The sequence below is a fragment of the Cylas formicarius genome, unplaced genomic scaffold, assembly GCF_029955315.1.
Source record: "Cylas formicarius isolate icCylForm1 unplaced genomic scaffold, icCylForm1.1 PGA_scaffold_10__41_contigs__length_53128322, whole genome shotgun sequence".
Taxonomy (NCBI): Eukaryota; Metazoa; Arthropoda; class Insecta; order Coleoptera; family Brentidae; genus Cylas; species Cylas formicarius.
Window position 1 is genome coordinate 32,797,945 of NW_026844214.1, and position 288,358 is coordinate 33,086,302.

At 33.2% G+C, this 288,358-nt stretch overlaps 19 protein-coding genes and 4 long non-coding RNA genes across 48 annotated transcripts; 13 read left to right on the forward strand and 10 right to left on the reverse strand.

Moving 5' to 3' along the window:
• Positions 1-6,652: 6,652 nt before the first annotated feature.
• LOC132708352 (uncharacterized) lies at positions 6,653-18,673 on the reverse strand. 2 transcript variants are annotated; one of them, XM_060680640.1, is made up of 9 exons: positions 18,534-18,673; positions 18,126-18,363; positions 17,716-17,861; positions 12,300-12,455; positions 9,441-9,608; positions 9,056-9,177; positions 7,898-8,197; positions 7,696-7,840; positions 6,654-7,637 (listed from the first exon to the last, which is right to left on the reverse strand). In XM_060680640.1, exons 1-9 carry the CDS (start codon positions 18,579-18,581, stop codon positions 7,437-7,439), a joined length of 1,524 nt encoding a protein of 507 aa, XP_060536623.1. In that variant the 5' UTR covers positions 18,582-18,673; the 3' UTR covers positions 6,654-7,436. The 2 variants fall into 2 exon arrangements, with proteins under 2 accessions (XP_060536624.1, XP_060536623.1); XM_060680641.1 differs by lacking the exon at positions 7,898-8,197 and having other exon boundaries at positions 6,653-7,637.
• Positions 18,674-19,107: 434 nt separating this feature from the next.
• LOC132708358 (uncharacterized) lies at positions 19,108-20,008 on the forward strand. 2 transcript variants are annotated; one of them, XR_009619900.1, is made up of 4 exons: positions 19,108-19,248; positions 19,329-19,385; positions 19,471-19,721; positions 19,792-20,008. It is a non-coding gene; the product is annotated as an uncharacterized LOC132708358 (long non-coding RNA). The 2 variants fall into 2 exon arrangements; XR_009619901.1 differs by having other exon boundaries at positions 19,147-19,267.
• A 1,155-nt stretch (positions 20,009-21,163) lies between these two features.
• Positions 21,164-21,994, reverse strand: LOC132708356 (elongin-C). Its single transcript, XM_060680645.1, has 2 exons — positions 21,656-21,994; positions 21,164-21,497 (listed from the first exon to the last, which is right to left on the reverse strand). Exons 1-2 carry the CDS (start codon positions 21,868-21,870, stop codon positions 21,356-21,358), a joined length of 357 nt encoding a protein of 118 aa, XP_060536628.1. The 5' UTR covers positions 21,871-21,994; the 3' UTR covers positions 21,164-21,355.
• Positions 21,995-22,154: 160 nt separating this feature from the next.
• On the forward strand, positions 22,155-24,637 carry LOC132708353 (protein LTV1 homolog). The gene is made up of 6 exons (XM_060680642.1): positions 22,155-22,445; positions 22,516-22,879; positions 22,944-23,260; positions 23,545-23,745; positions 23,802-23,909; positions 24,113-24,637. Exons 1-6 carry the CDS (start codon positions 22,425-22,427, stop codon positions 24,467-24,469), a joined length of 1,368 nt encoding a protein of 455 aa, XP_060536625.1. The 5' UTR covers positions 22,155-22,424; the 3' UTR covers positions 24,470-24,637.
• Positions 24,638-26,348: 1,711 nt separating this feature from the next.
• LOC132708355 (E3 ubiquitin-protein ligase MYLIP) lies at positions 26,349-54,550 on the forward strand. The gene is made up of 7 exons (XM_060680644.1): positions 26,349-26,639; positions 48,875-49,077; positions 49,971-50,124; positions 50,206-50,410; positions 51,320-51,521; positions 52,082-52,319; positions 53,467-54,550. Exons 1-7 carry the CDS (start codon positions 26,553-26,555, stop codon positions 53,659-53,661), a joined length of 1,284 nt encoding a protein of 427 aa, XP_060536627.1. The 5' UTR covers positions 26,349-26,552; the 3' UTR covers positions 53,662-54,550.
• A 2,101-nt stretch (positions 54,551-56,651) lies between these two features.
• On the forward strand, positions 56,652-59,204 carry LOC132708354 (chitinase-like protein Idgf4). The gene is made up of 2 exons (XM_060680643.1): positions 56,652-57,158; positions 58,224-59,204. The coding sequence occupies exons 1-2, from the start codon at positions 56,729-56,731 to the stop codon at positions 59,108-59,110; spliced, it is 1,317 nt and encodes a 438-aa protein (XP_060536626.1). The 5' UTR covers positions 56,652-56,728; the 3' UTR covers positions 59,111-59,204.
• An 869-nt stretch (positions 59,205-60,073) lies between these two features.
• Positions 60,074-62,710, forward strand: LOC132700646 (uncharacterized). 4 transcript variants are annotated; one of them, XM_060668138.1, is made up of 4 exons: positions 60,074-60,873; positions 61,041-61,210; positions 61,266-61,483; positions 61,535-62,710. In XM_060668138.1, exons 2-4 carry the CDS (start codon positions 61,042-61,044, stop codon positions 61,583-61,585), a joined length of 438 nt encoding a protein of 145 aa, XP_060524121.1. In that variant the 5' UTR covers positions 60,074-60,873; position 61,041; the 3' UTR covers positions 61,586-62,710. The 4 variants fall into 4 exon arrangements, with proteins under 4 accessions (XP_060524121.1, XP_060524097.1, XP_060524113.1 ...); XM_060668114.1 differs by having other exon boundaries at positions 61,266-61,424; XM_060668130.1 differs by having other exon boundaries at positions 61,266-61,418.
• A 9,696-nt stretch (positions 62,711-72,406) lies between these two features.
• Positions 72,407-73,571, reverse strand: LOC132702531 (solute carrier family 35 member B1 homolog). Its single transcript, XM_060671220.1, has one exon. It carries the CDS (start codon positions 73,432-73,434, stop codon positions 72,460-72,462), a length of 975 nt encoding a protein of 324 aa, XP_060527203.1. The 5' UTR covers positions 73,435-73,571; the 3' UTR covers positions 72,407-72,459.
• A 753-nt stretch (positions 73,572-74,324) lies between these two features.
• Positions 74,325-80,186, forward strand: LOC132708182 (uncharacterized). The gene is made up of 3 exons (XR_009619871.1): positions 74,325-75,475; positions 75,964-76,119; positions 79,254-80,186. It is a non-coding gene; the product is annotated as an uncharacterized LOC132708182 (long non-coding RNA).
• Positions 75,708-87,125, reverse strand: LOC132708176 (trichohyalin-like). Of its 5 annotated transcripts, none has more exons than XM_060680335.1 (12): positions 86,780-87,115; positions 83,953-84,132; positions 81,598-81,819; positions 80,203-80,331; positions 78,892-79,117; positions 78,367-78,458; positions 78,102-78,296; positions 77,769-77,989; positions 77,146-77,217; positions 76,364-76,574; positions 76,116-76,297; positions 75,708-75,884 (listed from the first exon to the last, which is right to left on the reverse strand). In XM_060680335.1, exons 1-11 carry the CDS (start codon positions 87,098-87,100, stop codon positions 76,121-76,123), a joined length of 2,046 nt encoding a protein of 681 aa, XP_060536318.1. In that variant the 5' UTR covers positions 87,101-87,115; the 3' UTR covers positions 75,708-75,884; positions 76,116-76,120. The 5 variants fall into 5 exon arrangements, with proteins under 5 accessions (XP_060536318.1, XP_060536316.1, XP_060536317.1 ...); XM_060680333.1 differs by having other exon boundaries at positions 77,146-77,358; XM_060680334.1 differs by lacking the exon at positions 80,203-80,331 and having other exon boundaries at positions 77,146-77,358.
• A 13,736-nt stretch (positions 87,126-100,861) lies between these two features.
• LOC132708175 (uncharacterized) lies at positions 100,862-110,353 on the forward strand. Of its 6 annotated transcripts, XM_060680326.1 has the most exons (13): positions 100,862-100,979; positions 101,063-101,148; positions 101,780-102,312; positions 103,527-103,741; positions 104,172-107,374; positions 107,427-107,682; positions 108,419-108,484; positions 108,542-108,801; positions 108,860-108,999; positions 109,291-109,514; positions 109,719-109,910; positions 109,995-110,066; positions 110,225-110,353. In XM_060680326.1, exons 1-13 carry the CDS (start codon positions 100,941-100,943, stop codon positions 110,312-110,314), a joined length of 5,376 nt encoding a protein of 1,791 aa, XP_060536309.1. In that variant the 5' UTR covers positions 100,862-100,940; the 3' UTR covers positions 110,315-110,353. The 6 variants fall into 6 exon arrangements, with proteins under 6 accessions (XP_060536309.1, XP_060536311.1, XP_060536310.1 ...); XM_060680327.1 differs by lacking the exons at positions 100,862-100,979; positions 101,063-101,148 and adding an exon at positions 101,350-101,487; XM_060680330.1 differs by lacking the exons at positions 100,862-100,979; positions 101,063-101,148 and having other exon boundaries at positions 101,971-102,092; positions 102,145-102,312.
• Positions 110,354-110,730: 377 nt separating this feature from the next.
• LOC132708180 (guanine nucleotide-binding protein subunit beta-5a-like) lies at positions 110,731-119,303 on the reverse strand. Its single transcript, XM_060680342.1, has 9 exons — positions 119,053-119,303; positions 118,841-118,977; positions 114,724-114,842; positions 113,637-113,763; positions 113,110-113,253; positions 112,852-112,992; positions 111,176-111,272; positions 110,951-111,117; positions 110,731-110,872 (listed from the first exon to the last, which is right to left on the reverse strand). Exons 1-9 carry the CDS (start codon positions 119,156-119,158, stop codon positions 110,861-110,863), a joined length of 1,050 nt encoding a protein of 349 aa, XP_060536325.1. The 5' UTR covers positions 119,159-119,303; the 3' UTR covers positions 110,731-110,860.
• Positions 119,304-121,185: 1,882 nt separating this feature from the next.
• LOC132708181 (uncharacterized) lies at positions 121,186-123,163 on the reverse strand. Of its 3 annotated transcripts, none has more exons than XR_009619868.1 (5): positions 121,984-123,063; positions 121,829-121,930; positions 121,604-121,775; positions 121,379-121,546; positions 121,186-121,325 (listed from the first exon to the last, which is right to left on the reverse strand). It is a non-coding gene; the product is annotated as an uncharacterized LOC132708181 (long non-coding RNA). The 3 variants fall into 3 exon arrangements; XR_009619870.1 differs by lacking the exon at positions 121,186-121,325 and having other exon boundaries at positions 121,409-121,546; positions 121,984-122,327; positions 122,377-123,163; XR_009619869.1 differs by lacking the exon at positions 121,186-121,325 and having other exon boundaries at positions 121,409-121,546; positions 121,984-122,327; positions 122,399-123,160.
• Positions 123,164-123,969: 806 nt separating this feature from the next.
• Positions 123,970-129,227, forward strand: LOC132708179 (peptidyl-prolyl cis-trans isomerase FKBP8). The gene is made up of 6 exons (XM_060680341.1): positions 123,970-124,569; positions 124,769-124,977; positions 125,032-125,128; positions 125,234-125,455; positions 126,154-126,384; positions 129,009-129,227. Exons 1-6 carry the CDS (start codon positions 124,174-124,176, stop codon positions 129,087-129,089), a joined length of 1,236 nt encoding a protein of 411 aa, XP_060536324.1. The 5' UTR covers positions 123,970-124,173; the 3' UTR covers positions 129,090-129,227.
• A 1,650-nt stretch (positions 129,228-130,877) lies between these two features.
• Positions 130,878-135,094, reverse strand: LOC132708177 (MTOR-associated protein MEAK7). Of its 3 annotated transcripts, XM_060680339.1 has the most exons (9): positions 134,546-134,794; positions 134,114-134,289; positions 133,663-133,887; positions 133,350-133,604; positions 132,495-132,753; positions 132,206-132,432; positions 131,949-132,152; positions 131,700-131,809; positions 130,878-131,519 (listed from the first exon to the last, which is right to left on the reverse strand). In XM_060680339.1, the coding sequence occupies exons 2-8, from the start codon at positions 134,243-134,245 to the stop codon at positions 131,708-131,710; spliced, it is 1,404 nt and encodes a 467-aa protein (XP_060536322.1). In that variant the 5' UTR covers positions 134,246-134,289; positions 134,546-134,794; the 3' UTR covers positions 130,878-131,519; positions 131,700-131,707. The 3 variants fall into 3 exon arrangements, with proteins under 3 accessions (XP_060536322.1, XP_060536323.1, XP_060536321.1); XM_060680340.1 differs by lacking the exon at positions 134,546-134,794 and adding an exon at positions 134,954-135,094 and having other exon boundaries at positions 130,878-131,809; XM_060680338.1 differs by having other exon boundaries at positions 130,879-131,809.
• Positions 135,095-151,581: 16,487 nt separating this feature from the next.
• Positions 151,582-155,956, reverse strand: LOC132700888 (uncharacterized). Of its 5 annotated transcripts, none has more exons than XR_009618697.1 (4): positions 155,856-155,956; positions 154,974-155,217; positions 153,138-153,379; positions 151,582-152,805 (listed from the first exon to the last, which is right to left on the reverse strand). It is a non-coding gene; the product is annotated as an uncharacterized LOC132700888 (long non-coding RNA). The 5 variants fall into 5 exon arrangements; XR_009618694.1 differs by having other exon boundaries at positions 153,034-153,379; XR_009618696.1 differs by having other exon boundaries at positions 151,582-152,609; positions 152,682-153,379.
• Positions 155,957-156,894: 938 nt separating this feature from the next.
• Positions 156,895-163,254, reverse strand: LOC132707248 (neuroplastin). Its single transcript, XM_060679028.1, has 7 exons — positions 162,984-163,254; positions 159,954-160,062; positions 159,544-159,737; positions 159,271-159,494; positions 158,271-158,367; positions 158,002-158,137; positions 156,895-157,669 (listed from the first exon to the last, which is right to left on the reverse strand). Exons 1-7 carry the CDS (start codon positions 163,042-163,044, stop codon positions 157,618-157,620), a joined length of 873 nt encoding a protein of 290 aa, XP_060535011.1. The 5' UTR covers positions 163,045-163,254; the 3' UTR covers positions 156,895-157,617.
• Positions 163,255-167,288: 4,034 nt separating this feature from the next.
• LOC132704681 (carbonyl reductase [NADPH] 3-like) lies at positions 167,289-170,387 on the forward strand. The gene is made up of 4 exons (XM_060674854.1): positions 167,289-167,418; positions 167,851-168,111; positions 169,229-169,464; positions 170,050-170,387. The coding sequence occupies exons 1-4, from the start codon at positions 167,395-167,397 to the stop codon at positions 170,366-170,368; spliced, it is 840 nt and encodes a 279-aa protein (XP_060530837.1). The 5' UTR covers positions 167,289-167,394; the 3' UTR covers positions 170,369-170,387.
• A 7,068-nt stretch (positions 170,388-177,455) lies between these two features.
• On the forward strand, positions 177,456-186,258 carry LOC132706776 (nose resistant to fluoxetine protein 6-like). Of its 2 annotated transcripts, none has more exons than XR_009619643.1 (12): positions 177,456-177,581; positions 178,072-178,199; positions 180,069-180,268; positions 180,329-180,408; positions 181,203-181,396; positions 181,557-181,729; positions 183,337-183,505; positions 184,141-184,334; positions 184,990-185,134; positions 185,472-185,643; positions 185,692-185,845; positions 185,907-186,046. XR_009619643.1 is itself a non-coding variant. In XM_060678310.1 (12 exons), the coding sequence occupies exons 1-12, from the start codon at positions 177,491-177,493 to the stop codon at positions 186,060-186,062; spliced, it is 1,845 nt and encodes a 614-aa protein (XP_060534293.1). In that variant the 5' UTR covers positions 177,456-177,490; the 3' UTR covers positions 186,063-186,258. The 2 variants fall into 2 exon arrangements, 1 of the variants encoding a protein (XP_060534293.1); XM_060678310.1 differs by having other exon boundaries at positions 185,703-185,845; positions 185,907-186,258.
• Positions 186,259-221,741: 35,483 nt separating this feature from the next.
• LOC132708072 (uncharacterized) lies at positions 221,742-223,403 on the reverse strand. Its single transcript, XM_060680181.1, has 4 exons — positions 223,202-223,403; positions 222,876-223,060; positions 222,686-222,796; positions 221,742-221,868 (listed from the first exon to the last, which is right to left on the reverse strand). The coding sequence occupies exons 1-4, from the start codon at positions 223,340-223,342 to the stop codon at positions 221,754-221,756; spliced, it is 552 nt and encodes a 183-aa protein (XP_060536164.1). The 5' UTR covers positions 223,343-223,403; the 3' UTR covers positions 221,742-221,753.
• A 1,550-nt stretch (positions 223,404-224,953) lies between these two features.
• Positions 224,954-232,292, forward strand: LOC132704079 (O-acyltransferase like protein-like). 2 transcript variants are annotated; one of them, XM_060673805.1, is made up of 12 exons: positions 224,954-225,045; positions 225,554-225,681; positions 226,276-226,484; positions 226,536-226,621; positions 228,072-228,265; positions 228,319-228,491; positions 229,048-229,213; positions 229,306-229,499; positions 230,979-231,123; positions 231,173-231,344; positions 231,392-231,534; positions 232,050-232,292. In XM_060673805.1, exons 1-12 carry the CDS (start codon positions 224,955-224,957, stop codon positions 232,182-232,184), a joined length of 1,836 nt encoding a protein of 611 aa, XP_060529788.1. In that variant the 5' UTR covers position 224,954; the 3' UTR covers positions 232,185-232,292. The 2 variants fall into 2 exon arrangements, with proteins under 2 accessions (XP_060529788.1, XP_060529800.1); XM_060673817.1 differs by lacking the exon at positions 231,392-231,534 and having other exon boundaries at positions 232,050-232,221.
• A 755-nt stretch (positions 232,293-233,047) lies between these two features.
• Positions 233,048-245,021, forward strand: LOC132702972 (O-acyltransferase like protein-like). Of its 2 annotated transcripts, none has more exons than XM_060671933.1 (12): positions 233,048-233,236; positions 233,879-234,006; positions 237,275-237,483; positions 239,286-239,371; positions 239,647-239,843; positions 240,357-240,529; positions 240,906-241,074; positions 241,365-241,558; positions 241,722-241,863; positions 243,565-243,742; positions 243,846-243,988; positions 244,268-244,783. In XM_060671933.1, the coding sequence occupies exons 1-12, from the start codon at positions 233,140-233,142 to the stop codon at positions 244,379-244,381; spliced, it is 1,830 nt and encodes a 609-aa protein (XP_060527916.1). In that variant the 5' UTR covers positions 233,048-233,139; the 3' UTR covers positions 244,382-244,783. The 2 variants fall into 2 exon arrangements, with proteins under 2 accessions (XP_060527916.1, XP_060527908.1); XM_060671925.1 differs by lacking the exon at positions 244,268-244,783 and adding an exon at positions 244,817-245,021 and having other exon boundaries at positions 233,049-233,236.
• Positions 245,022-247,620: 2,599 nt separating this feature from the next.
• On the forward strand, positions 247,621-269,316 carry LOC132698205 (nose resistant to fluoxetine protein 6-like). Its single transcript, XM_060664191.1, has 13 exons — positions 247,621-247,678; positions 248,305-248,471; positions 249,148-249,356; positions 249,455-249,540; positions 249,798-249,994; positions 250,939-251,111; positions 251,168-251,336; positions 251,901-252,094; positions 252,152-252,293; positions 252,641-252,815; positions 252,941-253,083; positions 253,144-253,266; positions 269,098-269,316. Exons 1-13 carry the CDS (start codon positions 247,621-247,623, stop codon positions 269,314-269,316), a joined length of 2,055 nt encoding a protein of 684 aa, XP_060520174.1.
• Positions 269,317-288,358: the final 19,042 nt, after the last annotated feature.

The window sequence follows — 288,358 nt, forward strand, 5'->3', positions numbered from 1 at the left end:
ATTTGAAAATATTATTCGGTGGTATTGAATATTTCGTAGTTTACTTTTCATCCCTGTCATTCCTTGTTTAATTTTATTTTTATTTATATCTTAGGGCACAATGAAGAAAAATAACTATGAAAACGAACACTTTTATCGAATAACTTTTATCAAAGTTCGTTTCAAAATAATAATTTTTACTAAAATTTAGAAATGTTACTTTTCACATTTATTTTGGTTTGATTAAAAGCAAAAGTCAAGAACTTAAATCGTTCAATAAAATAGTTTCAAATAGTTCTTATATGTTGCGGACTCTTATAGGCGACATATTAATATTAATATAATATTATTAGACGATAAAATCAAAATATTTTATTACCCAATTATTTAGATAAGTATTTAGCAAATGATATTTTAATTTGCAAATTCCAACAACTTCTTTTCCTATTGCATTTGGCAACCATTTATAGTGAATATTTCTATAATATAAATATTTATAGTCGATATTTTTAATATTTCAAACACCGCTCTAAATAGTATTTAGAAGGAAGTAATAAATCTAAAAATGTACAGAAAAATTAAAAAAGATTCAGAAGTTATTGCATGATATTCGCATATATAAAACCAAAACTTGTTGGTGCCACTTTGTTTAATTAAAACATTATTTCAATAATGTTGCTTAATGGAGCTGAAGATTATATAATGCAATAATAATTAAATAATCGAAAAATAGCAATTCGTGAAACTAAATAAAAAAATATATATTTTTTTTAAATGATTGATGGCTCGGTTGGTAAGTCGTTAGACCTGCCAACTCGACTTGCAGCAGAGGTTGTTGGTTCGATTCCCACCTGGAGCCTTGGGTGTTGTTATTGCGTTTGTTGTCCGACTTTAACGACTGACTTCAATCTAGTCAGCCTTCTAAGTAAAGACAGACACGAGTTCATTGAATTAAGGTTAAAAAAAAAATTGCAACGGGCGGACAAGTAGTTGAAAAAAGAATAACTTTATGCAATGAGCGGATTTTCTCAGAACGAAGAGAGCAAGCGAAACAAAAGTTTCGCGACGTGTGTCACACAATATTGTTTTAAATTCTAGTATCATATAAAGAGTACGGCATTGGCAACAGGATGTAAATATGATTTTTGTAAATTTTAAAATCTTTACCACACATTTCGAAAATACACTAATTATTTAATTTTTTAAAAGAAAAAAAGTCTTGTGTATTTGTGTTACGTTTACGTTAATTCGAACTTAGCCTACTTCTTAATTTGTGGTAAAAGAAATAAAATTCAATATGAAAAACAAAACTAGGCGATGCAGAGCCGTTACCCCACAATTTCGCGCCAGTCTGCAAAAGTTAATAGTGACAATGTTGCCACGTAACAAAGGCGCAAAGGACGCCTGGAAATCGACGAGCTGAAAGTAGAATATATCTTGTAAAATATACAGAGACTGGGTCTCGCGCCTCTACCAGGTATACAGTTGAACTAATGATATACAAGAAAATTCAGTTTACTATGATCGTAGCGTCATTCTGAAAATTTTAATTTAGACTACTTAGATCTTGTATATACCGTTTCTATAGCTCTGCATCCGGGCGTCCATATATTGGAAGATAGTGGGATATATATATATATATATATATATATATATATATATATATATATATATATATATATATATATATATATATATATATATATATATATATATATATCCCACTATCTTCCAAGCGTCCGTACATTAACAATTTGCTATTTTCCGAGCGTCCGTCCACAACCGGGCGCCCGGATGCAGCGCTATAGAAACGGTATAAACAAGATCTAAGTAGTCTAAATTAAAATTTTCACAAAGACGCTACGATCATAGTAAACTGATTTTTCTTGTATATTGTTAGTTCAGCTGTATACCCGGTAGAGGCGCCAGACCCAGTCTCTGTATATTTTACAAGATATATTCTACTTTCAGCTCGTCGATTTCCAGGCGTCCTCTGCGCCTTTGTTACGTGGCAACACTGTCACTATTAACTTTTGCAGACTGGCGCGAAATTGTGGGGTAACAGCTCTGCTTCGCCTAGTTGTTTTGTTTTTCATATTGAATGAACTCGATTGGCGCTCCGTAGTTCGAGCATGTAGAGACCGTGGAAATAAAGAATTTTATTTTTTTACCACGAATTCGGAAGTAGGCTAAGTTGGAATTAACGTAAACGTAACACCAATACACAAGACTTTTTTTTTCTATTAAAAAATTAAATAATTAATAAAAGTTTATTTTCGAAATGTGTGGTAAAGAATTCAAAATTTACAAAAATCATATTTATATCCTGTTGCCAATGCCGTACGCTTTATATGATATTAGAATTTAAAACAACATTCTGTGACACGTCGCCAAACTCTTTTGTTTCGCTTGCTCTCTTCGTGAGAAAATCCGCTCATTGCATAAAGTTATTCTTTTTTCAACTACTTGTCCGGCGGTTGCATTTTTTTTTTACCTTAATTCAATGAACTCGCGTCTGTCTTTACTTAGAAGCCTGACTAGATTGAAGTCAGTCGTTAAAGTCGGGCAACAAACGCAATAACAACACCCAAGACTCCAGGTCGGAATCGAACCAACAACTTCTACTGCAAGTCGAGTTGGCAGGTCTAACGACTTACCAACCGAGCCATCCTCGATCACTTAAAAAAAATTATATTTTTTATTTAGTTGCACAAATTGCTATTTTTCGATTATTTTATTATTATTGCATTATATAATCTTCAGATCCATGAAGCAACATTATTAAAATGTTTTAATTAAACAAAATGGCACCAACAAGTTTTGGTTTTTTATATGCGAATACTATGCAATAACTTCTGAATCTTTTTTAATTTTTGGGCACATTTTTAGATTTATTACTTTCTTCCAATAATTTCTGCTAAATGCTATTTAGAACGGTGTTCGAAATATTAAAAATATCGAATATAAATATTTATATTATAGAAATATTGAACATAAATGGTTGTTTAATGCAATAGGAAAAGAAGTTGTTGGAATTTGCAAATTAAAATATCATTTGCTAAATACTTATCTAAATAATTAGGTAATAAAATATTTTGATTTTATCGTCTAATAATATTTCATTAATATTAATAGGTCGCCTATTAAAGTGCGCAACATATAAGAACTATTTTATTGAACGATTTAAGTTGTTGACTTTTGCTTTTAATCAAACCAAAATAAATGTGAAAAGTAACATTTCTATATTTTAGTAAAAATTATTATTTTGAAATGAACTTTGATAAAAGTTATTCGATAAAAGTGTTCTTTTTAATAGTTATTTTTCTTCATTGTGCCCTAAGATATAAATAAAAATGAAGTTAAACAAGGAATGTGAGGGATGAAAAGTAAAGTACAATAATGTATCACCACTGCCACTGAACAATATTTTCATCTATTACTTTTTTTAATGTACCTAAACTTAAATCCTAACAATGAACCTCTGAAATAAAGTATCTTTTTAGGTGATTTTCGACATATTCTCTATAAAGTTTTGCCTCGGGATAAAAAGTGTCTCTTTAGTTCCTTGGATATCATCTAAATTTTTTCCCAAATTGATTTAAAAAAATCCCCCTTTTACATTCCTGCTCTAAAATACGCATTATACAGTGTGGCTTAAAGACGTTACGTAGGGCTGCGAGCCACTGCGGATATTTCCGGTGATATATTAGCCAGTGCTTTGGTTTGTCGATTCTGATGGTCAAGGTACACGCATATAGTATGCAACACCTTGTAAACTTCTTCTTTCACTCATTTATTAAGCACTCGCTCCATTCGTGCCAAATAAACTAATATGGCGTTTATCAAACTTGTTTAGCAAAGATTTCTGAAGATTTTTTTTAAAGGAAACTTTCACAGAATAGTGTAAGACTATTTACAAATATTCTGCATTCTACCTGCGTCGGTGGTTGATAAATCGAACTTTCTGACGTTTCGCCAACCACTCTGGAGATCTCACAGCTGGTCCTGTTCATAAATTTGACCGTTACAAGAAAAATATGTTCCAGACAAGCATTTTTCAATTTGGTTAGATTCCCAAATTGCAATATATCTGAAAGAGCTATGTCAAAACTAACCAGAGAAACAGAACAAAAAATATACGACTATGACAAATAGAGTCATAAGCAGTTGCCGAAAACAATAATGACACCGAAATCTCATTCGATCAAATTAACAATTAATCAATGTAATCGATTCTTCTACCAGGGAAATATCCGAAAATTAATAGAAATCTCTAAACAACCAAACAATCTTAACCGCGACTCTGATTTTCAACAATATGGAAATCCGGGACAATGTTCATGTCACTCATGTAGCTCCGCCTCTCTCAAACAGTATATCAGTGAGTTCAGAATAGAATGTGAGCAAGCTTCACTTAAGCTCTGAGGAAGCCATCAGGATGATTGGTGAAACGTCAGCTAGCTTTATTTATAAACAAAAGATGCAGAAGGGATCTAGAAGATTTGTAAATAGCCTTCTGAAGAAAATGTTAATTTTAACGAGTAACGAATGCCGTTTTCATCGCAGTTGTCTGTGTTCTTTATAATTTTTTTTAATTAAACTAAAATAGTAACTTCTAATTATTCCAAATAACTAACATCGGCCCATTTTAAACCAACATTAAGCACAAACAACACAGTAATATTGCCTCAGTTGGCCAGTTGAAATTATATTACATAATTTCTAAATTAACAGTTTTTCTTAGTTTGGTACCATAATTTATTGATCTGCAAATAAGTCAACTGTCAAGAACTTAGTAAACAATTTAAAAAAATAATATTTAAATATTAGTATTTACTTTTTACAAAACTTCTGGGTTGCATATGCGGCAAAGAATACATTGGACAAACCGGACGAAAAATATCAACTAGGCTCAAAGAACACGAAAGAGCCTTACGACTAAGACAAATAAATTCATCAGCTGTTGGCGAATTCTTGTATGTAATCAAACAAATCTCTAAATAACCAAAGAATCTTAACCGCGACTCTGGTCTTTACCTGTCACCAACATGGGAATCAGTGATCCGAGACGGTGTTCATGCCCCTCATTTAGCTCCGCCCCCCTCAAACAATATATATATACAGGTACAGAGTAAAATGCGAGCCAGTTTCACTCAATCCCTGAAGAAGCCAACAGGAAGATTGGCGAAACGTCAGCAAGTTCGACTCAGCAAAAACCGGCGCAGGAGGAAACCAGAAGTTTTGTAGAAAGTATTACAGTAGCCTGTGGAAGTTTCTTTGAAAAATTAATAATAGTATTTGCTTTCAATTATTATTATTATTGATTAGGTTTATGTCCAAGCAGCACCTGGCTAACGTCAATACATGTGCAATATTTCTGGCAAACATATTCAAGAATCAAAAAATTCAAGAATTATTTTCCAAAATCGGGCGACGTGTTAAAGAAAACATCTACACAAAGAAATTAAGTTTAGCAAAGAGCTTTAAAAACTACCAAATCTACAAAAAAAAAAATAATAAAATAAAAAATAAAACAGCAACAAAACATTTTTCAAAATATAGCGAAAACATGAATCGCCTTATACCCGCTCGACTGTGCACCGTCATGTTAAAAAGGAGAAGCGTGTTCTAAAGACCATATCTATTTATATGTACTTTAATACACAATCAATCGGGCAACGTTGCTCGGACGCTCAGAAATCTGCCCAATAAATGAAAAATATACATACGGACGCTAGGATGCTGAAATGTAAAAGTTTTCCCGTGTATATTGGACGCTAGCAAGGTACCTCTATAAAAGGACGCCGACATATAAGTATCATAAAACTTCACAAAAATGATCTTCGTAAAATCTGTCCTAAGGAAACTCAACGCCATCTCGTTTATAAAACTTCAAAATATTCACTTGTTAAAGTAGGGATCTTGAAGAAAACGATACTGGACGCTCAGAGACGGATCCATGAAAGGACGCTCGGAAAATAGCGGGATGTATATATATATATATATATATATATATATATATATATATATATATATATATATATATATATATATATATATATATGATGACACTATATTCCGGGATATCATCCGTTCGCTCGTTGAACTCCGACTGGAATCCTGCAAATCCTGCATCCGACTGGAATCCTGCAGACGTTTCGCCAAAATCTCACTTGGCATCTTCAATGCTCGCGCTCCGAAAACACTTCGAACACTGCAGTGTTTTCGGAGCGCGAGCATTGAAGATGCCAAGTGAGATTTTGGCGAAACGTCTGCAGGATTCCAGTCGGATGCAGGATTTGCAGGATTCCAGTCGGATGCAGGATTCCAGTCGGATGCAGGATTCCAGTCGGAGTTCAACGAGCGAACGGATGATATCCCGGAATATAGTGTCATCATATTTTTCCATCCGTGAATCAATACGTGAGAATATATATATATATATATATATATATATATATATATATATATATATATATATATATATATATATATATATATATATATATATATATATATATATATAATTTTTGGAGTCCTAAATAAATATATTTGACGTTTATTAAAAAAATTATTCGTAACTCCTAGTAAGGAGTATAAAAGTAGAGGTTACCTTTGTCATAAAAATAAAAAATACAAAATTGGGCAAGGCACTTTGGATCGTACAACAAATACAAGGAAATGTCTCCACAAATACTATATTTTGGGAAAAATTATTAAAATGCTTATGCTATAAATTTTTGTTTCATTTCAACCCTTTGAACAGTTTTACACCAAAAAAGAGAACAATCAGTACAAAAATTTTCTACTACACCAATGCAACAACAAAGGATTTGGTGGGGCCATTAGGGAAGGGACATTTCCGGGGCCGTGAGCACAGGAGCCAGGCCCAGGATGCTGTAGTTGCATGGCTAACTAAATTGCCGTGGTAAAATGACACTTTCCGTACGCTAGATCGGTGTATAATAAGACATTTTAGATACGACAGTAGAAAAAATATTTACAAAGTAAAAAATAACCACACAATAAAAAAGTGCAGATTTTATTACAAAATTTTATTGTCAGCAATATATATTTTTGACCGAACATCAATTAAGTCATGTAATTAACATTTAAATTTAAGATTATTCAACATTTAACCTGCCCAAAAGAGATTGGCTACATATTCATATCAATAAATAGCTAGATAACAAAAAATCAAAATTACCTGATATTTTTAATGTGGCAGTTCATGTTCCTGCACGTAATGTCTGAGTGGGACCTGATTCAATCTGCGTTTTGTGTTTAGAATTTAAAGACCAGAATTGATAAGGCATTCTTTAAATATTAAAGTAAAGCCAGCATTTACTCCGATTATAGGAATTTTTCAATACTTTTACTAATTATAGTTTTCTTTAGTAGAATCGTTTTGTTTCCCCTGAGACACTAAATTCTTAGTCAACAAAATAAATGATATGTTACCTAAAAGTAATAACAGAACTTCCAATGGATTTTGAAGATTGTATATGATTTAAAGCCATTTCAATATTCTTTGGTTGAAAGACTTTATCCACTACATTTTGTAAATAACCGTTTTCGACACCATGTGTCAAGTCATTTAGTGTTTCGTAACATAAATGACATTCATCATAATCGTCTAGAGGAGCACCCAATATGGTCTAAAACAAGAGAAAAATAATTTAAATTACGCATTTTACGATTTACATTTATTAATACCTGCATTATCATCTTTGTCTTAATGTACAGTGACAGTAAATTCCGACCAATTATGCCGCAAGAATCTGACAATAAGTCTGGGGGCAGGGATGAAAATATACTCTTTTCTTTTTTACAAAAACGAGTTAGGTGTTTCCAGTTAAACCTAGAACAAATCAATGAATCACATAATGTTATGTAGTATTAAATAAAAATCGATCACCTATCATTTCTGGTTAGAATAATAACATCATACTGTTGTCCCCTTAGTTCAAGTTCCTTAATTAACATTATTAAATCCACCTGGTCGTTAGAATGCTCATTATTCTCATATTCATGTTCAAGAAAAATTTTAGATCTAAATTCTTCCAATGTATCCAAGGTAATTATATCAGCCGCTCCTAAAGCTTTGGCGACAGGGACAGCTCTTTCACAACAAGAGGTAACTACTTCGGCTTTCCAATGCTTTAAAATTTGGATTAACAGACATCCTACTGGAGTGCAACCGCCTTGAATAAAAATTCTATAAAATATATAAGATATAAATATTTTTCTACAGTTTTCAACTGTAATAATGTGAATGTTACAAAAAAATTTGTCAGCATATCTGACAATTGCATGGGTCAAATTTTTATGATGTATGAACTTTACAGTTTGTTTCAAACTGAAACTAAACTGAACTTTTTATATATTTTATATTTATTATAATTAAAATAATAAAAAACAAGCGGATGCCTAAAGAAATTGTTCATAAATATTAATTGCAAATTGGTGGTGAAAACCGAAATAATGTGTAGATAAAAACGACAAAAATATGGAATTGCTTTTACCATATTTGTTTAACCTTAATTTTATGAAATCTGAATCGAATAAAAACTGCTTTAAAAAGACTGTACCTTGAATAGACCGCAATACCAGAGGATTAACACACCTAACTACATACCCTTGCATTGTGAGTAAGTATAGTTTAATTTTAGGTACTGGCGTGATACTTGCGTCATCTACGATCTAATAGACATCATCGAATAAACCTGTTCACAAGAACCCCAAAAGCCGCCGGCCGGTAAGTATTTATTAGTTATAAATAATATATTGTGAGAAGTTATTGTAAATTAATTAGAGTTTATTCGGTTGGGTAATATACATATATACATATATATACATACAGTTTTTCAAGCATTTTAAGTACATTTAGTGTTTCCTTTTTTAATTTTCTTCTAAATTTTGAAATTGGGATTGCTTAAACTATTTTCTCAATTTCGTGCTTAATAATAAAAACTTTCTACATTCCTCATTGTTTTTTGTAGGTATAAACATATTTTATACAAGTGACCCATTATGATTAAAAATGTAAATTGATATGTTTGTAAGTTGTACTTACTTCTTTTTTTCGGCATTTGACACATCTAACTTTGCCTGGTTCAATATAGATAAAGCTATACTCCCAGCATAAGGAATGCTGCAGGCACCTTCAAAACCCACGTTTTTAGGTTTTTTAGCTACCTTTAAAAATGATTATGTTAATTGCTAAAAACCACAGGAGAAATTAAACCTAGTGAACAGCAAGTGCAAGAAATATAGGTGGGAATCACTATATATTTGTTCAATTTTTCTGTGTTGAATATTATTGATATTTATTAACAAATTTGAAAAGTTTTGTCTCTCAATATCTAACCAGTGCTGCCAAACTTTTGGATTATAAAAAATATCCGCAGTTTCCTTTTTTGTTGCTTAAATAATTGCTAAGAACGCTGAGTAGAAATTACCCTATTTTCGGACAACAGGACGGTTTGGCTTAAGGTTCCTTGTGACCAAAATGGCACTGTCGCCCACACTTCGTCACCAATTTCCAACCTTTTAATTTTTTCTCCCAAGTCCGTTATAACTCCAGTACAGTCTCTTCCAAGGATGACTGGCAGATCCGATGAAGATTGCTAGAATAAAAAAATTTAAAGTTGTAAATTTCATTTTAAATGTAATCTTGATAACTCAATGTGATATATAAACATTTTATATAAACTGATTGAAATAATAAAATTAATGCGACTATAGTTTTACCACTTTGCCCGGGACTATACAATGAGTTTTAGAGGAACTCGTTTGGCGGGCAGTCTTGAGAGTATATATATGCACTAGAACGGGAATTACGTCATGCGTGCTTGTTTGTAGACTAGTGCAGTTTTCAAAAATGAAAATTGTTTGTGCTCTTGAAACGGCGAATTTGCTTGAAGAGTCAAACAGTTTAACCAAAATCATTTACATAAATAAGGATTGAACATAGAGCGTGGGATTACAAATATTGTTTTGCAGTAATGTATAATTTCCATTTTCAGGGCTTTAAAATAGTTGAAAATTGCTTTTTGCTTTAAATTTTAAATAGTTTTTTGAAAATAATAAAACTTGCGCATGTGTAATATCACTTCGATTTTTTTTTTAATCAGCGAAAACAACAATTATCTTTGTATATGTATTTCATGCAAAGAAAATGTATTACAGATGGTAAAAAACTTTCTTATCACTTGCATTTTTTGTTCCGGAGTTTTCGTTAGTTCCAGTTTTATTTTAACTGGCTTCGGTTATTCGGGAAAAGGAAAATGATGCATTTCCGCACAGACTAAAATAATTTTTTACCGGCCAGCAAAAGGGTAATCAGATTTATGATATTTTAAGAAGATAGGCGGAAATATAAAGAAAAATGTTTCCCGAGTATTAGTATTAGAAGTAGGAAATGTGGTTAGTGAAGAAGCAAATGTAGAGTTTGGCGTTCCTCAAGGGACAGTTTTGGGCCCGGTATTGTTTATACTTTATATTAATAATTTATTTAACATAACTAATATGCTTTGCGGACAACTCTGCCATAATCTACAGAGATAAATCCTGGAAAGCACTTAAAAACAAAGCCGAACATGACCTACAGCACATATTTAAATGGTTCAGTAACCATCTCTTAACCGTTAATTACGAAAAGACTAATTTTGTGCCTTTGGGATGTTATTCCGACTCTCTCCCAGACTTCCAAGAACTGAATATCAAAATAAATGCGAATTATTCTGTGCCCATAAAATATAAAACCACAATCAAATATTTGGGGATTATACTTGATCCGCATTTAAAGTGGGGTGAACATGTAAAATATACAAATAACCGCTTAAGATCTTTAATCAGAAATTTTAAAGAATTGAAAACATATTTTGAAAAGTCATACTTGAGAACCTTATATTTTGCACTTGTTCAACCACATTTAACTTATGGAATAATAGTTTGGGAGGGAGTGCTGGATGCTCATCTTAGAACGCTAGAAATCACTCAAAAGTGGATATTAAAAATAATTTATGGCAAGAATAAACTATATCCAAGTATTAAATTATTCCGAGAGAGTGAAATTTTAGATATTCGTCAACTTTTTGTGCAAAGTATAGCAATGCGACAATATAAGAAAAAAGACACGTTACAAACCATAAAGCATAATCATAACACCAGGCACAAAGTAGGAACAGGTAACCTTCCTCAAACCAAGACTTCACTAGGACAAAGATTCTTTTTGTACATAAGCGCAAATATCCACAGTGAGCTACCGATTGAAATCAAAAATATAAATTCTTTAACTTTGTTTAAATCTCGATTAAACAAATGGCTGCTAAGTCAAGAGAGATCGAGAATTCATTCACTGCTAATGAAAAAATATGGCTAGCTTAAAAAGTAAGACAAAAAAAATAAATCCTCGAATGTGTCAAAGTATCCCCAACAATGATAAAAACAAAACGTATCCAGAACTAGACTAAACTGCACCTGATCATGACAAACCAATGGCTAATAAATTTTAATACAATTACATTCCAAAACAAGCTTGTTATTACAACATAATTTTATCACTCATTTGCTAGCTTATTAAACTACGTCTTCTGTTTCATTTTCATTTTAGTTTTAATTCAATTTGTTACTGTTCGATTTTTCATTACCCTTTTGACTTTTCCAATTTGTACTGATTTTTCCATATTTAATTACATGTATAATTTAGGTAGGTATTCGTTATCTTTCATTAAAACTTTTCACTTTCCATAATTATATAAGACCTGTAAGTTTAATTCACACCGGCAAGAAGTATTTCTTTGATGTTATTTTAGTCTATTTATCAAATAATCATAATTATTTTACTCGCATTTCTACTAAATAATCTTTGGTTTAATTTTTTTTAACGCTTTTTTTTTGCATGTATTTACGGGAATTAGTATGAATTGCGTTATATTGTAGTCGTGATATTGTAGCTTGTATTGATTGATAAATAAACTTATTATTATTATTATTATTATTATTAAACATAGCTTCACCAATGACTAGAGAATCTTGGATCCACTAGATAAATTTGTCTATATTGAACATAATTGCCCGAACTTCAATGGTACAGTATAAAACCACACACTGTCGTATTAAATATATGTTTCCTTTTAAATCCCGCTGTCCCGTCGTCCCATTCGATGGCAGCATGCTGCCGTCGCATCCAGTCGATGAGGCATAATGGCAACAGTATAAACGGCCCCATTCAAAACAGTGTGTTGTAGGTGTTCCACAGAACGGGTCCGGCTAATACGCTCCCGCAAAAACGCATTATATAGTTCAGGGCTTACCTTAAAAATTCTACGTAATATTTTACGAAGGGTCTTGCCATAACCCTTGCAAATTTCAGCGTCTATGATTTGAACCGATGCCGCCTTCACATCGATTAAAACGTCATAGTCGCCACATTCATGAGGAGCAATCGCATCTTCTACTACCGCTACTGACTGAAAAAAATTAGATCAATTGAAAAGACATGTATTAAAGCATCCATAATTGTTGCATTAGAAATTTTGCTTGAAGTAGAATGGGGCATACCATGATAAGTAAAACTATATATACATTATATATATATATATATATATATATATATATATATATATATATATATATATATATATATATATATATATATATATATATATATATATATATATATATATATATATATATACATATATATATATATATATACATATATATATATATATACATATATATATATATATATATATATATATATATATATATATATATATATATATATATATATATATATATATATATATATATATATATATATATATATATATATATATATATATATATATATATATATATATATATATATATATATATATATATATATATATATATATGATGACACTATATTCCGGGATATCATAAACTCCATTGTCCTCAAACTTATAAAAAGCGAAGTTTTTAACATTCCTCCACAAAGTTGGGCAAATTCTGTTAAACATATAGAAAAAGCAGAACAATCGTATATCCATATTACAAATAATATAGAACAAATAATAATTAGAACATAAATACATACATAAATAAATAAATATTGTTTAGTATCTTTCCTAACAAAACCCCAAATAATTAAATTCTAAGCAAAGTACGGACCTGTTCGGCCATATTTCATTCTTACAGCTTGAGTAAATATATAGCACCGTTTAAGCAACCAAAAACCGCACATATCGACAATCTCCTAACCCCCTCGCAGCGGAGGCCCCCCGCGCGTGGCAGTCCGGCCCGTCCTAGTGTCCTCCCTGGCTACCAGCGTGTGCTCCGCCCCCCCACCGTCCTGTTTGCCCCGGTCGCGCGCTCCGACCGTCGACCCGATCGGAGCATAACAGCACGGCCCCCCCCGGCAGAGGGCGGTGACGGTGCGGCGCGGGGTCGCGGGGGATCGGGTCGACAGTCGGAGCGCGCGACATCTAGCAGCGACTGGGGCAAATAGGACGGTGGGGGGCGGAGCACACTCTGGTAACTAGGGGGGACACTAGGACGGGCCCCCGCTGCGAAGGGGTTAGGAGATTGTGGTTATGTGCGGTTTTTGCTTGCTTAAACGGTGCTATATATCTACTAGCTTGCCTGGGTCTTTCCTTAATTCGTATCAGTTAGTCACTTTCTTATATTTAAGAACAGACTTTAACAACTAACTTCACTTCTAGAACTGTAAAAGATTTAATGTTCTTCGCAAGGTGTTGAAAAGGCAAGAGAGGGTCCGAAAATTTCGCCGATAGTAGGTCGTACTCAAAATTTTCGCGCAATCGCAGTACAATCCTGCACGTAGGATGACAGTTGTATTTTAAATATAAATAATGAGAATTTCTTTTACTTTAATACTAACACTTGTGTTACTGTTGTCTTTCCTTACATTCAAAATATCACTGATCACATTTCAAAAGTTCGTAAGAAATATAACCCCAAAATCAGATTTACCACTTGTCCAATAATCTCTCTAGGTCAAAAACAAAATTCCATTATTAGGAGTTTACAGCATTCCATGCATATACGGCAAAGAATACATACATGAAAGACCAAACAACCACACTCAGGTCTTTCCCTGTCACCCATATGGGAGTCAGTCAACACCTCAAACAATATATGAGGTACAGAGTAGAATACGAGCCAGCTCCGGCTAAACTCTGTGAAGAGCCAACAGGATGATTGGCGAAACGTCAATAAATTCCATTCAACAACAACCGACGCAGGAGGATTCCAGAAGTTTTGTAATAGTATTAAAGTAGCCTGTGGAAGTTTCTTGGACAAATTAATGTATTAAATAGTTCCTCTAAGTTGTTATATTTGGATTAATTAATAGAGCATTAGTGCACAAAGTAAGTTAAGTTAAACTTTTGGCACAGTGGAATGTGCAAAAGCAGTAACTGTTTGCATGATCATAGAAACATCAATTAACTACCCTTGTTTTTTAAAAAAAATTCTTTCTTTCTTTTTTCTAACTTTGCTGTATTCGCATATTGGACAGGTCAGAAAAAAGTATTGGCTGGATACTGGAGTTGATTGTTCTAGGATCATTAATCATAATGATTAAATTTCATCCATTTGGAAGTTTAACTTGGTATGCTCTATAGAGATTTTGAAATTTAACGGTTTGTTCCTTGGGAACTTCTATAATCCACTAATTAGAATTTTCCAATTGATTGACAATTGGCTGGGTGATTTTAAGTTGCATATTACGGCAGTTTGTTTTTTGTGGATTTGCGTTTAACAAGGCCGATTCGCAAGTACTGTTATTATCATTTTTCTTAAGATCTTCATGGGTACAGGCGAATAGGCTTTTAGTAGCTTCTTAACATAGCTCATTCTGGTATGCATATTGCGATTCGGTTTTTATCAAATACTTTGCACCAGGCAAAACAACCATAAACCAACTGTTATTTAATGAATGAATGGGGATGAAAATAATCAAAAATTAACTTTACTATTCAAAATTAATTTTTCAAAAACAAAAGTGTTTTCTGAAGTTACAGGTAGAATCCTTTGTTCTTTTAATACTTTAGTTTGCAAAATAAAAAGTACGTTAAAAAAGTCTTTAATTGTAATTATACTTAGGTGAATAATTTTTTGTTGACAAAATTATCGAACTTTCTAAATCTTGGAAAATTGTCACAATAACTTCATGAGTGTTAATGACCTGTATCAATACATCTTCAATAAGGATTAAATATAAGGTGATTTTTCAACAAATTGATCTATTTGATTAATCTTAGATTTTGTTTTAAAATACTTTCAGCTAACTCTTTTTGGTTGTGCTGCAACTCTTTAATAAGATGCTCATAGTAATCGTCATCAGATGCATCAAGGTTTCCTGTAATAGCATTAAAAAGAGATGCATTTACATTTATCAACGTTCTCTTCGATCTTTTTGGATGAGGCAGAATATCTGATATTTTATTTTCAACCCTATTTTTCAAGATATTTGGAAGTTTAATATAGTTTTGACCATCATTAGTCGTTTCATATGTATCAATAAACGAACACATGAAATGCAGAATGTGGGTTTCTCATATGTTTCTTAGCGCAGCATTACCAAATCTGCATCAAGACATGATTTGTCTCTTTCATCTGCAAAATTTCTATGCAAAATATTTTTGAAATCATGGCATATACTGGATGTTTGAAGGTTAATCACGACTTTTGCATTTCCTTTTAGTTTACTAATTGGCAAATTCATTAGATAGATGTTATGGTAGATGATAATGTAATGAACTATTAATTTTTTAGGATAAACTAGTTTCTTCAAATAACTCCCTACTGGAAACAAAAACTTTTTAAAACCGGTACTTTTTTTGACACAAAATTTTAAAAATCCGTTAAAAAATAAGCTCATAGGAAAAAAAAACAGATAAGTAAATACGTTTTTTTAAAAACAAAATATTATATTAAATATTTCAACAAGCATTAGAGAACAGTGAAATTGCCATGATGGTGAACGATAAATTATTTAACAATATACGCTATGCTATTATCTTGATTCGGGTTTAAAGGCCGTCGTCGATTGGAATTACTTCCTAACGTTTCGCTAGCACGAGTGGCGAGCTTCTTCAGAGGTCCTTCCATCTCCGATGTTGGACGTCCAACATCGGAGATGGAAGGACCTCTGAAGAAGCTCGCCACTCGTGCTAGCGAAACGTTAGGAAGTAATTCCAATCGACGACGGCCTTTAAACCCGAATCAAGATAATAGCTTATCAACGGGCCGCGAAAGCCTTAACCAATTTATCAATATACGCTATGCAGACGACACAGTCATCTTTGCAGACACTTCAGAAGGCTTACAAGAATTTATAGACAACATTGTAGAATCCCGCGATCAACATGGTCTGACAATAAATATTTTTAAAAACAAAGGTGATGGTCATCAGCAGAAATCAAAACTTACGAGCCAATATACGGTACTCCAAAAGAAGAGGTGAGAAAGTTTAAATATCTCGGGTGCTGGATTACCGAAACCCTTGATTCGGAGACCCAAATTCGAGCACGAATTGAAAACACAACATCCACGTTACATTTATTCTATTCTCATATATGGCACGAAATCTTGAACAATGGGAAAGAGCAATGATGCAATGATGCAATGACTGGAAGCAGACTTTTGAAGATTCGATGGATAACACAAATGACAAATGAAAATATTATAAGATGCGAACAGACAAAGAACTCCTGCAGGATGTGAAACGGCGCAAAATCAGCTATTTAGGACATTTATACAAAGGAGAAAAATATCAACTTTTGAGACCGATCATGGAAGGAAAGATAGAGCGCCCGAAGGCTCCCGGAAGACGAAAATGGCTTAATAACATAAAAGAGTGGACAATAGAAAAGAATTTGCAGCCATTGTCGCCAACCTTCAGTAATGAAGAAGGCACCTAAAGAAGAATAGGACTCCCCATGGGTTAGCTTACCGGAATCTTCGCTGATGAGATAACTCGTGTTTTTTTTTAATTTTATATTATTTTACAACACCCCCACTAACTTAAAGGGGAATGAAAAAAAAACATGTTTCTACAATGGTGTAAAAATTAACAGTTAAGTTAATTTACTTACTTTTAATTTTCTTTTCGCAATACTGCAAAAAATTCTTCACCAATGATTTCATAATCACTTATGTGTAATCTAAACAAAACAACTTGGTAACATTAAATATTCCTAAACACTTTAAACAGGATTTTATTTTAAATTGATGCAAATCTTGTTACTAACCGCAATGGATTTTTATATTTGTCTATGAAATGCATGAAAAAGTGACCAAAAAAGGTTTGCTGAGATATTTTTCAGACATCCTTAGGCAACAACAAAACCATTCAAAAGAAGAGTGTGTGAGAAACTAAAGATGCTTCACTCAGATGTGTTTACCAATAACACATTGGCTCAAATAAAAAATTTATCATTAACCAGCATAACAAGGGTTTTCAAACGTATTCGTCATGGTTATTTTTAAATTTTATTTGAGTAATTTGCGATTCGACACATGCTTCATCAGACACTCAAGCAGTGATACCGACAGTGACACCTCAACTGCCTCAAATATATATATATATATATATATATATATATATATATATATATATATATATATATATATATATATATATATATATATATATATATATATATATATATATATATATATATATATATATATAAAAATTTTATGTTGTCACATTACCTCAATTCCCAGATACTGATTGAGCTGAACGGCTTCCATATATCTGATGGTTGATTCTTTTCTTCTAACTGATAATCCTATTGTTAGACCAACTAGTCCCCCAAAGAGAAAGCCAATACAAACTAAACTGATTTCACGTTTTGACCCTACAAATCAAATGTGCAAGCACTAACATTCTGTTTTTGCAATGAAATGTCATCAAGTAGGTTCTCAAAGTAAAGCAGCTAAATATAGCATAAAATAATAGATCCACAATATCATAACATGATTATGATGTTCATTTGGGTTGAATAACAATACGAGCCAAAGCAATTTGGCATGCCTAACATGTTTTCGTGGCAGTTTTAATTTCACATCATATAGAAAAATTTCTCTATCCCAAAAAACTGTAGTGATAAAATGTTACCTACATCTTCCTCCAACAAAAGCTTTCAAGAACATATAAAGCCTCTTGGGATCTGCTACATCAACTGCTTTTTCCTTGAAATCATGAGCAGCTGCTAACAAATAATTTAATAGTTCTCTCATGTTGAGTCTCATGTGCTCAATTTTTGTGCTATTCCAGACTTGGTATATTAGTGCCCTACTTTGTTGTAAATATGCATTTATCAGATCTTTCATTTTCGAACTCACTAGTTGGACTTGCATCTGCAATTTTAAGTAATTAAAATAGTATTATTACTTATTAAAATATGTTATTAAGAAACGAATGAATATCTAATAATTAACAACTAAAAGAATCCGAGGTTGAACTCTATTAATAGTTTTTTACTGTATTGTGATAATACAAATATCTGAAGAATACATAAAGTACACACCTCAACGTTTTCAAGCCTTTGAGAACTTCGAAATATTATTTCATCCATTTCTTATTACCAAACAATTGACTCTTTTATCAAATGTTCAGATAGTAGCTCTAACCAAAATCACAAATTGTTAGGTAACTTTAGACTTTGTCACGTTAAAGGTTAAAGTGCGGTTATAACTATTTTCAGTTCAGTTAATTACAAATCCCTGTAGTTTGTAACAAAAGTTGTAGGCGTCGAATCTAAACTTAATTGGAAATTAAGGATACTTTTCCGGGGGTCGATAACTTTGCGTATCATTAATTAAACACAACTATAAAAATAGGACCAAGAGGATCAACCAGCAGCTCTAAGATTTATCAAGCGAGTTAAAAATAATAATCTGAAATTAGGAGCCGGATGTCGATCTTCGTAAAAAAAATTGTAAATCCAAATAGTCATAAAAATGATATTGTAAATTGTTTTATTATTATTTCTATCCATAAATAACTTATATTAGGTTATTCTATCATCTATAATATTCTATGACCTAGATAGCGTGTTGGAAATTTGATTTTACAAAAGCCGTAGCAGAAACATCAGGGGGCACATGCGCTACAATTCCAACATGTTGGGGGGTTTTTTGTAGAGAGTTTATTTTGTGCTAGGTAGAGGTAGCGAAGTGATCAGTATTGGCAAAATTTGGTCTTGAAAGAGGAATTTGGTTAGGGTGTATTGGACAGGTGATGTGAGTACGAAATTCCAACGTAATAAATATATTTTATTTATTATTTATATTATTAGTATTTACAAAAAAAATTTTTTCAGGGTCCCAACGGGAAAGTTTTGTCGAAAACCCCTGGAGTTTTGGAAGATCGTATCAAGGTGTGTCTTTTTTCAAACAAACGTTTTTTTTTAAACGAAAATTACACTCACATGAAATAGAGATCCAATTTTAAGTTATTTGCAGAGCATATTTTCACTAAACTGGAGAAATATTGAATAGGAAATGGAGAAACCTGAAAAAAATCTACCCAAGCACTAAAGACAATATAGGTTAATGAAATACATAGAGAGGACAAAACAGTTAACCTCCGTAACCTAATAACCTTGACAGTAGTGCTTGTTATAAGGAAAAAAGCCCCTTGTCGAAAATAAAAAGGACCCACCTGCTATCCCAGTGACTTCACAGATGGAAACCACTCCAATCAGGTTCTATAGGTTGGTTCAACAATTTTTTTTATTGGTATAATTAAAAAAATTAAAGGCTTATAACATGTTTTCATTTTAGAAGTACCAAGACTAGGGAGTCAAACAGTGGAATGTTTTATCTAAGGAGAAGGCTGACAAATATTGAGGAGGCTCGAATACAAGAAATTAACCTCTTACGAAACGCCATTGAAAGAAGCAAGAAAATCCAGGAGTAAAGAAATAAAATTTTGGACTTATTATGTGAATTACAAAAAAAAAGTAGCAATAATTCGAAAACATTTTTATTTGTTATAAAAGCATATTTGCTATTTGGTTCCTCCTCATTTCCACCGTCATCTGCAATATCTACTTCCAGGTGTGGCAGCTTCTCTTCTAGCACATTTTCTAAACATATCAAATGTCTCTCTGCTCCGAAACGTGCGAGATATGATAAATTCTAAAATAGAATAATAAGTAATAAGTTACAAATGTAGGCCTCGAAAATATTTTAAGAATAAGTTCCCTTCATAATTCCTTAGTCTTCCAATACTTTGGTATTGGACACCTTCATTATCCTCAAATATTTGAATTGGTTCTGCTAATTCCAAAGCCATTTGACTAAATTATCCTCGGTCATTTCGTTTTGAATTAAAATGTCCATAACTTCCGTTTCTACTAATTTCTGATGTAGTAGGTACTAGAGTAAAATGACGTTTTCGCTTTATTAACACAGCAGCACTACACACAAACACTCAATAAGATATTCCTTCGAAAAAAACTAAATCTCAAAATCAAGATAACACACCATAACCTCTACATACGTACACGTTGCACGTTGCCAGTGCATACCTATGTTATGATCTGCTCTAACCGTATTATTCATCACTAAGATTTAAGTCAAGCGCACGTAAAAAACCATAAACTTTTTTTTAGTTTTCTTCATTTAGGTATATACAGAGTTCTTTGCTTTTTCATGAAAATATTTTGCAAGTTCATGCCCTTGTGATGTCCAAATCTAATTAAAATAAATCACAAAAGAAAAAAACAAAATTGCTTGAGAAATCTAGAAAAATAAATAAATACAGAATGGATATAATTTAATTTTGTTTGTCAGAGAGGAAAAGGGCACAGGGCAAAGGATACAAAATGTCTTAAAAAGACTTAAAAAAAGAATTTATTATGTTAAAAAGTTGAAATAGATGTTGAATTGGGTAGCTACTAATATGCACATACAGTAGGCATACACTTTGCTGATGTGTTGTACCTACATGTTTATATATTGTGTGACAAACTGCCCCTTAGATTGTCCAGAATAGCTAGGAGTTCTTTGTAGGTATTCTATTTTTATTATAAAATAAATTGCAGTGAATGTAATCTTAGACTATCATTTTTTTTTCTACTTTTATATCATCTTCATGCAGTAATGATTTTCTTATAATTAATTATCTTATAAAGGGTTAAATATAGTTTAATTTAAACACTTTTTTGTGAACACATATTTATTACTATTACTAAGATTACTACACATCTCTTGCTTATAGGACTAAAGTTAAAAAAATTGAAAAACATATTCTTTTGTTCTCCATAATTAAGAAGTATTCCAAAAATTTGCTCAGATATTTTAATATGTTTTATTTAATCACATTTGAAAAATAAGTATAAATTTAACAATCCAAAAAGTTTGCTGCCATTAACAACTCTAATGCAATTTCTGGTGCAATTGGAAACTCTGGTATTTCTGTAGAACTGTTTGTATAACGTACCTTGTAAGTAAAATACATGCAAACCTTCTGCAGTACATGAGACCTAAACAAAAATCAAACTTTCAATGACTATATAATTATAACTACTTGTTTGACTAAGCAATAAATTTGCACGAAATAAATAAGAGGAACAATTAACTAAAAAATTGAAGATTTTGGCACAAGAGAATAATCAACCATTTTCTAAAGTCAACAACTTACGGAATTTCTCTAAAATTTACTTCATTGGCGTCATTTTCTGCAAACTGACCGGGACCGCTTAACATAGCTTTAATGGTGCCGGATGTTAAAGCATGTTCTCTTTTCACTATAAATTCATGACCATCTGAAGAAATAAGCTTCACATACATTGCCTCAGGACCTTCACAGCCTCCATACACACGCTCTTGTGTTCTTTCTTCAGTAATATCTCCCATTGTAATATTGTAATTAATTATAAATTTGATATCCTAGTTTGCTAATAGTTTCCCTAGAAATAAAAACGGCACATTCAATATTTAGTTAGTATACTGTGAGCACAATTCTGTCAAATGCAATTAGGGTTAGAATGAAAAAATAATGAATTTTATGTTTATTGGATCTATGGTTCCATTTAAAGAAAGCGCGCTTTTTTATTGTCTTATATAAACCATTGACTAAGACTTAACATTTTTCATCAAAGTGGCAATCTTATATTGCATATTTTCAGTGTCCAAGTGAAAATTCTTTTTATGCTCTCTTAAGATATTTATTTTATTTTTTCTGTTTAGGATTTGTTTGATTTTTTTTGACTTGCCAACTATTTTGTACCACTACGTGGTGTAAAACTGGAAGAGGAGATGTATATGGCCGGATGACCGTAGTGAAATTGATCTCCAGAAATCATTGATAAAGAAAGAGAGTTTAAAAGGGGTTTACACGTTATTGAATGTTGAATTGAGGTGATGGTTATTTAATGATCTAACACCTATTTGATGTCATATTTTATTGTATGATTGTATTGTCCACTATGGTAAGGTTATTTAGTCTGAATATAAGTATAATAGGTAAATTCTTTATGTATGATCTTTTGTCTTGCACAGCCAAAACAAAAAACCAAGGGGGTGACCTTTCAACTAGTTCACAGGAGCCAGCAAGATCCTCTGGTTAGCGATGAAACGGCGCCTCAGCGTGTTTTGTTACCGCTCATAGGAAACGAGTCTAAAAAGGATAAAGAAAAGCGATTAGAAGAGCAGGCTAAATATGGAATTTATTTTGATGATGATTATAATTATTTGCAACACCTTAAAGATTCTAAAGATAATAGAATGGAATGGCCATCACATATAGGGGAAGAATTAAAACAGCAAAAAAAAGAAAAAGTTAGACTTAGCTTACCATCATCCGTTTTTGCTTCTGACATTGAAGAGGAAATAGGGATGTTAAATAAAGCTGCTCCCATGTCTGGTTAGATTCTCATATTATGCTCTGGTGCTGAAAATAAGTATAAAAGCCTAAATGTTAATTCTAGGACTGCAACTTGATTTGGATCCAGATATAGTTGCAGCAATGGATGATGATTTTGACTATGAAGATCCGTATAATGAATTGGAAGATGATTTTGTTGAATTAGCAAATGACCTCGCCTCTGATCAGGAACTTGAAGAAAATAATTATGACAATTTTCTTGACTCTAATATATATTTGGATGAAATTAGTTCATTAAAAGGCTCTAAAAAGTCATTTGAATTTGATGACTCTAAGTCACATTTTACTAATTATTCAATGACTAGTTCTGTTATAAGAAGAAATGATCAGTTAACACGGCTGGATGATAGATTTGAAAAGGTTGGGTTTTCTGTGATTTAAATATATTTCTTTGATTACTATTTTTTTTTTACTTTGGCTTAGGTGTTTGAGTCAAGATTTCTGGTAATTCTTTCTTTAAACCAAATTTTTGCAGAAAACAATTTTTCAATAAGATTTCGAACCTAATAGTAAATCAATTTTTAAACTATGTTAAAAGTTTATATTAGTAAGCCAGCTAGAAATTTTAACTCAATGCCTGATTCATTACTAATGGTTGCTTATCAATCTTTTGTATATTGTTGGCAATGCATGATGTGTTTTAGATATATGCAGAATATGAAGATAATGAAATTGGACCTCTTGATTTGGAAGAAATTGAGGGTCACGTATCAGAAACATCACAAATTGTATTGCAATATGCAGAGGACTTTGCAAAACAGCAGAATAAAGAATTATTAGACAGCAAGAAGATCACTTACAAGATTAAAGAACAACTGGCAAAAGAATCAGATGAAGAAAAAGAAGTATTTTTGGTTGTTATAATATTAATATTTGTGGTACTCCTATGTATCATTTTTAGGGACTGCAATATATAGAAGTCAAAGAGAAAGAGAAATGGGACTGTGAATCAATTTTAAGTACCTATTCAAATCTTTACAACCATCCAAAAGTCATAAAAGAACCTTTGGTAAGTAAGATGGAACTGTATTGACCAAAAATGACAAATTGTTTAGTTTCCATAAAATATTGTACAGAATAATATAAAAAGCAAGTAACTATGGAGCCAACAATAAATACTTAAACTTAAATGTAAATTATATACAAAATTTGTGACATTTTTGGCTTATATTTTATTTATTTTCCACATATTTCATCAGATTTCAATTTTAGAATGAGAAAATTACAATTGACAAGCTTTCTGGCATACCCAACCATGTTCTTGGCCAAAAAAAAATAACCATGGCCGCTTTAAATCGGTTGAACAATGAAAATGGCTCAGTTGAAAACAAGACCGAAAAAGCTATTGGAGCTGGTTCAGTTGTTTCCCAATTATCGGCATTATCAATTCGGGCTAAGGATGAGTCTCCAGAAGAAAGAAGAAATAGAAAGAAAGCTCTAAAAGTGTACAGAAAGGAGCGACGAATCGAGAAGAAAATAAACAGTGAAGCATTTAAAGAAGAATCAATTAAACAAGCAAAAATTCATATTAATAACAAAAATAATGTACAGGGAAATAGAATATTGTAAATCATAAATACTCAAAAATATACAGTCCTACTTCTTGTAATTCAATGCCTTTGCAGACTATCTTCTTCAACGCCTACACTTTTAATACATTAACATTTATTGTCTTAAATTTTGCAAAAGTTACTAGAATTATTTCTTCGTGCGTGTATGTGAGGACGAAATTATATGTGCCTTTTCGTTTAACCTTTCCACACTTCTCTTGTAGGTGTTGCGTTTCTTTCAACAAACGACAAAGCAGGTCCCTATTGCTATTTACAAATCTTCTGGATTCTTCATGTGTCGGTTGTTTATAAATCAAACTTGCTGACGTTTCGCCAATAATCTTGTTGTCTTCTTCAGTTCTGAAGAAGCCCACCTGATGATTGGTGAACGTCAGCTAGTCAAATTTATACACAGCCGACCCAGGAGGAATCAGTAGATTTGTAAATAGTATTGCAGGAGCCTGTGGAAGTATTATGCCCATACCTTCTTTTTTGCGCGATGATCGATTTTAGTTTAAGGATTCGTTTTGAGATTTTAGGTGATTTTTACAACCAATTTATGAATAGTTTCGTAGTAGTTCGAAAGTAGCAAAGAAGATAACAAGCTATACTACATGTCGCTGTAAATTTCGTTTTTCTACTTCCGTCTGTACACAACGATCTAGCGTGCGGGAAGCGTCACTTTCGTTTCCCACGGAGCCGAGCCACTTCGGACCTTTCCGGGATTTTACCGCACGGGTTTGGGAGCAATCGGATGTTTTCGGAGATATTTCCCACGCCTTGAATTTTGAAGTTTATGGTCATGTCAGTGAATGTATTCGTGTTGTTTTGCGAAAATGTACCCAAAAATTAACGGTCGTAGAAAAAGTATAGTATGCAACACGTTCGGTAAAATTTTTAAGTCACTCGTTTATTAAACACTCGCTCCGCTCGTGTCAAATAAACTCGGCAGTCAAATGCCGTTTACCGCACTTCTTGCCTAATATACTATTAAACGCTAAAATTAAGGTTTAGGCATTGTATCACACAGGATTAAAACCTGCTATAATATAGAGAGGGTTCCATTAAAAAATATAAACAACCGTGATATATTAGCACTTTTAAGATAACCTGCATAATTTGACGGTCATTTTATAATGATCCTATTTAATCCAAAAGTAAAACTTTTTTTATTTATTTGGGTCACAAACATTCCCTGCGTGAATAACCCTTCATTCGATACCCACACGTGGTGAGATAAAAAAATCAACTAACTAACCAAACTGAAATTTCATAATGAATGAGAGTAAACTGCCAATAAATAATTCATTAATTTAATTCTTTTTTTTTTTATTTATTTGCATTCTTATGCTAAATTTAATTTGACTGTAAGTAAAGTGTGCGGTGCTGATGTTGCGTCTAGGTAGGTATAAATCAATTATACCTTCAGTCATAAAAAGGTCTACATAAAATTGTTGTAAAATATGTAAAAATTGTTTAAAATTTGAACTTATTTTATTCATTGTTTAATTTTTAAGAGTATTAATTGTCTCTAGTAAATTGCATTTTTTTATCATTTTATTACTGAATTTTTTTTTTGCCACTTTAAGATTAATTTTCTCTAAAATGATGAGCCAACCCGTTTCTTTTATAAATATTGAGTCGACATTTTAAACAGTATGCTCCTATAATACACCCTATTTGCGCTTTTGTTTATTTAAAAATCGGAAGGACTGCTTCAACCAGCTGATGCCCCCACCCCCCCAGTAAACAAAAGCAGAAAGGGATTAAACATTCAGGTGCACCACTTCTCTCTCTTAAATCCTTATGTATCCAATTGATATGTGGTATGCGTTCGTCGTTGATAGAACCTGCGCGGAGAAGCAAAACAATGAGGTTTCCAGCTGCGGTTGCTTCGATCAAAAATGCTTTACTTTATACACTTCATTCTTTGTGATCTGTTGATTCGTGTAGTTTGTGTGGCGTGAAGTGCACATAATTTGGTGTTATATTCATTACGCGATTTTTAGTCTAATTTAATTCTGTTTTAAATGGAAAGTCCATCCCACAAACGAGGTATTTACTGAGTGTTTAACGAAATATCTAATTAAAAACTGTCCAAAATGTGGTGCTTGATCAGTCAACCAAATTCAGTGGTGTTTGAAGTTCGAGTTGACCCAAAATCCATCGGCCAAGATTGCCTTGAGAAGGTGAGAATTTTGTACTCATGGCATTAAGTATTAGGGCATAATGTGGAAAAATTATTTTTTTTTGCCACAGTTATTTTTAATTTCCGCACCTACATTTGGATCTTTTAACTTATTTTTCTGCATATACTTAGATTTTTAAGCAAATTTTAAATATTTTAATGTACTTCGCCGATAGCGTGCATATCTTACCTTGCACGTTTTCATAGTCCAAAGTCCGATCCACACAGGTAACTATATCAAATACAAAGTCCAATGTTCGATAAGCCGGCAAAGTTTAATGTACTTACGCCTTGCACATTTTGGTGTAAAATTCATTTTTATCAAATTTACAATTTTTAAATAAATATTGTCAATATGTCTGGTAAAGATGTTACTTGCCACATTTGCTTATTGTAATCAATTGATTTTGTAGATTGTACCAGATATTGTTTTTAATTTCTCATTTGACCCTATAAGATTTATTTATATATATAGAACTTGGAGTAGTCACATGTTTTAATAACTTAAACATTTATTTGCTACCCTTACGTACTCAAATATTACACTGTTTTATGGGAATTTTTAACATTATGAATACAAACTCTCTGTAATATATATTTTTTTTATTTCCGTCAGTTACGCCTCTGTTCTTGTGGAGCGGTTTTAATTTATTCCGGCAATTTCCTCCTTTTGGTAGAGTGAAATGGGTACCCGCCTGGTGCACATTAGCGCGATTGCGGGGAACGGGAAGACCTAGTCGATGTTATTGATAATTTGTGGAGTTAAAAAGTTGAAAAATGGCTATTGCGACATAACTTTAGTTCTTAGTCGGCGGCTAATGTCCCGCCGCCATAAAAGGAATTTTGTTTTATTTGATCTTTTTTAACTGCAAATGGATGTCCTCGTTTTTAATGTTCAATCAGTATTAATAACAATAACAAATAACAGGAAGCTATATATGTATAATTACTAATACAATATCGAATACACTAACATATATAGTGATTATTTTCAAAATTTTGAAATATATTAACTTTTGAAAAAGATTATTTTCCATACTGCAACATTTTATTCTAATGGTTTACGAGGAAGACGGAAAGACAAGTATCGTGATATTAATTATAAAGAAATATATACCTATCCAACTTATATTATTAAAGGGACTACTTTTTTTTAAATATTAGATACTTTAATTCATTAAGTTTTGTTCCTATTATAATAATTTTAACGAACCTTTCTGGGAGAGTTTTTAGAAATTTTAAATGATTATCAATAATTGCTCCTCACTCTAAAATTCCGTATATACTAGAGACAAACAAAAAAAATTTAAGTATTTTTTTCTCTAACAAATCTTTTAGATAAATAAATTTGGAGCGGAGCTCCCTTAGTTTGTTTGTTAAATTATTTACTTGTGTATCCCACTGTAATTGTAAATTGTATTTTTTTTATTGTGCTGGTTTTTGTTTCTTTGTTTTGTATTTTTTATTTGATATTTCTTTTCCTATCTATGTTCTTTTTTGACTTTAACTTGCTTAATGCACTTGTGAAATTGTATTGTGAAATTATGGGTTGCATTGCATTGATTGGCGATTTTGTCAATATCAAAAATTTCTATGGGAAACCTGTGAAATTGAAAATATTTTAATTTAAGGCATCGCTCGTTCAATATTATGAAATGCTATTTATAATTCACCAGAAGTAAATACTACCACGAATGCAGTTTACTGTGTCGATCTCAAGTGGGACAGCTGATAAATTATACCTTAATATCAAACCTAAAACCGCACGTACACGTTCATAAAAAATACCAACAACGTTTTGGAAATGGGTTATTGAAATCTCTTTTTACGTAAATTGGAGTCACATTGAAATAATGGTAAAACCATGAATACTATTTATGAAGGTTCTGCAACCATATGCAAACTAAAATTACTAAACAATTTTTTTAATTTTGCGCACCTAACTTGAAAGGCAGTGGCATAGTGGGAACGTAAAAAAACACTCAAAAATAGGAACGGTAGTGCATATAATTTTTTACATTATTTTTTGTGCATGTTCCCAACATATTTTATTTATGTCGCTTATGAAACACTAGACGCACGGGATATTCGCAACTTTGTTGATAAATTACATAAAATTCAGAGCAAAAAAACGATGCCTTTTAATCATATTTTCAGTAGTGACAACTCTAGAACAAAGGAATTAATCGGATTATTACAATGGAGCTAAGGTGATACTGATATAGCACATTTGCTGTATTGTGTTCTAATGCTTATGAATCCAGGGGTCTAGGCATGTAGTCATTCGTCTAGGAATATAAACGGCCGTTGTATATACTATGCAATTATTTGTACAAGTTGGAACTATAACTGTTGCCTGTGTTGTACAACAAGGCGTACATTTGGAAGTTTGACCTACCAAAAAGTTTTTGTATATTCGCGTTTGATTTACGACAATTGCGACTTAATGATTGGACGTCAAAACGATTCCATAATGGAAGATCTATTATCGCATAATAAAGGGATCACTAGTGCAACCATAATTTGCTATGGACACAAAATTTCTACAAATTTAAATTTTGTCGATTTTGACCGATTGCCGGTACAATCTGTCTACAGTTGCTGCGCGATTCAGATTCTGGTTTAGATCTAATGGTTAAAATCAATAACCCAGCTTGGATTGAGACTATTGAAATTGAAATTGTGAAACAGGATGCTCTTTATCTATTAGAAGCTAATAATAATTTGTAGCGTATAGCAACTCGTTAGTGGTAATTTAACTTTCGGGTTTAGGCTAATGACATCATAATGAGAGTTTCCTTCACAAATATGGAAATATAAAGTGCTTGTCGATTTATTGCCTCTTTTGTAATAATGTGGTACGTATGTGTAATTGCGTTCAATGAAATGAATTTAATAATATTAATATAATATCTACTGTATTTTATGCAGCGCTTTAAACGTTAAATGTTCTCATTTATCTCGTTTTTAGTTTTGGGCATAAAGTTTGAGCATAAAACAACCTATAAAAACAAAAAAGGAATGCGGTAGTCTACCGGGTTAAGAACTTTCGCGGTCGTCACAGTCTGTCTACAATGCAGTTTAGAGGGATCATTCTAGAATTTAGATACTTACGAGAAACTTGAAGTTTAGACATTTTCCGAAGTGTAAATAAAATTGAAGTTATTTATTATTCATCTTGCGACTTTAAAACTGCGTATATGCTTGTAGAAGTATGCTGTTTTTAAAAATGAAACAGAGATCTATTCTAAATGCGCGTTGGGAAACTCTCATTAATGATTCTGTTGACTCTCAATGAGACAAGAAATCTCTTGAAAAGGGTTTTTATTCGCTCGGTTAGCAATTCAACTTCCCTCTTCTGTCGCGGGAATGAAAACGTCAATGGAGCGCTCTTTCCTTACGAACGACATTGGATTTTTATGTTGACTACCTAAAACATCATTACATTTTATTTTCTGTTATCTTGATAACCTTTGTGGTTGACGGACTGCTCGTATCTTCTTCAGTATCTAAATAGGCAGTACCTTTCGTGAAAATTTATTAACCAATGGCGGTTATATGTGGTTAGTCTAAAATACTGCAAATACACATCACTCATACTTATCACTTATACTTTTCAAATGACAAACAAACCTATTACGAGCCCTAACAACTAATTGTTCGGACGATGTACGAAATAAAAAGAAAGCATATTTATACTTATTTTAAACTGATTTTTTTGCCTTTTCGATTGAAAAATAAAATCACGTACTTATTTTTATACCAAAAAGTGCTATCGTAATGAATTATTTTTTTATTTTACATAAATTACATATTACATTACAAATAAATATTCGGACGCATTTAAGTCTTTTACTTTAAATCGAACATTAATGAGAAGTAACATCACCTTTCGCAGCAATAACAGCTTTTATGCGTTTTGGCATGGAATCTACCAATGTCTTGCAATATTCGGGGGTGAAAGTGTTCCAAATTTCGGTGATTTTGGCCTTTAAAGCTGGAACTGTACGCTGAGAATTGTTACGCAAAGTCTTTTTCATCCCATGCCACAAAGTTTCAATAATATTCAAGTCGGGGCTACTTGATGGCCACAATAATCATATTATGGCTTGTTGAAATATAAAATCTTCATTTCCAAAAGTTCGTTCTATTGATGGAATCAAACTTCTTGATAAAATCTGATGGTATTTTTCTGCATTACCCATTTACCACTCATATACCCCCATATCATAACACCATGGGGAAATTTTACCGTGCGCTTTAGACAATCTTTGTGAAAGGCTTCTGATTTTGTACGAATCACCCTTTTTCGAAAATCGCCTACATACACATCAAATTTTGATTCGTCGAGTGTAGTTATGATTAAAAAGGGTATTCAGATTATTTTCAAAACCGTCTATTAACTCAGAAATTTGATGTGTAATCTTTTTCCCTTAAATATAAACTCACGAATTGTTGAAATGTTCAACCAAAATTTCAATATTATAATAGTATATTATGCAACAAGTGTGACAAACGGGATTTGGCACTAGCAGAGCGAGTAAATAATAAACTAGCGACTTAAAAAGTTTACCAAAAGTTTACCAAAGGTTGCATGCTATACTTTTTCTACGACTGTTAGTTATTGAGTACGTTTTTGCAAAACAACACGACACGACCTGCAAGCCATACGGCAATATCTCCGAAAACATTCGATTACTTCCAAACACGTCCTGTAATATTTCGGAAATGTCCGAAGTGGCTCGGGTCCGTAGGAAACGAAACTGACGTGGTAAATTCCATTTTTATACAGTGTGTCCAAGATAAGAACGCATGCATTTAGATTTTGTTAAATACCAAGTAAAGTTTCATATGAACCAAATGCAGTTATTTACGTAGTTGTTCATGTATTAAAATATTTTTCTATTCTTTACAATAAATCCATAGAATTTTGGAGAAAGGAGGAAGATGCAAACTTTTTCTTTGCCGATATTGCCTTTTATGAGATTAATTATTTACTTGAAACCCCAAAGAAACAAACAACGAAACGTTAGGAAATGTATTGTAGGTGTGTATGTATATCACTAACAACAATAATCTTATATACATATGTATATCCAAGAAATGAAAGAAAATTTAATTCTAATACACTCAAATAAATGAAGTTGGTGGTTTCTGTGAAATGGAGCGTTGCAACGAGATTCATTTTGTAGAATCGAAAAACTGAAAAATAAAAAATTTTTAAGAGGGTTTTAAGGGATTCTATAAATTGGCAATCCCGTACATTATTTAAGTGTGGACGGCTACGCGTGTTTCGAATTTTACAAAGTACAAATCTTGAACAGTATTTATATAGCTGTGGGGGTATTAAAAGAGTCTAGTTTAGAGATTCATTATTACATTATCCAAAATAACAAGTAGTTTTTTTTTAAATAATACTTTCTTTATGATAATATTTAGGCAGTAGTAACCTACTGAATATCCTCGCCCACCTACTCAAGTATAAATTAAGAAAATAAATGATATTCACGCTTTCAGTACGTGCTCGCGGGTTTGGCAATAATCCCAAATGGTTTGCAACACACCGTTTCCTGAATCGTACGGCTTGTAAAATTTGGAGGAATTTGACATTGATTCGCAGCATATGTTTCCGAAACCAGGATACTTGCCTTTTTAAAAATTATTTGGGCACTCTAAATTAATTGTTAATATTTTAGAACCCGGTTGAGATATTTCGGTGATATTTAATACATAAGAATCAAAATTAGAGGCATATTTTCCAACTCAGTGGGATTTTATTGTTTTATTTGATGAAATAAAACTAAATGATTAATTTATAATAATTTAACTAAAAAGTGTCAGATGGTATATTAATAATAATTTCTTTAATATGGTGTTACTATTTACAAGAAAATCCACCTCATTGAATATAGAATAATAATAATAATAATAATGATAATAAAACTGCTGAGACATTGCCGACGCCCAAAAGAGCAAATCTAATTTTCTTTAGAGCGTTAAAGTTTAAATTAGCCTTTGTTAAATTTTTTAATTAAAATTATTTTTTTAGATGATAAATGAAATCATGCAATGAAAAAGTGCAATCGACTAGATTTACTATAAAAATATGTTTGTACGAATTAAACGGGAACAAAAACAAGGTGACAAGGTCACTTATCTCTATTAAAACTTAAAATGTACACTTATTTTTGATAAGACTATTCCGAATTCTCATAAATTTTCTGAACACTTTTTTACTGTTTATCGCTGGTGGCTTATAAATGATTTGTTAATTTTTATTGACTACGAAATTGATTCTGCATGGTCATTATATCCACATTTGGTTACGCTGTGGGTTAAACCTTAAGCTTAAACTGTGTAATTGTCGGATTACACTACATAAAATAAATCGAGATATGCCCTTGTCATTGTTGGTTGTCTTCCTGAGGAATTTACTCCTCGGTTGTTCTCACAGTGAGATAAAACCCTCGTTTCTGGTGGCTAAGACTTCCGACATCTGTTCAGCTATTCCTTTGTGTCGTTTTTCCTTTCCAACAAAAGTAGTTTTTTTTCAATACATCTTCAAGTGTAGCAGGTGTAATGCTTTAATTTCATCGTTGAGTCTGGCTTACCACTGTTACTGTTTTTTTAATTACATATGTACTAACCTTCAAATAGCGTTTGTTAAAAACATATTTACGAATCTTATCAAAAACAATAAATTCATGTTTTCCTTCTTATCGTAATATTTGACCTTAATCGAGTATCGTGTTTATGCCAATGCCCTGAGGTTATTTTTACGTGTTTAGGGATTTTGAGTACTAAAGAACACGTCGGTATTGTGTTCTTTACAGCAAAAAAAAAGTTCTTGATGTTGAGAGTTGTCGTGGTTAACGGTCGATGTTTTTATGGGAATAAACACCTTTCTAAAAAACACAACGATACTTGCTTTTTATTACTTCCACCATTATTATTATTATTATTATTATTATTATTATTATTAACCTATTTCTCAACACAATCTCCTAATCAAAACATATAACATTGTTAGAAATAACTTTGTATAAACTAAACGATAATCTTATTTTTTAAATTTGTTGAACTTAACATTTTTCAAGGGTTTCGTACAAATATCCGCTATTTGATATTCTGTAGGACAAATACAAAATTTTCAAGAAACCTTCATTAACTTTCTCATGAATGAACTTATATATCTTACGTCAATATGTTTGCTTTTCTTATTAAACACATAATTTTTAATTAAACACATTGCGCTTTGATTGTCTATGTTTAGTTCAATGTCTGTCTTTTGTCTTGTACATTCACTTATCACTCCACTTAAATATATTAGTTCTTTTGTACATTCTGCCGCCGCTACAAATTCCACCTCTGTGGAAGAAGTTGTCACTATTGGTTGCCTTCTTGAACACCATGCGATGGGTCCTCCCGCGAAGAATATTATGTAACCTGTAGTATTTGTTCCAGTTTCGTAATCAGCAGCAAAATCGGAGTCGCATCCATTCTCTGTTTTGTTGAATTTTATTCCAATAAAGTTGTTTAAATTTTCGCTTACAGTTACCTCAAATTCAGTTTTCTTATTATTTCTCTTATTTTACTGCTGCTAGATCCAGTTACAAATCCATCATCTACATATATGGCAATTATCAAATCCTTTTGATTATTGATAAATATGCATTCTTGTAAAAGTTTTATTCCAATTTTTAGGAGCTTGTTTCAAGCCATAAAGCGATTTTTGTAGTTTACAAATCTTGTTTCTATCTTCATATCCTTCTGGTACTTCCACGAATATGTCTTCATCCAATTTACCATGTAAAAATGCTGTTTTTATGTTAAAATATGTAGCAACCCATTTCTTTGCAGTTGCTATAGCCAGTATTGCTCTGAATGTTGTCATGTTCACAAATGGACTAAAAATGTTATCGTAGTTCACACCATATGTTTGTTCACATCCTCTTACTACCAACCTTGCTTTGTAACTATCATCATTTTTTATTTTAAATACCCATTTATTACTAAGAACTTGTCCCTTATGTTGAACTTCATTTTTGTTAATATATATCCATGTTTTATTTTTTCATGTGCTTTTTTTTCCTCTTCAATTGCTTTTAGCCATTTGTCCTTGTCTCTTCCTATAATTGCTTCATTGTATGCTAATAGCGCATAATTCAAGTCATAGTCTTCATAAAACTTTGGAACTTTTCCAAAATTTGTACGTCTTGATCTACGAAGTAGCCGTTCTTTTATATCCTTGGAATTTTTTGTGTAATCTTTAGTCACATTTTGTTCGTCATCAGTATTTTCTACGTATTGATCTGTCTCATCGCTCTCTTGTTCTTTGACTTCTTCATCAAACAACAGTATCATTTTATTTTTGACTTCTTCAATAAAAATTACGTCCCTGTCAATTTCGATTGTTCTTGGTTGCACAGTCGGTACCCATTTATTGTGTATCATAATAAGCTTCTTGCTTCTTTTATCTAGCTTCTGAAATCTATGCGAGATTCTTAGCATATGCATCACATCCAAATACCCTTAAGTTATAAATTTTTGGTTTTTCACCTTCCCATCTTTCATAAGGTGTACTATTTGGCGAGCACGATGGAGATCTGTTTTGTAAATATGCTGCTACTCTGATCGCTTCACCCCACATCTCTTTTTCGAAGTTAGAGTCAAACATCAGGGCCCTCGCTTTGTTCACAAATGTTCTGTTTAACCTCTTTGCTTTGCCATTTAATTGTGGTGAATACGGTACTGTATAGTCAACAGCTATGCCTCTTTTTCTCATGAATTCCTTGAACCTCTTACACCATTATCGCATCTGAATTTATGGACTTTAATGTTGAATTTTGCTTCTATCATGGTTTCTTGGATAAACTCTATAGCTTCATTTTTCTGTTGCATCAAATAAACCATGGCGAAGTGTGAGTAATCATCCAGATATGGGATAATGTATCGTTTGTTGTCCCAAGTTTTTTCTTCAAAAGGCCCACATACATCTGAATGGATTATTTCCAATGGTCTCTTTGCATTTTGTCTTACTGTATTAAATGGTTTTCTCATTCGTTTTGCTTCTGTGCATGTTTCGCAGAATTTGCTCATTGATTTTATGTCCCTGCCTGTCAATTCCATTCCTGTGGACATTTTCTGTAAAATAAACATGTTTCCTGATCCAAGGTGGCCGCCGAGTCTTCTTCTCCTTTTTGTTGTGTTGCAGAAGTATATGCTCTTTCTTCATTTTATCTTTTGTAATTTTTACTTTTTCTTTAGTGAATGTAACTTCAAATCCTTTTTTGGTAATTGCCTTAACGGATAATAGGTTTTTTGAGAGTTCTGGAACAGATTTCACATTATTTAGCGAACATTCTTCATGTTTTATTGTTCCCTGCCCTGTTCTTTTTTGCTGATTTTACATTTAATTCAACGCTTGAACTGTTAAACTATTACTTTTGTTTGTCATGTGTGAAGTGCAATCTGAATCCACAATCCCCGCATCTTGTGATTTCTCGTTAATTTATTTTCCATTTACAATAAATGCCAAATCGGAATTTTTGTTGTTCCTTTCATTGTTTTTCTTTTTTTTTTTGTTTTCATATTTTTATCGTTTTTATTTCTAAAGAAACAATCTTTCCCTGCATAGTTTATTTTTTTGCAAATACTACATTGCTTACTTGTTTATTCCCATTGACTGGTTTTATTTTTTCACTGAAACTTTACATGCCCATTTTATTGCAATTATAGCATCTTTTTTCACTTGTGAAAACAACTTCTTTTTCTTCAGGTTTTTCTTTGAAGGATTTATATTTTTCTGGAAGTGCTGACAATATTCGTGATTTGACCATATCATCATCAATATCGCGTTTTAGTGTTTTAAGTTTGTGTACTAAGTTTTGTAGGTCACTTATAAATGTTGACATGTTTGTACTCACGCTACGTTGCCATGATATATGTTGCCGATTATTAACCTATTTCTCATCACTTGACGAGTGTCTTTCATTTCATTTCGTTCATCGTTCTTATTTATTAAAAGATACATTTTCCCTTCAATTTCTATTAGCTTAAGTTGATATTTTCTACGAAACAAAACTTAAGAAACCTTGATAGAGAGCTTGGGACATTGGTAGCAAATGCAAGCGCATTTTGTAAGAAACTGGAAAATCTCAATATATCTGAGGGAATAGGGTGATATATAGTAATACCTTACTTTACAGCTACTTCGTATATAGTTTACTTCAAAGTAAGGAACAGCACACGTATTTCGACATACTCACTTGTACTGAGTTTAATACTTTAGACTCGTAGTTTTCGTACTAATGGTATATGTATTTAAAAAAAAGATTCCTATGGTAATGGGAATCGTTCTTGTTCTTAATTATCGAGGTTTAATTGGATACTCCGAAACCTACTTTGAATTCAGGTCCTGCCGTAATAAACACGCATAATAATAAACACATACATCAGTTTTTATAGTGAAATAGCCGTTAAGTAAGAATTTAAAAGTGTTTAGGTGCAAATTAAAAGGCAACGTTGAACGCGTATTAAAAAGGTTAACAATTTATTGTATGTTAATTAAGTTTTTGTTTTTATATAGGTTATCTGAAACAATGAAAATAAATCGCACCTCAGTTGCTTATCCTCCCTAATTAAGGTACAGCAATAATAGGTTTACGGTTTATTTACTTAACTAAACCAGTCACCTTTATTTAAACCTTTTGAGGTGAATATTGCAAAATGTAAATTATTTGGAGTTATAATTCGCCCGAAAATATTTCAGAGTCTCTCTCAGTTTTGTTTTCGTATATTTGAGGTTTGTTTGCTGCTTGTTGTTGCCGAGTTTGCATCTATCAAAGTTCCATTAACGAACGGTAGGTAGGTCATTACCCAAAATCTCTTTAATTAGAGTCATCATTCTGTTAGGTACAATTTTTGTACAAACTTCGGAGAAGATTACTTCTGTGCGGGGTAAATACAGTGGGAAGTCAACACAACAGGCCAATACAATATTGACTCACTTAACTTTTTCAGTATAAAGGTAGATTAGAATAATTTGTGCAAAATTTTTATAATAGTTAAAAATAGGGGTAGAAAGGAATAATCCGGGGCAACATTTAATGGCAAAATGCAAAACTGATTATAGTTTCCCATTTTTGGTAAATCAAAGAGGATCAGTTACATTAAAGTTTAGGGTGAGGGCGATGTCAAATTTGAATGGGAAATTTTCTAATTTAAATAGAACACTGTATTTCAACTTAAAAGTATGAGCAGTATACAGTATAGATTTCCAATTTTGCTCAGGACGTCGAAATTTATAGGGCTGGCTTACACGCTTCAACAAAACTAACCAGTTAGTATTCTGTGCCACAGATAGACTTAAATGGAGGTCCTAACTATTCGTATTTTATTGCTTGCAGTTATATCTTGCTTTACTTATTGTTTGATCTATCATTCTTAATGGTCGGTGTTTTAGCCAGCAAAAACTTGTAGACGAGTGAGAACAAGTTATATACTATAAAGCAGATTCTAAACCCCATATAACCATTTTAGATTCACCACGCTTTTACCATTCGAATTCGAATTGTATGCCGTATTTATATTAAGCCCTTTGCGGGTTCGTAACAAACGCTTTCACGCGTTACTGCAATTAATGAGTAGGCGCGCATCTTAAACAGACGAAAAAAATTGGAAAGACTTTGTTATTATGTAACAAGTTTGATAAACGTCACATATGTCAGAGTTTGATTTGGTTAGTAAACGATTGACGGGTTGCATAATATACTATGACCGTAGTTTGTTTAGTCACTGAGCAACATGTGAGGCGATCATTTTAAAATTGGAAAACATCAAAATACCATGGGTAAAATCTACCGATAACATTCCATCGGTCCCAAATCTTAACTGACTGACTCATATACCCGAAACCGGAAAAAATGACGTATTACAAAATTTATTTGATCAGACTTAATATTATAATTTCATACAACAAAAACCAGGAAGAAGTTGCCAACTTGACCAACTTTACAAAAAAAAAATAAGTAGGAGTAGAAGTGTCTATATAACGTATTATCGGCGTTTTGAGAGCTGGCAATATTACCTTATTCTATTTCCAATGAAGGTGAAACGTTCAAAGTCCAATTTCCGATTCGAAACAGCGGTTCTAAAAATGTCGCTAGCTAAATCAAATACAGTTATAACAATATATAGTATAACAATCAATTGGCTTCGCAGATTCTAACTGCATATATCCATTTGCTTCTTTGAAATGTTTAAGCAGTCCAAAATACTCCTAAGTAAGTAAACCAAAAATATTTGCATGCATGCATTTTCCAATTTTGGCAGTGTATACGTCAAAAGTGTTTGAGTTTTCATATAGTCAATCGATATAAATGGCAAGAAAAATAACAACGTGAAGCAGAAAATCCCACCAATATCCGTTTCCCCTTTCATTTGACGCTTTAAAGATGCTTCAATAATTGACAATTTTCACTGGCATGTTTATGTATTTCGTTAAGTATTGAAAATGCTTCCTCTTGAATATTATATACAGATTTTCAAAATCAAATTTTTAAGAATACCTAAGCATAGTTAAAACTGCACCTTCTTGACTGCAATTAATATATTTATTTACCCTTTGGCATTTCGTCGATCTGTAATAGAGCGTCGCTACATACGCTCAGAACCATGGTTGACTTTTACGAGGGAATGTAAATGATCTGGGTTTAACATGTTTAATATGTTTGATGAAACACTGGCATCGCGTTTTATAAGCGAATATCGAATCATCACTGTCCGCGAATTTCCCATGTACATGCATTCGATGCTATCTTTCTTCGGTCGGATATCTATAGTTTGGTGGCTATTTTTTGTTTTGTGTTTGTTATTCATTGGACATTTTACGAATTAAACAAAAAGTGCACGAATTATAAATTTAACTCGTAACACTGGTCGTAAAAAAGTTGCTCTGCCAAGTCATTTGAATCCGAACAGTTTTACAACCGCTGCCCGAGCAGATTCCCCAGAGTCCAAAGTCGACGGCTAGGCGAGATCCCGGTTCACCTAAAACAATTACCTCGTTTATTTCGTTAATCTTTGCCGCAACATTATTATTGTTTTGTTCGCTTTATTAACGACTTGCATAAAAAGTCTTGGGAGACACGCTTTCCGAACGTGCGTGCGTGACCGTACGACCGTCGGAAGTACCCAGTGCGACGTTGCCGGTCTTTAAGTTCACAAAATACGAAAATAACGATTGCATTGAGTTTTTAGCTGTCACATTATTCTCATTATTTAGATTTATGGCACGGCTAGATGAGGTTTCGCAATTAAAATAATAAAATTAACATGTAAATATCAATTGTAAAGTAGATGGAGTAGAATGTTGTGCTATCTAAATCTATAATATTATTAAATCGAATATTATTTATGTATAATGTATGAAACGTTAATTATGTATTATGTCTATAGCAATAAATCGTACCGACTTTTTAAATATTTTATTACAACTATAATTTTTCCTGATTCTAAAAATTAATGTTTTACTTTCTGTTTTTTTTTGTATGTATGTCTGTATGCTAACGTTGAAATAAATATTATGTCCAATTATCCTTATAAAAATTAAATTTTTAGATTATTGATCTAAATTACCTCATTTATTTCTTTAAATGCATTCAGTAAAATTATTCTATTATAAGTTAATCTCTAGCTAATCTAGCTGAACATAAAAAAAAAAACATTTTTTTTATATTTAGTATATGAGAGCGTAGAAGTATTTGGAATTTGCTCGGTCGTTCATTTTATTAGTTTTTTATTTGTTGTTTTTTTAATACAATATTGAGTCCGAATTGGGACTATTACCAGTTTACTTCATACAATCAAGGGATATTATATGTTACACCTCTTCTATGAATTCAGTATACGTAGTCCCAATTCTAGTCGCTAGGTGACACCACAGCTTTAAAGCAGAGCAGAGCTGTGGAATAAATTACCGTACATGGTATACTCTCCATCTAACTCTTAACCTAATTCCCCTTTTTTGCGTTGGTGGCACATGTTCATTTTTATTCGGCGTCGGTTTTTTTAGCTTTTTCGTCCAACTGTTTCGTCCAAACAAGAAAAAGATTCAATTTCTAATGAGATTAAACATCTAGTTGAGATAGGTGCAGTTTGCGAACCTTGTAAGATTCAGTCTATTTCAAAAATCTTTTTTGTTCCAAAATCAAATAGTTTGGTTAGATTAGTTTTAGATTTAAAGAAACTGAATGCTTTTATTGACACTTGTCATTTTAAACCTGAAGACAGAAAGTTGGTTGAAACATTCTTAACAAGGAAGTCTTTTATGGTCACTCTGGACTTGAAAGAAGCTTACTTTCTAGTCCCAATAATTGAAAACCAAAAGAAATTTTTTAAATTTTGTTTTGATTCTGTTTGTTATCAGTTTATCTTGTTACCCTTTGGTTTATGCACAACCCCGTGAGTCTTTACAAAATTAATGAAGCCAGTGGTTTCTCATCTCCCTGCCAAGGGTTTTCTATCAATAGTTTATTTAATTGGCTCTTTACTACTTGGTAATAGTTATGATTCCTGCTTAAGAAATGTTCCAGTAACTTGCAACACTCTAATTATTTTAATTTTTTTTGTTAATTATGAGAAGAGTGTTTTACATCCTTCGAAATCCTGCAAATTTTTAGATTTTGTTAATGCCATATTTGCGACTTAGAATTTATTTTTCAGAATGTTTGTGTTTTCTCGGACAGCCATTTATTTTGTATTTATACTCGAGGCTTTCATAAGGTTTGGATTTCCTTAAATAGCCGAATAAAATCGTTTTATAACAAATTTGCTGAGTTGCCTTTGGAAGTCTACGTATATTAATTTCATAGAAGAAGTCTAACATAATTCAATGATCAAACTAACTTACGTCGTAAGTGAAGTTCGATCGTAATTATATGTTACACCTCTTCGTAGAAATCACCCATTCCCGCCCAATGTACTGTTCTGAACAGTACTAAAATGCCCTTTGGCAAATATATTATAAACGAGCAACAAATATGATAATGACTAATAAAATTATTAAGCTCCATTTTAGAATTTCTTTTTGACGAGTTTCAGTATCTCAATAAGTGCTAAATAAAATAATGGCATTAATAAAAATATTTCATTTCCTTAATATATAAAAATTGAAAGAAAACTGAGAAAAGGAAATATTTTTATAAATGCCATTATTTTATTGTAGGGTAGGTAGGCTTCGCCAGGAAGACTGAAATATGGAAAAGCATTCTGTTATATTCGATTTTTCTTTTGTAGGCAATTCCATTTACTAGAACTTAATTTTTAAAATTCGATTAACTAGGTATATCACAAATCAAAAGGGAAAACATGTTTTAAATCCACACTATATACTATATAAAAATACCTAAAATGCTAAAAATAAGTAGCAGAAAAATGTATAACATTAAATTTTTTTTCGTGGAATTGTATGTATTATTTGAAAAATGACAACGGTGCAAGTGCAACGGTTGGACTTCGCCGCGTGCTGGTCGCATCGGTGCTTCCAATGATTGCGAATTATTGCTTGTTAAGTTATTACACATCTAGCATAGAAAGTAAACTTGATCATTTCCTTTTAAGAAATTAAATTGAATTGAAACGTCCACAATTTCTGAAGTATTAAAATTACGGGAGACAAGATAACACAACTAAGACAACTTTTAAATTTGACAAAATGTAAAAAAAAAGTTTGTAGCTTAGTAATGAAGATACCATAAGTCAGATACCATTTTTAATATTTTCGACCTCAGTGGTCATGGGCTATGTTGTCATATAACGCCCAAACATAAAAATCGCAATCTTCAATTTCCGGTTTTAATTGAATATCTTCTGAACCGCTCTGAATTTTAAAAGTTTCTAAACGGCATACTGTGAAACACTGAAATTAGCAACATTGTCCCAATTTAATCATCCTCATATCTCCTATAGTTTCCCAATTGACTACACATAGGAAAAATTCATTTAATATATTTTTTGGTAATATTGGTTGCATGTTTGCCTTTTTAAGTCATTATAATACAAGAAGGTCCGTTCAACATGCGGTAATTGCGGCATTCAACAACGTGGCCATTAAGAGAACGCTAGTAAATTTGGTATTTTTACGGCAGTATTTTCTTAAAATATGCCAAGAGCTCATTAAATCTTCAGGCAAAAAGAAATTAATTGTCTGGATATCGCTGTTTAGAAAGAAAATGGCGCAAAGTGCATGTTACTGTGTATGTGAGGCATGCGCGGAAGATCATTCCCAACTCTACGAAAATATCATAACCACCTGACGCCCATCAAGTTTTACAGTAGTAGGGCTATATATCTAATAGCTAGCTATATGTATTGAAACATACACACACGCGCGCGACACACACCATGTTGGCTGTTGAATGCCACATGACCTTCTCAATTTTTTTATAGTTGCTTCATAAGTTCCTATGGTTTTGGCCATTATATCTCTAATAGTTATATAGGTTAATATTACATGCCTACTTAGAAAATCCCACTACTATAGCACTAACCGAATATTCCATATCGCGCTGCCTATATTCATTTTGATGTAAATCTGGATTAGGAAATTAATGTCAAATCGATTAAATAAATCCATTGCATGGCTGGAACTGAAGGGGTAGTTTATTTAGATCAGTCATCCATAATTCATGAATATAACTTAAGAACCCTCATCAGATATTCCAATCTTTACAAAAGCAGGTGAATGTTAAAGATAAATCATAACACCCGCCAGTAACATCTGCGATTATATGCATAGTTCAGCACCAAATCAATCAAGAACTGAACCATATTTGATGGTTCTAACTTGATGCGCTGGGTGGTAATGTGTGTGACCTTAATAATAAAGAAACCACTCGAGTAAGTCTCCTCTCATTTTTTTCCTATTTTGGCAGAGCGTGTTTACTTAACCGGATACTCAATTTCTGCCCTTCTCTATGTTTCTGACAGTGATTAACCGGCGTGGCGGAAGCACGTTGGAACTTTGCTGTTTTAATTTTTGTTTTTTCGCACTGGTTTTTTAATTTGTTTTCGACAGCAGAATTACCGAATTAGTTGTTTTGGTTTGTATTTCATTTTTCGTTTTTTGAATGACAGCTAAATTTAAATCATGTAATATTCTGGACTTTTCTAGTCATATATTGATCATGGCTTCTTAGCCGTTTGAAGTCACCAACATAATCGTCGAACCAAGTTTATTCAACGAACCACAGAATATGACCTAGACAGTACAATTATAGAAATTTTAATATATCATTTTAAGTTTTTATGACAATAAAATCAATAGCGAAATAATAACAAAATACTGTTAGAAACCAGCGGACGACCAGTTAAAATTATTGATTGCTGGATATTTTTCGATATTCGTTTCGTTAAATTCGTTGAATAAAAGTACAAATTATTGGACTGTATACGCGTTTTTAGTATTTTATTATCGTTAATTTCTAACATCAGAAGTGGGATCGTGCTTTATTAACGCCGATAGTGGACTGTCGACTTGTGTTTTGGTGGGGAAAACCACTTTGTGCTTGTGAATAAAGAGAACAATCGTTGTTTAAACACAAGCAATTGACGATGGCGTCCAATGATAGAGATGGTTCAACTAGCCAAATTTTATTGGAGCTATTAAAAGCCTTGAGACCTGAAAGTAATGATTCCCGCAAATGGCCAAGTCATGTTGATCATATTAAAAAGGGAATTGACTATCTGTACAAATTTTGACAAAAATTGGAAGCTTTCTGTTAAACGATTCGAAAAGATGGTTTGAACGATGGGATCCAGATATCAGGGATTGGGATACGTTTCGAAAAGGATTGGTGGAAGCTTTTCCTTCAAAAAGGAATCTAGGGCGGTCATTAAAAGATGCAGTTAAGTTCGTTAGTTCCCATGTTAACACTTATGAAACTTATGTTCATGAGAAAACAAACATGATAAAAAATTTACTTGCGAATTCGTCCGAGGTTGATCTGGTAGAATTATTTATTTACAGCATCTCTGCGTTAGAGGTACGAAACGAGTTACTCGTATTTTTGTCATCATTTTTTAAACCTCATCAGTCATCATTATGTTCAACAAAAATCAGCCATGAGGAAACGTAATTCATCAAAAAGGAGATTTTCCACAACTGACTACCACAGCACTATATTGCGGCAAAATAGGGCATGTTAAAGATGACTGTCAGAATACGAGGGTTAAAACATTGACTGAAAATAACACTACAGCTTCTAGATATGTTTTACCTTAAACCTCCCAAAACAAAGATGAAGTTTGTGACTTTTGTGCCAAAAAGGATCATAACGTTTCTAACTGCTTTCTGAAAACTGCAGTAGATAAACGCCACCGTATAAATTTTTGCTCCACCGACAAATCCATTGGCGCAACTGAAATTGTTGTAATTGGTCATCGATTTTGGGCTCTTGTTGACACAGGTGCAGATTTGTCCTTAATGTCGGAAAAATGTCTTTATCTATTTGAAGAAAAGGTCAGCTCTTGTAACGTGCTGCTTAAAGGAATTACAAGTGCCACAATTATTGCAACTAAGAAGTTCACAGATCTTACAAGAGTCTCTAGAATCGAAATTCCCGTAACATACTTCTTTGTTTCCGACATATGTTTGGACTATGACGTTTTGATTGGGCGTGACGTCCATGAGGATCCAAGCTTGATTACTATCACCGATTATCAAGGTTCTTGAATAGAACGCAGGAATAAATAGAATTCTAATAAATTGGACGTTATAGTTCCTTCAGATTCCAGACTAAACTTAAGGAAGTGCTAGACCACTTCGGCGGTATGATTACAAGTGGAAACAAAGTAGGTGCAGTTAACAATGTCACTTTAAAGATCCGATTGCAAAAAAAGTTGTGATTAATCGTGCTTCATATCCATTATCAGTTGGTGAAAAAGAGGTTGTGCGTGGAATAATTGATAATAAAACAGCATGCAGCGCAGCTAACCAAACAAGACATGTCATTCCCGTGGGACGAAGAACAGGAGATTGCACGACGGTATGTCATCGAGCATCTGACATCGAGACCGTTGCTGGCAATTTGCAACCCAAAATTGCCTACAGAAATGCACCCAGGCAGAAGCAGTTTGAGTTATGGAGGAAATCTTATTCAGAAACTTCAAATTCAACCCAGAGTGGTTTCCTATACTTTAATACAAGAAACACAACGTGCGAATCCAAATACCATTCTTATGGCTTGGAAACTTTGGCAATAGTCCGAGCTGTCAAAAATTTTTGCAGTTACTTATGTGAAATTTGTGATAATTTCCGATTGTAAGGCAGCAATGATCGAAATGGATTTCTTTGGATGGATTGTGTGCCGTAAAGTCAGCAGTTTACGCCATGTGATTACCTTAGTAGAAATCCTATTGTCCGGAGAATCACGAATCAAGATTGGGCTTATATGGAACAAAACGGTAGCGAAGAAATCGAAAACCTAATACAGCAGCTTAGCAATGGCCAGGCAGAGCATTATATGATGACCATCAGAAACCTGTTTAGGGTTGAAACCCAGATAAAGTGAGAATGGTCGAGCGGACTATGGAAAATACAGTTGGTTTTAAATACTACAATGGAAAAATCGACAAATAAGGCTCCATTGCTACTTTTGTGGGGAATTCAAGTCTTATTGAAAAATTTGTCAAAAGACTTGACACCAGTTTGAGAAGTTTGTATCAAGTTCCGTTTTCCGTTTCCAAGGCTGCTAAGAAACAACTTAAAGTATGGCCCCTACAATGGACTCAATTTTGTGATATGCAAGGGATTCTGGAATTCATGAAAAAAAAAAAGATTCCAATTAGAATCAGTTAATCTTTGTTTATTTTTGAAGTTCTTTTTCTCCATTTTTGGCTTTGTCTCGGAAGTAGCAAAAATTACATTGCGGTCTGCACCAATACGTCCAATTTAATTTTCCTTTTTGACCTTTGTCTCGGAAGTAGCAAAGCCAGGTATAAGATTGCGGTCTGCGCCAATATATCCAGTTTGATTTTCCTTTTTGGCATTTGCCTCGTAAGTAGCAAAGCCAGGTGTAAGATTGCGCCTTACTCTAAATAAAATATGCATCACAAGATCTAAGTCATGATATGTCAAACAAATTTTGTCGTATTAATTTGTTTGTCACCTTTTAATAAGTATGGAGTAATTTTTGCTTTTGGTTCATAAAAGATTGTATTAGTAAACTCATATAGCGACTATATTTGTAGAGGCTCTGTCTATGCTGATAATACAGGAACTTTTGAAGCGATGATGGAAAAAAAAAATGTTAAGAAGGTTTCAAATTTGATGTAACATGTTTACGGCAGTAATGTTTCATTAAATGTTCTGGAAACCTCGGAAAATTATTCTCTACTTAAAAATCATTGCTGTCTGAGGCGCATTAATTAATAATATATGAGTGAACCAAAAGGAAAGTTAATGCTACTGTCTCAGGCGTGACCTCATGCTCAAGGAGGGACTAGCTATAAACACCGGCAAGCAATGTCGAACTATATCTTAAGTATTACTATTATTATACTACTTGCATTGTTTTGGGAGTAATAGATAGTAGTAGTAGTATAATAATAATAACAAATGCGTAATAGAGCTAGTGATCCTCATTTCAGGGCTGTACTTTTTGACCAAATAAGAGATTCCGACGACAAATTTGTCAAAGCCCTTTCAGTATTTTATGTACCAGATAATTTTAACAATTTCTCATTGCGACCTCTGATGGTTCTTTACTTTTATCTTTTTTATTTAATTATAGATCTTCGAAATTCACGTTCTTTCATACAATATTTCTTAGCTTTGCGTTAAAAGGTGCTAATTTACAAGCTTTTTTTGTAAATGTAAATTTTGTTTCATCGTTTTTACAGAAAAGCCAAGAAATCGGGGTGTGTTTTTTGTTGCATTATGTAACAGTTTTTATATTCATATTAGTATATTAGTTAGTATATTATATTTATCATATAACTTTGTCTGTGAAAAGATAATAAATGCAATAAATAAAAATATTCTAAAATAAATAAAAATACATCATCAGCAGGCGGTGTCTTTTCCTGAAAATACAGATTTTTTTTAGCTTTAAGACAAAAAAGTGGTTTTAAAACTGAAACAAAGTTGAGCTATCGTAATCACTACAGATGGACTTAAACGTGCAGATCACGTAAGACCGTTTATCGTTAAATTATAGTAATTTTGTCTGTGGCGAGAAACATGATTACCCACCAGTGTCTAGTTTCCGTAGGCGTCCTGGTTCAAAGTCCGCTCGATAGCGGACCAGTGTTTAGTCACACCAGCTCTGTATCTCGTTTTCGTACTACCGAAAGCCACAATTCGAGATCGGAGGACAATTATTATGTATTTAGACTCCAAGGAATGCTAATAAAGAAATTTTGTAATTTTGTTTTGTCGATAACATTCAAAAGCAACGAATTTGAAATAAACGTGTTTGTTTAATATGATTAATTCTTTTTCCTTTCGATAATGTATTGTTATATGCTAATAGCATTTGGACCAAAAAGCTTTTCCGCAAAATAAATCAAAAATCGGTGAATTTTTTTTACGTGGTAACTTTTGTTCGGGATTTATAAGTTTTTTCTTTATTTATATCAGGTATTGGTTTACTATGTACAGGGTGTTATCTAATAAGTTCAATAATTCACTGGGCGATTTCTCAAGTATTTTTAAACTAAAAATTTACTGTAAGCATGTTGTCTAAAACTGACTCGTTTGTAGGTACAGGGTGTCAAAATTTCATGTGTATTTTGATTTTTCCTGCATAATTTCCTAAATATTGACGATTTCTGATCTTAGATTGGTTCCTGGGTATTTTTGACGTGAAACATTGAAAATTGTTCTTAATTTTATTCTCACATGTAGGGAGCGCCAGCTACTCGTCTTTTCTCACTTTCATGTCTTTTTCTACGACCCTGTACTGTGTTTTTCGAAATATGTTTTTTTCAAGTAATCGATGCACGTGTTGTTAAAAAAATGAAACAATTTTGTAAAATAACTTTCCTTAAACAACATTAAACATACGAACCCTAAATAAAGGTTGTAATGTGATGCCCAACTCCACAAAGAAAAATAAAAATTTGGCAAAGTATTTTAGACCACACGTTTTTAGCTTAAAGATACTTAAATCAACCTGTGAAATTGCACACTTGTTGAATACCTCCCTAGATAGTCACTTATAATTCTTGTTGCAGGTGTGTGAATACTTAGGAATATCAAACGAAGCGGATTACTTTGGACTGAAATATGAAAACACGAAGGGTGAAGAATTATGGCTTAATCTGAGAAACCCAATAGACCGACAAGTCAATTGCCACGGTCATACGTCGCCCTTAAGGCTCGCTTTACGGGTGAAGTTTTGGGTACCGCCTCATCTTTTACTTCAAGAAACGACTAGGTGAATATTTTAGTACTTGTTTTTGATTATGGGTGCGGTAAACGGCATTTGACTCACGAGTTTATAAGACACGAGCGGAGCGCAGCGGAGCGAGTTTTTAATAAACGAGTGAGTTAAAAACTTTACGGAACGTGTTGCATACTATACTTTTTCTACGACCGTTAGTTTTTGGGTCCATTTTCGCAAAACAACACGAATACATTCACTGACATGACCGTCAGAATTGACAAATGTCAAAATTCAAAGCATGGGAAATATCTCCGAAAACATCCGATTGTTCCCAAATTCGTGCGGTAAAATCCCGGAAATGTCCGAAGTGGCTCGGATTTATGGGAAATGAAACTGACGTGGTAAATATAAATATACTATTCTCTACTCCCGTTTGTAAAATGCCTAATTACACACCGATCTAAAGTGCGGAAAGCGTCACTTTACCACTTTCGTTTCCCACGGATCTAAGGCACTTCGGACATTTCCGGGATTTTACCGCACGGGTTTGGGAGCAATCGGATGTTTTCGGAGCTATTTCCCACGCCTTCAATTGTGACGTTTGTCAATTCTGACGGTCTGTCTGTGAATGTATTCGTGTTGTATTGCGAAAATATTTCCAAAAACTAACGGTCGTAAAAACAGTATAGTATGCAACATGATCGGTAAACTTTTTAAGTCACTCGTTTATTAAACACTCGCTCCGCTCGTATCAAATAAACTCGTGAGTCACCGAAGAATTGACCGTCGTAAGGTCATATTTCTCAACGTTTTATCATGATGGCTTCACAAGTGCTTGCGTTGTCAGCATAGATGAAGCCCTCTAAACCTAGTTGCTCTATGGTTTTAACCAAATGACAGTTGTCTGCGTTACGGTAATCGAATTGGTACGTTTGGTTTTTCAGGCACCAGTTTTATCTACACGCGCGTTCTGATCTAATCGAAAAACGCCTTCTTGCCAATGATTGGAATGGTGTGTCTCGGGTTATCGCATTGATCGCTCAAGCCGAGTCCGACGATTACGATTCTCTTCACCCACCTCACAGCCTCTACCTGCAGGTACAAAATATAATCCCCAAGTGTAATATAGAAACTTCACCTATTTCTTAATGTGGTTATTTAATTAACTTTAATTTTAAGGCATCTACAGTTGACTGCGTAGACGCTTCGTCCAGGCCGAACAATCTTCTTCAACGGATCATCACTAATCACAAAAAAATGAAGGGCATGAAACGATCTGCCGCCGAATATTGGCTACTGAAAGAAATTTCGGAACTTGAGTCATTTGGTGAAGAGATATTCAAGAAAACGCACCCTAACGTGTTCGTTGGTGTCGGACCTCATGGTAAGTCAACCGCTGCCAACCGACGAAGCTTGAATAAGTACAAGAAGCTTTTCTTGACCTCAGTCAGTAGTTATTCAATTATTTCAGGAATTTGACGTGTTTCTCTACAATATCTACAGTCTATTTCAGAAAGGTGTAGAGTAATAAAACCTTATGAGGTATTAAAAGGGACTACAGAGTGAACCAACGAATACTTAAGCCACTGTCCATGTTTGGCTTTGATAATTGATAATTTTGCTTTGCGTACTACCAACGGATTTGGCTCAATTTATGAGTTTTGCCTTTTCATCTAAATCTAAATTTCCTATTTGTCATAGTTATTTTTTATCAAACTATCTTCACATTCTTAGAAAATATTGACTGAAGTTGGAGTGCACAATACTACTGAACCAGCGAAAAATATTTTGTAATTTTCACCAAAATAGTATCCGAATTCATGCCATCATGATAATCTCCCAAATAACACGACTAAAAGGTTAAAGCCCCTCTTCGTTTCCAATTGGTGGTTTGTTCCCTTTTCGTGAAGGTACCTTAATACCCATTGTCTGGCGTTCCATGGAAGCTTTGTATGTTTTAATTACTGTTTCATTGCAATTAATTTCCTTTTCTCCGATATAAATGAATAATGTGGGGCAATGTATCAGGTAATTGGTCCATAATTAAAAAAAACCATAAAATGCCTAAATTTACCTATGCCCTAAACTTTTCTAAAATAGCCTATGGCAGGATCAGACCTGCAAAGAATTCCTAATGGACATAGAATATCTTTAAAATAGGCTATTAACTGGAATTACATGTTCGATAACAAAGTAACAAATGATTGAGGCCCAGACTGAGTTGTACTTATTTAAATATCTTAATGAGTACTAGTTATTCAAATAAGCTTCTTTTAAATTTACGTTATTCCAGGTATTACAATTTGCGAGAAGAGTAAAGAAAAACAACTTATCTCGTTTACCAACATAATCAGCGCTTCTTCTCACCGAAGAACATTTAAACTCGAGTATCTATCGGTCGACAACCAAGAAACGTCTTTGGAGGTGAAGCTGGATTCTAGTCACGCTGCGAGCAGCTTGTATCGGGCGATCACTGAAAAGCATGCGTTTTACAGGTAATTTTCACTTAGATATTCAAACTTGAAACGGATAATATATAGTCCGTAAATTGATGCCCCCGTCTCTCGCGTATGCACTCAAATTTCATAATATAACTAAGTAAAGTAGAAACTGTCAAATTCGCGAACTGTCATCAATCCTATTAAACATAGCAAGGGCTTATTGGTTGAAAACGAGATTGTGTTTGACTATGCATGCCTATATTGAATGGCTCTTCTCAACATTTTCTACTATTATCACATTTTTAGAATATGTTGAATTTTCCTGATCAATCGCGCTACTCAATTTCTTCATTTACTTAAGACCCTTGCAAACAAGTCGCCCAAAAAACATGCTTGTGTTTTTTTTTTTTCAGGAAACCAGTTATTTAATTTGTGCTTTTTTATATAATTTTTTAACAACAAGCAATACAAAATGAAATTATAATTATCAGTTTTTTTTTTGTCAGACTCGGCCTCTTTTTGTTAAATTGTTACCAATCCGAAATAGAAAGATGATTTTTTATTAATATTGAAAGAACAAGAACAATTACAATTTTTTTGTTATTAATTTTCAGTTGCGAAACTGTGCGAAGTGCAGTAACATCTCAGTTTATCCGCGATTTGAAAGGTACAATCGTTTCAATTTTCAACGAAGATTCGACTCTAGGCAAGAAATATGTATTTGACATTCGACGAACCTGTCGAGAAGTATATGACAACGCTCGCCGCGCCATCTACCAAGAAAGTAGAGCTAGGTTGACTTTAGACAATGAAAAATGCGGCGCTAATATGTGTGAACGGAGTAATTTTAAGGTAATTGAGTTTTGTCTCTTAAACTTGGTGTTTCTTTTTGTGTTTAACACCTTTATATCGACAGTATGATATGTATGAAGTTATTGAAATATTGCCAGTATTATTCAATCCTTTTGATTGAGCAATGTTTTTCAAATAGCTTAACGGAACTGCATTGTTTGTAATCTTTTAAGGTCGAAGTTGGTTACAAGGAGACGATAAAATTTAGCACTTCCATAAGGCAGATGTCCTACCATTTTATTTAGACAAATATACCAGCAATGATCTGGTTCTCCGCTACTGGAGCACTGAAATATTAGCAAAATGTTTCAGATTATTGACGTTTGTGCAAATCCATGTGCCAAATTCGGTTTTCTTTTCTCGTTATTTATTACACGATCTACAAAACGAAAAGCAATGGCACGAAAGATAAGTTTGTGTTTGTGGACAGGTTATTTGGTCCTTGCTAAATATTCAGATTGTGCGTTAATAACTTCTTGACTTTGCATAGTAAAAAACGCTGCTTTTTAAACCTCATTATTCACAAGTTTATTTGTTTGTTATTTGTAATTGTTTAATCTATGCCTGTTGGCGATTTTACAATTCAGTAAGACCTCTGGTGGAAAAAATAGTAAGCTATTAACATTAAATAACAATTATCCTAATAATAATTTAGATGTAAACTTAAACCTACACTTTAGCACTATATTTGCAACATACCGATAATCCAGCTTTTCCACTGGAAAGCGATTACAATATTTAATCAGCAACCGACCCAGAAGGAACCCCCACAGTAGCCTGTGGAAGTTTCTTTGAAACATTATGTAATTAAAAATACATGTTTTGCATTTAATAATGCTTTGTCTTCTACAAATCTCAGACTCCAACAATACCCTTTAAATACAATAAATTGGATTTTATCGTAATATGTTCTTGCCTTATTTTCCACAAAGCATAGACCACAAAAACTGATAACAGGACTACAAATATAATGTTTTCTTCATGCTTAAGCAGGTAGAATGAGCTGTACAAAAGTTCCAAGGTAAAATGTAAACATTATGAAATACTTTCAAACGGCCACGTTTGTTTACTGTTAGCAGCGCCACCATCGGAGAATAAATTCCAGAATACCAATTAAGTGTGTAACGATTGGCTTCATTTGTTTCAGGATTCCGAGGAACGCCTGACGAGGTTTATTGAAGCCATGACGTGCAAAATTTGCATGGATAACAAAATAGATTCCGTATTCATTCCGTGTTCCCATGTGGTCGCATGTACCGAGTGCGCAGCCCGAATCGAGAAGTGTCCACTTTGTAGGACTGAAATTTCCCAGGCCCAAAAACTTTTTATGCCAGTGTGGTAGCCATTTTGTCTTCTAGGCTGACTCTTATATAGCAGTGTTTTATGAACGTTATCGAATCACACCGCACGACGTTGTTATGTTTGAGAAACACATGTGTAATCTTAGGGAAATGAAGATTGATCTCAAGTATTATTAGTGTAACCATAAAATTGTTGAACTCTATAAGTGTTTTCTATTGTATTTTTATGAATGTGTTCAGAAACGCGTGTGATGGAATGAAATCGATCCAAAAGTTTCTCGACTTTCGATAATTAAATTTGTTCATTAGCTAAATGACAGCGCTATTCAGGATAAAATCTTTGTGTTTCTCGAAACACTCGTTATTCCTAATTACCTTCTAGAGATAAATGTGATCTTATTAATTTTATATTAACAATAACCTCATATTGAGGTTGATTTTGTACTATTGTGCTGAAAGCGGCCTGTTTAATGTTAACACATAATTGATAAGATTCTGGATTTACAGTGGGTGTATCTTCTTTTGATATATTTTTTAAATGCCAAAAAACACTTGACAATATAGTTGGTACTTAATAGGATTATAGTCATCTTATCAATGCAAGGATTACTTGTAAATATATTATTTCTTTTTTTTTAAGTAAAATATGTTAGTTCGTTATACCTAGTTGGTAAGATGTGATAATTTTAGTTGTGATAAATTTTTCATTAACGCTTCCGATTTTTTCTTTTTTGGTGAAATTGCGGTAAAATATGCCATTTGTTACCACTCCTTCGATAGTACTTTTTACCCCTTTTTACATTAATATTGTTATTCTTAACCCGATACGGGTGCTAGATATATTAAATATGTGAATATTTTTGTTAACATTATTTTCAATCAAACATTATTTTAATCAAAATTTATATACTAAATGTGAATAAAACATTATCTGCAGTGGCTGTTTTTTTGTTCATTATAGGTCCTACTGATCTGCAAATAATCTGAAATATTTCGTTATTATTTAATGTACAGAAAAAGAAAAACAAATATCGTAGGAGCATAGTAGGAGACATGAGTAGCGGAAACGATCGAGTACCTACCAGCAATACATACCGTGTGCTATCGAAATGATATTGTATAAGCTGGTTGAAGTTGGTGCAGCGGATAAGGCACATATAACCTGAGTCATACCACATGTAATATGTAAATGAGCTAAATAAATGTTTTGCACGTAATTTATGTAAATTAACATAAAACATTGTCTGGTAGATATCAGGTTGTCAGTCTCACAGTGGCGAACATAATAGTGTTGTTCAATCCAATAAAGTTACAATGAAAAGTAGCCTTTCGTTATCCGATTTCGATCAAACAAAATATCGAATCGACATCAGTATGGGGTCCACATTTACTCGTTAGATTGAATTCTGTCATGTCCATAACATCCCAAAAACAGGCATAAAAAATATATTTTAGAAACATCAATCTGACTAGAAACGCAGCAGGTAGAGCGCGTATGTAAATATAGTTTTATATAGTGTAGATTATTAGAAAATATAAAAAAAAGTCCAAAAATTGTTTATAGTTCAATCAACTTTATGACAATAATTATTTTTCTGGAATTGTTGTTTCTTCAAAACAATAAATTTGACCTTATAACCTACAGAAAACACATTATCTAAGTTAAGCGCGGTTTAATAAGAAAATTATACGTATACGAGCCCTACCATACAAAGTATTTCACGTTGTGTGCTATTAAAAGGCCATGAGAACAAAAACAGGAATTTCACTGTGGCGTAGCGAATGGAATTTCAACCTTACATTTTATTACAGATTTGAATCTTACATATTCTATAACTAACTTAACTTTCGTTAACATCTAGCTAATTTATCTCCGATGATTTTTGAAACAAAAAATTTTAACTAGCGGGTGTCATAGATATCATTGATCAAAAGATGTTTCCTTAATCAAGCTACTTAGGGTAGGTAACTAGCAAATAGTAACTAGATATATAAATACCCAGCCTATACCGACTATTAATTAATACGCACATGTGCGATCATTTGAAATCTCGTTTTTATCCAATAAGTTATCCGACAGTTCGACAAGTTTCATGTTAGATGTAGAATTTTCATAGCAGATCTCGTTAAGTGTTCTGAGTAAACGAGTTAACTGTTTGGAAAGAAAATGGCGCAAAATGGGTGAAACTGAGCATGTGCATAAGATCATTCCCATCTGCACGGAAATATCCCAGCCGCCCGAGACGTACCAATTAGTATTAGGGCCACTATAATATCTGATAACTATATGAGGTAAGCCAGAAGAAAATAAAAATTTTAAAACCATGGTAATGTTATAACGAATAAAAGACCTTTTCGTTTTTGGCTGAATAAGTAAACATTGGATTCATTTTCTTTTCTAATTTTCGCAACGGATTTCAATTTGCCACTATTTTAAGTCCTATTCGTCTGAAATCGTTTGCGCTTGTTTTTGGATAAAATAAATCCAAAAATGTTAACAATGATAATTCTTCATGTTGTCTAGTAAATTGAACACATTTGTAATCTCAAATAATCTACTTTAAATTCTTTGAAAACATCCAAAGGAACTCTAACCTCCCGTTCTAGCTAAAAAATGTTGCCAATTTTATTCATTATTTATTTCAGTCAGTCATTTTGTTTTAATTTTACAATACAATTAAAAATATAAACAACAGGTCCTTTGGGGAGGCTACGAAATTATGAAATTTTAGATACCTACTATCTAAGTTACATTTATCTAAAAAGTGAAGTAACTGAAAAAAAGTTTGATATTCGCGGCATTTTAAAAAATTTATTTAAAGACGAATATAAAACAATTAAAACTTTTTATGAGTATCACAAAATAATCCTACATTGTTTGCAGAAAATCTGTGATTATTAAAGCCGCAAAAATTTGACGATTACTTAAGCGACACGCCCCGTAAGTTTCGGTCATTCGAGGTGGCCTCTTTGGTAAAACAAGGTCACAAAATTAAATAAGTTTAACAACTTTGTTGATGTAAGTACGATTAGTCAGCGCTTAGCATTAAATTATGTTAAGACGACGAGTCAATTGTCAGTAACGCGTAACAAGTTGTGCGATTCGAAATGATTTTAATAACAAATCTGCTACTTTTATTTTCAATCGCAGCAGCCGTTTCACCGCTTCACAACAAAATAGTTATTTGCAATTATGAGGCAAAATCACATTTTTGGGAAGGGCAGGGAAAATTCGACGTTTCGTTTTTAGAACCGGCTTTGCAATACTGTACCCACTTGGTTTACGGTTATGCCGCCATCAAAGAGGACACCCTCAAATTGGTTCCGCTTAATGAGCAGTTCGATGTCATCAAGGATAATTATAGACACGTTACTGATTTGAAAATCAAATATCCGAATCTGAAGGTTCTACTTTCGGTTGGGGGCAATGACGACGTGAGCGGGGAAGGTAACGAAAAGAATTTGAAATACCGCGAAGTACTGGAAACGGCATCCAGAAGACTGGCTTTTATAAATTCAGCATATATGATAGTAAAAGGTGAGTTTGAGGTCGTTCTGCAAAGTCACCTTCAAAGTGATCTACCGTAGGTATTTGAAAGCGCAAACTCACATATGCGAAAGTATAGAAATAATGAGAATGCAGAGAAAAAATGCTGTTAAAAATTCATTTGTTTTAATTGTCAATTTTTTGATGGTAGACATGGTGCAAAATGGGCTTGATTATTTTGGTGGAATTTTTTTATTTATATATTTATTTTTTAAATTTTGATACTATAAACTTGAGTATAAACGATACTTTTTGGCATTTGTTAGTTCGAATGACTAAAATTTATGACGGGTGTATAAGGAAAATCCGCAATCCTAATACGACCAAACTAGAGAAGTGAGGATGTTTGTGTGAAATACTAAATAAAATCCAATATATACTAATTATATTAATTTATATATTTTCTAAAACCAATTTTTGTGCAATGCTCTTACATTTGGATCTAATTTAGTTTACATATCGAAATATTTAAACAATTTTTAAACAAATTGTATATTGGTTTGTTTTATAATAGTTTATAATTTTCTTGCTGATATTTTGCAATTGCTACAGTTTTTTAACCAAATTGTTCATTGGCACTTTTTATAAACATATATTTGGGAAGCGAAACTTTCATCTGCAATTACTAGACTTGCGATGAAGGAATTAGCGTTCTGTCTACAAGAGGATCTACAGTTACTTTTTTTTTCACTTAGATTTTTCCTGTGCAATATCTCATAAAGTTAAATTTATACTTTTATCTTCAGTGATTTCGACTTTGTTTATTATTTACACGCACACAAATTTGGGCAAAATAGCTGGTAATTTTATCTGCCAAATTTAGTAGTAGACACGTTGCAATATTTATATGAAAAAATACATGTATAAATTGCATCATGTCTACCAGGCTTTGGAGATCTCAATATTTTTTTAGTTTTACTTTTATCATTTTTTTAAAATCTCACAATAGCAACAACATAAAAAAAAATCCAGGACGTTTAGAACAATATCTTAATAATATATATGATTTTTGCTGAGTCGGATACATTGATTAATTGAGTTTTTATTCCTTTGTAGCATACGGATTCGACGGCATCGATTTGGCATGGGAATTTCCCGAGACCGACCCAAAAAAGATAAAAACAGGTTTCAAAAAATTCTGGTCGTCGGTGAAATCAGTGTTTACGTCCAAATCGCCGATAGACGAAAACGCGGAAGAGCATCGAAACCAATTCACAGCATTAGTCCGCGAGCTGAAGAATTCGTTCAAGCCCGACAATCTTTTGGTTGCCCTCACCGTTCTACCCAACGTAAACAGCACAGTGTACTACAGTCCCAGGGAACTGGCACCTCATGTCGACTTCGTTGTTTTGCACGCGTTCGACTTTTACACGCCTCAGAGAAATCCGAAATTGGCTGATTTCCCCTCCCCACTCTATGAGTTGATCGACAGAAGATCCGACGAAAACGTCGACGCGTGGGTTAAATACTGGTTAAGTAACGGATTCCCGCAAAACAAACTGGTACTCGGTATTCCCGCCTACGGTAGGACCTGGAAGTTGGACGAGGATGCCAAGGTCGACTCTGTACCACCGGAAGGTTTGCACGGACCCGGCGAGCCTGGCCCTCAGACTAAAGATGCCGGTATCCTAAGTTATCCGGAAATTTGCACCAAAATCGAGAAACCACAAGATTGGAACCCCGCCGCACCTAATCAGTTTAAAAAAATCCCAGATTCCACCAAAAGGCGCGGTTCTTATGCCTATAAACTTCCTGACGAAACCGACGGCGGCGGTATATGGATAGGATACGAAGATCCCGAGTCTGCGGCGAACAAGGCAACGTACGTCAGGAATAAAGGACTGGCTGGGGTGGCCATTGATGATTTGACTTTGGACGATTTTAAGGGAGTTTGCGGTCCAAATAAGTACGCAATACTAAGAGCCGCAGTTTCTGCTTTGTAGACGAGCATTTTGTAATGAAAATATTTTTCCGTTTCGGTTGAGCAATTGTCATTGACTTTTATCTCGACAAATACATAATACTTAACACTACTTATCGGTGGTTTTGGTTTAACTTTTAAAGCATTGGCGTGGCATACATGGTTATGTGAACCGGGTAGTCGGGTAATTCGATTTGTAGGTAGGTATACTTACTTTTTTTGGAACATCCTGTACACCTAGTCAGGACAAAGAGGTACGGTATCAAGGAAACGGACCGTATTTAACATTAAAAAAAAAATTATTAAGTAAATCGGACAAGAGAAAATGCTGGAAATTATTTGCGAGTTTCTGAAATGCCCACCAGGGGGCGTAATTGGTATCTTAAATTTTAAAACTCTGTTCCTACAAACATTTCTAGTATTAACCATTACTAAAATGAGTACTATATTAAAGCTGAGACAAATTAAAATTATTTTTGTTTAATGTTGTTTGCACGATCTCCGCAAAAAAAGTGGTGAGGAGTTGTTGGGGTGTGGATCAGAACGGAAAGACTATTTTCTTTAATATGCATATATATGATATCAGTACACATACAGATATCGAAAATACAGAACTTGTCACACATCTTTCTTTACATTGTTATGGTCCCGCACTCTCCTATGGCGTCACAGAACACTCTGTCCTTGCCGCTCCGTGCACAGTGTTGCCAGACATACTATGTACAATATAAATGTATCCCATACTTAATACGCATCCTTACATTTATGTCGTACTCACATTATTCTTAAGTTTAGTTTCAAATTAAGTTTAACATTTTTTAAACTTTTCCACATCCGCAATATTTTCATCAGTATCCACTTTAATTATATCTATAACAATATATATATATATATATATATATATATATATATATATATATATATATATATATATATATATATATATATATATATATATATATATATATATATAAGCAATGCACCAATCAAATTTCTATATTTTATATTTCTTTCGCACGTATCTGATTTTTCAATTTTTAAACTTACTTCTATAGGAGTGTTGTAAAGTTTACTATTTTCTAAATTATAACGTTTAATTAACAATTTAATGTACTTAGTTTGGTTCAATTCCATTTTATATGTACTGTGCTCATATTCAACAGTAATACCCCAAGGTACTCTTTAATTTTCGTTTTATATGTATTTCACATTAAAGTTTTAATTTTTTGATTTCAATTTCATTTTGGCCACAAAGTCAGTAAGTCATCCACAAAAATTAATAAATAAATGATTTCATTTCCGTCTACATAAGTATATAAACAATTTACAACAAAATTACTACTTGCAAATCTTGCCTACAGTCTATTCAGTCTATTAGAAACCTTATTTGAATCATTTTCATAACCTGTTGGTTGAAAAATATAAACTTTATTTTTCCATTTAAAAAAGCTGTTTCAACATCCATTTGCTCTATATTTAAACCCATTTGACAACATGATAGATGAGAGGGTATGATTATGGGCTAGGCCTGGAATATGGGCTACAAAGTTATTTCTGATACACCTGTAGACATCTATTGGTAAACTTGTCAGTTACATTTGCTTTAATATTCGTAACCGCCTTAGAAGTGACTGGATTCTTGTTTTCATAAGCGCAGTTTTGATTCTGTGCTGTTCAGTATCTAGCTGGGATGTTTATAAATTCTGCAGTTTTGGAGATTTCGGGTTGAAAGTAAGTGGCTTTTGCGGTTAATTTTTATTTTTAACGATCAAGATGCAGCAAAAGGTTTGTACTTTTAGATTTAGTTTTTAAATTTGTACCAATATAAGATACAAAATATTTACGAAGTTATAAAGTTTTTATGGGTAATTTCTAATAAGGGCTAATAATATGTTTTCACTATGGGCTAGCCGATATTTGTAGCAATATTTAAAATGGTGCCTTTGTTTTAGAATGCCGTGCAAAATAGTTTTGATATCTTCCAATGTGAGCACCAAGAAACAAAAGACGTGGGATACAGAGGATATGAAAATGGCTGTTCAAGTAGTAAGAGAGAAAAGTATGGGTACCTTGTCAGAAAGAAATAGCATAAAGCATCCATTTGGAAAAACAAAAGCAGCAGGTAGGGGCTGGCTAGATCTATTTTTACTAAGGCATAAAAATACCCTGTCAATTAGAAAACCTACTGGGACATCTATCGTTCGCGCCAAAGGGTTTAATACTTTTGGAAGCAGAGTATGAAAAACACAACTTTCCAGCTAATCGTGTGTTTAATGTGGATGAGACTGACCTTACTGTGGTTGAAAACAAGGTCGCTGATGTAGTCGTTTGTAAGGGTAAAAGACAAATTGCCTCTTTAACCTCCATGGACAGAGGCTCTTTAATCACTTTGATAGTCTGCATGACTGCAGGGGAGATTCGTACAACTCATGCTCATTTTTCCTAGGTTCAACTAATGAGAGGCTCCCCTCCAGGATCCATATCAGCATCACCCTAGTGGGTTTACGTCATTCGCCCAGTGGTTCAGACATTTCATCGACACGGTCAACTGTCTGCATCTTTGAATGTTCTAGTTTTAGATGGACATTACAGTCATACTCGTAATTTAGACGTCGTTAATATGGCGAGAGAATATCATGTTGTGATAATCTTATTACCCCCTCATTCAACCCACAAACTACAACCCCTTGACAAAACTTTCATGGGTGCGTTAAAGGCTTACTACAGGGAGGAGATTCGACAATGCTAAGAAAAATATTCTCACCTTTTGACATCTCACTAGTACCGATATCTTAAAAGAAAAGGTACAAATAGGGATAGGAAAGCATCGCAAGCAGTGGTAATTACTTCGTTCCCTTACAAAAACGAATTATTGTTGAGCACTGCCAATAAAACCACACAAAATATTAAACCAGGTAAAAGAAAGGTTTTTTTCTCAATCAACAGAAAAGATATTGTACAAAACATTGAATAATAGAAAGCGGCAATCAAAGGAAGATTCTGAAAGTGAAGATGATGAAACGCAATTTATCCCAGCCGATGAAGACGTCGATATTGATGATATGCCTGGATAAAAGAAGCCAGATGATTTAGATGCAGAATCCATAGTTTGTGAAAGCAAATTTTCTGAAGACCGCAAAAGTGAGGTCTGGATTCCATGTTTAATGTGTAATTTGTGGTGTCATGTCGACTGCACAGGCGCTGATAGAAACGATATCTGTGACTTTTTCGCACTGAATAATATTGTCTTATTTTGGTTAAGTGGTGTGTTTTTTTTAATCGTTACACATGAATAAAACAGTTGAGTTAATATTTGTAGGTATTTTCTGTAGTAGCCCATATTTGTAACACTTTCTCATTGATTGATAAAAACATTCTTTCGTGAAAATTCGAATAACTGTCAGTATAACTTATGTAAGTTTCTACTTGGTTGGCAAGCAAATAAAAAACGTGATATACACCAAAAATATGTCAAATAAACCAAATGGTAGCCCATATTTGTACCATAAATGTTATCAGTTTACTGAAAACCTCTGACTATTAACCTAGCTTTAAAACTATTATCAGACTTTCTCGTATAAACCCATTTAACATCTAAAACTATGTATGTATTATTAACCCTTTCAAGACAGTTGACATGTATATATATATCTATGTATATATGTATATATATATATATATATATATATATATATATATATATATATATATATATATATATATATATATATATATATATATATATATATATATATATATATATATATGATGACACTATATTCCGGGATATCATCCGTTCGCTCGTTGAACTCCGACTGGAATCCTGCAGACGTTTCGCCAAAATCTCACTTGGCATCTTCAATGCTCGCGCTCCGAAAACACTTCGAACACTTCGGAGCGCGAGCATTGAAGATGCCAAGTGAGATTTTGGCGAAACGTCTGCAGGATTCCAGTCGGATGCAAGATTTGCAGGATTCCAGTCGGAGTTCAACGAGCGAACGGATGATATCCCGGAATATAGTGTCATCACATTTTTCCATCCGTGAATCAATACGTGAGAATATATATGTATATATATATATATATATATATATATATATATATATATATATATATATATATATATATATATATATATATATATATATATATATATATATATATATATATATATATATATATATATATATATATATATATATATATATATATATATATATATATATATATATATATATATATATATATATTTGGACCAGCTGTGGCCAGAGCACTAAAAACGGTCACCAACACTAATAAAAGACTTGCACATCAACGTAACAGACGCGTTTTCTTGTTAGAATGCAGAAGATTGCACCTTACCCCCCGATTTTTGGAGGATAGTACACAACATTTTTGGAAGATACCTCAACGACTCAACCACAGTAACACTTCACAAATAGAATTTTTAACTCAGAAGGTAACACATAAATTACATAACATTACTATCTATGACACCTGTCGAGCAATTAAGATGTTGGAATCTAGACTTAGTTGGGCTGTTGATTTTTTAAGATGTAACATTCCATTTAGAGTCCTTGACGAATTTTTATATACACAAAACATTAAATATGACACACTATTTAACAAGATAAAAAAGTCTAATCTTCGAAAGTTAAAATCAAGGAAAGCTAATAGTAGTGATTTATATACCACTGACAATTCTAATTGGTTCAAGAATGTGTCCAATATTGAGATTCCTGATGATGTTAGGGGTTTTCTTTCGCTTGGTCCTAAATTAGCCTTCCTGTGTCACCTCAACATATAGATATTTTTAAACTACTCTCTGAGGTAGAAATCATTATCCAGAACTCAGATGAACAAAAACGAGACCTCCTGCGAACGAGGGCCACTAATCTCATCACTAATTACATTAATTCCAGTGTTGTTGCTAGTGTCGCCCCACCTACATATGATATAGAGCGTCGTACGAAACGATTTTTAAAAGCTAATCCTAACTTGGTTATCACTAAATCTGATAAGGGTAATGTCACGGTGGCTATGACTAAAGAAGATTACATAGAAAAATCTCTCATATTATTAAATGATGCTAACACTTACCTACCTGTAATAAGGGACCCTACACATTCAATAGAAACGCAATGCAATAATATTATCAAGAAAATTAACAACCTTGGCTATATTGATGATACCACGGCTCGTAACCTCAAAACCTACAATGGTGTCTGCCCCAAATATTATGGGTTGCCGAAGATACATAAAGATGGTTACCCTTTACGCCCTATTGTTTCATGTGTAGGTGCGTCGACGCAACCCTTAGCTAAATTTATTAGTCAAATTCTTTATAAGTCTTTTAGTAGCTTCAATAAGTTTAGGGTTAAAGATAGCTTTGAGTTTGCGGAGCGTATTAATGAGTCTATTTTACCATCTGATTTTTCACTTGTCTCCATCGATGTAGTGTCCTTATTTACTCATATTCCATTACAGTTAGTTGTTGATATTATAGAGGAACATTTTGACTTGGTTGAGCCTAACTGTACATTACCTAAGAAGGAGTTTTTGGATACGGTAACTTTTCTATATAATAATACTTTTTTCTCATTTGATGGAAAATTCTACCAACAAGTGAAGGGCCTTCCTATGGGGGTGCGGCCTCCCCTGTGATTGCTGAGATTGTTATGAACAAATTACTTTATTATGTGATAGACAGAGTTAGTTTTGAATTCCCCTTCATATATCAATATGTGGATGATTTATTAACAGCAGTTCCACTTAACCTCATCGAATCCACACTTGAAATTTTCAATTCCTTTCATTCCGATCTCACTTTCACGGTGGAGACGGAGACAGATCGTTCAGTCCCTTTCCTTGACACAAAAATCATTCGCACTAGTGAAAATTTAGTTATTCTTGATTGGCATAGAAAAGTTACTAGTTCCGGTAGATACATTCTCTTCACATCGTATCACCCTAAAAAACAAAAGATCAATATGATTGTAGCATTGACTGATCGCATTAAAAAAATTTGTCACCATAGTCTGTTAAATAAGAACTTAATGTTATTAAGGAACCTACTAATTAATAATAAATACCCACCATCGTTAATAAATAAAATTCTCTCCTGTAATAGTGCCACTACAGACCTGCCTAATGCTTTACAACCACAGCTTAATGTTAATAATGAGTTGCCTAGTTTTGGCAAACTACAGTATATAGATAGATTGTCCCCGGCTCTGATTAGGATCTTTAAAGATACTAATATAAAAATTGCCAATTACAACTTAAGACCCCTCAAATCTTTCTATTCCAATCTTAAAGACATTACCCCATCGTTACATAAATCAGACGTTGTATATTGCATTGAATGCTCTTGCAATTTAATTTACATTGGTCATACTTCACAGAAGTTAAAAAAACGGCTAACACTTCATAAAAGTGATTGTAAGTTAAACCAAGTTAAAACCAAATATTATTAGTTTAAGTGCTCATGTCAATGATACCGGACATAGTGTCATGTACGATGAAGCGGTAGTATTAAAGAGTGAAAAGAACCTCTTCAAACGTAAGTTTTTAGAGATGTGTTATATTAACTGTTGTAGTAATAGCCTCAACAGAAAGAAGGATGTTGAGGGTCTTAGTAGCATCTACACCTATCTTCTTAATCAGAGTCGTACTGCGAAGCATAAGCTACCAGAGTTTTTTGATACGGTCAGGTTGTAGTGGGTTGCTAAATTTGTTGCTATTAATGTTTAAAAACAGTTTCCTTTCTTTGTTTCTTTCTCCCCGTCCTAAAGGATTGTTTCTAATTACCCTTAACGTTAACTTCAATAATGTAAACATAGTTATATAAATAGTGTACAATGGGTGCATATTTGAAAGAATTCTGTTTAAAATTCCCTCCCTTGTTTGGTGTTTTACATATGTTATGGTTGGCTGTACAGTTGGTATCATTGACCGGTTTTTTGGTTGTGGCTTTTTTAGGTTATTGCGAATTGTTAATAAGTTCCCGCACATTTAGTTTTCCTTCTCGACAATACGGAGTGTCATTTGTAACAAATCGGCTGTTTTTTTCATCTTTTAATATTTTATCAATCCGGATATTTTATTGACCTTAACGTTTTATGTTAGTGGGATTGTTTTGTAACGTTGTGGTGGAGGTTAATATTTTTTACAATTGTAAATTTTTTCCATAAATTTCATCCATCGAGTGTTATGTTGATAGTTAGAACGGGCGAAACACTTTATTTTATATACCAATGTCATCTCTCTATATGTAGAGGTTGAAAGAGGCGTGTTGTGTAAGTTTTTTTTTCAATTAATGAGAATCCTAAAACTGGTGATAGATTCCATTAACTAAGAGTGTTGGAACAAATAAAGTAAAGATTTCAATCACAATTCTATCCTGATCCTTTGATAATATTGTTTTAAGGAACACTTCTTTTTAAGCAATATATAAAGCTGTATGTATGTCTGATGAAGTGTTTTTTTTTTGTTCTCTATATGACTTAGTGTCCTGATGGTGTTACCAGTAGCCCCGTTACTGTCCTTCGCTTCTATATATATATATATATATATATATATATATATATATATATATATATATATATATATATATATATATATATATATATATATATATATATATATATATATATATATATATATATATATATATATATATATATATATATATATATATATATATATATATATATATATATATATATATATATATATATATACATATATATATATATATATATATATATATATATATACATATATATATATATATATATATATATATATATATATATATATATATATATATATATATAAATATATATATATATATATATATATATATATATATATATACATATATATATATATATATATATATACATATATATATATATATATATATATATATATATATATATATATATATATATATATATATATATATAATCTCCAGTCTTTAGCCAAAAAATGGCAATGACAAATTCTAAAAAATTCGCATTTTTCAATTAATGAGAATCCTAAAACTGGTGATAGATTCCATTAACTAAGAGTGTTGGAACAAATAAAGTAAAGATTTCAATCACAATTCTATCCTGATCCTTTGATAATATTGTTTTAAGGAACACTTCTTTTTAAGCAATATATAAAGCTGTATGTATGTCTTGTGACTGTGAAACAGGATTCATTCTAGACTGTCTATATTGGCAAAAACATATAATTCAGAACAAAACATTACATGAATAGGAGTCACTGATAATATTGTAGCCCAGGTTATGAACCCGTATCTAAACATAAACCGTAAAAACATTATCTGCTTACAGATAATTTCTATAGCAGTCCGATGTTATATTTTCTCCACGAAAAAAAAAACAAATTCTTGTGGGACGCTTAGACCTAAAAGACTTCACATGCCGATTCCAAAAAAAGAAAAATTAGAAAAAGATGAAGTAGACAGGAGAAGTTCGGACATCTGGTTACGCTTGATAAAATTGACAATGTCACCGAAGAGCCCTTGAGGAAACCTGAATGTGTGGTTAACTTTAATAAAGAAATGGGAACAGTAGACCGGATATGATGATAAGCAGCATTGATTGTATGCGCAAGATCATAAAATGGTACAAGAAATTATTCTTTCATACATTGGATATCTGTGTGTTGCATGCACATGCCATGTTTTTGATGAAACAGACTTGCCCGGTGCCGCTTGCTAAGTTTCAATAAAATTATTTAATTAGTTTTATAAATTGTTAATTAGTAAAAAGTATTTTTTGCGTTTTTTAATTGGTCCCACATGTACATTTCTATGACCGATATATATGACATTCGTCCGCAGCACTTTTGTTCTGAAAGTCTTAACAACGTTTTCGCTAATTTTCAAGTTTTATTTTTATTTAAACAATTTCCTTATCCATATCCATATATCAGAATTATCGCTAATTTCATTACTCTCATTATGATATTCATCTCCATTTAAATCAATACCTTTTACAGTTTCCTCAACAATATCAACATGTCCAGCAACTATTCTATTGTTCAAAAGTACACGATAACCGATGTCACTGTACCCGATTAAAATACCCATATCGGCCTTTTTGTCCCATTTGGAAATTCTTTTGTCTTCCAATTTTTTCTTACAAAAACTTTACTTCTGTAGAAACGTAAATAGGAAACATCCGGTCTTTTTCCAAAAAATATTTCAAAGGGCGTTTTTTTCTCGACAGTATTTGATAAAGTACGATTTTTTAAATAAGTGGAGATTCTTGTAAATATCTGTTATAGTTTTAAATGTATTTTTAGTAATATATAAAACTGACAAGCCACTTTTTGTTGCTGGGCACTTTGGGACCAATTATGGTATTTTTTAGGAAAAAGCCAGTTTCCGTTGCTGAACTGCTAGAAGAAGCTAAAAAGTTGGACGAGGGTGAAGTTCAAATATTGCCAGAAGGTATATTTACGAGCTTGTGTATAACAAAGAGAATAGGCGCACTTTATTAAATATGGAGGACAATATACAAGAACAGCAAGAAGGTGGTAATGTTGACAGTCAATCGCAGTCAGTTACTAAAAGCATGCAACCTCTTAAAAAAAGAGTAAACCCGAAATAAAATTTCAATGAGAGAAGGGTGACTTGAATAGGGCAAATGTTTCTTGGAGTGGTACTCTGGTATCACCATTAACATTATCTAAAGATAGTCATCCTGTCGAATTTTTTCAACTTTTTAAGAGTCCGTTATTTATCGAAGAACTCGTGAAATATTAAAGTATGCCGCTCAAAAAAATGTTCCTGAATTATATGTGACAGAAAGTAAAACGATGAAATTTGAATGAAATGACTTAAAGATAATGAAAAAGGAAAAAACGGGAATTATGAACAGTGCGGTGGATAAGGACAAAGGAATCGTAGGAATAAAATGGAAGGGCAACAGTGTTGTCAGTGTTTTGTCACATGAGTACGGCGTTGAGCCTTTACAAAAATGAAAAAGGTTTTCGGTTCAAGAAAAAGTGAACGTTGATGTTCTCCAACCCTATGCAATAAAAATGTATAACACGTTCATGGGGGGTGCGGTTCAAATATATAATAATATATCCAACTACCCAATTGCCATGAGAGGCAAAAAGTGGTATACCCCCATACGGTATTGGATGATTGATTTGTGCGTTGCTAATGCTAGTCAATTAGCCCGCGCATATGGTTATGAACAAGAAAATCTTTATTTTCGAAGAGAAATTTACCAGTATCTTTTAAAGAAATACGGAGTAGAACCAAAAATGCCTGAGCCAAAGAGATCCTCTATATATGTAAAAACAAAACCACGAAATCGTGTGAAACTTGTCAAATTCCACGACAAATGTTTTGATAAATTCCATAAGATGTAACCACTTTTTAATGTTTTTTTTTTAATATAAAAAAAAAGATAATTAAGGCTTGTTTTTTATTCAATAAGCGCCCAAGGGGTCGTTAACGACGCATTATCAAAATAAAAAACCACATTTCTAAATATTTTTTTAACATTTTTTCATATCATGTTTTGTCGTTTTTTAATTCAAAACAATGAATGTAGTTGTTAAAAAATGTTGATAGTCCTGGGCATTAATGGGTTAATAACAATACCTTTTTTTTTAGCAAATCTGTAACAATTTCGAAAATGTCTTTTGCTTTGTTTCTGTTGTTTTCAAAAGGTACGTTGTGCATTTCATTTTTTCATAAATTCACATTTAAAATTTACCAACAAACGATGCCACTTTTCTTTTTGATTCATATTCTCAATACTTTTATTTGCAATATTTACCATCGATTTTGGAGATTATGACTTTAACTTGCTTTTCATCAATACTATCAATGACTTTTGTCATTGTACCCTTAGAAACAATTGAATTATTCTTAGTTATTTTACTGTAACTAATTAAGTTCGACTTCATATCTGTAACATAAAATACATGCTTCATATCAACTAAATTTTTCTTTCCAAAAGAATCAAAGTAACTTATCAACTAAATAAACATTTACAGTTTCTTTGCGTATCTTAAAATTTTCAAAATACTTTTGATAATTAATTATGTGATCCTTACAACCATTATATTTCATTACAGTCTACATTACTTATCTCTGCATTGTAAGCCAAATGATAAGCAATGATTGTCACCCATGCACTTTTTTCTGCCCTTGTTGGTTCGACCTATAAGTACTCGCTTAGCCTGACCTTGGTGGTTCCAGCGTCCTCTTCCACTTTTGGCTCCTCTACCGCCTCGCGATGATCGGCATGCGCTTCCACTGCTCGTTGGTGCTGCCATTTTTGCAATCCCTCTGTATATGACTAGATTCACATTGAAAACAGGTCCTTTCTTGTCGGTTTTTCTCTGATACAAACGCATTGAATTTTGTTCTTTACATGTTCTGTAGTTTGATTTTCTTTTAATGTATCTTTTAAATCACCAAAGTAACTATATGACTCTGGCAATGTATTTAACATGTAATTTAATTGCAGGCAGGTCGAGTCACGCGAATAAGTGCGAACGTGCATGGGTCAAAACTCAAGGCGCGTTCAGTTCTAAGCGCGGCTCGAAGCGAATCAGATTGTGTGTGATTTCAGAGCAAGTGCGAAGGCCAACTTCATTTTTCGCACAACAGCAGGCCCCACCAACTGGTGAACCTCGAGGTTTAGCTGAATAGTGTGTGCCCGCAATTCGTTTCGCACTTGCTCGCGGACTTACCTGGACACACTTGCGCGCGAACTTGCCTACATGTGTATAGCCCACAAAATAAATTTTTGTTTTCATTTTTTTCCTTTTTTTACAACAGTCTAATCAATTAGTGGTGTGTTGGTATTTCGGTCCACCTTTTAGTCCCATTTTGGAGGTTGCGAGGTCGATGTTAAATCGATAAAAATTCGTCCCGTGTTATGGACTCTCACAAGTCCTTAGGAACGAGGACAGTATTCGCCCAAGCGGAGTCCGTACTTTGGATAGTCATTTCTTAACTCTAGGCTCCTCTGAACGAAAACAATTTAACATTCAATCGACTCACTCATTGTCAAGTTTTGCAACAGCATTTTTGGGGTAGGTGGCATCGGGAGTATCTCCACCACCTAGAGCAACAACAGTACTACCAATCCTCCCCAAGTTGGTCAACTAGTGTTGCTCAAAGATGAAAATCTCCCGCTGCTCAGGTTGATTTTGGGTCGCATCACACACTGGTACGTCAGTAAGGGTAACCAAGTCCGCATTGTGCAAATATGCACCTTTCGAGGCGTTTTTGATCCCCTTGTGGTTATTATGTATTTAGTATTTGTAGGAAAACGGTTAGTAGACTTATATTACTATTTTTTGAAGCCGGAATTTTCAGAGTTCATGACATTTACGATAATTAAATTTTTGTGGTTTATTCGGCATCTGATTTGGGACACCGTATAACACCCCCGCCAACTAACGTCTAGCTAACGGGTAAACTTGACTCCGGAAGTGAATTCATTAATGAGTAATCACCGACATTTATCTTTGGCAAGCATATCAATAATACCTAATACTAACCAAAAAAACTCAAAATGAACGCAACATTTGTAAAAATTCAGGAGCCAAGTTGACGCTTCTTTTTAGGAAACAATCTTTTTTTCCCGCACTTACTTTTTCACTGTTGATTTGTGACGAACTTTGTGGTGACTGGTTGAAACAAACTTTCGCCATTAATGTTTGTGGTCCCCAAGCATCTTGGGAAGTGGCCAATATTTGTAAAATTTCAGGAGCCAAGTTCACGATTCTTTTTAGGAAACAATCTTTTTTTTTCCCATCACTTACTTTTTCACTGTTCATTCGTAACGAACTTTGTGGTGATTGGTTCAAACAAACCTTCGCCATTAATGTTTGTGGTCCCCAAGCATCTTGGGAAGTGGCCAATATTTGTAAAATTTCAGGAGCCAAGTTCACGATTCTTTTTAGGAAACAATCTTTTTTTTTCCCATCACTTACTTTTTCACTGTTCATTCGTAACGAACTTTGTGGTGATTGGTTCAAACAAACCTTCGCCATTAGTATTTGTACTCCCAAAGCATCTTGTGAGGTGGATAAAAACCTTTAAGTACCAACTGTGTACCTACAGCACACCAACGGAACAGAATGTGGGAGCTTTTAATTAAAGCCATTATTGAATTGAAGGTGTGTGTTGCTATCACATAGCTAGAGCTATATGGTTGCTATTAAACCAAATTATTGTGACCCAAAAGGCTTTACATTCTTTACCAGAAAAAGTAAAGGTAAACACCGAACTTATAGAAAATAAAATCAAAATGTATAACCCAAAACAAATATATTTCAGTGTAAAATAAATAAAACTATTCATCTGGAATGAAAACATCACTTTTTATCCTGCTTTTTGGAAGGTCCTTTTGAGAATATTGCATCTAAAAATAATCCACCAAACACTAGAACTGCACCCATCCACTGCTGACTGGATAAACTATTACCAAATAAGAGTACTGAGCCCAATACAGTAAAAAATTTCCTTGTTGTAGTCACTATTGAAACTGAAAGAGGCCCAAAATCTGATACCATGGAATATAGAAATAACTGACCAATTCCAGAAGTAATTCCAATTGCTAGTAAATTGTAGTAAACAAAAGGATATCGTGATGCAAATTTCAAAAATATAACAACTTCATTTGTCAGAAGAGCAACTGCTATCATATATATGCTTGACCAACCATTGGAAGCTCTCATCATTTGAATACCAGATGGCTTTGCATCAGCTCGAATTCGTTCTTGAATGGCCCCAGTCAGTCCATCCAACACCAATGATAAAAACAGCAATACTTCTCCCATACCAACTTCAAAATCTGGAGAAATTTGTTCTGTGCCTTCTTTCAACATAAAAATAACTATCCCAGTGACAATAAGAAAAACAAACAAATACTTCTTAAATGGATATGACTTTTTTCCTAACAATACACCAAGGATCATTACTGGTATTGGTTTAGCAGATTTTCCAACTGCTTGGGTCGGATATGGTACCCACTGAAGTGCCATATTGGAAGCAACCATTGCTAAGAGGTAAGTTACGGAAACGCTAGCATAATAAAGTTTGGCAGTCTTATCCTCAGCTTGAGTCCATATCAATCCAGCAATACAGGCAACTACATAGTTAATAATGCATTGAATGCAAACTAAAGTTATGGCAAATGTAAATTTTTCATGGACTATATGACTGCTTCCATCATTCTTTTTAGTTTCGTAACTATATTTACCACGAGTGACTGTCTCTTGGAGCACCCCATAATATAAAAAGGATACAAAAATTCCAGCTGCCAAGAAAATAAATCGTTGTTTGTTCATATTTGCGACTATTAATTAAACTGTTAAATAATAATAGAGTGACACATATAGAATTTATATATTCAACAGCTGCTTCTTTTAATACCACATCGCTCAAATTTAAATTATTCCACATCAACGTATATCATTATCATAACCTTTTCAACATAGAAAGGAAAAAGCGTACACTCAGTTAACACGAATATATTTATTCTGTGCCATTTCAATCATGTTCCAGCTAGGGATTTAGTTGAAGTTAAAAGACAATTTTAAACCTTTGAATAAATATTATAAGCATGTTATTTTTTCACCTTTCCATCCCTATAACCCAATCCTAAAGCGTTGCGTTTGGATAACTGCCCTATTGCACCAATCTTCTATGACGAAGAGCGGTAAATATGACGCGCCTGGGGTCGATATATTTTTGTGAAGATTCATTTTTTTCTAAACAGCGATATCCACAAACTTAACTCATTTACTAAGAACGAGATCTGGGCATATTTTGAGGAAACAATGCTATATCCAAACTGAAACCTGTCGAATTGTCAAACTCTCAGGATTCTGAGCATTGTACATAGCGGTTCGCTACCACCCTGTGTCCTAAAAGCTTTAATATCCATGTCAACTTAGTCGTTTCGTCATCTAAATATTCTGTGAAGATTTTAAAGTGCAGACATAACTGATTACAAGACGGTTAAAAGGCGGATGGACCCGAATTATCCGCGGTGGCGGCCGGTTTCTATTTATCGGTAAAAGTTTATGTTAAGTATGTGTTAAGTGTGACTAACAAAAAAAATTCATTCACGGATGTCGGTAATGGGCCAGTGTCTTGAATATTTTTGCCCATGTGGAAATCAGACGAAAAAACACGCGTTAACTGCTATACGCCGGTATTATTACATGCGCTCAGCACAAACCACATTTTTCGCATGCTTTGTAATTTTTTTCAAGCGTAAGATAACATAGCTTAATTTTTTCAACAAGTTCATTATCACGCAATTCTAACCTGAAAAGACGTTTTTGACCAACAATTACGAGTACACAAAAAACTCGGTGCTCTCCGGCATTGTTTGAAGATGGAAGTAAAAAATGGTTTTTATAGGATGTGATATTTGCGATTTAGTAGAATTTCATTCTCATGTTGATACCAAAAAGAGACTACCAATGATGCATTGGAAATTATTAAAGAAATAGTAAAATAATAAGTAAATAAAAAAAATATTGGGTTAAGTATATCATCCAATTCTTAAGAGTTCAGCCCAAATCGTTGAAATACGTATCCGTATCTAAACCCAAACTGCTTTGAACAGTCGAATCGGTTGGTTAAAATGAGAATTTGAAACCACCGCGTTGCGGCACTTATCTGTCCATGGGCCCTTGTCAACATTTTTCACCTTAGCTTCAAAAGCCCTGTATTATCATGCAAGGCCGCAATATATCTAGTACCTATATGACTGCGTGAAGTTCCGGTCGTAGTCGACTGCAAAACGTTTTAAATGGAAGACCCTATATATTCGATACTTAAAATTCTATAGTAACACACATTGTTTCCACTAATTTCAATAGGTTCTCAGACATCTTGGTAAAAACAAACATATTTTTTTACTATAATCCCCTCTGTCCATATCAGTTCAAAACCACAAATTTATATCACAGCGATTCTGCGCATTAAGAAAATGTGAAACAAATAAAATAAAGGGTAACGTCAGTGCTTTGATAAAAATTATTCTGGGATATCATTAAGCTCAGACTTTTACATCACAGACGTTTGGCATCAATTTAAAAACTTGACTACAACTGTTCATTTTTCATTACAGCTTGGAGCATTTTATCTTACAGGTGCAAGTGACTAAGAAAAATTGTTGCAATGTTGCAATATGGTCTGGAGTTCCGGGGTGTCTGCGTCTACAGTTCTCCGGGGCGCGTGGGTTTACCGCTCCAGAGAGTGAGAAACTAAACTGTAAGATAAAATATTTTAAGAACGGCCACTGAGAGAATGAATGAACACTGTCAAAATTATGAACATGAAGCTGTAGAGACTAGTTCCGTAACACTTATAGTGGTATGTTTTTCTTCATGTGATGGCCACAATAACGACACAAGCATTTGCAGCTTAGGAATAGAAATTAAAGTTATTATATAAATGCCATTTAATACCACTTTCTGGAAATTTCTATTTCAAATTCAAACAACTGTAAATACAAGTTTTGTTAAACACAGAAATAATGAACAATCACAAATTTTTTAATTTTTAGATCACAACTCCACCATATTACATTTTTCAAAAATTCATCATTGGTTTTCAACATGTCTACCTATTTATTTTTTCAATAATTGATCATTAATATATAAATATAAAGATAAACTCTAACAATATAATATATAAAATAACTATTTGTAGGTAACTGGTATTCATGGTTGGATAATCGATGTGATGAATTGACAGCATGATGATTTTTGAACTTTTTAACCTAAAAAGTTCAAAAGTTACTATAACTGAAAACACATAATTTTTAAATTGATTGTACTGGCGCCGTTTTATATTTACAGACTAATAATTAAAATTTATTTATACGAAGATAACCACCTACGTCGCTATCAGAAGAAAATTCGACTAGTTCAGAGGTTAATAATACACTGGAATTGAAAGAAATAGTGGATGAATAATGAAAGAAATAAAAATGAAAACCCTGGAGCATTACCAAGGTCAGTAATCTGAAGTTGATCTCGCTATTCCACGTTTTCTTAATGTTTCATCCATTCTTAATTGTTCACGTTGTAACTGCGCCCGGATCGCACCTAATTGTGTTAGTATGTTGCTTCTATTTTGATGTCCAGGGGAATTCGGGTGGGAATGTATAATGTTGCGCTGAATCGCAGGCACCTGTAAGTTTAAAAAAAAATGCCCTTCTTAAGTAGAAGACATTTTTTATTAACATAAATTACTTGCCTGCCAACGGTCTTCCATTCTACACATAGCATCTGATCCAACGACTTTTTGTGAGCTGAATGGAATGGCATTACGTAATTCTTTTGCTACTGGTGATTTTGCTTTTAGTATAGGCATGGGTAAACAGTCTTCGAAACGTAATGAAGAATTTTTTCTTCTAAGACGGGGACTCCTTTGTAAAAAATTAAGATCTTGTTGCGTTGCACTGTGCCTGAGGGAACCGATAATTGTAATAATGCACAAAATGAAAAAGATAAGAATTATAAGTGGTACGTTAAGCTTAAAAATTTATATTCATTTTATTATATTGCCATTTTATGTAAAACACTAAAGCTGTGGAGAGGCAATTGGTTAACTATCCATAATTGTTTACTTGTACTGGCAGGTAATTTACAATAAACGATAAATGTCGCACATAATTTTAATTCCCATTTATTTTTATTTTTTTCTTAAACATTTAAAGCAAAACTCCGCTTTCCCTATTAATAAAATCATTTAATCTCCAAAATATCCAAATAAAATGTTTAGTTCAGACTAAGAGATGTTATTATTTATTTTAAAATCTATCTTACTCACACTAAATATCAACTGTTTGAAAATGGTACAATAGTATCCTGTATCTCGCTCGAATTTATTTATTTTTCTACCACTTATCCTTAATTCATTTCTGGTGTTTTAGTGCAAATTCGGCATTTAACAATGGTGCTCATGTACCTGATCATCTGTACTTAATTCCGGAATATCGTTTACATAATATAATTATTATATGTATTAATTTTTACCTTCTTTGGTTTTCCGTAAGTCCACCACAAACGCTCATTGTTTCGAGTCGCTGGTTCAATGAATCTATCCTACTGAGAGAGTCAAAACGCTCAAATTTTTTATTACTACGCAGTGGTATTGTATCATATGAACTCAAAGAGTCCATTCGATTTAAAGTATCCTTTCTAAATATACTACTATATGAAGAAGATTGGAAACAGCTAGGTTTGTACCTGAAAAGGAAAACTAAAAACATACTATTTACTTATTTGCGGTTATACTTTCAGAGACCCGATGTTTGCCGCTTCTTCGTTAAGATAGTTTCGCCTTTGATATTTAAAATTTTCCGCTTCACCAATTATTTTTTCCCATATCTATCTCTAGGACAACCTTATTTCCTTATTTTTTGAAATAGAAATGAAATGATTACAGAAATTAAATAATTTAATAAAACGGAATGACGAACAGCTAAAAATTTTGCTATTAATGCTATTTTTTCAAAAAACTGAAAATGTCCCATAGTCCCATGTCGCTTATGTATATGACGTAATATTCATGTGTCTTTTTTGTTCAAAAATTGAATAAAATAAAGTAGTCCACTTATTCTGCAAGTGTGCATTATCTTCGTGTAGTTTAAACTTACCTAGAGGAAGATTCTGAGAACACAGACGTGGCTGGTATATTTGAAGAAGGTGCCCTGTGCAATATAGGAGGTGAATAGTGAGAAGAAGGGGTCAATGCTGAAGCACCAAGTCCCAGTGTGTCCAATCCACCACTTTCAGAATCTGCGTGTCTCCTCCATGAACGTTGTTGCATGTGCAATTCATTTTTGTGACGCATCATATTGTCACTATGTCTACGCATCTGGAAACAATCTTAAGTACTTCTAAGGCAGTGATCAATTATTAATTTCCTTGATGAAGAGAGTTGATACTGTATAACTGGGTAAAATTTGGAATAATTTATACAGGCTCACCAATTCACTTCTACGGGCTCTCTTTTGCTCCTCCTCAAGTTGCTCTTCATGCATCCTGAGAAGTTGTTGTTCAAGCCTTTTATTTTCTAACTCTCGTTCTCTACGGTCCTGTTCTTCTCGCATTGCTTGAAGTCTCTGCTTTTCTTCAATTTGCAGCTGGAGATCACGTTGGTACCTTTCTCTTTTAAACCTTTCCTGAATTTATAAAGTTAAAATAATGGCAAAAACCCATCGTAACTTTAACAAAACAATGAAGTTTACTTACCCTTTCTACTTCCTCAGTTGGATCAGAATAACTGAAGCCATCCATAAATGTTGGTGTATATGAGGTAGGGTACAAATCTTGCACGTATCTAGCTACAAAATGTTGTATTTTTATTTATCTTCAATGCTGTAGGATATATTCTAGCACTCATTGTAAGCTATGTTAATGTAAAAATTTACTGGATAACGTGTATTAGCTATTACAGGTTCAGTGGGTTCTGTCCTGTACATTTTTAATGTAAGCGATATTTTTTAATATACTGGATTAATCGCATAGGAAGAGCTGCTATGCATTTTTTTAACAAACATATTTGAAAATCGATAAATAGCAATAATTGTAATTCACAAGTAACTGGGAAACTGAACAAATCTACTTGCGAAAAGCACTAAACCGATCACACTGAGTAGTTTATTTTACTTTGGATCACGGGTCTCTGAGTGATAACAAAATAAGGCGTCCTAACTGTTGTACATTTTACCGTACAGATAACCAAAATAATGACATATAATATACTCTATTACTTACCTCGCGGGCTTCCCGTCCTTCGATTTGACAAAATACTCTTTGGCTTATCCATCGCAATCTGTTGATTATTTTTTATGAGTAGTAGCTCATTTTGGGCACTAGTTAATCTTTGATCTACGTGGTAGAGATGCTGGTTGCGAAAAGCTGCATCCACTAACTCATCTGTCATTGAATGGGAACTGGTCTCGTTTTCAGGAGAAAAATGTGTACGCAAATCATATTGAACCTTTGAAAAAGTAAAATGTGTTAGCTGCAATATTTAAAAGTGTGCCAACTATCTTAAAACTAGTTTAATTATTTTTTGCTTACCATGTGTTTAAATTAGCAGATTACTAAATCGTCTACTCTTTGAATTATTTTAGGATTATTTTAAGATGTGAATGCATATTCTATTGCCATTGATAAATCGTGAGGTTCAAGGACTTTTCGGAAAATAAAAACATAGATCAAAGTCAAAAAAGTCATCGTTCAAATATTTGTGCTTTGATTGGCTTGGTGTCAATATTGAATTTCAATATCAGTGATATATTTGGGAGGTTCTTTTGTGAGCAAGATAGGATTGAAGACATATAGTAGTGTAGTTGTGTATAGTGAATAGTAATGTGACTTTGTATTTTGGGTTCCATTGTGTTTTACGTTTACGTAACTTTTTTTATATATAATTTTACCGTCGCCGTTTGACGAATACAAATAATTGTATAAGATTTTAAAGCAATATGATTCAACACGGATTTCAAACAATGGTCAAGAAATACAGTCAATACATATTCTGGTAACCAGTATATCAACAGTGCCCGAAATATATATATTATTATCAACAAAAGTCTATTCCAATATTTACGTTAATTTCCGATTAAATTGATTTTCAGACTATTTCGGAACAAAATTCAACTAAAACTAAGTAAAGCCATGTATATTTCGAGCACTGAAAATACTTTTTTTTCGGCTACTTTTGATAAATAGGTGTTTAACCACAATAGATATGTAATATATACACTGTACTTTATTAAATATTTACAAATTACCTATTTTTCCATTCGGTTAGTTAGCTTTTCAAAACTTTTTACAATTAGTAATATTTCTTTAGAACCTTAACATGCAATTAAGGACAGCCTATACAATCCATTCACAAGCTTTACATTTTTCTTTTCTAGTGCTCCTAATAGTGTTAAACTACCACCATCACCAAAATGAGAAAAAAAAACATATTCATATTCTGCAAGTTTTTTTGAGTATATTCTCAAGCTCGTAATAATAATTCTTGTTAAGTATTCTTGCTTTGGCATTATTTTACAGCGCCATAGTACTTACTAATGCGGTATTGACATTCTGTATATCAGTTTGTACCCACTTTGTGGAAACCAAGCCCTTTTCTTTAGGTGTTTCTCTTATGGCTTCTAAGCCAGTCGATTGGCTTGCTGATGATTCAGCGGTATTTGGCTGTAAGTTTTATAAATTTTGAAGAGACAATTTATAACATGGAGTTAAACAGTGAAACGTGATTGCATATCTAAACGGAGTTGTTAACGTTTACTACTTAATAGAACTTAGAATAAATATATGTATACAGTGTATTCGTAATTTTGTTTTTTTTTTGTGAAAAGCATCAGAAATTTTTATAACGCTTAAAGCGCTTTTAAAATGAAGATCCAAGGCCTACTGCGATTTTTTTATAACTGTAATAGATCATATTTGTTCCATTTCAAATCTGCCAATGAGACGTTCGCCGAGAACATTTCAAAACAACTGTCAAAATTCAAATTTCTGCCCATATTGCTATTAGGTAAGTAGCTATGATATTTTCCTAGGGGACAGCCCGCAAGGCGCACATACCCCTAAATTTCACAAAAATAACCTGAACGTTGCGACATTTACACCGATCTACACACACTTAAGTCGTTTTTGCCTGATGATTTAACGGGAATACTATCATAAAAATGCCAGACCGAAATTGAAAACTATCGAATTGACGAACCGCCAGGCTTTTATCGGTTACAAGCGAAATTTGAAATGACAGCTCTTATTGGTGGAAAACAAGATTTGAAATGACCGCGTATGCGCATACTGAATGGCCTTCTGGACATTTTTTTTTCAGGGTGGCTTCAAAAATTCCTGGATTATCAGCCACAGGCAATGCCTCGATATATCGTGTTAATTGGGTACGTTTTTAATTATAACTTCATACTTCACACACACATACCAACTTAAATTATTTGTAAAAAGTAAGTAAAATTTTTTTACAAGGCCCAACTCTTAACGTATTTTTAATTTAGTGTAATTAACTTTTTCATTGGGCCATGCTTTGAACATTGAACATCCTTAAGACATGAAGGTGTTAAATTTCTTCAGTCAAACAAATCATAAATGATCCTGATTTTGAGCATTTCTTCATATGTCAAAAATCAGGCTTTCTCATTTGTTTGACTAAAGAAAGACACTTTCCTGTCTTGAGGATAAAGGGCCGTTTTTATTGATCCCCTTGCGGTCGTTCGTTTTCATATCTAAAAGGCAGCTCACGTAATGCACCTAATTTAGGTATAAAACAAGGATGGATCCTGCAGAACCACCACCTTTTTATGGATTTGTGGCCTGTAGAGTAACAATAGTAACCGCCTAATGTACCTAATTGTTGGTTCATTGAATTTTTGAATTACATTTTCAATGATATAACCAAAATAAATTTATAATATTGTTAAAAAAAAGTACCTTAGCCAAGTGCTTCAAACAGTCCCTCCTATTACGCTCAGCAAAAAGGGCGCGGCGCAGCTCATACTCGCCCACGCCCACGTGTGGCGCCGCCCTCAGAGACGTACCGCCGCTTGCAAGTGGTTCGTATTCGCTATGTCGCCGCATAGACGGGGAAAGTGGTATTTCGTTGACTGCCCCGCCCACCGGGGATAAGTTAACGCGGGATGGTACCCCCGCATCCTACGAAAAAAAAGACCTGGACACAATGAATATAGTCATAAACATATAAAATGTATAGTTGTAAAACGAGAAATTCAGAAAAAATATAATTTTATACCAACGTATCCTTTGGTATTTTCAACAATAATTGATAATAGTTTAACTTTAGGTGTAATAATAATAACAACAGTAAAGAAAAACTTAATAACACGTAACATTTTGATTGATTTTTGTTTTTTTTAGAGATTAATGCGTGACGCCGAACAGAAAATGATTTGAAGACTTGAATTAAATCTGAACACTGATAATGGGAAAAAGCGTCATATACAAACATTTGCATAAAACTTTTTACGTATTTTTCAGAACCCAATAAGAAAGAACAGCGTCCGTTTTTCCCTTAGGGACGCTTCGAGACGTGCTAAAAATCCCATCTGAGATCTTCCGCCATATTGTAAGAGGGGTGGCGCCCTTGAATCGCTAGAGATATACGAAAGATTACTGAGATGTTCTTAGTTCATATACAATGAATGTTGCCGCCATAGAATAAAACTTATAAATAAAGTAATTTCGAGCTCAATCTGGAATATTTACGAGAAATTTTTATCATGTGACTGCCTCTACCGAACGGTTCAAGGATTATTGGGGAATCCAAAAGAATCTTATGTTTAGGAACCATAAGCCAGATATTCCACTAGCGAATCTACTAGGAAAGGCTCTAAAACAATTGTGTGTAAGATGAATGGTTGTGCAATATTTGGCAGCATACTTTCCTTACTCCAAAGTAGCAAAACAAATTAAATTAATCCGACTGTATATAGTATACAGATCACCTGATATCAAACACAAGTATATAAAGGAAGGTAGAGAATTAAACAGAGAGTGACAGAAAATATGAGCATGAAAGATGTCAACTTATCTAACAATTTATCAATACATATATACGACCCCGTTAGTCCGATACCATCAGTGCGGTACAGTGTGTCCCATTTAATAAAGCTAACGTCGTGGGGCTTTCGTAACCTAACACTACATTTTTATGAAAAGACAGGGGATACAAACAGAAATGTTATAGCTATCTTAGATATTTAGATACAGGATTAAAAAAAAATTTCAATTTTTAGACATATTTTGTAGAAAGGTTAAAAATGGTCTGGATAAGGTAGCATCCAGTGCCGTAGTCAGTTTTCTACTTAAAATCAATTTTTGATATACATATAAATTAAACATAGGAGTTACAACAACAAGGAAGTGGAGGCAGAAATTAAAATAATAATTAAAGTCCAGCCTGTTTGATAACTAAATTATGTTAGAAAAACACCTCTTTTTCACACACATAAAAAAATCAAAGATATCGGCTTTGTGTTTGAAATAGCTGTTATGTGTTTTATATTGTTGAAAAGCTCAGAACAAGCATAATAAAATTTTTAAAAGACATACAGGGTATTCAATTTTAAAAAACACAATTTTAGGTTCTATATCAAAATCTGTGAGTTTCAGAAGAAACTGAATACGCCACTGGATTCTACATAAAAATCCTATCCCGAACAGTTTTCACTATTTCCCTACCGCATAACCGAGCTACAAAAGGTGTCTAAAAATGTAACATATTTCAAATAATCGTGTCTATAATAATCCAAGATAGGTATATCATTTCTGTTTGTGCCCACCAAAGCCGCAACACACTATCTTTATTAATATGGGAGATACGCTATAAAAATGTACTGTACAGTAAATATTGCCGAGATGGCACATGGTGCGCATAAAATATACCTACCCTTTCCCCAATATTCTACTAATGAAATCGGTTATCTGCCTCGCTCATAATTTACTTTTGCGTGTATTGCCACAAATTATTAAACTACCACCATTAATATTTTTTTGAACCAATTTCTATTTAAGAGGAAATGTGGCAAAAACTATCCTTGTGATAAGAACATAATTTACTTTTGCGTGTATTGCCACAATTTATTAAACTACCACCAGTAATATTTTTTTGAACCAATTTCTATTTAAGAGGAAATGACGCAAAAACTATCCTTGTGATAAGAACAATTGGACTTCCAGCAAAGTTTATTTCAGAAAATACTAACCAACTGAGCAACATCAAATATTACACTGAGTTAAAATTTCCAAAATAGAATATATAAATATTACCTGTGAAAACCAGTGTCGATTTTCCCTAGAAGCGCACTTGAGAATGGCCGCGTCTTCCTGGTTTCCCTTAGGACAATCCTCATTCCTTCCTAAAGCATTTTCCGTTCTGTTTTCTTTACACTCGTTATATTCATCTATCACACAACTAGAACCCTTTTCCCCCTCAGGAATGTATAACTCCTGAAACCGATAAAATCGAGTTCGTTAGCAACAAACCAACACTGCCTTCGAAGATACCGAATCGACTGATATGGAAATCGAAATAAGATCAAACAGGACACCCAAACGATGCCAACTCTATAAGCGTCGGCGTAGCGTAGTTAACATACACGGGGATGAAAACAACCGGAGACACGGTTTGCAACGATGTCGCGTATTTCAATCGATTTTGCCTGATGATTTTGCGAGAAGATACCATTTAAAATACATAATTGTATTAAAGAATTTACGTTTTCAAGAGTAGGAGGGGAAATAATTTTTAAACAGTTATGTCTTTTAATCGAATTCAACTGTCTTTGTACATAGTAATTAAAATCGACATAACGATTTGCATTTTTTGTGAATTTTCTCGATTTGAAATCGAGGTTGAAAAAATTATATAAAAATCAACATTGTTAAAAAAAGTAACTGATTAAGTAAATGATATATAAACAAAATAAGCGTAATAAACACAATTTCGCTAGAATTCTGCATTTTCAGTAATGTTCAATATATTGGCAAAATTCTAAATGGTAAAAAATAAACCAAAACACGAATATTAAAAAATTTGTCCTCACAATTCTGTGACCAGAACTGTGATGTAAAATGCGTACTACAAGACACAACTTAATCTTTTTTATTACTTTTTATCAAGGATTAATCTCTTTTTGCAAGAAATAAAATTTTAAAACTTAATATATTTTTTTACGATGGGCCAGTTATTGTTATTTTAATTCGTTGCAATATTTGCTTAAAAAACCGCAAAATTGTTTTAATGCAGTTTGTTATTATTACGATCCGACATCACCGCCGAGATCGACGTCGCCAACGCTACTGTGATCCACTTTCTCATACGAATCAATATCAAGGCAAGGTCGTTCACAGACCCGTAACGAACAGTTTCGAACAAAAGGTAGACAATAAGCCTAAAATCATTATATTTATTATTACATCGCTACTAGAGATACAGAGGAACTGCCTTTGCCGATAATACAGGAACTTGTGAAGCAACTATGAAAAAAAAAATTCAGAAGGTCCATTCAGTATAACCATGCACGCGATCTACAAACTCGCTTTTACGTTTTACGTTTCTACGTGACAGATAATCAGTATTTTCTTAAAATATACCGAGATCTCATAAAATGTTTTGGGAACAAGAGTTAAGTGTGTGGAAATTGCCGCTTAGAAAGAAAATAGCGCAAAGTCCAGGTTAGTGGGTGAACTGTAGAGGCATGCGCAGAAAATCAATCCCTTCTTTACGAAAATATCACTGCCGCCTGCGGCGCATCAATTTTTACCATAGTGGGGCCACTATATATCTATTAGCTTTATGGCATTATCTAAAGCCACAACGGGCTGGTTATATGACCTTTTCACATCCACATTTTTTTAAATAAAATTAATTAATAAAAAATACAATCTGCAAAGGACATTTAGTTCCTTTCCGTCAATTGCGCGGGAAAACATTTACTATCTAAAGCGTGACGTCACTTGTTAGATAGCTTTCGAATTGTTTTGCAATTTTTATTTTTAGAAAGATGTTACTTCACAGTTTAAAGCAAGCTGAATAATTAAACAGGGTGTCCCTCGACATGACTGGCATTGCTTGGGAGTGTGTTGCGGAGGGACGTAGGAAACTTGCCTGTTTCTCTCCAACATCGATGGCCATGGCTAAACACAGTTCTACAAGACACTCTATGAGTAGGAAATCGTTGACGATATTAATAAACTGCCGCTCGTCCGTTTATATAATACAATGCACAAACAAAGTGAATGTCGGCCTATTCTTAACACACGAAAATAAACGGGCAAAATTTATAACCTATAAATCTAACACGCCTTTGCGCCATTCTGTATAATAAGTAATTTTAAAAATTAACTTCCACTTTTCCCGAAATTTTTTTTTTAAGTGTTTGCGCATCGCCGGCATGTCAATATTTTAAATTTATATGTAGCTAGTTTGATTAATTGACGAATTTCCAGGTCGGGAGCCCAAAAATCACCATCCTTAGAAGAAGTTAGTTATTTTATTCGAAAATGCCCTTTGCTGTTTTTTAAAACACTTTATTAATAAATAAAAATAAAATAAATAAAGAAAAAAGACTGCACCATGTGAAAAAATCTTACTATTTTGATTGGTATATAAACTCAAAACTGCCAAATTTTCAATTAACGACTAGATTAAGAACTCCACTAATAAATTCTGATAATGGTTTATAAAACGAAATTAACATTTAAATTGCTGCTGAGTGCATTTCTAAAAAATTTTCACGTTATAATTTGACCCATATAGCTACTAGATAATATATTGGCCCTACTACAGTAAAAATTGATCGATATTTTTGCGCAATTTTCTTTCTACACAGCGATTTCCACATATATATTTCCAAAAATAGCAATGAATATTTCGTTAAGCATTTTAAAAGCAAAATTTGAGAACTATCTTAAGGGAAACTTAAGTATTTTTCCCACTAAAGAAAATGCGATTATAAGGCTAAACGGCAATTGCCTTTTTAAAGTGAAGCCCTTTTAAAGAGTACTCGTGATCGTTATACAAAGTTGAGTTCTTGAGTTGGGTGAACTAAAAAAATGGGTGATCAATTGTTAAATTTTCTTGCATTTTTTGTACCTCGTTAAAAATTTCTTGAAATTTTTGCAGCCATTCCAACCTTATTTTCTCGTCCGCGATTTGCAACTTCTGATCTGCTAGAAATATCTTGATATCACCTGCCATTTTCGCCTTTTTTTGTGGCGTTTGATGGCATAAAGTAAAATTTTTACGGTTATAGATTTCAATACTTAAATATGCCAACATAACCTTCAAGTTCAAGTTCAAGTATGCGTTACACAAAAAAATGTTGGGCTCGACTGCTAGGATCATTCGCCCATTGCCGACTTCCGTCGAGGATCTTCGCTTTTGGTCATTGACCAACACGTACAAAGAAGACATATAACCAATATTTGCTCAACTAGCAAAAAAACAAATTTGACCGATACCAAAAAAAACCGACACCCCCCGCTTCCACCGCGGACCATCCGGGCCCATCCGGCCACCATACCGGCGTGAACGGGGAAAAACGACGGGGCCGACGACGATTATAACTTTAAAACATGCACTGAACACTAACAACACTAAGTCCACACAGTGGAAACCGATATCAAACTTTTGAGGACGAATACAAGGGATTCTGTCGGGAGCGAACGGAGGTTGAACCGCCGCGTGCAATGCTCCACCACAGAATCCCCGCCAACATAACCTATTCTTTTATTCTATAAACTACGCTTTGTTGGGCAAATTGTCAGAATCATTCGACCGATTAACAAAACAAAAGTAATTGCATTTCCTGATGTATGTATGGACATCTTCAATAAATTCAAAATCGACATTTATCCATATCAGAAAAAATGGCTCCTGCGATTTACACACGAAACGCCTCACCCCATCCGGCATGGATAACGACGGTTTGCATCCGACCAAATCGTTACCAGATATATACAACTCTCCACACCTTTAACTTGTTTTACGAAAACATTTAACGAGGTCTTGGCACATTTTGAGAAAATACCGCCGTAAAAATGCCGCATCCACACTTATTGACGATTTGTCAGCGGGCATATTGGTTTTCGAAGGTCGCAAGGCCATTGAATAAAAATGAGATTATAAATCTCGAGTACGTGCATGTTGGATGGAACTTTTTTTATAGTTCCTTCATAAGTCATATGGTGCAACCATATAGCTACTAGACATTAGGGATATTCCGATACTAGTAAATACGAGTAGGTACTCGATACTTTTGATTCGATACCAAGTATTTATAGCATCGAATCAATCTTGCGATACTTACTCGGTATCGGTATTAAAAAAAAAAACGAACGGATCAGACACACATAATCTCTATCTGATCTATGGTGACGCGTTGTCTCGCGCCAGCCAAGCCGAACTCGTCCTACTTCACTCTACCGAGTCCGAGCCAAAAGCGAGAAAGATTTTTTTTCATTGTCAACCAACATAAATTGTCAAACATACATGAGATTGCTTACGAATAATTTTATTTATTGTAATCATCGGCTTATTATTCCAATGTTATCATGGAGCTTTTTGTTAAATGTACGTGCTTAACGTGACGCAAACCTTTATAATAAAAAAGTTTTCTTTTCCTTCTTAATTTTGTTTCAATTATTGTCCTTCAACGTTCATTGTTAGTTTCCTTAAAGTAAATAAAAAATAATAAAGTGCTAAAAGTGTCGATATGAGTAAGTATTGATACTTTAGGAGTATTTATTTGAGTAGTATCGAAAAAAGATTCGAGTACTATCGAAATGAGAAGGTATCGATACTTTAATAGTATCAGAACATCCCTACTAGACATTTAGAGGCCCTGCCTATGCTAAGCTACAGGAACTCGTGAAGCACTATGTAACAAAATTTTGAGATCTGTTCAATATGCGCATGTGCGAGATTTGAAATTGCATTTTTCTGACGTTCGAGGACCTATAACCAACAACCAAGCTGGTCGATAGCATGTCGTCAATGTTTGGATGCTGAATTTTTACGGCAAAATATGTCGGAATCCCATTAAATTTTCAGGCACAAAAGGAATTAAGGTGTAGAAAGTGTTAAAAGAAATTAGCGACAAGTGCAGAGTTAATATTATGCAGAATTACAGCACACGGATCGGCGTCCTTCTGGAAGTATTTTAGCGTTTTGATTCTTTAAGCCCTATAGACACGATACCAGCTAATTTTTTCCGAATTTGTTTGTTTTTATAAACGTACTGGTTTAACCGCCATTGAAAGTGTAAATAAAGTCGAATTCACGAAATGTGACTCTAAAAGTGTAAATATAACTGAGGTACTAGATATCGCAGAGGAAACATCTAAGTGGAAAAAAGTTCCACAGGCACCGCATATAAACAGAACGCTCATTCTTTCATCGCAAGTCAAGTAATTCTCACATAATTATGGAAAACGTCAATGGATAATTTCGTTAAAAACTGTAGGTATTGGAAAATGTAACCAAGGAAATTAAAAACTAGTATAAAACAAGTCAATAAACAATTAGTCCTAAATATAACAGAATTAAATAACCAAACAGTACTTCTCCGGAAAAGCTGGGGATTTTTTGAAAGTGTAAGGTGACATGAAACATTATGTGGCAGATGTCCTATTAAGAAAAAATGTTTTCCAGATGCACACTCGATACTGGTTTTGTAGACAAGATTGTAGTTTATGCCACAACTATGACTTACCCTTAATTATAATAGCATTTTATATAGTGTTTTATTAACTTATTTTGGTTAGTATAAATAAATACATGAATTATTTAATAAGGCCTTTATTCAAAAGAATAAAATATATTGTTGCTTATAAACACAATAAGAAATTACATAAAAATATATGCATGCATATTTACTTTTTATTTTTCAAGGAAATTTTATATTACTTGATTTGAGAGGATCACCACTTTTAAAAATTGCAAAAAAAAGATGTGAGCAATAAAAAAATGTTCATTTACTATTTTATTATTACATTAAACTATTAATAATTATTAGTAGAATAACTAAAGCAAAATTTCATTAATTGTAAATTCGAAACAAGTTTTAAATCAGAAGCACTTTACTTGTTGACAATGTTACTGTGCCTTAAGTTCTTTTTAAAAACTGATGACCCCTTCTCTATAACTTGTAATGTTGTTTTCACTACCACTGAAGATTAAAGATTTGCTGGTTTCTGCTCTAGTTCCACCTAGTAATGAAATTATTATTTTGACTTGTTGGAAATAAAGCTTAAAAATGCCCCCCTATCAACAAAAATTTCTCTTCTGTTCAAGATGGAAAAATTTCAGTCCCAAATTATGCAGGAAAAATAACAATATTTTAGACTGAAAAAAAGTTGGTAACATATTACCAACAACATATTTTTGAGTAATGTGAAATTATTTGATACATTTTATCAGTCTGGTCAGAAAACAAAGGTACCATTTGGCACTTTAAATATGGGCTGTTAAGTACCATCGGCAGATAGAATGACCAGAAAACAAGTAACCCGATTTACAATTGACCACAATATCTACCTAAAAGACACTGCACTGCTTACTTTATCAAAATTTTACCACCTCTTCTATAGCTTGAAGAATTGATATGACCGCCACATCTTCTAAAGCTATCAGCCTCCCTGGCAGCTCCATTTTTGACAAGCAATGTCATCCATTGTGTCCTTACAATTTCATCTTTTGGTAAAAATAAAATGTAAATTGAATGACACTCCCTAGATAAGAAACAGGCATATATGTAAGTCTACAAAAAAAAGGGGGATAGTGAACTTGGATCAGTCCCAAAACTTGTACTAAATATTTATTCACACAAGGGAAGTAGGTGATACTTATGAGTTAAGGACATAGCTTACTCTAGAGCTGCGCAAAGGTTGGGAAAATGGTCGGAGACTAACCAATATCTCATGGTCCCAAGTTGTGCATATAAAATTTTTTCCTACTCAAGTTGTCCCGAATCCAACAAGCATTTGTACAAAATCAGTATTTTTTGTTAGAAGTGGTTCTATTTAATCAGTATCAAAATGTGTATGTACATACTGCAGTTATCACTTACCAATGAAGTACTCCACTTACAAATGAAGTACCCGAAAATTTTGAATAGTTGCGTAGAATTCCTGGTAATTCTCAAAGATTTCCTGCAATGCCTTCAGACCTCCGAACAATATCCTGCTGATTTATCGTTTAAGTTCTTCCTGTTGCAGCTGAACTGATTCTGGTAATTCCCCACTTTCTGCGGTAACAGTTTCTGTAATTTTTGACCAACCGACAGGCAATTTTGTTTTCACTCAGTGTGACGATGACAAACGAAAACTTTCCCACATTGAGACTTACAAAGATTTGTAATTATCAAGGAATATTTCTTGTGATTGTTCTAATAAAACTTCAAGCTTAATTGTTTTCTTACATTTCCTGTAATTCTTATACACAAAAACATATTACCTAAATATCTTTCTTATGTAGCTATTTAAGTGTACCTTGCAGTTTGTTAAATCCCTCGGGTTTGTCTGAGATCGTATTGGGTCCTCATATTTGCCACACTTGTAATTTCATGAAGGAGCAAGTATTGAAAGCACCAATTATACAAGTTTGTGAGTCGAAGTCCTATAGAAACCCATTTAAAAATTTTTAAATTAACTTGTACATAAGGCAACACTTACCCGTATATAGGCACATTCTTTTCCTTAGTTTTGACCACAATCACAAGTTTTTCACAAAAACACGAAAAAGGGACGGAAAGAATCACAAAAACCATAAAAGGTAAACAACACACACTGTTATCATTCTCTGGCAATAGGAATTCCTAGCTCGGCATTGCCAATTATATTCTGATTTTCTGACTGATTTTGCGTTTTTATGAAAATTGGTCAGTTTTTTCAGAAAAATTACGGTAATGTGATAACTTAGTTGGCGGGGACGCATGCACATACGATCCACGCCTTCTCTACGAGAATATCATAGTCACCTGCGTCGCATCACTTTTTACCGTGGTAAGGCCACTATATTATATAATAGCTATATGGGTACAACCATATAGCTATTAGATAATATATGTAATAAAAATTGATGCGCCGCAGAATGCAGTGATATTTTAGTAAAGATAGGAATGATATCCAGCTCATGCATACATATGTAGTATTCTTGTAATTGTAACTGACAGTTGACAGCTAGAGGAAGAAGAGAACGGATGAATGGTAAGCGTTCTATTTGATCAAAGACCGGTTGATAAAACAAAACAAACACCACCTCTTAATTCAAAAAGGAGTTAATGTTGGTAATCGTAAAACATACCAATAAAATGTATCCTACATCTATGGTCCGAGGAACGAATGTAGACTAGGGTCTAGTTAAGAAGGAGGTTATGTCAGAATAAGAGACGCGTGGTTACTTTGTACTTTTGGATTCATCTTTTTTCATGTTGCGTTTTGTAGTGTCAATATATTGTTGAGTTTCGGACTTGTTTGAATATCCCGAATTGACCATTTCCTACAACAGGTTATGGGCCCAGACATGCTGTGTGTATAAGAATTCGGGAGTCGTGAAAGTTAAAATATACGTTTAAAAAACGTAGTCGAAAGAGAAAAAAAGTAATACCAAGTTATTTGGGAAAATATAAGAGTTTGGCATAAAAACGAACGCAACAAAGAATAGTGATGGCAGAAGGATTGCAAGTCGTGAAGTTGAATGGAGAAAATTGGACGCTTTGGAAAATTCAAACATTGGTGTGTTTAAAATCCAAGGGACTGTTTGAAGTTGTTAAGAAAGCTGCTGTAAAACCGCCTGGCGACGAAACGGATAAGAAAGTTACAGAATGGATTATGAAAGATGCAAAGGCTCAAGAAGTAATTGTGTGTAGACTGGAAGAAAAGCCCCTTACCCATGTATTGGAATGTACCACAGCAGCGGAAATGTGGCAAAAATTGGTGACAATCTATGAAAATAGATCTCAGATAAGTGTACATTTATTGCAGCAGAAGTTTTTTGGCTTGGAGTATGACGAAGGTGGCATAGCTGGGTTGATATCGAAAATTGAAGAAATTCAAGGAAATCTGAAACTACAAGGAGAAGAAATAAGCGATAAAATGGCAATCACAAAGATACTTATGTCTCTACCCGAAAGTTTAAAGTACTTTGTTTCAGCGTGGGAATCCATGCCAGAAGACAAACAAACTTTGTCAGAACTGATGTCAAGATTGTTAGTAGAAGAAGAAAGAAACAAACCTAGTAGTTCAGGGGCAGTTTTAGTCACAAAAACATGTAGGTCAAACAAGTTTCAACAACAACGGAAAGATATAGTATGTTTTCAGTGCAATAAAAAGGGTCATATAAAGAAGAATTGTCCAGAAAAGACCAAGAAAATATGTCACTGCTGCAGAAAAGGGGGACACTTAATTAAAGACTGTTGGTTTAACAAAAATAAGAAGAAAAAGGAAGAAGGTGGTAATGCAGAAAGCGAAAAAAATGCAAAAGCAAATGTTACACAAGCGTTAGTAGGAGTATCTTGTTTATCAGCTTTGATTGGGGAATCAAATGGTGGATGTGACTGGTTTCTAGATAGCGGAGCCACAGAACATATGTGTTTTGATAAGGACAGTTTTATAGAAATGGAAGAACTCCAAGAAAGAAGACATGTAAAAATTGGGAACGGTTCTTTGCTAGAAGTACAAGGAATTGGAAAAGTAGAAGTTCAAGCATGGTACGGTCATGACTGGATAAAAACGAATTTATGTGAAGTTTTGTTTGTACCTGACCTTGAGGTAAATTTATTTTCATTGAGTACAGCTCTAGATAAAGGTCTAATGATGCAGTCTAATAAACAAGAGAGCAAGTTCCGAGATAAAAACGGACACGTGAGGGCAGTTGCTCAGAGAAAAGGACGACTATATAAAATGAAGTTTAAACCTCCAGAGAGTATGTCACTATGCAATATAACAGAAAGTCTGACAAACTGGCATCGTAAACTAGCCCATGTCAATTTTGATCAAGTAAAGAAGGTATTGAGAAGCAATGAAATAAAATACAAGGATGTTGCCAACCCATTTTGTCAAGATTGTTTGGCAGGAAAGCAGCACAGGCTGTCATTCTCACATAGTGAGTCACGAGCTAAAAAAATAGGAGAGCTTATACATGCTGATTTGGAAGGGCCTATTGAAGTACCATCACTGGGAGAGGCAAGATATTTTTTCATGCTGAAGGATGATTTTTCCAATTATAGATATGTATATTTCTTAAAGAATAAGTCAGAAGCAGCAGAGAACATCAAGAATTATTTGAATATGGTAGAAACACAAACAGAGAGCAAAGTTAAGAAGTTACGAATAGATAACGGTTTGGAATTCATGAATTTAGAACTGAAAAAATTGTTAAACAATAAAGGAATGCTTCATGAAAGGTCGTGTGAATATACTCCACAGCAAAACGGCCGAGCAGAGAGAGAAATGCGAACCCTTGTAGAAGCCGCTAGAATGTTATTGCATAGCAAACGTTTGGACAAAAATCTGTGGGCAGAAGCTATTAACACTTCAGTTTTTGTGTTAAATTGAATTGGATGTAGTTCCATTCCGAACAAAACACCTTATGAGCTTTGGTTTGACAAAAAATGCGACATGAATATGTTTCATGAATTTGGTTCCAAAGTAGCCGTGCACATAATTAAAAACAAAAGAAAGAAATTGGATTCAAAGAGCAAACTTGGAATTTTGGTAGGATATGGACAGACAACTAAAGGGTATCGAATTCTATTTCCACAAAGAGGGGAAGTAGAAATCCACAGAGATGTAGTGTTTATACCGGATAGTGAGGAGGCTGACCGAAAAGCGAAGAAAAATGAAGTGAAAAAGAGAAGTGCCTTTTTGTATGGAGATATAGAAGAACAGGTATTCATGGTGTTACCAGGTAAAAATAAAAGTAATAGTAATACAGTATGTAGGCTAAATAAGTCACTCTATGGTCTAAAAAAATCTCCAAAATGTTGGAACAAAAAATTTGACTCTTTCATGCGAAATCAAGGTTTTGACCAATCACAGAATGATTATTGTTTATACTTTAAATTGAATAAAAACAACAAATCATTTGTATTGTTATATGTTGATGATCTTTTAATATTATGTACAGATGACAGCGAATTAGATAGGTTAAAGCTAGTTTTAAATGAAAATTTTCATTTGAAAGATTTAGGAGTTATTTCAAATTACTTAGGTATAGAAGTTAAACAGAGACTAAATGAGGGACTTACTGAATTAGGACAAAAAGAATATCTAAAAAATGTGTTAACTCCTTTTGGTATGCAGGATTGTAAATCCATAAACACTCCTTTAGACAGTAATATAGATTTGAAAATCTTTAAATGTGAAAAAGTTGACCTGGCATTGCAAAAATTATGCAGACGTATTGTGGGAAGTTTAATGTACGCCGCAATGGGGTCTAGACCTGATTTATGTGAGAGCATTAATTTGTTAACTCGATTTCAAAACAAAGCAAACGAAAACTTATACAAAGCTTTAAAAAGGGTTTTACGTTATGTGCAGGGCACACTAGATTTAAAACTAATGTTTAAGCCAGATGACAAAAATTTGTTAATAGGATATGTTGATTCCGATTGGGGTGGAGATATGATTGATCGCAAATCCACCACAGGTTTTATATTTAAGATGTTTATTTGTACTATCGCTTGGGCCAGCAAGAAGCAGTAAACAGTAGCCATATCATCAACGGAGTCAGAATACATAGCGTTGAGTCTAGCAGTAACTCAAGCATGTTGGCTGAGAAAAATAATGTATGATTTTGGTTTTCATGTTGATAGCCCAACAACAATATATGAAGACAATTGATCAGCAATTTGTATAGCACAAATTCATGAAAACAATAAACGAGTAAAACATATTGATGTTAAGTTTTACTTTATCAAAGAAAAGATCGATGATGGTATTGTAACTGTAACATATGTTAAGAGTGAAAATCAACTGGCAGATTTATTTACAAAACCATTAACATACGTAAAATTTAAAACGTTACGTTTGGGTTTAGGTTTAGAATAGAAAAGCTAAAATAAGTGTTATTTGTTATGGATCATAACCTTGTAAGGAATTATTTTATTGAGGGGGCGTGTTGGTAATCGTAAAACAAACCAATAAAATATAGCCTACATCTATGGTCCGAGGAACGAATGTAGACTAGGGTCTAGTTAAGAAGGAGGTTATGTCCGAATAAGAGACGCGTGGTTACTTTGTACTTTTGGATTCATCTTTTTTTATGTTGCGTTTTGTAGTGTCAATATATTGTTGAGTTTCGGACTTTTTTGAATATCCCGAATTGACTATTTCCTACAACAGCTAAGTCTGGGAAAATCACTATTTAGAAAGAAAATGGCGTAAATTGTAGATTATCATCACTTTTTTGGACGCCTGCTGTGCACCAATTGTTATCATAGTAGGACCACTATATTATCTAATATCTATATAGGTGCAACCATATACCTAGAAGATAATATAGTGGCCCTACTACTGTAAAAAGTGATACGCCGCAGGTGGCTGTGATATTCTCCTAGATAAGGTGTACCTGAGTTGCCACATAGCCGTAACTTTTCTGAAAAAATGGACTAATTTTCATAAGAACGCAAAATTAGTCTCTGAAATCCGAATATAATTGGCAACGCCGAATTAGGAATTGCTATTACCAGAAAATACTGTGCCATTGTTGTTTACATTTTTGATGGTTATGATTGTGTCCGTACCTTTTTCTTGTTTTTGTAAAAAAACTTCTGTTTATGGTCAAAACTATAAGGAAAAGAATGTGCGTATATACGGGTAATAGGATCTTAGACAAACCCGAGTGATTTAAGAAACTGCAAGGTACGCTTAAATAGTTACATAGGAAATATGTTTGGGTAATATGTTTTAGTGTACAAGAATTGCAGGAAATATAAGAAAACAATTAACCTGCAAGTTTTACTAGAACAATCACAAGAAATACTCGTTGACAATTAAAAATCTTTCTAAACCTCACTGTGGGAAAGTTTTCGTTTGTCATCACCCTTAGTGAAATAGAGAATAAGTTCAGCTGCCACTGCAACAGGAAGAATTTAAGTGATAAATCTGCAGGATATTTTTGGGAATTCTGAAGGCATTACAGGCAATTTTTGAGAATTACCAGGAATTCTACGCAACTATTCAAAATTTTGGGGTACTTTATTTGTAGCTCACCTACCTCCTTAGGGAGGTAAGTGAATACTGCAGTATGTACACACACAATTTGACACTGATCAAATAGAAATAGTTCTATCAATAAATTTTGTAAATCTGCTTGTTGTATTCGGGACAAGTACTATTTTCCCAACCCTTGCTTGACTCGAGAGTAAGCTATCTCCTTGATTCATAAGTATCACCTGCCTTCCTTGTGTGAATACCTTTTCAGTACAACAAGTTTTGGACAACTTACGAGACTGATGTTCCCATATCTCATTTTTTTTGTAGACTTGCATATTTGTCTATTTCCTAGTTTTGATATAATAAGCACATCTCCATGTAGTGTCATTCAATTTGCATTTTATTTTTTAGTTTACCAAAAGGTGAATTTTGTAACATTACAAGTTATAGAGAAACCTGGAACCGAATAACCAGCGGTCATCAGTTTTTAAAAAGAACTTAATGCACAGTAACATATCGTCAACAAATAAAGTAGTTCTGATTTAAAATTTGTTTCAAATTTACAGTTAATGAAATTTTGCTTTAGTCATTCTACTAATAATTATTAATAGTTTAATGTAATAACAAAATAATAAATGAACATTTTTTTTATTGCTTACATCTTCTTTTTTTTTGCAACTTTTAAAGGTGGAGATCCTCTCAAATCAAGTAATATAAAAGTTCCTTGAACAGAGTGGCACTGAAGCTTCTTGTCTGACGTCATTTGGCAAATAAAAAATTAAAATATTATGCTATTAAAAAGTGCAGCAGGAATGCACTTTATTCTTTTCAATAAACGCCTTATTAAATAATTCATGTATTTGTTCATTTATATTTTTACATTGTGTTCATTCTCCAACTATATCTTCTGTGAACTTCAATACGAGTTAATAAAACACTATAAAAAATGCTATTATAATTAAAGGAAAGTCTTAGGTGTGGCATTAACCACAATCTTGAAAAAATATTTCCTAAGACAATTTTCAATGTTTCCTGTGAGCTTACACTTTTAAAACATTCGGAGCATTTCTGCAAAAGCAATTTTTAGTCATCTACATTTGAAACCAGATTGCAATAAAATATAGCTAAAATACTGGGTAAATTGATACTAATATCTTAAGCTCGGTAGACACAATGCAATTTTTAAAAGCAAAATGCTTTTTAAATTTTGAGACAATAAACGACACTTTAGCGTTTGTTAGTGTTGAATGGATAAACTTGAAAAAATGTTTTTACTACGCATATATAACTTGTAGGTGTTAAAGAAAAATCAATAATGCCAAACTAGAAATGAAAGAAATGAATATGTTGGTTTGAAGTGCTGAATAAAATCAAATATATGTAATTCTATTACGTTTAGAACTAATTGTTTATTGACTTTTTTATACTAGTTTTTAATATTCTTGGTTATATTGTGCAATACCTAGTTTTTTAAGGAAATTTTCCATTGGTACTTATCGTAATTATATATTTGGGAGACGAAACTTTCTGCAATACTAGACTTAAAGAATGCGCGTTCTGTTTATAAGAGGTGCTTGCTGAACATTTTTTCCACTTAGATGTTTCCAGTGCGATATCTAGTACCTCAGTTATATTTACGCTTTTATGAGTCGCATGTCATGAATTCGACTTTATTTACATTTTTAAGAGGTTATACCTATAAGTTTATAAAAACAAACTGTTTGTGCGATATACGGATACAAATTCGGGAAAAATTAGCTTCTACCGTGTCAATAGCGCTTAAAGAACCAAAAGGCCAAATTATTTACAGAATTCCGAATAATAAACCCTGCACTTGTGGCTAATTTTTTAATAACGCTTTCCACAGCTTAATTCTTTTTTGCCTGAAAATTTAATTGGATTTCGACATATTTTTGAGAAAAAACTGCCGTAAAAATGCAGCATCCAAACATTTGCAATTACAACTACCATTGGTTAAAAACAAACTTTCAAATCTTGCGCATGCGCATATTGAACAGATCTCATAATGTTCCATATTTGCTTCATGAGATCCTATACTATTAGCATAGGCAGGGCCTGTAGATGTCTAGTCGCTATATGGGTGCAACCAACGAAAATCTCCACAAATAAGCTTAAAATAACTGCAAATCCTCCCCGTTTTTGAAAACAGTAAATCAATCTATAGTCAAATTCAAATAATCAAAGTAAGATTATCTAAACTAGTCGCTTCTTCTTCTTTTTATTTTTATTAAGCGTAAGCCTATTTCATTCACGGTCTCCTTGCCTGGTTCTAATTATGTGGTAGCGGAAGGCTGTCGCTTCAATGTTTCGAGTGTCCTGTTGACGCCTCACTCTAGTTTGATGAAATTTTTTTGTGTGTAAAATTGTTGTGCTAACACTCTATTCATCTGCTATTTTATGATGACACATGATTTTCTTTATAAAAGTTTGCAATTGTGTAAGTTTTATTCCATCCTATTTGAGTAGTTCATTGGTTATATCATCTTTCTGTTTTTTAGGTTTTGAAGTGCAATTTCTACGTCCCCTACTTCTATAATTCTTCGTTTTTATCATTTTCTTTGTGATTTAGCTTTTTTAAATATTCTAACCAGGTTTCTTTTGGTATAAGACTTGTGCTAACAAGCTCACTCGTTTCATTCCTTTGATTTCTAATTAGCCTCCATATCAGTTTTTCCAGTCCATAGTAATCACTTTCCACTCTTTTTAAGAGTTTCCCAATGTGTGTTTTTGGTCTTTCTTACAAGAGAAATAGTTTCGTTCCGTTTTTTTTTTTAATATTTTTCGTACAATTCTGTTTTTTTTTTTTAGTTAAGCTTTATTTGGCCACCGCTTCGCAAAGCAATTCGGCCCGCTTACAACAACAAAGTTTGAACTTAGGGATATTCCGATACTAGTAAATACGAGTAGGTACTCGATACTTTTGATTCCATAGCAAGTATTTATAGCATCGAATCAATTTTGCGATACTTTCTCGGTATCGAAACAAAAGTACTTGGTATCAAATCGAATCAGCCTCACCATTAAAAAAAAACCGAACGCATCAGACAAACATCTCTATCTGATCTATGGTGACGCGTTGTCTCGCGCCAGCCAAGCCGAACTCTTATTTATTGTAATCATCGGCTTATTATTCCAATGTTATCATGGAGTTTTTTGTTTAAAATACGAGCTTAACGTGACGCAAACCTTTATAATAAAAGCTTTTTTTTCCTTCTTAGTTTTGTTTTAATTATTTTCCTTCAACGTTCATTGTTAGTTTCCTTAAAGTAAATAAAAAATAATAAAGTGCTAAAAGTGTCGATATGAGTAAGTATTGATACTTTAGGAGTATTTATTTGAGTAGTATCGAAAAAAGATTCGAGTACTATCGAAATGACTAGGTATCGATACTTTAAAGGCATCGGAACATCCCTATTTGAACTTATCACCGGTCCCCATTCTGTGGTTTCTTCTTATTTCCTTCTATTGGTCACGTTTGCTAAGATCTTGTAGCCACTTACTATAATTGTGGACATTACTCAAAAATCTGTGGTTTGTGTTCTAGGTATGCTTGTTTTATCTTTTTGCACTGTTCTTTAATTTCTTTGGTAGGCACCGAGGATGGCTTTATGTTGTGTTATTTTTCGAGTTCTTAAAGCTTCCTTTGCTGCTTCTTTGATGTTGTTTTTAATACTTATCGCTTGTAAGTATTAATTAATCCAAAGTATACACGCACATAGCTAGGAAATATCTAAAATATAAGGAACAGGTGACAATTTAAGGGATTTTTTTTTAATATGTCCCTCATCCCGGTTATTATTATTCGGTAGGACCAAACGTTAGGAATACGGGCGAGTGACCTTCGCAATCTTGCCCAACGAGATACGTGAAAAGAAGATGTTCTTTGCTTTTACCGGTTGACGGTTATTTTTTCCACACATTTAAAAGACAAAAGCGTTGATTTAAAAACTAAGCATAACAAGCGAGTTCTATTATTGTATTAAAACTCGTAAGCGAAGTTTATTTGAAATAAGCAGGTCACATTTCAACGTCATAGATTTTAAAAGATTCTATATTAAGCAATATAATGCAAAGCAATGGAAAATCGTAACTGGGAAACTGTTTTGATAGAATGGGTAAGTTCTGAAATAATAGATAATGATCAGTTATGTATATTATATCCATTTTAAACCATGTTTTATAAAAATCAACTTTTTAGGTGAACTGTTTAAAATTGTGTAAACCAATACGGAATTTAATGGATCTTCATGATGGCGATTTCTTCAAGAACCTCCATAAAATAATGTGAGTTATTTAGTTGTTTGTTGTTTATACTCCTGGTTAAAAGGTGGACTAATTTAATCGCGTAGGGTGCGGTAGGGTTCAAATATTTTTTAAAGATCTATCTAAATTTGTTTTGCTCTTACCGGTTCTTGAAAATTGGGTTTATTATATCCTCAATACAGAGCTTATCTAAGCCAAAGAATGAAAGATTAAGTTGTCTCAAACCTTAGGTTTGTATATTCCAAAATAACAAAAATTTTCACGAAAATAAAAATTGATAGTGTTATATTAGTTGGATATACTACAGATCAAATTCTGATTTGCAATGTTGATAGTTTACGAAGTTAAGTTCAGTGAAAGGTAAAATTGAATTTATTTATTGTCTTTTATGGTAATATCGGTTATCAACACAAAACATTCGATTTTAAATTTCAACAATTCTCGTTCTGCTGCTCTCCACTTGTGCTAAATCAAATTCGTGAGTAAAGTGATATTTATAAAACTTGTTGCTTATTATACTATTAAACGTCGTGGGAACAGTATTAACTAATATGATCCTTAACTATCGTCCAGGTAAAACCATCAACTTGATTTAATTTGTTGATTGATTAGTTTAGTTAACAAAACAATAATACCTATTTTTGTTCGACAGTAAAAAATCACCAGATGTTCCAGACGAACTAACATTTATTCTTTGGCTGATCGGACAACATTATAAAAATTTTGAAGTGAAGAACCAGCCAAGTATTCACGTCAGCGACCTATCACGCGATGATCTCCTAAAAATAACATCACTCCTCATGCATTATACGTGTATACATGACAGGAGGAATGTACTTACTTCTCCACTATGTTACAATCTACACCCGGCAACTCAAATTTTGATAAAAAGTTTTTTGGAAAAAATGGACAACAACATTACGAATGAGACCTTAGAGAAAGTTATCCTAAATATTTTTGCTGAGGTAAAAAAACAGACTTCATATTTGGATTTGAGCATTTTAAGCTGTGCAACAGAGAGCCCGCTCCAAGATGTACTACAGACTCCGGCCTCAAAAAAGTTTAAACTTCGAGAGAAAGATAAGGAAATTGTTAAATTACGACAGGACTTGGAGTTAGAAAAAGAAGAGAAATCCGATTTAGCTGAAGAATTGCAGTCACTGATGGAAAAGAATTCAAAATTGGGTAAATATTATTTGTGTCTATTGTCTCAATTTTTAATTTTTTAATCTTTTAAACATTGAAAAAGTACAAAATCTACTAGAAATTCTAGGGGTGAAAATTTATTGATGTACCTCATGGATAGGGAAATTAGTTCTGGGCTGCCACACAGTAAGTTTATTATGACTTCCTCTATAATTATAGAATTTTTGCTCTAAGCGTTAACATTGACAATAAGTTAACAATTTATGTCAGTTGGTTAATTCAAACGCCATAACATTATAAAATTTAGTGTATACTAATGGGTTTGTTTTAAGGTCATAGACAGTGATAAATATTGACGAAGTAAGATATTTTGGACTTCCATTGCCTTTATTATTTACTTAACCTTGTTTTCATGTTAGTGCAGTGAACTTGGGTTCAACAGCTGCCATTATAAACATTACAGCGATACTTTTTCAGCTTTTTCTTATGAGTCAATACAAAAAAAGAACTAGGAAAAACTGGTAAATATTTTACATTAACCACAAACGACAATATATTATTTTGGTTGCCGCTATACTGGCTAGGGTACCCTCAGATTGTGACTGAAAAGTAAGACAAGGTGTCTATACAAATAAATTATAAAGCTCATAGTGGTAACTCTATTGTCTATAAAAGATTTAATACAATTAATACAATTTAATCAAAAAGAAATGTCAAATGTATCATTTATGCTAGAAAACTGGATGTTATAAACTATGAAACAGTAGCGATTGTGATGGAGAAAACCTTTTTTCAAATATTCGTATTATATTTTGTGGTCCAAATTTTAAAGAAAATTATATATTCTGTATATAAGTAATGACAATTTTTTGTTGTTTCTCTTGACCAAATTTACTAAAGAATTTTTGTTTGGAAGCTAAATGGTCCAAGATACAGCTTGGAATGTCAAAAATTTGAAAAAGGTATATCTTGTTAACGTCGCTAAAAGCGACTAGAAAAATTCAACGAACTCAGTTGGGTTTAGAATCGATTGAGATAAAATAAGACATTTCAAACTATTTTCTTTTCCAGAATTTCTAGTCAAATTTTATATAAATATTTCATGAATTCCCCATAGAATATACCTTTTTAAGAAATAAATCATTACATTTTCAGTAGGGAAAAATCTACCTTTGAATTCAAACATTCAAAATAAAAAAGTGAAATTTTTAATTATATCTGTGTTATGGTATTTTATGCTAGCATTTCTGTAGAAACTCAGCTGTCCCAAAAACGTGCAGAAATTAAGAGATTGAAATCTGAAGTTGATAATTTGGAGAACAGAACTCCTCCATATCATCAAGATAAGGACGCGAGAAGTACACAAAGGCTATTAAAGTTGGAAATATCTAATCTGGAAGAGTATATTGAAAAGTGTCACCATGAAGAAGAGGAATTAAGAAGAGAAAAAGATAACTTAAAGGATAAGGTAAAATATAGCCTCTGAATTTCTGGTTTGCATAAAAGAATAATTTTGTTTATGGTCACCTACACCACTGAAATATAATCATGACCAGAGTGCGCCACTAATGCTTGGTGATGATATACATGTAGTATATTGATTTGACCGCTTTTAAATAAAATATATTATATAATGCTATTTGCTATAATGTTTTGGTCAATTTATTTTAACGAATAATTTTGAAGGTTTTAATATAATATGCAGTACATCAGAAAGTTCGTAATTATTTGGTTTATTTACTGTTATGAAAATTCAATATGAGTATAGGACATTAAATAATATACCCAAGATATTTTTGAAAAAAAAAATAGTTTTCCCCTCCCTAATAAAAATTCTGTTATTAATATTAGTTGGGATATCTCAGAAATGATTTTTTGATAAATTATGAATTTTTTAGTTACGAAAGTTACAAGCAGAATGTTTTATGTGGCAGGAAAAATTTATCAATGTAGAGGAAAAGTTTGAAATTCTCAGTGAACATTCGACAGAACTTGAATCTAAAAACGAAAATCTTTTGGCGCATTGTGCTGAACTTGAATCCCTTTTGGGCGAATTCCGATCGAAGTCCAATAATGGAAGTTCTTTAGATGACAGTGCTAGCCTCGAGCGCTATTACACTAGAAGGTCAAGAAACTCTCTCCCAATGCAACTCGACGAAGATTTGGCTCATTCTGTTGTGGATATCCAACTCAAAGACGTAGAGAAAAAATTAAGTGACACCTTGGAAAATTTGGAATTTGTTTTGAAAGAAAAGAATAACTTACAACACATTTTGCAGAATATTACAATAGAAAAAGAGACTATTGAGTATGATCTAAAAAAATCTCTTTGTCATTGTGAAGAAATTTCAAATAAAAACCGACAATTAGAAAAAGAAATACAAAATATTCAGTCTCACAAAGTTTTGTTAGAAAAATATTTATCAGAAGAAACTGCCTGGAGCGATGAATTAAATTTTTTTTTAGCCGATATTTCCAAGGAATATACAAACGAAAATTTGGCGGATGAAATCAAACGACTTGAAGAAGCTGTTCAACAACTAAAAAGCACATACTGCATTTTTGAGACGACTGATGATGCTAAGGAAAAAAGTAAAAGTGCTAAAAAAGAAATTTTACAAAATTTACAAAACATTATAAAGGAAAAGAGTAAATTGATTTTAAAACTTAATGCATTGTCAAGAGATTTAGATAAAATTTTAAAAGAAAATGACTTGTTATCAAAAAATTTAGAGCAGATGCGATCTACGCAAGCAGAGGAATTGAAAATTAGGAATCTAGACTTGAATAAATTTGAACGTTGCGAAATGACCCGAAAAGATTTAGAAAACCAAATGGAAAATATAATTGCAGAGAGAAATCAGTTAATCAAACAAATAGATAAAGTTAGTTTAGATTACGGAAAACTTATGAAAGAAAAGGAGCAAACTGCATTAGCTCTTAAAATTAGCGAAAATGAAAAAGACCAACTGAATGGAGAAATAAAGCAACTTTTTGTAAAATATGAGTTATCTGAACTTGAAAAAACTAAATTGGCCATTTGTAACGAAAATATTCAAAAGGAAAATGTTTTACTTATTGAGGAAACCAAAAAGATAATGACCGATAAAGAAGAAATCACCCTAAATTTCCAAAATCTTGAGAAAGACAAACAAGAACTTCTTGCCAAAGTCGACTACTTATCTGTTGCTTTAGGCAAAATATCAAATTCAAAAGATGTATTGCTAAAAAATTCTGAAGAAATGCAGGTTGAATATCAAACTTTGGAAGCAAGACTACAAAAAATCGTGAATAAAAATGCAGAGCTACTAAAGAAGAAAGATGATTTGGTTTGTGATTTGCAAAGCCAATTGGAAAAGATAATTCTAGAAAAAGAAGGTGTAAACAAAAAAATAAAGGAAATTAGTTTTGATCGCGAAAAACTTACAAAAGAAAAACAGGAAATTGCGTTAACTCTTCAAGTTAGCCACAAGGAAAAAGATCGATTGAATAAAGAAATAAAGGAAACCCATGCAAAATATGAATTATCTGTACTGGAAAACGCTAAATTGAAAGCTTGTAATGAAAATCTGCGGAAGGAAAATGTTTCACTTAATGAGGAAACAAAAAAGTTGAAAAAGGATACAGAAGAGATTGCACTAAATTTTCAAAATATTGTAACAGACAAACAAGATCTTCTTGCAAAAGTTAAAAAATTGTCTATTGATTTGGACCAAATGTTGAATGAAAAAAATTTATTACTAAAGAATGTTGAAGAAATGCAGCTAAAATGTCAAAATTTGGAAAGTAAATTAGCAGAAACGTTGATCGATAAAGCAGAATTACTGAAGATAAAGGATGATTTGCTTTGTGATTTGGAAAACAAATTGGAAGAGATAATTATAGAAAAAGAACATGTAATCAAACAAATAGAGGAAATTAGTAGTGATCGCGAAATACTTAAGAAGGAAAAACAGGAAATTGCGTTAACCCTTCAAGTTAGCCACAGGGAAAAAGATCAATTGGATAAAGAAATAAAAGAAACGCATGCAAAATATGAATTATCTGTACTGGAAAACGCTAAATTGAGGGCTTGTAATGTAAATCTGCAGAAAGAAAATGTTTCACTTATTGAGGAAACAAAAAAGTTAAAAACTGATACAGAAGAGATTGCACAAAGTCTTCAAAATATTGTAACAGACAAACAAGACCTTCTTGCTAAAGTTGAAAAATTATCTTTTAATTTAGACCAAAAGTCGAATGAACAAAATTTATTACTAAAGAACTTTGAGGAAATGCAGCTAAAATGCTATAATTTGGAAAGTAAATTAGCAGAAACATTGATTGATAAAGCAGAACTACTAAAGATAAAAGAGGATTTGCAAAACAAATTGGAAAAGGTAATTATAGAAAAAGAAGATATAATCAAACAAATAGAGGAACTAAGGAATAAAAGCGAAATAGTTAGAAAAGAAAAAGAGGCAATTGAATTAATTGTTCAAATTAGCCAAAAGGAGAAAGATGAATTCCATAAAGTAATGAAAGAAACCTGTACGAAGTATGAATTATCTGAACTCGAAAAAACTAAATTGACAGTTTGTAACGAAAATCTTCAAAAAGAAAATGTTTTACTTATTGAAGAAACCAATAAGTTGATAGCTGATAAAGAAACAATTGCACTAAATTTTCAAAATATTGCAACAGACAAACAAGAACTTCTTGCTAAAGTTGAAAAATTGCAAAACAAATTAGAAAAAATAGTCTCTGAAAAAGAACAGGTACTTAAAGAAAACTGTGAAAGAAACAAAATACTACAAACCCTTACAAAGGAAAAGGAAACAATTTTATTGTCGCTTAAAATCAGTCAAAAGGAAACACAAAAAATTAAGAAAGAGAGAAATGAAATTATAGAATCTCAAACAAAAATTATGAAAGAGACAGAGAGAAACATCTTAAGAGCTCGCGAAAATAACCTTGAAGAAAAGAATGAACTTCTTAAACGTATCGAAATAAGTGAACAAGGGAAATACGACTTAAAACAGCAATTGGACAAAATTCAACAAACTTATGCGATGGCTGTTACTGCTAATTCGAAATACGAAATGGATAACGTTAATTTGAGGTGAGTTTTCTTAAGTTATCGCAGAAGTGCTTCAATCTTGACTTTGTTGTAGAAAAGTTATAGAAGAGCGTAATAATCAAATACTGGCTTCCAATCAATTAAAAGAGGCATATGAGAAACTGTTAGAAGAGAACAGCAAATACATGACAGAAGTAGATACCATGAAATACAAGCGGACAAGGGATAAAGAGGAATTTTTAAATATATTAAAAAAAGAAAAAGCAGACCATGAATCAAGGCAAAGTAAAAAAATTAGAGAAGTGAGGACCGAGTATGAAGAAAAACTGGAAAAAATGAAGGTTAAAATGGTATGTTGAATTATTGATTAATAATAGTTTCATTCGCGATAAGGATTTAGAACCGATTCGGGACTATTCGCAAGCACAGTTCGAGGATAATGAAATTCCCAAATTTTAATTTAAATCCCGTTTTCGCTGATAAATAGTTCTATTTGGATACGGAGATACGGAATCGGTTGTACCACGCCCAGGTATCAAGTGAAAATTGCTACTTCGAGACATGCGTATTCTTGTTTAGTTTGACTATTGAGTTTTTTTTTTGTTTTTTTGCTTTTCTCGACATTTCTTTTTATGTAGCGGTTATTTTGAAACTAAATCTGGCTAGAATTAGAATAATTATTATTTAGCACCTAGTCGGTAAGCAGTGAAACAATGCATAAATAAACAAATGAGTGTAATGTGTAAACTAATGAGTAAAAAATAAATTTCTTTAAATTTTTTATTCAGTTTTTTTTTACGAAAAAAATAAATAAAAAGGAATTCAGTAAGAAAATATTAACTACCTACACACATAATAAACAAATAAGTAAATTACCTTAGTAAACAAAATGAATTAAAATACGGTATTTAGTGACTGATTCGATCGGATGGCCTATTCCGCAAACGTTTGCGGTAAACAAAAATACTAAATCGTTTTTTAATCGGACATGCGCAATAGAAAGATCTCGAATTAGTTCAATACCAGTTCCGAATTCGTTCGAAATCGTTACTGGGAACAAAGCTATTATTGTGTATTTAATTTCAGTTAAAATTGTATCAAGAAGAATTAAGCAAGGAGATGAAAAAAGTAAAAAGTGATCAAGATTCAACTGTAAGTTGTTAATATTACTAGATTACTAGTATAGATGATTACCTGTTCACTTTGTAGTCTTATCTTTATCCAACAATTGAAGATCTTCGTAGCGAACTTTTCGAAGCCAAACGAAAAATTCATATGTTAGAAGCACAGAAGGAAATGTTTATTTTAAGAGAGAAATGTATTTCCAGGGAATCTATTCAGATGCTTTCTGAAGAAAAAAGTTCTTTTAAACAAAGTATGTCGAGTTTAAGGAGTATGGGCAAAGGAAATAAAGTTGCTGATTGGGATACACTTTCCAGTACCAGGAGTAGTATATCACTGAAAAATAGGTAAAGTCTGATTAGATAGTATAGAATATAAGTAAATAGAGAGTATATCTTTTTACAGTGAACATACTAGAAAAAATTGCACTGTTACAAGGGAACAAGTGGTTGTTCAGGAAGGGAATTCCGAACTTTCTGGCAGACCTCGCGAATTTATACAAGAAGCTGTTACAGTCTCAAGGAGAACGTCCATTCACAGCATTGGTAGATTTAAAATGACATAAATGAATGGATAATTTCTCAAACTGAAACTTATTTTATTGAAACAGCGGAAAATACGCAAAACATAAATCTAGATATTTAATCTAAACTTGTCACAAAATTGCATAAATTACAGATGATTTTGTTAACTATCAACTATTTTCAAAATTTCCGCAATTTTTTTGTTTAAGTCCATTCATTTTGGCAGTTCCTGTAAGTCCCTAAAAGTGTTTTTAAAATGTCATTAACAATTTATTGTTGAGACTACATATATTTGGAATATGATTGTTTTAGGTCAAAACTTTGAAATGGAAGACGAAGACGATCATTTATTTAACAATAAGTACCTGACAGATCTTAAAGAAGGTCGTTGCAATGTGACAGACCAACAGACAAAATCTGGTCGTATGTCTGAATTAGCTTGGAGAAATTCCATGGTGCCTCCTCATTTAAAGTCTTCATATCCTGCAGAACTGCAATTCGTTAGTCCGACTAGGTTTAAGGAGGATGATATAAAGGTGAATTGACAGTTAATTCTTGCAATAAAATTAGTAAACAGTGCTATTAATACTAAAATTTCTTAAGGTAGGGTCCAATGTCTTTCAAGTTGTCTCAAGAGCGGCTAAATATACCATCAAAATAAATATTTCGACTTGGTTTTACGTTTTCCAAACGGTTGCTCTGGTCCTCCATTACTATTAACATACATAACAACTTCTTAGGCTGGGAATATTGAATTAGACAACAGCATGTGCAAGCTTTTGCCAGGAGAAAAAACACGCCCGAGAAAAGACTTTGGCACCACAACATATAAAAAACCTGGGCCTCCGACTCCCAGCAAAAATGGCGGCCGTCTTTCACTACAAGGAACTGAAATTCTACCTCTAAGGGAAGTCAATTCTGGGTCTAAAAAGGTACCTATTAAATTTTATTTTCGGTGGACGCTTTTATTGTTTTTTTTTCTGCATTTTGAGATTAAAGAATTTGTTTTATTTTAGGTTACACCAAGTCGCATAAAAGCACTTTTCATGGGCGGGCGCAGAGAAAGTACCCAAAGAGAAAATGTTGAGGTAGAGAACTAAGATTACGTTATGCATGTTGTAAGACAGCAATTGCCTATATGTTTTTTTTTTTTTAAAGAAAACAAATGTGAATTATTTATTACTTTTTTATTATTATTTATTAAATTTTATGTTGATTAAATAGCTAGATTAATTTTTAATTTCAGAATGGTACGCCGAGAACAAAACGGCTAAGTAACATCTTCCGCAACAAGAAATTAAAAGAACCTGTTCCACATAACTTATTTGGGCCCTGATTATTAATTCGTTTTTTTTTTGTAAATTTTATGTCATTTTAATAAATTTTAAATTTTGCATCCTGTATTTGATTTTTACACTTATTTAACATTAAAATACTCTAATTGCTTTCGTGCTCTCCTGATGATAAACATGTTCAAGGTTCAACATTAGACCTTTTATTATTTTGACAGGTATGTATATATCGCAGAACCAAATATCTTTTAGGCCTATTTTTTGATATAGGCTGCAGCGCCTACTTTGCCTCCATGGAATTATGTTCCAAGTGGAACTTTGCCATTTTGTTCTAGCGATAATGCGATCACATTAATTTTCTATCATCTAATCCACTAAACACAAAGAGCTATGAGGATTTACTTATTTATTTTTGAATTCCACCTTTTTACATTTTATCCTTTACTAATAAACTTCCAACCAATTCTGCGGAAACTTCCAACCAATTCTGATGGAAAGTTGAAAGAAAAACTGTTCTGATTACGGAAAGTTTTATATATCCTAATTAGAACTACTCATTGCTAAATGAGAATAAATTGTTCTCTATCGAATTAAGCCCATACCTGCAACAATGATGATGCATACAACACTTATTTCATTTTAACCGAAATGAATATACACAGGCTTAATAACATACTCACACGTAAAGTATAATCCCATGATCCTGTCGATAATGCTGTGCCATCTGGCGATACCTGGAGACATGACACCCTATTTTCATGACCGTAAAGCAACCATACCCGGACACACTTCAGAGTATCCCAAACATTGACTGTATAATCGTTATAACCAGCAAAAAGTAAGCGACCTAAAATATTTTGAATAATATATTATCGGTATCTTCATATATAAAAAAAAAAACATACCTGAAGCAGAAAAGTCAACCGAATTTGCGCCAAATATAATGCTTTCTTTGCTGTACACGGCAATTTCTTTGTCAGCTCGGAGATCAAATAATCGACACTATGAAAAAATTCTTTGTTATACATGTGCTATAACCAGCCATTTCACTAAACAAAAACCAAAAATAGAACAAGAATCAATCAATCAATCAGTCAATGCTGCACTGAATGCAGTAATAATTAAGCAGCGGAGAAAATGTAAATTGCATTTCTTTTGTCTTTTTTGTACAAAACATGCATTTTTTCCAGTACTAGAGAATTTATTGCATTCTATATACTCTGTCCGGCCCTTTAGGACTGTATGTGTGTATTAGTTTATTACATTACGAGGGGACCGGACTCTTGTGTGCTTTGTTTTGCAAAGTGAATTGTGTCTGTGTGTGTTCAGTATTTGTTAAAATGACGAAAACTAACTTCCATATATCGTGGATAAAGAGCTGTCGGGAGTTCACTTTTTGATGGACCAATTTGTTTTGTTGTTCAAAAATTGTAAGTATAAACCTTATTTTCACCTTTTTTTCTTAACATATTAGTAAAAAAATAAAAGCATATGTTTTTTGGTATAATAGAAAACTTTCGCTTTTATAAATTAGTTAATGGTAACTACCAATGTTAATATATTTACAAAAGTTTTCTACTCAAATATTTTATTTGGTTAGTTTATAAGCAGAAAAGATTTTTTAAAATTCGTTTTTTAACGAATGTAAACCCAAATTAATTATTGCGTTTTTGGATTTTACAGATTCATGCAGAAAAAAAAAATTGTGGATTAGAATGTTAAATCAGTAAAGCAGCAACTGAAATTACGAAAATTGCAACGAAGGGAACCCTCCCAGCCAACAATACGTCATTGTCTTGAACAATAACCAAAAAACAGCGAACAAGCCCATTTCAATGAGGACTTATCTAAGGTATTTGACAAAATATTGTAAATTTACCTTGCCATACTAGTCAACTATATGTAAAGGTAGTGTTGATAGCTTGTAAATTTACGAAGTGTATGTCGTGCAAGTTGCTATTATCTAAAAGTATCAATAGTATTCTCGATTTAATTGTATTTATTTTTTTTATAATCGCAAATAATATTTTGTCTTTGTAAGAATTTTCTGTTTTGCAATTTGCTATGTAAATATCAATGTGTGTATTTATGAATAAAAAACTTTTATTATGATTTTTTTTCGTTTCATTTATATTTATTCAAATAGGTCTGTGGTATGGGTAAAAAATATTGCTCAAGAACGGGTTTAATTATAAAATAATAGTTCTGGCTTTATTTAAAATAACATTCATGTTCATAATTTTTCATATAATAAAAATACATATTTGCATTTCTTGTCCATTTCAATGAACATATACTTAAAATTTCATGTATTTAAATGCGCATAGATTGCAGTCTTTCATTTTATATTTTTTCCACTCTGTAGTAATAATAATAAGCATTGAGAAAAAATTATTTGAAATATGAAGACATAAATGCACCATAGAATAAACAAAGTTCCAAAAAATAATCCAACAAACTTTACAAAAACCATGTGGCAAAAGGTCCATACCATATTAGGAAAATGAAAAATTATCTAGACTGTTAAGCAAATATTTTTTGACGCGTGTTATTGAAATAAGAAACCATAAAAAATACTAACCGTTGCATCGTCCCCCCCTGTAGCCACTGCGTCACCGCTTGGATGAAATTTAACACTGTTAACATCCGATTCATGGCCTTCAAATGACTGCACACATTGACCTGTTCTCATATCCCAAATAAGGACCATTTTGTCCACACTCTGCAACATACCTATACATCAGCCAAAAGTGTATAAGATAAGTAAATGGAAGTAGGTACTCTCAAGATTAGAATTTAGGTGAAGAGTGGTATAAAATTTGTTTGCAATGCAACTCACCCCTGAAACAAACATATTTCCCGTTTCTGATGGTGCCAAATCTACAGACATAATATCAGCAGAGTGGCCGTGGAAACTTTGAAGAAGCTGCCCAGATTCCACATCCCATAAAGCACAAGTGGAGTCTCCACTGCCCGTTAAAATCTGAAATATTCAACATCTTGATAGTTCATGCATGGTGATGGTGGTGATTGGTGGTAAAGAACATCACTATGCAATGAATAAAATTCTCGCGATAGGAATGCATTGCAAAATGGTGTTTCTCCACATGTTATATCCAAATGTATTCTAGTTATGAAAAAATTGTATTTGTTTAGCTCTAGCCATTTTGGTAAAACAATCTGGATCGAGGCAAGAACTGAAATGTGAATATCTAAACGAGCCGTTAACAATAGTGGCACCTTTTTCATTTCATAACTGGTGATTCCTTTTGACTGAAACACGATTTTTAGAACTATCTTTATCTGTAACACGTTGCTCATTTCAAAGTAAGAATTGTTATATTTTTGTGAAATTATTTAACTTGCCTGCTGATCAGAATTGGGAAAAATACAACAACTCATATAACTCGTGTGAGTCCCAACTGTTTTTTTTTTCAGAGATACGTCCTCGTCTAAACTGAGTGGATAAACTGTCACCTTGTTATCCAATCCCCTAAAAACATTAATTTCATTTAGATGAAATTAAAGAAAAATCTGAAATAACATTAACCAAAGCTTAACCATGCACTATTTTGTAAAAAATTATCAATTCTACAATACCACTAGCAACAACTTATTGGTTAGGTCACTTATTTGATAATTTAAACTGTTCAAACCTACGAGCTTCCTGCCTGCAAGAAAATTTCTATTAGAAATCACAAATAATGCACCAAATATTACAAACAATATTATTGCTATTCTAAAGTTGACTAGTTTTCCCAAATATGTATGTTTATTTTCTTGTTTGCAAAAACGTAAAAACAGTAATTTGAAAAATTATAATTCCTCGCCTTTATTAGATTTTCCGCGATTTGGAGATGATATTTTCCAGAAAGACTTCAATCAGTAAAATGCCAAACCATAAATAACCAAATTCCACAAGGTCTATATATTGTGGACATTTATAGAAAAATAAAAATAGTTAAGAGAGAAGTTTTTACTGAAGTTACCTTTCACTTACGATTTCACTATCCTTGGAATAAATCACACACACAACACTTTTCCGTCCTTTAATTTAATATAAAATCTAACTTTTGCAGCAGAATCCTGGAAGGGTTTGGGCATTTTAATATCAACCCTGTATACCCTGTGTAAATAAGACCTGCAGACTCTTCTAAAAAATGGCGCAAAGTGGAGAGTAGTAATTGCGAAATTTATTTGCATGGGCAGAAGATAATTCGATTCAGGACAAAAACCTCAAACCCGCCTGAGATGGACCAATTTTACTATTATTCAATTATCTAGTAGCAATAGGATTTGTTCTAATAGATCACTTATAGACAGGTCAACGTCTACTTCCGGTATAAGCACCAAATATTGCTAATGTTCAGTGGTATAAGTTAGTTCAGCTTATAATTAATATTTAATTTTACGCGATTACAATTACAATCCGATATAGTGGAATATAAAATACCCGCAAGCGACTAAGTTGCCTGATGGTGCGTAAGCACAAGCCATTACCCATGTGGTCGGCATTGTTACCGCGTGCTCCTTGTTAGTGGTGAAAGCATCCCAGATAATCATTTTACCATCCTACAAAAACACTTTACCAACACCTAGTAATAGTAGTAATATATTGTTTTAACAATTATAAAGAAAAACACATGTTTGTTCAATGTTCATTTCTTAAGGGTTTCACGCGTGTACAATTTGTTTTGATGTGTTGCATGATGAACAAAATGAAAACTATATTTCAAACTAAATCGTTTTCCGTCTCTTAGAAACAGGGTTTTTAACAATACAATAAAATAATCTGTAAGATTTTTATTTTTAAAGGTTTTAAAGTAAAAGGCATCAAAAACTGCTTCTTGTGACCACTAAATGGTACAAAAACGTATATCCACAGCTAACTGCATAATCCCATTTTTAATATAAAATAATCATTTAATTTAAAATCTGAGAAATTTGATAAAAGTTACAATGCCAAAATAGATATTTAAATCAAATGGCCCTTGATTTATCATATCGCCAATCCTACTTTTGAGCTAGTTGAAAAAGCTTAAAAATTAAATTAAATATATGTAATAAAACTAGGAAACTTACTACTCCATAAATTATTTTATATATCAATAAAAAATAATCAAATTCAAAATGTGGGTAAATAAAAAACTATATGCAATCTTTTAAAATTATTAGGTAACAGAAATAGTAGAAAGCTTCAACGGAATAATTATCATTATAGGAGATTTGAATGGCAGAGTCGGAATTAAGAATGATCAGACGGGGGAATTCATAGGAAGACGCGGAGAAAACAGCGGAATGGTCTGAGAATTAATGACTTTTGCATCCAGAATGACCTGCTAATGATGAATACGTTTTTTAGCCACAAAGATGTTCATAAATACACTAGAGAAATAATACAGGGTGACTCAGAGTAAATTTCCCTTTTTAACATGTTATAAAAACGGAATAAAAAGTGTTGGCATAATTTTAATAATAAATTTTGAAAGTACAGAAATGCGGATTTTATTTTTTAAACACAATGTTGTCCAAATGTCGACCATCCCTTAGATAACACTCCTCCAATGATGCTCTTAAATGTTGAAAGACCCGCTGACACATTTCAATAGGAATGTCGGCAATAGCCTCTCGAATGTTGCGTCTTAACTGCTCCATAGTGGCTGGTGGATCAGTGTAGACGATACTCTTCAAATATCCCCACAAAAAAAATCTAGGGGCGTAAGATCGGGCGATCTTGGAGGAAAAGAGATGTCCCCAAATTTTGAAATAACAGTTCGTAGTCTGTGGGCTTTAGAAACTGCACCAATTGAATTTTGTAGGGATGGAACCGTAAGTCTTTGCTTAAAATCCGTTGCACACTTGATGAATGAGCGATGAATATTCAGGGCCTGGCCATGTTTTCGAATTGAGCGCCTCGGATGTTCAGTCGCAGCACGTCGCACAATCTCAATATTCTCTGGCGTTCTGATGGACCTCTGTTGACCGGGACGCTTCTGATTTGCCACTGTACCACTTTGTCTGAATCTTTTAACCCACGATTTCAATAAATTGTTTGACGGAGCATCACGTAAACGCCGAATATTGTAACGATTACAAAAATGTCGTCGTGCCGCAACATACGAATCGTTCGATTTAAAGAACGCTTCGACCATAAAAGCTCGTTGCTCATTTGACCACTGCTCCATGTTGACTGATAATCCGCACGCAGTCGCCACACATTGCCAGCGCTAACCCCCCCACAAATATTAAGTTGGATGTACAAGGCGCGTTTAAATAGTGAAATTTACTCTGAGTCACCCTGTATATCATTATAAATAAAGAATGCAAAAATGAAATCACGCACGTCAGGTTTAGAAGAGGAGCTGAGATGGGTAGTGATCACTACATGTTGGTTGGAAAAACCTCGCTAGGAGTACCCAAAGCCCCCAAAACACACCATGCAAAATAAAAACAGCAAAGAATCAATTAGATTATATAAACTTGGCATCAAAGAGATAGCAGAGGAATTCCGAAAATAAAATGAATGTAACAATGGGTATGTGATACAAAAACCAACAACCTAGATCAACTGTTGGCGTTCTTTAAAAGCATGATACTAAAAACAAACTCAGAAGTATGTGGAGTAAAAAAAATAAACAGGATCATAAAAAAAAGCATGGTGGAACGCAGATATCAAAAAAGAAATTAGGATAAAAAAACAAAAACAGAAAAAATATCTAGCAACTAAAAACAACGACAGCTATCAGGAGTATAAAATACAAAGAGAAAAAGTTAAGCAACAGATATTGAAAGCGAAGAAACAATCTTGGGAAGATTTTGGAACTAAAAACGAGTCGGACTTCCATACCAACCAAAAATTGTTCTATAAAACGCAAAAAATATAAAGAGCAAAGATAAGCCCGGATATATAAAACAAATAAAAGGCATAAATGGCAGCGACAATGATATAATTGACAGGTATAGAACATATTTCCAAAGTTTATTGACTAACAGCAATGAAGAAGATGATGAAATAGAACGGGGCACTGGCGACAGAAGCTGGAACGACTACATAAGAATGTACGATATAAAATGCGCTCTAAGTAAGCTAAAAAAAGGCAAAGCTGCTGGACACGACAAAATCATGGAGGAGATGCTGAAAAATATGGATGAAGTAGGATGTCGAGTGCTAACAAGAATATTCGACTTAGCGTGGCAAGAGGGAAAGGTACCTGAGGATTGGAAAATAGGAGTCATTGTGCCAATATTTATAAAATGGTATAAAACAGATTGCAGTAACTAGAGAGGAATAACATTATTGAGGATACCATTGAAAGTATATGAGCAAGTTTTACAAGAAAAACTTTCTAAAGTCCTGGAACCACAACTAGAGCAATCTTAAAGCGGATTCAGGAAAGGAAGAAGCATACACGACCACATCTTCAGTATCAAGCAAACAGAGATCCATTTAGTTTTCCTAGACCAAGAGAAAGTTTTTGACAAACTTCCAAAATATGCGGTGAAGGAGAGTTTGATAGAGTGAGGCTTTGAAGGAAGACTAATTTCAGCCATAATAACTACATATAAGAACAGCAAAAATTGCCTCAGAACTGACAACATGCGACCAGCATACTTTATAGTAAACGAGGGAGTTAGGTAGGGAAGTGTTTTGAGTCCGCTACTACTTAACTTAGTTATGGACAATGTAATAAAAAAAACATGAACCAGTACATCCGGTTTCTTAGTAGGGTATAAAGATGTGGAACCCGTTTGGATTGGATGAGAAAAACCTTAAAATCAATGACAAAAAAACGAAAATTATGGTTAAGTCCAAAACAAATGGACTTCTGAACATTGAATTAAATGAGAAACGAATAGAGCAAGTTGATGCTTTTAAATATCTGGGGGTAGAACTAAATGCGGGAATTGAGAGTGCCTCAAGACTATTTCATACTTTAAAATCAAGCTTCATAGGAAAGAGGGAAATATCACCTAAAGCCAAAATAATAATATACAAGACAATATTCATCCCAATTTTAACATTTGGATGTAAAAGATGGGTACTAACCCAAAAGCCAAGAGACAGGATTCAAAGCATGGAGATGAAGTACCTAGGAAAAGTCCTAGGTATCACAAGGAGAGACAGAATCCCAAAATGACGCGATTGGAGAGAGATTGAAAGTACAACCAGTTCTAAAACATTTGAGGACTGGTTATAATGGAAGCAGCTAAAATGGCACTAGATAAGAAAAGATGGAGGAAATTTGTATACGAGTTGCAAACATTATTCAACCTTAGGGTAGATAGGTTTAGGTTTATATATTTTTTTACAAAATTATTAAATAAGGCTATATTAATTTTGTTTGTGACTTTCCGCCATCTTTGCATAATCTTTGTTTTAAGAACCCAATTTTTGGCATTAAAATCTCAAAAAACTGTAAGATATTGGTGCCTGTTAAACTTAAGTTAAGTTGCCCTTCTTTAAACAAACCAAAAAGGTGGAATTTTAATTTAACTGAACCACAATATCTCTCGTGATCCTAATGCTACTCCATCCTATATTTGAACACCAGTGATTACTCATTTACTACCTGTGAAGATGAAACTATATGTCTCTTATCTGGAGACCAATCCGAACAAAGTACTTTAGCTTGATGTCCTTTTAATGTACGTCTGGGTTTTATATTTGTGCAGTTCACACAATCCAAACGTTCTGCTACTGACTCCACTGAAAGCAATAATTAAATGTATAAATAATTATTAATCCTTTGTCAGGATAATAAAGTTTAAAAATTGTACTTACATGTAACATCGTTTAGTTTTTGCCTTTCCTCCTCAAGTCTTTTTTTTAATTGCTCCGCTTCTTTCGAAAGACTTTCAATGCTATCTGGTTTATTTTCATTCTCCATTTTTTAAAAAAGCTTTTTCAAAAATAAATGCAGTTAATTGTTTGAAAATCAATATGTATATACAATATTTGCTTTCTTTAATTTAGGGAAGGGCACAATTACCAGAATCATTTGCCCAATAACGCCAATAAACGTATTTGCGCGAAATCCATTTCTAAATTACTATATTAAGTTTTCCAAAAAAATATTCGAATTGTAAATATTGTGCATTGGCATAGAGGTGCTTCAAGAACTATATCATTGTTGAAAAGGAAAAAAGGTTATCTTTTTATCGAATTAGCTAAGCAAACATAGCGACAAGTTGCATAGCCCTCCCGATACGTAGCGGTAGCGATTGCGATTGGGAGCGTGTTGGATATTTGAATTTACAAACCGTAGCGGAAACTTCCGGTGGTACATACGCTACAAATCCAACATGTCTTCAAAGAGGAATTTGGTTAGGGTGTATTGGACAGTGATGGTGAGTACGAAATTACATCATAATAAATATATTTTATTTGTTATTATTTATATTATCATTAGCATTTACAAAATTTACAAAAAAAAAAAATTCAGGGTTCCAACGGGAAAGATTTCTCGAAAACCCCTCGACGTTTCGAAGATCGTATCAAGGTATGTCTTTTTTTCAAACAAACGATAATCTTTTTTAAACGCAAATTACACTCATATGAAATAGAGATGCAATTTTAAGTTATATGCAGAATGTATTTCACTAAAAAAAACCTACACAGCCATCAAAGACAATATAGTGAAAACTAGACGGAGTAGAATTTACTATAAATATTATCACCAGGTTAACTTCGACAGCAGTTCCTGTTATAAGGAAAAAAAGCCCCTTGCCGAAATTAAGAAGGAACCACCTGCTATCCCAGTGGCTTCACATATGGAAGCCAGTCCAATCAGAGCAACATCTGTATCCCCCCTGTAGGTTAAGCTTCAACAATTTTTTTTTTGTTATAATTAAAAAAAATAAAGGCTTATAACATGTTTTAATTTTAGAAGTACCAAGACTAGGGAGTCAGAGTGAAATGTTTTATCTACGAAGAAGGCTGACAAATATCGAGGAAGCTCAAGCACAAGAAATTAACCTCTTATCAAACGCCATTAATAGAAGCAAGAAAATCCAGGAAGAAAGAAATAAAATTTTGCACTTATTATGTGAGTGTCAAAAAAAGAGAGCAATATTTGTTAAAAAAAGCATATTTGCTATTTGGTTCCTCCTTATTTCCACCCTCATCTGCAATATCTACTTCCAGGTGTGCTAGCTCCTCTTCTAAACATATCAAATGTCTCGCTACTCCGAAACGTGCTAGATGTGGTAATTTCTAAAATAGACCTCTTTTAATAAATTTACAAATGTAAGCCTCAAAAATATCCTAATAAGTTCCCTTCATAATTCCTTACAGTCTTCATAGTACTTCCGATTTTTTGGTATTGGATAACTATCACCTTCATTATCCTGAAATATTCAAATCGGTTCTGTTAATTCCAAAGCCATTTGACCAAATTATCATCATCGGTCATTTCCTTTTGAATTAAAATGTCCATAACCTCCGATTCTACTAATTTCTAATGTAGTGGGTACTAGAGTACTTCCACTTTATTACCACATGTTAAATCAGCAGCACTACACACAAGCATTGAATAAGATGTACCTTCGAAAAAAATCTAAATTTCAAAATCAACAACATCCAAAGAAAAATAAGACACCACACCCTCTACATACATGTTGCCAGTCGCTACCGCAACGTATAGGGAGCGCCTTGCTACGTCCGCTGAATGTGAGCATACATTAATATTGCAATGTGCCGAGCAAATCAGAACGCGGCGGCCAAATTCAAACCGAATCGGGGGTGTTTAAAGTTGGCATCCAGATAGCCCTCTTTACTTTCTTGACAGATTGGAGAACGCATGTCACATAAGTATGACCGCTTAGTTGTTTGTTGTTAATCATTGACCAAGTACACTTTGGTTAATGTGTTAATTCTATTTAAAATTTATAAAATAAAATTGACAATGTATTTATATTGGTTTTATTTGTATTTTGAGGGTAAATTGACTTATAAAATATGACAATAAAGTTTATTTACATCTTATATCATACAATTATTATTTATTAATTAAAAATTATGCAATAAATAACACACTGATTAAAGTATGCAATTATCTAAAAAATAAAATATTATATGAAAATGAAAGGTTTATAAAGAGTTATATTACTTTTTATTAGGATAATATGTTTGCTTCTCAATTTTTTCTTTTTTTCGAATTTTCCTCGGAATTTCGTTGTTCTGTGTTCCTCTCAAATGTCCTAAAAATATCAACAAATTTCCCAAAAGAATCTTCGTCCAAGCTGAGAGCAAAGCTTTTCATTTCTTGCAAGATGACCTGTAACAAAAATCGAAAATTAAATGCGTAATAATTGTAGGCTTAATTCTTTCAAACCTGTCGCCTATCTTCAAATGCAATAGTGTCTACATGGGCTTCATTTCCTGAATAAAATGGGTAACATCATATGCACGTTTTCGACGATAGTCTCCTGTTCAGCTTTTGATAATCTCTTGGTCCTTAGTTCATCAGTGTTCATGTTTTTCAACAAACTTTACCGTCACAAATCCTAAAAAAACATAGTTAATCTGTAAATAACAATAATATTATAATATTATTTACCCTCAGTTGAAATGTTAATTACAATTCTTGAAGGACATGTCCCATGAATATGAATACTACCTCCAGTTTTCACACTTCGTTTTTTAGCTGAGCTGACAAATCCTTAAAAAATATGAGACATTATATGTCTACTCACATATTAGTAAATACACAACCTTTGTAATTACTTCTGTTACACTAATAAAATATTTTTTCTTCACCATGTTGATATTTTTTTCGTGTATGGCAAGCATAATTTACTTCCCTATTCTCTTGGGTCCTCCAAGCTGAAAACTCTTCAAAATTCCTAAAATGCAAAATAGATTCATTAATAGTTAAGCTATGAAAAGAATTTAAATGTTTAATTAAGTCTGTATGAAGTAAAAAAGAAATAGTCCAGTCTGTGCATATTGGGCATAAAATATGATGCATTCTTTCAGATCCAGATCCCTCTTGGCCAGTGTTTTGTCCGTGTATGTCGGTTTTTGGTCGATGTACACATTGGCACGTCAAGTTATTTCTAAAAAATCAAAAACTAAATTCTTTCTTAAAAAATCTTAAATTATTACAAGACAACATAACATAACCTACAAATATCAAATTAAAGCAAGTTTATTGCTTTCAAGCTCCATTTTAAAGGCAAACGGCCTAAAATAAATATCAATAATTAATCACAAAAAATATAAGTCGCTTATTAATCTCGATTTCAAGAGCAAATATAGACTTGCTATATTGGCAAAAATCCAATAAAAGATTTACTCCTAAAATCTCTGCAAAGGTGACGCATCATGCTCAACGACGGTAAACTTAGTAGTTGTTGGTAGGTACTGCCTTTCGAGCATTATTTGTGTAATAGTTTTGGTTGTGTTGTTCATGTCTAGTTAATGTTTTGTTATTGCTTTATTTGTAAGTCATAATGTAAAAGCAAATCTTTATGGAAAGGGATGTTAAAGGTAGTTCCTATCAATTGGGAAACATAATTTTGGATTAAATTAATCACAACAAATAGTGCCAAACCTTAACTTAAGTATATAGTCAAGTTTTCGATTAGATGCGGGAGTCGGTTCTAGTGACAGTTTGACAAGTCGTAGACTATTAGTCGCTTATATTTAGTAATATAAAATAAATATATTATATCCAGCGATTTTTTAAACCTAATGAAAACCCACGATGACTTCTACTCCGTGAATAAATTACCGGAAGCGCTCCAAGTGACTGACGAGTGTTTAATGGATTTAACGTTGCACACACTTAATCAGTGCTTAAATGAGTATTTTAGAGTGGGGAGTAGAAAAAATAGCATTTCAGTAGCCTGTGGAAGTTTCTTTGAAAAATTAACACGCTCTAGCATTTTTCACTACAATGAAATAATTTATACATTTTTTTGGTAAAATTTAGTTGATGGTTATTTATGTTTGTCTCGCTCGTGTCCTGGCTTAAGCAAAAACTAACCGTAAGCCCGTCCGTACGCATAAAGGTGGCTTTCCAGGGCCCGTAATTTTACAGACCGGGCCGCGCCACGAGGCGAAAACGGGTAGCGCGTGGATCGGAACGGGCTTCAGGCGGAACTCTTCCCATGGCGCGGCGTGTTTGTGCCCAATTACCCTTTCAAAACAAATCAGCTGTCTACATATTTTTGTGTTTACTGGTGTCGGGGTTGGTGATTGCTAACAACTTGTTTTTGGTGATTATCAGTAATGCCGGATGAACAAAAAACTGTTACCGCAGCCGCTGTCATACATAATCGTAATGCCACCAATACTGTCTTTTAATTTATCTTGAATACGACTTCGCGAATCGTGCTGCTCGTTTCGGCTTTTATGACGGTCACTTTTTTTATTGTATTAATAAATTAATAAATGTTCGTCCACTCCATATTAACGCTTAAAAAACACCAAAACAACTTGTTGTAGAGCCGCAAAAACAATGAAGATGTCTGCCTACCCCAATAACAACAGGTCTGCACAGGCATGAACGCGCCGCGCCGGTTCGCGCCTTTGAATTTAACACGTCGCTGCGGATCCGTCGCACCTCCTCGCGCCACCTCAGGCGACCGTCTTCCTACGGAGCGTTGCCGCGAGCCGGCGCGTCCCCGCCTGCAAAAACACGGGCCGTGGGAAGCCACCTTTATTACATATTTAAAATTTTGTATGTTGGTACCGTGCGATGTCATTTTGTCATAATTTTGAACAAACATTTTTGGTTAGAGGTTGTGTACAACTCCAAGATAATTTTATTTTTGATTATTTATAATTAAAAATTTGTGTATTTGTTTCCAAATATTCATTCCGATCTTAAATTTGTAATATCAAAGTGTCACTTGACACTGAGCAAGGAAAGAATTTTTCTTAGAAAACATTAGAAACATGGAAGGTAAACAGGAGGAAATCCCGAAAAGCGATTATGAAATAAGCGAAGCAATGATCGTTAACAAAAGTGAGTGTGAAAAGAATCGAAAGTTAGTGAGTGATGCTCCGGAAGATGATCAAGCTTTAACGCAAAATTTTGATATACTAAATCAAAATGAATGCGTCAACAAATTTGAAGATAGTGGAAATTTGGAAGCTGGAACCGAAAATAAGGACGAATGGCATGATATTTTAGGTTCAGGAGTTATAATGAAAAAGATTATATTTGAGGGAATCCCTGATTCACGGCCAGAAAGAACAGCAAGATGTGTGATAAATTATGAATGTAGACTGCAAGATGGAATTGTGGTAGAAAGTGTTCAAGATTTTGAATTAAGACTGGGTGAATGTGATGTATGTATTTTTCAAATATTGTATTTTGTAAGGTTTAATATTTAAATTCCAACTTATCATATGCCGTAAATTTTGCTTTTAAACAACCTGCATTTTACGACAATTTTATAAGGCACTTTCTGTCTATCACTTTTTTATATTTTGCTATTTGTTTTATCAAACTATTGACAATTGCACAAATAATGCAATAATATTGCAGGTTGTGCAAGGTTTAGATGTTGCAATTGGTTTAATGAATTTAAAGGAAAAATGTACTTTGAGAATTGAGCCTAGACTTGCATTTGGAGAAAAAGGACTTCACCCAAATATTCCTGGAAACACTATAGTTTGCTATGATGTTGAGTTGACTGCTATTGAGCCTGAAGATGATATCGAATTATTGACAGTAGCAGATCGACGTGCAATTGGGTATGGATAATCTGAATCTATCCAACATTTTTAAAAGAAAGATATTGTTTTTAGGAATAAAAAAAGGGAACGTGGTAATTGGTGGTACCAACGAGGGGATAATACTCAGGCCATCCAGTGTTACCGCCGTGCATTGGATTATTTGGATGAGGTAACTTCATGATTTAACTATGAATACAGAAATTATTTTATAAGTGTTTCAGAATACTTTCTTGATAATTACAACAATATGTTTTTATTTTTACTGTTTTTTCAGGTTGAAAGTGGAACAATGTGTGAATCTAAAGATGTTCCTTCTAATTCATATCAACCTACAGATTCTGAACTTCAAGCCTTACTGGAAGATCGATTGAAAGTCAGTAACAATATGGCTTCAGCACAAATAAAAATGGAACTCTATGATCAGGCATTATTATCTCTTCAGACTGTTCTTCGTTGTCAGCCTAATAATGTTAAGGCTCTTTTTCGAAAGGCTAAGGTAACATAATTTTGATAGTTTCCTCTTGAAGAGATTGTGAAGTGATCACTTTACTGAATATTTTTTAATTTTCATGTGACTAAAATATAGTTTACCTTCTAATTGCACATGAATACTATTGTCACATTCTATATGTCAGACTTTAGTCGACTATTTTGTGATTCCACACATGTGTTGGAATTTTAGTCGGTTTGAGTGTTTAATATTTTGTTTGGAATTATTAAATAGATAGTTATATAATAGCAACAAGTAGCACCTGGTTTTGGACATCCAAAAACCACATATTCAATTAGAGAACTTCTCTAAAAAAGTTATTTCAGCATTCTATCAATTTCATTTTTCTTTTGGTAGTTGTGTTTAGATTTCCTTAGGTCCAATGTTATATTCTGACTGGGCTTTAATATCAATCAGGAACATTTTGTTGTTCACTTCATTAACATATGCTAGTGCAAGTCTGTTGGATTAGGACAGTTGTCTGAATCAGCATTTCCCTATAGATAATAGATCTTACCTATGCTGAGGCATTATAGTGAAGTGACCAAGTAATAAATCCTGAGTTTTTACTGACATTGAAAATGCAATCTCTGCTAAAGTGCCCATCTCAGGAAAAAGATTTATTGTCGGTTATTATATTTATGACCCAGTTTTTTGTTAACCATTACAAAGCAATACATACATTCTTTATTTATTTAAAATAGATCCAAATAGTCAAAAACGATCTACAAGCTGCATTGAAATGTCTAGAAAAAGCAAGATCTCTGGAACCTGAAGATGGCCTGATTGCTAAGGAAATTAATATTGTCAATGGATTAATTCAAAAACAGAAAACTTCTGAACGGGAATATGCCAGAAGAATGTTTGGAGGAACATCTAAGACACTTAATAAAATTTCTCACAAGCGAGATGAGAAAAGGAGTGACAAGTCTAAGGTAAATAGTATGACAGAGTTCTCTAAACTCCATGACCCATTAAAAGAATGTGGAGAATGGATAAAGATAGTCCTTTAAAAATTTGGTTGCAGCCATAGGAGACTGTGATCTTTATTTTTAAAATATTTCGGACATTGCAGAGTTATCACATCTACTCGAACAGCATACCAAGTAATTTTTTTTATGGAATCCTCTATATGTTATTACGTTTTTAGTTTCCATGAAAAATGGAAAGCAAAATTATTTTTAATATAATTTGGCAAAGGACATTAAAATAATTTTCTTTCATTCTTCCGTTTTAGATAAAAATCTGAAATTTTGTATACTGCTTGACAATAAACTGACAAATAACAATATAACCAATTATATAAATGTAAATTAAGCCTAAATTTTAAATGTAACTCTGGGTATTTTATTGTGGCATAAAAAATAAAAACTACAATAATTCATTCATTTATGACTGTTTTAGTAATAAGTTGCATCTTCCTTTTTTTTATCAAAATCTGAGGCGGGTCGTAAGGTTGAAGAAATTGTAGTGTAATTAACTTATAATTGTGAATTGTTATATTGTTTGTAGCACCATTTATTGATACATAAGGATATGCATTAAATTTATGGTAGATTGTAGTTTACAAATCTTATCACTAACCTTTTGAACTTTTTATTCATCCTGGCAAATTTGGATAGGGCCCTCTGAATTTACATGTTCCTGCTGCTGCTGCTAATATAAACTAATAAATAAAATAAATTGCATTATTCTAGTTTTTTGCTTTTAACTTCAAAACGGTTTAAAATAGGTATGATATGCTATAATTCTTTTATATTAAGCAGTTCAGTGGCAGTATATGTGGCAACGCTGCAATATTTTTATAGCCTAATATATGCGTATCTTTTTCTGTTCGATAATTTAGTTTGATCAAATTTTACAATTTGAGCGAACTCATTTTTTGTTTGATTAATTTTTTTTAAAGATGTGAGTAACACAAAACATTTTTGGAATTGAGTTGAAATTTCGTGCAAGATTTCTAAAAAATTCAATATACAGGGTTATTCTCGCTATAGCACACAGAATATGGTGGCTAAAATACAAGGCTTTCAAAAAGTTTTGGTTAGTTTGAAATTTGTGAAGTGCTATTATGGTTACTTTTTAAATACTTCCTTACTATACATGTCCCAAAAGTGTTAAAAGTTAGAAGTATCAATAGTAGTACCTTTTTTAATTTACATCACAGCATTTTTCGATTCTACATTCAAAGTAAGTGTATTTCTGAATAAGGTTTTAGATACCTCAATGTTAAGGTTGTGTAAATAATTTGAGTTATGTCAAAATGTATTCTAATTTTAATTTCTGAAATACTTAAGAAGTATTTAAATTATGATAGCGAAATATACAGTAGAGTGTATCAATATAACCATATTGGTTAAGCCGACCAGTTAATGGACCAGTTGTCCTGGGGGGCTGTTGTTGGAATTGCTTCCTAATGTTTCACAAGAACGGTATTAGTGAAGGTCCTTCCACGGAGGTCCTGGTCGTAGACTGGCGATTCTCGTTGCGCAGGTTGTATTTATACCAGTTGACTTCGAGGCTAAACCCGATCTGGAATCTGATCCTTAGCTTTGCCGATCAATGTTTCGAGGTCTGCCGAAGTAGAACAAGCCTCGAAATCAACTGAAGCGGATCCTGGCCATCAGTATAATTATAAACTGCGCAGAGCAAAGGATTCGTCAGTCTACATTCAATATCGGAAAAGAATCTTGCCACCGTGCTAGCGAACATACTTTACAGCCAAATCAGACCAAATTGACTTCCTCAATAAATTATGTGCCATTACGAAATACCAAAGGCATCAGATGTAAATAAAACATTCATTTAGGTAACACGCAAAAACTATAATTTCGCATATTCTGCGAAAACGCAAAGACTTAGCTATACGACAGTTTAAACCATTCGATAGGTAATTAAAAAGTACTTTTCCTGGTAATTTAAAAAATATGGAATTCCATTTAAATTAATCAAATTATAGCCACAAAATGTTGCTATTTTTTAGGATACATTTTTGGCCACCCTATATAAGATTGGAAGTTTTTTATAATTGGAATTTAAAATATGGTTCATTGTTACACTCTACTGTAAATTTCGCTGACATAAGTTAAATATTTCCTATGTATTTAAGAAATTAGAAATAGGTTACTTTTTGACAAAAATCAAATTATTTAAAAAACATTCAGGTTCAACGTTATTGAAACACTCATTTTGGCCGCAGAATATAAAAATGCTATAAGAATAGGGGGTTCCATTTAAAAAATTAAAATTTTGCTACTTTGGAGAGAACCAACTATCCATACTGCATAACCATGATAGATCCTTACACTTCCGAAACGTACAACTTTTTTAAAAAGGTATTTTGGCCATAATATTCCGTGCCGTATAGCATGAATAACCCTGATGTATTTGTAATAACATATCTTCATTTTTGCCCAATTATTAAAGATGAATTAAGGAACTAGAAATTCCACTATTCAGTTTTAAAACCCTGCTAATTTAACTTGAACAATCATTTTTGTTACAAAAGTAAATCTGTGACTGGAAAAAAATCTAATTACTGTGATTTGTTTTTTTTTAGCTTCAAATTTGGTCAACTTTGGGAACAACATTCTTCATTGGCCTTGTAGGTGTCTTGGTATATAAAGCTAAATATCCCTAAAGGTATAGAGTTTTATTTCACTGGCGTTTGTTATTATTTGTTTGGTAAACTTGGTTGTTTTGTTTTTCAATGTAATTATGTTTGTTCGAAACTAAATATATCCGAGTGGATGTTATTTTATTATTTATAAAAATAATAATAAAAAAGGTAATATTATAATTTCATTTATAAATAATATGTGCAATGATGTCCTTGAAATTTACTACTTCTTGAGGGTCAACATGTTTAGGCGTGTGAATATTTCCCAACAATTCCTATTCTATCTTGAACTGAGGTGGCTTTTACTTGATGAAAATCCATTTATCAAAATAAATAAGAACTAAAAGTTCAGATTTTTAGAAAATTATATATTTTGACATGTCAATTGTTTCCACAACACCGTGTCTTTATCAAATGTAATGTTTACAAACTACCTGCTACTATATATACTGAAAAATGACCATAAAACCTTAATTAATGTTGTGAGAATTTAAGTTCAATAAAGGGGTATTTAAATCTAATTGATCGTTAAGCAAGCAATACATTTGAATGTCTCATTTTGTTAATCTCCATGGCTTCCAATAAATTTAATTTTCTACGTTTTGTGGCTGTATGTAAAATATCAAAATTGTCGTCAAAAATGTGTTTTTCTGTGTTTAAGTGTGTAACATAATTATAATTCAGACTATTGTTTCTAAACGCTCTTTTATGTTCATTAATGCGTTTCTGGAAGGATCTACCTGTTTGTCCAATATAAATTTTAGGACAAGATCCGCATTTCAACCTGTAGACACCTGATTTTTGAGATTTTGGACATTCCTATTTTGTTGTTAGTTTCTATCTGTGGTGCGTCCCTATCCTTTATGCTGCATTCAGGCTTTTCAATCAATTATGTCCGTACTTCTTTACTCCCTCCCCTCAAGGAAATCATTGGAAGTTTGGATAATTCATTGGGCTCAATGAATCGAGCTCCTAGTGGCCTTAATTTGCTGGCCCCTAGTGGTGTGCAGCTGGTTAGTAGATGAATTGGAGTTTCCTCCTCTTCTAAACATAATCTGCATGTGCTGTCGTCGCCTACCTCCATGATTCTTACCAGACGTCGAGACTGAGAGCAAATTTACTTTTGATACTGAGACGTTGAGGGTTCCGCAATTAAAACACTCGACTGTCTCAGTCTCGGTAAAGTCGCCCAGTGCAAACTGCCTCCCGAGCCATTTATTCAGTTCGCTCTTAAGCACACTGTCTGCTATTCTAATGGAAGGCTCCGGTGGGAGATAAGATGTTTCCACCGCGTCCCAAGCCAGTCTGTTTGCTATTTCATTGCTTTTAATACCCAATTCAGCGGGTACCCACACCAGATTGACAGAATTACATTCTGCCAGTCTGTTAGTTGCTCGACTGTTATTGCAAATATATATAGAGGCCCTCTGTTGAGATTTTTGTGAGCACACACCAATATCGCGCAGATCTCTACCTCAAATATATTGGGATAGATCCTCAGAGGCACATTTATATATGTGCTCTAGGAGAGCTGCGATATACACCAGCTCCTGTTCCAGTGTTACCTTTTTGCGTCAAAATTAGTTCAACTTTCATTTACAGGGATAACACATTTGATAGCATTGTTCTTTAATTTCATTTATTGCGTTTTTAAACTCGTAGGTACTAAGAAAACATATTTTAGCTAACTTTCTAGTGTAAAACTAATTTTAGTATCTCAATTAAACTCGAGAATGATGGAATAAAAAACTATAAGAACTGATCAGAATGAAATATTCTACGAAGACTGTATAAGGTGTAGAGAATAATGCGCTAAACTGTGGTCATAATAGGTTTTTTTATTAAATTTAAATCCTTAAGGTTAGTGACAAAAAAGTGTTGTGTGTTTCACAGTTGATTCATTCGCGTAGTACTATGTACTCAATAAACATGCCTTGTTGGATTCTTTGCGCCAATTTATTATATATAATATAATAACTTTAAAATACAATATATGGAGGATATTCGTGATATTAATGGAACAACTTAAATAACATCTATTTCATAAATAAATAACGAGGATCATCACAAAAACAGCTCCTAATAGTCGCACCATATTATAAACATTTTCCGACTATCTAATCCAAATCAAAAATTGATTGATTGGTTTCATTTTAAAACCATAGAATTGAACTTCATATTTAATCACTCTTTAAGTATTTTTTGAATACCTTCATCATTTAAAACATATTATAATGTATTTTCTGCTCCGCCATCGCCTTTTGATTGTGTAATTAATCAAGACAATGAGACTCCACAACATTATGGATAGAGACACTTAATTAAATGTTAATGGTCTCATTACATGCTGGCTACCATTTTGCATTCTTAAGTTACGCAAGCAGTTGTGTATAAAATTCTTTAAGGCTAGATAATTCAGAAAACAAAATCTGAAAATATTTTCTCACCATACTGAAACAAAATTATATTACAATTGCTCGTGACCCAAACTTCCTTGAAAAGATGTTAATGCAGCATAATAATAAATATCTAAGCAACACATAAAATTCTTATATATTGTACCCTGTATAATAAATCTATTGATTTAAAACAAGAAATTGATTCTCCTCATAAATTATCAATAATTTCTACCTTTACTTTTAAACATTTGGTGGTTCTCTAAGTCCTTCACTATGAATCTGCTTCCCAGCCATCTTGAGCATGGCCTTACTTTCTACATTTGCATCTAGTACACTGCCACTCTGAGAACACAGAAGCGTTATTATTATTTATTTTAACACATATTTTAGAATCAATCAGTTGTGATTATTGTAAACACAATATTTTTGAAGGATATTTTAAAAATAGAATAAATCAAGGCACCAACTAGTAAGTACTAACCTTTGTTGTAACTCTTTCCCCTCTCTCTTGGGGGGTTGGGGGCGGCAACCCAAGCCCCCAAACTTCTAGATGCCGAAAATGAAATTCCTTGCTATGAGACATTTGTTGGTAACCAGCATAAGTTGTGCATGATTCACTAGAATGCCCATTTCCATATTCTGAATCTATCCAAAGACCGCAATAATTATGTTGGCCACCCAATGCCTAAAAAATGTTAATCAAGGTTAAGTGTTTAGAAAACTTTTTTTAGTTCTTACCAAGCCATTTGGCATTGTTTGTTGGTGTAGATTAAGATACTGGAAATGTTGGTTGTATCCTGTCGATGGGTAAATGCGCATTCGAGGCGCTAATGTAAAAAGAAAACTGCTATCGTCACCAAAAAAATTAGGACCCAAAGCCCAATTTGCTGGCGCGAATCCACCAAACACATAACCGTTACGATCTTCTAATACTAACACAGATGGACCTTGGTTTACAATGCGCCCTAAAAAAGTAATAGAAAGGCCGAAAAATAAGTAAAGACAATTAAAAGTATCACATATTTACCTATCAGTGTAGAAAATGATTCGCCATGTATTTCAGAGCTGAACAAAAATCTCCATTCCAGCTGATACTGCTGCGGCAAATTTGCATTGACAAAAACAATTTGATTGAGATCAAGAATACTCGGATAGGATGGTATAAGATCCAGTCCTCGACAGTACGGAACGAGCGAACGTTCCCTGGAGTTCTCACTTTCATTAGTTGACAGCTCAGTTTCTGCACCTGCGGGTTGTTGTTTTTCACTAATAACTGCCGTTTTATCCTACGCAAAGATGATAAATACATTTCTAAAGTTATTCTGTGAAGTTATGTACTACTATAATAATTTTGGGTACTGGAAACATTTTTAAAAAATGTTGTTTGTGTAAACGTAATAGTCTGATTTTGCCCAGTACAGTCTATTTTTTAGTGAAAAAATAACGCAGTTTATATTGTCAAATAGATGTTCCTGCATTGTTTTGTAGAGGGTTTTTATTTTACAAGATTTTAATTGCTACGAAATTCTAGAAATAGGAGCGGCAACACCTTGCCCTCCTGCCTCTTTTGGCAGAAAGAAAACTTTTAGTAACAACTAGATTCAATCAGAGTCTGTTAGTTTTATTGCAACACTACCAAATGCATTGAACAAAATCTTATTTTGTTTTATAGTATCTAATGGTGCTCTATGGCAGATAAATAATGGAACATCCTATCTAATATCTTACATCACATGTTGCGAATGAGGAACTATATGGTTTATTAATGTAAAGGACAGACACATACTAACAAATAACAAAATTTCTAAAGAAATATGAATAATGAACTCATAGAGGAACACCGCTTCATTTTATAAAAAACAGGCAAGAAAATAAAGCCTACCTTATGAGAAATATTATATAAATGCATGAAAACAAACAGGAGTAATTGTCCTAAAATTGTACTTCCTTGCAGCCACATTTCTATAGATTTTCGAGAAATAACGTTTTCTCCCGCTAAATCTCTGGTCAAACTTTCAGCTAGTCGTTGCGCATTTTGTGCATGTGCCATACAACCTCTGCCGGCCCAACTTTTATACTGTTTTGTACCACTAAGGCGTTGAATTTTCATGTAGGAACTGACAATGCTCTCAACATACTGAAATTTTTTTTTATCGACATCCGTCGGGATCATAACTATTCGAATAGATACATACCTCCTTAACCAAAATATAAGGTATATCACCACATTCTCCATCAGATTTTCCCAGAGAAGTTAATAACACTTTCACTTTTTCATCAACTGTACCTCTTGTACAGAAAACAAACAACTCAGCAAAACGTTCCAAATCCACAGTATTTAGTCTCTGTTCTCCCATCCCAAATAAATAATTGTTAATATATTGCAATAGTCGTGGATCCATTTGGGAACCCCATAATTTCTGTAAAAATTTTATATACAATCTTCATACACCTGTATACTTAGTAATATTCAGTTTCTGGTTTTTAAAATGTATTTACTAAATTGAACAATATATTTCATTAAAATAGAAGAAAATGTATTTCTATTAGCAGAAATTGATAGTAATATATTTAAAGTTAAAAAGTTTCCCGGGAAGTATTGACTCCATACATTTGCTTCCTCATATTTAGTGCCATCTAACTTACTGTTAATTCCTCTTCTTTTATTTTCTCTGAATTCCTACTGGCGAGTTTAAACGAATTACTAACAATAAGTTGTTCATCTTTGGATAAAAATGAACATTTGGCTGCTAATTTTTTGCTATTATTGACTCCCATGACTCGATTGTTATAAAATCACAATGCAAAACTGGAGTGCATTGCTGAAAATAAAGGAACATAATTAAAAACTCGTCTACATCTAATCTAAACCAAAACTAAGCAAAATTCATGGTTCAATAGCTTAAAGGCTTTTAGAATGGACCCAGCATTTCATATTTTAGCACACTGAAAATTATATTCTTTAGCCATTAAGAGATGAACCCTTAAATGATAAAGATAAAAACTAACTTCTTGGCGATAGATTCCTTATACACACAGCATATACATTCAAAAAACTATATATTATTTAATACTTACTCCATCTATAAAGTGCCTTTTCCTTTTACTTTTGTTCCGATTGTTTATATTCAAATAACAAGTCTTTTTTAGTACTTGTAACTCTAAATACATACATAACAGAAAGTACTCGCCATACTGTGTTTATGTTTTTTTTAGACAATATTAATACAGGCACAATTTTTTTTACAGAAAATTTTGGGTTTGCTAAAATTTTGCAAGCACATATATTCCAAAGTCAATAACACTATTGTAGGTTATGAATGTGGCGGATAATCAATTGACCTTGAATATTACCTCAATTTATTATTTACTCTCTGAAATTGTCTCTGCTCTCTGTCTCACTACTTTACGATAGTACGTTAGGATTTTACCAGAGAATTTGGCAGGGCAATAAGCATGACGTTAATTTATGTACTCAGGACTCACCTAACGATAATTAAAACTTTTGTAAAAAATTCTCGATGTCTGATTTTTAGAATCTTGAGTTTTGAGTCATTTTGGTCTGCCATTGTAGAACCTGTTATACTATTATTATACTAATTATACCATTCATACATCAATCTTATATCTAGGTATAGCACAAGAATAAAGTCCAAAATATTCTTGCGGTTATAGGGTACAAGCGTTTTAGCTTTTATCGACTTTGATATCTTGTGGTTCACAGAATATTAAGATCCAAACCTTACCGAGTCAGAGTGAATTAGAGCAAAAAAACGGGGCGAAACAATGACGCCAACATGATTAACAACCCTGCCTATACTGATAATACAGGATTTTTTAAGATAACGATGAAAAAACTAATGAGATGGCCCATTTCAATTGTGCTTGCGCGGTCATTTGAAGTCTTGTTTTCAACCAATAAGACCACATGGCCTTCACCAAACAACCTGTCCGCTGACAGTTGGTCAATTCCACAGGTTTCAGTTTGGGAGGGAGGATATTCTCAAAAGATCTCGTTAAATATTCTGCGAAAACGAGTTAAGTGTGGGGGGATTGTTAAAAGAAAATGGCGCCAAATGCAATCCGAAAATTTCAGAGCAGCAGAATTTCATGCATCAATGTTTACCGCACTAGAGCCACTATATTTCGAGCATGCCGCTTCCATAAAGAAGAAAATATTCATTTAATAAATCACTTTTTTGTACTCCCTATTCTAAAATATTTAATAATGGCGGGGGCAAGCGTGTGGAAAGTGTCATTTTAAGACGTCTGTTTCGTTATCCACGGTCGCGAAACATTTCAGATGTACTTTATTCAGTTATGTTTGGCAAAAATGTACCCAAAAACTAATGTTCGTAGAAAATGTATAGTACGCAACATTTTGATAAACTTCTTCAGTCACTCATTTATTAAGCAATCACCTACTCGTGCAAACCAATCAAACTCGTGAATAAAATGGCGTTTATAAAACTTGTTGCATATTATATTGATATTTATTTTGGTGGGTTTTGACGTAGGTCCACGTTATTTGCTGCGCTGATTCTTGTTCGATTGAGTGAGACTGTATTTTTCGATAATTTTATTTTAACTTTCACAACTTAATTAACTTTTACAAATAAATAAAAAAAGAAAGGGAAAAAACATAGGAAAATGAATAATGAAGCTTAACGTTTGTTAGCACGGCTTGTAATGCAGAGACCCAGCGTCCCTCGGTCTATCTTAAGTGTCGGCAGCACCGATCCCTTCTTTGCAGGCGACCTTTTTGCCGTAGCTGGGCAGTTTTGAAGATCGTCCATCCCGCCGGCCTTGAAATGTGCAGTGGATTTCAAAGCGTAGGAGTATTGATCTCGTCCACGGGTAACGGGCATATCTTGCTGATTGACCGCTTGACTATCCCATTCCTTGTTCGTATGGAGACCACTCGTACCAAGTCCTGGATGAACTGTTATAACGCGACCCATTGACCATTGTAACGGCGACAGATTTTCGTCCTTGAGGAGGACTAACGCACTCAATTTGATGTTTTCGCATTTCACGTGCTTCCAAAGATTTGAACCAATTGCTGCAACTGATGGAAAATTTTCAAACGATTGCTTGGAATTTTGGGTTACGTCATGTTGGGGTGTGGGTAATAAATGTCCATCTATTAATAGGTGTCCTGACGTCAGAGATTGTAGGTCCGTGGGTTCACTGGATAAGGGAAGGAGAGGTCTGGAATATAAGATAGCTTCAATTTGTACAACGACTGTATATAGTTGTTCGTAATTTAATTTTATTTCACCAATTACCTTTTGTAAATGATTCTTACATGACTTTATAACTGATTCCCAAATTCCACCGTGATGCGGAGATTTCGCGGGTTTAAAATGCCAAGTAATGTGATTTTCCATAAAGTAATTACTTTGAATTTCATTGCTAGCAGTTTGAGCAACACCTTCGTTAAATTTGTGAAAAATGTTATTCGTACCCACAAAGTTTTTAGCGTTATCGCTATAAAGTGCCTTGGAAGTCCTCTGCGGGCTACGAAACGTTTTAACGCGTCGATGAAGGCATCAGAAGTAATTTCTGTAATTATCTCTATGTGAACCTCTTTTGACGACAACCAAACAAACACCGTCAAGTAATCAATTTTTTTTTAAGTTTTGGATGCCTTAGTAAAATAAGATCCAGCTATATTAAATGGTTTTACACGGTTTACATTTTTTCAAAACGCTGAGGGTCTGGTTTTTTGCGTTCAGCGGCCAGAAATCCTCTCTTATTTGCACGAGAATAAATTGGACACCAGCGTGTAAATGTTTTCTGTGATAATGTTCAACTAAAAGCCTAGTGAAATGATGTTTACTGGAAAAAACAATTGGATGCTTATGATTAAAAGCAAGATGAGAATTTTTCAAACGCACTCTTATGCGCAGTAAACCAATTCGATCCATAAATGGATTTAAAGTCAGCAACTTGCTGCCTTTTGGAACGTTTTGATTTGAATTTAAACATTTGATTTTGTATTAGATCGCCTTGCATTTTTGTGCCTTAAATTGTAGCCAAATCGGTATACATATGCGGTGAAAGGAATCAATTTTTGATAAGTTGAGAAACGTTCTATTAAGCTAAGATTATTTAATAAAGTAAAAGATAAAATCGGGCATATTAACAATTTGCGTTTTAGGCCAAGAGCTTTCTTCGTCGATAAGAAAGGTGGGACCTTGAAACCATTTTTGACAATTCTTTAATTCTTATGGGTTTAGACCACGTGAAATAATATCAGCTGGGTTGTTTTCCGATTCAATGTGTTTCCACGATGAATTTTCACTTAATATTTGTATTTCCGAAACCCGATTTCAAACAAATGTTTTCCACCTGTTCGGTTCCGAATTAATCCATGAAAGTGTTATTATAGAATCTGTCTAACAGGTAACTAAGAAAATAGGGGCTCTTAAAATTGGTACTACTTTGTACATCACCTGGGCTAAGAGTAATAATTGAGTGATAATTTTAGCCTAGGCAATGTTTGCGTTTTTAATAGTGCAAGTTTCGATTTTGCACAAATTAAATTTGATTTTCTTTTCCCGTAGACATTTTCAGACGAAGTAATTTTAGTGTAGTATTTTTATTTCATTCAACGAGGGCAAGTTTTCCAAAAAATGTGACCAATTTTCTTTTATGTCGCGCGGTACTTCGGATTCCCAATCTGCTTGGATTTGAAAAAGTTGTTGTAGAATTAATTTTGTCATGACCACACATGGGTTAATGAGGCCTAAAGGGTCGAATAATTGTGCAACACCGGAAAGTATACTTCGCTTTGTAATAATATCGGCTTTAATAGATAAATTAAAAGCACAACAAAGCGTATCACTAATCGGATGCCAAATTATCCCTAGAGTCTTGGTCTCCTCGCTGCTCCTTATGCAAAATTGTGAATTTGAGTGCAAATTATCATTTTCTAGTGCACTTAGATCATTCGATATCCGCGTACGTAAATTAAGACCTGATTTTAACAAGGTAGCCAAAATATTTTGCTTAAGTTTTATCGCTTCAGAAACATTTTCTGGGCCCGAAATTAGATTCTCAATATAAAAATCTTCTATTACGATTTTACGGATTTCTGGATCAGTTGAATTTCTCCCGATTTCATTAAGTGTACGCATTGCTAAAAAAACTTGAATTTTTTAGTGCATATGTAACCGTGTTTAAATTAAAATGAGCTATTTCGTGCGAGGGATTCCTCGCGCCAAATAATTCTTTGCAAGGGCCTATGAATTTTGTTTACTAAAACCATCCAATACATTTTCTTGATGTCGGCCGTAAGACCTACCTTGTCAGTACGCATTCGGACAATAATATCAAATAAATCACTCTGCTCTTGCGCTCCTAATTTCATTACTTCATTTAAACTTACGCCTAATCTAATCTATCTAATATAATATGACAAGGCAGGTTCATTTATTTCCCTTTCATTTAAGCGAGTCATGTGACCCATTTTTTCATACTCCTGTAAAAAGGAAATATACTGAGCCTTTGTGTCGGGGGCCCTGGCTAGCCGCTTTCAAGGAAATCTAAACGTTTAATCGCTGTCGGAAGTGATTGACCTAATTCGACATAAGAATCTTTCAGTGGTAATTTTTCCTCGTATTGTCCATTCGAATTGACTCGCGTGTTTTCACGGAAATGTTTTTCACAATCGAGTTCCTCGTTAGACAATTTTTAGTGTGGATAATAGACGTTTTCGAGTTGCCCAAACTTTTCAATTGTCGACTTAACTTGTCAACATTAAGAAAACATTTACTATCCGATTTATTGTCAAAGCCGTTGCATTGGATTGTATTGTATTTTGCAATAAATAAACCAATTAAGATATTCCTATCAGCTAAAAATTAATAATCAATTAAAATGCCGCCTCTTTAGTTCCGCCGATATTTGATAAGTTTTAATATTCTTTAGTTATTTTTATTAGAATTTATTACCTTGTTTTTTTATCTGTTTCAAAATTAGTATAAGAGTTTAAGTTATAACCGAAACGGGATACAACAAAAAGACATAAAGACACGCAAGTTGCTGCTAGTTTAATTCCGTATTATTCTTCAAGTGTATGTTTTCATTCTTCAAAGTTATTTAATAAAATTATTAAATCTGAAAGTGCATCTATTAACCAACGTGGGAATCCAATATAATTTTGGCGCTGCGAACAGGATTTAATTTTATTATTTGCAATATTTAAATACTTTTTTTGCTTGCGTAAGTGTCGTCTTTTGCAATTAGCATTGGTTTCAGAATATATACAACATACGCAATGTTTATATAAAATCAGATAGCATTGTGCATAAGCTGTATTTTTTAAATAACGGGAGCAATCGAAACGGGATAAACCGTCTCAGAAAATATTATCAGAAAATCTTTCGTTCATAAAACAAATATTTTGCTCATAAGTCGATCGAGATTAACTGAATTTACGCAGAACAGCAAACTCGTAACGTTGCTCTCTTTTACTCTTCCAAAATTCCATTTACAAAACTCAATTTATTCTTATAATTATTGTTTTTCATTAATTTTATTAATAATTAATGATGGCAAATTCAAACGCTGATAGCTCTACGACATAAACTCCACAGATTCACCCAGTAACGGTACCTGAATCTATCAGTCTTACGTTTTTATGTTCGCTTATAAACAAATCATTCGATGGAAATCGATCTGATTTGCATGAATGTATTGCAAATTGTGACAGTGCCTTGCGTTTTGCTACAGGCTCCCGATATACCGAAGTCCTTATCGGTTACGTAATTTCGCGAATTACGGGAAGTGCAAGAGCACCACTTAGGAAAAATCTATTGCAAATTGGCAAGAATTAAAATCTTTATTATTACAACTTTCATTCAGATAAGAAACATTACACACAATTAATGGAAGAACGTAACACAATTAAACAAAATAGTCATGAAAACGTCCTTAGCTATTGTAAGAGCCAGTAAATATTTATAGGGAACAATTTTATTTTGGATACAGCACGAAGAGGACTGGGCACGTTTGTCTGGAATCGGGTGGAAGAAATACGAAAATCAACTTCAGCTAACGATTGGCATCATGTTCCGGGCGTATCTAATCCTGCTGATCTACCGTCACGTGGATGTTCTGCTAGGAAGCTACTCAAATCAAAATGGTGGGAGGGACCTGAATGGCTGTACGAAGATGTTACCCACTGGCCTATAGAGAATTTTGATTTAATTGAAGCAGAGATATCCCAGGAAAGAAATAAAAAACTAATTACGTCATTAGTTAACAAAGAGGCAACGCCGACGGTGACAATGAATTCCGAAGATTGGCACGTTACCTATTTTTCAAAATATACTAAAACGATAAGGATGCAAGCCTAGATACATCGCTTTATGTATAATATAAAAAACAATAACAGCAAGCGTGAGGGTCCTATTAATCCTGAGGAATTCATTTTAGCTGAACAGGTACTAAAATTGATTCAACGCGAGTGTTTTGAGGAAGTAAACGATAAACACCTTTCTTCTCTTGACGGCTTTAGAGACGAAAATGGACTTTTACGTTTAAGGTCCAGAATAAGTAACAGAAAAGACTTAGAATTATTTAGACACTCCATAGGTTTGCCTGCCAAGCACCCGGTTATTGCACAGTTGATATCTCAAGAACACTCACAAGGATGCCACGTGGGTGTTCAGGAACTAACTAGCTTATTGCACGAAAAATTTTGGATTTTGGGTAGTAGACGCGCAATAAAAGCAATAATATCCAAGTGCGCGGTGTGCAGGAGGCACAACAGTAGACCCTTCAATGAAAACGCCCCACCTCTACCCTTGGACCGTGTTCGCGATGCTGCACCCTTTGAAATCAGCGGCGTAGATATGACTGGCCCGCTATACATTAAAACCGGCGAAAAAGTGTGGATATGCATTTTTACCTGTGCAATCTATCGCGCGGTACATTTGGACTATCAGTTGCGAGCTTTATGCAAGCCTTAAGACGGTTTATTGACAGACGGGGACGCCCAAAGACGATCTATAGTGACGATGGGACAAACTTTGTAGGCACGGACAATATGTTTTCGCGCGTGAATTTTCGCGAAATTGTTGAAAAAAGTGGCGTCGAACGCATTAAGTGGCGGTTTAACCCTCCAACTGGTTCGTGGTGGGGTGGGTTTTGGGAAAGACTGATCGGGATCCTAAAACTATTATTGAGAAAAGTGCTGGGATGCGCTTCTCTCCCATACGAGGACTTAGTTACCCTGATTTGCGATTGCGAAGCCATCATAAATTCACGGCCTATTACCTTCGTATCGAGTGATCCGGACCATCTAACTACGTTAACACCGATGATGTTATTAAAAGACCTGACGGAGGGTGCTGTTCCTGATTTTGATGACGCTGACCGGAAAACTCTTTGCAGGAAAATGTTACATAAAGCCAAGTTAAGAGAGGACCTGCAAAAAAGATTCCGCAGCGAATACTTGGGACAGCTTAAATTATTGCAAAAGCGTCAAGGAGGTCGGCAGATAGCGGTGGGAGAAGTCGTTCTAATAGGAAATGATCAGGATAAACGCATAAATAAATGGGGAGAGTAGCTGAAGTGATACGTGGTAAAGATAATAAGGTTCGCCTGGTTAAGGTTATCTCACGTAAAGGTCAATACTTACGGCCCATACAACGTCTTTATCCATTGGAGTGTTCAGAGCCTTCCATTTTCAACCTGACGAGTGAGAGATCGACACACCTTCAACAGAACGACGAGACCAACAACGATCCAGTACCTTCAGCAGCAGTAAGTGAAAGTGCGGAAAAAAGTGTCGCGAATTCGGGAGTGCTTGAAAGCAAAATACCCGCAAAGAAAGTGGTAACGCGAAGTGGGCCCGAAATTAAATCTCCCAAGAGATATGGTATTGCGAATATTGCATAAAGATGTATTGATTTTATATGTATGTATTTGTAATGATTTTTGTTCTTTGTTTAAGGGTCAAGATTTATGTTTCTTTTTAAGAGTATTGTTTTCATTGTTTGGATTTTCTCTTTTGATCCCCCTATTGTATAGACTAGATGTTTTAGTGAACTGTCTCTATTTCTATGAATTTCTATGAATAATCTAGACCTCAGGTGGGAGGATGTTAGAGCCAGTAAATATTTATAGGGAACAATTTAATGGTATTTTTTAGAATAAGACGAATTTCAGTTTAAGATGCACATGTTTTTTCTCAATCCTATTCAAAAGTCAAAGTTTATGATTTTTACTGACAAGGGTTCCTCCTAGGGCATGGTTCAAGTAGCTTTTGAAGTAGGTATTGAGTTAAACAGATGTGTTTTACTTTTTAGAAAACTGAATTTTAGGACTTTAGTATCGTTAAGGATTTGGCAGGCATTGAAAGCCAATTTTTTCCGACGGGTTCTTTTTTACGAATTCGAGGTTTTTCTTGTTGAATTTATAACTTATCACTAATTATCTATCTTTGTTATTGTACAGACTTTTTTACGTTACTTGTTTTTTTACTAATTTCGTGAGTTTACTGAATTAAACGGTTGTGTGTAAAAATACTGCCTTTTATTTCAACGAATCGACGTGTTGCTGAAATGGGTAGTTTTGGTGACGCGACAGCTAGTACAATAGAGCAGATAAACTTTGTACCCGTTTATTATATTCTTTAACACTCCAAGATGAATCGGAACGTGTAGGTCACGTCCAGACAATCAAAGAATTGTCAACGCTGTATTTTGTATAGCGCACCGGATATATAGCGTTTCTTAAGAAGCAAAGAACCTCCAACCTTTTCCGACGCATGAAGTCCAGCTCTCGAAGCAGAACGTGCTTTATTAACATCAAAAAACAATCGTACACAAAATATTTCAAATAAATATTGTTCGATCTGTAAAAACAGATCCCATTATACGAAAGATTGCTTTAAGAAAAATCAAAATGTACACCTTGCACAATCAGCTCCTTTTAATAATAATAATGATTATAATAGGCCTTTCGACAAAAATAAATCGACTCCATTTACTAATACGAATAAGGACCAGTCATATTCTACTAAATTATGCAACTATTGCAAAAAGCATGGTCACGTTATATCCGAATGTTGTGAAAGAAACAGAAAAAATGATAATGGTAGTAGCCCAATATCAATGTAATTTCGAACGGAGCTCCTTTAAACGAGCAACCGTCCCAGAACAACGTCGTTTCATTTGACTATATGTAAATCAAATCGACGTGAATAATAAAAGTCCTCAAAAAAATAATCAATTCTCCAATAAATTTCGTTGTCAAGATCAATTTCATCTTGGTGTCTATAATAGCCAAACCTCTGGTAAGAGCTATACACCTGGAAAATTCGCTGATATAACCATAAACGGTTCTCTACAATTTTTATGAATATAAACAATAAAAGTCCTCACTTAGATACTTTCTTGAATGGAATCCCTTATTGTTTCTTAGTGGACACAGGTGCGTCCGTGTCTCTTATCAAGTATCAAAAGATCAGCGAATTAAATCTTAAAATAAACATTAATGAAAAAATATTTTTAAAAGGGCTTAGTGAAAATAATCCCATTGAGACAATTGGAACTTGCATTTTACAATTTTGCAATTTAGTTTAAATAATGAAAAACTACCTATCAAATTTCACATTGTCGATCAAAATAATAATATTCCACACGATGGAGTCATCGGTAACGACCTTTTATCTCTTGAGCGAGCTGTTATAAATTTAGCTAAAAATGAAATCTCTTTAAATTGCCTTAAATGGCCTTTAAAAATATCTAGCACAGATATTCTCGATTCCCCACAACGTTTTTATCTCGAACCCAGGTCAGAAACAGTTATTGAAATGGATATAATAAACTCAGAACTCGCGCCAGGAATCTGCCCCGAATTAAAAATTATCGAAGGTATTTATTTAGCCAAAGCCATAGTAAGCATTAATAACGGTAACGCAAAAACCACTATATTGAATACTTTAGATAGGAAAATTCGCATTAATCAAATTCGTGTTGAATTAGACCCCTTTAAAGGGGAAAAGGTGTCCATATTTAACCTTAAAATATTGAAGGCAACTCGAATAGAATAAACATTTTACAAGAAGATTTAAGATTAGATCATTTAAACCCCGAGGAAAAATACTCGATTTCTAAGCTATGTAGCGAATATAATGATATATTTTTTTCACCTAACGATCGATTAACACAAACTAATGTAATAAAACACGAAATAAAAGTTACAGATCCAACGCCCGTCGCTTCAAAAATCTATAGATTCCCTGAAATTCATAAAAAAGAGCTCGAAAAGAATTATACGAGAATCGGTCTCCCCTTATAATAGCCCCTTGTGGATTGTTCCGAAAAAATTAGATGCTTCTGGAGAACGCAAATTTAGAATCGTTGTAGATTTTCGCAATTTAAATAATGTTTCCGTAGGTCACTTCATGCCCCTACCTAACATCGAAAATATTCTTGATCAATTAGGACATTCAAAATATTTCACTACCCTAGATCTTGCACCTGGGTTTCATCAAATACAAATGAAAGAGGAAGACATTCCTAAGACAGCCTTTTCGACTCCAAATGGTCACTATGAATTCTTAAGGATGCCCTTTGGCCTCCGCAATGCTCCTGGTACCTTTCAAAAATTAATGAATTCCGTTCTAACAGGTCTCCAAGGATTACAATGTTTCGTATATCTCGATGATATAATCATTTTCGCCAATTCAATCGAAGGACATTCCGAAAGGTTACAACACGTTTTCGACAGGTTACGTAAGAACTGTCTTCTACTCCAACCCGACAAGTGTGAATTCATGCGAAATGAAGTCACTTATCTTCGTCACGTCATTAGCGAAAAAGGTGTATCACCTAATCCTGAAAAAGTATCCGCCATTCAAGATTATCCGAAAACGTCAAACAGATAAAGCAATTTTTAGGTCTTATAGGTTATTATCGTCGCTTTATCGAAAACTTCTCCAAAATAGCAAAACCTCTTACTAATCTTTTGAAAAATGATGTCCCTATTCTATGGACCACGGAACAAGAATCTTCATTCGCTCATTTCAAAAAAGCCTTGTGCAACAATCCCATACTTCCATATCCAGATTTTTCTAAATTATTCGTACTTACGACGGAAGCATCAAATTACGCAATAGGTGCAATACTTTCCCAAGGTGAGATTGGTAAAGACTTACCAATCGCTTACGCCTCGCGAATCGTTAACAAATCCGAGTGTAACGATAGACGAATAATTAACTGCAATTATTTGGGCAGTAAAGCATTTCCGACCATATGTTTACGGGAGAAAATTCAAAATTCTCACCGACCATAGACCTCTTACGTGGTCATTTAATGTAAAGATCCCACAGTAGACTCCTACGCTGGCGACTTAAATTGAATGAAATTTATTATAAAACTGGTCGTGTAAATTCTAACGTCGATGCTCTTTCCCGTAACCCTGTAACCGTGAATATAATAAAAACGTGTTTTCCAATTAATTCTGAATCGTTTAGTGAGTTTATTAGGTACCATTACGAAAATGAGAAAGTGCCAGAAGTATCAATAAAAAAAGAAAACTTATTCTCAAAAAATCCGAACGCTTTGTTTATTTCTAAATATCTAGTTATCTACTTTTTTGTAGTCTTATTCACTTGGACAAAGTCACCTATATAAAATAGACAAAATTTAAGAACACAATTACAAAAAAATAAAATATACGAAATTTATTTAAAAAAACCCTGTATAATACAATTCAAATTTAAAACAAAATATGTTTAATGAACTTATTGATTTTTTATTCCTAAACCATAATATCAAAGTTACTTTAATTAATAAACCAAAAATTTAGCCTGCCGATAAATTAGAAATTAAACAGATATTGAAAGACAATCACGAATCTGCAATTGCTGGACATTCTGGATTTCAAGTAACTTATCGTATAATAAAAGAAAATTTTAAATGGTCAAACGTGAAATCAGATATTAAACATTACATTAAAAATTGTGAATCGTACCATAAAAATAAAAACCTTGGCAAAACGCCTAAAGCACCCATGGACATAACTACTACCAGTGAACGTCCCTTTCCACGACTCGCTATCGATATAGTTGGACCACTACCCCTAACAGAAAACGGCAACAGATTTATTATTACAATGCAAGATGATCTCACAAAATTTTCTTACGCTAAAGCTGTCCCAAATCATGAATCTAAAACTATCGCAGATAAGTTTTTAAATTTCATATGTCAATTTGGAATACCCTAAACGATTTCGTTAGACCAAGGCACAGATTTTACTTTAAATCTTATTAAAAACGTAAATAAACTTTTCAAAATTAAACATATCCTCTCTAGTTCTTATCATCCCCAATCAAATGGTGCACTTTAACGTTCTCACCAAACGTTAAAAGAATATTTGAAACATTATATTAATTCCCAACAAAGAGACTGGGATGAATATGTCTTTTTAGCTATATTTACTTATAACATCCATTTTCATAACTCTACAAATTTTACTCCTTTCGAAATATTACCTAGTCATAAAGCTTACTTACCGAATTCTTTAACGTCCAAAGCCGAATTGCGCTATACGTACGATGACTATTATAATAATTTAAAGTTAAGAATGAATAAATCATTCGAAATTGCTCCGAAAACATTGTAAAAACAAAGGAAAATTCGAAAATATACTAAGACAAATCTCCAAAACAACACATTTTTAAAGTAGGAGATTATGTGTATGTGCAAAACCTTGCGAGTAAACCCGGTGTTTCGAAAAAAAATATCACCGAATTATAGAGACTCTTATCAAGTTATTAAATTAAATAAAAATCAAACGCTTAAGGAATTGCTAAATGATAACAAGTCTGCCACATACCATCATAACTTATTGAAGCCTTTCTTTTCAGATGGTTCTACCGATAGTAGTAACTATCTTTATCATTAATCCGACCTTGTCATTAGCATTTACAGAAAACAAACCTTACCAAATACCAACTTTAAATATTACTTCAGACATATTTTTTCATCATACAGATAATGTTCGAATTGCTAACAATTATTTTACGCTCTTATCGTTTACAAATATCACTGTTCTAGAATGAAAACTAAAAACAATAAGATGTACGTTGTTTCCTTACCCTTATACAAAAATACGAACAAGAATGATAGAACATACAGGAGATTTTCCTTAAGTTGTAAAGAAACATTAGAATTAATAAAAATCGATTTGGATAAACTGCACGATAAATTCGATTCAATTTGTCATTTAACAGGTCATGATATGATTGATCTTGATACAAACAAGCGCAATAATTTGTTCAACAGTGCTTCTTACGCTATTAAATGGCTATTCGGAACTCCCAATGTCGATGATGCAAAATATTATTCTGAAGCTATTGAATCAATTTCTGAACAGAACCATAATATGCAAATTCTTATGAAGCAACAAGTACACATAATGTCTGATGCTATATCTGATTAAAATCGTACGGCACAAGCACATTTTAATCAAGAGCGACTTAATGACAACATTAAAAAATTTAATAACTTTTCTCTCTCAGCAACAAAATGTCTAAATTCTCTTAACTATGCACAAACGGTCACTGGACATCTCAATTTTATATCTCAGTTAATTAACGAACAAACAAAATATAATTCACCCTTCTGTAATCAGTCCTCGAAATTTAAGAGAAGAGTTTATAAAAATAAAAATAAATTCGAATTCTGAATTTCCTTTCGATTTAAATGATTTTGATAATGCATATAAATATATCGACATTTGTCGTCTTTCAGTCGTTTACGTAAATCAAATCATTATTTATGTAATCAAAGTTCCATTAGTAATTAAAGAACATTTTAATTTATAGACTCTTATTCCTTTTCCCAGTCCTAGTGCCGAACCTAATATGTATTTATAAATTAACCCTTCAACCCCGTACCTCTTATTAAATGCTACTAGAAATTATTACGGCGCACTTCACGACTTGTCAAGATGTCAACGTGCCCCGCCGAACGAATATATCTGCACAGGTGTGGCTACCTACATTGTCCAGGAACGCCTCACATGTGAAACAAAGTTACGTTTCCAAGGTACGAACCATTCCCGCTGAATGCATTACCAAAGTGATAAAATCAAATAGAGAAATATGGCATCCACTAAATTATAATCAATGGTTGTTTATTACTTGCAACCCAGTTGTTGGAACTATAGGTTGTAATGAAAATCACAGGACAATTGATGTTACCTTTTGCGGAACTGGAATATTGGATCTACGACAGCATTGTAAATGTTACACTCTTTTAACAATCTTGTATGCTACGTCCAACAGGACCTCGAACTTCACTAATTACATTCCGACTGTGGACATCACTACTGACACTTGCTGTCTCGAAGAGCAGGAATATTTGTCACACGTAGAAATGGAACCCATTAAGTTGACCGACCTCAACTTGAACGAGCTACATCAAGTCAAGAACAAACTTCAACAATTTGATGATGAACTAGAATCAACCAACTATTCTACTTACGACTTTCAAAATGTTGGTGTCAAATTTTTTGGTGTCCTCGCTACGATTAGTGCCTCGCTGTTGTTATGCTGGTGCTGCTGCCGAGGATGCAGATGGCCATTCCCGCTTTCTCGCTGATTACGACAATTTTTTAACTCCACAGGTTGTAACTGCATGATTTGCATTAATAGCTACAACAATGTCAACCAAGGAAGTATTTCCGCCTACTCCGACTCTAGCCTCGTGGAAATGCGTTCACTTAGTCGACGCCTGGCCTTACCGACGCCGACGCCGAGAGAAATAACTGCCGCCTTCGACTACGTCGTATACGATGAATTTTACGAAGAGGAACCAGTAATATCCTTCAAAAACATTTAACATTTCCTATTTTTAGAATCATAACTTCATACATAATAAGTATATATCCTATATTGGCACATTCTCTTTTGTATATATATATATATATATATATATATATATATATATATATATATATATAATATAATACATAACATTAGAGTTGTACAGTAGCGGAGTTGGATCTCCCTAGAAAAAAGTTTCGAGACTTTTTCAGTATTATATTTGGCAATTTTTATTTCCTTGAATTCTTTGAAAATATTTATGATAGATTCTGTGAGGTTTTTAATATAAGGTATCCTTCTGTAACACAACCGAGCGCCTGGTTAATCTGTTGGACCGTCAAATGTGTTGGAGTTATAGATTAATCTCTTAAGTATATGTTTTGGCTATCCATTATTGACAAAAATGTTGAAAATTTTTTTCAGGTTATTTTGAACAAAACTGTCATGGCTCAAATGTGTAACTCTGTTTTTCATGCCTATAATTGTATTATATTTTTGGCTCTGTGGATGAGAGGAATAATAATTAATAAATCTACTTGAGGCAGTTTCTTTCTGGTACCAATCCAAAATAATTTCATTTTTGTTAGTTCTAATAACCTTGGTATCTAAGAAGGAGACATATGAGCATTTTTCAAGTTCAATTGTGAATTGTAGGTTGGTGTTGAAAGAATTAAAAATAGTCAAGGTTATATCTGTTTGGTCACATGGTAACGCACAAAGAAGATCGTCAACATATTTATAAATAAAAGGTAAATTGAAAGGTAATTTGGGTATAATTTGATCTAGTAAATGGTCCAATACTAGGGTAGCAATTATTGGACTGATGGGAGAACCCATTGGGGTAACAAAAATTTGTTTGTAGAATTTTGAATTGAAACTGAAATAGGTGTTATCAAAAATAAATTTTATAAGTTTGAAAAAATTTGTCTTTATAAGATTAGTGCGTTCTTTTTTCTTTTTCCATTCATTATCCAAAATCTGATTTATCAATTCGAGAGGAATATTAGTAAAGAGCGATAGGACATCCAATGAAATCAAAACATAATTGTTGTTGATCAAGTTGGCAAAGGTAAATGAATCTTTTACATTATAGTCATTTGTGTTTGTAAACGTAGTTTTAAGGATATTAGCCTTAAATCTTGATATGTTGTATGTAACAGAGTTAATCGAGCTTACTTTTGGTCTCAGGGGGATATCTATTTTATTGATCTTAGGCAAACACTACAACTTTGGAAAGGATGAATTATAGATCGATAAGTTAATTGTATCGAAGTAGTAGGGTCGCGGTTAAGTCGTGTGTAGGTGGTTGAATCGTTTAATAATTCCAATGTTTTTTGAATATGTGTGGTTTTATCCATAGCAACAGTGCAACCACCCTTGTCCGCTTGCAGTATGTACAAGTCAGGATGTGCATTCAATTCTTTAAACATTGTGTAGAAGCGAGAACAACCATTACTATTATTGTTATGCATGTAGTTTGTGAATGCATTTGCAACTTTTGCCCTCATAATATCTTTAGAAATGTCCGGTACAACATCAATAACATTTTCTATGTCCGCCAAAAAATGTTGATTTAGAAACTGATTATTGTTGGCTGGTACGCTAAATTTGGGACCGAGTGATAAAAAGTCGGATATATTTTTTGGAATTTCAACGCTAGAATAATTTTGGAACCATTTTTCATTGTTATAAAATAATACATTTTGCGTAGATTGACATTTAAGAAGCAAATTGAATTTTTTTATATTAAGCTTTTTTACTTTATTGAAAACCTTCTTGTATATGAGTTCTAATCTACTATTATAATCTTGTATAATATTGTTAGGTATCAAGTTAGTTAGAGATTGCTTTATATTCTGTCATGTCATTTTTATCTCAAGGGACAATATTTTAAAACTAATGTCAAATATAAACCTGTCTATCCTGTTTGCTGTCGATATATCATTAGCAACAATTAATAGTCCATGTATCTTTTTTCCACTATCTTGAATGTGTCTAGGTGTCAATCTAGATTTTCTACAACGTAAGAGGAAAATTCTTCTATTATTGTTCCTTGCTAAACTTCTGTTCAAATTTGCCCACTGCTTCATCAACTTTAGGGAGCGAAAACCTAGAGTTGTCCAATCACTTGATAAAAACCCATCATCAATGCTAACACTTGGAATTTCTTCTTATATCGACCGTACTAAACTTATTTGATTTCAAAGGATATCGGGTAGCGGTCCGTGGTTAAAAAAAAACAAAGAAAATAGAAAGCTCCTTTTTCTTTAACACTCAATATTTCGTTAATTTATTTGTTGACTTCTTCAGGAGTGAACTAAAATTTAATGAAAACAACAGGTCAAACTATATAACAGACAATTAAAACAATCGTGAGAAATACTTACAAAATTACAGTCTACAACATCGTTCCTCAAAACAATACTTTCCAGTTAAGGTAAATGAACGAAGCGACATAATGAAACAAACGGATAAATACTTATTATACAATTCTTAATAATGGTAGGCAAAAGTTGCGCTTGATAAGTTTTTTGTTTTTTTTTTTTAAACTTTTGTTTTTTTTCCCGGCTTCAAAATAAAATAGAAAACGCTCAATTCTTTGGATTTTGATTCGTTGGGTGCATGTGCATGGTTGAAGCACTGTTCCCAGATAGCACACAATATCCCCAGTATATCCGGTCAATGTCCCATTCAAGTCGCATGTCCCGGGACATGTCGAGGATATTCTTAGGATATACGTTAGCATATATATTAAGAATATACTGTAAAATACATCCCAGGGATATCCTCTGAATGGATAGCTTGCGGATTTATTGTACACGATATACCACAGATATCCCCCAAATAGATGACCTGAGGATATCCCCTTGCGCCATAATGGGAACATTAGAATAGAAATAAGGCAAAAAAGTGAAAACCCGTAAAACAAAATGAAACCTAAAAACTTAAATTTAGTTATATGTCCCAAACTGCAGACGAAACCCAAAGCTAAGCGAAGATAACGGATTGCTGACACCGCATCGAAAGCCCTGTTTACTCAATTGTCTATTGTAATATTGCTCTTAATTATTCGAGCCTTTGTATCGGCTAGTCTCAATAAAACTTTATTTCGCTTTCTGTGTAATAAATAAATGAATTTTGAACATTTAAGTATTTTGAACAACTGAAAATACTCAGTTTTTTTAGATTTGTGGTGTTTTGTGATACATTTTATTGAGTTATATGCCCCGAACATTTAAGTATTGCCAACGTTTTTGTGTACATCTACATCGACGTCAATGTTGGCAAGTCCTAAAAAAAAAACGGAATCAAACCTTTAAAATCAACTTCTTTTCAATTTTTTATTACGGACCACAATTGTACCTGAATTAAAATTCCGAAACTTTAGGTAATAATCTTGTTGCATTTTATGTTAATGACCACCCTTGCATAATCCCATTCAAAAGCAATTGGTCACTTTCTTATATCTATGAAGAGACCATACCTACTATTATATATCTACATTAGAAAAAAATTTGTTTTATCAATCGGCAGTAATTCACTTTTATCATCAAAAGCAAAATTAAAGATTAAATATTAATTGAAAAAAACTTGTGCATTTCAAATATCGCCTGTGATGACTTAACCAACTATACCCAATAGGTGAATTCCATCACACGCGAGTACTGGGATAGAATTTTTATAGTCGTACAACCAATTGGACTACTGGACATACCTTTCCAGTATTTCTCATAGTGTGTTGGAAATAACCTAATAAGTAAGGTCTTCTGGTATATCTATATAAGATCCTGTATCCTCACAGTCGGATATATTAACAACCTCTTAACTAGTATAACTGGATATCCTTAGGATGTTCTAACAAATATCCTCCGGACATACGTATCTGATATACTGTGGACGTTCCAATTAGTATCATCGTATATCCTTGAGACGTCTTAAGGATGTCCCTTAGCTGCAACAGTATATCCTTAGGGTATACGCTAGGTGCCGTCAGATGTCCCGAGGACGTTTTACGAACGTCCTTGTGATATTTGGGTTATAATTAATAACTGCATTAACCTCTAAAATTTTAAATGATTGATGAAATTCGGTGTATTTGTGTTATTCTTAATAGATGCGAGTAAAACTTTTTTTATTCACGCCTACAATCCCTGTTATAACGAAAGTTTAATAATTTAATTGTTCATAATTCCTGAAAATGGTTTGGCACTTTTGGAAAATACAATACAATTCAATTCGCCAATTGAAATTGTTGCTGCTAGTTATTTCATATTCATGCAGTGAAAACGCAATGCAGTCGATTATACAATTTTAAATAAAACAAGCATTATTTTAAGAGCTATTCTTTTGGTCACTGATGTTCATTTCTGTTACATTACGTCCCGAGTGATGAAAATGATAAGAAAAATAATCGCAAAAAGTAGCTCTTGTTGGAGGTTGTAAATCTCCTCTGATTGTATTCGATAGACACAGAAATAGAGTTTCTCTCAATAGAGAAGAGTCCAGTGACGTCATAGTTCGATGCGCGAAATAAGCGTCCTATCTCCTTCTCGCGTTCTTTATCGTGTAGGTGAAACAGTGGCGGCACCTATTTCAATTACGTGTATTTTATTGTTCAGTTCTTTCACCAGATTTTTTAATACCCATAATTTTTATTATTCTAGTACATTGTGTTAAGTTTTAGTTCGTTAAAAGTGAAAATTTAGGGTGAAGGTAGTTCTTTTCAATTTGTTAATGATGAAATGATTACGTGGACATTTTATGAAAAACTAAAACAGTTAAATAAACTATATAAATACAAAGGTAAATATCTCATTTCACCGATCACCCAATCGTCAATATCTCCCAAACCAAAGATAGGAAAAATATTAATATATTTAATCGAATGGGAAAATAAGTTAGGTACAACGTATACGATCTGGAAACCCATAAAAGATACGAAAAACGTTTCCTACAAAAGTTTCTTGGACTCTTCTGAAGATTTCAAAAATTATAATTTTCTTGATAGAGGGTGTCCCAAAAGTGCCCCCCCCCGACATCTTCTTTCTTATTTTAAATGAAACACCCTGTATATATCGACATTTTTGAAATCCTTGGTTGAAATAAAGGTAATTTTCTTAAGAAATTCCCATTCCAATTTCTCATTGCTTAGGCAGAAATTAAGGTTTTTTTTTTCATATTTTGATTGTCTCATATAAAATTGTGTTGTGACGCTACTAATCCAGTTATTGCAACGAAAATTTAACCACAGACTAAGGAGATGATGCACTAGTCAATCAGTTTGACAGATGTGCCGCAGCTTATCCGGAGTGACCCAATTTTTTTGTAGATTAAGACTGATTACAATAGAAAAGTATTAATGGAATCACATGCCATTGTATTAAAAAGGTCGAATTCCTTAAACAAATAACAAAGTTTCGGCAAGAAGATTAAGGTAACAAAAAACGATTGGCAACGACAAAAAACTCTATAGTTTGTCATTTAGTTTTCTGCTTATTAAATAATTTTGTTAAAAATAGAATATGTACGTAAGTAATAGAATGTTGTGCAAAATATGTGACAAAAATATCGCGAATATTTTTGGTTTCTTTAGAGGTCTTCCTGTCATTTTTCCGTTATTTAATCGTATCAGTGTTCTTTGCATAGTTTAGATACCTGTTTAGTCTAGTGACATCCCATAGGGAGTTGTAATGAATATTATCGACACAAAATGAACGCCGGTTTTCTTAGTTTAACACAGTGTAGTTTGAAAAAGGAGCACTTGCGGAAATATTGTCGTGTGTAGAAATTTTCCTCCTGCGTCGGTTTTAGTTAAGCTCTCAAGACGCCAACAGGATGATTGACGAAACGTCAGCAAGTTCGATTCATCAACAAACGGCGCAGGAAAAATCCAGGGGTTCTGTAAATAGTAAAGAGCGTTTAATCTCTGTACCCGAGGGAACTTTATAAAACGAACTGTGTTTTATAACAAAATTTATGATTTTTTAAAGCCAAAAGTGAGAAAGCAATGGAAATAGTTGCGTGATCAGTTTTCTGTTGAATTGGGGAAATATCCTCCACCAAGATCGAGAAATGCCGCAGGCGATACTCATATATCCAGATCGCTATATTTCACTCAGCTACTTTTCTTAAACCAAGAGCTACAACTGTAAATTTGTCATGTACGCAATCTACTCAGATAACACATCGAGGAGAAACTCATGATTCTGTTGAATGTAGTGAGAATAGGCAGTAATGAAAAAGCTTTTGAAGTTGGTGAATAGGAAAGTGAAGTATAAATGAAACAACACCGGTTTCAACTCCTGTTACAGCAAAAAAAGACCCAATGCTTACACCGTTCACAATTCAATACCAGAAATAGAAAACCGGAAAGTAGAATTTCTAGAAATTAAAGCAAAGAAAAATTCTGTTATCAGTGAAGAAGATGAACATATTTCATTCTTTAAAAGTTTAATGCCGCATATGAGCAAAAAACCTGAAAACAGAGGATTCTTTGTTCGTTGTCACGTCCAACAATTAGTAGATAAATTTACTTACTGCAACATGCTTTCTTCTGCATCAACTGTATCGTCCCATTCTCACACGCCTCCTCCTTATTACCGCAACGACAGCATTAATCAAAATGAACAACCTTCGTTTCCTCAAATCAATAGTCAACCACATCAAGGTCAACATGGCAATGCTACTCTATAGAATCTACTAAATAGTTTAACGAATATGGACTAATGTATTTTTATGATATATGAATATTTAGTTATTCAGGTAATCACTGTACTCCCAATATCTTACTCATAGTATGTCAAATATAATTCCTCAAAATTATAAAAAACCGGGAAAAATCAGCTCCTAATGTAAATTCCAAGTTTTCAAAAAATCTTTCATTATCATTTTTCAAACTTTGAAATAAATGATAATGTTCTCCATATATTTTTCTCTCGATTAAGATTAGGAGCATATACACCAACATTCTTTCTTTTCGATTTGGTAAATATGGAATCTAAAGCAATCAAATCGTCATCCGATGACGACATATTTGCAAGAAGTTTGATGCGCAACTGGCAGTACATTTTCTCGCTTATCGGTATCCACTCTGTACTACCTTGGCGCGAAAAAACAGCACAGATCTGGTTACCGGTAAGCGAAAAACCTGCTTTCACTGTGTTTGTACACCAAGCGGGGCTTGCGGGTCGGTCTCTTAGTCATGCCTGTGCTAATGCGACGTCGCCGCTATTACTCTTAAGTATACATGATTTTCAATTTTTACATCAATTGTACTATGCCAACAGCTCCATTATGTACAGCAATAGCATATATTTATTCTAGTGACATTTTTAAATGCTAGCCACCTACGAATTACTAAATACTTGCATCCGCGACGCAATGAAATTAGAACTCACTCAGAGACTTGAAAAATGTAATAAAAATTGCATCCGCGGATTGAAACGCAGCATGCGTATATCCTAAACTAAAATTGTAGCCATTTTATAAAAAATTGCCACGTGAGAAAGGGGTTTTAGAATGGATCGCACCAAAAAAAAGGGAGATCCTCCATTTCTCCAAATTAAGAAGACCAAAATTCAACTCAACATTTATTTATTTATATTAAGTAAACACTGCTGGTTTAAACATGCATGATGCTTTGTAATGTACCAAAACTCTCTAATATACAAGACATACAATCAATATATTTTGCCCTTAGTGAAATAAAAAAAAATAACAAAATAAAAATCACTTAAAATAACTTAAAAAGGCCATTATGAATCAAAAATTGTTTTACAATAAGATTTATTTCAGAATGTGCTCACATACAAATGACTACTATTTCTTAGGCTATTAACATAACAATTAATTTTCTGAGAAAAGTAAACTACATACATTTTTTTGGGTTATGAAAGAGTGTGCAAAAGAATAGAATAGAAGATGCTTCTGACCTAAATTATATTCCAATGGTCTAGCCTATATACAATAATTATATTTATGTTTGCCATTTTTTGGTATAATTACAACTTATGATAAAAAATGGCGAATAAATATTGGAAGGTTTCAATAATTGTGATTATTCTAAGTGTAACAGTCGCAATTTTATGTTTTATAATATCGCAATCAAATACTAATGGTACATACAACTTTGGAAATTCAATTTATTATAATTTATATTGATAATACCAAAAAGATGAATATCAATCTGAAAATCTCCTTAAAAATTTATAAACATTAAAACGGACCTAATCAGGGAAAATCAGCGTTTCAACAATGAAATGACTGGAACATTATTCTGGTGAATCAATTTTTATGACGTTTACTGTCGGTGTCGCAAATTGGCCTCTTTGCCATGATCTGGTGTATTCTTTCTGCAAAATTACAATATATTTTTTTACCAATTGGCTTGTTTCCATTAGACTTATAAAAAAAATAGAAGTTAACAATTGACCACTTAAATTAGTGTAAGCAAATTAAATGAAAATGAAATCAATTTGGTAAAAATATTGCCGATTTGCCAAGTTAAGGTATCTGAATTAATTATAGCGGTAATTTAAACTGGACAAGAAAGTGCCAAACAGCCAAATTATTGAATTTAATATTTTTTTAACAAAACAATAAATCATGTTTAAAGTTGCACTAAACAAGCAACTAAAGTTTATTTTTAAAGCCCTTGTTGCAACAATCGCAGAACATTACTTACTGGTCAGGACTTTGATCTGTGTCACTCTCCTCTAACTCAGTTTTGTTGCGTTTCTTTTCATAAATGATAATTACGGCGCACAAAACAATAACTTCTGCACAAATTCCCAGGAAGGGCCAAAGGGCGGCATATTTATCTAAAACAATTAGAAGAATTACTTTTATTAATTTTAATCATGCAAAATGAACTTTCCTCTATCAAATAATTCTTGGTTTTTGCCTTTATTTTTGTTCCAATATTCTATTTTGATTTAATTATTAATTTATTACCTTTAACTCGAACCATACAGGTTGAATTAGTAGTATCTTTTAATAAAAATTTGTTGTATCCAATGCAAGTATATTGACCCCGATCTTCCTTGTTGACCTAAAACATTACGCACGATTAGGAAAATAAAACAAAAACTTTCGACTTTTTCACTGAACAGTCACATATGGCCAAAATTATTTTAGGTGTTAGCTTAAAAAAAGTTCAAATTAATTAAAATGGTTGAACATTTAAATAAAGTTTATTGTGTTATGGGCGCTGGTTAAAAAGTTTAACGAAATTGAAGACGAAATGACGCCAGAAAGATATTTTAGTGCTAAAATATTAGACAAAAACAAGTGGTAGACGGCCAATTGTCTTTTTTGAAGTGGAAGCAAATAGGGCAAACAGAGCTGAGACGCAGCTACTAAACCCTAGGTTCCTCTTCAGTTTTTTGATGAATGAACGAGGTGTAAAGAAGTAATTTTAAGACGTGTACTAAGCGTATCTAGCTTTTAAACTTAGATTGTGAAAGCTAAGTGCTTTTCCGTTCATATGTAATATTTTAAAAATTTAATTTAATTTTTGGCAATTACGTCAATTTGGTACTTACCTGAGAACTTTGATTTCCAGTTCTACCCCTAGACAATATTGGAAAAATCCTACATTACCATGGCCTCTTGTTAGATCAACAATTACAGGCTTAACATTAAACATGTCTTCAAGGGAGTGAATTACCAATCAATAGCACTTACGGCCGATTTGCACTTTGATGAGTAATAAGTGCCGCAGTGTTTGCTTACATATTCGGTTAACATTTAACGCTCGACAAAGTGTAAATCATCCATAAGATTATGTTGCACGGGTTGTTTATGGCGTACCAAAAAAAAAATGGTGAGCCCACTCTTGGTGATAAAATTGGCTTTACATAAAGTGGATGTCATTGCTTGTTATGTTTTTGAACCAAACCCATACCCTAACTAAACAAGAAATGAGGTACTTTTAAATTTACCAAATTCTTACCTTGTCAATAATCAAAAGGCCATTTACAAATTCCTGACCGTGTTCATCTTTGTAATTAGAAATCGTAACTCTGTCGCTGGTTTCATTAAATGTTTCATTTTCATAATTGCTAGACAGAATAAACCATTCTATATCAGGATTACCCAACGCTTGGCATTCAATACGCAGTTTTTCTTCTTCAACCACATTAATGTTTTGGGTTTTAATTCTAACGGCTACCCTAGCTGCAAACAAAAATATTAAAATTATGGATCTGTATAATAAAAAACATACCAGCAACATTAATCTTTGCGGAAGCTTGCTCCTCTCCATTATCCATTGAACTACAGGTGTAATTTCCAGCATCAGAATAATCGCCGTGACTTATAAGTAGACAATACGAAATACCCGTTGCAGTTTCTGTTTCAGTTGTTCGTATTCTGTCTTTGAGACCATTGATGTCAGTTACGATCTGATCATCCTTTTTCCTAAAATAATATATTATAATCTCTACAGAATTTTGCGGCAGGGGAAATTGTTCTACTAAATAATTGTTGATGGCCCAACTATAACTTGCTGTTTATTGTTATCTAATTTACTTAAATATGTGTAAATGTTTCTTATTGATAATTATTCAGGTAATAAAATTATAAATTTTATTGGTTGGGTTGTTCTCAGGAGTTAATAGTAAACCCATAACTTACCACACCATGGTGACCTTTTCAGAAGAATTACATTGAAGGACAATTTGTTTGTATGGGGCATAAATGACCGCACTGTTTTCAGGAACATCGTAAGTTGCATTTATTGCCACTGCAAAAACGATTGAGTAAAATATAAATAAATATACAAGAAAATAATATAGCGAAAACAATTTGACGCGGCCAATAAAATTACCAAAACATTTGTTTTTAATACCGTTAGGTGAAAACTTCTACAGTTTCAATCATAGATTTTTGGGAACTAAAGGAGATATTTTTAAATAACTAACCAACATAGTTATGATATTTTGAAAATGTTTAGCGTTTTCTCTTCAAATGGCCCAATTTCCTAAAATGATTAACATGATAGGACAACTCCGAATATTTTTGCAGCCTATCTACAGGGTATATATTTTTCTACTCCTTACTCTGAAATACCCAATTATGCACGGATCAAGCGTGCGGAAATTGTCATTTTCAGGCGTTAGTTTCGTTAGCCACGATAGCGAGCCACATATTAAAAAGAGATTAGGTACTTAGATATGCTTGAAAAGACCATTCTTAAAAAACTTTGGAAATTAATGGATGAAACGAAGTTAGACATTAAGAAAAACATATAATTAAAAATTTGAACAAATATACAAGGTACCACCAGGGCAGTTTCAAAAAAAGTGTATTAATAAAAATGTGAGAGATCCGAAAGCTCATTTAAAAAGTTTTTCGCTGTGGCAAGGACGGTGGGGGGTGAGATCCCCAATAGTTAAGAAAAATTCGTTTAACATAATTAAATAGAATACCTAAACATCTTTAGGCTATAGGATGTTTTAATGTTTGCAAATATCTTAGTTTATTTTATGATTGTTATTTCTATATGCAAATATTAGATATGATTCTTATTTAGAGAGCTTTCTTGTCACAGATAATATGACAAGCATCATCATTTTAACATGACAACTCAGTTTTATTATATTATTATGCATTATTTTTATAAATAGTGTTGAAACCTCCGCAAAAACAAATTATCGGTAGAGAATGTTTTTTTTGTCATGTATTTCGTACGTAGATGCCAATTTTGACAGTCGAAACTACCCTTATTCCAAACAAACCAAAATTGGTGGTCGTTATGTCCTTAGATCTATTAAATTCCCAGAAACATCCAGGCAAGGTTAAAATGAAATTAAACTCAACCAAAATATCTTTATATCACTTGAGAGTAAACAATGTGATAATTAAAACGCCATTAATACAGAATTTGAGTACTGGATTTATCCCATTGGTTAAAATTTGTAAATACACACTTATTTGCAACTTTTGAATTTATGGTTTTAATCTTTCATTATTTGTAGATAATCAGAATAATACTATAATGAAATAATTTACGTAGGTAAATCTGAAGAACTGTGTCGCATTCTAATCAGTTTGTCGCAAAATAACTTTATAACCAGGCAATTCAAATAATAAAATGTTAAAGTACTATTCAAACAAGTATAAGCACAGTTATGTGTCAATTAAGGTGTTAATCATATAAACTATCCAATGCTGACGTTCGTTTAATGTTATTTTGCTCTATTGCCAAGTTTACTTTATAGATAATATTTTACCTATATCTAGATAAACCAATTGTTTAAGAAAGTGTCTCGAGACTGGCGGCTAAAATTAAATTACATATTATGATCTAGAAATTATCCATAAATGTTTGGAGATAAAAATTTAAGCATAGATTCAAGTTGCTTGTTCTAAAGGATTTAAGGAAAAATTAAACAAACTTTTGATTACTTATTTAGAAAAGCTTTTAATATAATTAATTAAATTAATTAAATATAATTAAGATGCAAAATTCTTGTTTTACCTGTTAGAATTGTAGAAACTTGAAAAATCAAGGTATTTTTGTTTTATGCACCATCTTATTTATTTTCCGACGTATAGAAAGATTATTTTCCCTCCCCTGCATTTGATATTTGCAGACATGTTGTTTTCGAATTATTAAGCGTAAAATAACTGTCATTCATACTGGCAAAACTATAAACTATTGAGGGGCTGAAAAAACATCAACAATTTTGATATCGAAACGCCATTACCAAGTAACAAATTTAGTCCTCCGTCGAATGATCTTGCTTATTCTTTACGCCACTGGTTTTACCACACATACACGTCCATAAGATTGAAGAAAAAATCTGTCGCCTTTTGATTACTACTATAAGCTTGGTCATTCCCTATTTTTCTTTTATACAGGACAGCATTGGAAGACCGCATAATTTTGTAAAAAAGTAAAATACGAAATTTATGAAAGCTTTTGGTAGAAAATAAATGAAATATACAAAAACACATTGTATACTGCTTAACTCATATTAATATTGATTCTGCAAATTTTTTTTTCTTTTTTTCGTGAAAAGACAACTATCATCTAATTCGGTCAATTTTTGGTTAGTTGGTTAGTAAACTAGCAAATTTTTTTATGAAATAGAACAAAATAATTTTTCCCCAGCATTTCAACGTCCTGTTCCTTCGAAACGAAACATTTTGAAGGCATAAGTTTAGATAAACTTTACTTGTGTTCTCTCCCTGTAATTCGGACCACCCTGTTTAATGAACTGGAATTTTAAGTTACTTTTATTTATTATGATTAATTTTGATTTAACTTTAAAACTAATAGAATTGTATAACTATGAAAGTCATGGGAATCGATGAGTCTTTAATTTGAGTTTGCCTTTACGTTTATTTAAAGCAAAATTAATTAATAACGGATATTAATCTATTTTCCCTTTTCATACTATTAAGTCTAAAAATAAATCATGATAATGTTAGTATCGATTAATCGCTAAAAAATTTCCCGAACAAAGCTAATATAACCTCACTTATATGAAATCGAGGTTTCACATTTAAACATAATTTCCAAATGCTTCGGAAATCTCAATTAGTGTTTACCTTGGATTTCACTCTTAGTAATTTTAATATTTATTTAGTAATATAACCAAAAAATTAGAGAAAACTATTTTTTTTGTCAAAGAAAATACTAACTGAGTAAGTACTCACCGACTGCAAATGTGCTGTGTGCAATGAGAACTGTGAAAACACTATATAGTAAAAATTTCATGTTAATTTCTTTGGAGATGACTATAGTTTTGGATGTATTACCACTCGCAAAAATATAATTTTAAGCTACTATTGCTACTATCACATGCCCTGAGCAACCCCAACGTATCTTACTCCAAAAAATCTTAAACTGACGAATTGATTGAATTAACATACAATACAGAAAAAAAATAGTCACGAGCTCCACTCGACAGCTGCACTTTTACGTAATATAGACAGACTTCATGACGTCACTAGTTGTGTGGTCCGCCATCTGGTGGTAAGTGAAATTAACTGACAGTACAATGAATTGGTTGCATAGCGTATCCTGTCCAACATTTGCCGTTTCTATCAACAGATGCCACAGTAACACAAAATATCTGATTTAGTATTTTGACTTTTTTAAATTAACCCACTGAAAAGTACACCATGCGGATTATGGTACACTATACTCTGGTGCCTGATTATATTGAACGCAAATGAAATTTCTATTTCGCAGATAGATTTCGGTATTTAAAGTGATTTTTATACTTGAAAAATATATAAAAAGCGTGAAAGATATGAGAAATTCTGGGCATTTCGATTTGCTCCCATTGACACAACGTTTTACCGCAGATCTTAAATAAAAATTTTAAGTATACGTTCAGTGTGTATCATATGGGTAACTAAAGAAGCAAATTTTGTCAAGATGGTTTATTGCAGAGAATGTAATCGTAACGTGTTGCACATTTTTGCAAAAGAGGTCGAATACATTCATTCACTGAGTGATCGTCAGAATGGACAAACATCAATACCATCAGTGTTTTAAATCTACCGAAAACATCCGAAAGTGCCGGAGACCGTATTCATTTTGAAACAAGAGCAAACTAAAAATTGGATTAATCAAAGCTTAAATTGTTGCATCTGCACTTACGTTTAAGTATTAAGTATTATCGCGAGGTCGCCAGCAACCGCATGTACGGTACAGGGCATTGGAAATGTTTACCAAGAGTATGATTCAACATTCTAAAATATTTCTTTGCGAAAATAGTTGATTGCGAAAATGTTGAGACTTGTCATTGTCATATCTATTTAGTACATACTAAGATGGTCTACTAAAAGGCAAAGGTTCGGGCAAAGGCTTTTACAACAATTTGCACAACTTATCGAACAATTTTAGTATCGCACAGAATCTCTACAATACACAACACTTTAAGCCACATTTTCAAAATTAAAGCAAAACAAAATAAATTTTACAAAATACAAAATGGAAATTGGAGTTGGGGCTGGAGTTTAAGCTTTACAAGCATTTTGGTAACTTGCACATTCCAACGAAAATAATTTGTCAAAGAAACTTCCAAAAGCTACCGTGATACTATGTACAAAACTTCTGGATTCCCCGGCTTCGGTTCTTGATGAATCAAACTTACTGACGTTTCGCCAATCCTCCTGTTGTCTTCTTCAGAGCTCCAGTTAAGTTTCAGTTTTAGAAGTTCGATTCATCAAGAACCAACCTAAATAGTATAATGAAAATAATTATCTACAACTCGGATAGCACACTTAATGTAGACGTTTATTTCTATTTTCAAATAAACCACGTTTAATTTCGTACAAATTGTGGGAACTATTTTTTTCGCAGAATGTTATTAATTATATTATATTAAATCTGCATTCGACAAAAATTCATGAACCAGTTGCAGGATTTTAATTAATTGTAAATAAATATTATCAATTTAACTACAATTATAATTGTAACATAAAAAACTACTTATTAATTTATTTTTTCAATACGCATAGATAATAAAAAGAAGAAATAATTTAAATTTTTGAAATTAACATAATTAATTACATATATATGTACATAAAATTTTTATGGACTGGAAATTAAAGAAGTAAATATCCTAACTTGTGTAATAAATTTAAGTGATGAATAAATTAAAAAAATATTTTGGCAAAATAAGAAGAATAATTGAGAGATTAAAGTTTTATGTTCTGTTTTTTTGGTGATACTTCTTTTCGAATATATATTCTTCTGCTCACGGGAATTTGGAAATAAAGAAGATTAAACACAATTTTTTCGCTCAGTTTCTTTACTTACACGGTTTAGTGCAACGTTTTTGTTGAAACGAAATTGAACATAATAATATCAACTTTCAATCGGTTTGGAACTACCCAGAGATAACAAATTCTATACTGTTTGGCCGAGCATATTATCGATAAGACAATGTCTGTGGTAGTTCGGCTATTAGCGGAGAACCTTCTTCCGGTCGATAATGCAGAACACTATTACGATAGTAATCCGAATATGATAGTCGAGATTCTCTTAACATGTCCCTAAACTCGTGAACTAGTCTTCGTAATTAATGAATAAAGTTTCGATCTAGTCGCATAATTTATGGTATCGGCTACTCTGGCTATTGTTGCTCTCGTCTGTTTTCCGGAAAGTTGTTTTAAGGAAGCTCGGACAAAGCGCCCGGAGCACGAAATTTAGGGGTAAAACCAATGGAAGGCGCGATTTCGATTTGGACAAAACCCGATAGATATAAATGAGCGTCTACAGATGAATTTGAAATGTTCAACACTTCTCCTAGCACGTAACTACTTTAAAATAATTTGGGCAGCTCTGCAGCCCGAAAATATTTAATATATAATAAATAATAAATAAAATAAATAAGTAATTAAAATATAATTATAAGTGAAAAATATGTATTAATAAATAAAAAAAAAGATTAATGAATCTGGTCTCTTCATTTGAGAACACTAACATATCCTCCAACATTAATAAACCGGTAGTTAATTGCAGCTCTGCTCTTTTCATGACTTCTTTACTAGTGGAACTACTGCTACCTACGCCGTAGAGGCATCTCATTCAAAAAATTCAAAATCTGTTGGGGCATCTGCTTCATTCCCTTGTTTAAGAAATAGTAGCCTATTCCCAGAAACTATATGACATAAGACATGTTTTATAGAGGTGCATTGTCTAACCCACATAGTTTAGCATTTTTGAACTGAACATCAAAAAATGTTGAGAAGTGGTATTTAATTTGTATATGCGAGTCATTTCAACCAATACTTTTAACCAATAGGACTTTGCGGCGTCCAATAATCAACATAACCGGCCGTTATATTGCCTAATAGCCACGTGGTTTGACGAAAGACAACTTGAACGTTGTGGGTGGGCCATTAGCGATTTTTATTCAAATGAAATTAAAAATAGTTCTTTTGTCCCCAGATTATGAAAAATTCTCATACAAGTGAACAATTTATTTTAAAAAAACTGTAGATGTTGCAATTTAACCGGGAATATTAAAAACTGTTATAAATCAAGCTAATTAACAATTTTGTTTAAAAAAATCTATATTTCAAATAACCTAAAATAGCCCCAAATTTACGAGAATTGCTTAAAAATAATTTTAGAGAATACAGAAGTTAATATAATTAACTTTTATTCATCACTTCAGGTATTCAAAATTCCTATTTCTCTCGCTTTTAGTTTTAGTTTATGGATTTTCACACACACACACCTTTCGCACATATGCGAGGTAAGTATACATTTGTGTCTACTGAGCTTTAAAACTTATTCCTTGGATAAGTAGAAATAATACAAAAACTCTCTTTTGGAAATATTAGTTTTTTGGAAATTGTTGTAATCACAATATTAAACGCAATCTACGTCATGGGATTTGGAAAATGACTACTGAAACTAAAACTGAAAATACGCTAAATAAATGTTGGGCTTAGTTTACAAAAGAGCTTGAGAGAATTCAAAAATAAATTTTGTTTAAGAAAATGAATGCTTCCATTTTAATTTCCAATTTTAAGAGGCTGTAAAAACTTTTTTTTTCTAAATGAAACCAACGTACAGTACCATTTTTATATTTAAAAAGATTTTGATACGTTGAGATCGAATTACTTTTTTATGTAGAATTAAATAAATCTAGAATCTTAAAGAACACGCTGCTCTACATAAACTGGTGGGAACGGGGTTGATAAATTAGAAAATAATATGGAAGGGCAAAACTTTGCATTACAAACGAACGTTGACGCCTCGAAACTTGGCTGAATGTTACATTTTATTTAGATAGAAAGGTAACGAGTGGGACAATTTGTTAACTCTTCATTCTGCGGTTTAAGTGCAACATGTTTTAAACAAAGAAGCAAGCGTTTTGATATTTGCGTAAAACAATAATTTTATCATTTTATCAATTTCCTTTCCTGTAATCGTTTCAATTGTCAGCATTGTGAAATTCCATCGAAAAACAACTTGTCTAAATCTCTAACGTCAGATTACTGTACTTATCAGTTTGGTTTTCAAGTTATAGCGTCGATTCGACAATGAACAAACGTTAAGTTTGCGCTTTAGTCGTAAGTTTCGCGGTAGATTTTGTAAGTTATGGTTTCTGAAAACGTGGCTGTAGTAAGTATTATATTATAGTGATTAGAAACATAATACGCAATATGAACATTATATGTCGGTAGCCATAACCCATAACCTCAATCACCCAAACTAAACCAACAAGTCTGCAAAGCCGATGCGTATTGCTATTCCTACAATATTTTATATCAACTTTTATATTTATTATACACATATTATTTATATATTTTTATGAAATAATGGTAGGGACCGTTAATATATTTTTTTAGTCCTTACTTTGAATTCAAGCGTGCGAAAAGTGTCAAGACCCCGTTGCTTACAGTTGCGAGTCGGTTCGGACATTTCTGGGGTTTTTGTCACCAGGTTGTGACAAACAAAATATAATAACTATTTATAAACTTATGTAGGTAGACTGAAATATTTCTAATTATTTCAATTAATTAAAATTAAATGTATTCTTATTTACTTTTAAAGGTTACCGGCGCCAATCGAGGAATAGGATACGAGATAGTAAAAGGATTGTGCAAAAAGTACGATGGTCATGTCTATCTTACTGCCAGAGATGTCGTACGGGGGAATGCAGCAATTGAGAAGTTAAAGATACTTGGTCTCAACCCCATATTTCATCAACTTGACATTTCTGATCAGAAAAGTGTAGATACGTTTAAAGACCATATAAAGGAAAAGCATGGAGGCATCAATATCCTCATCAATAATGCCGGTGTATCATTAAGTGTAAGTATTTACTATTGCTGCTTTGAATGATTCAGTTGCGCATTTGCCTCTTTGCTTAGAATGGTTGTATGGTTGGGTCCAAATTCACGTAATAAATAAAAGTATAAATGGGCATAGGACTGACTTGAAATGTTTATGTTTCTATATTAAAGATTATAATTACCAAAAGACAGTGGTATCAAAAGATATGTACAAGTTATTAAAATTCACAAATAATAATTCTATTTTCTATACATTTCTTTAAACTATCAATGAATGTTTGATAACTAGGGTATCACTGCGGACAAAATGTTAACGATATAATTTGAAAATTGAAGAATTTTTTTTATCACTGTAGACTTTGGCTTTGGTTCAAAATATTTTAGTAAGCAATACACATTCCCACGAGATGTAAACTAAATAATGGCGCATCTTGTGGATAAAATGGCTTCCCTAGACTCATGGCCTGAATACGTTGAATACGCTGAGAACCGCATATAAGCCAGTTATGTAGTTTGGTAGAGACTTAAAACTTTATAGAAAGTATAATATATCATCCATTGACAGAAACGCAGTGGTGTTCACGTCTTTCTGTAGTATACCCAGCTTTTCATATTATTGTAATCTCTTTGAATGTTGAATGTTTCAATACATGGGTCAATAGATGTGTTGAAAGAATCAAGGATCAAAAAGCTGATGAAAGCAGTCGAATTAATTTTTCAAGCGAAGTATACGAAAAATACTTACCACGTGTCTTTTTTTGACTATTAATATTATTTAAATCTAGTCTACTTTTACTTTTCTACTATTCGATGCTTCATATCTTCATACGCTGTAGCTGAGATGGCTAATTATAAAATTACTTCAAACAAATAAGTAGTTGTAAGTAATCATTTTGAACATTATATATTTAGAATGGAATCGAATCTAGTTCCTTCATACTGTACACCATAATTCCTCTGGGCTTTAGTCTTCGCAATGGAATAAATCGTTACTTGTGGCCGACCAATTAAATCTTGTGCTGCATTATTTTCTGAAATAAATTGTATCGTAAAACAATATAACAAAATCTAATTTGGGTATATTTGGATTCACTTCGTGTGGTATTCTGGGTACAACATTGATTTTTTGCTTGCAGAAAGCCCCAATACCACTTTCGGAGAAGGCTAAAAAAACATTAGAGTTGAATTATTTCGGTACTGTGAGAATTTGTGAAGCGTTGTTTCCTTTACTCCGCGAAAATGCGAGGGTGGTGAATGTTTCCAGTTTAGCTGGACAACTGAACCTCATTCCGTCGGAAAAACTCCGCAATCGACTAAAAGATCCAAATTTAACTATTACAGAGCTGAATAACATTATGGAAAAGTTTATCAGGTAAGGACTATTTTGGTATACTAACGAAGAGCTGGTAGGGGCTGTTGATTCTAAAGTCCGTTTGCATATAGTTTTTTTGATGAGTGGCATAATCCATATTCTTCAGGATCATCTTCACGAAGTTCTTTTGCTATTTCTACTATCAATCAATTCCAAGGGCACACCCTTTTTGGAAGATATTTTTCTTCGTCAATTAAACTTTTATTTTCTTAAACAAAAATTAAAAAAATATATTTTGGTTTCGTATTTTCAATTTTAATACAGCTCGGCGATGCCAAGTTGGAAACTGGCAAAAATTAAACTACTTTTAATGTAAACTTCTACTACCTTTTCTATTGAGAATGTGTTACCTTGATTGACAGTTTTTTGTTAGTATAGCATCATGTAGAGAATGTTCACATATAGTTTTACAGCCCATAACGCGGAAACCCACTCTTGCAGCTTTGTATTTCACATATTTGTAAGATATTCGTGATTCTGCATTTTTGTACGAACTTGTAAACATCCAGTGTGCCACATCAGAAAAGGAGAACTTAATTAGAAGTTACTGACCCCTGCCGAATATCAAGCGTCGATTATTTATAGGGATGCAGACCAAAATCGTCACATCGAAGAAGGTTGGGGCGAATCGATCTACGTGGTTTCTAAAGTGGGGGTCAGTGCTTTAACAATCATCCAACAAAGAAATTTCGATAAGGAACTTCCGAATCGTAATATTTCAGTCAACTCGGTGCATCCTGGATACGTTCAAACAGATATGACTGGATTCAAAGGCGAATTGACGGCTGAACAAGGGGCCGAAGCTCCCCTTTTTTTGGCGCTAGAAGCAAATTTGAAAGGAAAATACGTTTGGTTCGATTGTGGGGTTGTTGATTGGGATGGACCCCCGATTGGTAAAAGTTAAAGATTTTCGAGATAGAAATAAATTTAAAAAAATAAATACATGGTCGCCTATTTAATTGCACTCGTCGGTTTCCTTTAGTCAAATCTGATTTGTAAGACCATGAATTTAACGAAACCTGATTATAAAAATTGAATATAAAAAAGGTAAATTTTACATCTGATTTGGATTCTTGATAATAAGAATAATTATTTTAATTGTCGAGCTTGAGGGGGAATTTGGGGGTTTTATTTCCATGGTGGAGGACAAAACACCTGTGGCAGTAATAATGGTGTATGGATAAATGAGCTGTTTCTGTCCAGAAATAACACTGAAACTATATAGTATTTTCACGGCAAAATTCTCTACCAAAGAAGAAAATACTTGCCAATAAAGTTAAAAGTAAAAGAAAAATCCCAACAAAATAACTACTTCTACTCTGAGAGCTAACTGGCAAATAAGTATTATCTGTCTCAATTTTTATCGTGCTGCCTTTTGCTTGCAATTATAGAAGTTACCTGCCGACGGCAATAAAATTCGGATCCGGTAGGTATTAAAGGACAGAACATTAGTGGCGGACTCCAAGGTTTTGGGAATAATATAAATATTTTTGTGTATTTAGGTGGGTACAATTTTATTAAAGTACACTAAGAAAAGACAATGATATTAAATATATACAATAAATTTGTAGCTTGGAATATCTATACATAATTACATTTCAATCTAAATGTCTCAATCTAATTCTGTTTTACTATGAGAGTCGTCATTAAGATTAATTCTAATACGATTTATGTTGTCTTGTATAGAAATGTAAGAGTCCTCAATTTTGATTATGTGATGTACTGATTTTTTCATCTCTCTGGTATTTTATTAATTATGCGACCAAATAATAGCCAATTAGTTTTAAATTTTCAGAATGCGTTGAATATTAAAAATAATTGAAAATAACGAAGCTTGATTTAATCTTAAATATAAAAAAAGTAAAATGTACATATTCCGGCAACATTACGAATTTGGCTTTTCTTTCTTTTTGATTTGGTGAACATCTAAAATTTTTGAATATAAGAATAATTATTTTATTTGTCTAGCTTGAGGTGGATTTTGAGGGTTATATTTATATGGTCGAGGATAAAACACCTGTGGTAGCAATAATAGTCAATCGTCAATCATCCTATTGGCTTCTTCAGAGATTGACTGAAACTGAAACTGTTTCAGTTTCAGAAGAAGCCAACAGAAAGATTGGCGAGATATTAGCAAGTTCGACTCAACAAAAACCGACGCAGGAGAAATCTAGAAGTTTTGTAAAAAGTAAAAATAATATCCAATTAGTTTTAGATTTCCACAATACGTTGAACATTAAAAGTAATGAAATATACAATCACATCTCGAAAAAGTAAGTGTTGGGGATGTTTCCATTATCTATAAACAAACTGTTGCAGCTTCATAATATACCGGCAACATATAGATAGAAGTTATGAATAAAAGTTTCACTAGTCTTTTGACGATATGATAAGTTTTCCAATGTGTATTGGATAAAGTGGTTCCAACCAATGAATTCGTTTATTCCACACATTGGCCGCCTCAATTAGTTGGTATCCTTTAGAAAATTGTATTGATATGTGTTGGTTAAAATATTAACGTATCGCATAGAGTAAAGATTATCAAAAATTGTAAAAAGAAAATTTTGTCAATTAAAAATTACTATTCTAAAGCTAGAAACAATAGCTGGGAATTGTCGTATAGTGTGTCACAAAGTATATCGTCTTGGCTTTTGACAGACCCAACAACCATTAATTAATTCATAGAAACGGGAGAACACAGCGGCGAGTCTGGTAGATGTTAACCACCTGTCGGCTAATATCAGTGGTAGTGTTGAATAACATGTTTTACCGTGCTTTTCAAAAAATACTATTACGAGTTTATCACAACCAAAACAAAATGTGAAAAATATGTATGAATGTTTACTAATTAGAGGATTTCTTAAACAAGAAACTTCACAAAAGAAACCAAAATGTGGAAAATGTGCATCAATGTTTAATAAGTAGAGGATTTCTTACACAAGAATCTTTAAAAGAAACCAGAAACCTACTTACAAAATTTCCAATGTCGTTGCTAAATGTTATTATTATATATTATACGCACTTTTCTTCTGACTGAACGATTAGCGTATTTAAATCATTCAGAGTGCAATTTAATTTATCAAAATTAGTGTAGCACGTATAGTAACATTTTTCTCTTCGCATTAAGTGTTAGCAACAGTCTCTGTTTTATTAGTAGGCTGTTTAAAGGTAGTGCATGTGTGTTTTTATTGCGCGGAGTCATATTAGTTTTTTGTCACCCCGGTGACGTTGATCTGTTGGGAACGGACTGTGCGCACGGAAGTTTTCGTGTATTTGATTGGTTTGTTTGAAGCGGAATTTCTTGAACGATAGTTGCTTTATCATTGTAAAATGAGTTAAAGTTTGGGAGTATGCAAAAGGTGCAAGAGTAGCTCCATTAAATCTGGTCTTAGCTGCATCAGATGCGGTGTTTTGTCACACGTTAGTTGTCTAAAGCCGATAAAAACTGCGATGGTAAATCGGTTACATGTTGTGAAGATGAGGTTGCCAAAACTGAAAAGACTGACGTCGTCTCACCAGTTAAAATTACTGCTGAGGAAGTCCATCAGCATGGCACAGATAAGTTAAAAGTCTATTATTTGAAACAAATTATTAAACAGCAGGAACTAACGATTCAAAATCAAGCTATTGCAATCGAGGCTTTGACAGATCAGATACGATTGTTGAAAACTGTCCAACCTGCAGAAACGACTTCAGTGATGCAAGATCAAAACATCGAAATCAGCGCAACGAGCCGTCCCACAATTCAAAATTTAGTCCTGAGGCTGTGGCAGTTGCGATACAACAAGCTGAAGCGACGACTACTTGTAACCAAGTACAAAATCTCGTTAACGGCAATAGTTCTAAGCAGTTTTCAAAAGCACCAAGAGCCACAAGGTCCACAAATGTCCTGATCGGTACAATGGAGAATCCAGTTTGTTCATTAAAAGCTGTTCAGAAAATCCATCAGTATCACATTACCAAACTTGACCCTCAAACGTCCGAGGATGATTTCAGTGTCTATTTGAATCAACTTTCTACCAATGCGTCGGTGTTCAAACTACAATCAAGATTAAAAATTACCATCCCGGAGGTGGATTCGAGTAAGATTCTTGATCCGAAACTTTGGCCTGTGGGAGTAAGGATAAACAGATTTTTTCCATCCAAGAAGTTTCGATCCGGAGCAAGTGAGGTTTGTCCCACGCAAGAGAATGAACAGTGTTAGCACTTGAGGAAAAATGCAGGAAATCCATACTATATCTACTAATAATTTCTACAGTATTTTACGTATAAATATTCAAGCGTTACATAATAAAATTGATGAAGCTTCACTGTTTGCAAGATTAAATAATATTAATATTTTGTGCCTCTCTGAGCATTGGCTCCACGGCGGTGGGCTTGGGTCGGTTAAAACAGACGACTTTACTTTAAGACCGCATATCAAATAGGAATGTCTAGATGTCGGCGGATTTACTGTTCAAAGTCATGCAGAATTTTGTGCAGTGGAAATTATTGATAATGAGACTGTTTTGCTTACTCTTCTACTTCAGATAATGTATGCATTTTCAATGATCATTTAAACAGAATTATAAGTTTGCTCATAAACGTTATGATAACTTAATTGTAGTTGGCGATTTTAACGTAGACTTAACACAGAAAACCTCTGAATCAGAGAAGTTAAAAAATATATTCATTTCGTTTGGCTTAGAGTTTTTTGTAAAAGAACCTACCAGAAAGTCAGTAGATTCCTGTTTGGACAATGTAATTTCCAATTTTCCTAATGACCGGATAAGTGTCCTAGTTGGTGATCCCGTTTTGTCAGATCATTTGGGACAATTGTAAAACGTATAACTCCGTTCGCCAACAGTCTGGAGCACATTGAGTGGCCCAAACTTGTCAATAATGAACACAGTGGGGTAGAGTTTTGTTCTATGTTTATTGCACAACTTAGGGGACAGTTTTTTCCCAATGTTAACTCAACTATCCATCGTTCGGCAATTAAATGGTTCAATGATAACCTTAAATAAATGCGCCAGCATCATTTCTGTCTAAAAAAAAATTGCCATAGTTCAAAAATTAACCAAGACTTTCATGCTTACAAACGGTTCCACAAAGAATATCGTCGCACTATAAAGGTGGAGAAAAAGAAAACTTATGATAACGTAATTCTGAGTTCAAATGAAAAATCTAAAACGACATGGAATATTGTTAATTCGGAGAGACGGTCTAAGCACAGTAACTATATTCAATCATCAATTACTCCGTTGGAGTTCAACAGATATTTTGCTTCTGTGACAGCGGAGATAACGAAAACGAAAGGAAATTATTAACAGATTCCCAATTTGATTTTCGGCCGGGTAGGTCCACCATCCGTGCCTTATGCACAATGAATGAGCATGTGGTTGATGGGTTTGAGGAGGGCCTGTCGACTTCGGTAACGATGTGCGACCTCAGCAAGGCATTCGAGTGCATGGATACTAATATACTTCTTTCTAAACTTGAATACTACGGAATTCGTGAAAATACCCTAGCCTTTTAAAATGCTATTTGGCCGGAAGAAAGCAATATGTTGTCTGGAATGATCGGGAATCCACTCTGTTGGATATTACTAATTGAGTGACTCAGGGTTCCATCCTTGGTCCACTTTTGTTTATAATATGCATAAATGACGTAGTATTTGGAACAAATGCTGCTTGCAGTGTACTCTATGCACATGAAATATCATTGTTTGAATCGAAGAAAGATCTAATTAATTTAAATAAAAATGCTGCCACTACACTATCCATGATTGAGCAGTGGTTCTCAATAAATAAACTTAAATTAAATTCCGATAAAATAAAGACTCTAATTTTCAATACCAGTAGAAGAAGTAAAAAATCTGAACCGGTCAAACTCCTTGGTCTTTACGTAGATGCGTTTTTAATCTGGTCACCTCATATAGACTACCTGTGCGGTAAATTGTCTTCTCAGGTTTTTGTTCTGAGACAACTGCGAGGTTCTATCACATGGACTAGTATTGTGGGGGAACACAACGGAGGCCGAGAGAGCCTTTAGATTGCAGAAGTCTGCGGTTCGGGTTCTTGGGGGTGTTTCGCCGTCCAGCCACCATGTATGTTTATTCTTCAAACTTTACTTCAAATCCAGTCAAATTTGTCTGTTTTTCCGACCGTGCAGAATACCATGTATGTTTATTCTCCAAACTTTACTTCAAATCCACTCAAATTTGTCTGTTTTTCCGACTCATGCTGGATATCACAGCTACATGACGCAAAAAGCTGACAATATCATAGCATTAAGATCAGGGTTGTGTACTACACAAAAACATGAACTTAATCTAGATTTGTATAATATTTTTGCAAACACTCTTTTTCGGTCCAAAAATATTGATGTTAAACGACTTTCCATTAAAAAAAACAACTATCAAAAAAGTTTTTGGAAGAGCATTGCTTCTATTCTATAAACGAATTTGTTACTCATCAGGCACAGTAGATCTAAGTTATTTTATAAATTAATTATTCTTAGAGTGTACAAAGTTTTAGTTTCTGGTTACACTGGTTTAACTGTTTATATGTAATATATTTATCTTGTTTGTAGTCTGGTCACCATTTAAATATTGCAAAATATACAAAAAACAAGTAATAATTCATTCGTACAGATTACGCACTTGGAGAATTAATTTACCTTCAGGAAAGTATAGACTCGAAAGCGGATGTGTAATTTACCTATCTGAAACTAATCAAATGTAGGAGCAGAAAATGTTACTTCTAATTTATGTCCGAGTATAATAATTTAGTGTAAAATAATTTAATTAAATTATAATTTATTACTATTTAGACTCATATTTATATTTATTTTTTAAAAAATAATTTAATTTTATTCGTTTTAAAGAAGTAAAAAATATTGAAACATATTGGTTAAATCTACATATTTAGGTAAGTAGGTTTGTATTTTACTTATTTTTAAAAAATAATACTCTTGAAAAAATACTACCATTTTCCGACATACATTTTCTAAAACTTAGAAAAATTTGAATTTCTGAATATACTATTTTTTCATTGATTCATTCATTAGATAACAATATGGTAATAATTTCAGCAAGAAATATATCGGCAAATAAAGCACTAAAACAAGGAGAACACCCCATTCTTCCATTTATATAAACCAGAAAGAGAAAGACAAGAATGCCTATCTTCACTGGCAGCTACAAAACACGCCAGTGTGCTGACGTTGCTCATTTAAATACGGGTCAAAATCTTTGATTTATGAAACGTCAGAACATAACATAACAGGTCAGCACAATCTGTCTTGGACTAAGTTCATTGGTTTTGGAAACTATAGAGAGACAGTAAAGTACAGATTATTATTATGGAGGTTGATAGTTGTTTTATCAATTATGAACGAATATGTTTTTACATAATCGCGTCTTTTATTTAATAATACAAATATAATTTTAAAAATCGCAACTTTAAAATTTGTCCTTAATAGAAAACTTATTAATATTTGAAGCTCGCTATGTCATTGACTATTTTTAAGAATATCTCCATTAAAAAAACACAAAACTCGCAATACTCATAGATGCATTTATAGTAAATAGCAAAGTACAACATCTGTTCCAGGTAAATAAAAATATTCGGAATCTAATTGTCCTTTCTTACCGAACAAGGTTTAAATAACATAAGGCAACACTTTTGTTTAATTGAACACATTATCCAATTTCTGCTGGTACCATTATATTGTCTTACGTTCATGCAAAATTAACAAATACAGGTTCGTAGCATAGTGGATTATGTCTGCCTGTTGTCTATTTTTTTACAGATTATAAAAGACTTTAAATTTATCGCGGATAAAAATTCTATCCTGTTTAGTTAGTGGCGTATGAAATGGAATGATAAATTTAATTACTTTAACTTACATCGAAACTTTTTGCTAAAAGTTTTAGTTACAGCTCTGCTTCGACTTGTAAAACTTCAATAAGTTGTAAAGCGGTTTTAAATTTAGTTTTCAATTTCACGCTCACATAACTAAATGTCAATTTAAGAGACTAATAATGAATTTAATTTTTGGATGCCTTCTTGCGGTAGTGTTTGTTCCGTGCAGTTATTCCAAGCCGAAAAGATATTTCATCCCTTATACGGAAGGTGAGAAATAATTGTTGCTCTTCCATAGTATTTATAACGATTTTTTGTTTATATACAATTGCTAATTTAACTAGGGGAAAACGGCATAAATGTAGGAAAATAAAAATACAACAATTTTTAAATTTGATGAAATGAAATTGGTAAATTTACTTTACAATATACTTCTACTCTTAAGTAATTTGATAAAGTTTTCACTTCCATTTTATAGATAAATTAAAAAGTTAAATTGAGTTATGTGAGTTTGGATAAATAATCATAGAAACCCGTTATTAGTTTGCAATAGTCATCATCCCTCTGAAAATGTAGAGTAAATTAACACAAATAAGTGATTGTTGCTGTCTTTATTACGCGCCGAGGGGGTTGGTTTTTTTATTAACTCACGAAAACAAAAGGACGCAACTGAAACACTAAGTAAACTATAAATGTTATGGTTGTGGGATATTTCGTTTCGTAGCAAATTTGTACCTTGAATGACATTAAACTGTTCTAGATGGACTACCTAAACTTTATTCGATGGAAAATTTTTATGACTGCAGACAAAGAAACGGAAAATTTTGCAAAGTAGATGTTTTAATAAAACCAAAGGACCCTAATTCTAAACTCGCAAGCGAAATACAGGTAACTATGTACTTAAAAATTAAAAATATCGGTAAATTTTGAATATATTTAAATTAAACAATATATTTTCAACTTCAGTAAGGAATTTACACAATTATTAATAATTTATTATAATGGAGACCACGACAGTCAACGATAATCTGAAAACCGGTACCCATCTATTATATTATCTACTGATGATGTTTAAATATTTATATAAAGGAAGGTGCGAACCTTATTGGCAATACTGTCCATAGTTGAGTCGAGCGGCAAGTGGGCGATGGCCAGACACAATCCTGTTACATGACGACTTTGATCCCTAGAGAGTCAACTGTAGAGAAACTGTCTTAAGATAAGCCGTTAGTCAAGTCACCAATCGAAGTTGTAAATCAGAGGAACTTCGTTGGTTCAATGGATCCTGATTATTTGAATGCGATATCTTTAAATTGTTTCATATTTGAGTCATTTGTCTAACTGCGAACTAATCAATAATTAATACGTGAAATGTGCCAGAATATTTTCGTAAAAAAAGTGAAATTGAATAATTAAACGACATGGTTCAATTCATTATACAAGATACATGTTTATGTTGGTGGTTTTTAAGATCTTTGTTTCCGGTGCTCCTGTCCATTGTGATTTGCAATTCTAAAAGAAATATTTTCAACAGTGTTTGTTTTGGGGATGAGGTCTTGACATTGAATTTCATGTCTACGTTTTCCTTAAATGTGCTCGTTTTCATTCATTAATTTTAATTGGAGGCATTAATTTCACTGTAGGTGTCTCAGGACTTCTAGGAAACTGAACACGTAATTGCATGTTTGCGACTACCTTTGCAAATGTTTTGCAGAATTACGGTGCGTCGACTGGAATAATGATCATATCCAAATGTAGCATAAACAAACTGTTAACTCCGCTCCTGCAAAAATAATGAATTGGAACGTCAAATTTGAAATCTGCGTATCTCGGTAATGAAAAAATGAAAACCAACTTTGCTAAATTGTGCTTTTACTGGTTAATAAGAATGTTAATAGGCAAATTTTTGTGCGCTAAGAGAATTAGCAGCGTGTTGAGACTCTTCGAAATGTTGCGCTATTGTCACAAGGTAAGTAAAGGAGGAGAAAAAATAATCTTGGGAAAGAGGATACAACAATATGGAACTCCAGCGTGGAACGAGGCAAATACATATAGAATACGATTATTCAGATACATTAATAAAATACAAAATAGCACATTGTACCGTAACAGCTGTGGTCAGGAAACATTGCACACATTATGGATATCAATAGTTTCAGCACTTTGAATCTATATTAAATTACTTTTACATTCTGAGCTTGACTTTACATTTCCTCAGTTTTGTTTTGTAATAACGAACAGTAACATATTTTTTTTTTAAAAACCTTTAAATAAAATTTCTGTAGACCACCAGTTAATTTAAATATTTATGATTGTATTTAAAAAATATTGTTAATTGGGTATACGAAAACGTTGTGGATACTTTAATGGTGCGCTGTTGTGCTAAAAAAATAAGGATCTCACTCAAATTGGGGAATACATAATATATAGTTTTGAGCTGCCTTGTATGTTATATCGAGGTAAATAATAAATTTTCTTTGAGTCGCGATTTAAATTAAATTAAAATTAAATTAAAATATTGAATTTTTTTCCAAAGTTATTTACAATTTCGGGAATAATCCGAATCTGTAAAATATAAAATCTTGATTTGTCTTTTGTTTTCTTGTAAATCCGGCAAAGGCGCATTTATACAAATATTTGTAAAATACAGAATACCGCTGTAAATATAATTCAAAAAATTGTCGATCCTAATCCTTTAGAATTTTTATTGGGGCAGATGAGCAAAAGTGTGTGTAAATATATTTTCTTTTATTGAAGAAAAGCAAAGAAACGAAGTATCGGTACCATAGATCCCACGTTTATAGGATGTTGTGTATTCCATCTAATACTTGGGTCAGAGAACAATACGCGCATAATGTAACCAAGGAAGAACTAAAAGATTTTAATGTTTCTTCCGAAATTTATGATGTTAAGTGTGAGGCAGACATTAGCCCTGACTGGCTAGATCTTCTCATGGGGTATTTGTACCATTAATTACAAGTTTTCAAAATTATTACTGTAATTTTTATTCATTTTAGGTTGTGCGTCGTGGCATATGGACTACTAGTTTTTAAATCATCTTACTATATATATAAGGATAAATTTTCAAGATCCAAATGTAAGTATTATTAATTAATAATAATAAATTTTGTTTACTCTCTACTCAAAATGCTTAATTATATAGATACTTTAAAACGTTAGCTTCATTAAACACTGTCCCGAGTTATTTTTAGCGTTTCCGGTACTTTAGTCGCGGATTTGGGAGCTAAGTTAAGTAATTTTTTACTTTTGCAAATTTTCAATGTTTAATTTCGTCATCTCAAATCTAGTTATCTTATTTTATTTTTTTTATTTTTTATATTTTTAATTTAGGTTTTCATCCAATATTAAAATATTAAAGGTACTATTGCTGAAAAAAATACGTTTTGTGTGGCAGGACATGATAAAGACAGCAGTGTTTCCAAAATAGGTTGAGAGAAAGTTTTTGTAACTTTAGTGTTTTACTAATTTTGGCATGCTAAAACTGATTCTAAAATAATATACGTCAAATTTTGACGGGTACAGGTAACAAAAACAGCAATAACTTTTTTGTAGGTTGATAGGTAGGTAGCTAGACTTGTTTCTTATGAAATCGGAAAAGTTTCCATTATTTTGAATACATAATAGCGATATTTATAAATTCATAATTTAATTTTGTCAAAAATATCGACTGGAAAAATTCTAAACGATTTGTAATGTCTTCGGATTTTAAATTCTATAGTTTTAGAAAAAAAACACCTACGTCAGAAAACAGGGAAATAACCTCGTACATGATCTTTTTAAGTAATATATAAACTCACCCATGTTTTCGGTTTCCGATGCTGTTCATCTTTACCTCGCGTAAACTGTGCGTCAGGTTGATTAATGTTTTAGACGAGAAATGGTATAAAATATTTGCAATTCAAGAAAACTGGAAGAAATTAACAATTGAAAATACAAGCGAAGATTTTCGGACGCTAAAGTCTGTCCAGAGCATTCGATTTTATAACAGTATTATGGTAATTATATGTCATTCTCAAATAACTCCTCTGATACTATATGTGAATAATCCCACCGAATTAGAAAAGGTTGGTATCGCCATACTTTTACATTTTGTAGTTAAAAATTCAAATGATTCAGTTTTTTTCTTGCCTGAAGGGGCTGAAATAGAAAATTTTCTTGTAGTGTTTTTGATTTTTTGTCCCTATTCAGTTGCCGTTTTCAGATTTTATATGTAATTCGTTTTAGCTGGTAATGAATCCTATTTACAACTATAGTCTGCAGTTGGACCTCTTTATAGTTCAGACTTTTATGATGATATCAACATTTTTGCTGACGAAACAAATATACGATATATACCAGAAAAATGGCCACTTTTCTTTATACCATTGCTGGGTTTTGTATGTCAATAGAATATTCAGGTATGTTTCGTCCTGGTTAATTTGATTTGATTTGTTAAAAGTAGCGAGCGACCTTTGAATGTCCCTGATTGCTTATGATTCGTATTTCTCTCTTGGGAGTATACAAAATTCCAACCATTGAATTAACAAAAACATTGAATATTTTGGATGGTACTTGCCAATTTATTTATTAGACATAATAAAATCATATTTAAAAAAAAATGTATATTATATTATTTTATTTTATTTCATGTAAACTAAAGTTTATTTCACAAAAACATTACCATCGGAAATTATTGTACTGTATTATTCACAATTAACGATGCTCGAGGGATTTTCTAAGGGAACATGAGTTATGAAACCGGAGCAAACCTATTTCATTATACAATTTCCCTTTGAAGGTTGAAACTAATTCTTTACGGTAAAATGAGTAAAAGAAATAAACCCAATGCAACTTCTGATTTTCGTTCGAACAACGTAAATTCAAATTTAGTTGGGAAAGTCTGTTATTTGAGAACGAAAAACGCATTCGTTTATTATCTTCTATGTTGCTTTTATGTGGATAATGCTGGGAAAGATTTTTAATTATGTTGCGAACAAACGAATTCTAATTTTTGAAGAATGCTCAGTTTTAAACATATGGATTATTTATACTGAGTACTGATAGAAACAACCATTTCAGTTGATAGTGCATATTGATATTGAATAAAAACATAGTTCAATGACACCAAACATGCTTCCCCATACCCATCTTCTCGTTGCGGGGGTCTTAATTTTGAAAACTTGGTTATTTACATAAGTAATGATACATCGATATAAAATATGATGTGTCGTTATCGATTCTTCAAAAAAGTATTCTATTCTGGATTTTAATTTTTAATTATTTTTTCCATATGATCTTTTTGAGTATTTCCTTTATTTTTTAAAACTTAACTCCAATTCATTGTTTATAACTGCCATGTTTGAAATCATCGACAACTTTAATTTTGGGCCCATGGGTTCTGCTTTACACAGAGAAATTTACAAACGATTATTACACCATTCACCACTTTTTTTTTAATTGAACAATACAATTAATGAAAAACACATTAAATTCATATATTATGGTCCCATTCCCAAATAACGACATATGTTTTAAATGTTTCGAAGTATATCATTGAAAAGAGATTTCTATTTTGAGATTTTGCTTCATTTACATAGTTATGATAAAAATAGAAAGGCAAAAACTGTTTTCAAAATAAATAACAACTAAAAGTTCAGATTTTCATGCCATGTTTGTCAAACATTTGATAAAGACACTATGTTGTCGAAACGATTGTCATGCCAAAATATGTAATTTAGTGAAAATCTGAACTTTTAGTTCTTATTTATTTTGATAAATGGATTTTCATCACGTAAAAGCCACCTCAGTTCAAAAACTGTTTTCTTTGAGAGAGATAATACTTGATATTTTTGCATTTATTTCACTATATAAGTGAGCTAAACTTACTAGTGATGATGTTTGCTTGTTCCTTAGATGTTAATTTATACAAATGATGAAAGTAAGGTTGTGTTGAGCTATAATACGTAATATTAATAACGACAAAAGATATGAGAACGGCGCGGAAATTTATGAGGTGGCATTTCAGATTCTTTCCAACGGTATTAGTTATGATGTTTGTAATGATTCCTTTGTTAAAAATTATTCAACCTAGCCCACAAATCATGGAAATGGTGGCTTTGGGGTATCACGGATGTCAAACCGGTTGGTGGGCCGCACTGTTGCAGCTAAATTTTCTTTTTATATTTAGCGAAATGGTAAGTTATTTGAAATATAGCATGTCTAAGAGTAAGTCGGCAATTTAAAATATAATCAAATTGAATAAAATATTTTCCTGCTTTATTTATGTTTCATCCAAAAATCTGAATGGGTATAATGTAATTTATTGTTTCCTGTGTTTATTTGATGGTGAAGATGTCTATTGTTTCTATTATTAACTTTCACAACATTTCAACTGGTCAGGTGTCTCCATCATCTTCGGGTAAAATATTGGCATAGAGGCAATGGAAGCCCAAAATATTTCGTTTCATCAATAATCTCCTCTTCACATTTCGAAAATATTTGATTGATTGGTCAAGAGTATAAAAATAATAAAAGTAATTATTTAATATACTTTCTAGCGAATATAAATTTATGTTTATAAAATTTTTACCACATGTATATTAAAAACTTAAAATAATTATTAATAAGTTGTGTTTTGTATAATGCGAAATAATAACTTATTCGCAATATCGTCTTACTTTCTAATACAGTTCCAGACCTAACATAATTGTAGAGCAATTTGCTAGCAAGAGTTTTTTTATCAGTATTTTCAGTGAAAGCTTTAGAGCGAATTTAATTTACGTTGAATCGGGTAATTGGCCGATACACTGCTTTTTTTGTTAATTTCCAGTGCATGTCGGGTACATGGTACATATCAGTGGATACATTTCTGTACGTAACTGCTATGTTGATTTTGTACGTGAAATTTAAATGGAACTTGGATTTGAAGGGAGTCTTGGCAGTTGCATTTATAATTACTGCTGGAGTTTTCGGAATAATTATTTATATCAATGATTTGAATCATATGTATACAGTAAATGTGGAGTAAGTACAACTTTAATATACAGAACATTTCATTAAAATCAGAGCGTAAGTCAACTTCAGATTGTACAGTCCAAATAATGATTGAGCCAACGACAGTTTATCTTGAGGGTTTAGGGAATGCAACGTTTCTAATATCAACATTTCAAATATTGTTTTCTTTCATGTTTACTTGAAATTGATATTTTATGGTTTTTTTGTAAAAAAATTATACAATTTTGAAAGACCCTATCAACGTATCAATAAGGTGAACCTCAATATTGCGAAATTTTTATCAAATATTTTTTTGATATTGACAGACATATTAATGACACAAATAACTTAAGACAAGTATTGTCTTAACCATGTGTCTAGTTGTTAATGAAATACCAAGGAGCTTAACTCTTAATCGTGGAGATGATCGCAAATATTTTATTCTTTTATTATTCGATTGTGTATATTACAACTGCTATTGCAACAATAAATTTGGAAAAATGATAACTGTAATAAGTTAAACGATGAACAAATGATGTACAAGTATCTACAAGAAATTGTTAATATGAGACCCAATAATTCCGCACGACACTGGATAAGGCTGTGTAATTTCTCTTGCGAAATCTCCCATATGACAGTTTAAATTGTCTGCCTTAATAAGAAAACTTTTTCAATTATATTTCAGATCCTGTAAAAATGTGTTCCATTCAGACGCATTCAATAAGCTTTATATAAGCCCTTTTTCAAGTTGGTCTACTTGCTGCGTGGGCGTGGCTATTGGAACGATTTATTATCGTTCGAAGAGCGATAAGAGCTTGAAATTCGGAAAAGTAAGATGTTTACATGTTTGCATGATATACAGCGTGTTCCTGAATGGTGTGCCAACACTGAAGGAACACTTCTTAGATTCGTTCTAAGAAAAAAAAAACTTTCTACGAAAGAATAGATAATGCGTGTAAGAATATACAAATATAGAAGAAACTGGTATAAATAAAAAACTATGTTGTGCACCTGAAAATGACTTTTGCTGGACAGAATGCATTTGCAGGATGTCTAGAATCTTTTATGAAATAAGTAATTAAGGAACACCCTGTATAATATAATAAATATGGTATTTAAAATAACGAAAAATGCATTTGTCATTAAGTATTTATCGTGGTCCTCTAGATACATACTATTTTGTGGGCTTTGATTTTCTTTGGAGTTCCCGCTTTGTTGGTATATACTGTTCAACAGGATTTACCGCATACAATTGCGCCAATTTTGGGACCTCTTTTAAAGCCTGCATTTTCTTTGGCGATTGGAATTGGAATATTAGGGACAACAAAGAATATTGGTGGTAAGTGAAATTCATTAACTTATTTGCAGAAGTATCAGTATATTTCAGATGTATTTCAGGAGTTATTCAAAAAATTCTAGAATGGGATTTTGCAGTAAAAATGAGCAACTTTACATTTTGCACTTATTTGTTCCACTTCTTTTTGGTGTTTTCAAGAGGATCGTTCACGTATGACCTTTTTGAATTTAAACCATCCAATCTGGCAAGCAAACATTTTTTTTAGTTACAAGATAACAGTGATAACTGTTGATTTTATGTTTCAGTTCATCTATTTGATCCTGGACGTTTTAGTTTCGTTTGCTGTAGGTATTGCCTGCACTGTATTGATTGAAAAACCGGGCCTCACACTTCAGAAGATGTATATACCTCAAATAAAATATCCAAAGAACACTGCCGATGACAACAAAAAGACTAATTAGGTGTTTACAATGCTGTTAATGAATGAAATATAATTTATTTGAGAAATCGTAGAATATATATCCGTAAATGCAAATACCGAAAACATACACGCAAACATTTTACCTACATATATATATCAATGTTGTAGGAAAATGAATTTTCTTAGTGCCAAAGATATTTACCAGTAGTACGTTAAATATAATTTATTTTTAGCAATATTTGTTTCTTTTTAATCATTTTTCATAATTAAAACATTTATTGTATTACAATAATAATGCAATACAATTTATTTTGAAATACGCAAGGTGCCACTTTAAAACGTCAGCTTCATTAAACACGTTGTGCACAAATTTGCCGGTTGTAGAAAAAGTAATTACGGAATATTACGGAAACACGACATATCAACGGCATACAAACCTGACCATACCATCGGAGCAATACTAAGAAACCCAAAACAAAAAATTACTCTGGAAAACCAAGGAGTATACAGTGTAGCATGCGGATCATGTAGCCTGAAGTATGTGGGACAGACCAACAGAAGGATTTCAGCCTGGCTCGAGGAACATCGCTTAGCCATAAGAAACAAACAAACAACATCTGCTTTATTTCAGCACCAACATCAGACAGGCCATAAAATTGATTTCGGCACTTGCAAACAAATAGCTAATATTCCTGATTTTAGGATTAGGATTATACGAGAGGCCATCGAAATAGAAAAGTCCGGACACCTCAATACGAGAGACGACGCTCTGCATTTATCCAATACGTGGAGAACGATAATCAAACAGCAGAGCCATGCGCAGCAGCCAAAGGGGACATCGCAACTACGATCGGGCGAAATTAACAACGCGACAATTCGGGGGGCGGAGTCACCTTTATACTTTATACTTTATATATATATATATATATATATATATATATATATATATATATATATATATATATATATATATATATATATATATATATATATATAAATAAAAAGATAAATAAAAAGGGCAGACTGTTATCCTCTTCAAGTTCTATTGTAAATTGAATCCTTGGATGAATGGAGTTCAGATGATCTAGGAATTTCAAAAGCTCCTCCTTGCCAAAAGGCCATACAACAAATACGTCATCAACGTATCTTGTCCATAGTTTTGGCTTCAGATTTGCCTTCTCTATTGCTTTCTTTTCGAAGTAAATCATGAAGAGGTTGGCAATCACAGGTGAGAGAGATGATCCCATTGCTGCTCCATCTATTTGTCGGTAAATTTTCCCGTTGTACATAAAGTAAGCGTTTTTCAGGCAATGTCTTGACAGATCCATTATGTATGGCGGAAGATCTTCGTTTTCTTCTATAAGCAAGAGTGCCTCTTCTACTGGAATACTCGCGTAGAGGGATTTGACATCGAAACTTGCCATAATGTCGTCCTTGTCCATCCTAAGAGAACCTAAAATCTGAGTGAAATGTTCTGAGTTTTTAACATAGGAATCTGCCTTTTCCACTATAGGCTGAAGTGCACTGGCCAGATGTTTTTCCAGCTTGCATAATGATGAGTTAAAGGCGCTTACGATTGGACGCAAGCTCACAAATGAGAGGAACAGAGATAAAGAACTGAAGAAAATTAGTACCTGTCTTCAACAAAACGGATACCAAAGGCGCACCATCAGCAAGGCAATCAGTAAACAACAACAGCCGCAGCAGAGAGTGCAGGACGAGACCCAACGAAGATCGATCGCTGTCCTGCCATACATCGAGGGGTTACTGACAAAATCGGCCGAATATTACGGAAACACGACATATCAACGGCATACAAACCTGACCATACCATCGGAGCAATACTAAGAAACCCAAAACAAAAAATTACTCTGGAAAACCAAGGAGTATACAGTGTAGCATGCGGATCATGCAGCCTGAAGTATGTGGGACAGACCAACAGAAGGATTTCAGCCAGGCTCGAGGAACATCGTTTAGCCATAAGAAACAAACAAACAACATCTGCTTTATTTCAGCACCAACATCAGACAGGCCATAAAATTGATTTCGGCACTTGCAAACAAATAGCTAAGATTCCTGATTTTAGGACTAGGATTATACTAGAGGCCATCGAAATAGAAAAGTCCGGACACCTCAATACGAGAGACGACGCTCTGCATTTATCCAATACGTGGAGAACGATAATCAAACAGCAGAGCGATGCGCAGCAGCCAACGGGGACATCGCAACTACGATCGGGCGAAATTAACAACGCGACAATTCGGGGGGCGGAGTCACCTCCCCCCACGCACAAGCAGTACCATTACCATCTCCGGCGCTGAGTATAAATACCGCACGCACCGCCGATAACCTCCCAGTGTTCGAAGTGTTTTCGCAGCGCGAGCATTGAAGATGCCAAGTGAGATTTTGGCGAAACGTCTGCAGGATTCCAGTCGGAATTCAACGAGCGAACGGATGATATCCCGGAATATAGCATCCTCAAAATTATTATGCGTAGTTGCCTAGAAACTGGTGATTAATTCTGCGAATGTTTAAAGAGTTGGTTATAATGCGGTTATATATATATATATATATATATATATATATATATATATATATATATATATATATATATATATATATATATATATATATATATATATATATATATATATATATATATATATATATATATATATATATATATATATATATATATATATATCCGTAAATGCAAATACCGAAAACATACACGCAAACATTTTACCTACATATATATATCAATGTTGTAGGAAAATGAATTTTCTTAGTGCCAAAGATATTTACCAGTAGTACGTTAAATATAATTTATTTTTAGCAATATTTGTTTCTTTTTAATCATTTTTCATAATTAAAACATTTATTGTATTACAATAATAATGCAATACAATTTATTTTGAAATACGCAAGGTGCCACTTTAAAACGTCAGCTTCATTAAACACGTTGTGCACAAATTTGCCGGTTGTAGAAAAAGTAATTACGGAATATTACGGAAACACGACATATCAACGGCATACAAACCTGACCATACCATCGGAGCAATACTAAGAAACCCAAAACAAAAAATTACTCTGGAAAACCAAGGAGTATACAGTGTAGCATGCGGATCATGTAGCCTGAAGTATGTGGGACAGACCAACAGAAGGATTTCAGCCTGGCTCGAGGAACATCGCTTAGCCATAAGAAACAAACAAACAACATCTGCTTTATTTCAGCACCAACATCAGACAGGCCATAAAATTGATTTCGGCACTTGCAAACAAATAGCTAATATTCCTGATTTTAGGATTAGGATTATACGAGAGGCCATCGAAATAGAAAAGTCCGGACACCTCAATACGAGAGACGACGCTCTGCATTTATCCAATACGTGGAGAACGATAATCAAACAGCAGAGCCATGCGCAGCAGCCAACGGGGACATCGCAACTACGATCGGGCGAAATTAACAACGCGACAATTCGGGGGGCGGAGTCACCTTTATACTTTATACTTTATATATATATATATATATATATATATATATATATATATATATATATATATATATATATATATATATATATATATATATATATATATATATATATATATATATATATATATATATATATATATATATATATATATATATAATCACCAGTTTCTAGGCAACTACGCATAATAATTTTGAGGATGCTCACTAGTTTTTGTTTTTTTTTTCAGTTCTCTTAAAAGGAATATATCGACATGCAAAGAACATAGATATAGAACAATCCAGTTCAAGCGAGATATCTTTGTTCGATCTCTGAGATAGTCATCCTCATTTGAAAATCATGTATCTATATCTAGTCCCTTTCTACCGGTAGGGTGTAAGGCTGGCATTTCTGCATGCCATTTAGCTATCGATAAAAAGTTTCCAGTCTTTTCTATTTAGTGCCAAGTTTTTAGCTTCTACCCATGTTCGTACCCTCTTTTTCAAAATCTTTCTCAATGTGCTGTCGCACGTTTCTCTGGGTCTTCCTCTTTTCCGCTTTCCCTGCATTTTACTCTGCCAAACTCTTTTAGCCGGTACAGAACTGCCCAATCTCTGTAAATGGCCCCACCAGCCAAGTTGTTTCTTTTCAATGAATTCTTCTATAGATTCCACCTTTAACTCTTCTCTTATAAGTGCATTTCTAATTTTGTCCCTTCTGGTTATTCCTTTCACTCTCCTCACGTATTTCATCTCTGCTGCTCCAATTTTGCGGTTGTCCCTATCTGACAATATCCAAGATTCGGCGCCATATATAAGGATTGGTCTGTAAATTGTTTTGTAAACTTTCATTTTAGTTTCCTTAGAAATTTCCTTTTTATGTATGAGTCCCTTACTCAATGCATAGTATTCTGTCCGCCTGTTTCTTCGAACATAATTCCCAAGTACTGGAAGCTACTAACTTGTTCTATTAGTTTCCCACGTATTCTCACCTCTAATTTTTCTTTTTCTTTTGACACTGCCATAACTTTGGTTTTATTTATGTTCATTTTCATTCCGTTTTTTGTTAGTATCTGATTCCAATTAATCACATTTTCCTCCAGATCCTTCGAGGTTCCTGCTATGATCGTTATATCATCGGCGAAGACACATCCCACACACATCCCACATCCGATATGTTGGTACGCTCTAGTTGTCGGTATCCAACGTAAAGGTTTTTTGATCGCTGTTCTGCCATTCTAGTTAGATCGTCCATAAAAGTTATGAATAATAAAGGGCTCAAACTACTCCCCTGTGTCACTCCTTCTTGTGTTATAAATGCCTTTGATCTCATGTTCTTACTTATTACGCAATTTCTTGTATATACATTTGATAACTCTTAATAGTTTATATTCAACGTTTCTGGCTTGTGGTTTTTCTAAATTTTTGTTCGCGGTACTTTATCAAACGCTTTTTCCATATCTAAGAATGTCACGTATACTGCTTTAGATCTTGCCAATTTTCTCGAAATTATTTGTTTTAAAGTGAACACGTGATCTTGGGTACTTCTGCCTTTCCGGAACCCACATTGCGTTTCTGTTAAGGTTGGTTCTACTTTTGATCGTAGTCTCTTTTCAACTACTTTCTCGAACAGTTTCAGTGGTATACATAGCAGTGATATTCCTCTAAAATTGTTGCAGTTCTTGTTATCTCCTTTTTTGTGCAGTGGTAGTATTAAACCCATTTTCCAATCTTCCGGTATTTTTTCTTCTACCCATACCATATTGAAAATTTCAACAATAATGTGGTCGCTTTTTCTCCCATATTTTTTACCATCTCAGCTGTAATCTTATCGTCACCTGGTGACTTGTCGTTTTTTAGCTGTTTTAGTGCGGTAATTAATTCTTCTCTCGTTATAAGTTGTTCATTTGGTTCTGTCTCTTCTTGCTCTACCATTTGTTTACCTTCGTATTCTGTCTTTTTGCCCTTTGTTTTATTTTCGGAATTGAGCAGTTTTGCAAAATATTCTCTCCAGCGCTCCATTATATCTGCTTCTGTTGTTAGTATTTCGCCCGCTTCGTTTTTAATTGCCACATTCTCTACTTTTTTATTGGCTCGAAGGCCTTTCAGTACTCTGTAGAAAAGCTTTTGATTGGTTTTGCTGTCTGACTCTAACTTATCTCCAAATTCCTTCCATTTTCCTTTTTTAGACTGTATGACCATATTTTTTACTTTCGTTCTTTGTTTTTTGTAAAGTTCATTACTTCGCTGCGTTTTTTCCCTTAAATATGCCTTCCATTTTTCCTTCTTAATTTTTACCTAGGTTTTTATTGTTTTATTGCTTCTGTCCACCATACTGGCTGTTTTTTGTTACTATTTTGTTTGTTTATCCCACAAGCGTCTCTGGCTGAATTAATTATCGTACTTTTGTAAAGTTGCCATATTTTCTCCAAGTCCTTATTTACTAGAGTCTGTTTGAAATTTTTTAATTTATCGTTTATCATTTCCATATATTTTTGTGCTATTATTTCGTGCTTCAGTCTGTAAGACTTAATTACTATATTTGGCGTTTTTGCTTTACTTTCTTGATAACGGTTTGCATCTCTCTGAGTTTCCATTTTTGCCACAAGTAGGTACTGGTCGCTGTTTATTTCGAACCTCCGCTTTACTGCAACGTCATTTATTTTACCTCTGTTTTCTCTTCCCACTAGTATGTAATCTATAATTGATCGCTCGTTTCTGCTAGGCTCTTCTCTTGTGAAGTTATGGATATCTTTATGCTTATAAAACCGTTTGCTATAATTAAATTATGCAATGTGTAAAAATCCAATAGTATTTTTCCGTTGCTGTTTCTTGTGTCTTCTCCGTGTTTTCCAATTTGCGTTTTGTATATGTGGCCCCTTTTTCCTACTCTTATTATTATTGTTTTTAATTGCGTGTTGTTCTTCACTTCTACCCTCAAAATTCTTTCTGATATTGCCTCCCATTTATTCAGTGTGGTTTGTACATCATTGTGTAAAATGTATCCTATCCAAGCCTGCGCCCGTTCTTTTTCATTTATTCCACTTCACAGTAGTAAGTGTCCATTTTCCAATATCGTTGTTCCTTTTCCTTTTTTCTTTGTTGCCATCTACATTGAATTTGGTGTTCCAAACATTAGAAGCAAGTCAAGCAATCCCCGCATCGGCGAAAAAATGGGAGTTATTAAATTTCATCTTTTATTATCTCGAACTTTAGGCAGAGCTTATTGTTATTGGTAGGGATATTTAATCTCCTCTTGGGAATATCGAAAGATGGAGAAAAATATAAAAAAACCTTTTGTCTGGATATAATATTAAGGATTTTTCTATTGTACAATTTGTTTGTTACAAACCTTTTCAACTGGACGCCGATTTCTATTTTATTATTATATAAGCATCCACCAGGACGGGTTAAATAAATGTATTCAATATAGTTGTAGCAAATATATATTTTCCTAATAAGTACTAGTGCTATTATACCAATCTACAATATAATTATGCAGTCCTTTTTTAGAAAACTTGCTGACAGAAACTGGTAGCTATACTTATAATACTTATATGCTGTAATTTGTAAATATTTAGGTTCCAATTAGTATTTTATTAAAATTATTGTACATTGTTTGGGCAAACAGAATATGTTAAAATATTGGGGTTATTTTGACAGATAATAAAATCCCTATACTAAATAAAAAATAAAAGTATCCATATAATATTTTTGTACATTTTTATGACAATTCGAAAGAAGTTTGAAAAAAAATGCAAATAAAATAAACCAATAAAACAGTTAAAATAACTATGAAAAAAATAAATCAAATTGAGATTTTCTTTAAAGCATGTACTTAAAATTTTTTAACTAAACGCTGCATCAGATTATAAAGACAGAATAAAGCAAGGAAATTTTATGCTGAAAAGAGCAACTGCATTTTTCTCTGAAAAACCTACTGTACACTTAAATCAAGAGGTTCAATAAATATTTATTTCAACGTGTCACACCATTACTCTTTAAATATACCATAATTTATGAGTCAATTTTCTCCGTACCGAATACACTTTTCTTCCCTTTACTAAATTCCAATATAGTTAGGACCTTTTTGGCGCCATATATCATGTAATTGCCTTCGTCGAATACGATGAGAGTCAATAAGGACAACCAGGAAAAGTAAGGAATGAAGGAAACACGTGTCCCGTTTAGTTAATTTTTGGCCTAGTTTTGTTCCTCGGTGGCAAATTGAGCGTAAAAACAGTCGTCTTTGTATATCAAATTTGATCCAAATTCGATGTCTACCCGTGTGGGTTCTCCTTTTAGTCCTTGTTTATGACTTTCCCTCAATCGAACGATTGCGTGATTCGTATCAGCGAATAAGGAAGCTTAAATTTCAATAAATTTTGACGGTCACGTCACACGCCACTTAGCAAATATATTCGTTCCGCTAAACTATACCCAAGAACTCATTGTCAAAAAATAATAGTATAGTAGGCAAAACGTTGACAAACTTCAGTTACTAGTTTATTAAGTACTCGCGTTGCCACCAAATCAAACTCGTGACTAAAATGGCCTTTATTAAACTTGTTGCATAATATAGTATAATGTGCCCTTGCTTCAGTCATTTTAAACACAAAACACTTTTTCTTCTTTTCGCTTTTCCAGGTTAGTGTCGGATTTAGCATTCTTGCCGCCCTTGGCCGTCTCTGACGTGCCGCCCTTTTTAATAGATGAAATTATATGTATTCATTATCATTATTTAAATATTAATTTGATTTTATTGACGTATAATTGCTAAAAAATACAAACAAATTTTTAATAAATAATAATTATTTTTCTTAAACTATAATGTATTGATTAATTCATAAATCTCTTACTCATAAATACGCTTTTACCCTTTTCAAGGTGTGAAAAGTACGAGCACGCATTTTACATTCATTAGTATCTATTTCAGAAAACTTTTCAAAAAAGTTAAAACCATTATTCTCAAGAGATTTTAACAGAGCGTCTTTAGCTTTCTGGCCAGTATTTGGGATAAATTCTAAAATTCTTTCGACAATTTCACCATTGCCACCTACATATCTAATAATTATCGTTAAATACTGAGCAGATTGACTTCCCTAGAAATATGTTGCAATACTTTATTTTGAATTAGTAATATAATTTATTAGTAGTTTTAGATAAATACCAGGTATTTCCACTGCCACGGTGCGCATATAAAAACGAATCAAATTTAGAAGAAATGTTGATCAATGCTGGCTTGAACAACAGTTCGAGCTTTGAAATGACTAATGTTAGTTTTGTGAAAATCAGAATTTCCGTGAGCTTCAATGCGCGCTTTTGAGTTTTTCCAATCTCGAAATCCTTCACCAGTAAAAAGGTTTGTAGGAATAAACGTTTGGAAAACCTCTTTTTATCATTATTAACATTTCTCGAATTTATAAAATTTTTTGGTATACCGTTCATAGTAATTTCACTCGTTCATAGTAAATCTCAATTGAAATATATACGTTCTTAATTTTCTTTTTTCCGCATCTTCTGATGAAAGAAAATTTGACAACGTTTGGTTTTTAGTATATTGCAATAAAGAAGGATTTAATTTGATTTGAATATCTTGCGTTGAAGTCTCGTCTAAAAACAAAAATAAAACATATTCTTACTAACAATTGCATCAAAATACGGCAGATGAACCTGATTCTTGCTGTTCATCATTTACAAATTTTCTTGAGTTTGTCACAGTCGTCATAAAATTAGATATTTTCGTAATTTTATTCAGTAAACCTTCTTATTTTGAAGATTCCTCTGCTTTTCTTTTATGATATTCTGCCCCGTTCAGTTTTTTTCGATAACTACTCATTGTCAATGAAAAAATTCAGAGAACCTCGAAACTTGGTGGAAGAAAATGTCTAAGTTAAAATAATAACTGAAAATCAAAGTCAAACCTGTCAATACCTACTACGAGCAGCGCTCTTGTTCTCTGTAAATAAATAAAAAACATTCGGACAAAAAATTATATATTAAAATTTTTATACTCATATCAATAACACATTAATGCAGGTATATTACATTAATCGATCCAATTTATATCGACATAAATATATTTGATCGATTTTTACAATAATGATGATTTTTCGTTTTGAAATTTTGAAAATTTTTCAACATCATTAAACAATAATTAGATTTTTATTTGTTTACGATTTATTTTTATTTTTCGAAAAATTCGATACAATATAAACATACATATTTATTTATCTTATTCTCTAGGATTCATTTCGGAATTTTTTTTTATATATACAAATAATAAGTTGAATTTTAAATTTAATACCAAAAACAAAATAAAATTAATTGAGCAATGTTAGAAGCTTTTTACATGTAAGCGTAACCAAGACACAAAAAGTAAACAGAAATTTACATCTTACCAATTACCAATTTGATTATTTCTTTTTTAAAACATTTTTCGTCACTCAAAATATCACCTAATATTGGTCCCGCGAATAAGAAAGTTGTCGTTGTGTTGTCGCCACTCAAATTATGCCTGCTATAAAAAAATAATTTAGTCTAAAACAAAAAAAAAAATTAATGGAAAGTTCATAATTCATAATGTAAAGTTTCGGGCACCTTAAAACGGAAACGGAATACAATAAAATTTGATATTTTCAAAGTATTAATTTATTTTTAAATATGTACTAACTTTTTTTTCGTACTTTTCCTTTTGCATCTTAAATAATAGGTTTCCAATTATGAAAATAATAGTTTCTTTTGAAAGGTCTCGTCGTAATAAAAGATACTGTATTACTACGAGGCCTGTTTTTAAAGTATGCAACGTTTTTAATTTACGCCGCCACAGAGCTGTGGTCGCCGTTCGAAATATTTTCGACGAAAATAGCTATTCAATTTAAGAATTGGTTCTCAACCCCAATATTATTCCTTTTACCCACCTATTACCCACTTGTAAACAAGAACGAACGAAAACAAATATTAAAGGTCGTTTCGAGTTGGCTAACCTTCAGTGACCATTAATTCCTTTTTAATATCAACTTTGTAAATATGTAATGGCGTCTAAGAACGTAAAATAATTATGTACCTAATCGTGTACTGAAATTATAAGAAAAATATGTTCTTTAGATCAAACTCGCAATCAATAAAATGTTAAGATTTTTCGCACTAGTGCAACAAAAGCCAGAATAAGGTAATTGTAGTTTGAAATTGTAAATTCGTAATGACGGTATTAGATTTGATATTGCCTATTAAATTTATCTCACTTATTTCCTTCCATTGCGATACATTTTCTCGGCGAATGAAACGTTTGACAGCAAGCTTGACAAGTTAAGATTTCAGTCACGATTCAGTGCAGTATTTTCCAGGCCGGAAATTCATTCGTTTTTCCAATTGGAATGTTTTTACCATTTTTCTTTCTCTATTCCGCTTCTAGGCTGTGTACCGGTCGGCCCTCACGTCGTAATGAATTTCCTCTTTAGTTTTTCGTCATCAGGAGACAGAGCCGGTGCATGCTGCCATATCTTAAAAAAAGACGGATGCGTTTTGTGATTTAAGGTTAATTAATGGTCCCGAGAGAGAATATTCTCGAGACCAAAATGATGGTATATACTCTACCTATTGCTATTTTTTCTTTAGATATCCACACGGATTGTACATCTAATGCATATAGAACCAACCGGAGAGGTTGGTTCTATACGAATTTAAGAGGAGACGGGTAGTAATGGGATTGTTTTCTTTGTCATACGCGTTAATACTAATACTAATATTGTTAAAAAAAATGATAAAACGGAATTCTTATGACTTAATCTTTATTCCTTAAAAACATGTGCACCACCACCACAGTTCCGTTGTTCTGTCGTTCCTCTTAGTTTCTGGTCAACAGAAAAAACACAGACCACAACCAAAAGCCACAGAATACAAAATAGACTTTGCTAACTTAACTCTTACCTGTTTACGTTCTTTGGTATATCGTTTGTTAATATTTTGACTATTTTTGAGGGTACGGCAAATTCTTATGGTTGCAGCAACGAATATAACCGGCAAAAGAAACTATCAGCTTTTGAGTAAGTGAAACATTTATACCTATTGCAGATTACAGGATCTGATTTTGTTTTGTAAATAAAAAAAGTAAATAAATAATTATCTGATTTATTTCTACAATTAATTGTTGTCAGTTTTCGATGATATAACAGATTTTAATATAAATTATTTGAATAATGTGAAGTGAAGCTAAATTCCTCAAATCCTAAAACAGATCTAGAGACATTCATCTCGATAAGGGATATTTGCGAACAGCGATAGGCTCTATTTTTTTTTCAAATAAATAGTAGCCTTTGGAATTTTAGAGATGTAGAAATGAAATGACTAAAGTGACTAACAGTACTGGACAGGGTAATGTTTTTCTGTCTTTGTTTTATTTTATATATATTTATACAAAAATATGCCTTCTTGTTTAGTAGTTCTTGAACCAACAAAATTATCTCTCTCAGACATATTTCTTTTGGTAACCTGATAAGAGCCCCAAACGCTTCTTCGGGCATATCAATGCGTTGGATGATTCTGTATAAAGTGGTTAGTCTATAATGCTACATATAAACAAATTACAAACTCCTTATAAACCTACTCAATATCGAGTATATACCATCATTAATTATATTATTAATTATATTATGCATCTTTGAAGCTTCTGCAGACTTGCCGAAAATTTGAGTATGCAAGTAGTAATTTTTCTTATGTAATATAAATTTTTAATTTTACATATGCAATTTACATTTATTGGGGTACTTCAACCAAACAAAGTTATATAGAAAAATTGAATAAATTATTTTGAAAATAATTCTTATATATATTAATATAATTTTTTTTTCAAATACTTGAGAAATATCTATGTGAAATGTCGGATAAGTTTTGCTCACAAATACTGGCGATAGTGTATTTCGCACTCAGAGATAAAAACAAAATAGCAAAACAAAATAACTTGTTTATTTATCTTAAAAAATTATAAATACAATTACGACAAAACAAGCAATAAAAATTCTCTCCGTCCATCTGGTATATTCAATAACGTTGGATGCGATGAGAAAGCCCTGTTCGCATCATTTATTTATTTTCCTCGTCACCCTGCCCGACTGCCATTCAAGTACTTTCAAATTATACATTTTTCGTCACGATAGGCTGCGGGTATAAAAGAATCTTATCGTAATTTGCCTTAATAATACGAATCATCCACGATATTAATATTCCACCGATAGGGAAGATTTTTTGTTAACCCAGCTTAGAGCCGAATGGGTTTTTAATGGTTATCTGATGAAATCTACGAGGTGAAACATAAACCTGGATTTACTAAATTGCGTTCCAATATGACAATAAATAAATAACTACTGTTTGAAGAAAAATTTCAAGCGAACAGGAATATTGTATAATAATATAATATTTTTTACAATCTAGATTTAGGTAAAAAATATTCGATAAATTTTATGTCAAATTGATTGTCACTAAAGCAATGCTTAGAAGTGAATTGTTTCTATTTTATTCTATTTCGTTTTAATTTCTCAATTAAAATTTGAAACGATTTATTTCTATTTAGAGTTATGTCTACACATTGTGGATATTGTCAACATTAAAACAAAATAAATTAAATACATAGGATAAAACAAAAATTATTATAATAAATTCTTACCACAATCAAAAAACACATTTAAGCTGTAAAAGTCATAACGCGCCAAACTATCAAAACCAAGGGAAGCAGAACGACGGTCGATGCAAGGTACAACCCGCATGTGACGAGTTGGAAAATTGAGGCGGAAAGGAGACGGAGAAATACGAAACCGTAAGTGCCATTTCCTTTTGCCCCTCCGATACCTCTGTCACTTGAAGGGATAGTTTAAGGCTCGCATTGCACGCGATTACGTTAGGAGAAAAGAAAACAAATCAATCAATTGATGAGCGATTCTGAAATCGAAAATTTCGAAAAACAATTCAATTAAATTTTAAATTTATGGAACAAAAAACTAAACAAAAATCAAAACAATGACCCAACAAAGAAGCTCCGATAGCACGAGTAGCGCCGAACCTAGATTTAATTTGAATCTTTTTAAATCCAGGCCAGACAATATAAAACTATGCGACAGAAATAGTGACATGTTAAATAAATTTATTGCTAAGTGCGAGAGGTTAATAAATTCCTATGGCAGTCTAATAGGTACGGAAGTAAATAGTCATATCTTCGATTGTATCATAGACAAACTAGTAGGGAAAGCAGAGTTAATGGTAGGCAACCGATCAGAGTTAACCGATTCGTTAAGCATAAGAGACGCGCTTATTTAATGCATTGCAGATAGGAGAAATTTAGATTATTTCATTCGGGAATTAATTCGAACATTCAGTTGATTTCGGTGGAAGAAGATTTAGACCAAAATGAAAGCAATATAACAAAACAATTTCAAACACCAAATCTTCAACAATTCAACACGAAACATCACTTTTAAGTAGATTTCATAAATCCTAATACAAATTTCTTGCCAAACAATTTTCATAATTTTTCAAATCGAAACCAATGCAAAAATTAATTTCAAAAACCACAATTTCAAATTTCAAAGACAGTTTCCAACAAATTGGGAAGTTTTCGAACCCCCAAATGTCCTCAAACATAATCAAATGTTATCCAACCAACTTCCTAAACCGACACCAATGTCAGGTATCTCAAGGCCGATAAGACAAAATTACTTCACTAACAACAATCAACCCCCAAATTTTATCGCGGAAGAAAACTAACCAAAACTTTGGTTATTCAGTTAATCAAAACGAATATAATGAGTACAACGAATTTGAGGAAAATTACGAACAAAATGAGTATGAAGATTACATATCGAACAAAACGTCGAAACACAAAATCTAAATGCCAAAATTTTTCAGGGAATAAGCCGAACAAACAACCAACCCTAGTAGAAATTAATATTTCTTCTAGCAACGCTTTACCGTCTATTCAAATACATAAAACCAAATACTAAAGTACTAATAGGGTGGTTCACGCTCGATATTACGCCCTATCGTTAAAAAATATTTTCCAAATTGCATTTATCACAAAAATAATGAAATAAAGACAGCTGTAGGAAGTCAAAATACCAGATTTTAAGCTACCATACAAGCATTTGCATTTGCAAGCAAGATTTTGATATCGATAATCGAATTGAGTTTATCTTATTTGATTTTCGTGATTTTTTGACGGAGTAAAAGGTTTATTTGATTTAATTAATATGAAACTAAACATCGATTTAATAAATAAAAATTTAATAGGATTCTACAACGAAACTCCATTTAAATATAGAAAACTTTACTCCAACTGTAAATCCTCGTGAAATATCAAAAACACCAGATTATCTCAAATTCATAAAAGAGGAAGAGGAAAAGGAAAGCAAAGTCGAACATACAAAATAATTCATTGACTCTTTGAACACGTGAAAACATGTGCTAACTTCGGAGCCAGTATTATCTTATCCGGATTTTGCAAGGTTTGAGTTAACTACCGACGCATCCAAATATCCCATATCAGGAATTCTATTTCAAGACGGACACCCAATATGCTACGCATCAAGAACGCTGAAACTGGCAGAGATAAACTACTCGACAATTGAAAAGGAACTCTTGGCAATGGTTCGGAGCTGTAAATATTATAGACGCCATTTATTCGGACAAAAATTTATTATTTACACGGATCATAAACCGCTAGAGTGGCTAAAGAGCCAAATTCACAACTCATTAAATGGAGACTTAAACTTGAGGAGTATGAGTACGAAATCAAATACAGCGAACGCTTTATCACGATATCCAATAGATATGAATGCTATTCAAACTGACTCGATATTTAAGAACTTACGAGACGTGGACGAAATTGTAGATGACTTTTTATTACCTGACAATGACGAATTGCCAAATCTAAATCTAGTTAGGTGAAGTTCCATATAAACAGGAAGAACCAAAAATTTAAATTTTATCAAACATTCAAATGAAACCCCTATTTAACCAACCAGAAATTTTAAAAATATTTGAAGGAAAATGATACAGTACATTCCTCAGCGGAAACTCCAATTTTCGGAATTTCAATTTCGGAAAAAAAAATTAAATCATTTTAAAAATCAATTAATATTTACAACAGGAGATGTAGGAAAAGTCCTATTAAGAAAGGAATACTCATAAAGGAATACTTTAAGCCAAAAAGTATTTATATAATTTACTTTCATGCACAAAATTTAGTTAGAATTTTCGCTGTAACATTGAAAAACACTTTCAAAAATTCAGCATTTAAAATAATTCATTGTAATGCAGTTCTCGAAAACATCGAAACGCAAGATGAACTAGAAAAACTAAGTCTATACCATACAACAAAAACATGCCATAGTGGAATAAATGAAATGAGGAATTCCCTTTGTAAAAAATATTATTGACCAAAAATATCTGACGACATAGAAAGTAATGTTAATTATTGTGACATATGCCAAAAAAGTAAGTATGACGGAAAATCACCAGTGATAAAATTCAACTGAACGCCAACAGCATCAAAATCATTCGAACATATTCAGGTTGACTCCTTTAGGATGAATCATGATACCACCAGTGATAAAATACAACTTAGGCTGAACCATGAAGCCTATGTTACGATAATTGACTCATTTTTGAACTATAGACAAGCGTATCCATTAAAAAGTATAACAGGAACCGAAGTAGTTGAAAATCTTTTTAATTTTACAACGCATCATGGATTACCAATGAATATAAGCTCAGATCAGGGAACAGAATTTAAAAACAAGGACCTCGAAGACTTTTGTAAGTTATACCGAATAGAATTACCTTTTACGACACTACGAAATAGCAATTCAAACTCCCCTGTGGAGAGATTTCATTCGAGTATTATTGAAAGTTATAGTTGTCTTAAAGAGGAAAACAAAGATCTAATTACAGATCAACTCATACAGTTGTGGTATAAACAACACTATACACACAGTGACAAAATTTATACCCTTTGAAGTGATAAACGGTCATTTAAATCCTCAAATCCCATTTGATCTATATGATAACGCGATCATTTCTTCTTATGTTCAATCGCATAAAGAAAACTCAAATAAATTGTATTAAATGAAAGCACGAAAGAAGGCATTATTTTAAAGAGAAACGAAAATTATGAAGAATAACCAGATTTCAGTGATAAAAAATATGCTCACATTAAAACGAAATTTAGAAGCAACGAATTTCCTAAATTTGAAAAGATACCGTTGGTAAGGCAAACGGAAAATAAATTACTAACACCCAAGACAAGCTGTTATAAAAGTAGTGCAAGGAGGTCAAAGGCTAATAAAAATCTATTCTTTCAGGGAACTGATGAAGATCAAAATGTTGACTCTTGTACTAGTAGCAGTTCTAACCGAACGAATAGTAACGACAAGTTATCAAACTAGTAAACCCTGTACTTCCTATCCAGATAGGTAAAGCTAAGTTAATTTATAACAAACACATATTTATTAACTATGTAGATTTAGAGTCAAATAATTAATCACTTAGAAAGCATGCATTTAAAATAATTAAAGAGAAGTTTAATGTTAAAAATATTACTAATCATATTTCTTATTACGGACTTGCCGAAAATTTACTTTTATGAACTGAATATCTAACACAAAAAATAGTGGTTGGTAAAATAAATAAAAGGCTATTTGGAACTCTCGACGCTGCCGATGGAAATTATTATAAAGCAGCAATAAATACACTCGAGAAAAACCAAAATAATTTAGCTAAAGAATTAGAACTACAAATATCTTTATCGAAGGGCATAATTAATAAATATAATAAAACCATTGTTAACTAAATGAAAACCAACGAAAATTACAAACTGGTTTAAAAACATTCCAAAGTGCAGCGATGAAGATAAATTCTTTACGAGACCATCTTAGTTTTCACAGGATCATAACGCAATTAACCTTAGATTGCCAAAATATTATAATGTTTTTAAATAACTTAGTAGACGCTATTATGTTTGCAAAAATCAGTGCTTCTTATAACAGTACTGTTTTGTCTCCATATACTTTTGTATTTCTTTTTCTTTTTTTTAACTTACTTTTATTTAACTTCACGAATGATTTTTTTTGTTTACGTTGGTTGGTATTTATTCACTTTAGGAAGTGCTTTGGGTTTCGGAATATAGTTTAATTAATATTATTTTGTGGGTATATACGTGCCTTGACAACTGTATACTCCGTCTTGTTCTCCTTCCTTTATTCCCGGGAAACCTTTCCTTCTCTTATATATTCATTTTTTGTTACTCAATTTTTACGTGCCTCCGACACATCGCAAGCGGCCGTGCCGGAATCGAGAAACATTGCGCGTTGCGAGTCGGAAATTTAAAAACACCTGTTTTGAAAAGCAGTGTGCAGCACCCTCAAGAGTCGAACCCTCCGGTAGAACCGTGCAGTGCAGTCCCTTCAACCCATCGCATCCTCCACAAGCAAATTTGGGGTAAGTCAGGGCATGATTACGGTCATTTTATTTCGTATTCGGGGAACCAGAGTGATCTTGGTATTACAGATTGGAACCAGCAAATTTATACACATATTTATTGCGTAACCGAACATAAATTTTGGTCCTTCGAGCCGGATCCTCTGTGAGCCGAATCCCTACTCTTGAGACATTACATAATTGCTTATTTACCCAAGAATATTTTTCCTTTTATTCATTTTACTTTTCCAAAGCACATCCTAGGTTATTACTTATTTCCTCAATACACTGCTATGCTTTCGTATGCCCACTAGAAAATGGTGTCATAAACTCTCAATATACAAATTAGGAAACGACCGATTCTAAATCAAAAAATACATCTAGATTTCTGCTATTTGCACGTGTATGTAGGTTGTCTTTCTCGTTCCAAAAACGACAAAAAATAACCGCGAACTCGCTCCGGCGAGATCCATTTTTCTTGTCTCACCTGCCGGTCAACACGGTGCTTGCCAAATTCAATAATTTACTTTGAATTCTCAATACAATTATTATTATTATTATTTTTTACGAATCCCTAAGCATTAGAACTTGTTGTTGGAAGCCATCCCAAACGCGACCGTTGAGTGTAGAATACGGGGGCGCTTCCAAAAATACCTAATAAATTTGGTGTTTGTTTCGCTATTGACGAATCATAATCCCACTACTTCTACCATGCCTCCTGCAGGTGAGAAAAAAAGAAAAATTGCATGCGCTCAAGCCCTGCGTCAAACCGTGCTTAATCAGTTGGACCTGATCGAATCCTCGGCTAATCATGCCAAAACGAACCCTGCCTCTCACTCCAAATTTAAAATTAATTTTAAAAAGTTGGATTCATGTAGCAAGAATTTTGAAAAACATCACCTTGCGGTAATCTCTCTACTTGCAGACGATTCCGAGGCTCTTGCGGAGGAGCATAACATTCAAACCAATTTCTTAAAGAGATGCGTAGAAATCGAGTCAACTTATTTTGATTTATTCGAAACAGAAACGGTTGATTTAACTCAAAGCAGGGAACACAATCAAACTATAATTGTACCAGAACAAGAATATTCTTTGCCCAAACTAAACGTCCCTAGTTTTTCATTCATTGAAATATATAACGCGATAATACGTTCAGGGGAATGTTCCAATATTGAAAAGTTTAAATATCTGCGTACTGTCTTAAAGGGGCCGGCTTTAAATTTAATAAAAAATATTAAATTAGTTGGTGAGAATTATACTACGGCCTATGACGCGTTAATAAATAGGTATGACAATAAACGCTTGCGTGCTGTTTCTTATTGGAATGCTATAGAACATTCTCCGCGCCTTCCGAGTGATGACGTCATTAGCCTCCGTAGGTTTTTAGATACATTTAAATATAACTTAGACTGTTTACAAAACGTGGGTTACTTGACGTCGCAGTGGGGTTTTATTATGGCAAATATTTTACTGGACCACCTAGATCCAGTCACGCGCAAACTGTTTGAACAAAAGCATTCACTGCACCGCGTTAGAGTCGCTCAAGTTATCACTAAAACAAAACGTACCGCCGAAATCCAATCATTCGAACTTTACGCGATCCCCTCGTAAACATACTAACGCATTTTTTACAAATAAAAGCCAACGGCCTTTATCGTTAAAACAGAACACATGTTTTTGGTGCAAGAAAGGTCATTTGATATACAGATGCGATGCCTTTTTGGCTCAACCGGTGCACGAACGCGTTAATTTCATTAAAAATAACAAAGGTTGCACTAATTGCTTGGCAAACTTACATGTCGTGGCCTAATGTTCTTCACAGAAAAGATGCAGACATTGCGGCTACAATCATCATAGCCTTTTATGTTTAAAAGGCAACCCTTCCCCTCCCCCCGGATCACCCGTTTCGGAGTCTCGGAGTATGCAAGAATCAAACGAACTGACTCTACACAGAAATGTCACTGTCGGCATGGCTCTAAATGATTACGATACCCTGCTTTCGACCGCGTTATTACATATTCGTGGCTTTCATGGGAATTGGCATCCAATTCACGCTATTCTGGATTCGGGTGCTCAAACCTCATTTCTTACAAAAAGGTGCGCTACAAAGCTGGGTCTTTCTAAATATAATATTTCAATAAGTATTAACGGATTAGAAAGTATGAGTCCGCAAACAGCGCGGTACATTCCGAAATTGCGCCTCTTGCCACCAAAGCACACACGTTTCATGTAGAAACTGTTGTAGTCGATCAAATTTGTAATAAAATGCCAAACATGTCGTTTGATCCAAATTTTTTGGAGTTTTTAAAAGGACTAAAGCTCGCTGATCCTCAATGGTATACTCAATCCGAAGTACAATTTCTTATTGGTGCTGCAATTTATGGATCTCTCATACAGGACGGTCGTCTTTACTTTGGACCCAATGTCCCTACTTGCTTAAATACAGTTTTCGGTTGGACCTGGTAAAATGACTTTAGATGCCGGCATATCCAATTCTAAAACCATATCCGCGTATTTTACTACGGTGTCAAATACCGACTTAAATAATGCCCTACAAAAATTCTGGGAAATCGAGGAAATTCCCAATGTGCTTCAAAAGCCACCTTCAGATATTTATTGCCGAAAATACTATGCAGATACAACTACCTGCCATACGAACGGTAGATATACAGTTTTTTTGCCATTCCGAATCACATCTCCGGATTTTGGAGACACCCGAGCTCTCACCCTTAAGCGGTTTTACTCTTTAGAAAACCGGTTGCTACGTAACAAAGACTTATACCATACCTATTCCGAGATCATGGAGGAATATTTAGCCATGGGCCATATGCGTCTGGTTTCGCGCCCCAGCGATGAACACTTGCACGAATATTTTTATATCGGGCATCACGCGGTTATAAAAGAAGATTCTCGAAGTAAATATTGAATGAAGTCAAAGGAAATACCAAAGAATCTTATGGCGTTTTAATCCCGAGCATCCAGTGTCAGACTACCAATTACAAACCGTAACTTTTGGGATAAATTGCTTTCCGTACTTGGCAATTCGAACGCTGTTACAATTAGCTGATGATTATCACGACCTACCCCTCGCTTCTAAGATTATAAATGAGTCGGTGTATATAGATGATTGTGCGGTTTCTTGTCCAGATTTAGAGCAACTTGCGCTTATGAAAACCAGCTAATGGAACTGCTCCGTCGGGGAGGTTTTGAACTTAAAAAATGGGCGTCCAATGAACCTAAATTACTCGCGGATTTACCAGAAACCCACATACGGATTCGCGACTTTTCCCTCGATTTGGAGAATGATACTTTGTTAAAAATACTAGGTTTGCGGTGGGATCCGCAAACAGACCTTTTTTTACTCTTTTACTTGCACTTCTAAATTATGTACCCAAAGAAATTTACTTAGTACACTTGCTAGATGTTATGATCCACTAGGTATGCTTTCCCCGGTCACATTTCTGGCAAAAACTCTAATTCAATACTTGTGGCAATTGAAATTGGATTGGGATGAGCTTGCACCCGCGGGTACATAATTTAGAAGTGCAAGTAAAAGAGTAAAAAAAAAAGGTCTGCAAGCAGCAAAACTTTGGTGGCAAGAGGCGCAATTTCGCAATGTACCGCGCTGTATGCGGACATACTCATACTTATTGAAATATTATATTTAGAAAGATCCAGTTTTGTAGCGCACCTTTTTGTAAGAAATGAGGTTTGAGCACCCGAATCCAGAATAGTGCGAATTGGATGCCAATTTCCATGAATATCACGAATATGTAATAACGCGGTCGAAAGCAGGGTATCGTGATCATTTAGAGCCATGCCGACAGCGACATTTCTGTGTAGTCAGTTCGTTTGATTCTTGCATACTCCGAGACTCCGAAACGGGTGATCCGGGGGGAGGGGAAGGGTTGCCTTTTAAACATAAAAGGCTATGATGATTGTAGCCGCAATGTCTGCATCTTTTCTGTGAAGAACATTGGGCCACGACATGTAAGTTTGCCAAGCAATTAGTGCAACCTTTGTTATTTTGAATGAAATTAACGCGTTCGTGCACCGGTTGAGCCAAAAAGGCATCGCATCTGTATATCAAATGACCTTTCTCGCACCAAAAACATGTGTTCTGTTTTAACGATAAGGGTCGTTGGCTTTTATGTGTAAAAAAGGCGTTAGTATGTTTACGAGGGGATCGCGTAAAGATCGAATGATTGTATTTCGGCGGTATGTTTTGTTTTCGTGATAACTCGAGCAACTCTAACGCGGTGCAATGCTGCTCAAGAAAATTATAAATGTCACCGGACGTGGGCATTTCATTAGATGAATGCTTTTGTTCAAACAGTTTACGCGTGACTGGATCTAAGCGGTCCAGTAAAATATTTGCCATAATAAAACACCACTGCGACGTCAAGTAACCCATGTCTTGTAAACAGTCTAAGTTATCTTTAAATGTATCTAAAAGCCTACGGAGGCTAATGACGTCATCACTCGTAAGGCGCGGAGAATGTTCTATAGCTTTCCAATAAGAAACAGCACGCAAGCGTTTACTGTCATACCTATTTATTAACGCGTCATAGGCCGTAGTATAATTCTCACCAACTAATTTAACATTTTTTATTAAATTTAAAGTCGGCCCCTTTAAGACAGTACGCAGATATTTAAACTTTTCAATATTGGAACATCCCCGTGAATGTATTATCGCGTTATATATTTCAATGAATATGGGAAACTCCTCGATGTCTCCGGAAAAACTAGGGACGTTTAGTTTGGGCAAAGAATATTCTTGTTCTGGTACAATTATAGTTTGATTGTGTTCCCTGCTTTGGGTTAAATCAACCGTTTCTGTTTCGAATAAATCAAAATAAGTGGACTCAATTTCTACGCATCTCTAAGAAATTGGTTTGAATGTTATGCTCCTCCGAAAGAGCCTCGGAATCGTCTACAAGTAGAGAGATTACCGCAAGGTGATGTTTTTCAAAATTCTTGCTACGTGAATCCAACTTTTTAAAATTAATTTTAAATTTGGAGTGAGAGGCAGGGTTCGTTTTGGTGTGATTAGCCGAGGATTCGATCAGGTTCAACTGATTAAGCACGGTTTGACGCAGGGCTTGAGCGCATGCAATTTTTTTTTCTTTCTCACCTGCAGGAGGCATGGTAGAAGTAGTAGGATTATGATTCGCCAATAGCGAAACAAACACCAAATTTATTAGGTACTCTTGGAAGCGCCCCCGTATTCTACACTCAACGGTCGCGTTTGGGATGGCTTCCAACAACAAGTTCTAATGTTTAGGGATTTGTAAAAAAAAAAATAATAAGAATTGTATTGAGAATTCAAAGTAAATTATTGAATTTGGCAAGCACCGTGTTGACCGGCAGGTGAGACAAAAAAAATGGATCTCGCCGGAGCGAGTTCGCGGTTATTTTTTGTCGTCTTTGGAACGAGAAAGACAACCTACATACACTCGCAACTAGGAGAAATCTAGATGTATTTTTTGATTTAGAATCGGTCGTTTCCCAATTTGTATATTGAGAGTTTATGACACCATTTTCTATTGGGCATACGAAGGCATAGTAGTGTATTGAAGAATTAAGTAATAACCTAGGATGTGCTTTGGAAAAGTAAAATGAATAAAAGGAAAAATATTCTTGAGTAAATAAGCAATTATGCAATGTCTCAAGAGTAGGGATTCGGCTCACAGAGGATCCGGCTCGAAGGACCAAAATTTATGTTCGGTTACGCAACAAATATGTGCATAAATTTGCTGGTTCGAATCTGTAACACCAAGATCACTCTGGTTCCCCGAATACGAAATAAAATGACCGTAATCATGCCCTGACTTACCCCAAATTTCCTTGTGGAGGATGCGATTGGTTGAAGGGGCTGCACTGCACGGTTCTACCGGAGGGTTCGACTCTTGAGGGTGTTGCGCGTGTGCGACTTTAGACTTGAATAATATGCTTAAATATATAGCTCCAATTTATAAAGAAAATCAAATTCCACAATTTAAAAGTATTTTATTTTGTTATCAAATTTTGGGAACGCAGGCAAATTTCATATACTCAGCTTTGAGATCCGAAATATTTTCCTTTTATCATATTTTCCCAATAATCCAAAATTAATCAATTTTTATACCGCAATTCCCTTATATCGCACAAGCGGAGAAGAAGAGATAATTCACCGTAGAAACATGTCCCGTCATTGAAGGAATCTAGTTTTGTAAAGAAGAAACTCATCACCGGGATGTATGCGTGGAGAACTTACTTAATGTCATTGGAATAGAAAATTGTTCTATTACGAAAATGAACCTATCAATTGGAGAACAAATCACCCAAGATTTAGTTTTTGTTCTGCCACAGAAGCCTGAAAAACTGCTAATTAATTAATTAAGTTGTTTCTGTTGAATCATATCAAACATATTCAAATCGAAGTCCCAGTACTGATTAAGATAGCAGTAAACTGTCAGATAGAAATTAATGAAGAAAAATTCTTTAATGAGATAAAAATCCAGTACGGAAAACCCCTCGTTTTACAAAAAATTCAATTAACGGAAGTGGATACTGGATATGGAAATATACCAGCTAAGAGACTTAACAGAAAGAATAATTCCCATGGAACCAGTGAAAGAAGAATTTTTGGAATAATTGTGGTTTTTATTTTAGTTTTCATCAATAAGAAAATCTTCTTGAAAAAACGAAGAAAATCGAAGAAAACCACATCTAGACCCGAAGAAACCTGGCCAGAAGAAAATTTTTAAACTTTTTCGAAAAAACTCTGTTATTTTCGAAAGTTAAGGAGAGAGGAGTTATATAGCCCGAACAGCCAACGAAGCCTATATATTCGATTGTCGCATTGTAAAAACGCGATTAATTATTTCAGCCTCTGTATTTCCTACTCCAAATTAAACTTTATTCCGCTTTCTCTGTTAATAATTTTTTTTAAAAACGCTCTCCCGAATTCGGAACATTTAAGTTATTTCTAAGATAACATATTTTTTTATTCAGTAAAAAAGTGGAATATTGTTGGAAAATATTGACATAACTCTTTTTCACGATCCTGGTACAAACTTGATGTGACGTCTGGTGTCAGTAAATACTTGTCATGAAGTCTGGACGCTAACAATTCGGATGCATCCTTTGGAAGGTGCAAATCTCTAATTAAATCATTTAATTCAGTCTTGTTAAACACTTCGGGCTCTCCTGAAATCTGGTGTGAAATGTGAGTCATCTGGGTCGGAATTAGATTCCTCTGATTCTGACCTTTTCTAGTTCTCTTGAGGTGCTAGGTATTGGCACATCTGGTCCATGAGGAACTGGTCGAATAGCGGAATCACAATTTGCTTCTTATTTTTTTCTGTTGAATCCTTGAACATTACACGAACAAAAATAACAATCATCACTGTGATTCCAGGGCCTTCGCCATACCATATTAACACCAAAGCTTAAATAATTCTTCCTACCTTTTTGCCAGTTTCTTAATGCTTCAACGCAAACGGAACAAACGGTGTGAGGAGCCCAGGATTTGTCTTGGCCAATTTTTACACGAAAATATGGGTTCACAACAAAAGTTATTTGTATTGCTCACACAACGTCTTCTTTCCATATTTATACGTTCTAGAACACTAGAAATGCGCAACAAAGCACGACGACCAATACAACCAAACTGCACATAAGCAGGTTACACGCTGGATTGACGCTTCTGCTTCTACTCTGTTGTTTTGCAGATAAATTTAATATTACCGAGTGTTGCCAATATACATTTAATTTAATAAAAGTCAATTCAAATATTTAACAAATATCTAAATAAAATGTCAATTTTAAGATATAGAGCACGAAAAAAAAATGACGTGATAGAGCATAATGGAATATACAAATAAGCAAACAGCTTTCAAACATCAAAATCACAATTGAGAAGAATATATGCGCAGAGCGAGAGTATATGTTGGGCGTTTTTTTTACCAAAGTCGAAATGCATATTTAAGAAAAAAGTATTTCTGTCTAACGAAGCTAATAGACCCACGTAAAAGGATAGAAGTATATATATCCCTTTTGATCATCCCCCGTCCCCCCGGGGCCGATCTTGAAATAACAAATTTCCGGATTCCCAACCAACCTTTTAATTTAGTTTGACGAGAAATGCCGTGCATTAATAGCTCATCGCCAGATGTCACCCTTAATGGGGGTAAGGTGTAGTTTTTGTGTTTGTGCTTTTTTGGCAATTTTTTTTCGCCCCTGTACTTTACCGCGTTGCGTTTGGCGATAGCAATGACGGGATCCCAGAGCCGAATTGGTTACTTATTTCTAGATGCTACTCGCGGTTCGTTTTTTTTGCTGATTAAATAAAAAGCTGCAGCGGAAAAGACGTTTAATGACACTCACATCGAACAAATTATGTTATTAAACGTGTATTATATACAAAAGCCCTCCAGGAGAGACAAATATAAGCGCAATATATATGGCCGAACGATATGCATCAATAAATATTTAGTTTAAGATTTAAGACATAAATAGATACATAAATTAACCACAAATATTATGTAAAACTGTATCCTTAATCTAAAGAACAATTATTTAAAAGAATCGTACCATATTAGTTTGCCAAAAGAAATAGCTGTCTCGCATGTGGTCAATCGGTTAATTATTTTCCCGCTCTCCTTTGTACTATGTCAAATTTCGATGGTCCCAAGCTAGCGTGTATTCTGAGCCGGGTATAAGATGTCATTTGTCGTCCGCGTAAGACAACGCCACCTTATTTTTCAGTTCGACTTACATATCATGTAAATGTGAGCGAAACGAAAACATTTGGCTCAAGATTAGCGTGCCTTCTTCGTCGACAGTGCGCTTATAGTCGTCGAGACTAAGTTCGCGCTGACTAACCGAGTCAGGAACGCCCTTGGCCATTTTGGTCAACTCATTGACGTCCACATTTACGCAATAAGCTTTCGCTCCCGTACCTAAAAATTCCGACAACGGCCATTCCGGGTACTCGTCCTCCATTTTGCCAAGAACGGACTTGTTTACGGGAATGCCGTGTTGGTTGTTCTCCGAGTAATGGGATGTATCGAATCTGTCCAAATTCTCTTTCAATTTTCGCAAAAATTTGGACAACGAGGCTCTCGGTGTCGGTGTAGAGTGAGACGGCTTTATCGTCGTACTTGGCTATTAGGTAGCCATAAAAAAGTCGTATACGAGAGTCTTGGATATATCTAAAATACAAAATGCGGCATAAATAGGTTTATCATATACGACTTTAGTCCTTTCCATTTGGAGAGCAACCAGATTTTCGCTAAATATGGCGACATTTTTAAAATTAGGTCTCGCGATTAACGCTTCCGCCACCAACCTGTTACCAATATTTTCCCAATAGGAAACGAGCCGCACTTCCACCGTTTTGTCTACATTTTTCATCGTTTTTCCGAACACAGCGTTATTCATTCATTCATTCAGTTCGAAAAAAATCTTTTTTAAACTCATTTTTAGGTTGATTACGCATCGTCGTATTCAAGTCTATGTATTGTTTTCGCCAGGGAGATTGATCGAAAGCAAGAACGCGATGGATGCGAACAAGCTTTAAGCCGTTACTTAAAGCCTGTTACAGATTTCTATAATCCAATACATAATTACGTTTGTTGTTTAAATTTGGAATAAGTTTTTTAATTTTGGTTTTTGCGGTTGGTGAAACGATGGATTCCGAGCAAAAGGCACTTCGTTATGTGCGTCATGCAACACTTCCGGATAGTCCAAATCTACTTCGAAAATATATCCCCTAGGTGAATTTTGAATTTTACCCTCCTCCGACCACTCGAAGTTTCCCGTTGGGGGGTATTGTGACATGGCCGCCCCGTATAAATTGGTAGCGTTCAAGTACATAACGTAAGAGGTAGGTTTGGAAGGATCGTAATTAAGTACAAATTTATTACCGTGCTTCAGGAAGTGTATTATGTCAACGTCGGTCAACAGGTTCAGTTCGACCTTTGTCGCCTTAAGAGCGGTCGTCCACCCGGGGTGGTATAAAACTGACTCGGACCCAAAAATATTGGCTAAAAGTAAAACGTCGGATCTTAAATAAATATCGCCTAAAGTTTTACATTTGAACAAATTCCACACCGTCCAAGCACGCTTGTAATCCTCCCTGGTTATGTTGCTTTTTCGCATGGAGTCATAAAAGTCCTTGTGCGATGGTAGTTTGGTTTCGTCTAATTTTGAAAAAGAATCTAGGTACGTATATGGAAAGATGTCCTTCTATCGAATAAGCTGAAATACTTCCTCATTTAAAAAAAAATGACTTCGCGACACTGACTATCGTTCAAATTTCGACTCAATTTGTCCAAGCTGGACGCCATAAACCGAAATGAATCTAAAAATTGGAGTTTTAAAAATACCTTTTTTCATTTGCCTCCTTTCTCCGACTCGATGTTATCGACTAAGACATGTTTCGTAGAGGAAATGTAACGTTCCTTGTTTTGGGAAATGTCATCGATCTTTTTCCCTTCTTCAGCCACAAATTTTACAAATAGGTGACTGTCGAAACCTAAATAATTAAATAAGACAGGGATGTGTCGCGGAACTTTGAAGTTCAAGTTGCAAGCGGAGTGAGCAGCACCTCGAAATTCGCCTGTCATATGACAATGATCTCTTACTTTTTCGACTTGTCGGTCAAAGGGCTTCTCGCAAATGGTATATAGTGTAATAATGTAATGTAATAATGAGATAGAGCGGTCATGGGCACGGAAGTTTTCATGAACTTGTTGTAGAGTGATTTGCAATCGCTCTCCAGCCATTCAATGAAAATTTTGTGCGCGTCCCAACCTCTGTGCTGTTTAAAAACGGACTGGGAATCGTCAAAGGCATATTTAACATGGTAGGCGTGAATATGAGTTTTGACGATTAACGATTTGTCGGGAATCTGTTCGCCTTCCACCTCCAATGGTGTCATGATTGTTTCAAAGTCCGCGTACACCACAAAAGGCACTTTTTAGTTCTTCTGAAATTCTTCAAATTTCAGCTTGTAGTTAGTTGTTTTGAAATCACCCGAGATATACTTCTTATTAAACAATAATGATTATCTCTGTAGTCATTACTAATTATCCAGCTCGTTCTGAAACTCTACATAGTTACTGATCTTGTTGGCGTTATTTGTCCAGTGGATTGGGTGGACAGCAGCCAAGATCGACCACACAAAGCATTTTTCGTCCGTGTTTTGCACGTTCAAAACTGCTTTCTTGGCTTCGATTTTCTTGGGCATCCAAATTTTCGCTTTCCTTTCATTACACCTGTTATGACTAAAGCGGCTGCTTTTTCTCGAAATAAAAAGTCCTTGGCCTTAACCCTCTGCCAAGCTTTATCCTCTAAGATCTTGTCTACTTCGTGTCTCCTAGTAAAATCGTTAGATTGAGAATATGCTATATAGTGCTCTTTACAAGCAGCGTCTAAGGGATCTGTACCAGAATCACCTCTATTTATTCTCTTTTGTAAATGGGTACCCGGTCCGCAGAGTTGGTAACCGGGAATATGCAGTTCGATAGGAAGTTTGTTTATAAGTTTATTTACCAATCCTGAGCCTTTCGCCCCTGTTTCAATGTACAATCCTCAGAGTGTTAGGAAATACTGTTTATAAATATTTAGGAATTATGTTATAAATACTTTTGCGGGTTCTTCCTAATGCCTCAGTCAAAATGGGAGTTGAAAAGCAAGCCTTTTCTTTACCCGTAAAAAACCACGAATCTCAAAAGCACGGCGATCTCTTTGGAGTTAGCCACTAATTGGACCCTCAAATTCTGGTAAAACCAACGTCATGCTCTCTTTGCTCGAACATCCTAATGGAATTAGATTTGAAAACGTTAACTTATATTCCAAATCCCTGCAGCAGCCAAAATACGTGTATTTGAGATAACTGCTAGAGCCTTTACAAGAGATAGGCTTTTTTGAGTTTGAGAGCGATGTGAATATTTCTCCTCAGGAAATTAATCCCAAATCTGTTATAACATTTGATGATATTCCTTGTCACGATCAAAGCGTCATTAGAGATTATTTCACTCACAGCAGGCATAAAAACGCCGATTGTTTCTTTATTTTTCAAGGATATTTTTTTATATTTTCTATACTCAAGCGAGTTATTCGGAAAACGCCAACCTTCCGATTTTATTCAAGCAAGACATAATGAGTTAAAAGCATATATATATATATATATATATATATATATATATATATATATATATATATATATATCTGTGTGTATTGCTGGAACGAACCCTATAATTTTCTTGGGATTGACAAAGATTGTGAGTTAGATAAGGGCAGATATAGGAAAAACTTCGATTCCTTCATTTATATATAACATTCCAAAATGGATAAACGCTTAGCGATGTAACTAATAAAATCAAGAAACGCAGTGAGGGAAATGTATCAAAGGCTAAAAGAAGACGCAAATGAATCCTAGGCGCAACTAGAACATACCTATAAACCGATAACTCAATTAATTTCAACAATAAATAAAACGGATATCAAGGAAGAGCCGTTTGAAGAAAAAGAAAATGTTAAATATGAAGTGTTAACCTCGACGCCTACCAAAATAAAGGAGAAAAGAACCGGAAATACCCCAATCTTACCTTCCGAATTGCCCTCATTTTTTGATACCTCCTTTCCATCGATCCAACAACAAAGCAATGTTGTAGCTGAAAGTATTAAGTAAGTAAGTAAGTAAGTATTAAGTAAGGTATTTCGGACAGCGATACCACGTTGGGAAATCTGTCAGATATTTTAGAACAAACTAAGCAAGCGACATTCCCGCCTACGAGCAATGGTTGACTGGCTTTGATAAATTACCGCGGACATATATTGATGACAGCGTAAAAGGTACCAACATATATTTGAGCATAATTATGGTATCGTTCATGACATAGAAAACGGTAATTTTTTTCCGGGTTTAATCCAAAAAGCTGTAGAAATTGTCGGTAAAGATGTAAAGGTACAAGGAATTACATATCTCGGAATCGTAGGTTTGAACGAGTTACTTTTCAAGAAGGTACCTGTCAGTTTCAAAACGAAAGATAGATAGATAATTACATGGACATACTGAAAAGAACAAACGCGTATCGCAGAAACCATGACCCTAATGAACAAGTGCAAGGAAACACATCATATAAATATATAAATATAATTGGATACTTACAGGAGCGAGGAACAACAAAAACAAAAAAACCCGGTGAGACGACTAGCTGACGCATTTTCTAAATTGCCACCGCCTTATAGAAGAGACAGAAGTGGGACAGGCTGACTTTGAAAGCAAATAAAGAAAATACAGATTATATTTTTTGGGATAATGTTAACGAACTTGTTGATAGATTAAGACTGTTACTGGCATCTACCGCTGCGGGGCACACGGGTCATGAGAACGAAATAGTTTCAATTATTGAAGAACCAGGGAAAAGTTATCTTATAAAATAAGCACGACTGGGAGTTAGAAAACTATTTGAGCAACAACCGCCGTCATGACTATTAATACATTTGGTACACACATTCATCACCACCTTAACGAGAAATTCGATAATTCAATGAACAATTTGGAAAAACATTTATCCAATATAGAGGAGCTCGAGAAGAAATTTAAGAGCTATCAGGCAGATATCAGTTCCCAACTTTATAAACTTTTGCCACAACAAAAAGGATATACACAATGGATCAACAAATACAGTACGAATTTTATCTCGTCGAAAAATCAGTTTCTAGTGCGCTGGTTGGGATTGGACAAGTCACATGATTCATGGATCGACTCGGCGAATATCCTATAAATTTCTTTTATTAGTTTTGATTTTGTGAGCGTCCGACATGGAAGAAATTATCTTGCCGGACAATTTTTTTAATTTATTGCAAGTGTATTGGTGCAAATTCCCGAGTTAAGAAAAGAAAAATTGAATCTCTACCGCAAGCACAAGGTGAATGGTTGGAGGCGTGTAAAGATGATAACGAAAAGAAAGTAGTTTGTGAAGCGTTCAATTTGAAAAACAATTTGGAAAATCAGCTGACGCAATGCGAAGAAGGTATCAAGCAGCTCGAAACTCAGATAGCACTTGTTCAGACCAATCTCCGCTTTCGTGCGGAGGAATACAAAGCAAAAATCGGATATTTTCAAAATTTGGCTCCAGGACATATTGCATAAAATTGTAAAAAATATTTAGTAACTGTAATGTGTAAATATTTCCAGTCGTTTGAGAGCTCGTGGTCAGATCTAAATTAGGTCCAAAAATATCTACGCAACAGCTCTCGAGCAGGTCCAAAACGTCTAAAGGGACAGGTTTCGATAGATCCGAAACAGATATGATAAGCACTTCCGGAGAATATCTTAATTAACCGGAAGGAACGTTATCGAATGTTTGCATTATTTTAAATTCGTTATCGCGAAAGGAAATGACGTTATTAATAACTTACAGCCGCTGGAGTCAGTCTTCATTCTTTTGATTTTTTTTTTGTGTTTGACCGCTTAAAAAAGGTAAGTGTTCAGTAATACCGGAATAGTTCGGAAGTGAGACGCTTATTCCTTGCAGAAAAATAATGTTCCCCTGCGAATATTGCTACCGCTTGTTGAGCCGTAAAGACCACATCGCGAGGCACGGGGATTGTCGCGCAGCAGTACAAATTTGTAACGTTTGCGGCGGGATATACTTCGAGGGGGCCCTCCGACACCATCAAGGTGAGAAACATGAGGTCCCAAAAGCGAAAAGACCCGCCGCTGCCGCTATTGCTGCCGGCGGACTCAAGCGTCCGAGACTTGACCTACCGCAGGTAAGAATTTTGTTTTTAAATTCCAAACAATTCACATTATTATATTTTATAGCTTCGACATCATCACCATCATCCACGCACCATTGTATGCAGTGTAACTTGACCATTCCCGCAATGCGATGGCAAGTACACTTGCGTACTTTGGCTCACCGCTAAAAATGCAGAATGGTGCAGGAGGAAGGAGTGGAAATAATGCAGACCCCCTTCCGCAACCGCATAGCTATATATTGTTTGACGTCGGCTGTTAATTCTACAGACGTAAAGGGTTTCTTGGAACACCTTAGGGCCGAAGTCCTTACATTGGTTGAGTCGAACGTCCGACGCTACGACAACGTAAAAGTCGGTATGTGGGCAGGTGGAAGCCAAGTCCTTTAATACCAAATATCGGCTGGTCAGCGGTAACACCGATATAGAGGAGCTGTACGTCCAGTTCCGCGACATCCTGGCTGTTAAAGCTTCCGAGTTTCAGGAAAGAGACAGCGGTATGATTGATAAAAATGTATTCTATTTCCAAATTGACCCTTTTTTACAGGCTGGGCTTTGCAGAAACTCCTCCATTTAGAAATAGGGATTAACAAGTACAATCCTCTAAGGGCGTCGTCCTATATTAGCCTGCCCAAGGATATTGAAGCAAAGAAATATGTTTTGAACGTTCAAAACACGGACGAAAAATACTTGTGGTCGATCTTGGCTGCTCTTCACCCAGTCCAACGGACAGATAACGTCAACAGGGTCAGTGACTATGTAGAGTTTCAGAACGAGCTGGACTTTACAGGTATCGATTTTCCCGTTAAACTAAGGGACATACCCATGTTTGAACGACCTAATGACATTTCGGTCAACGTCTATGACCTCGAGAGAGTCTATAATGAAGGCCTTAATGATGTTGAAGTTGTTGGTCCTTTGCATTTTACCGAATTTCGTAAAGAGAGGCATGTCAACCTCTTATTAATTAGTAACTTAAGCGTCATCAAGAGTACGACTGCACTCACATTTCCATCAAACTTCCGACCACCAAATTGCGCAAGGATACGGTACAGATGTTCCCGCGAATAAGTTGAAATTTGAAGAATTTGAAAAGAAATTAAAAGTGTCTTTTGTTGTGTACGCGGACTTTGATACAATCATTTCCTTTACGAAACATATCTTAGTCGATAACATGTAGTCGGAGAAAGGAGGCAAAGGAAAAAGGTATTTTTAAAACTCCGATTTTTAGATTCGTTTCGATTTATGGCGTCCAGCTTGGACAAATGGAGTCGAAATTTAAATGATAGTCAATGTTGTGAAGTCAAATAATTTTTTACAAATGGACAAGAATTTCAGCTTATTCGACAGAAGGGCGTCTTTCCAAATACGTACCTAGATTCTTTTTCAAAATTAGAGGAAACTACCATCGCACGAGGACTTTTATGACTCCATGCAAAAAAGCAACATAACCAGGGAGGATTACAAGCATCCCTGAACGGTGTGGTATTTGTTCAAATGTAAAACTTTAAGCGAATATTCCGATATTTATTTAAAATCTGACATTTTACTTTTAGCCAATATTTTTGAAAACCTCAGAGAGGTGTATCTGAGAACGTCCGGTATGGACCCGAGTCAGTTTTATACGACCCGGGTCTATCTTGGACAAGCGACAAAGGTCGAACTGGATCTGTTGACCGAGGGTGACATGGTACACTTCTTGAAGCACGGTATTTGCGGAGGAGTCAGTCAGTGTAGTGTAAGAAAGGCCGGGACTAATAATAAATTTTTACTTAATTACGATCCTTCCAAACCTACCTTCCTTCTACCTCTTACTTTATGTACTTGGACGCTACCAACTTATACGGGGCGGCGATGTCACAATGTATGCATCTATTTATGTCCATATACGTGCCTAGCGTAAAAAATTAAAACTAATTATTTATTGATGCATATCGTTGGCCCATATTTATGACGCTTATATTTGTCTCGAAGGGTTTTGTATATAATACACGTTTAACAACAAAATTTGTTCGATGTGAGTGTCATTAAACGTATTTTTCGCTGCAGCTTTTTATTTAATGAACAAAAAAAACAAGCCGCGAGTGGAATCTAGAGATAAGAAACCTGTTAGCAGCATCTTATAATTTACGAAGATCACGCGCGACCTCGGTGATCTAATCATCTCGCTCCGCGATATAAAGGCAACGCCGTCGGCCGGGCTCGCCTCCCGCGACTTAAAGTACAGGGGACGAAAAAAAATTTGCCAAAAAAAGTACAAATACAAAAAATACTCCCTACTCCATTAAGGGTGACATCTCGAGTCAAACTAAATTAAAGGGTTGTAATGTCTAGGGGTGACATCTGGCGACCAAAACTTAAATTATTAATGTGCGACATCTCTCGGACACTAGCCGACCTAAATAAAAAGGTTACTTGGGAATCCGTAAATTTGCTCAAGATTTCGCCGGCGGACGGGGGATGCAGCAATCACGAAAAATAACTACTAAGGCTTTCTCAAAGATTTTGGAAGAATACCACTGTAGTTAGAAATTGTTTTGTTTTGTATGTTGTATGCTTTAAGCAAGATGGAAAACAAGTAATTTACGGAATATGCAAATGGTACAATGAAAAATTAAGGATGGAAAAATGGACTTTTTCGGTGCAACTTTAAAAATATTTTAATTTGATGGACACTATCGGCATTGGTAAGCTAGTAAATTTTTATTCCTTTTACTCCTTTAACTAAATAATATTCATTCATCATAAATTAATCATTTTCGATACTTCTTAAAAATTGGTTAAGAAATTATTTTCTCGGAATGTACATTAGTTCCTATATTTTTTTTTGTTAATGTTATAAACATTGGCTTCTGTTTTTTGTTCCACTTTATTCACGATCTGTCATTTTAACTGTATTAATATGTGCTATGAGCTGTAAATTTTGATAGTTTTGGTTAGTTAGTGTTTCGCAATATCTCAGTTGAAAACCAAAAATCGTTTTGTGTTCCTTTGTCAATAAAAAGTAAACTCCATATTTTGGAATAATTTTATTAGAGGCTACATTTGGGGTGTTGCGGTAAATAAATTGAATAAAGATAGTGGACAAAGTTCGAAGTGAGTAGATTCGCACGCATCTTTATACTCCGGAAACTGTTCTTCCTCCGTGAATGATCTGAAATAACATAAACTGCTCGACACTTGAACCTGTACGTCAATATAAGGACCGTAGCATGGCAGTGTTTCCCATTTAATTGGTAGATATTATTTTCGACAAAAGATAATAATAAAATACTAGGCTACATCAGTGCAATAATATACAAAGCCATTAATTTTTCGATATCATAAGTCATTTTAACGAAACCGCACTACAGAAGATATTTTAGATCGACAGTGCAATATAACTTTTTTCTATAGACGGCCGTGACTTTCTCTGCATAATCTTTAACTCTCTAAAAAGTATATAAAAGTGGGATATGTTCACAATTACACAATTGACAAGAAAACAACAAATATCTTTAAATATTGAATAAAAACTGTTCAGTTATACCAAACATGACCCTACCCTAATCCACCAGTAGTGGGGTGAGCTCAACTTTGAAGTCCTAAATAAAACCCTTATTTTATCCGCTTTTATGACAGCTTTTATCCGAATTTTTCTTTTAGATTCTCGGTAGTCAATTACTGAAGGTCAAGTCACGTGTCACCGTTTTGCAAAAATGTACTCAAAAAGTAACGGTTGCTTAGAAAAAGTATAGTCTGCAACACATTAATAAACTTCTTCCAGTGGATTGGAGTGGGGGCTCATATTTGGCATTATTAAACAGTCCTTTTATTCATTATTTCAAGGCGCTTTTTTGTTTTTTGATCAATTATACGAGATATTCCACCGTTTCCATACTTTTTAGACGCTTGGTATGTCAATTAGTTGATAATACGAAAACCTCAAAGGAATGAGGGTATACCAAAAATGTCACTATTCGCATAGATACCTGAAAACAACGTCGACAAGGTGATTTAGCAATGAATTTTGTTTCATTCCGGCATATTGTTTAGATTCGCATATAAACCGATTAATACAAGATGTGCTGTTTACTCCTGTCCTGAAAGTGAAACCATCTTGTAGTTGGCATTATCTAAATTCGAAACTTTCGGAAAATTGTGTGCCACATTTGTACTTACTGTGCTAAGATCTTTTCGATATTTTCAATTACATTCCTCTTTTCAATTACGCGCCTTTCTGGTTTTTGTTTAAAAAAGAGATTTCTAGTATCTGGAGGGAGCGCAAAAGGAAAATCCACCTCGTATACTGTGTTCCATCCAGTGGGCTGTGCTCTCAACAAAGGTTTTGTACACGTCAGGTTTATCTGAAAGGGAAGAAGTAAAATGGAGGAATCCACTTTTGAAAAGTCTGAAGGGAGGATTATTATTTTGGATTGGGAAAACTAGTTTCTATTGCTGACTTTTCTTGGTTACTGTTAATTGAATAATATTGATAACCCACTTACCACGAAATTGCTACCTTTTGGAAACATCAAGTAACGTCGTTCTCTCGAGAGCAGTATATTTTTCCTCTTAATTCTGGTCGTGTTTGCCTCGCAGTGTGCAACTAAAATTCCCAAGACTGCTAGCTTTGTAACTAAAATCATTTTAAAGAGATTTTCTGGCTAGTGCAATGTAGTAGAATTCTTGGTTAACAAAACTCGCGAAGAAATTTACTTGTGCCATTAACGCCGATAACGAAGCGTTATTGTTTAACTAAAATATTACTATTGGTTCGCTGATATAACGGTTCTCGGTAGCATACATTGAAGCATATGGTTTTTAATATTTGTACAAACATTTTATTTTCCTATATCGGCAGTGCAGGTTTTTGATCTTGCATATTCTGCATTTAGTTCATTTATTTTCTTTATGATAGAAAAGATCTTCGCTTTTAAATAAATTAAATTGCAATTTATCATATCATTGTGACCACGAAGCTCTAATTCAAAATTCAGTTATTTGCGGTCTCAATTTCATTCAAGCCCCAATTATCTAGAAACTGAATTAAAAACATGTTGAGTTGATTAAAATTTTATTATTTATTTTTATTTTTATTTATATATATATATATATATATATATATATATATATATATATATATATATATATATATATATATATATATATATATATATATATATATATATATATATATATATATATATATATATATATATATATATATATATATATACATTTGTCGTATCTTATTGGCAAGTTTAAAAAATCGGTTTGCAATAAACCGTGTTAGTAAGTTAATTGTTATGTCGTAGAGTCCATGAAACCAAATATTACTTTGCCGCAAATTATTTAATTACTGGCTTATTTCAATTAACGTACAATGTAACTAGTTCTAACTATAATGTCATAAACGTAGACTTGGCGATACAAAATTGCTATCAACAAGTGTTTCAAAGTAAAAAAGGAACCTTATATATTTACCAATAATAGACAAGGGATAGTTGTGATTTACTTTATCATTAATAACGCTAATTACAGTTAATTCATATCAGATTAGGGCAAAGCAATCTGATGCTATGGCATTAGATTCTTTTTCGTCCTATATGCAATATAGAGTATGATACAAAAATAACAATAAAGAATTGTGGTTCGTTAATTTCTTTTTTATAGAATTCAATCACGTAAGTCATAAACAATATATTCAGAAATCTGCAAGCAACAAAACCATCTTCGCCATTCAATAGATATTTCATAGCGTAAACAACATAAAACTATAGTTCATTTCATTCAAGCGTATCACGAAAAGGGAGTTTCCGAAGGTTTCATTTATTAGGTAGATTTAGTTGATTTTTTAAAATATACTCATTATCTCAATTATGACTTTTGTTTAATTGATTAAGTATTTGTTAAATCTACATATTTAACTAAAAGTAATGTAATGTATCACTGCCATGTCAAATATCTTTAATTCGAGATATTCGAATTGAGGGCACTTAAATCTCAATAATTTCAAGTGTGTTGGCCCCATAAACATTAATCTTCTGTGGCACAATTCTCCGACACCCATATATAATTAGTCCAAATCTATTAAAATTAAGTGACAACAAATTTATTTACAAGGACACTAGAAATGTGATAAAATGTTTTGTTGAGTACCATTTAACTAAATGTTATGGCCTATGCAAAAAATATTGAGCATTAAAAACTACTCTTACTTATTGGTGTCAGTGTCTGACAAGTTTCTCTGGTCGAAACATGGTAATGTGGGATAAATATATCATTTCATTATTAGTTTTTTTGTTTTTAAGAAACACCTGTGCTAATCATATTTCAGTTCAGGATGAACGTAAGTATACAAAAAATATAAATGTAAATATGTATACATATATTTACGATTCTAAAAAAATATTCTCTACACCTAATTCAGGAGCGTAGTGGTCAAAGTTGTCTAAAAATGTTTCGTTTACTGGTTCTTAAAATGTTATGCCAAAGAGAATAGTGCTAGTGAGCAAGTTTAATTTGTAATAATTTGTATTACAGAAGTCTGTGATACTATTTACTGCTTGGTTTCTTTGAAATAAAAAAAAAGAATACTAATACAAGTATTTCATTATATATCATTATTAAAGGTTTCATATTTTTTTATAAAAGATCTTTATCTTTATTCGGTACGTGAACAGAACAATTGAGCTTTGATTTTTTAAGAAGAAAAATTAATTTTTCATTTTCTATTTCTTACTATTTATTACTATTTTCCCGTTCCTTTCAATGTTTGAATTAGATTGTTATTGATTACCCTTTATTTAAATGGCCATTTTGATTAACTATCTCGTATTTGTTATTCTATTCCACAGGTAGTTTGCCTAGAATGTATGAGATGGATAATTATGAGCGATGTAAAAAGATGCAGGGCAGATATTGTAGAGTTGATATCCACTTAAGTCCGCTAGAAATTAATTCTACATTAGCAAGGGAAATTAAGGTATTTTTTTGAATAGTTTCTATTGGATAAGTCACGATTTTCGTCAACATTTTAATAGAAGAAGAAAGTCCTCAGTTCTGCATTATTCTTTAACAATTTCTAGTTCAAAATCTTTGCCACAGGAAAGGAGATAACGGCAATTGATAATGAGAATAGTTATTTTTAGTAGTTTATTACTAAAAAAACTCAGCAATAATTAACGAAATTATTTATTTTTTATTTACGGATTCCACATTTCACAAAATGAAACACCAAAGATGTTTAAAAAAACATTAACAAGATATGTATGAGCTAACCCATATAACCAAACCAATATTCATAACATAATAAATATGCATATATCAATTTGGATTTTAGTAGAAAAAGAATAAACAACAAAAAATGCAACTATAAAAAAAATTGTATTAGACGACAAATTAAATTTCATCAACAGCTATGCAGTTTTTTCAGAAGCGCAAGATTTTAGTAGAAAAAGAATAAATAACAAAAAATGCAACTATAAAAAAAACTTTGTACTTGACGATAAAGGAACATTTCATCAACAGCCATTCAGTTTTTTAGAAGCCCACGTAATTTATTTGCTTTTTGTTATAGAAGAGTATAGAGGATAGAAATAAATACGATAGGTCTAATTTCCATAGATTAATATGTGTACCTCCAAATATTATTGACTCCAACCTAATAAAAGAATATGCGTCAAAAGCAGCTCAAGAGTATTTTAACGACATAAGTGCAAATTTGGATATAATAGATATTCGCTGCGAACCCAACAAAAAGTTTGAAAAATTTGATTTAATTGTCTGGTAAGTGAAATCAGTAAAAGGTTTCAGCTATTATCATTTAACTTGTTCTAGTTTATTGTTAATCGGTTATTTTGTACTCGTAATTATCGCCAGCCTATACGATGCACAAAGAGAAAGACGTGCGGAAAATTCAAAGCGTAAGTTGTGATAAATACAGTAACGGACAAAATTAGATCAACTGCTTAAATTAGTTAAAAAAAAAAATTGTACTGACACTATAAAATAAATGGAATGCTGGATTTATCAACAACTTCCAAACATGTTTTTTGTTTGCTTATTTCATTTTTTTTTTGATAATGTGGGTTCTAACAAAGTTTTTTGGGCATAACAAAAATTTTCTGGGACAAAATTAAAACGACTGTTTGGTAGTTAAGTGTAACTCATTGAAAATAAAGATTTTCAATACAACCTAATAGTGCAAGATGTCTCGCGGCATTCATTATTCTATTGATCTTAAAAAAAAAGGCTGGAATACCACAAAAAACAAGAAAACAACAATTCAGGGCGACAAAACAAGTTGTTTTAAACATTAAACAAATTTTTCGGCACCGTCGAAGGGTTATATACTTGAATCCAGGGGAAAAAATGAAAAGCTTCGAAGCAAGAAGATTGGAGATTTAAAAGAATTAGTCAAAGCTGGCCATGGTTAACTGCAAGTGAGATTTTAGCAGAATTGGGTACAGAAAATGTGCCTCCAAGAACTATCCAACGTCGTTTGATGGAAGCCGAGCTTCCTGGAAGAAGTTCAGCAAAAAAGCGTTCCTTTCGAAAAAAAATCGAGATACTCGTCTGTTGTTTGCTACTCGCCATTTAAATTGGACAGCCAAGAATTGGAGAAAGGTAATATTTAGTGATGAGTCGAAATTCAATCGACATCAACCTGATAATAAAAGACTTGACCGCAAGTACGTTCCTGGTACTGCAAAGCACGGTGGTGATATCGTTATGGTTTAGAGTTGCTTGTCAGCATATGGAATGTGCCCTATTCATAAAATTGATACTGAAATCGATTAATTTTTAGATCATGCTATATTAGAAGGCGTAATGCTGCCATATGTTGAATGAGAAATGCCTTTAAAGTTTATATTCAAGCACGATAACGATGCCAACCATACTGCATAAATAGTTAAAGAATGTTAGTAGAGTTTTAAAATGGCCAGCGCAATCACCGGATTTAAATCCGATGGAGAACCTATTGGAGATGAAATAAGGATCAGTAATTGCAAGAAATCCAAAATACTCGGAAGTCTATAGATGATGAAACAATTTAAAATCTGATTTCTTCGATGCCAAAAAGATGGTTAGACACTTTAATTTTGTCGCTGTAAACACGAACTTGGTTTTTAATTATTTTTTATTGGTAAAACATGTATTATTTTTTAAAAGTATATTCATTAAAAGTGGTTGATGGCTCATACCAGTATATATTTAGAACTTTATTTATAATATAATATAATATAGGTTTGGTTAGTTAAAAAAATAAAAGGCCGCTTTAATTTTGTCCGAGACTATATTTACTGAAAATTTGACTGTAGATTGTTATAAAATAAGGAAAAATTGTCTAGTATAGTAAATAATTACTTTCAGAAGAGGATTGGTTTCTAACGTTTTCGATTTTTGAAAACTGGAAAAAAATTAATGCAAAAAACTCAAACCCAGATTACCAGAAATTAAAATCTATACAGGGTATTCGTTTCTTTAATACGGTGATGATGATCGCATGGCATACGAAGAACAGTTTTGTTTTGGCGTATATCGATGATGTTTCAACATGGGAAAACGTATGGGAAATTTTTACCCTATCAAAATAGGATAATGACATACTGATTTGCAGATACTTGCAAATCCGCTGATGTTATTCAGTATGCATTTAGATCTCTTGATAGTTCAGACGTATTATATGATATCCTCCCTTCTCTTGACCAATCAAATACACGAAATTTATAAAAATCAAGGGTATTTTTCACTTCGTCATTGTGTAATATTGTATATTAATAGAATGTTTAGGTAAGCACAATCAATTTGATTAATAATTGCATTGCTATATCATGTATACGAGTATGTAAAGCTGCGTATACATATGCCAAGCTGAGCACAAGCCATGCAAACAAGCCTACTACGAGTCAAATTATTAGTGCGGGGTTCGCGATCGACTCGACGGGCGCTGGTGGCGGACTCGTCGCGATCCATTTCTTGTCGGTTTTTGCGACGAACACAAAGAAAGTCACAGTGTTGCAATTGGGACATATTCGCGGTATACTCGGCAGAATTTAAAACCGCAACGAGCAGTTTTTAGATATTATATATCAACATATGGAGCAGTTTGGTTTGCGATATCCTGGGTTCGTTACTGGATCAGGGCAGATTCGTGGTCTGCTCGTTGCACAAAGTGATACGTACAGATTCGGCTCATGCTCGACTCGGCATATTTTTACGTACCTTTAGGATCAGCTAACAGTCGAAAAATACGACGTATACCATCAACATAATCTGCAATATGGTCACGACGACCAGTTTTGGCGGTATTTTTTGACCACTGACCGAAGTCCTTGTTCTGTTTTAGATTCCTGCCAACAATATTGATACAAATTCTGGTATCAACTTCCTTAGCTAAGTTTTGGTGTAGTCCCCACACCATGGAAAGTTTCTTTCTAATTTTTGATAACTGTTTAAATGCGTGGTGGGCTACTTTATTCCATTTTAACTATATCTTGCCTTTCCATAAAATGGTAGGATACGTAACTTTTAAAATACTTTGCAATGTAGTTTGGTCTTTGCATTGCGTATATTTGGCTTGTGACTTTACAGAATTCTATTTTAGTGCCAACCTGGTACGTGGTATTTATCGGTAGATACTTGTCTTTTCATATCCACGTTGATGACCATGTATATTGCACTGAAGTACTCTATAAATATTAGAAAATTATCAACAGCAGCATTTTTCAGTTTTGTTGGCATTTACGGCATCGTTATTCATGTGAATAATTTGGATACAATGTACAAGGCATATCCGAAGTAAGTGTTGTTGAGTCAATTTAATTAAATTAAATTCAAAACGTTTTTATTGATGAAAATAGTTAATAGCATGCTTATCAGCCAAACCCAGCAACAAGCATTTTTAAGATTGTAATATAAAATAATAATGAATTGTCATACACTTCGCTATCGTTTAACAATATTTAGTAAGTTGGAAATTTGATCACTCTAAAAAGAAATCTAAACTAACTAAACTAAAAAATGAGAATAATTATATTGATTCAACAAAAATTTTTTAAAACTAGTTGTGATGAAAATACTTAACAATACTGTATACGTAAATGATTTTACAGCTAATCTAATCGTTAATCGCGCCATTTATGTGAAAAAAAGCTATGGTATCGCAGTAGAGATAAGAGAATGCTCTTGAGGAATACAGTTTTTGTCGATAATCAGGAAATATTCTTTTTTTTAAGCATGAACTTTGCAGTACAGAGGGAACCAATGTTGACCCCCGAAAAATCAAGTCGAAAATTGCAAGGAAAGTTACAATCGTAAACTGGTTGCTTTGTTTGCCAGGTTATTATTGAAATATGTTTTTGTAGAAACGGCAATTTTGAGTGATACAGCTATTTACTAATGAATACACAAATTCGAATTCGAAAAACAGTTATACATAAACTATTTCATAATTGTAGTTACACTACTTTTGGATTTCTTCTGCGACATTGGGTGTTATCTCTGTCTTGCTGACGTTTCTTGCTGCTAGCTTCTTGACAATGCCGTTTGAAACTGGAACATAAAGAGAAATCCAGATGGAGTGTATGTACAAGTTGTACAGTACAGTACAGGCTGCGAAAGTTTTTTTGAAAAATTATTTTATGTATATTCAAAAAAGATATGTCTGCTTTGTCATAACTTTTTTCCATACTTAGGAGAAAACTAAAGTCGAGAGAATGAAAACCAAATTGTCCACGATACATTTTCATATTAATAAAAAAATAAAAATTTAAGATGTACCTAATAGCGTTTTGAATATTTTCGAATTCATTACAAATCCGTTATGCAGGTGGCTCCGAACTTTCCAAATTTGAAATTAAAAATTCTCATATTTTTTAATCTTAACTCCTTATAATGTTGTTATCACCAAATTTATGATTTTTGTAATTTTTTTCTCTATCTATATAATATAATAGCAGAAAGGCGAAAACATAGTTTACTCTCTCGTTCGGACAATCGGTACATATACGATCCCATACACATACTACCCTTATGGCAACAGAATTGTCTCTTAAATTATCGTTATTATTATTAGTACATTTTTATATTTACATTATTTACGTGTTTATATTAATTTAAGGTATTGCTCATGTTGGGCTCTCAATTTAAAAAAAGTTAAAAATAGTCAAAATAAATTTCAATTTTCAAACCAAATATTAGAGCAATCCAATTGTGAGAATCCAATTTGGAGGCCCCGGTGTATAGTTTTAGTTATATAGTTTCCATTTTCAATTTCAGGTTATTTAAAAAATTATTGACTGCTCCGGAGTTTAACACTTTATATATAAATCCCTTCTCGAACTGGTCGACAAGTTTTTTAGGGATCGGTCTTGGATCAATTTACCATAACACGAAAAATTTAAAAAGTATAAGTATTCCAGAGGTAGTTAAACTCCACCCACTATATCCCAGTTGCTAACATATTGTTTTAGTGGCATCGATGGTTGGCGTGGACCGTGTTCTTCACAGTACCAATTGCGATTGTATACATTACGACTGTCGAATTTGAAGGCATGTCAAGGGCTATTCTAGGGGCCTTGCTAAAACCTATGTTTGCGCTGCCATTCGGCATTGGAATTTTATTGATGTCTAGAGGCTACGGAGGTAAAAATAGCGAAATTTAACTGAATTTGCTTTAGACGTATTTGTAGGAGCAATCAAGAGACTTTGTGAGGTTGAGTTTGCGGTTAACATGAGTAACTTTACATACTGCACCTACGTTTTCCACTTTGGTTTGGTGTTTGGTCGAGGTTTATTTACTTACGAATTGTTTCACGTAACTCCATTGCACTTTGTAAGTTTCGATTGACGGATGCTATAATTTAGTTCATGGGGATGATAGTTTAAATTAGATTACGGGGTATAATACGACTTTATCTCGACCGAAGAATTTATTCATTATGCCTAATAACTCATACCAAAAAAATAGCATCCAATGCTAGATGTTACTATAGACGTTTTGTATTTATTTATCTTCATGAAATATAAAAATATTACAGATGGTTAAAACAGGAGATTTAAAAAATGTCGAAGGTCTATAAGAAAAACGAAACTGAGAATTCGGTCTAGCACAATATTTCTAAAATGACTGTTTCTCTTATCCATAAAATGGAAATTCGCAGAATTAATTACATTTTTAAAAAAATGTGCAATTTTGTTTTTCATCCCGTACCTGCAGTATGGTAGAGATTTGAGGCAACGAAAACAGATTATTGTTCGTCAAACACATCGGCAGCTTTGCAATATTACCATAACAATACTTTACGCTGTGTTGCAACTAAAATTTTCTACCCATCATTTGTGTTGCAGATATTGTGGACGATAAGTGATATCTTCTTTTCGTTTGTTATCGGAATCTTAACAACGGTGTTATTTGAACAGCCTGGATTTACATTGCAGAAGAAGTTCGTGCCCCAAATACAGAAAAATAAGAAAAGAGTATAGCAAAATAATGTGCTCTTTTTAAGCGTGCTCAGAAAACTATGTCACCTGTAGGCTTCATAATGTGCTATTAAATTTGAGGTTTAATTTATGGAATTACAATTTCCAATATATTCTTTGTCTCTCGTGACTTTATTTATTTACTTTCCTCTTTCTGAACCTGAAGCAACGTGAAAAATAAACTTTTTTTTTTCTCTTAGTTGTGAACCCAATTTCTCGTTCACCCACAAAAAACTAATCCAACCCAGTTTTACGCTAAAAATCTTGAATAACCCCAAGTGTTCATTATTTTTCTTGTTCAATTTAAAGTGCCCCACAGTTAGGTTGTTGTTGGCATATAATATAAAAGTTACTTTTAATAAAACTTCTGGATTCGTCCTGCGTTGGTTTTTGTTGACTCGAACTAGCTAACGTTTCGCCAATCATCCTGTTGTCTTCTTCAGAGTGGAAGTTTCTTTGAAAAATTGATATAAAAGTTATCTGCAATTATGAAAGAAGTCATTGTACATTTATTATAAATTTGGCTGTGTCTTTTCTGAATGCAGGACTTCTTTGTAGAACTGAGATTGTCTTTCCATTTTAGATACTCATAACATACATAAATAAGGATCGATGGACTTCCAATGTTGGGTACGTCACTGTACTGAATCTGAATGAGTAGGTTTTTTCGAACGAATCTTTAATCTGCCATTTAATTTAAAAATCAGTTTTTGTGATAAATATTGAAATTACCTTCATTTACGTTCTAAATACACCAAATCAATTAATTAAAATAATTCAGTTTCGTTGTTTCGTCAACACAATCGTATGAAGGTAAATAACAGTAATAAGAAAATTGGTATTTAACAATGCGGACTATTTACCTAGGTCGATGTCATTTTAAACGAGGTAAGAGTCCTACATCACATATTATTTGGTCGCTAAAATAAGTGACACGGAAAAGTTGTATTTAACGGGTATGTTTTTTGTACGGAAACTTTGGCTAACTTTTCAGCTGCTGTTGTTTTTGTGTGCTGGCAATGTTAGTGCTCGAGATGTTGCGACCGAGATTGAAAGTAAGTTGAAAAAAGCACTCAAAATAAATGAATGAGGCAATTGTTTAAAATGAAAATAGAATATTTTTGTTTTGTCTGTTAGTTTACCAGATGATTTCAGAGCTAATCAATCAAAGTAAAACTAGGTTTGGCAGAGCACCGATTTTGATAATAGGATAGAGAGTATCAGAATTTACAAATTTCAAATTAAAATTAAAAAATTAGTTTTTGATGAAAATATTGTTAGTTTTGTTCAAAGTTATACTAAAAATATATCAAGATATCTTAACAAATTTTGAAAACAGTTTTTATCAATAAACTTTTTGAAAATTTCCGAAAAAAATATTTTTATGATTTCGAATGGAACAAAAAGAAACAAAAAAAAACATAGTGAGACGTGCTCGAGATATTTTAATTTTTCGTAATAGAGTAAATGATTAAAAATAACCTACTGGACCGAATAATCTTATATTGGGAATTTTTAATCTTCTCTGTGCATAAAATAGTCAAAAAAAAATTAAAAATGGAATTGCCAAATCTTTGGTTGATATGATACGTAATGGCAAACGACAAACGCTTCGAAATCAGGGGCTCAACTTGAAGTTTTGAATCGATGTTAGTATAGAAAGATAAAGCTTATAAAACAATCTTTTGATCTTGTAGAAATTTTACCTCCAATTTACGAAGCAGACTTCACTAATTGTACAACTTTCGATGACAGTAAGTACTGTTTGGCACAACTAGAACTTATTCCGCCAGATCCGAAACCATATTATTGGAAGGAAGTTGAAGTACGTATAACCATTTAATTAGTACATTGTAATACTAAAATTCCGAATAATATGACTACGTGAGCAAGCTATTCATTTTTATCGCCTTAAAAGTGCTTATTTAACGCAGGGATTAAATGTGCAAAGTAAGTGAGCTACAGTCTTAGGTTTTATCTGATTATCCTGTTACTATGTTTACGTTAGTAGCTAAAGCTAAAGTAGTTAAAAGAAAATGTATAAAAAGTAGTTAAAAGTGCGATGTGATTTAACATAATTTGGTTACACGTTTGTATAATATTGAGCTACAAGACCACTTCAATAGCAATATTAATAGCAATGGTATTCGTACTTTGCATTAGTAACCCGAGGCAACCTCCAGCGCCTATGAGTTCGAGATTTTAAATTTTAGATTTAAAAAAATTGGCTATACGGTAAATAAAATGTACTGGAATCATTCATATAAAGAAATAGGCGCATTATTCAAGTGTTAACATCAAACAGCCTTTTTTTTTTCAACATAACTGAAGATGTCGCAATAAATAATCGTAATGGCCAAATATGAAAATTGAGTCAGTGACCAGACAGCTGAGATGAAACTCTTAGTAAATGTGCGACTTATCGAATTATCATTTCGGAACTGATTTCATTTTAATCTTTTATACTGTAAGGGAATCTTATTGTACAGGTACTGCTGATACAAAATGTGGGAGAGTAATTAAACCACCGATTATTGAATTAAGGTTATAATAAGAGTTTATTGCAGTTATGACTAGAAAAAAACGTTAATAAGAAGTGAAATTTCTTGTACATATTAAGCTAGTGTGTATCAGCATTATTCATCACTATTATAGGTTTTTGTTTGATCTCATGAGCAAAGTGTATATAGTTAATCTTCATATTACAAGCAACTGGACAATGCGCAGATAATATCAAATAGCTGTGGATGTATATAACTAAAATTTCTCGCTTAAATGTGTATGCGTATCCATTTGGCTTTCGATGGAGCGAGATTGATGAAAACATTAAATTAATTAAATTAACTATAATGCAATTATTTCTTACCCAAAAAAGATCTAGCTGTTAATTTTGATTTTTTTTAAGTACTAAAATACTGAAGTTAAAGAATTTAGAGTTTTTTTTAAAACTTTTTCACACCTTAAAGGATTTCTGGATTTTCCGATGAGAATGGGTTTTACCATAACATTTTTAATATCTAATGTCTCCGTGGTCTATAGTCAAGTGATAATCCATTAAAAGTATGAATTCTCTTAAAACAAAAAAAGTATTTTTAGTTTCGTGTATTTTTTCTTTTCCCCTTTAGCTTGTTTTCGATATGTATATGAAGACAAATTATTTAATAGGTTATTGCCATCGCCAAATCACGGGTGGTGCAATTTTAACAGCAGGGGCAGATTGCGAACATCGCAAATCACTTTTTATCGATAAGTTAGTACATAAATAACTGTATCCCGCCTGCATAGTGATTACTTATATAGGGTAAATGTGATAGCGCTGGACACAATTTTCTTTTAAGTGGAATAAAATTAAAACCTAAAGGGATACTTGAACTTATTTTAAATCGGGACTAAATTTTAGTAGTAAATAGTATTTCGACAAAAAGTGAAACAATGAGCTTAACATACTATGGGCGCTTCAATAATTTTCTCTCCTCTTTTTTCTTCTTTTTGCTTTGGGGCGTTGATTTCAAAAATTTATATATCATATAAAGGGTGATTCAATAAGGGTTTCCACATTAAAATAATAAAAAAACTCGGAAGAATATAAAAATATACAAACATTTTTATTTGCCATTTTAGATTAGTGTATTACAATTAGATATGAAAGATGATGTCTTTCAAATGACCCCCGCGACTCATGTGGCATGACGTAATTCGTTTATTGAAATTTCCTATGACTTTTTGACACAATTCAGGTTCTATGCCGGCTATTTCACGTCTAATCTCCTGTTTCAGCTCTAGAATAGTGTTTGGTTTATTTCTATAAACTTTGCTTTTTAGATACCCTAAAAAAAATCTAAGGGAGTAAGATCACGTGATCCCGGCGGTCAATTGATATCGCCGTTACGTGAAATAATCCGACCAGGAAACTGCCCCGCAGCAATTGCATCGTTTCTCTGAATGTGTAACAAGTGGCTCCATCCTGTTGGAACCACAAATCTTCAATGTCCATACCTTCCAACTGCTCCCAAAAAAAAATCAGCTATCATGTTTCGATAGCGAACGCCATTAACCGTAACAGCGTTCTCCGCATTATCCTCGAAAAAAAAAGGGCCAATTATTCCTCCGCACCAAAATGCGCACCAAACAGTCACTTTTTGAGGATGCATTGCTTTTTGAACAATCTCTCTTGGATTTTCTAATCCCCAAATATGAGCATTGTGTTTGTTTACAAAGCCACCAACGTGAACATGTGCCTCATCGCTAAAGATAATTTTCGTTGAAAAATGAACCTCTTGTTCTCGTATCTATTCTGGAAAAACGCGGCGCTGTTGATGATCTCGAGGTTTCAACTCCTGAGTTATTTGGACTTTATACACTTTGCATATACACTTTATACACTTTGGGTGTAGATGCAAGTCTTTTATTAAAATTCACTTTGTGGTTGAATACGTAAGGCTCACTTGCTGCGATCGATGACGAATCGATGTGTTTGGATCTTCGGCTACATTTTCGCGAACAAAATATTTTGATCTGACCGACCTGCACGGGCACGTTGAGGGACTTTGTGGTTAGTTACAGATCCAGTTTGCTCAAATTTTTGAACCACATTCCAAATTGTCCTCTCAGAAGGTCACGTAGAACCCGAAATGCATTTTTTCTTGATCGACCATTTTCATAATAGGCTTGCACGTTTTTAACACGTTGTTAAGTCATATATTGCTCCATGACTAATTTTGTTTTGAGGTTAGAAATCTCATATGATAATAAACAAATAAAGTGGCGTTTCAAAAATATTTCAGATTGCAATGTGGAAACTCTTATTGAATCACCCGTTATATCGAATATCATTTGTACCCAAATTGCCTTACAGAGTAAATGAGAAGCCATTCCTTTGGAGTAAGTAGTTAGTACCAAGAAAATTTTAATAAAATTTCCAAAAGTATCATAAATGCTAATTTTTTGTTCTAAAAATTGCATGGAAAAACATATGCTTGGACGGAATATCAATCAAATACCAAATACCAGATGCTATCGCGACAATTGTTAGTGAAGTAGTTCATTTTGCGAATTTCATTAGTAACCAATTAAATATTTTGTTTTTATTGTAGGCCCGCTCTCATAGCCACAAACATTTTGACAGGCGTTACCTTGCTCGAGCGATTTGTGTTCCACAAAAATTAGCAGATGATACGAGCATACTGGAATACGTGAAAAACAGTTTGGAAGAAAATATCGCCGAGTACAATTTATCGTTTGAAGTTAATATGGTGAATTGTCGGCGAACTATAGAGTTTTCATCGATGGACATATGCTTCGTGTAAAAATTTTTCTCTTGGGTTTAATTAGAATCTATGGTTCTAAGATTAACATGCTAGAACGCTTACTCATAGTGAGTTCTTTTAAGTTGTGAATGAAAAAAAAAATGAAATGGGAAGAATAAAAGTTATTTCGATTGATGTATTTTGACAATGCGAAAGTAATCAGGTATCTAAGCAAAGACTACATAAAAATCAATTTAATTGCCAAACAGTAAGGAGAACAAAAAAAGTGGCTACTTGATGTTTTAAGTTGGGGATAGTTCTTTGATTTTTCATTATTTTATAGGATTAAGTCTAGAGAGAGGTTTAAAGATAGTGAGGGTCTTAAATCCCAAATTTATTTTATTGCTATGAGGTATTTAGAGGGAGATAGCAATTCATAAATTTGGCTGCCATGTAAACTAAATTTTTTATATATTTTTTGAACAACACTTGCGCTTGCTTAATTGATCGAGACAGAAATTAAGTTGTTTTTCCTACTTCCTACTCTAAAATACGCGTTTATTATTAAAATTAAAAATTTGCTACTTTGAAATAACTAACAAGGACAAGCCATTGATTAGTCATTCATGTAATATTGAAATTAGAGATGTATTATCGCTTGCGTCAAAACCCTCCACGAAGTTGTAATTGCGAACTACTTAATTAATTACGCCGTAATACGCGGGTTTCGCGGCATGCAATAACAGAAAAAATTATTTTGCAAAGGAAGTAAGTAACCTTAGAATATTCAACGAGCTCTTGCAGTCACTATGATGTGCAGCGATAATTTTGGCAAAGAATTTAAATGTCCAAATAGTTTTCTTCAAAAAGTATAATGTGCCAGAATTTTCGCCAACCTCATTGGCAAGGTTGGCTGGCGGCATAGCATATATAAGAATTCCGCAGATAGCCCATTAAGTCTAAAACGCTTTCAAAACATAGAAAGAACACGCATACAGTTTTCCGCCATTAATATAAATAACGATTGAGCGTGTTTTCGTTAAACAACAATTAATTAGCAGTCATGAAGTCGAGAACGTTTTACCCGAAGCAGTTAGAAGGTTGAGTTAATAAAGTGCACTTATTATAAGGTTACTTATTACTATATTAATGAAAAAGAAAAAGCAATAATTGTATAACATTTTTAGAATAATTTGATGTATCTTTAATCATTTAACTTCGACGTAGTCGATGCGACGAGACCAGCGTGTATTAAGAATTGCAGTACAGCTGTACAATTCCACAGTCAATTTTGAAGAACAGCATTATTTCGATATATAAACATACAAAACTTTAACCTATAAAGCCAAATAAAATTTGTGCTCTAAAAAAATTGTATCATTACATTTTTAAATTCAAAATATTTTTTGTCCTATGTGCTTAATTCTAACTTTTAAGAAAATAAAGTTTGTTTTTCATAGTTCATACAAATTATTAAATGACACGGTAATTTCTGAAATATATCCCACAATAACAAAGTTTTAGATGTTCTTCTATCTCTTGGAATTACCTCAAAAAACATGTGGAAAAGATGCAAATATATTTTATTTACTGGTTAGTTGACACAAAATTTCTTTGACGAATACATCTACTAAATAATCTAAGCTTACCTAACTTTTCAAGATTAACAGTGTATTGCTTGATACATTCGAGTTGAATATTTTGGCACTCGACTTGCAGTTATACTCTTTTATTGCTGAAATTCAGAGTTTGTAATAATAGGGTTTGAGTCAGTCGTCCTGTGTGGTGAAATTTAGAGATATTCATATGACAATCAAAAAGAAAGCAGAACTAACCACCAAATATAATTATTTTTCAGGATTCTGATTATTTTGCATATTTTGATGATAATCTACGCTACAATGTGGGATATGAATCGCAACACAAAAACAAGAAAACGCAGAGGTAAGTTTCTAATATACTGTTAATTTTAACCCAATTTAAAATTATTGTCATTTTCCTAAAACTAAATTTTTTACCAACTTTTACGATTTTATAGTATCGCCTGTTGCTCTATGGCTCTATGCGACACTATGTATATTATGAGTGATACAGATGGTTTCAAAATATCGCGCCTCATAGATAAATACTTTTATACGGGCTATGTCATCTCTAATGATGATTTATTTTTTGGGATAGAATGTTTTTAATTTTTGAATAATGCTTATTTTTATTTTTAGTTGACGAATGGATTCTGTCATATTCAGTAATATCAAATTGGGAAAAAGTGACGATCCATAAATCCAAAAATAAGGATTTTAACAAGCTGATGTGCATTCAGGGAATAAGATTCTACTCTATGACGTTTATTATACTGTGCCATATAAAATTGGCATGGGCTCAGAATTTCGTCTCCAATCCAGAATTTATCGAATATGTAAGTATTAAACGAGACTTTTGGAACTTGAAAAGCATTTGTGGTAGATAACAAAATATGAATATTTAAAAGTATATATGAAGAGCAGCCGAGTTATTATCTAACACCTTCACCGTTTTGAAAAAAAATTTTTTTAGAAAAACACAACATATATAGCACATAAAAGCATAATAATATCCCTCCAGAGGATTTTTATTTAAAAACTCAGTTTTCATTATTTTAAAATTTTCGAAATAAACTTGATCTAATGCTGTGTCCATACATAAAGGACGGAAGATGAAACTGTATAATAAAATATAGGGTGATCCATTTGAAATTCCCAGGTCTCAGTGTGCGCCAAATTTGATTTCCATTGAATACAGGCACTATAGAAGATATTATATAAACCGAGCAAATTTTTACTGCTAAGAAAATATAAAATTTATGTTTTACTAATTTTGAAAGTTTGATAAGAAAAATTTTATTTTAGATAAGCCAGCATTTTTATCAATAAACTAACCAACATTTTTTCAGGCTTACACACATTGGTTTGTTCAACTGAATCTCACATTTGAAACTTTCCTCGTTCAGCCATTTTTCCTTATATCATCTTGGCTGCTAACAAATCAAATTCTTGAACTGTATAGGTCTAATGGAAAGTTCACCATATATGACTGCTTTATTCTCATGGTTAATAGAATATTCAGGTAAGCATCAATAATTATTACTTACTATTAATTATTATTGTTGGGAATAGAAAATTTTATGTTGATATAAATCGTTCTCGAATAATTTATAAACTATAGTAATATCTTATTTCAAATTTAAACGGACAATTTTTTATTGAATTTTTACCTTAATTTTTTACTGATGGAGGTGGTGGAAATTTTAAAGAAGTTCTCAATTTTTTGTTTCATTAGTATAAAAGCGTGTCACGGTACCTTTTCTCGACCATTTTACAGTTCCAAAAAAAGGCCTAGATAATTTAGTTTAAAAAAACTACAGAAACGGTGTTAATAAAAAAAGTAATTCCGTTTAGTTATCAGTATATAAAATATATCCCCATTTAATTTTTTCTTGTAGATATTTACCTACGCTATTTGTAATGGTATTAATGATGCAATCATCAATTGGCAACCTCGCTAGTGGACCATTTAACTTTGACGTGGTCGATGCGACGAGACAAGCGTGTATTAAGAATTGGTGGGGAACCTTATTCCAAATCTCTAATGTTCTCCCCTTTTCTGAAATGGTAAATAAGACAATTACCCCAATATTCATTGTGTGGGTTTTCAAAAAAGAAATATCTGGCAGGAAATATGTTGTTCTTATTCTAAAAAACGCATATTTGACCAGTTTACCGGGTCCATCATTTGATGACAAAAATAAGTGTCCCTAATGTCAAAATAGTCTACTGTCATCAAATGTTGTGAGTGGTTATTTATATGGTATTATGAGTCGGGAAATGTTAATTCTTATCTTTTGTATATTCTTGAGTTTATAGGTTTTGAGGAAAGTTGGTCGAAAAATCGATATTTTTAGTGCAATCCGGGGACCTGGTATCTTTCCGTAGATACTCAGTACTTTTTAGCTGTCCTCGCAATTCTGTTTGCTAGCATCAACTATAAATGGAATCTCAGAAAAATTTTGACTTTTTCCATAATTTTCACTTTAGTTGCAAATGCGATTATAACTGGCATTCAAAACCTCGATGTAATTGTACGTCCATCTCCCGAGTAAGTACCGGAATCTATTGCAAGCCTTAGCTAATTTCGGGAAGAAATTTTTTCAGTAGCGTTTTATCAAATACTAAAAAGTTTGCAAAAAATACCGTACTATGGTTAATTTTAATTTACTGCTGAAACATTTAAAGTTGAGTTACCAAATGTTATATTTTAGGAATATTAAGGGTACAAACTTCTTACATTATCCCTATTGGACTTCGCTTCATACTGGTGTGCTTAATAATTGGGCAGCAAGTCTAGTGGGAATTGCCATTGGTATAATATATTTTCACACGAAAGAAAAAGATAAGACGGAAGTAAGTATTGTTTGGTTTATTAGACTTTGGTAAACACTTGATCCGTCTAAAACAAAAGAAAAAAGTATACTGAAAAATAGCACGAAACCTTTCTAAGCCCTACGATGAAACAAGACAACTAAAAGAAAGGTATTACGCGTTTCTGTTGTCGCTCGTCACATTATGTTACTTGGATTCGAAGTTCCATGCAGGCAGCTATAGCTTAGCCTCCGTGGAATTGTCAGTTGTTGTCGAAAAATTCATTTTGTTGTCTGGCATTACTACATCTAAATCCTTGATTCCATTCGCATTCTAGTGTAAAAACTCACTAGCAAAATGTCTAAGGAGCGAAATAATTTTTTTTTGCTATATTTTAAAGAAAAAATAATTTCTGATATGGCAGAATTTGATTTGGAACTTCATACCCTAAAAAAAGTCATTGATAAAAAGTCTCCTATTTTCTTACCCTGGCAATAGAAATGGTTTACATTACAGTCGGAGAATTTAAGAGGAGCGTAAAAGCCAGAAAATCACTAAAAAACACACACTCGCGGTTTATGTTGACAACCATGGCAAATCTAAGCGCTGATGAACAAGTAATAACACGGGGATGCAGAAGGTGACAGACGTGCAACTAAAAGAGACCTCATAAGTAATTCATAAAATTGCTGTTGTTTTGTTGCAACTATTTTTGGCTAGGGACGAGTGGGATGAGGAGTGTTGCCTTAATTTGAATGGTTGCTATGGTAACTAAGTAAGGCACGGAATTATTATCTTGTGAGGTTATAACGTAACAAAATTAAATTTTTTATTAATATATTATAAATAGTGAAATTAATCAAATTTGACACATTTTTAAAATTAATCCAAACCATATGCGACGTTTTTGAGCGTTCTTTGGAAACATGAAATACATACTACTTACCATAATTGCACAAGAAATAAAAAGGTCACCTGCCTATAAAACACTAGTTCGATTTGTTTACATACACATGAAATGACAGTTCGGAAATCAAACTCTAAGTTCTTGCATGCAAGTTGCAAACTTCACATGGCAGCATTTTTGTTATTAGTCTTTGAAACACCTTTTCACTTCCAAAAAGTCACTTTCGTACAAAAAATTCTAATTTATCCATTCCTTTTAATAAATAAAAATATTATTCTGTGTACGGTAAAAAACCCCTCAGCCCATCATTCATTATGTATATATGCGCAAGGCCGCCTTCGATATCCCTGATGCCTTTCGACAGGTAGAGCGGACTTCCTGACTTAAGAACCACCTTTACGAAACTTGCCCGAACTAGTGGATTTTTAAATCATATCTGGGACTCTGATAGTCTATGTGGGATATATTTTCGTAATGTATAGTAATTTTACGTGTGATTAGAACGTGATTTTCATATTGGTTGGACAAATATTGGGGTTTCTTTGATCTATTTTGGATATAACGTCATTGGATAAGATCTTATTTGAAGCCATACTAAAATATTGCCAAAATTTTGGTTTTGGTGACTTTGAAAATTCTAAAACTGAAAGAATCTGAAGGCTTCGAAAGGCTATATTTCTAAAAAATAATGTCATACAAAACTTAGTTTACAAACAACATTTACCTATTTCTGGAGCTAATATTAAGGCTCCACTATCAATGCATGGTTGACATTATGTAACAAATTAATTAACAATTATGCAGTTCACATATCACATAAACGTATTTACTTTTAGTGGTATGAGAAAGTAGTTTACCCACTGGTTTTTTATCTATTTCCCGTGGTTGTGATATACACAGCTTCGATTCCGACCAAAGGAATAGGAGCCATCTCTATTGGACCTCTACTAAAACCATTGTATGCAACTGGGGTCGGGTTAGGAATTCTGGGAATGTCCCGAAACTCTATCAAAGGTAGATTAGATTTGTAACCATATTAAAACTAGCCGCATTATTTTTGTATCCAACTAAGACTGTACATAACATTTTCTACCTTTCTATAACCACCCGGTTTTAGGTTGGGCAAAGCGCATCTGCGAATGGAAATATGCCGTCATCATGGGAAACTTCAGTTTCAGCACCTACATTTTTCATTTCGCTGTTATTTTTGCTAGAGGAAATTACAACCATGTAGTGTCGGAAACGAATTGGCAAGAAGTGGTGAGTTACTTAGACTTGTACAGATTACAGTTTGAGGGTGTTATAGACTTTCTTATTCAGAAAAAATGTTTTTTCCAGAAACAGGATATTTATTTGTTTTTCTTCATTCGACAACAACATGCAAAATAGTACTTGTGTACTATATCAACCAATTTTGTACATATCTATATAATAAAAAAAATTGCCAACAGTATACATAATACTTTCGTGCTCCATGTATAACGACATGGCATTCACGTTTTACCTAAAGTTACCTTCGATGTAGCGGTTTTTTTCCAGAGCTGCAAATTTTGTAGAGGCGTGTCTCTAAATGGTTGGTTAGGGTGCATAGGTGCGTCCATTTATGGACAAAAGAAGGAAAGCACGTTTTGGATTAGGAATCTTAATTTTTGAAACATTCTGGTCATGGAGAACATAAACTGATGCACAATTTTTGTGTGTGAAAGTCCCAGTGCTAACAGTCGAGAAGTCAAGCAAACGTGAATGAAAATCAAAAATTGGTGATGCATTTATTTAGCGCGCAATACATTTTCACTCCTCATATCATCCATTTTGTGATTTAAATTTTGGGTATATTTACTCAACTAAATAGTAGTTAAATGTAGAGTAGTTGAAAATGTATTGCTATGTCAGATTTCGCTGGAAAGTGTGCGTATTTTCTTGTAGCAAAGGAAATAAATATTAATATATTTACTAATTAACTAATTAATTTCTTCCTCTATCTAGTAATGTAACAATGTCGGTTTGTACTCGCATATGTATACTGTATGGGGGTGTACAAAAAGTGTTTAGGTATAGCTAAAAACATTTGTTGTGTTTTTGTTTTAGATATATGCTATAGTAATTGATCTCATAGTATCATGGATTTTGGGGATTATTATGGCCGTATTAGTTGAACAACCTGGAATTAATATCCAAAAACTCTTGCTTCCTCAAGTAAAGAAGGATGCGAAGAAAGTACCAATGAGTCATAGCGATGAAAATTTATTAAAAAGTAAATAAATAAAAAAAAATACAAAAACGCATTTTTTTAACGTTCCCGCTCCATTTGAAGAACCATATAGTCTTATCAAGAAAAAAAAACAGTAAAATGTTTATTGGCTGAAAAATAAGGTGGAATAGCGAGAATACTAGTTATAGGAACAAGCACGTATATTAAAAAAATATTTGTTCTTCTAAAATTGAAGACTAATCTTTTGGTACTTCCATCAAAACTCGTTTATCGGTCGATCATTACAGTCTTGTGTATTACCGCGTAAGATCTAGAATTAAATTCAGGGTCGCCTGCGCTAAGCGAAATTATTAGACGAAGGAACTTCGAAATCCTCTTTTCTGCTACAATCCCGTGGAAATGGCGCATTTCCGAGAATTTCCTTGTGAGACCTAGGGGTCAATTTTAATTGAATTAGGAAAATGATGGCAAAGGTAACGAGAACAACGAAATTTTGTGATAGGTTTTGGTAGTTTATATAGTTTAACACTTACAAAACGACTGCCTTAAAATGTCAAAGTCATATATTTGAAATTGGAAAGAAAAATTAAGTTCCCATCTTGTTCAAACGAATAAAATTTTCATAGCTTATTGTAAAATTGAGAGTTTCTAATTTTTCGTCACCTGAAGAACTGAATAAAGCAACAGATTTCTCTCCAAAAAATGTATGTTTTTAATGATTTTTTTTTACAAAAATGCACATCTGAGAACGTAGCGTTCATCAGAGAATGTTTCAAAACGCCGCGAATGCTTTTTCGAATTTCAAGTCCACTTTCTTTATCGATTTATATTTATGTTTAAATTTTGTTTACGAATGTTGTGAAAGTTCGTGATTTAAAATTTACGGCTATGGCGTACTTTAATTATCGCGTTTGAAATTAACACTTTGACCAACTATTCAAAAGATTTTAAGTTACTAGATATCGGATGTGCTTCAATTCAATAACACCAAAAAATATGAAATGAAAAATTGAAAACGAATATGAAAAAAATATATGCTATACTGTTAAGAAATTCAAATATCCTTAAAAAACAAAAGTTGCAAAAGATAAAAAATATATTTTTCTACTCCTTTCTATTAAATTATACACGGATCGAGCGTGCGAAAATTGTCCTCATTTAGGATACTTAGGGCTGCAAGCCACTTGGGCCAACCAAAACTAGTGAGTCAAATTCCGTTTCCACACTTGTCGCATAATCATTATTCAATGATTTTAAACACACATCCGTTTCTATCAGAAATCGCAATTAATTATATTAAACCCGTTATTTGATTGTCCGCCACTGTCGGTTGATTCAATGCAAATTTTAAATTAATGAGCAAATATAAACAGAGTTTCATAAAAAAGCTGATTAAGGGAAATATCGAAACCGAAGCACTGTTTTTAGCTATGAATTAATTTAGTTCAGATCGTGGTTTCGGCACATTTTTAGTTGGTGAATTTTCACCAACCTTGGTAGAATTGATTTGTTTTGTGCTTGTGACGCTAATAAAAAATAAGGTACACACAACATATTATTTCACTTAGTTTGTAGCTGTTTAGTGTATAATTAATTGGACATTTCACTGAAAACAATTACAAATGATAAAGCTGAATGTTACTAGATTAATTTTCTTCTTGTTATTTAGTGTTCGATTTTATTTGGCGAAAATGTTTTTGTACATTATCATTAACTTTAGGCGTCCCACTAAAATGTCTGAAAAACTAAAAAGGGCGTTCTTTAAATTTGAGCCTCAGCCGGTTTAAATGAAAATCCGTTCTGCGGCAAACCACATTGGTATTTCAAATGGAACGTCTACACCATATTAAGCCACAGATTCCGATCAGATTCCGATCATATACAAAACTAATTTCTGCTAACAGCTAATAGGTCCTCCAGTTTTTCAAAAACTGTTCCCATTTTTGTTTTAGGATATTACTACCTAATAAAAGTCAATACTTATATCCGCAATGTTTTCTTCACCATGCAAATGGAGACATGAAATTTATGACAAGAAAATAACTAATAGATGAACTAAAACCGTTGTATAAATTATTCGATATGCAGATACTTTTGTTGCGGCGATTTTTTAAAGCAATTTAATATTTACATTTAGCTTTCATTTTTGGGCGTAAATTATAAATTTCATTTATATAGAGTTTCTAATTTTTGTTTTATTTTCAAAAACTTTAGGGAATCGGCTTGAAGGGTTAATGAAAAGATTTACTTAGAATTTTGCGGAGATCGAGTCGAATTGGTTTGGGGTAGATTTAGGAATGCCATATCTGCTATTTACCTACTGTAAATCAGATTTACAGTTTATATTTTTACTTCGCTCTATAGAACTATTAATATTCGCTCTATACAGAATAAAAATAAGGTGATAAATTGTTAACAGAATATTTCAATATTAGGTTCAAATTAACAACTACTATTTTTGAATTTTGAACTTTGAATATTTTGAAATTGAGTTGGAGTTTTGTATCACATAATAACTAACATTAGTCACCACATTTATTTAAGAAATTTTCTTATTTTCATTTATATTATCACCTTTTTCATCCTATATGGCGATTAAATTATGGAACATCTAATTTCAAGATACTTAATAAAATTTCTGAAATAGATAAACTAATTTATAGGTTGCTAAATCAACGATATGAAAGTCTTGTTAGCCACCTGGTTTGTTTTGGGTGTCGGTGCGTTAAATATTGAAGGTGAGTCGATTTTAAAATTATTGGACTGTTAATGGAAAAAGGGTTTATCCGTAGATAACGATCGGTATCAATTTTCTAAATAAAAATAGTTAGCCGTAGGCATGTCGGCTTTACAGAAGCCCATGACGTCCTTTTCCGGAGCACGAAATAATCATCGCATCTCTTATTGAGGCGTTTCTTTTTTCGTCGTTTACGTTATAAGCAGTAGCATCGCTTATTTTTAAGTATTTTTGTTTTCTCAACCAAATTGTCTTTGGTGAATCCTGGGGCGTTTCTCGATTAGCGCCGACTCTACAAACTGCGATGTTTTTTCTTTGGAGAGTGTTTAGAAATTAACCTTTGTGTGTCGAAATTAAGATGTAACTAGGCACTTAATTAGGTCGTTCTAACTTTTTGAGCTTCTTTGAATTATCAGACGATTCTTGGATAAATTGTAATGGAAGAAAGTCTTTTTTGAATTTTATTGGAAGTAAGTTTTTTTTTTAATTTGGTACACTTTAAATAAAAGGGATTAAAAAGTGTTTCACCTTAACAATTTTTTCAATATTTGTTTGTACGTTTCATCCCATTATCTTATTCAGAAAGGAACTAATTTGAAAATTAGTTATTTTTTAAACATCCTGTAGCAAACGGTTTGTTTATAAACTGCACTTATATTTTAGAGAAATTTCCTCCTATTTATGCAGTAGAAGATTTCAGTCAATGTACAAAAATCCACGAAAACGATTATTGTATATGTCACGTCGAAATAAACGAACCTGTACCCAGACCCCAGTACTGGAATGAAATTGAAGTAAGTTAAATTAATTATTTCCGTCCCATAGTAGTTTTCAGTGACAGTTTCGTGAGAAAAAACTATTGAAGAACAGTTTTTTCTAGATTTTAAGCTAGCCGTTTCATTTCAAAGCATTATAAATTTAGACATTTAGACATCATTTAGTCAAATTAACAAATGGTGGTTGTGTATTGAGGATCATGTTGGTTAAAAGAAGCATTAAGTTACTAAACAATCATTAAAATTATAAAAATATTGGAAAATCAGTTAAGTATGTAAACCAATTCAGGACAAGCTGGGCTTTGCGCGAGTACATTTTTAACTAATAATAATAATTAATTAATTATTAAAGCTGCAATGACTTTTGTCACACAATGATGCCATTTGACACTTTCTGAATAATTCCACTTATTTGCCGATTAAGCTTCGAAATCATTTATTTGCTATTTCAATACTTTGTTGTTTAAAATGAAAATCAATTTCATTGTTCTAACTGGCGTCAAAGAAGCTGCCAATTTTATTTGATAAACCCAAACTTTTTTTGTTCATTTATTTAATGGTTGTCGGCATAAATCCACCCGTACTCCAGAAATCCACCGTGAATAGTTTGTATAATACTTACCTGCTTTGTCGTAATGTCACAGTATTCTAAAACATTGAGTTGCAAGTGGAATACTCGCGATTTTTATTTTAGTTGCGGTCACGCAGCTTCACCCATTTTGACAGAAAGTATTTCGAGCGTGGTATTTGTGTTCCTAAGAAATTGCGGCTAAACTATAACAGATTGAGATATATAGAAAGCAAGCTTGGTGAAGAATTAAAAAGTTTCAATTTGTCAGCCAATGTGCGTGAAGTTATTTGCAAAGAAGAACAGCAGCATTCGTCTTTGGAAAAATATTTTTTGTAAGTAGTTTCAATGTATACTTAGCATAGCTAAGTAAACTCATTATCGCAGTTTGCTACCATAAACATTTTATTGACCCTTTAAATTTTCTGCATAGGTGTGCTATTGTCTTATATTTGATATTTATTGTCTATGCAACAATATATGAAAGAAAATCGGGACCATTAAAGCCAGACAGTAAACGTAAGTAAGTATTTCTTGTAACGATTTTTTCAAATTTGTAATAAATCTGATCAAAAGTGAAATAAAAATGAGATTTTATAAGAACGATTAAAGAAGCGAAATGACAATAAATTAAGTTGGAAAACTCTACCGCTTAATATAAATTATAGAAAAGTTCATATTATTACGCAAAACTTCTTTTGAAAAACTTTGAAAATAGCAGGAAGCTTGTTGACTATTGTTAAAATCTATTTAAAGAATATATTTGTATTTTTTAGTGGATGAGTGGATATTCTGCTTTTCGGTGTCCGCTAACTGGAAAAAGCTGACCCGGTATAAAACTGCAAATAGTGATTTTAATCGGCTACGAGGAATTCAAGCTGTGAGATTTTACAATATGACATTGGTGATATTTTGTCATACTAAACTATCGTGGGCACAACTGTTTGTGTCAAATCCAGAAGCGATAGAGCAAGTAGGTGCTGCCTAGGGAGAAGTAATTTTAATGATCGTTTAACATCCACCGTTTTAAATAAATTAGACACTTTTCTTAATTAGTGTTTTCATGACTCATTGTTAATTTGTAAAATTCGTTTAAATATTTAATGCAAAACCTGATAGGATGTCTCGTTTGCGTATTCATATATAACTACTGTATAAGTTAAAGCGTATATGTTTTAAACTGTGTTCTTAAAATATGGCACATAATTTTCTACAGGATTTTACAATAAAAATTATTAATGACAAAGCAATGTCAATTTAATTATTTGTTTAATCAATAATTTACTTTTAGTTATGACAAATTCAGTTGCTTGCATTTACTAAAGGAGCAAAATTCATTTAAATTAGTGCTAATTTATATGCAAAATCTGATAGGATGTATCAATTTAAGATCCCGTGGGCATATACATATATATTATGACCACTTCAGTTAGAGCCTCTAAGTTTTAAAGTGTGTTCTTAAAATATGGTACATACATTTCTACAGGATTTTACAACAAAAAGACTTAATGACAAAGCAATGTCACTTTAAAGAATTGTGGATTTAGATAATAACTGACTAAGTCGACCAATATAGTAAAATTCAGTTCGTTTTTTTTTAAGTTAGCTAAATAATTTCTATTATAACGCTCAAAATTAGGTTTTAGATGTTGTAACGTGCACATTTTTTATTAAAGAGTTTTAGAAAATTTTGATCTCGGGGATAGTTTTTAAAATAATAGGTAAATCAATTTACGAAGGTTTTAAAATATTGGCCTTTACTTGCCAAAAAGGGCATTTTTTTATAAAACTATTATTGGAATATTCAGTTGGGAAACGTGCAAAAATCAAGTTTGGCCGATTTTCGTCCAATAACATTTATAGATATAGAAGTTTTCTAGCAATTGAATTAATTTGTCATATATTTCTGTTTTTTAGGCTTACCAACACATATTTTTCCAACTCTCAATGGTGCTCGATGTGTTTTTAGTTCAAACATTTTTTGTTGTCTCGTCGTGGCTTCTTACAAACCACGTTTTAGAAATACATGGAGCCAATGGAAGATTCACAGTCAAAGATAGCATGATATTGCTATTAAATAGGGTAGTTAGGTGGTGATGTAATTATTATTATTATACACGAATATATGAGAATTGTACTTTTTTAGATACTTTCCTACCCTACTGTTCATGGTAGTGCTTTTCCGAACTCCTGCAGTCATCCTCAGCACCGGACCGTTAAATTTTGATTTGGTGTATATGAACGCGCGTGCCTGTCGCCATAACTGGTGGGCAACACTGTTCCACACGAGTAATTTATTACACCCACACGAAATCGTAAGTGGATAAATTATCTTATAATATAAAGGATTATTCACAAAATCAATGAAACAGTATTAATTTTGGAATTTATGGAGGTTTGTTATGGTAATTTTTGAAAATTATTTTCATATTGCAGAAAAAGTATTTATTTTATCTAATCGTAGATCACATTTTTTATTCAAATTTTTTGGACAAGGGATCCAGTGCGCTCAAGATAATTTTCAGTCTTTCACTTTATGTTCTTTTTCATAAATATATTACCGGAAGAAAACTGCAAGCGACTTCTCTTGGTCTAATTTTTTTGTATAATGAGTATAATAAAAACAACCGCACTATTTATTTCGTAACTGAAACCGAATAGGAAGTAAAATTATTTTTTTTGACACATACTCTTTTTTTAAATGGTTCACCATTTTTAAACGTAAAAATGAACAAAAAATTACATTTTACACACATTTTTTCTATATAATTGAATTTGACTACCGTATGTTTGTAAAAATATCTAAATATTTTATTCAAAACTGTTTAATTCTAGGTTTCCTTACATACAAAAATTTAGTTAATATTGTGTATTTGTAGTGTAATATGGGAACTTGGTATCTAGCAATCGACACACAGTTTTATATTATCACCATGATAATTTTGTATTTTATACTGAAATGGAAGTTCAATCCGAGGAAAATATTGTTGGTTTTGATCATTTCGACTGTAATCTTCAATGCTGTAATTACATTTTTCAGAAATTTGGATATCATTCTAAGGCTATCGCCGGAGTAGGTATTATTGATTAATAGAATTCCAACATATTTTATTGTTAATTGACATTTCAGAAATACAAAGCGGCACAATTTCTTTCGTATTCCAGAATTAATTTGGCAATATACAAGCTTTTATTTTAACTGGTCGACAAGTTTGGTTGGTATAGGCATGGGGATCCTTTACTTTAGGACAAAGAATTTAAACGAAATAATGGTAAGTGCAACTTTCGCCTATACACATTCAAATTCTATCATTGAAATTGGCTTCTAGTTGCTATGATTTTATTGGTTTTTTATGTATTATTAATGGTACGCAAAGGCTATTTAGCATACACACAAACACATGTAGCCTCACGTAAAAAGTATAATATGAATTCAAAATTGATAAAAACTAATCCTGCTCTTTCCCAGCATCACATTTGGCCGACTTAGTTTAGAATTTTTACTTTTATAATTATTTCAAAATCTTTAACAAACGTTGGGTGACTAGATAACCGCGCGACCGTTGTGAGTATTTTTTTTCATTGCTTTACTTATTATGCTATACACATTTAATTTTAGAAGTACGAAAAATATTATCCATGGGCATTTGCACTGCTACCATTGACCGTTGTTTACGTCGCATCAGTCTCACTGGGTGGAATAAGCGCTGTCCTCCTTGGACCTATTTTAAAACCTCTTTATGCTGTTGGTATTGCTCTAGGTCTGTTGGGATTGTCGAGAAAAACCATTGGAGGTAGATTTGCACATTTACTTACAAGTTTTATTAATGTATCAAATTACACCTTGGTATACTTTTCGTTTATTCGTTCATCGGTTTGGTACAATAATATTATCTAATTACTAATAGTTGTATTTTAGGGTGGATCAAAAATATTTGCGAATGGAAATATGCCGTCATTCTGGGAAACTTTAGTTATTGCACGTACATTTTCCATTTCTCGATTGTATTTGCCAGAGGAGGAGGAGTAAATAGCTTAGTACAAGTAGAATTTTTGTCTTTTGTAAGTTGTTCCTATTTTATTTTTGTACATGATTTTGAACATCAATTAACTATATTTCAGATTAAGTCGGCCATCGCTGATATTATATGCTCGTGGATTATCGGAATCTTCATGGCTGTTGCCTTAGAGCAACCTGCAAATAATATCCAAAAAATGCTGTTACCCCAAATAGAAAAAAAAATGACGAAAACAAAAAGTATTAAAAAAATACATTGAAAATAAATATTATTTGTCACTGTTTGGTTTAATTATTTCCGATATTTTTTTACTTTCAAACTCTATACCTAAAATGTAACACATTTTATAATATTTAACGGTTGATATGATAGAAAATTTATTTTTGAGATCCAATATTTTCACTTGTAAGCTTGAAAATTTTTTGTCTAAACAACAATAAATATGATATTAGAAAGAAAGATAAAGAAATGAAATTAAAAATTTAATTTGACTCAAAACATATTTTTTGAAAATATTTTTCTCAGAACAAACTGACTGGCGTTGGTGCCACAAATAACTGAAAGATATTATATTGTTGCATTTTTGGATACAAAAACTCTTCGGTATCGTCAAAATGAAATGAAACAAAAGGAATTTAAAATTTATTGTACTGCGGTGGCTTTTATTTGATGAAAATCGATTTAACACAATTAAATTGGAACAAAAAATGTTCAGATTTTTACTGTTTCAGTAACTAGTGCCTTTATCACGGTGTTGCTGAAACAGCTGTCATAAATTGTTAAATAACTGTGAAAATCTGAACATTTTTTGTTCTAATTTAATTGTGTTAAAATTTATTTCACTAACATTTTTAATACTAATAATAATAATATCCGTCGATTATTTATACAACATATTACTGCGTTCCGACATCTCGTTTTAACTAACCCCAAGCGAGCGCCATACTCGGCTTTTAAGAAAGGCAGTGAGACGCGGCAAGCAAGCGACCTTTGACTTCACTCCGTCAGCAGCGAACGCCCGAGCTCTTGGAACTGTCGAACACGGACTCGCGACTGACTGGCCGCGCCAGGGTCGTGCTCAACCCATTCGTCTCTCTCGTCGGAATATATTTGAAGATATTTTTTTTTCAACTAATGGCTCAAGGAAAATTACCTAGAAATACCTAGAAAAGGGTTGTATTAAGAAAAACTGATAATAGCATAACTTTTTATTAACAAATTCCTAAAAAATTACTTAAATAATACAAATTGTGAAATATCAGTTATTAATTACCATTAATTATTACTTAATGGTAAATTATTTATATGAAACTTTGAACTCGCACCTACTACATTGCTAAAACGCATGTACTTTCGTTTTAGTTAGGTAGGGAAAAACCAAGTGCCATACTACGTCAGTCCGAAATCAAATAAATAGTGAAAAGCAATATCAAATAATTTTTTACGATCAAAAAAGAAGTTGCAAATGAAGTAGCTTAAATTGTGTCAAATTCGAAATTGTTATACAACTTTTAATAAATGTAATACCCAGCATTTCATAATGAGAAATTTCTATTTATTAAAATGCAAGAAAGTTTGGTAATTAGAAAAGCGAGTAAACTGAACCGGGTCGAGATATAAAGACATAAAGTGCGATGAGGAATATCAGCAAATTATTGCCCACAGTGGCGACATCAAACGAATTCCTCAATCTGTAAATTTAGAGATCGAAATATATAATGGATGTCTAAAAAGCTTGGAAACTGTTGAATATTTCTAGAATTGGACAATTGATCAAAAAATCCAAAATACATTGAATAAAAAAAACCCTCACCAAACGTGACCAGCCTCAACCTCACCACAGCCTCTTTGTCCACGGTGTAAAACTCTTCCAAGGTGCACGTCACCAACGTTTTGCTTTCGTCAATTTTGACTGGCTTTTGCAAACTCCTCTAAGCCATTTGACGCATTTTCTTACACTGTGAGTAATCAGTACAACATCGTAAATCTTAAGGGTCTCACTTAACTTGCGATCTACTCTTTTCTTTATTCGGGAACACGTGCTTTCATTAAATGACAATCGGCAAATTCATTGGACGTAAATTCCATATTGTGAATAAAATAATAACAGGACCGATAAAAATTTAAACTGACACTGCGAATAAAACATCGATGTGCTTGCTATTTCAAATTAGACAGATATCCAAAAAACAAAAAACTGATATATGTATAAATAACAACAACGCTTACAAAAGTGCGAAAAGATACCTTTATTGTGAAAAACTGATGGGTCATTTTTTCATGTAACTTGCAAAATGTAATTAGCACTTGCAGAAAAAATAAGACTTTCAAAATAATAAAAAATTACATATTGATGGCGCCCCCTTCATGTTTTTCACAAAAAATTAATGAAAATGAATGAATAAAAATTTGAATTTAATGCCCTGTATTTCGACTGATATCAAAAAACATATGTGTACGTATGTATCCGTGTACATTTCTTGTCTGAGAAATTGTCTTTTGTTTGCCTTCTCATTTGACTTTTTTTGGATTTGTACACCATTGTGTATATTTAGTATAAAGTAAGATGGTTTGTGGAAAATCATAATGATAACGCAACTTTCTCTCACAATACGTTTTCATCACTGCTTGCATAAGATTACTTGGAGCGAACAAAATATAATCAAAAAAGAGCTTTTAATAAAAATAAAGAAAAAGTATTTCATTTTTAATAATGTCCCTCAGAGCTGGTTTATTATTCTATTGCGTAAGTCACATTTTCAGTTTATGGCTAATAAAACTTAAGAGCGGAACCCTTTCTTTTAGAATCACCGTCGAGGCGAAATGCAAATTTACTTGCTCGTTAATGCTTTTGGCTTGAGAGAAAATGATCTCTTCCAACAGAAGAGGAAAGCTACTTACGAAGACTCGACGACCCCAAAAAAAAAATAGAATGTGAATTAGATTTTAGTTTAGATATTATTGAAATAGTTTGTTTGAACACTCGCGAGAAATGCTTAGATAGAATAACACTTGACAGACAATAGAAATCATGCATGTGAAACAGTTACACTGCATACGATTGCACCAATGATAGCGTTTTGGTTTTGCGAAACAGTTTACAGAAAACTTTTATGGTATAATTATCTGAAACAGGTTTACAACAGTTAAATGGAAGACAGCGCATATTACTGACTTGATCAAAACTGAAACCAAAACTGATAGTAACTAACCTATGCCGGTAGTACAGGAAGTTAGGAAGCAACTATGAATTTTTTTTGAGAAAGCCCATTCAACATGCACATGTGCTGTATTTAAAATCTCGCTTGTAACAAATGGCCCTGCGGCATTCAACAACCAACATGACCGCTGACAGATCGTCAATAAGTTTGGATACTGTATTTTTAAGTTAACCTATGGAAATCGCTGTTCCCAATAATTAAGCAAACCTAAATTAGTACTTTCAGTGCCATTTTTTTATTTACATAAAATTCCGAGCTTTAAAAATCACGTTAAATCAAAGCTTCACTTTCTATATTAGGTCGAATTCTAGCAATAAAACAAGTTTTGTATTATTTGAGAAATTGTGAAAAATTCAGAGGTCGCATATATTCTAAACATGGCAAATAAGTCAGTCATTTTTTTGAATGATTCGGTGATTTAGATTGATAGATAGAAATATTTAAATATACCTTATATATATTGCTAATTTACATTTTTTAATTTGGTAAAGAAACAAAACCAAGATTTTCTTTATGAACTTCTTTGTAGAAATTATGGTCCTAAACTGGAAGTATTATTTTCCTTATCGTCCACTAGTTCAGACCCTAACATAATAAATTGTTTAATATTTCTTTTTTATTACATTGCATGTGCTATTTTTACTTTTCCTTCTATCTGAAATTCTGTACTACCATAATGTACTGCATTTGCTGGACCACCGATTGTTGCTCTATTTCTGAGGATATGTTCGGTAAAGCTTCTGCAGTTTCACAATTAAACAAAAGGAACTCTATCTTGTTGCGCTTGAAGATCAGGAATAAATAATGTGACTTTCTAACAATCGTAGGTTTCACTTTCTGTGATTATTAATGAATTTTTTTTGTGTCTTGTCCATCTCTGACTACTTAACCGACGTATGCTTAATGCTGGTTGGTTGGCAAGTGAAAATATATGGAATTTGTATTTGTACTCATCTTACTGCACAATGCACAACAAGTGCAGTCATAAGGCACTAACCTCGCGGAGGATACGTTTTGTAGCGTCGTCAATTTCTTTATTATTAATTTGCATTTTTGTTATCTTAATTAACAGTCAAATAATATACAGGGTACAATAGCAAGTTTACAACCACAACTGCATTCATACAATACTAACATTAAGTATATTACTAATGTGACTAGCTCTAATCGGCTGGGTAACAAAAAAAAAACTCGGGGATCGCGGGAACCTACGCTTGATTGCAGTTCAATACCCGCCACGACTAGGCACTGTGATCTATAACATAGGTATCGCTAAGATGAGCTAGTTTTAGTTTAGAGTTTTGGTTCTCAGTGCGTTCAATTATTATTTTGGATAAAAATATTTTTTTCCTCTCTACTCTAAAATATCTAATTATGTAATGATCAGGAGTGATTGGTGTCACCTTCGTTAAACACTGCTGCGAGCGACTTTGGGCGTTTCCAGATATTTTAGGTATATTGCACATTGAAATTGTTGTTTTTAACTACAAAAGCTATAATGACTCCTAGTAAAACAATTGACTGTCATTTGACATTTGTCGTTGAGTTTTATATAAAAAAATTGCTACAAATGGCAAATGATTGTATATTTATAATAATTTTTTTTTCCAAGAAACTTCCACAGGCTACTGTAATACTTTTTATAAAACTTCTGGATTCCTCCTACGTCGGTTTTTGTTGAGTCGAACTAGCTTACTTATAGATTGATTATATATTATATATATTATTGATATATAATTTTTTCTAAGAGATGTGGGGCATCAATTTCTTTAAGTTATTGGGAACAGCATTATATCATTTGTAGGAAAACCCAAAGATTCAAAGTGTGGACAGTTTTCATAAAAAATACGAAGGTATTTCGGTTAAAATTAAATGAAGCAATATATAATTATCCTGAATGATTTTGAAATAAGTTGGCCGAACTATAACAGCAAAAAATAAGTCTTACTTTTCTATATAAACATATATCAATAAACGCCCTCTAACGGAGCCACAAACTTTAAAAGGAATGGATCTGAAACGGGGTTTTTATTAATATTTTCGAAACAGGTGGAAAGAACGAAAATTTTAACGTTTTAGTTTGTCAAATATTGATCAGGGGTGTAACTTTTCAGGAGAACGGGCAAAAGAAACTGCAATATTTTTTTTGTGGGTTGGCTTTTACACTTACTCTTTTATAACCAGAAAATATGTATTCTGTTACGGGAAAAAAGCACATTCGAATGATATCGCTGAATAGCCCGTTTTCGAGGCAAATGGATCTCAAAAATACATTAATGCCCATTTTATTTATTTATCAAAATTGACAAGCAGGCCTTGAAACAGAATTGATAACATTGTTATTTTGTTGTGAGTTTGGCATTTATGCAGATTTTTTGGTTATATTGTCATAAAGTTTTTTTTTATTTGGTTTTTTGTAAGTATGGAGCGTTTTTTGAAACAGAGGATTGGCAGATAAAGATGTATATCAACTGAGTCTAACTTTTTCTCGTAACCGAACACAACTTTTCCGATTTTATAGGAATAAAGTCTAAAAGTAAACTGAAAAAAGTTATTTCTTTTCTCTCAACCTCTCTCGGAAATATTAATAAAAAACTATTATCAGTTCATTTCTTTTTAGGCCCGTGATTCCGTTAGGGGCTTATTTTAGACGTAGAATATGCTGTTATAGTTTGGCCCACTCATTTCGGGACACCCTTCACCCTACTATTACCATTATAAAAATTTTATGAAGATAGACATTTTCGGGCGCCCTTAAAAAGAGTCATTCGGTTCAAACAAAAACATGTCAACCCATGGATGAGGTAATATAGATTGAAAGCGGCGTTATCGCTGCTGTCAGTTTCCAGAAAATCTAATTTCGTTAGAATACTATTTCGAATCATTGGAGTCAATTTATCAAAACGTGGTTTAGCTGGTAAACAGCAAAACATTGTGTGGATCGAGATAATGTAACCAGACAAGCGTTTTAAATGATCATCCGACCGCTATGCACATATGTGTTACTGAATGGCCGATGTTTCATCAGAGTTAAATCCAATAAAAAGATGAACGATTAAAGTTCTGGCATATCAGATTAACCGCGGGTTGTGAAGTTTGTTCAACGTTAAGTAAATCACTCGTATTTAGCAACAAAAAAACGTGCCTTTGTAGGTACATGAATATTAATATGGGTGAAACTTATTAACAATGTTGTTTAATTCGAAACTACTGGATTAGTTATAGATTTTACCTATGTTAAATTAATGTAAGTACTCCGCGTGAAAAAACTCTTGGCAACTTATTTTTCCGTTATGCATTATTTATCAGCTCAAATTTTTCTGCAAATTTTTGAAAAAGCTGTAGGTTGTCAATGTCACTATAAAATCTGTGTAACTGGTAACAAATTAATCAAAATGGTTACAGGAAATATAGTGTGGTATATTATACGAGAAGTTCGATGACGCATTTGTTATGAGTTTAATAAAAAAGTGAAGTGGACGAAGTGACGCGACGGTTTAATAAACCAGTGTCTGAAGAGCGTTGAATATTATGTTTTTTCTAATACCGTCACTAAAAAAATTATCATTTTACACATTTAATTGAAAATTTACTTCACTTATGTCAACATCCTTTATGAACACATCGAATCTGTCCCAACCCTTAACAAAAGCATCCGAATAGCATTGGCTCGCGTCATTGTTTAATGATTCTGGCGTTTTAATCTCACACAAATCGGTACTTGTGAGCGATGAGATGTTTTCGGTAGATCTTTAAAACAATGATCTTAGTTTGACATTTGTTAGCTTTGACTCATACACGGATCAAGAGTACGGAAAATGTTCAGTTCCTCGTTTGTTAAACACTCTTGCCTAAGCAAACTCTTGGCTGAAGTGTCCTTAATAAAACTTGTCGAATAATTTAGTATTGATATCAAGCTTCCATTTTTCTTGATTATGACATCGTCTTAGACTCAAATCTCTGAGCTTAAGGTTAATTGGCACTTTTCAATTTGGATGAATTATGTAAAATGGTGGAAATTGTTTCGGTCGAAGTGAATCCTAAAAATAAACCGTGAATTGTATTTTTTATAGTAAATTATTCGATAAACGCCATTTCAGTCACGAGCTTATTTTGACACGAGCGAAGTGAAGCGAAAAAGTATTTTAGAGTAAGTAGTAGAAAAACCTGTCAGGGACTTCGATTATTAATTGGATATTGATAATCCCATTTCGATTAACTGTAACATGTGCTGCATCATCCAACGTCTAATATTTTCAGTTAACTTATTGTAGTTGCATACATAAACATTTTCAACTTTAAATATTATTGTCTGCATTTTATGAAGGTTAAAAGTGCAAGCAGATGTGCGACTATCATTGCAAATAATAATACATGGAAATACAGAAAGACACACTTTTGTCTCTATCAGAAACGTTCGTAGGATTTTTATGTGTAATAAAATTTAAATGACACCCTTAGTCATAAAACCCTCACATAAATTAGCTATCTGATACACCCTCTATTCTTTAGGTTCGATTATTTTAAGTTTATATTCTCCTAAAAAGATCTTTTTTGTATAAGGCTCTTCGAAGAATAGGTCATAAATTCTCATTTTGTATTATTTAAATTCGGCACATTATTGATTTTGGGGCTGTGGTAGCTGATGTCCCAATAATAATTACATTATTTTTTTTGGAATATCCTGAAAGATAAGATAAACAATTCCTAATATAACAAAACCACTTTATTGCACTGATTTGTTGGGTAATTTTGATTCTCTTCTTTCATGCAAAAATTAAACAAACGCGACGCTATATATCGGTTAACATTTTGTCTAAGCAAATAACGACCACCGATCTATGGTTGTATCCGAATTTTTTGCCTGAAATGACTGTGGCAACGATGATTGCAGTGGATTATTCTACACACTAATCAGCGCAAAACGATTGGCCAATTGCGACTTTTAATTGACAAAACCCTCAAAGCATGATCACAAGATAAGAGGAGAACGGAGCTACCGCATTAGATATTACAAGTGAATAAAAGTCAAGTCTGGTAGGTCAATTTTTTTACGAACATAGAAGGTTAACACGTTGGACAAAGTATGGTTAAAGTGAAAAAAAAATTGTCCAAAAATTAAGTAACATTTGGAAACATTGTCAAATCACGTTATGTGTGTCAAAAACGATTTGAGTCATTTGTGCTGATGGGAGTAATCAAATGGTTTCAACTATTCAGTGGAGCCTCGACTACAGAAAATCTCGGGATTAAAGAAATCGCACATTTGCTGGTACAATTTTTTTTCTTTTCGAAAACGTCATTAATTTCATCGCATCGAACTCACTGAAACTTATTAGCTGTTAAATGCATTTACAAACGACTCTTGGTGTTAAAGTTAAGGCGGTCGACGTAATCTCGACACGAGAAACTAAATTACAGGAACGGAGGAAGCGGACAAGAACGCACAAGATAATCTGGAATAATTTTCTCCGCGTTTCGGACCAGCAATCCGCAAAAAGCTGATCGCGGTCAAACAGCTCTCTAATTTCCCAAAAGTAATCACTTTTTACGTTTTAAATCGATTGCCTTTTTGTCACGTGCTTTCGAATGATAAATCATATTACTCGAGGGTGGCGTTTTTTTACCTGAATTCAATCAAAAGCATAATGTAAGTACTGGGTGTTAAAAAAAATCTTATAAGGATGAACGTGTTTTGTTTACACAGAATAGGCCGTTTATTAAGGTATGAAACCTTTTCTCAGAAGCTGTTAAAATTATTAAAAAATTATAGAGATAAAAATTGTTTGTATTCATTTATACTTTTAAGATATTGTAGTATGATATATAAAAGTTGTTTCTCCTTTAACTTTTTTGTTTTAAATAGGACACCATGAATATTAAATAATTTCTGAATTATGCATAATTGGGTATTTTAGAGAAAGGGGAACAAATGTATATTATGGAACAAGTGCGGTAAACCAAATTTGAGTCACAAGTTAATTTGGCACGAGCGGAGCGCGGAGGAGACCCAAAGTTCACCAAACTATACTATACTTTTTTTTACGACCGTTAGTTTTTGACATGACCGTCAGACTTCAAATACGTCAAAATTCAAGCCGTGGGAAATATCTCCGAAAACATCCGATTCGATACTCTAGATCGGGCATTTTAGAGAAGGGAATGGAAAAATAAATGATGTATCAGTATCAATACGTAGGTAATATATTCTGCATTTGTCTCGTGTTGGGTTTTGACCTGATATCACATACGTTTCGACAAACATAAAATGGTCTTAAACGGTCAGACTAGAGATTAGGTACTGCATTTACTAGGGCCGGTTCACAAGTTTCCGACTTAACAATGGCACAAGATATTTTTTCTCATTAAAAAAAAAAAAAATTCTATATCGTCTCCCTGTAACTCTATACATTTTTCCCAGCGATGCTCCAATCTCTCTAACTCGTCCAAATGGTACCCAGCGTTTTTCTCTACAATATAATTGTTCACGAAGGTAATTGCAGTGCGAGCGCACTTTTCAGAAGAGGGGACAAAAAGAAGTTGTTTAAACCGTAATTCGTGGATCTTCGCCATGGCAGCCGCTAAGGTGTGAGACGGCGCGTTGGTTTTCCATCAATTAATGGTGTATAATCCTGTTGTTGTTTTTTTTTTTAAGGTAAGCGATTAAGATGGTTATTCCAAAAAACAGTTGCCATCACTTTCTGAAAACACAGTTTTCGTTTTTTTCGGTTCCCCCTTCGTAGTCCATTGTATTGGCAGTATTTTTGATTCGGGCCTATAATAGTTTATCCGAGTTTCATGTACAGTAATTTATCGAAACTTCTGGATTCCTCCTGCGTCGGTTTTTGCTTAGTCGAAATTGCTGACGTTTCGCCAATCATCCTGTTGGCTTCTTCAGAGCTTGACTGAAACTGGCTCGTATTTTACTCTGTACCTGCTTATATATTGCTTGAGGAGTGAGGGGCGCTAATGAGGGGTATAAACACCGTCTCGCATGACTGATTCCCAAATTGGGGACACGTAGAGACCTGAGTCGCGATTAAGATTGTTAGGTAGATTTCTATATAGATAGATTTCTATATACTCTCGGATTTTTCCTTGGTACATGCAAGAATTCTAGTTTTATCAAATAAAATTTAATGCCCGGTTTCATGAGTGTGTTCCGCAACAGCTGATGAGTTTATTTTTCTTAGTCGTAAGGCTCTTTCCTGTTCTTTGAGCCTAGTTGATATTTTTCTTCCGGTCTCTTCAATGTATTTTTTGCCGCATATGCATGAGCATTCCATGCTGTAAACTCCTGGCGTCTTAAATGGAATTTTGTCTTTGACGGACCGCAGATGTTGAGAGATATTTGGACAAGTGGTAAATCTGGTTTTGACGTTTTATTTCTTTAGAACTTTTGATATATGGTCAGTGATGTTTTGAATGCATGGAAGGACCACAGTGGCAAGTGTAGGATTGCTTTCGGCCTCATAACTATTGGAAGGTTGTGGTGAAGTGTATTTTTTGAAGGAACGTTTAATATCTTTAATGTGTAAATTATTAGACAGAAGAGCAGAGGTAAGGTGTTTTAATTCTGTTTTCAGTGACTCGGGCTGAGATAGTTTTACGGTTCTGTAAACATGAAAGTTGATAACCGATGATTTTTCGGCCGGATGGTGATGTGACCATGCATTAAGCTATCGGTCTGTGTGCGTAGGTTCTCTGTAAACACAATGATCCAATGTTAGGTCTGATTTTCTATTGAAAAGAATATCTAAGAATGGCAGGTTATTATTAGCTTCCAACTCAATGGTAAAACGTATGTTAGGGTGTATCGAGTTTAAATGTCTAAGAAAATCTACTAGGGTTTCTTGATCATGAGGCCAAATAACAAATGTATCATCGACGTAGCTTTTCCATAATTTTGGTTTTAGATGAAAGGTATCGAGGGCTTTCTGCTCAAAGGCTTCCATATATATATTCGCGATGACTGGTGATAGTGGAGAACCCATAGCTGTTCTCGACGTTTGTTCAAAAATTTGACCGTTATAAGAAAAATATGTTCCCGATAAGGAACTTTGGTAAAGAGGGATTTTACGTCTAAACTAACTAGAATATCTTGTTTATCTAATGTAATGCTTTTTAATTGTTCAATGAAGTGAAAGGAATTAAGTACGAAACTGTCAGTTTTCCCTGTAAGGGGTTTTAATAAGGAAGCTAGATATTTTGAATATGTCGGAGAACCAATGCTGCTGACAGTAGGTTCAAGGGATAATCCTGGTTTGTGAATCTTTGGAAGTCCGTAAAGACGAGGAATTTTAGAGTTGTGCGGGGTAACAGATTTTTTCACGGAGTCTGATAGAGAAGAAGCCTTAATAACAGATTTAAGGTTGCGATCCATAGATGGCGTAGGATCTTTTTTAAGTCTGTAAGAATATCTTCAATCTTTTCCTCATATTCATTTGTATTCATGACTACCGTAGCATTTCCTTTATCTGCTTTTAGGATCACGATTTCTGCATTGGATTTTAGAGATTTTAGGGCGATGCAACTAATTTTTCAGTTTCCGAAAGTTGGTGCGATGATACATTTATTACAGTGTTTGGTAGTTTATAAGAGTTTGATGGTTTTCCTAATCAATAAAATCATTTGATTATCTCTATGTAATGCCTAAATCTTCATTTAAAATGTGACAAACACGTTCTTCGAACATTTCCATAACCTGCTTTAATTCGACGGTCCATTATCACCATTTGATATAGCAATATTTTCGTCGGTAGTTTCAGTTTTTAGACGTCCCGAACCTTCATCTCCTAAGCTACAGTAAGAGCTTTAGTAAGTAGTGTCGCCGTCTTCAGGGTGAAGTTTGGAAACTTTCCAAGTTACCCTCGTATTAAATGTCACTCATGTGACATTGAGTAACTGAAGATGCCTATTTCTTATTTAAATCAATTCAGCCAATTTATACATTTCTCAAATTCTACATTATCACGAACATTAATTCGATTTGTATAAATAGATTTTGGAGTCTTAGATTATTTTAGTCGCTACCTTCTATTAGTTTCTAGCAAATGAGAAAACTCCTGTTTGCTTTAATATGGAGGAAAACCTAATCCAAATTTGTTTAGAAGCATCAGACTCAAGTGCATCCTTACTTAGGGCTTCTATCCACTGATCATTTCCGAGATTTCTTCTGCAAATAAATAATGGGAAAACCGCTAGTGTGTTGAAAGAGCTCAAAGGATTTATCAAAGTGCCTCCAATAACCAAAATAATGAATAATGAAGATAGATCGTATTCCAGCGATATCAAATTACAATGGCAAAGTGCACTATCCATTTTATAATTCTGCGGACAGACCGAGTAAACAATAAATAAACTGGACGGAAATTAGGGCAAAATGAGTAGTCCTGCCGCTTCGTGCAAGCGTGACACTCATTTTTCATTTAGAAGTTCTTTTTATCGAAAACAGTAGCGTAGTCACGCTTAATATAACACCTTTTTATTTGAAAGTATGCAGGTAGTGAATTTTACGCTGCAAATTAGGGATTTTTTAAGCATTCTAAGAATAAGAAAAAAATGTAAGAGCCCTTGAATTTTGGCGCCATTAAATAGTGCATTGACGTGATATATTAAACACTTTTAATAATTCTTCAAAAACGTTTGTTTTCTTTAAATCGTCTCTCAGTGGGACCAAAAATAAATTAGAAGAATAAAACAATGAAATACATTGAAAATTAACAATCGGAGCTGTTTGTAGCATGTTTTATTTGAACGGTTATTGCTAGCAATACAATAAGTACGAAACTAAAACTAAATATGAATTAAATTTGTTAAAAATAATGGAAGATGCATAGTTGACAGATATATTTCATTTCAATTTTTATATGCTTCCGTAGGTTAAGAAAATTTGTAATAATGGTGAATTTAACGACCTAATATGTCATTCGAATCGTTGGCTATATATTAGAGGATACAGTAGAGATTCATTAATGGGTTTGGTTAGTTAATTAGACCAACTACCATACCTTCGGTGGTTTATCTGTCTAAACAAAAAAACTACAGGTAGATCTGGATGAATTTCAAAGCACCTTTGCTAAAGAACTTGGCGAATCGTAGTCAAATATGTTGTCAAATATATTGAAATATGCAAAATATATTGCTTTCTTGACTTGCTTTTATGAAATCGGTAGTACTGGTTCGCATTTAATTTAACCTCCAGTCTGAAAAAAAAAAATGTTTCTCATGATTTTGTCGTTGTAGAAATTAAATTTCGATATGCTAGTCTCGTAATATAATGCAGTTTTCCCGATAATTATATTTTATCACACTACAACAGCATACAACTCGTTGGTGAAGATGTTGATCTAATTCAAAATCGATTCCTCAACTTTAGTAATGCCAAATTACCCCCATCAGTCTCTGGTTGTAACCCAACATTTTGTACAGTTACAGCAAACAAAGTAAAATTCTGCAATTAAAGTGTATCTTAAAAGATTGAGGGGCGCCAACGCTCATAAATAGTATTTAATTTAATTTAAATAGGTAAAAGGTTTCTGGGTTGGTGATAACTATGGTACCTGATGCCTGGTTCCCACCAAACGGGCAGGATGAAAACAAAAGACGAATAGTCCAATTAATTAAAAAGTCTATCTCTCTGATTTTCTCTCTTATGTTTGACCGTAAAATGAACAGCAGAAGTAGTGAATTGAATAAGATGCGAGATGAAGATTTATTTCTGCAATGCATTATTTATTGAAAAAGTCAAAATAAACGTCATTACTGGGTAAAATGATATTCGAAAAAAAAATTAACCAAAGCAAAACTAATGTTTAATAAACGGTGCTGGAATGTTACAAACAGATCGAGTTCGTGTTTTTTTTCCAAGTCGTTTAGTCGAATGACAACCCTATTTTTATTAAGTCTCAGGTTCCGGCAACAAACAGCAATTTCTGGAAATTCTCTTATTTTCAGTTTCCATCTGTTACCATGTTGAAAAAATTTTTAGTGCAAAAGATATTGCATAGGAAACTGTGGCTCCAATCAAACACTATATCATTCTTCTCAGATATTTGCATTTATTGCACTTACTTCCCTATTCATTTCCCACTAATCTAGACTATATAAGAGTGGTTACGGACTTTTTTAGCGTTTTGGTTATTCGTATGATTGTAATAAATGACCGTTTGAAAATCTAATTCCAAGTGAGGCAATAAAATTTGTGTTGGCTTTTTAAAACAACTGCGGTCAAATGTGTAAATGGGTGAATTTCGTTAAAATTGTGAAATAAAAAAATATTCATGGTTGTTTGAAGCATTTTAAGATCTTAAAAAAATTCCTTTGGTGAATCATTTGAAAAATTAAGCATGCGTATGAACAGTGCCGTGTTAGGATATACGCACGCCGCTGGCTTCACCACATTTTCATTCGCTTACAATAATACATCATCCTTTCAAAAACACGGTGCGTGTTCCACAGTCAGATTGAATTTGATGGACGCCCTTTACAAGAGGGTTAGATTATGGCTTTTTGTGATAGGTGAGGGAGTTTCTGCTGGAACAAACGATTTGATGAATTCCCTTTTGATCATCGTGGAAATCAAAATTACATTTTTATTGTTCAATGGCTGTAAATCCCAAAAGAACCTTACCCCCGGTTGCTCGCATTTTGCACTTGTGGATTAAATCTGGATTTTTAATTCCCGATTTTGCATCCGCCTTTGAAAAGAGAATATTCGCGTTTAAATTAATTCTTGTGGTGAAAATTGCGCTATTCATTTTTACATTGTTGCGATAAGAGAAATTGCTTAAATTTGGTGTAGATATAACAGTCAAGTCCATGTATTAAAAAGGACATTATATGCCAGAGACCTGACAAGCCCATCATATTCGAAATGGTTGCTACATTTTGCTACTATGCGTAAATATTTTGAGCTATCAGAGGAGACATCAGATGCTTTGGGATTTTTGACATTTGGAATTTGGATGCCGAATTTGGTTGTTTGGTGATTTTGCAATTTTTGCGCCATGAAAAGTGTTTCAGTTCTAAATATTAATGACACAGTAATTTAAAATGTTTGAGGGTGGAATTACCAATTACTGTCGTCTTAACATCAGTTTTCATAGGTATGGTGGTATCACAAACTAATATTGTATTATAAGTTTAAGTTACTTTACGTCCGCGTCCGCAATGGATAGGGCAATGGAAGAAGAAAAAACAAATTTTCTGAAATGTGGTGGTTTTAGGTAGATTTTAAGGTATCCTGGTTTTAGCGTTAAATCTCGACATTTAAAAAAAAACAAACATGTTTCACGGTAGAACTGCCTTGTCCGACTAGCAATCCGTGCTCCCAAAGGGAATTCGTACTAATTAATACAGAAAAACAACCAAGATATATAAAAGAAGCATACAAAATTAGATGCAATGCGAGGTAAAGTGAGGGATGCAAAACAAAAGGAAACGTTCGTGGACCTTTGGTTTATTAATGCTGGCAAATGGACTAGATTTATCACAGCTGAGTCGTGATCCCTACGGAAGATAATAAAATTTAAAAAAAAAGGAAAAATTAATAACTACGCCTATAGGAATCGTCACTTACGCTACGATTGGCAGCCGATTTAAAGTTTAATAAATTATATGACACTAGGAGAAAAACAACACAGAAAACGCTTAAATTTTTTTTCATGGTGCCGCGCGGGATCCGCGCAGATTTTTAGGGATCGTTAAGGACAAGTGGTCCAGGAGCAATGGATCGCTTGTACCAGGAGGGGAAAACAAGTAGGAAGAATAAGAAAAAGAAGAAAAAGAACCTTGCGAAGATTAAATAACTACTTACGCAAAAGCCTATAATCTAGAGGGTTCTTAGAATAAACGTGGTCGAAGATAAAGTTGGCGGAAACGTGCGAGATCAAATGCAGGCACCACAATTTGCTCAAAACAGATCCTCAACAGGAGTAGATTTCTTCCCTGGTAAACCAAAAGAACCTTGGCTCGACCACTGTATACCTTTAGCAACTTTAGCTACTTCTGTAAAAAGAAGTGCAAACCTAGAAGATTGTGGATATCAGCTGTAAATAGGAGTATGTGTGTGAGAGTCAGGAGTAGGCTAAGTTCTATTAGACTTTTCTGGACCATTAAGAAACACAACTTGTTAGTTGTCGAATAAACCTCGCGTAGTGTAGCGCAGACATTAGCAAACTCGGAAGTAAGCTACTCGTCGCCTTTGACTTGGACCCGTTTTCAGACAAGCGAAGCGTAAGTAATTCTCCAAGCAGTTGCGAGCAGCCGTAAACATTACTCGCTGCTTGCCAAGTAATTTGGAAATACTTTGCAAGTTTGCGTAATGAGTAACCGCCTTAAAGGCTTAAAGGGACTTGCCAAGTATTTCGTAAGTACTTGGTAATGTGTGTATGGCAGTTACTCAGAGTATACTTGCAGTTTCAATCGTTTATCGGAAAACGGATCAAAGGCGGCGAGTCGTTTATTTCTGAGTTTGTTTATGCCTGCGCTACACTACGTGACGTTTATTCGACAGGTAACAAGTTGTTGCTTTTGTTAGTGGTCTATAAAAGGTCTATTGCTTATCTGAAGCTTGAAATGGGGTAGGGACTCTCTTATGGTCTATAGGCAGTGGCGCTGCCTTGAAAAAATATGTATCCTTGCCCGTAAAACTCCTGTTTAAAGCTGATATCCACCACCTTCTAAGTTTGCACTTCTTCTATTTTTGAGTAAAAGATAATCACAATTTTCAAAAATATGTAAAGTTGTTAAAAATGTGGTATTTAAACTCTCGTTTATTTTTAAACAAGTACTTTTCCATCTGCTTACACTTCCCGAAACAAACTGAAACTTTCAAGTAGGCATGTTGTGTGTACAATTTATTTGGAGTACTTGCCAAGTATTTTCCAAGTCAAGTAACTTGGTAAATAATTCATTGTTACATTTGTATTAATAAAACCTAAATTAGACAACTAATCAACAGAGTTTGTCGATTTTTTAAAAAGAAGTTAAAGCAACAATCGGCTCAATAGCGCATGCATTAGCAACTTTAAGTAAGACGTATCCCTAAGAGCAGCACTATCTAACGATGCCCATGCTCATGTCATAACAATAATAAAATGTTTATTTGCAGTTCTTATTTACATGTATATAATAAAAGCAATAAACCGAAAGCACTGTGTAAAAAGGAACTGGAAAACAGTTTTAAAATGATCAAAGTCCACTTTCTAATTTCATAGTTAAACATGCTTAATAAGCAAAGAAATATGATTCAAAATGCCTATCTATAAATATCTTATTAACAGAAAGTCTACTTCGGCTTTTTTGGATGATAGATTGATTGATGTGGGCATCATTTTCTTTATGCTATTGGGAATAACATTATATCGCTTGTATGGAAAAACGGTATTAAAACTGAAAGATATAGATGTAATGAAAAAAATAAAACATAAATACACATAATAACCGTCAACATAAACCTACCATAGTAAATTGCGTTAAAAGAAAAATAAAACAGAAATACAAAAACGATTTCATTCATTAGAGACGAAGGCGCGAATATCCTAAATAAAGTCGCATTTTTCGGTTAACTGACACTGACAAGTGACTCATATTTCAGGTTGTTGATATTAACAACATTGACAACGATTCCCTCCCTAGTCGTATCATAACGCTTCACAGTAAATGTGCACAACACTTAAAAGCGAAAGAGGCATGTGTATAACTGTTAAAGCTGGAAGTATTTCGAGGTAGAAGTAAGGTCTTTTATAGTAAGATGTTTGAATTTGTTCCAGAAAATCAAAATATCTAGAAACCTAAATCTACGAATACTCTGAGGGGATTGCAATCAAGCAACTGGACCAAAAAGTAATCGAATGTATAGTGTGTTTACAAAGTATATTGTCTTGACTTTTGATTGATTCTCCTCCAAAATTTAATTACGACTTTCTTATCTATAGTTACTGGGTAAGCCCAACAACCAAAATCTCAATGGTAAGAGATAAGACAGGGGCGAGTCAGATAGATATTGACTACGTGTCGGCTGATATTAATTGCGAAAAATACTAAGGAGTCTTGGACCATCTTGAAGATACAAGTGCAAATATCTTTGAAAACCGATTTCAAAATTATCCTTTAAGAAATATTGCGGATAGTGTCATTGAAATGGATAACGCAACCTATCACAGCCGCCCGCTACAAAAAGCAACCAATTCATGAAGTACAAAAACTGGAATTCAAGAATATTTGTTGATATTTATTGTTATTTATTTAATGTTACTAGTTTAGGTCCAAGTGTAATAAATTTAATTATAAATGTAATTAATAACATTAAGAGTTGGAAAATTGTAGTACAGCATATTTTAGAAATTGAAGATTCTTACATTTGAATATAAAATAATAGAGCTTTGAAAACGGCCAAAGCTGTAATTGAAGGAAAATCTTTATATGAAAAGGCAAATGTAAAGAAAAATATCGGGACTGAAAACTATTACAAATACAGTCGAGCACAGTACTGATGAGGGATACATTAAGTAAGTCAAACTTTTCTCAAATATAGCTCGTGACTCGTGATGCGGGGAAGTAATTAAATCAAGGAATTTTAAGTTTAGGTTATGAATGTCAGTTATGTAGGTTATTTTATTTGCTAAATACTGTGGTCAATTTATTGGTATGAGAGAGTGAAAGAACAGTAAGGAGTGAAATTATCGTCTTTGCGCATTTTGTGCGACATAGTTGGTATCTCTTAATCCGCTACGCAGAGCGGAAGATAGGATTTCTGTACTTTCTGTACACGTAGGTGATCTTTCTGAAAAATCCGTATATTACATCCCAATAGCAAAATTACTAAGAACCTAAGCATCTGAATAAAGAAATTTTTGTTTTGTAGCAAAAATGTGCCTATACGGAAAGGGCAATTTTAGAGCTGCGAATGTCTTTCATACTCTTGCAACTGATATGCTCTTTGAATTACAGATCAACATTTATCACAAAAGCAAAGTTTTTTGAACATTGTACTAGTGTGGTGATCTTTGCAAACAACTAAACAATTCGTCAAGTTACAGGGGTCATTGTTGATATTGCGAACGCCGGCCTAGATAGCAGAAGTCAATGTCGGTAAATTGTATTAAATGATTTTGAAAAATCCAAGTTGTTTTCCCATTATCATTTAAAAATTTCCATACTTATAGTATTTGTAAAGCTACTCAATTTGAAATAATAAAAGAACACCGAACGTTTCAAGTTGTTATTGTTTGAAATGAATAGTTGAGAACCAAATTATTGAAACTTCATCCAGTTCTAAGGTAAGCAATGTTTTTTACATCTTTACAGTTTATTTGATTTTATCAGCGGATGTCAAAGTTGTGGCGCTAATTAGGCATGCGAGATTTTAATAAACGTCGTAATAAATTTTATGCAGCTATTTTTACACATAACAGGAGACTTGATTTTTCTACTATATAAATTATTAAGAAAGAATTTAACAAACAAAACAAAATGCTTTCACACCGTTCTTCTATATTTTTATTGGTTCCAGATTTAGAAAATAAGCACTTAAAGTGTAAGGTGTAAGGGTATTCTCTTATTATTTAAAAAAATTGGAAGAAAATGTGACTCTGTATGTATTACAGCCCAATTCACTTCAAAGTTGGAAAAAAGGGGAACTTTTCTTTTTTACTTTAATTCGTCTTGTCACAGTCACAGCTTATGAAAAGAAACAATAAATAAGTTACTGGCCTCGAATAAATACTACAAGTTTTTAATGCTCCATTAGCTAAAGGAAGTTTAACATTTACGTATTATTTTAAGTTATAATCGTGTATGTCTCATTATTGAAATTGAAATAAAATTTAAAAATACAAACAAAACTAGTCCCGAAATTTTTAGGTTGCTGTCTATATTCAAATATAATAGGCAAATGCGGAATTGAATATTAAAACGACCACTCTGAGAGACTTATGAGCTTTTAAAAGCAAAACGACTATATATTATCGATTCCGCACGTTCGATAACCTAATAGTATATTTTTCAAATTCGAGCAGAAAGTGGCGTTAAATTAAAAAATATCTAAAAAAGTTATTTGTAGAAATCATTTAGGATAGCATTCCAGAACAGCGATTATTCGAAATTTGGAACAGGAGCCGATCGCCCATTAAAAAATTTCCCATATGGCGGACAATGTATATATATTTTGTTCTTTGTTATGTTCGGTTGATGGAGACGGTCGAATATGTTGTTTTCTTTTGCGTTAAGTGTTTTGTAATATATTTGCCTGTCCCTTGTTCCTTTGTTCAGGCCCCAAATATCCTTTGAAAAAACGTTATCGTTTTAGAGTTAATGCCTTTTGATACTAAAAAGAAAAACAGGCAATTCTGCATAAACGAATATCGCATTCACCATTCCGTATCTTGAAAATCCCTTAATCCAGAATTATCAAGCAAATATTTTTCCTTCCTATCCAATCGATTTCCGTACATAACACCATCTATATTTGAGTTTAATATCAAGCTTATTTGCGAATGGCCTTAAATCAGTTTCACCGGCTTGAAGTAGGAAGTATCATAAAAAAGAAAACTCATGGTAATTTCTAATTACTGTATCTCTTTTCTAGATTTAATAACATGGTAATTAATTAATTAAAAGATTATGTTTGCTAGGTATTAAGTGCACCGGGAAATTTTTTTTTCTGAAATTATATTATAAAAAAATATTATAAAATTATTTTCTGAAACTTGGTTTCGGAAACTCTCATTGCAGAAGTAGTTAATTAAATTTAATTTGAACAATATTATTCTATATCTTCATATTCTTTTTTTTTTTTTCAAATTGTCAAAAATCATTTAAGAAACGTTTTGTTCCTACCTTGTCAATTTTGGGTCACATCGTTTTAAAAGTTGTTCCTTACACTTCTTTTGGTTTGTGTACTGGGGCGTTCTACTAACTTTGCATTGTTTTACTTTTTTTAAACTTAGCTTTTGTTAGTAGTGCCTTAAGCTAGATGGTGGTGGTATAAAATATTAACAGAACAATCTGAATTGTTATAAGATCTTTCCAAAATTACTGTATGCTAAATATTTGCAATATCAACAAAGTCGTTTGAGTAATATGAGAAATTTGAAGGAATAGATACTGAAATAAAATAAAGAAAAATTATTTTATTACATCCAATACATATTACAACCCAACAGCAATGTTGATTAATAACAGGAAGTCGTTCGAGAAAATGTAAATCGGGCACAAATTTCAATTTTAGTTCTTGTAATTAAAGTAAGACTTTTTATGTCGATTGTACATCAACGTTGCGTTTCTGAAATTGAAGCTTATAGAGTGTGTTATTTATAATATGTCTTTCAATACCGGACAAGTGACCACGGTCTCGTTAGTGCGCAATTGTTACAAAAATCGGGTTCACCTGCAATAAAGATCTTAACCTGATACTACCGTCTCTGGAATTATAGTTGTAATGTCAATAACCTTTTAAGTACATAGTTCTACATACTTCTATATCTAGTAATAGTCTCTGAAACGTAAGGCTATTGTCTCTCAAGGCAAAGTTAAACATAGTCCAGGAAAGTGAAAAATGTAGTGCCAGTTGACGAGAGTTAGAGCAATAGGTTGGTGTTAAGAACACAAGTGACTGATATTTTAAAAAGTAAAGCTGAGTTGAAAACACTTTTCGAAGAAAGTGGATTTAGTTAAGATTTTAAACGGAAGTTCACAAAAGCCGAGGGACTTGCGATACACCAAGAAAAAACGCCGGATGTGTCAAAGAACATATTTATTGACAGACAGGTTCTGCAAAAGGCGTGATATCAATTTAAAAGCATTCGCATTTCGCTGATGTTCAAGATTGGTCACCAAAGTAAAAATCAACTACCGAAGATTATGACGCTAAAAACATTTTTAATGCAGACGAAACAGGATATTTTTTATTTGGCTGTGCCGAAAAAAATTATAGTTGAAAGAAAATCTGAACGACTAATAAGTTAAAGGAGTAGAAACCGAAAGATTAGCAGTTGAATGAGTCACTAATAAAGAAGTTTGGATGATATGACAGATAATGATTTCTGGGCAAACAAACTTTGAGATCAAAAAACCGAACAGACATGTAATATTTAGATAGAGCGACTTCTCATCCAAAAGTACCATTAGAAAGTGGTTGTGAATGTGAATTTTTTTAGTGCCTCCAAATATTGCATCTCAACCCCAGCCAATGGATGGCGACGTAATACAAGCTGTTAATTTTTGCATACACCGAAAATCCATTTAAAAAGGCGAGAAAAAGTATAAATCTGTCAACTGCTGTAGAGCGGGTTGTTGTAGTATGGAAAAATGTTTCATCAACTACTATGAAATGGCTGGGTTTATGAAAACTGAGCTAGCGACTCTTGATGGAGAAAGTGTTCCCCTGAGTCACCTACTTAAAATTTAAATAGACATTCTAGGTAATCTAGACTGGAAAAAATATCTTTTCGCCTCAAATATTAAAATTGAAAATGACAATATTGATATGCAAGAGATAATTCAAGAATTGACCACCGCAAAAACACAAATGAATCTATACAAGAAGATAACTATCTAACTAAATAACTAAAATGAACAACAAAAAACAATTGGTTTGTCACTTTTCTCAGTTATTTAATTTACAGACAGACATAATACTTAACAAAATATAACATTCATCTCCTCTACCGGAGATCATCTTTCTTAATGGAATCCCGGCTAGAGAGAGAGAGAGAGACACATAACCACAGCATAATCGGAACTTCATAAGCACAGAACAAAAACGGTCGTAACACTCTCTAGTCATTCCTTCCTATATAACATTTTTGAAATCTAACAGTTCGGGCAACCTGATCATGATCGATCTGATCATAGATCAAATGACGACAAAATCTTACATTTTTTCAATAATAATGTTTACTCCTAACAATGTAGTACAACATTGCATATGTTCACATAACAAAAATAAACCGGGACATAATGCATAAATTCTCATAATTCATTGTGCCGAAATCGGGATTAACGTCAAAATCGAGTATTGTGTAACAAGACTGCTTAATCTAAAAGTGAATTTTCAATTTCTGTCACATTGACAACAGTAACGTGAAACGGGATTTGCGTTACTTGATTACCATGTATATCTTTCAGAATGTACCATTTAGCAAAACTACGTCAACCTCGTAGGAACCTTTACATTTGAGGAATGATTTTTTATTGACAACGCCGGTAACAACATTTTTTATGACGACTTTATCTCCTACATTATATTTATGTAGTTTTTTATGCGTTTTATCATACCTAATTTTGTTATAATTTTGACTGTTTTCGATATTTCGTGCCGCTTTATCTCTTAAGCAGTCAAGATCAATCGATTCATGAGGCAATATTGTCTTTAGCATAGATTTTAGTGAATCGTCACTAAACGTGTTTTGATATACACCAAAAAATAATTTACTTGGAGCTTCTCCCGTGCTTTTGTGATCTGTATTGTTAATTGCAAACTCTCCCTGTTTTAATTTTCTATTCCAAATTTCTAGAGATTCATATAATTTCCCTAACATTGAACCAATACTTCTACTGAGTCGCTCGACTTGACCGTTAGCCCACGGGGAACCGGTCGCAATTAAAACTTGCTGAAAGGCATTTGAATTAAAAGCACTACCGCGATCTGAAATTAATAGTTTTGGCTTGCTATAAGCTTGCTATAAAGCATCGAACCTTGGTGTTAACAGTTTTACATGGGAATAATTTTGAAAATTTTGTAATGCCGTCAATAATAACAAGAATAAATTTATCTCCATTACTACATTTTTCTAATGCACCGACATGGTCAACTTGAATCGTATTGAATGGTTATTACATTTAGGAATATTGTGAAGTTCGCCTTCACTGTTGCCATAATTTGGTGAATAGCTGATACATTTTTGACAATTTGAAATATACTGTTTGACAAGTGAAAATTGGTTTGGAAACCAGTAAGTCCTTAAAATTAGCTTGCAAGCTTTTTCTGCACTCACGTGACCACATTATCGTAATACATTCTAATTATGTTAGGAATTAGGGACTTGGGGACTGTTTTTTTGTATTTCCTGTAAACAAGACCATTTCGTAGTTCACACAATGGAGATTCTGATTCTTCCAAAATGTTTTGCAGCTCTGTTATATCAGGATCAATTTGCTGTTTGATTGCTAGAATTTGTTCAAAAGTACTTTCTTCGAGCACTAAAACGTTGTGACACCTTTTTAATGCAGCTACATTCCGCGTTCTAGAATTAGGTTTGTGTTCAATAGTATAATTGTAAGAGTCCAAAAATAAAGCCCATTTCATAATTCGTGGTACAATATCCGTTTTGCTGAGAGTTAAACAAAAACTATCACAAATAGTGACTATTTTAAAAGGTATACCTTGGAAGTAAACATGAAAACGTTTAATTGAATATACTATACCTAAACATTCCAGTTCGTATTTATGATACCGAGATTCTACTTCCGTCGCTTGTTTGCTGAAATACAGAATGTGGGGGAAATTTCCATCACTTTGTTTCTGTAGTAATATAGATCCAAAACCTAATGTCACAATGTAACTGAGTATCGGCATTTGTAGAATATAAACTTAAAATTGGTTTAGATGTTAAAATATAGAAGTGCTTCGGAATCTAGTTTAAATTCAGAATTATTTTTCATTAGGCCATAGAGAGGATTTGCTAAGATCGAAAAATTTGGAATAAATTTACGAAAATATGAAATTAAGTCAATCAAGCTATGTAACTCTTTTGTGTTTTTCATTGATGGTGTACCCAAAATACTAAAATTCCTTTTTCAAAAAAGAACATTTATCAAGTCGTAATTCTAATAAGTTTTCTCTAAGTATTTTAAAAACACCCGACAAAATTTTAATGTGAGATTCAAAATCAGAAGTGGCGATAAGTAAATCATTCATTCATTGAAAATTAAATTTAAAAATGTGCAGAATGCGCTAGAACTGTTACAGTACCCAAAAGAAACTTTTAAAAATTCATACTGGTTATCTGAAGTAACGAAAGACAAGTATTTTGTATCAATGGGACGAACTTTTACATTATAAAATGCATTCTTTAAATCTAATTTTGTGAAATACAACTTATGTCCTTCAATTAGCGGTAAAGGAAAATTGTCTTTCAAACCTTGTTTATTTAACTCTCGAAAATTAATACACATTCTAGACGTTCCATTCTTTTTGTTCACCAAAACAATTTTCGACGCGTACTCTGACTCTGAAGGCTTTATGATTTCTCCAAAAGCTTATCAACATGTTTTTTTTATTTCACGTTGCTCATAAAAAGACAGTCGTCTAATTTTAAAGTAAAATGGATGACGATTAGGTTTCAAATTAATTTTTAATTCATAATCAACAGCAGGTTCAGATGGTCGAGAAGCTGAAAGATACTGTTTTTCATATGTTTTCTAAATGGTTTGCTTTTGGTTACCTGACAATGTATTTTCTAAATCCAATTAAGATTTGTCTGATTTATAGACATAATCTATACACGTAATTTCAGGAATTTTATCTGAAAAATTTGAATTGGACTTATTTTTCTCTTTAATAATCACGGTTTCAGCAAATGAAATATCAATAGTTCGGTCACTAATAAAATTTCGGCCTAATAATAGTTCAAAACTTATTGTTTCTTCTGGACCAACATGAAAAGTGATTTCCAATTTACAATCATTTACTATTATAATGTCTTTATATGTACCTAAAATATGTAATGGTGACTTTTTTATTCCTAAATAAACCTGATTTTGAGGATATGGTAAAATATAACTTTTTTGGGAAAGCAAATTTTCACTGAAAAGAGAATTTGGACAACCTGTCTCTAATAGAGCTTTGGTTTCTTTTAATGTTGGATATTTACCCAAACTACATGGAACAGCAACTTATCCAAGTAATAATCTACAAATTTTTCATTTCTTTTCCATGTATAAGAAAGCCGCCAAATTTAACTATGCCTATTTGTTCTCATCAAGTTTCTCAAATAACATGATAAAACATATACAATTTAAGCATATATAATAGTTCTCAAAAGTGACTTAATAGAAGTCAGTAATAAATGTATAACTCGTATTTTTGATACTTTATTTTTATTAAGATTTTGAAAATATCTGCATAAAAATCGCCTTCTTTTTTGTATAATTGTTTTTTGTAAATTAAATAACTGAGAAAGGAAAGGAATCTAAGCCGAATTGAACGGTTTAATCCCAGAATTTTCTGGTAAAGAAGACTTCGAAATTTGGTTTAAACAAATGAACACGGTCATGGCAATAGGAAGGGAGTCGCTGTGTTCAACATTTCAACTACTTCAGGTCGGTCGATAAGTATTTATTCTGTATTATCGGCCAGGCCAGACGGCCAAAGAAGTAAGGAAGTAGGTGCATTTGAACTTCTCTAGGCGTTAACTTCAAGCAGGTTGTTAATTATTTAATTAATAATTAATAAATAAATTTTAAGATGTCAACGCATAGGAGGAAATTACGTGAGACTTCTCACCCGCAAGCTTCAAACGTTGGTTAAGAATTATTGGATATTACCTAATAAATAACATTTTTTTTTACATTCGTATCTGTAAGTGACAGGGTTGGGAGTTGTACCGACGCATGGGCGTTCCTATTTCACACAACCTCATTCTAGCGGCCTCCGGATCACAAGAAGTGCTCACCATAAGGCCGTCTTACAAAACATAACTTCAATCTGTACTACTCTACTACCCAACCGAAATAGCTTTTTTTTCACGTAAACTGAACTTCATATTAAATTTTTTTTTAGTTAGTAAATCATTTTTGATGAACGCTTAATTTTGTAACCCGGGGTTCCGAAAAGACTTTGGGTTCGATACAGAGAACGGCATTCCGCTAATTCTAATCTTTTATAGTTGCAAACTCATGTTTCAGTCAAGCACGATGCAAGAGACGATGTTAAGTGGATTAATCTATTTAAAAAAAAAACGGCAAATAATATCATAACATGTGGATCACAATGCTCATCTTTCTTTTGATTTTTTTTTAATTATCCAATTATCTAGGATATCGGAAGCATGTATATATTTTCATAAAAAAGGATCAAATAAAATTCGTTTTAAATTTTTAGATTTTTTTTATGTCAAGTAAGTTAAGGCACAATAATTAGCTAGCGTATATGTATTTCTGTTAGTCGATTATTTCTGTAGTCACCATTCTGTTCCATGTACTCGATTTCATACGGAAATTTCTCAAAAAGTCTCCGAATATCGGTAACAACTAAATGAAATTCTATTTAATTTTGGTTCCAATTCCTCCTCGTCTTTTTTTTTTAAATGTTGAAGTAGAAAAAATGGACGTTCAGCATTTCAAGTTCAATTCAAGTCATTCACGGAAAGTTTTAATAATCAGTAGCAAAATTTTCAACTTAAATTAAAATAGTAGTAGTTGTAATTCTGTAAAAAATCTGAAAATTTTTGAAAAATTAGTCCCGCTGAAAGCCCCCTTCTTTTGGTTGCACACTGTTGCACGTTAGCAAACGTTTTGGAAATATTTACAGAAGTATATTTCCTTTCGTAGGCATTGAGTATTGAGAAGGATTTTTTTAACTTATGCGTGACGCGGTGTTGTCGAAAACTGGGCAGAATATATTCAGAATTTTATTTTTCGAATTAATAATCCGATCTCTGTGTCGAACCCAAAGTCTTTTCGGAACCCCGGGTTACAAATTTTAGGGTAATATGTTCCACAACTTATTTTATGGGTACAATACAAAACGTTTCATCAAAATTTATTAACTAACTAAAAAAAAAGAAAGAGCCAATAAAAAAAAATGCAGAAAAGATTTTATAATATTTCATAATGGTTCGTTACGCCTGAAATGTTTTGCCTAAATTAAAAAATCTTATTTAACAGAAAATTGAATGTCTCTGCCTTTTTTTACATCGACAGGTGTTTAGAACTGAGGTATCCTCTTGTAATATTGCTTCGGTTATCAGTACATGTGAAATTTTCCAACTCATCGTCAATTGTCTAGAGACAGTTACGTAATCACTTTCAAAATAAATTTGAATTTCTTCTTGAGCGACGCTTATCCGTGTAAGATATTGAGTGACCACAAACGTGCATGGTTTCAACAAGTTTTTTATATATATATAAATATTTTTTTCCATTTGAACTCGCAAAGATGATCGCTTGACAAATATTAAGTATTTCCGTTTCTTTGCTGGCATTACATGTTTCGCTGGAGACAAGAAGACTAGTTAAAAAATATAAGTTATTTGCTTTTTGTAATCCTTAATTTTTAAATTCTGTATTCTGTATGCAAATTATTTCCATTTTAATATTTTGGCAAATCTTCGTAATTCCTGGCGGACCAAAGGATAAATAGTTGGACGTTTCCGTTTTAGTGTGATGCACTACTGCTTCAATGGCTTGCTCCTTTATGTTAAGTTCCAGGGTTTATTAAATAAAGCAAACAACTCAGACTCTTTTAATCAACTCCACTAGACATTTTGCAAACTCTGTCCACAATCTTGAAAAACTTCATAAAGCATCAAATTCAGTCACATGTAGAAAAAAGTCTTGTGGGCTTTCAATGGTCCTGCGACAAGTAAATTGCTGTGAGTGTTTAAAGCAGACTAACTTTAACAGAGTTCAGCGATTACAGAACTATTGCCCAAGACTAACATAAGGGATCCGAACATCTTACACGATATTTGCACTCTGCGACCTTATTTTTCATAATTATAAAAACCATATTCCAAAGTATTTGCAGCAAAGATTGCATTTTAGCATAGATGTCTATACTTCAAACCGTCGTTTTCGGGCTATATTATAACACTATTCTGAACTATTCAAAAGATCCTCCTCTTATATAATTGTAAACATAGTTTATAAATTTCCGGCTAAAATACTACAATGAAAACATTAATTTACCTTTAAACAAAATTATTTCATTCTTTAATAAAAGAGCAGTAATATATTTAATTAAACTCTAGTATAAATTAAGAACTGAAAATGAACCAATACAAATAAACAATGCCTGAAAATAACCTTTATCAGCATTTATCGCGAATTCTACGATATTTCAGGCTTCTTACTCTTTATTTTATGTTTTCCTATTAATTCATTTATTTCCTTGACGTTAATGTGCCTAAGCACCTTTTGTGTATAAATAAACTTGTCAAGGCGAACAAGCGGAAGATTATTTGGAAAATTATATTTGTTTATTTTCTATAATAAAAGTCCTTTATTATTATTAAAGACAGAAAAATAATTAAGGTGACAAGTTAGATTATATATTCGGCAAGTCACGAGGACCAAAGAGCTTCTGGTATATATAAATTTCGCTGAATATATGAAACATGTTCAAAAAAAATTAAATCCGTTGCATGTCATGAATGGCTTCGGGTGCGTTTAAATGTAATTTTCTTGTAGCCGCATCGTCACTTGCAAGGGGCTCACTTTTTGATGATCTGCATATTTTTTAAAAAGATGTAAACTTTTGCTTCATGAAAAAACTACATAACAGTAATAATTATTACTGCAATGAAGTGCACTGAATGTGTTGTAGCCAAAAAGTAACAAATCTTTTATAACATATGGTATTGTTTCGGATATATTTAATTTTTTCATAACTAAAAAGAACTTACTTATATTAAATAGCAGCCGCTAGTAAGCTAAATAAAAAGTTTGAGTATCTTCAAAATACTTTTTTTTTAAAGAGGCATAAACTTCTATAAATTGATGTCAAGATAAAAATTTTATAAAGACATTTTACAAATTTTAGAATCTTAATTCAAACTTCCTTTTAAATAATGTGATCAAAAATATTGATATTCATTTGATTGCGTCAACGTAAACAAAACGCAAACAAACATTTCAAACTGAAATTGTTTTTATATATATTTTTGCCTCTTATAATTAATCCGTAGGCTAAGGGGTATTTGCTGTTTAAGAAATTTTAAAGGCCTAACAATCCAGACACATTTTTAAAAAAATATTTTATAATAGTTCCACCCCTAAAAAATACATTTGAACCCTCTGTATATTATTAAATACCTTACAAAAATTACGAGAACTACAAAAACTTCATTAAAATGGCTAGATTACGTTTGTGTTTTTGATGTAACTTTAATCAAAAACTCTGGAGTTCTACAGGCTGGTCTGAGTGATTATTTTCCTATTTTAAAAACATAAATGTGTAGCAATTTTACAGTGTCTCTAAGAATACAAAAAAAACTGGTCGTACAAAAATCGTATGATGCAGAGGCTGGTGGCAGTGAATTTTATAATAAAAATGACAAAAAAATATTATTATGTTGTTATCTACAACATACAGCCATTAAACTGACAAAACCGCTTTTCAATATTTTTATTATAAATCTTTTTTTTTTCATTTTAAAAACACACCGCATAATGCTTTTATATCTTTAACGAATACGCACTTGCCCTGAAAACTCCTTTTTATGTTATCGTTTACCTCGCTATAACTTGAAAACTATTTGGTTTATCAAAAAAATGCTTTTTATAAATCATATGCATTCAAGATCAACGAATCAGCTACTTTTTCAAAAATTATAATCGGATGGATCGTTTATTTTTAATTAGCAAAATATGAAGCCCTGTCGTGAACATTACGGCCGCCAGCGAAGCAGGGAAAAAGGGTCAAATTTGCAAAGACGGTCAGTTAATAAAAGACTTACGGTTGCGGCGGCCGCTTAAGATCGTTTTTATTTGTATACCCTCTTTCGTAGCGAATGTGATACGTATTTGCCCTCATAGTCGAATTTTTTGATAGGGATGATACTCTTTTGTTATTTTTGACATTGCAACATTGTATATTAAACCAATAGTACATAAGTGTACATAGAAGCTAGAATAAAAATTAAAATTATATCCATAATAACAACTAAAATTAAGTAGAAGTAAAAAGCTAATCTAAAAAAAAAACCTTCGTGTTGGTCAGGGATCATTTTTGTCTCGCTTATCTAAATGTCTAAATTAAAAAATCTTATTTCACAGAAAATTGAATGTCTCTATACCTTTTTTTATATTGACAGGTGTTTAGAACTGATGTATACTCTTGTAATATTGCTTCGGTTATAAGTACATGTGAAATTTTTCATTGAATTTTACATTATGTGGCAAAAGTTTAAAGTTTCCAGGTATAGTTTCATTTATTGAAATTTGTGTGTAAGATACTGTGTGACAACAAGCGTGGCTGGTTTCAACCAGTTTTTTTGACTTGGTCTCCTAATAGGTTAAGAGTCCCAAAGCAATAAGTTTAGGGGTATATTCTTTTTTCATTTAAACTCATCATCTTGACAAATATTAAGTATTTCCGTTTCTTTCCTGGCATTACATGTTTCGCTGGAGCCAAGAAGACTTATTAAAAAATATAAATTATTTGGAATATGCGTTTTGTAATAGTTAATTTTCAAATTTTTAAATTTAAATTATGCCATTTATTTCCGTTTTAATATTTTGGCAAATCTTCGTCATTGCTGACGAAGCAAAGGATTAATAGTTAGACGTTTCCGTCTTAGTGTGATGCACTACTGCTTCAATGACTTGCTCCTTAGAAAACCGTTTCAAAAAATTTCTAGGTTCTTCTAGGTATAGATTTCTTCTTGGAGAATTCACTAATTCGATCCACACACTTTTTAAACCAAAAATCCCAATGTGCGAGCTTATTTATTGTTTTACGTGATTCTGTCAAATAGCATGAAGCATTTAATTTCGTATTTCTTCGAGTTTTAATTTTGTTTTTCCATATTAGTCATGACTTGTCAGAGCTTTTGATTTTTTAAACGTTTCTGGCAAAATACGCGTTTTAAAACTCGTATAGGTTTTGTAACAGTTTTTATGTCATTGTAAACTTGTTCCCTTATGTCATTAAAATTCAAAAAAATATGTAGAGCATCAGGATCCTTCCCTTAACAGATGTTCTTGCGGATTTTTGCACATTCAATTAATTTTTGTTTGGATATTTGTTTTGACGTTACGAGCTTTCCGCCTTATTGACAAGTTACACATAATTGGAAGTTAAAAACTTTTCCTTTAGTGTTAGCAGCTTTTTTCGTTAAATGCTTTAATTTGATTGTTGAATCAAGTTCGCAATTAGAACATGTACTGATTTTAATATCCATTTGGATGAAAATTATAACTAATGCATTATTATTTATCATTCTCACACAAAAATAAATATATTTTAGTCACATTAAAAACTACTTCACTCCCTCAAAGAAAACTATTTTGACGGTTAAAACGTAGACATAAAAAATAAATAAAATCATCCTTGCTGCGAAAGTGGTTGTACAAGCGCACGTCGGAACCACAAAGTCTATTGCCTGACCGTCCTCGCAAATCTGACCCTTCCTCGCTGCTTCGCTGGCTTCCGTGATATTCACGACATGGTTTCACATTTTGCTAATTAAAAACAAAAACTATCCATCAGATTGGGGTTTTTAAAAAAATAACGGATTCGTTGACCTTCAATGCATATCGTTTATAGGAAACACTTTTTTGATAAACCAAATAGTTTTCAAGTTACAGCGAGGTAGACGATAACATAAAAATGAGATTTCAGGGCAAGCTTTTATTCATAAGATACTCCCATATAAAAGCATTATGAGGTGTTTTTAAAATGAAAAAATAAAGTATTTCTAATAAAAATATTGAAAAGCGTTTTTGTCAATTTAAGGGCAGTATGGTGTAGTTAACAAAAAAATAATAATTTCTTGACAATTTTTAGAAAATTCACCCCACCACCCCCGCACCACACGATTTTTATACGACCAATCTACGATATTTCAGGCTTCTTACTTTTTATTTTGTGTTTTCCTTTTAATTCATTTATTTTATTGAAGTTAATGTGCCTAAGCAGCTTTTGTGTATAAATAAACTTGTCAAGGCGAACAAGCGGAAGAAAATTTTTCAAAATTATATTTGTTTATTTTGTATAATAAAAGTCCTTTATTATTATTAAACACAGAAAAATAATTAAACTGCCAATATTCAAATTGTGTTTATCATATCTGCATCATATCTTTTTGAACATTTTCTTGTTCTTATCCAAAACCAGAGAAGGCATTAATTTAGTACTCCATTCATTTTTAAGGGAAGTCACAAAATTTCGTTCGTTACCCGCAAATACGCCGCAAATACGGTCGAAATGAATCCTTTTCAGTATATTGTGCGCCTAAAATAATGGCATTGAAATACGCAAAAAATGCTACGTTGCCATTTTACTACCTCGTAGGAAGCCATAAAGTACTACAACTAAACATACTGTGAAGTCCTAACGTATGGTTTACCGCGGAGAGTCAAAGGGAAGTCAATACATGCGACAGACATACCAAGATTACATTGCGAATTGCGATGCGAGCGCCAACGATCTACGCCTGAACTAAAATTGATAATGTACGGATAAATGATCGACCTTGGGACTTCATTAGAAAATTTTGCAGGAACGTTGCTAAGGCCTTCAAGGTCATACTGGCAAAGTTTTACTTAGGAAACGTTGTGACTTCCGAAATCGGAAGTCTCCACGTTGTAGATGAAGTCACATCGTTAATTGAGTATGTATTTTGGAAGTTGTAGAGTACGTTTATCAATATATATATATATATATATATATATATATATATATATATATATATATATATATATATATATATATATATATATATATATATATATATATATATATATATATATATATATATATATATATATATATATTTTCACGTATTGATTCACGGATGGAAAAATGTGATGACACTATATTCCGGGATATCATCCGTTCGCTTGTTGAACTCTGACTGGAATCCTGCAGACGTTTCGCCAAAATCTCACTTGGCATCTTCAATGCTCGCGCTCCGAAAACACTTCGAACACTGCCGTAAAGGTCTCCTCCCTGTAAAGGTGTATGATATTTTCACGTATTGATTCACGGATGGAAAAATGTGATGACACTATGTTCCGGGATATCATCCGTTCGCTGGTTGAACTCCGACTGGAATCCTGCAGACGTTTCGCCAAAATCTCACTTGGCATCTTCAATGCTCGCGCTCCGAAAACACTTCGAACACTGCGGACTGCGAACACTCAGGTGATGTATCTATGGTCCGACATAGAGTGCTCCCCACAGACACACCACCCAGTTATCTCCGGGAGCAAAGCCCTGGTACAAAGTGTTAAGTCTATGACCGAGCTCCGACCCGTCGTGGAAAACGTGGGTTCTACCCCTCTGTTGGCCACCTGCAGCCCTGCCGAGGCCATGAACTCCACGAGGTCTCCCCCCTTCTATTCGTTGCCGCGCTGCCCCACAAAACGTGGTGAGCATTGCTGTCGCAGCCAATCAAAAGAGGAAGATTCGCCTCCTCACAGTAGGAGACCAAGTCACTGATCTCCTGCGGAGGACAGCTGCGGTCACCTGGAAAGTACGCAGAGGCGACTACTACCTCCCTCACGCAGTCCCGAGTGGACAGTACAAAAAAGAACTACGGGCATCACAGAGGAGGGCCTGGAGGTGCTACTGCGACGGAGTAATGAATACCCCGGACGCGGCTAGGCTCCTTAGGGTACTCAGAAGTGACGCTGCGGGAAGACTGGGAGTGATCTGCAGGACCGGCGGTGGCTACACAACGGGACCAGCGGACACACTACAACAGTTGCTGAACACGCACTTCCTAGGGTCCGCTGATCCGGACACAGAGGGGATTATTGAAGCCGTCTTGGATGCGACTACGCCACGGCAAGGAGGGTGGTTACCCATAGTAGGCTGAGGTGGGCTATTGACAGCTTTGGCCCCTTCAAGTCGGCGGGCGGGGATGGAGTATTTCCGGCTCTGCTGCAAAGGGACGAAGGTCCCCTGACTAGCCCGCTGATGGACCTATTCAGGGCCTCCATTGCGAGGGGGTACGTGCCCGAGCTGTGGAGACACAGCAGGGTAGTGTTCATTCCCAAGGTAGGGAAGAGTGACTACACGGACCCGAAGTCGTACCGGCCCATTTGCCTCACCAGTTTCATTATGAAGATTCTGGAGAGACTGGTGGACCGGTATCTGAGGGACTGGGTGGAGCTGGAGGCCCCCTTAGAGCCAGCTCAGCATGC

What these genes read in the sequence shown, in the direction of transcription:
- LOC132708177 (XM_060680340.1), bottom strand. Translation starts at nt 134,245, where the DNA reads ATGGGAGTCAATAATAGCAAAAAATTAGCAGCCAAATGTTCATTTTTA. An exon ending in TAAAAGAAGAGGAATTAACA is followed by an intron (nt 133,888 to 134,113) that starts GTAAGTTAGATG and finishes AAATTTTTACAG; the next exon opens with AAATTATGGGGTTCCCAAAT. An exon ending in AAACAATGCCAAATGGCTTG is followed by an intron (nt 132,153 to 132,205) that starts GTAAGAACTAAA and finishes AACATTTTTTAG; the next exon opens with GCATTGGGTGGCCAACATAA.
- LOC132708175 (XM_060680326.1), top strand. Translation starts at nt 100,941, where the DNA reads ATGGAAAATCGTAACTGGGAAACTGTTTTGATAGAATGG. An exon ending in AAAAAATGAAGGTTAAAATG is followed by an intron (nt 107,683 to 108,418) that starts GTATGTTGAATT and finishes ATTTAATTTCAG; the next exon opens with TTAAAATTGTATCAAGAAGA. An exon ending in AGTATATCACTGAAAAATAG is followed by an intron (nt 108,802 to 108,859) that starts GTAAAGTCTGAT and finishes ATCTTTTTACAG; the next exon opens with TGAACATACTAGAAAAAATT.
- LOC132700646 (XM_060668114.1), top strand. Translation starts at nt 61,042, where the DNA reads ATGCCGTGCAAAATAGTTTTGATATCTTCCAATGTGAGCACCAAGAAA. An exon ending in TGGAAAAACAAAAGCAGCAG is followed by an intron (nt 61,211 to 61,265) that starts GTAGGGGCTGGC and finishes CCTGTCAATTAG; the next exon opens with AAAACCTACTGGGACATCTA. An exon ending in TGATGTAGTCGTTTGTAAGG is followed by an intron (nt 61,425 to 61,534) that starts GTAAAAGACAAA and finishes CATTTTTCCTAG; the next exon opens with GTTCAACTAATGAGAGGCTC.
- LOC132708352 (XM_060680640.1), bottom strand. Translation starts at nt 18,581, where the DNA reads ATGGATGAAATAATATTTCGAAGTTCTCAAAGGCTTGAAAACGTTGAG. An exon ending in AGCTTTTGTTGGAGGAAGAT is followed by an intron (nt 17,862 to 18,125) that starts GTAGGTAACATT and finishes TTTGATTTGTAG; the next exon opens with GGTCAAAACGTGAAATCAGT. An exon ending in ATCAGTATCTGGGAATTGAG is followed by an intron (nt 12,456 to 17,715) that starts GTAATGTGACAA and finishes AATTTTTTTCAG; the next exon opens with TCAGTAGCGGTAGTAGAAGA.
- LOC132708179 (XM_060680341.1), top strand. Translation starts at nt 124,174, where the DNA reads ATGGAAGGTAAACAGGAGGAAATCCCGAAAAGCGATTATGAAATAAGC. An exon ending in GCAGATCGACGTGCAATTGG is followed by an intron (nt 124,978 to 125,031) that starts GTATGGATAATC and finishes TATTGTTTTTAG; the next exon opens with GAATAAAAAAAGGGAACGTG. An exon ending in AAAGGAGTGACAAGTCTAAG is followed by an intron (nt 126,385 to 129,008) that starts GTAAATAGTATG and finishes GTTTTTTTTTAG; the next exon opens with CTTCAAATTTGGTCAACTTT.
- LOC132708072 (XM_060680181.1), bottom strand. Translation starts at nt 223,342, where the DNA reads ATGATTTTAGTTACAAAGCTAGCAGTCTTGGGAATTTTAGTTGCACAC. An exon ending in CAAAAGGTAGCAATTTCGTG is followed by an intron (nt 223,061 to 223,201) that starts GTAAGTGGGTTA and finishes CTTCCCTTTCAG; the next exon opens with ATAAACCTGACGTGTACAAA. An exon ending in ATCGAAAAGATCTTAGCACA is followed by an intron (nt 222,797 to 222,875) that starts GTAAGTACAAAT and finishes TTTCACTTTCAG; the next exon opens with GACAGGAGTAAACAGCACAT.
- LOC132708353 (XM_060680642.1), top strand. Translation starts at nt 22,425, where the DNA reads ATGATTGTATTGTCCACTATG. An exon ending in TGATTGTATTGTCCACTATG is followed by an intron (nt 22,446 to 22,515) that starts GTAAGGTTATTT and finishes TGTCTTGCACAG; the next exon opens with CCAAAACAAAAAACCAAGGG. An exon ending in TAAAGCTGCTCCCATGTCTG is followed by an intron (nt 22,880 to 22,943) that starts GTTAGATTCTCA and finishes TGTTAATTCTAG; the next exon opens with GACTGCAACTTGATTTGGAT.
- LOC132704079 (XM_060673805.1), top strand. Translation starts at nt 224,955, where the DNA reads ATGGTAATGTGGGATAAATATATCATTTCATTATTAGTTTTTTTGTTT. An exon ending in TCTTGCCTTTCCATAAAATG is followed by an intron (nt 229,214 to 229,305) that starts GTAGGATACGTA and finishes ATTCTATTTTAG; the next exon opens with TGCCAACCTGGTACGTGGTA. An exon ending in GATGTCTAGAGGCTACGGAG is followed by an intron (nt 231,345 to 231,391) that starts GTAAAAATAGCG and finishes ACGTATTTGTAG; the next exon opens with GAGCAATCAAGAGACTTTGT.
- LOC132708356 (XM_060680645.1), bottom strand. Translation starts at nt 21,870, where the DNA reads ATGGGAGATATTACTGAAGAAAGAACACAAGAGCGTGTGTATGGAGGC. An exon ending in GTAAATTTTAGAGAAATTCC is followed by an intron (nt 21,498 to 21,655) that starts GTAAGTTGTTGA and finishes ATTTTTGTTTAG; the next exon opens with GTCTCATGTACTGCAGAAGG.
- LOC132708176 (XM_060680333.1), bottom strand. Translation starts at nt 87,100, where the DNA reads ATGTCTTCTTTGTACGTGTTGGTCAATGACCAAAAGCGAAGATCCTCG. An exon ending in CAACTGAGGAAGTAGAAAGG is followed by an intron (nt 78,297 to 78,366) that starts GTAAGTAAACTT and finishes TTATAAATTCAG; the next exon opens with GAAAGGTTTAAAAGAGAAAG. An exon ending in CTTACGGAAAACCAAAGAAG is followed by an intron (nt 76,575 to 77,145) that starts GTAAAAATTAAT and finishes CGGTTCCCTCAG; the next exon opens with GCACAGTGCAACGCAACAAG.
- LOC132702531 (XM_060671220.1), bottom strand. Translation starts at nt 73,434, where the DNA reads ATGAACAAACAACGATTTATTTTCTTGGCAGCTGGAATTTTTGTATCC.
- LOC132704681 (XM_060674854.1), top strand. Translation starts at nt 167,395, where the DNA reads ATGGTTTCTGAAAACGTGGCTGTA. An exon ending in TTTCTGAAAACGTGGCTGTA is followed by an intron (nt 167,419 to 167,850) that starts GTAAGTATTATA and finishes TTACTTTTAAAG; the next exon opens with GTTACCGGCGCCAATCGAGG. An exon ending in ATGCCGGTGTATCATTAAGT is followed by an intron (nt 168,112 to 169,228) that starts GTAAGTATTTAC and finishes TTTTGCTTGCAG; the next exon opens with AAAGCCCCAATACCACTTTC.
- LOC132708354 (XM_060680643.1), top strand. Translation starts at nt 56,729, where the DNA reads ATGATTTTAATAACAAATCTGCTACTTTTATTTTCAATCGCAGCAGCC. An exon ending in AGCATATATGATAGTAAAAG is followed by an intron (nt 57,159 to 58,223) that starts GTGAGTTTGAGG and finishes ATTCCTTTGTAG; the next exon opens with CATACGGATTCGACGGCATC.
- LOC132698205 (XM_060664191.1), top strand. Translation starts at nt 247,621, where the DNA reads ATGAAAGTCTTGTTAGCCACCTGGTTTGTTTTGGGTGTCGGTGCGTTA. An exon ending in ATCCAGAAGCGATAGAGCAA is followed by an intron (nt 249,995 to 250,938) that starts GTAGGTGCTGCC and finishes TCTGTTTTTTAG; the next exon opens with GCTTACCAACACATATTTTT. An exon ending in GTCGAGAAAAACCATTGGAG is followed by an intron (nt 252,816 to 252,940) that starts GTAGATTTGCAC and finishes GTTGTATTTTAG; the next exon opens with GGTGGATCAAAAATATTTGC.
- LOC132707248 (XM_060679028.1), bottom strand. Translation starts at nt 163,044, where the DNA reads ATGAAATTTTTACTATATAGTGTTTTCACAGTTCTCATTGCACACAGC. An exon ending in GAAAAGGTCACCATGGTGTG is followed by an intron (nt 159,738 to 159,953) that starts GTAAGTTATGGG and finishes ATATTATTTTAG; the next exon opens with GAAAAAGGATGATCAGATCG. An exon ending in CTGTATGGTTCGAGTTAAAG is followed by an intron (nt 158,138 to 158,270) that starts GTAATAAATTAA and finishes TAATTGTTTTAG; the next exon opens with ATAAATATGCCGCCCTTTGG.
- LOC132708180 (XM_060680342.1), bottom strand. Translation starts at nt 119,158, where the DNA reads ATGGAGAATGAAAATAAACCAGATAGCATTGAAAGTCTTTCGAAAGAA. An exon ending in GAAATATGTTTGTTTCAGGG is followed by an intron (nt 112,993 to 113,109) that starts GTGAGTTGCATT and finishes GGTATGTTGCAG; the next exon opens with AGTGTGGACAAAATGGTCCT. An exon ending in GGTTGACTTTTCTGCTTCAG is followed by an intron (nt 111,118 to 111,175) that starts GTATGTTTTTTT and finishes AAAATATTTTAG; the next exon opens with GTCGCTTACTTTTTGCTGGT.
- LOC132702972 (XM_060671925.1), top strand. Translation starts at nt 233,140, where the DNA reads ATGTTTTTTGTACGGAAACTTTGGCTAACTTTTCAGCTGCTGTTGTTT. An exon ending in TTCTCCCCTTTTCTGAAATG is followed by an intron (nt 241,075 to 241,364) that starts GTAAATAAGACA and finishes CGATATTTTTAG; the next exon opens with TGCAATCCGGGGACCTGGTA. An exon ending in AAACGAATTGGCAAGAAGTG is followed by an intron (nt 243,989 to 244,816) that starts GTGAGTTACTTA and finishes TTTTTGTTTTAG; the next exon opens with ATATATGCTATAGTAATTGA.
- LOC132708355 (XM_060680644.1), top strand. Translation starts at nt 26,553, where the DNA reads ATGTGGTGCTTGATCAGTCAACCAAATTCAGTGGTGTTTGAAGTTCGA. An exon ending in CGTTGGTGTCGGACCTCATG is followed by an intron (nt 50,411 to 51,319) that starts GTAAGTCAACCG and finishes ACGTTATTCCAG; the next exon opens with GTATTACAATTTGCGAGAAG. An exon ending in GTGAACGGAGTAATTTTAAG is followed by an intron (nt 52,320 to 53,466) that starts GTAATTGAGTTT and finishes CATTTGTTTCAG; the next exon opens with GATTCCGAGGAACGCCTGAC.
- LOC132706776 (XM_060678310.1), top strand. Translation starts at nt 177,491, where the DNA reads ATGAATTTAATTTTTGGATGCCTTCTTGCGGTAGTGTTTGTTCCGTGC. An exon ending in TAAATTTTCAAGATCCAAAT is followed by an intron (nt 180,409 to 181,202) that starts GTAAGTATTATT and finishes TTAATGTTTTAG; the next exon opens with ACGAGAAATGGTATAAAATA. An exon ending in AGAGCTTGAAATTCGGAAAA is followed by an intron (nt 185,135 to 185,471) that starts GTAAGATGTTTA and finishes GTGGTCCTCTAG; the next exon opens with ATACATACTATTTTGTGGGC.